The sequence below is a fragment of the Pseudopodoces humilis genome, chromosome 20 (genome assembly GCF_049639895.1).
Source record: "Pseudopodoces humilis isolate 2021_Gansu_Grassland_sample_001 chromosome 20, ASM4963989v1, whole genome shotgun sequence".
Taxonomy (NCBI): domain Eukaryota; kingdom Metazoa; phylum Chordata; class Aves; order Passeriformes; family Paridae; genus Pseudopodoces; species Pseudopodoces humilis.
The window spans coordinates 10140587-10418158 of record NC_142219.1 but is presented as its reverse complement, the minus strand read 5'-3'; the positions used below and the strand labels follow the sequence as shown (position 1 = coordinate 10418158).

The 277572-nt window shown below is 46.2% G+C and overlaps 13 protein-coding genes and 2 non-coding genes across 33 annotated transcripts in view; 10 read left to right on the top strand and 5 right to left on the bottom strand.

Annotated features, from left to right (window-relative positions):
* COQ5 (coenzyme Q5, methyltransferase) overlaps nucleotides 1–1999 on the top strand; it is a 4919-nt gene extending 2920 nt beyond the window's left edge. Inside the window, exons 5-7 of the mRNA XM_014253668.2 lie at nucleotides 871–959; nucleotides 1165–1276; nucleotides 1393–1999. Of these exons, the coding sequence (XP_014109143.2) occupies nucleotides 871–959; nucleotides 1165–1276; nucleotides 1393–1494 (303 nt within the window). The 3' untranslated portion in view covers nucleotides 1495–1999. The remainder of the gene's footprint in view (nucleotides 1–870; nucleotides 960–1164; nucleotides 1277–1392) is intronic.
* Nucleotides 2000–2128: 129 nt separating this feature from the next.
* On the bottom strand, nucleotides 2129–4411 carry DYNLL1 (dynein light chain LC8-type 1). Of its 3 annotated transcripts, none has more exons than XM_005524429.2 (3): nucleotides 4286–4411; nucleotides 3589–3726; nucleotides 2129–2511 (listed from the first exon to the last, which is right to left on the bottom strand). In XM_005524429.2, the coding sequence occupies exons 2-3, from the start codon at nucleotides 3718–3720 to the stop codon at nucleotides 2374–2376; spliced, it is 270 nt and encodes an 89-aa protein (XP_005524486.1). In that variant the 5' UTR covers nucleotides 3721–3726; nucleotides 4286–4411; the 3' UTR covers nucleotides 2129–2373. The 3 variants fall into 3 exon arrangements, with proteins under 3 accessions (XP_005524486.1, XP_014109144.1, XP_014109145.1); XM_014253669.2 differs by having other exon boundaries at nucleotides 3589–3729; nucleotides 4286–4384; XM_014253670.2 differs by having other exon boundaries at nucleotides 3589–3729; nucleotides 4239–4311.
* A 3286-nt stretch (nucleotides 4412–7697) lies between these two features.
* On the bottom strand, nucleotides 7698–9566 carry GATC (glutamyl-tRNA amidotransferase subunit C). 2 transcript variants are annotated; one of them, XM_005524604.3, is made up of 4 exons: nucleotides 9337–9566; nucleotides 9019–9185; nucleotides 8539–8642; nucleotides 7698–8159 (listed from the first exon to the last, which is right to left on the bottom strand). In XM_005524604.3, exons 1-4 carry the CDS (start codon nucleotides 9547–9549, stop codon nucleotides 8104–8106), a joined length of 540 nt encoding a protein of 179 aa, XP_005524661.1. In that variant the 5' UTR covers nucleotides 9550–9566; the 3' UTR covers nucleotides 7698–8103. The 2 variants fall into 2 exon arrangements, with proteins under 2 accessions (XP_005524661.1, XP_087921224.1); XM_088065098.1 differs by having other exon boundaries at nucleotides 9019–9182.
* Nucleotides 9567–9610: 44 nt separating this feature from the next.
* TRIAP1 (TP53 regulated inhibitor of apoptosis 1) lies at nucleotides 9611–11149 on the top strand. The gene is made up of 2 exons (XM_005524428.3): nucleotides 9611–9795; nucleotides 10499–11149. The coding sequence occupies exons 1-2, from the start codon at nucleotides 9649–9651 to the stop codon at nucleotides 10580–10582; spliced, it is 231 nt and encodes a 76-aa protein (XP_005524485.1). The 5' UTR covers nucleotides 9611–9648; the 3' UTR covers nucleotides 10583–11149.
* A 1667-nt stretch (nucleotides 11150–12816) lies between these two features.
* COX6A1 (cytochrome c oxidase subunit 6A1) lies at nucleotides 12817–14481 on the bottom strand. Its single transcript, XM_088065099.1, has 3 exons — nucleotides 14313–14481; nucleotides 13874–14013; nucleotides 12817–13088 (listed from the first exon to the last, which is right to left on the bottom strand). Exons 1-3 carry the CDS (start codon nucleotides 14341–14343, stop codon nucleotides 13008–13010), a joined length of 252 nt encoding a protein of 83 aa, XP_087921225.1. The 5' UTR covers nucleotides 14344–14481; the 3' UTR covers nucleotides 12817–13007.
* A 44261-nt stretch (nucleotides 14482–58742) lies between these two features.
* Nucleotides 58743–87525, top strand: MSI1 (musashi RNA binding protein 1). Of its 4 annotated transcripts, none has more exons than XM_005524425.3 (15): nucleotides 58743–58950; nucleotides 59211–59251; nucleotides 59385–59466; nucleotides 59580–59664; nucleotides 64398–64439; nucleotides 66108–66200; nucleotides 76278–76326; nucleotides 78323–78405; nucleotides 79045–79162; nucleotides 80772–80852; nucleotides 82104–82160; nucleotides 84972–85040; nucleotides 85166–85320; nucleotides 85795–85860; nucleotides 86779–87525. In XM_005524425.3, the coding sequence occupies exons 1-14, from the start codon at nucleotides 58892–58894 to the stop codon at nucleotides 85834–85836; spliced, it is 1056 nt and encodes a 351-aa protein (XP_005524482.2). In that variant the 5' UTR covers nucleotides 58743–58891; the 3' UTR covers nucleotides 85837–85860; nucleotides 86779–87525. The 4 variants fall into 4 exon arrangements, with proteins under 4 accessions (XP_005524482.2, XP_087921065.1, XP_005524483.1 ...); XM_088064939.1 differs by having other exon boundaries at nucleotides 85148–85320; XM_005524426.3 differs by lacking the exon at nucleotides 82104–82160.
* Nucleotides 87526–87567: 42 nt separating this feature from the next.
* PLA2G1B (phospholipase A2 group IB) lies at nucleotides 87568–93198 on the top strand. 2 transcript variants are annotated; one of them, XM_088064944.1, is made up of 4 exons: nucleotides 87568–87705; nucleotides 91386–91545; nucleotides 92269–92396; nucleotides 93025–93198. In XM_088064944.1, exons 2-4 carry the CDS (start codon nucleotides 91421–91423, stop codon nucleotides 93141–93143), a joined length of 372 nt encoding a protein of 123 aa, XP_087921070.1. In that variant the 5' UTR covers nucleotides 87568–87705; nucleotides 91386–91420; the 3' UTR covers nucleotides 93144–93198. The 2 variants fall into 2 exon arrangements, with proteins under 2 accessions (XP_087921070.1, XP_005524480.1); XM_005524423.2 differs by lacking the exon at nucleotides 87568–87705 and adding an exon at nucleotides 91279–91312.
* A 4642-nt stretch (nucleotides 93199–97840) lies between these two features.
* On the bottom strand, nucleotides 97841–103976 carry SIRT4 (sirtuin 4). Of its 4 annotated transcripts, none has more exons than XM_014253720.1 (5): nucleotides 103934–103976; nucleotides 101254–101759; nucleotides 100317–100611; nucleotides 99014–99217; nucleotides 97841–98562 (listed from the first exon to the last, which is right to left on the bottom strand). In XM_014253720.1, exons 2-4 carry the CDS (start codon nucleotides 101751–101753, stop codon nucleotides 99065–99067), a joined length of 948 nt encoding a protein of 315 aa, XP_014109195.1. In that variant the 5' UTR covers nucleotides 101754–101759; nucleotides 103934–103976; the 3' UTR covers nucleotides 97841–98562; nucleotides 99014–99064. The 4 variants fall into 4 exon arrangements, with proteins under 4 accessions (XP_014109195.1, XP_014109194.1, XP_087921068.1 ...); XM_014253719.2 differs by lacking the exon at nucleotides 103934–103976 and adding an exon at nucleotides 103687–103926; XM_088064942.1 differs by lacking the exon at nucleotides 103934–103976 and adding an exon at nucleotides 101921–102079.
* A 1287-nt stretch (nucleotides 103977–105263) lies between these two features.
* On the top strand, nucleotides 105264–105404 carry LOC148182769 (U4 spliceosomal RNA). The gene has a single exon (XR_015774301.1). It is a non-coding gene; the product is annotated as a U4 spliceosomal RNA (small nuclear RNA).
* A 643-nt stretch (nucleotides 105405–106047) lies between these two features.
* LOC148182768 (U4 spliceosomal RNA) lies at nucleotides 106048–106188 on the top strand. Its single transcript, XR_015774300.1, has one exon. It is a non-coding gene; the product is annotated as a U4 spliceosomal RNA (small nuclear RNA).
* Nucleotides 106189–107242: 1054 nt separating this feature from the next.
* PXN (paxillin) lies at nucleotides 107243–152472 on the top strand. Of its 8 annotated transcripts, none has more exons than XM_088064838.1 (15): nucleotides 107274–107761; nucleotides 134313–134539; nucleotides 135003–135118; nucleotides 136991–137130; nucleotides 137503–137704; nucleotides 138186–138321; nucleotides 142461–143498; nucleotides 144299–144565; nucleotides 145106–145525; nucleotides 146111–146221; nucleotides 148301–148471; nucleotides 148816–148989; nucleotides 149548–149629; nucleotides 150013–150161; nucleotides 152099–152472. In XM_088064838.1, the coding sequence occupies exons 1-15, from the start codon at nucleotides 107707–107709 to the stop codon at nucleotides 152363–152365; spliced, it is 3555 nt and encodes a 1184-aa protein (XP_087920964.1). In that variant the 5' UTR covers nucleotides 107274–107706; the 3' UTR covers nucleotides 152366–152472. The 8 variants fall into 8 exon arrangements, with proteins under 8 accessions (XP_087920971.1, XP_087920964.1, XP_087920969.1 ...); XM_088064843.1 differs by having other exon boundaries at nucleotides 107275–107761; nucleotides 145106–145507; nucleotides 146111–146191; XM_088064841.1 differs by having other exon boundaries at nucleotides 107275–107761; nucleotides 145106–145507.
* A 3281-nt stretch (nucleotides 152473–155753) lies between these two features.
* Nucleotides 155754–159260, top strand: RPLP0 (ribosomal protein lateral stalk subunit P0). Its single transcript, XM_005524422.3, has 8 exons — nucleotides 155754–155798; nucleotides 155991–156094; nucleotides 156480–156655; nucleotides 156752–156839; nucleotides 157108–157254; nucleotides 157711–157896; nucleotides 158543–158683; nucleotides 159027–159260. Exons 2-8 carry the CDS (start codon nucleotides 156041–156043, stop codon nucleotides 159189–159191), a joined length of 957 nt encoding a protein of 318 aa, XP_005524479.1. The 5' UTR covers nucleotides 155754–155798; nucleotides 155991–156040; the 3' UTR covers nucleotides 159192–159260.
* A 234-nt stretch (nucleotides 159261–159494) lies between these two features.
* Nucleotides 159495–197700, top strand: GCN1 (GCN1 activator of EIF2AK4). 2 transcript variants are annotated; one of them, XM_014253887.2, is made up of 58 exons: nucleotides 159495–159595; nucleotides 161218–161320; nucleotides 161911–161974; nucleotides 162548–162679; nucleotides 163235–163343; nucleotides 163983–164081; nucleotides 164161–164295; nucleotides 164768–164836; nucleotides 164915–165023; nucleotides 165454–165528; nucleotides 165786–165914; nucleotides 166134–166184; nucleotides 166586–166684; nucleotides 166946–167119; nucleotides 167992–168144; nucleotides 168900–168992; nucleotides 169614–169689; nucleotides 169862–170021; nucleotides 170620–170809; nucleotides 170924–171048; nucleotides 171343–171521; nucleotides 171686–171779; nucleotides 172253–172366; nucleotides 172539–172737; nucleotides 173190–173345; nucleotides 175832–176013; nucleotides 176280–176360; nucleotides 176840–176983; nucleotides 177644–177771; nucleotides 177964–178153; nucleotides 178529–178599; nucleotides 179349–179514; nucleotides 180460–180654; nucleotides 180832–181078; nucleotides 181542–181663; nucleotides 181972–182086; nucleotides 182549–182728; nucleotides 183071–183291; nucleotides 183979–184047; nucleotides 184176–184314; nucleotides 184423–184619; nucleotides 184985–185127; nucleotides 185931–186048; nucleotides 186209–186424; nucleotides 186751–186915; nucleotides 187325–187486; nucleotides 187963–188055; nucleotides 188301–188444; nucleotides 189366–189635; nucleotides 189748–189861; nucleotides 190377–190607; nucleotides 191220–191413; nucleotides 191984–192098; nucleotides 193136–193232; nucleotides 194084–194229; nucleotides 194829–194933; nucleotides 196192–196410; nucleotides 196974–197700. In XM_014253887.2, the coding sequence occupies exons 1-58, from the start codon at nucleotides 159578–159580 to the stop codon at nucleotides 197097–197099; spliced, it is 8010 nt and encodes a 2669-aa protein (XP_014109362.2). In that variant the 5' UTR covers nucleotides 159495–159577; the 3' UTR covers nucleotides 197100–197700. The 2 variants fall into 2 exon arrangements, with proteins under 2 accessions (XP_014109362.2, XP_005524478.2); XM_005524421.2 differs by having other exon boundaries at nucleotides 194081–194229.
* Nucleotides 197701–201985: 4285 nt separating this feature from the next.
* RAB35 (RAB35, member RAS oncogene family) lies at nucleotides 201986–216659 on the top strand. Its single transcript, XM_005524420.3, has 6 exons — nucleotides 201986–202078; nucleotides 205758–205808; nucleotides 206573–206696; nucleotides 213196–213320; nucleotides 213408–213532; nucleotides 214042–216659. The coding sequence occupies exons 1-6, from the start codon at nucleotides 202027–202029 to the stop codon at nucleotides 214168–214170; spliced, it is 606 nt and encodes a 201-aa protein (XP_005524477.1). The 5' UTR covers nucleotides 201986–202026; the 3' UTR covers nucleotides 214171–216659.
* Nucleotides 216660–217677: 1018 nt separating this feature from the next.
* BICDL1 (BICD family like cargo adaptor 1) lies at nucleotides 217678–266685 on the bottom strand. The gene is made up of 10 exons (XM_014253658.2): nucleotides 266365–266685; nucleotides 261591–261806; nucleotides 236223–236339; nucleotides 234035–234181; nucleotides 232883–233062; nucleotides 232421–232639; nucleotides 231153–231296; nucleotides 227917–228047; nucleotides 225279–225399; nucleotides 217678–221916 (listed from the first exon to the last, which is right to left on the bottom strand). The coding sequence occupies exons 1-10, from the start codon at nucleotides 266683–266685 to the stop codon at nucleotides 221716–221718; spliced, it is 1797 nt and encodes a 598-aa protein (XP_014109133.2). The 3' UTR covers nucleotides 217678–221715.
* Between the last annotated feature and the right edge of the window lie 10887 nt (nucleotides 266686–277572).

Here is a 277572-nt window from a genome sequence, read left to right as displayed (position 1 = left end):
CATGTGCCTTTGAACTTAATGTGCATGGTTTTTCCTGGTGCTTTGTCTGCACCCTTCCAAAGCACAGGCTTTTTGCCTTCATGCATACAGCAGTCTGGTAGCAGAGCTCCCTGGAGACCTGATACAAAACACACCCAAACTGCCAACTCTTTCAGAGCTCCTATGTAGTGTTTATATTTTATCCCATAGGAACAGGACAGTTGAAGTCAAGCAGATGTACAACCTTTAGAGGTTCTGGAATACAGCTCTGCTCTTGTATGAAAGAACATAAAGTTTTAATCAGGATTTTGTCTAGATTCTTGTTAGGTATTCTATTTTGATGCAGGATGGAATTTTCAAAGTAGCCGAAGATTTTCTTGTTTCTCTTTCCTTCCTGTTCTTACACACTGCTCATCCGAAACCCAGTATTATTCCTTCTTTGAACCTTTGGGTGTGCCTCACGGTAAAATCTTTTCTTTTGATTTAAAAAAATGATCATGCCCATTTTTGATTTTCAGTTTCTGGTAGCTGAGTCACCTTCTCCCTTTTGTGTTTGGTCTGTAATTATAAGAGCTCTGCCAACAAACTTTCATCAACTGCGAGTAGGGAAAGAAAAGAAAATTGCAAACCCGACATCACAGTTTTGACACAAAGCCTTGTAAAAATCTATTTATGTAACAGCAAGAGTATTTGTGCTTTGGGTTTGTGGCACATTTGGGTTTTTTTTTTACTTGTCTTGTGATGCTTCTCTACAGTAAATATTGCAGGTTGCCAGTCAGGATACTCTTCATTCCCCTCAGTTCATCAGAATTGCATGATAATATCACATGGCATGATAATAGGCAGGTGCTGTTCTACAGAAGAAAACTTATCACATCTGCTTTGTCTCAGGCACTTCAAGAGGCCTATCGTGTGCTGAAACCAGGAGGAAGATTTCTCTGCCTTGAATTTAGCCATGTCAGCAACCCTCTCCTTTCCAGGTAGGAATGTGGTGATGCTTTTTGCTGTGTCACAAGGCTCTCTTGTATGTACTCAGAATAAGAGCTGGAGACACTTTGAGACCACATCTTGGTGCACTTTTAAAGTTAGCTACAGGCTGCATAGCATAGTGGCAGAGAGACCAGCTCGTGTTGGAGAGGGTTTAAATTTGTTTCTTTTAATCTGTATTTACTGTCCTTTGTGCAGGCTCTATGATCTCTACAGTTTCCAGGTTATCCCTGTTCTGGGTGAGGTTATTGCTGGTGACTGGAGGTCTTACCAGTATCTGGTGGAGAGCATCCGACAGTTCCCCCCTCAGGTAAAGCAGGATTTTCCCAAATTCACTAACACACAAAACACAATTCCAGCATAATCTTGTGGCCAGCTGGTTTATGGGCCTTCAGGTTGTTAATAATTGTGGCACTTATTTTTCAGGAGGAGCTGAAGGCAATGATAGAAGATGCAGGCTTTTTCAAAGTGGATTATGATAATTTAAACTTCGGCATTGTTGCCATTCACTCAGGTTTCAAACTGTGAGTCTGTGTAGCAAAACACCAGAAGTGTAATTTTCATGAAGAATATGAAAGCTGTGGAATTTTAACGGTATCAAGAGGAGTTCTAAGAACTTGTGCAGCAGGTCCTTGCTCAGCAGCCGGACTCAGAAGAACACAAGTTACCTCTCCCCACCAAGAAAGAGTGATTCCAGTGGTGTTTCTTACACTTGCATTCCTCTTCAAGTGTAATGTAAAGGATATGGCCAAAGCTGAGCACTGCTAACAAGTGGAACAAGTTGGCAGTGGGTGTGGATACAGAAACAAACTGATTAGTCTCCAAATAAGATGCCTTTCTTTTTACTAATCTTTAAGGAGGATGTTATACTTGTGAGAAGTAACTTGGATTTATGAAGTAACTATGGACTTTTATGAAGCTGTTATTATCTTTGTCACGTGGAGTTTAAGGATTTTTTCCCATGACTCCTTTACTTCTTTCAAAGGCAAATGATGGAAGGCTTATGAAATAAAAGGGCTCTGCATCAACTTATTTCCACTTAAATCAGTCTTGTAAGAAGGTTTCCTAAGAAAGGATGGATTTAGGATGTGGGAATAGAGGTGGGGATATTCATCCTTCATTCACATGGCAATAAAGAGGGTAATGCAAGAGGGCAAAGGGATAAACTCGTTCCAAGGGTTTTATTAGCAAAGAAGCCATCTTTTGAAAGAAAATAAATACAAGGAAGACATTTTTGCTTTTCTGTATAGCCACAATGAAAATACGAGCCGCTACAGCAAAATCCCTGCCCATTAACAATACAACAAAAGACCTGAAGATCAAGGTGTGTTTCCCCAGGAAGGCTGAAGGTGGGAATCAATGTGCAGTCCTGTACCCAGGTGCAAGTTTCAGTAACAGTCCATGGTTCTAGCCAGACTTGAAAAGAAGAATAGCGACTTGGCCGAGGTAGAAGTAGATGAAGTGCTTGGTCTCATGAGTCACATAGCTGCCAAAGTTCCTTCCCACAATGCAGTGCCACGTGGGATTGTATTTCTTGTCAAATTCCTACAGAATAGAGAATTAGAAAGTCAGCATTTTCATGGTAATTATACTAATATTGTCTAACAGTTGGGGAGGTTTTTTTGGCAATGATTTGTCACTTGTTAACAAGTATCGCTTTTGGAAGAAAGCAATTAAGGAGCAGCATATGTTCTTAAGCACAAGGATCATCTGTCACTTTATAACTCATCTGCTGCTTAGTCATACCAAAAAAATATTTTAAAAAGTGCTTCCCAGCAGAGCAGGAATAAAACATACATTTGGGGTGGTAACTTTACCCCTAAAGTCATGCCATGATCTCAGACCATAACTTCTAAGAATCTGTCTGCTTGTTCTGAATCTCCAGTGAAGCTGGTATTTTGACTTCATTAGTTGTTTTTTACAATAAGGATGCTGAAAGGACACTTGATGGAAAATTCTCTGCCACATCCCTGACACCTGGTCATAAGATGGTGTTGTGATATGCTGCTGTCAGGAGCCTGCTACAAATAAATTCCTGTGTACAGGTCTACAGTGAGCAAACCCATGCAGTCAATGGATTTGTACTGCAGTACCTAACAGCTATCAGCTGAAGAGATTTTTGTGAGGACATGGAAGTTTCTATTCTGCTCAACCAAACCCTTTAGCTCCTTGCAGCTCAGTCAGGCTCCCAGTAGGAGTCAAGAGAAAAAATGTGACAAACTGTAAGCTATGAACCATCTGTTCAGCATTAGCATGAACAGCTTGTCTTACATGTGGTGGGAAAGGGAAAAAAACCAAACCCACTTATTACATGGTCGTCAAACCACCACTCTTTAAATAGGCTGCACAGAGCCTGTGTCTTGTACCAGCTCATCAGTCACAGGGACAGTCAGCTGCCACTCCATCCTCACGTGGACAATGCGACAGTGGCAGAAAAGGTGCAAGGCACTACAAGAGAAAAGCAGAAGGACCTAGAAAGGTCCATATAAAGGGTGGGGAAAGGAATAGAAAAAGTCTAACTCGATTATCTAGTGCCTCTAGAACTTGTTTCTCTAGAGCTACTTGCCTAGCAGCGTTCTCCCCAACTGATTTTTCATGAGCACATTACAAGCCAACATCTACCTTCTTTATGTGAGCAGCGATGTCCTTCTCAATGTTGTATTTCTCCAAGGCTTGAGTTGCACATTCCACTGAGTCTTGCTGCATCTCTTCTGACATGTCCGCATTTTTGATCACTGCCTTTCGATCACTCATGATTGCCTGCTTGGAGAAAAAAAACGAAGGAAATTCAGAGTTGCAGAAGCACCTGCCGGAACCACCTGCTGCCGAGCAGCCCCACAGGTAGCGCCATTCCCAGCGCGCTCTCGGACGCCGCGCGGTGCCCCCGCCCTGGCCGGGCGTGCCGGGCACGGGCACGGCCCCGGGCACAGCCCGAGCAGCGGGGCTCAAACGCCGCCTCCCGTTCGGCACCGGCTCTCCGGCCCGGAGCCGCACAAGCGCCGCCGCCCTCCCGGCCCTCCCCAGCCCCGCTCCGGCCCGACGAGCCCGGGAGCTCCGCCAAAGAGCGCGGCCGCTCCATCGCCCGGCCCGACGGCCCTTCCCTCCCCCGAGGGAGGCGAAGGAAGCCCAGCCCGCGCGGCCAAGGGCTCGCAGCCTCGCCTGGCTACAGGGTACCGCCGGCAGCTGCTGGGGATGAGGGAAAACCGGAGGCGGAGGCCGGGGAAGAGCCCAGACACGGAGGAGCCGCCGGGACACGAGGGGTCCCCGGGTACCGGGATGGCCGAGTCTCTCCGGGCACCGCCCGCGCCCCGTCCCTCACCGTTCGGGCGCTGCGGGACCGGCGCGGTGCAGAGCGGACAGCGCTGCACTCTGGTCCGTGCGCGCCTCGCAGCGCCTCTGCCCCGCCCCCTGCGCGCCGGCCGCCCCCATTGGCCAACGGCTCCGCCTCCCCAGCGCCCATTGGCCAGCGCTGCCGGTCCCCGAGCTCCCATTGGCCAGTACTGCTGGTCCCCGAGCGCCCATTGGCTGCGGCGCGGCTCCCGGCAGGGTTTTACTGCAGCGTTGTCTTGCGGCCCGGGATGCCCCGCGCCGCGTCCGTTCCCATGGCGACCGGAAGATGCGGGGAGGCAACGAGAGCACAGGGCCCGTGTTTTGGGATGATGAAGTAGATTTGGGCTGTGTATGGAAAGCTTTCAGTGCTGACTGCCGTGGTACTGGTGTGCTGCGCCATGGGGGGCTTAGGTTGGACATTAGGAGGAATTTCTTCACAGAAAGGGAGATTAGACATTGGAAGGGGCTGCCCAGAGAGCGGTGGTGTCACTGTCCCTGGAGGTGTTTGAGACTGGACATGACACTGAGTGCCATGGTCTGGTTGACATGGTGGTGTTTGGTCACCGATTGGACTCAATGATCTCAGAGGTCTTTTCCAATCTAATTCTGTGATTCTATGTGGCATCATCAGGTGATCCTGGATAAAAAAAACAAAACGTGTTCCTTAAAGTATGTTCAGTCTCCCAGGCATTGTAATGTGTCCACCAGCTTCTGTAAAACACCTTTACATAGTTGATATGTGGGCCCCAAAAGCCATTTTATTACTTGCCCCAGCCTTGATCACACAGATGTTGAGTTTAACCAATAATCTCAGCAAGACTTTGTTTCTCTTTGGAACAAGCTCTTGTTGGGAATAGCCCTTTCAATAGTACATGAAATTACTGAGAGAATACTGGGATATATTATCTGGGGCAGCTGTGTCAGTAATATGCTCTTTACTGAGAGTGAAGCCCACCCATGTCAAAGGAAGGAGTTCCACAGCTTGTGAATGGCACTCGATCACCTGTCCTGTTCACCTGTTTCCAGCTGTGTCTTTTCAAGTCACACTAAGTGACCTCTGATGCAAATCTCTGACCCATGTTTACTGGGTATGATCAAGTCAACTGCAAACTTTGTTCCTTTAGTGAACCAAATCTATCAGACTTTTACACCATCTTTTGCAGACCTCACTATTTCTGCAACTCTCGCCTTTTTTTGTTTGTGTTTGGTTTGGGGGTTATTTTGGTTGGTTGGTTGGTTGGGTTGCTTTTGTTTTGGTTTTTTTTGTTTGTTTAAATGAAACAAGATGTTTTGGTTGATCCTCAGTGCTCTGTTTTCTTAGTTTCACTCTCCCTGGGGCACTTTCTGCTGACACTCTTGTCAGCAGATAGAACATTGCTGTTGTGTCTTCCACAGCTGGTGATGTGTTAATAACACATCAACCATGTCTACAGCAAACAGCACAGGATAACTTAAAAGAGCTTTTTAAATACTGGTTGGTAGGACTCCCATTTCCTTGTAAAAATTTTTTAAAAACCCACCTCAAGAGCAGGCATTCACCTCACTTGAAATGTAAATATTTTGCATATTTATTCAGTGTAGCTGCCTGCTGAGTGTCACTCAAAGAAAAAGCAGCATAACTGCAAGCAACTCTTTGCTTTTGCAAACTCTAAGGCAACCTCAGAAAAATAAAGTGCCCCCAGAAATAGTGAAACTGCATAAAGCAATACTGTTGTCACCCTAAAATATCTCAGGAATAACTCCTGACTCCCAGGTTTTAGCATTCCAGTTAGATATTATTCACAACTTTGCTTGTGTGCTAGAGTTCTGAGTGGTCTTGGGACCACAGTAAGTAATTAATTCCCAAGACTGTGTTCAGTATCTGCAGCACTTTGAGTAGATCTTTGAGTACTGGACAGTTTTGTGCTGACACAACGGAGCCATTTAACAATCTTCCAAGTGCTTCCACTGAACTTCAGAAACACCCACGAATCTCTGAGGAGGTGGTTGTGTTTGGTAGCTGCAGGCAAATTTCTCTGCATTAAGAGATGGTTTGCTGAAGGAACAATTGTGATGACGAGTGCAGGAAATGTCAGTGTGGGTGAGATACACGTAGTTAATGAGAAACATTAAAGCCTGAGATACATTAGAATCCTACTTGTTAATCAAGAATATAAAAGTAGAGTTTCCCTCAGGACAGAGCTGCAGGGAAAGGCAGAACAAATAAACACAGGAGATGATAGCTGGGGTAGAGGAGGTGCTGAAGAAAACTGGGTAATGGATAAGGCATCTCATGAGATTTCTCTCCCAGATGGAGGTTAGGCTGTAAGCACTTTTTGTGAGGTGGTTTCTTACTCTGTGTTGCACAATGTATCACTGTATTAGCAGAGATTTTTCCTGGGGCTCCTAGTTAATACCAAAATGTTAAATAATCATTATTAGCAATGAAACAACTTCCATTTTCTTTTTCTTTCCACAAAAGTGAAGAAATCTCCACACTGGAATTTTCTTTGTAAATTTGGGATTTATATGCAAGGACTTCCAATTCAATTTTGTATCTACAAGTTTGTGGTGGTGGAAAAATGTCAGCAGGTCCAAGTGAGGTTATCTCCATGGTCTCCAGAGAAACTGGATCCATTTACTGAGTCCTGCAGTGAATGCAGGTGAACCAGCACATGAGGAGTGTCTCTCCCTCTCTCAAAGTGCAGCCAGGGCCCAGCAGGGCTCAGCACCACCAGTGTTAGACCCACTGAGGCACTGACATGCCCTGCCCCACAGGCAGCTCATCTACCCTCTGTGAGCTTTTCTTTTTGGTGGTTGCAGGTGTCTGAGTCAAGGTTGTAATTCCCTTATTTGTGATGAAGTTGCATTAAACCCCTTCATTAAGGAGATGTGTGTTTTCCACTTTAAATGCAGTTTGGGCCGCAGGGAACAAGCAGCAGGCAGTCTGTTCTCTCACTAGAGTGTGTGGGAGCAGCACTGAACTGGCAGTTTTAAGTTTAGACTGTGCTGCATTGGGAATGTGGGATCATCTTGTCCAAATTGTTGGTTTAGTTGTTGCCTTTAAATAGTTACTTAATGCTATTTTGGGTTAAAAGCTCCTGCAGGCATGCAGTTCCCTCTCAAATTCCTCTTCCTTTTTCTGCATAAATAATAATGTCCCCATTCTCTCTGATGGTAAAAGGAGGAGGCCAAAATGGATGGACAAGAGGGGACTTCTCAAAGTGGAAATGACCTGATACTATGATTGTGGTGTTAATCATATTGATTGACTGATATTTTTAAGTCTTTCCTTGTTATGATTTATATACACATCATAAATTACTTATAGGGTGAGTCTATATTTTTAAAACTTCAGCATTTGCAGGGTCTGAATCTTGACAAGTCTGAGACCAAATACAGTGTTACAGCTTTGCAGAGGATTGGATTACTGGTGTTAAATACAGGCTTTATTTCAATACCCTTGAAAGAATTCAAGTATCATAGTAATTACATGTTTTATGCATCTATGTGAGAATATTATGGATGTTTAAACAAATAATGAAGTAATTACACAATTAAGAGTGGGACAAGGGTTTGCTCTCACCTCCAGACAACAAAGTCACTCTGCCAAATAAAAGCACCAAGGTCATCTGCCATGCTGCCATCCAGCTTCAGAGACATTGAATATTGCAGCAGCTCTACTAAACTTTTACACCTTCTTTCTTCTGTCTTGCAAGTGCTCTCCTTTTGACCAAAATACATGCCAGGATGTTTCAGCTGTGACTGCACAAAACTTCATTTTCACAAAATAAAATAATGAATGGGGATTTGGTCTCTGGGCTGTCACTAAGAGCCCTGCAGAAAAGTCTCTCGTTCTTCCAGCTTTGGTAAAGGGATGTTACCTGAGAGAAAACAAAAAACAAGTTGTGTAAGACCAGCTGTAAATTACCTTGTGGGCACGACACCCTGGCCTGGAAGTGTTTCTCCAGTTTGCTTCATGATCAGGCTGCCTAAATAGCCTGAGAAAGTCAGGAAAGTAAGTCCTGTCTGACTTCCTGTAAGGAATTTTTCAACATGTGCAGTAACTTCAGAGTCAGGTCAGCCTCTGTACTGCTTCTGGACCAATAAATTTCACACTGTTTTACACAGATGGCTACAGTAATTTCTTTTAGTACTCCCTATTATTGATTAGTATTTCTGAAAGTAAATGCAGCTATGGCAGGTTATTTTCTTCAGGGTAATTCAGGCAAGATTAAGAGATTTTTATAAGCAAGCCATTACCTGGTGGAGCTACAAAATACTCCTCTACTTTCTCTCTGGCATTTTCCAGCAGCTCTTTAGTGCAGTTGCCTTCTGTCACATCATCTTCTCTGAGATACAGACACCTGAAGGACAAAGATTACTGCTTGTCTTTAAACTATTCTGTGAATATGAAGGGTGGCTTATCTCTAAATCTGGTTTTGGTCTCTTAAATAAACAGTGAGACAAGTACTGGAACGTTTTGAAGCACCCAAGAATGTCATTGGCAGGCATTTGGGAGATAGTGTGACAATTAAGTCAGATTAAAAAACTGAAGTTCCTCTTTGCTTTGCTCACACATAAAAATTACATGTGCCAATGACAACCTTCTCCCACACAAAACCACAGGAAGACATTTTGAGCAAAGGGACCACACGCATCGTGATTCCCAGGGAAAAAAAGTCACAAAAGCAAACAGTTTGATGCATTAACAGATAAAAGGAGGCTGCTGTAATTCACCACCTGTCCTCCAGCACTGAATCCATCGGTTCCACGCCGTCGGTGTTTACTTCATGGAGCTGATCAGCAAACTGGATCGCTTTCTGCAGCCGCTCCACGCCCTCCGCATCCCTGAAATCCACCAGGGCCAGGTGCTCCAAGTGGTCCAGCACTTCCACTGACACTTTCTGCTGCACAAAAGCATCAATACGGACAAAAAAAAGTGAAAAAAAAAAAAAACCCAGTAAGTTTAATAGTGCTACTTTATTTTAATTAGAAACTGGTTACAGTTCAAAACCGGAGTTTACAAACAGTCCTAAAATCGTTAAGGCTGGGGAAGACCTTTAAGGGCACCAAATCCAAGCCACTGGTCGGGACCCGCTGATTGCTGTCGCTTCCTTGGGAAATTTCCTGGGCTTTTCTGCTGTTCCCGCTGGCCCGCCTGGCGAGGGGCGGCGGTGCCGGTGCCGGTACCGGCGGTGCCCGTGCCCGGTGCCCGCAGCGCGGGGGGACCCGCCCGGCGCGGAGCCACCACCCGACGGACAGCGCGCGCATAGCGCTTCCGCCGCCTGACGTCACAGCCCCGCTAGTGACGCCACCGGCGCGCCGGAAGTGCGTCACTGGGCGGCCCCCCGTCCCGGCGCGGCCGCCGCGATGAACAGCGTGGGCGAGGCGTGCACGGAGCTGAAGCGCGAGTACGACCAGTGCTTCAACCGCTGGTTCGCCGAGAAGTTCCTCAAGGGCGACAGCGCCGGCGACCCCTGCGGACAGCTCTTCAAGCGCTACCAGCTCTGCGTGCAGGTGCGTCCGGCCCCGCCGCCCCCTGCACTGCCTGCCTCGAGCGGCCTGGCCCCGCGCTGAGCCTTCGTGCCGCCGTCCCGGTACCCCAGGAACAGCGTCGGGTCTCACCAGTGACCCCGACACGCAGCTCTGGGTTTATCTCGCCCTGTGTCCGGCGGTCAGGACGTGGAGTATTTTACAGGCGTCTCCTGTTTTTTTTGTACGTGGCTTAAGGTTGCTCTGTAGAGGCTGCAGCACGTTTCTGTTAGACGGACTGTAGTTCAGTGACTTCTCACTACATCCTTCAGCAACTCTAACGTTGAAGCTTTATTCAAACCAGCTTTTAAGATTACTTTTTCTAGTAGAGTATTTTTTTTTTCTTAGATGATTTCTATTCAGGCAACAAGCGACAGGACGAGAGGTTATATACTTAAACTCCACCAGGGAGGTTTAGGTTGGACATTAGGAGGATTTTTTCACAAAAAGGGTGATCAGACGTTGGAATGGGCTGCCCAGGGAGGTGGAGTAGTCAGTGTTTGAGGAGAGCCTGGGCACGGCCATGCCGTGGTTGTCACGGTGCTGTTGGGTCATAGGTCAGACTTGACGATCTCAGAAGTGCTTTACAACCAAACTGATTCTGTGGTTTTGTACCAAAGGTAACATCCTGTAGCCCTATAAAGAAGTTGTGAGTTTAATTATTTGGTTTTCTTTTTCTTCTTTTCAGAAAGCAATCAAGGAAAAGGACATACCTATTGAGGGCCTGGAGTTCATGGGCCAAAGTAAAGGAAAAACTGAAAACTCCTCTTGATGTTGGTTGTATGGGTGCAGTCACTAATAGGAGCCTTTGGACTAAGCACCATCACCAGGTGTACCACAGATGCCACCTGAATAAGACCTTTGTTAATGGCTTTATAGGAAGTGATGAATGTTCTGCTTGTGAAAACAAACGGCTAAAAGGAAAAAAAAAAAACTCTGGATCATCAGCAGTGGTAACTGCTGCCTCCTTTCCAGTGAAAGTTGGTGGTGGCTCAGCATTGAATGGCTTAAAAATCCATGTGATTTAACTTCCCACTGAATGTACTCTGTAATGGGGGAATGCTGGTTGGAGTGGGCTGAGGTGGTTTCTTTGTGACTGATTTATTTTGCTTATTTATGTAGCACTTGAAAGTGTTTCAAAAGAATATGGAGGGGGTTGATGTACTTTCTATCATCTCTATGCTGCTGAATTTTGGTGAAGAAGTTAGTTTCATGTCATCCTGAATGCTGGAGGGCTTAAGCACTGTTTTGTGTCAGCTACAGAGACGGTTTTAAAGCACTAGAGGACCTGCAACAGTTTCGCTAAAATAAATATACCAGGTTATATTTTGTTCAAGTAGGCAACTGTGCAGTAGAGTCTGATTGTGACCCCTTGGAGAGATGGAAGTGGCCTGCTCAGCAGCTGAAGAGAAAACTTTTAATGCAGAAGTTACTTCAGCCTCTTCTGAGGTACTGACACATCCACAAACTTGAATACCCTCTCCTTTAGCATTACACATCCCTGTGGTTTGATCCTCGCACAGGGATGGAGCAAAGCTTGTCCCTCTCCTTACACCAACACAGTGAAAGAGTAAAAGGTATTATGGCCTGGGGACAAATGATAATTTCATAATTCTAAAATTACAGTGAGGAAGAAAGCAAGCTTCACTGTCTGCTTTTAATTAATACTAATCCTCTAAAGGTTTTACTTTAAAGAAAATTTAAAAGGTGCAGTTCTCAAACATTACAGCTGGCCTGTCTGCACCACAGCCCCCAGACACTGAGTCCTGTGGGCCTTGTGCAAAGGATCAGGAACTGCTGCAGCCTGAGGCTGTTGTTCCTGTGCAGTCACATACCCAGGTGAGCCATGTTCTTGTTCTCAGGTGCAGAGAGCTCCTACAGTGGGGTTAAATACAGCACTGAAAAAACAGGCTGTTGCCGAAGTGCTGTGTCACTCAGGTTTAAATAAAAACAGGCCTAAGAGAAGGATCTATAAACAGCATCTTGAAGACAGCTAATGTATTTTTTAAGGAATAACACACAAAACCAGTTTGCTTTTCTATGATTTTCATGTAGGGCTAAATATGACTTTGTCAGCTTTAAAACAACTGTGCCCATCAGTGCCTTGTACTTTCAACACAGGGAAACTCATCTCAGCAATCTTTTACTGGTAAGCAGACAGGAAAAAAAATCACATGGAAACATCGAGAAGGGCATCTTGCAGTACCCACTTTGATTCTCTCTTGTCATCCATCACTCCTTTCAACAAGATGCCAAAGCAGCTGCTGTGTTCTACCTTTTGGGGAGAACCACATTAATGATAGCTGAGACAGAGCTCAGTTTGACATTGTGGAAAATATATACAAGTTACAGTAAGAACTGGAAAATGTTTGAATTATAGTGAGCAAAAACTTGAAAAGGAAGGTTGTGCTGGCACAGGTGTTGGCTCATGTAATCCCTTCTACTTCAAGCAGCTTCTGCATGACACAGTACATGTTAGTACAGACAGAAGCAGTAGAGCCAAAATTGTGTTTTCTTCTGCAAAAGCTGTGTGAGACTTTGTACAGACTGCAGCTTTATGGAAAGCAGAGTGGTGAGCAGGATCTGTGCTGATGTACCTGAAAAAAAGAGCTGAAGGTGAAGTGTGAAGGCAAAGCTTAGCTCAGTATCTTTGCTGCCACTCCCTCTGCCAGAAGGGACCAAGAGAAAATCACCTTCATGACTGTTAATAAATATTGCAAAATGGAGAATGTGTTTCAGTATATATTGAATTTTAACCTACATGTCTGTTCTTCTGGCTGTGAGTTTAGAATCATCACTTAAACCAGACATGAGGAATATGAAACTGATTTATGTCCTATGCCAAATGCACTCCTGTTGTTTGTGTTACCAGACACAGGAACATGTGTTCCCATCCAGGCAGTCAAAGCCCTTTGTTCCTGCACTCCTGGGGGAAACTTTAATGCTTTATGCAAACACTGAACTAAAAAACTTCTAAGGATTCAGGTAAACAAGTCAAATCCCAAATTCACGTTCAGAGTTGTTTATTTAAAGGACCCCATCACAAGTACACACAGGGGGCCACAACATTATTCAGCTTCATCACAGAAGAAACACCGAGTTTCTGAAACTATGACCCCAAAAATGATGGCTCCCACTCAACAATCTTGTTCAAGATGGGGAGAGACAAAGTTCTGGCTGTTGTCAGGCTCTTGGTTTTAATCTTCATAACCAGTTGGGAGAGCGTTAACGTGGGGGTTGTGAAACAGAGTTTTATTCCCATCACCCCAGGGGAAACGCTGTTGAAAGAAGAAAGAAAATAAGCCAGTTTTCTGAACAATCCCTACAAGCACCTGAAACCCAGAACAGTACAGACACATCAATTCTCCCAGACAATTAGTGACAAGGCAAGAGGAAATGGCCTCAAGCTGTGCCAGGGAAGGTTCAGGCTGGACATCAGGAGGGATTTCTTCACAAAAAGGGTTGCTAAACATTGAGATAAATTGCTCAGGCTGCTGAGGTCACTGTCCCTGAAGGTGTTTAAGCTGGATACAGCACTTAGTGCCATGATCTGGTTCACAGGGTGGAGACGAGTCAAAGGTTTGACTCCATCTCAGAAGATTTTTTCAATCTAAATGATTCTATGATCACACACCTTGACAGCCTGGTGAATTAAGCAAGCTGGCTCCCAGGATGTAGGAAGCAAGAGTTGGAAAACTGTCTCCCTTAGCTGGGAGCCACAATCTCTACACAGCACAGTCTATGCTTACTTAAACATCCACTGTGCAGTATTATGAGGACCCCAATTTTGAGTATTTGGGATCTCCACTGCTACCTTTTAGATCTGTATTAAGTACAGCAGCTCTAGGACTGAAACATTTTTCAGTAAGACATTAGGAGGATGACTTTGGAGTGGGAAGGCCTGTGAATACCATGGGTACTTCATCAGAGCTGTGACAAACTCTTACTGCCTCAGAAACAGCCATGAGTTACATCAGCCACGCTCTCAGGTAGCGATGGAGAAAGGAAAAGACCCTCTGAGAGGCAGGAGAAGAGAGCTGTTAGACACGGCGGGCAGCAGTACCTTGGTCCTGATGCGGAGGTGGGGGTAGGGCACGAACTCGGGCCGCTCGTGCTCGTGCCGTCCCTTCAGGTAGCAGTTCAGCATGCACACGGCCACGCCGGGCAGAGCCACCACGAACGTCAGGATCTTCCAGGTGCGGGCTGGGCGGGGCAGCAATCAGAACAACAATCAGCACCCTGTTAGCGTTACTGACCCGGCAGCGCCGTAAATACAATTAGCGCGTTAACGAGGCACTAATGAACCCCGTGTCCGAGCGCGGGTGCCCTCCCCGTCTGTAACAGGGATCCGGGCTCACGGTTCAAGCCCCTCTGTCCCGGCGGGGGCTCACACCGAGCGCCTGCCACGCCCCGTTCCCAGAGCGAAGGGCACCGGCTGTCAAGGGCAGCGCCGCGCCGGCCGCGGGCCCCGGCTCCGCCCTCGCCCCGCAGAGCCCCGTTACCTCCGCCCTCCTCGTGTGCCGCCGCCGCCATGCCGCGCGCCAGCGGGGGGCGCGGGGCGGCGGTGCCGAGCAGCAGGCGGGACACCCGGCCGAGCGCCGCCACGCTCTCCTGTCCGCACACCGGAACCGGGGCCGGAACCGGAACCGCGCCGGGCGGGACCGACGGCGGCAGCGGCCGCGCTGACCTTGAGCGGGGCCGCCCGCGCGCACGCGCCGCCCTGCGCGGGAGGGGCGGGGCGGTGACGTCACGGCGGGACGGCCTGAGGGGCGGGCCGGCGCCATCTTGGTGCTGAGGGCGGAGCTGGGGGGGCTCGTCCTGGAGGCGGTGACAGAGCCGCAGGGTGACAGGCACAGCCTCGCTTGGCTTGGAGGTGACCTCGGGAGCATCGTGTTCGTCCTGTGACCCAGCATTACCGTGTCAGCCAGGCCATCGCACTCGGTGCCATGTCCAGTCTTCCCTTAAACGCCTCCAGGGACGGTTATTCCACCACCTCCCTAAGCAGCCCGTTCCAATGTCTGTCCACACTTTCTGTGGAGAAATTACTCTCGATGTCCAACCCTAACCTCCCCTGGTGCAACTGGAGGCCATGTCCCCTTGTTGCTATTACCTGGGAGAAGAGGCCGATCATCACCTGCCTACAACCTCCTGTCAGGTAGAGAGTGATAAGTAGTTAAGAGAGTGAAAAGTCCTGGGGCTGTGGGGTCAGGGAGAGTGCTGGGGAAGTCCCAGGCTTGAGGGGATCAGAGGACCCCTCAAATGGTGCAGTTTTGCTACCTTTAATGTGTTTTTAATTACGTGGTTTCCTGGGATGATTCTACTGAAATAACATCACTTGAATGAACACAAGATCTTCAGAGGAAAAAAAAAAAAAAAAAAAATTACAACTATCTAGGTTCTCTTTCGGTTCTTTATTGGACCCTGATGGTTGGCTTTGACTTTTGGCAGAAGCTGTGTAGGTGGACATACATTTTTCAGCACTTAAAGCCCCACAGCAAAATGAGAGGATTCCCATGGTGCATTTAGAAACTGTAACAGTAAAAAAGCAAATAAACTGAGCTTTTGGGAAGGATAGTGGTAAGGGCTGGTCTGAGAGGAATGACATGAAGGAATTGTGTTTTACTCCAAACGAGGCTGTTGTTGGAAGGAGGAGGTTTGTTGGTCATGTGCACACTTTGATCCCATGGAATTGGTCACTTCTCTGTTGACCAAGGCATGCAGTGTGGCATGGCTGTAAGATGTATTTGCTGCTGGGGAGCAGGATTTCTTTACCCATTTTCAATTGGAGCAGGGCTTGGCTCCAATTTACTGTGCAGCACAAAAGAATTTTAAGATGACCAGAACCTTGGAAGGCTGTGTGAAACACACCTTGGCATAAAAATATTGCTCAGTAATTTCTTTATCTGGGCAGTGTAAACTGTTAAAAGTGCTTTGGTTTCTTTGTTCCTCTTCTATTTTTTTAAGTTACAATTACCTCTTCCAGTACTTTCCTTTTATATTATTTTATTTAAGAAATAATTTTAAGGACAGCTTTGCTTCCATACAGAAAGAAGTTATTCCCAGGTGGTACTTTGTGTACCTGCAGAAGTGTTCTGTCATCATGGACACGGTGCATTTTGTACAAAACAGCCCTCAAACCACTGGGGCTCGCTCTGTGCGCACACACCCGCTTTGCAAAATCCACATTGGAGGTAGATTTCATCTTTCCACACCTTCATCCTTTGGATTCAGGCTTATGAGATGTCTAACATATCAGACTTTTAATTTAAAAGGAATTTGCATGTGTTTTTTTTTGAAAACAGAAGATCTGAGAATTATTTGGTGCAATATTTCAGTGATGAAACTAAGATTAAGTTCTGTATCCTAAAGCAAATTTGTAGCAGGAGCTACGTAAACAAAACTACTCTTGTTTGTAGCAGAAAGAACTTTAAGTAAACAACAGACACTAATGTTTGTGAATTGAGAGGAAGCGAAGAATCAGCAAAACAAGCAAACATCTGTCTAGGATGAGGAAAAATTCTCTCAAAAATAAAACAGTTGTGAGCTGTGCTGCTGCTGCTGCAGCCTCAAAACACAACATGCAAGTGTTCAGCAGGAGGTGAAAGCAGCCAAGGTTTGCTTCTCCTGAGTTCTCCCTGACACCTTTACTCCTCTGACAGTCTGGAAAATGCTCTTTGGAGAAGACAGTAGTGGCAACTCTTAGCACAGCTGTCCCAAGTGCACCTTGTCTCACCCATGTAGCTCCAAGGGGCTCATGGAGAGCAACTGAAAATGGGGTTTGAATCTGTCCTGAACCTGAGTGTGGTAGCAGGTTCATTACAGTCTGAGTTACACTGATTTAAAATGTGTCTGTCTTAGTCTTCATCATCCCAACAGCTGTGATTAATCTCTGTATGAGGTGTATCAGGAGTCTGGTGGGTGTGATTCACATCTTTAAATGTAAATTAGGAGTGACTGCTGGGAGACACAAAAGATTCCATAAGAATAATTTCTTTTAGCTGAGGGAAGACAGGCAGGTATTGAAAGAAACCTAGATTTTTAAAGGTATTGTGAAGAATGTTTTGATGTAGCTCTATGAAATGTGTTTAACTCTACAATATGTGATGGTAATTATCACTGTTATGGTTTCAGTCCTCCTGACAGCATGTGTTTTTACAAAGGTGTGTGGAAAATGAGGGAACAGTCAGCCCTGGCTCTGCAGCTCTGTCAGAATTATTGACCCATGGCATGAGAAATGCCTCTTGTACTCACTACTGTGCCTTGCAGAAAGGGTTTCAGGTGTGTTTTCCCTCAGCTGACCTATCTGAGGGCCTAGAGTTTGATTTAGAAAATAGCTTACCACCTTTAAAAATCCAGGCCTAAATCCAGCATTTTAGGAACTTTCATCAGGTACATTTTTACAAAAGATCCAGCATCCCTGGAACTTTCTGAGTGCAGAAATGCTATAGAGTTAGCTCTGAAAAGGGAGGGGAAAAAGAAATAGATATAGATGATATAGATATCGATATAGTGTGTACGTCTACAAAGTGGTGGTAGCCAGTCTCTGAGATAAAGCTGTTTCAGTGTAGTGGTGGGACAGGTGGAGGTCAGGCCAGAACTCTGTAACCTCACTTGGCTGCCCAGTCCCAGTCTCCTGCTGGGTGTGACAAATGTGACACTTTGGATCACGTCGCTGTTCTGTTTAGCACAATTTGAACGATCGCAGCGAGCTGGTAGAGGTGGAGTTCGGTACAGGGGATGCACTACAGTGAAAAAGAATGTTTGTACTGCAAAAGCAAGCTTGGGTTTACATGGACTGTGCACAGAAACTTGTGGGAGCAGAAAGCTTTGGCTTTCAGGTAACGGCCCTAAATTTAGTGAATTTTGAGAACCTCCATTCCACTCTGATTCCGAATCAAAGGCCACTTGCCGAAAACTCGTCTTTCACCCTTCTTTCTGTTACTTTTCCCAGCTGCAGCGGTGGGTGGCAGAGAGAGGGCAGGATACCAGAGCGAATCACGCTGAGCTGGGAGCACCGGAGCAATGCCGGCCCGGCCCGCCTGGTGGCAAACTGCTTTCACGGGAATCGCCTCTCCGTTCACCAGCTCCGGGATCAACAAATGCGCTCTCTGCGATTGAACGCTGTAATCTCATCCCCGAGCATTTTCGCATTTCCAGGGCCCTGCTCACCCCTCTCGAATAGCAACATTGCCTCCATCAGATGCTGTCTTAACAAACGCGGAGCTCGTGCTGCAGAGATAGCGTCTGTGTCTCAAACTTCACAGAGTTTCTGAGGGCAAAAGTTTTCTCCATCTTCTCCCTGTAGTCCTGGAACGGCAGAAATCAATATTCTGACATCTGTAAATCCTTTGTTCCCCTTTTCACCAGGGCTTTATCAGCTTTGGGAGGGAGGGATGGGGGGAAGAGGGCGTTGAGAGAGCCATTGTCCCTTCTCTCGAGAATGATCTGGAACTACTATGCAAATCTTTATTTGAAGACCCTGGGAACTGGGGGAGGGCTTTAGCTGCGAGCTCAGTGGGAGGGGAGCTCTGAATCCCTGCTCACACACTCTTGCCTAGTGCAAGAAGCTGGGAAGGGTCTTTTGAACGAGCAGAAGAGACATTTTGTGCTTTGTGCGCTCCTCTGAGGCTTTGCACTCTTTATGTCTCCTGTTACGTGCCTTTTTTTTCCTGCCTACTTCTTCTAAATGTTTGCATAAGAATTGGGGGTGGGGGGGAGAGATCCAAGAGCTGCGATTAGCAGTGATGAAGTCAGAAGGGTGCAGGGTGCAGCACCTCTCCTGCCCCCCTCTCACACCCTGTAATCTCCCACCAAACTGTGGAGCAGCTGCAGTGGTTCTAACACACCTACATCCCGATTGCTGGCATTAGCATATGGCACAGACACAGATTCAGTAAAGCAAATGATTCAGCTGGTCAGAAGTAGTGGAGTAGAATAATTTGCAGTTCTGAAATTATCACGCTGTAGCCAGGTCTTAAGAAGCCACCTCTTTCAGGGGGAAAGACCCACAGAGCAGAGCCTGCTTTGTGAAACCCTGTGGTCTGTCCCGGCTTGGCTCTGAGCTCCGTGTCACCTGTTTTATATTAGGGCAGGGTCACAGTAACTGCCAAGTTTCCGGGAAGTTATGTAGGGTCCTCCATAGGCCTCGTGGAAGGGGAGATATCCTGGCCTGACTTCGTAGCCACGTGGATGGACAGTGGGGGAAGGACAGTGCAGATGCATACTCTAGGCATTTTTGTGTTTATAACTACTGTAAAGGTAGTCACAGTCCTTTTGATTTCCTGATTTTCATTTTCAGGTCATCTGTCTCCTTGTTTATTTTTCAAACTTGGAGGGGTTTAATGTTCCAGAAAACTAAAATTTGCTTTTGAACAATGACAGCCCTAGAAAATGCAACACTACTTATTCTCTCCTGGACAGCTGAGAAGATGTGACCATTTAAAAATCTCATCTTCTGTCAAAGCTGTAGGAGCACACGCCCTGAGCTCTGATTCTGTGTTACATCCCACGTTAAAGCTAAAGCAGTGAAAACCACTGGTGTTTGTCCTGCAAGTATTTTGCTGTTTTGTGGAGGGAAAGTGCATCACAAACTTGGTCTCATATGCACAAATGGGTCTGAATCTGCTCTCATTTTCCATGTGTAACTCTAGAATGACTCAGCTGACTGGGGTGAACCCCTGGAATTGTGCTAGCTGGAAACCAGCCTGGATATGCCCTCTGGCTCCTGTAAGTGCCCCCAGCACCTGTGCACGCTCCTGCATCCATGCAGATGCTTTTCTGAGTACACTTGTTTGCATGAGGGTTGGTGTGTGAATGCACATTCTTCTCACCCACGCCTCACATACGCATGCAAACACACATCCTCGAGTGCACACAGCCATTCCCTTTCTCTCATACACGTTTGTGCACATACACAGACCTTTTTGAAAGCTCCTGTTTTCAGAAAGGTTTTATTTATAGGTCCTGCCTGGTTGTGAATGTGAAAGAGAGAAAGCCCCTCAGAGGGTTCCTTTCATGTGTAAATCAGCCTAGGCTGAGAGCATTGGGGTCACTGAGAGGAGGATTTCACTCTTAATTACTCAGAGAGAAAGCAGGCAGGGGACTTTCTCAAACTAATAGGGTTGTTCTCTGCTGGGGAAATTAGCTTGAGACGCCCAAATTTCTCTTGCATCAGACTTCGGGCTCTGATTCACAGGCCTCTTCTGCCAGTAGCAAGAACTGTCTATGTGGCACTCAGAACAAACAGTTCAGCTTCCAAAACAGCTTACTTATTAAAGATGGTTATGTTCACTCTAATAATCGGTTGTTCTTTAGAGACCAACAGAAGAGCTGACCTAGCTTGCTTTGTTTTTATGCTACTTATATCGATGAAGATATTAGTCTGTGATACATATATCTGTGACTCCATCTGAGGACCTCAGTATTCTTTCAGACCTGTAAACTCACACTTCTCTGCCAAGCAGAAAAATGCTGTCCAGAGATTAGTCCAGTGAGCAGGACTCTGAATTTGAACTTGAAACCAGCACTGAATTCCCTGCTCAGCCACCGAATGCCTTTGTATCCTTAGCTGTGGAATGGAGTAATCTCTCTGGAATGGGGCTGTTAAGATCAAAAGTCAATATGGATTGTGATACTTTTGGTAATAAGGCTGTGAATGCCAAGGTAAATGGGTGTGTCTGAAGAGATGTGTCTTTTTCCTGGGATGCAAGACGAGCACAGGGATTCCTCTGCTGAAGTACCATTGTCACCTTTCATCTCTGGTCATAAAACTGAATCTGGAAATCTACTGCAGAGGTGAGAAGTCCCAGTCACAAGTCACTGAGTTCTCTAGAGGGACTCCAGGACCTGCGTTGAGGGCTGAACATTCCCAGCCCATGCACAAATAGCCTCCTGGGAGCCTTGATTCAGGAGTCTTGGAGCTGTCTTAGTTCAGCTTGCCTGGGAAGGTGGAGGGGTTTGTCTGAGAGCACCTGTTTGAGGATGCTGGCTCATAGAGGTGGGAGCCATCGGCAGATGAGGTCAGCAGTCTGAAGTATCTGCAGAGGTCAGAGGGAAATTAAAGGGTCATTTATTTTGCAAATGAAGAGTTGCAGCCGAGAGCAGCCTTAGCAGAGCCCAGCATGTGGGTCCAGCCTGTTCCTTTTATAGGCTGATGGAAATGGGGCCCAAAAGGACTTTCCTGATGGAGTTATGTCACAGCCTTTGTTATCTTTCCCTCCTGCAGCATGCACTGGGTATAGAATATGGACTGGGGGTTATCCTGGCTACCAGCACACTCAAGAGGATGAAGGTTTTATGGGTGCATAGAAAACCTTGGGCTGCAGGGTATTCTTATTGCCATTCCAGGAGGAAAGTCTTGGTTTAAGATGTAGAACACATGTATATTTCTGCAATTTCCCAACCTACACTAAAATGAGTAAATCCGAGGTCTGCTTTAAAATAATGCACATAACTAACTAATGGATTAAAACCCCTGGATTCTGTTCTTCTTTCTGGTGGTAAATTGTTAGTTATTCTGCAAAGCTCTATGAATGCCTGTGCCTCACTTTTTCTGCAAAACACTGAAGAAAGGTAGTGCTTTCTCTTTTTTTTGTAACATCATGAGAATTTGGGGTGCAGAATGCTTTATATATACAAAATATCACTGTTAGCACTGTCAGTGAAATCTCTTTTAGTCTACTTTGATGCAACGTTACTTTCTCTGAATTGTTGATTTAGAATTAATTTTAATGTATAAACAATGTCAGTTCTCTCTTGCCATTTGCTGTTTTGCTTCTTTGCAGACCACCGGGGAACTCCTGTAGCTGTGACATTGTAGTGGGAGGTGGAGACACCTCGAGGAGAAGGTCAAGACAGACAGCAGCAACTACAGTCAATAACATCCTGACTTGCCTTGATTACAGGTTTGTGTGTGATCTGTGCATGTCATCTTTCCTGCCTACAGGTATTTGCAATGAGACAGGACATGAAAATAACTGTCTCCTTTATAGGAGCTCTGGGAGCAGCTTCCTATTATTATCATTGTCTTTTCACAGCCTCAGACAGAATAGGGCAAAGTAAGGGTTTTAAGGGAAGGCAGCTAAGGTTGGAGTAAATGTACTCAGGGTTTTCCCTCACTGCTGTGATGTTACAGCCATGACAAGCAGCTAGAAGTTAGAACAGTCTTGGGACTGCCAGAACTTACACTAAAGAGAAATATGAACTTATGTTTAAATTTTACTTCTCAACCTCTGCTGTGTGTGAAGGGTTATTTTTTATGGCTTTCATCTCTATTTTCCTTTAGAAACCTCAGGAGAACTGTACACCCTTCAAATCTGTGTTGATGTGTTTTAAATGCATGATATGGAACACATCCACTCTCAGTAGGTTGTAGAAAGGGGCCATAAAATCATAACACATCTTTGGAGGGGTAAGCTTGTTCTTTATTTCCTAGGAGCGTCAGCCAGGTTTACACTACTTTGTATAGGAAGAACTGCAGGACAAGATGAATGTTCCTGAGGGCTCAGAGACAATTTCATGTTTGGGGTAAGGCTGACGTTAGCTGTGGAGTCTGTGTCCAGGCAGTAATTTGACAGCAGATATGGGCACACAGTAGTGCAGACTCTGAAAATTGCAGGAGCCTGCTGAGCTATTGTGAGCTGGAGGAGCTTTCCCGTTTGTGGGCACATGGGTCTGCCTGCCTCACATTGTGCAGACATAACAGACATAAAGGAGGCTGGCAAATTGCAGAACACTGATGGAAGTGGGGACAGGGGGTTGAAGAAGAAAAGTTAAGAGTTTGTAGAAAAAGGGCTCAAGCCTAGTTGTGAATTCCTAGCAGGTACTTGGTCTTTAAATGAAAATGTTTGTCAAGCAACATACTGATTCAATGTGGGAATTGGATAGATATCTGCAAAATTTTTTTTGGTTTGTGGTGTGATTACAGGAGATTTAACAGAGAAAGCAATTTTACTTTCTCCCAAAGTATGCATGTACCAAAACTATATAGGGCAGGCAGTATAGATGACAGCACACAAAGTGGGACACAGATGATGCATATAATGTTTCTACAGATTTGAACTGATTGTAAATAAGGCATATAATGTGATTTCCTTCTGGTAGTATCTGACCATCATCATCACTGGTGGATTATCCAGGGCCTTGCATCAGCTGTGCTTTGGTACACGTGGCTGCTGGTCTGTGTCTCCTGTCCACAGACCCATTCCTCTTTTACCTGGGTGATGCACCTGGCATTTCCATTCTGAGCAGCACCTTTCTCAGAGCTTTCATTATGTCCTGTCACTGCACTGGGACCTCAGTGTCATGATGTAGTGCCTTGGCTGAACATCTGTGCTGTGCCCATCACTGAACTGCTGGGACAAAAGCATTCCGCAGAGCACAGCTAGCAGTTCTGTCTGGGCAGTGTATAACCCCTTTTGGTGCCTGCTGGGAATGTAACAGGCTCTGCACAGCAGCTTGGTAGGCAGTCCCACTGCCACACCTCTAGCTGATGCACAGGCTTGTAGTATTTTTAGATTGGAGCCTCATTTCAAGTTTGTTTTTGTTTGTTTGTTTAGTTTTTTAAACTTTCAAAAGCTTTTTCTTGGGCCCTGAACAATTCCAATGCTAGAGCCTTGCGAGTTAGTAAGGACTCACAAGTTTTTGGTAGATGTGTGCAGAAAGTAGCTACAGGGTTAGTCATTCCTGTAAATCATTGGACTCTTCATAAATTTAATTCTGGGCTTTTCCTTAAAAGCCCTCTCCCAAACTGGACACAAGACAATGGACACCAGCAGGCACAGCTCCCAGTGACTAGGATATTGTCACATATCCAAAAGCCTGGTGGGAGGAGCAGACATTAGGTCTGAATTCATCCTGGCAGGGAGATTTGGCTGAGAGAGAAGGAAAAGAAGGTCAAAAGCAGCTCCAAGGAAACGGCTTTCGTTTAAAATGTTTCATTAGAGTTTTCACACTGGAAATATAAAGTACAAGAATACAATTACTTGGCAGAGAAGCCACATTTAGTAACAGTCCTGTATACTTTCAGTGCTCTGTATGGAAGGAGACACAATATCCCTGGCCACCTCACCAAGATTGTGGGTTCTTCTTCATAAATGTGGCTTTTTTTCCAAAGTATTTTACATAATATGGAGGGGTTTAAATCACTGTTGATAAATTATGTTCTTTTTTCAGTAGACCATTGCTCTCTACTGTATCCACATCAACTTTGCAGGGCAGACTGGCCTTATCTGAGCAGTGTATCAGTATCAGTGCAGCTGGGAACACTTTTGAGATGCTCACCTCACATTTTTTCCCTCCCCCTCTCTGTCTGTCTTTGATTTTTCCCAATGTAACTCAATAAGATAATCACGGACACCCTTTTCCAATGTGTTAGTCTTTCCTTATTGATTGAACAAGTTCCCTTTTTGAAGACAGTCATTATCTGCCACTTGTGTTTTGAGGCCTCGGGAAGAGGAAGTTTCAGCTCTCCATGCAGGCAGGGTTGGGAGTTTGGACTGATGCAGATACCTACAAGACCTGCTAGTGCAGGGCCATGGCAGATGTCACCTGTGAGGAGGTAGGAAATGCGGTGCCAGTATGTCTTGTGTGTGTTCTTCTTTCGGGACATAGTTTGACCAAGTGCTAAGCAACTTAACTGTCGCAGAGGAATATATGGTGTGGGTGGCTTTTTTTTTATGGGAAGCCATAAAGGATTAGTTTACATATGCATTTTTCTGGTTTAAGTTATAAGCTAAAAATATGGAAAGGCTTTGTCATTACATCTCAGTGACAGTTTTCTTTATTTTGGCCTAGAAAGAAGGGTTTCCCAACAGACTGGCAAAACATGAGCACACATACAGTGCCTGCAAAGGTTATTCCTTACCAGACCCTGAAACAGCTGAAGTACAGATTGTCAGTCTTGCACACTGCTAACCTCTGTGGTATATTTGTACCCAGGTTCCTTTGTCAGCACTTGGAATAGTTTTTATGTTCTCCCCTGGCTGTGCTGGGCAGTGTGTTGACAGGGCCCTGAGTGCACCAGCTGATTCTGCCACCTCCTACCCCTGTCCTACAGGTTTGGCTGCCTGTGTTCGAGGTCTGTCATGATACAGTGGAATGTAATCTGGGGTCAGAGTGCTGTAAGAAGAGCTGTCTGCCAAAGAGCTGGGAGAAGCCAGCTGAGGCCTCCCCAGTTCCATTGGGAGCCATGGCACAGAGCTGCCCTTGTCCTCAGTCCTCATTTGGGGTGGGCTGTGAGGGTGTTTGTGTCTGACTGTGGACCTGGCTGTGGCTGATCCTGACTTGACTTCCTGGCTTGGCTGCAGACCTGGCACATCCCTCTGGGGCTCTCTGATCTCCTGGCTGTGTGTGGTCACTGTCACCAGACCTTCTCTGCTCTTCTTTCTTGGTCACTGTGCCCGTGTGCCCCTTTACCCGAGGCCCCTGCTGTCCTTGCTGCCAGCCCTGCTCACCTTTGCTCCTCAGGTTCCCCAAGCTGCTCTGCAGCTGCTGCTCTGCCCAGCTCCTGGCATGGACCACAGCACCTCCGTGTGACTGACACTCCTTGAGAGGATGGGCAGTGATATGAGAGACATTATTGCTATGGCAATAAGGAAGATGTGGCATTAGCTTTGCCTCCCTTCAGCTACCTGAAAAGCCAAAGAGAAATTCAGGTCTATCGGCACGAGCCTGGATGCCAGGAGAGCAGCCGGCAGGAGGAGCTCGCTGGACACGTCGCTGGATCATTACCGGGCAGTCACAGACGCATGTTTCAAGGGCATCGCTTTATATCTGCCTTCTTGGGACTTTCTTGCAGACAAACCACCAGCAGCAGAAGACAGAGGAAACTTCGTGGTATTGCAACCGAGCAGTCCCAGTGATTTATTTTAAACTATTTTTAGATTTTTCTCAGCTTCTTTCTCTCACCATGATGCTTTTGTCTGACATTATTTTAGATACTTAAGGTATTCAGGAAGATACTGAGGATGCCTTTTAGTCCCTAGAAGTGGCCAAGTGTTTTATTTTCCAAGAAAGCTAGTGTAAGATTTCTTGGACAGTATCTTAACCATGGAGTAAAGAATTCCAAAACAATGTTTGTGTTAGCATAGGAAGATATCCTCCTGGAGTCCTCATGACCTCTGAGAGGACCTGCAAGCAAAAAGCTCTGAAATGTATCAGAACCACTCTGATTATTGGCTTGACAAAGTTATTCAAACAGTTCTGCCTCCTTGTATACAGTTCACCTTTGTTTTCTGTGAGAAGTGGGCACGGAGGACAGTAGTAACTCTTTTGCACAGCACAGTGTTCTCATCAGTTGGGTGCAAAGTGCCACACTGCTTCTTAGGGCTAGTCCTGCAGCCCTAAATTTCACAACCTCCATGGCTGAGCCTCTGCACCACCTTTAAAAATAGTTCAGATTTTTTTAATTGGTGAATTCTTTACTTTTGTAAGTCTGTCCCTCATTTAGTTACTAAATGGGAACTGGGTGCTTCCTGGTCTTGAATGTTGCTGTAATAATTATTTTGATTCTGAATGTGCCAGAAACTATTCTAATGCATATCAGCATAAATTAAGTCAATAGAGATTCTTCAAATTTATCCTGGTGTTCAAGAGAATGGAATTCATGCACTTCAATTTACAGCTTATTAAGTGATCAGAATTAATGAACTTGCAATGACCTTTTCTGTTCTTGTTTACACATTTTCTTCCTATTCACTCATAATGTACATGATTTAGAAAAAGCAGAGTTGAAAAGGCAGTGTGTGGGTCAGATATGTCCTATGGAGCACAGCATTGTGCTTCAGGCTTTAATCATATTTTCAAAGCTGCAGTGTAAAAATGGCACCTCTGTTGATGCTGAGAAAGCCAGCTTGATTTTTAGAACCCTCTCTGCATTCTGAAAGCTAGAAAAACATTTGTATTGAGGAACAGAGGTGTTCTTCAGAGTCACTGGAGTTTAATAGATGCTGAACAATTCCTCTTTTTGGGCGGTGTTTGTTTGTTTGTTTTGTTTTGGGTTTTGTTTGTTTGTTTGGTTTTGGTTTTTGGTTTGGTTTGGGGTTTTTTGAGAGTTATTTTTCAGTGTAGTATCATATTTCAGCCTGGAGGTTGGGAATAATACAAACCATTGGATCCACATTTCCTTTTATTGTGAGGTTTGGAAATCACTTGGGATGTTACCAAGAAAACCTCACGTAAACCCTCTTTTCCCCAAGACCAACTGTTATTCCACTGTGATTCAGCTCAATGTTTGAATGATGGAAGTTTCCCTTTGATTTTCATTATGTCTAAGGCTAAACTTGTGAGGCTGTGTGCTGATCTCATCATTGTTTCTCTCTGACTTCGTGGTATAGGATGACTTCTAAATGCTTCATCTGATCAACTACAAAAATTTTAGCAATTTTCTATTTTTACTGTGAGAGAGAACACCACTAATTTGTGGAAATACTAGGAAATCAAAACGGAGGAGTTGTGAAGCGGCATTGAATTAGATACCACTGCACTTGAAGGTGTGAAGCAACTGGGTGATAGCTCTCACATACCAATACCTTTATCTCATCTCTGTCTATTGCTCTAGAAAAGTTATGTGAGCACACAGAAAGATCTGTCACCAGATAACTACAGGGCTTGTACTCAACCTCTGCAGAACTGGAGGAGAATCAAGATCCGAAGTTAGAAGGAAAAAGAAACCCTGATGTGAGGGAGTTGAGGGTGCCCTGCTAGACAGTAGTGTCAGCATGCACAGGAACCCTGACAGAGACCATTTACTCAGGGAATGAAGGTAGATGGGGCATTAAAATGCTATTGTAAGAGAGAATAAGGGATTCCTGAAGAGGAAAATGCTTCGATCACAGCAACACATACTCAGCCTGCTTGAGGGCATGCACATGCCCCAGACAGTGCCAGGGGAGCTGGGAAGCTTGGGAAGGTGGCATATGAGCAGGAGCGTGAGGCTTACGGAATAAATCGGTATGGGAGAGCAAAATCTTCAAAGGAATGGCTGTAGATAGTGAACTGCCCACAAGAAATGAGAAATGGAGGGCAGGCAGCCATGTCACCCTGAGCAATTCTGCTGGTGGCTGCAAAGAGTGAGGGGAACCATGGCAGCAGATGGGAAAGGAGGTTTCAAGCCATTTGGGCTGGTTCTGGCTATGTATGACTTGCTGGAAACCAGAAAAACTGGTTAGTAACTCAAGCAGGCCAGCGTGGAGCCCAGGGCTGGACAGAGCTCTGAGGAGAGCCATACAAGTCACTCACCCTGATCGTGGTCCCTGCAGAGAGCTGGAGCTGCTGTCTGGCTGCTCTCCTCTGTGCTGGTGCAGAGGTTGTGCCTCTCAGGGACAAATGGGCACTCCCTGAAGGTACCATACAGAGACAGGTAGTCCCTGGAAGCTGATGTATTCCTAGTTCTTTTTACCTCTTTTGGCTTAGGTACTTGCATACCAATGTTAAAAGATGAGATAGACCCTCAAAGGCAAGCATAGAGAAGTGAGTACTGAGGACTTGTAAAAACGGGGAGAGGAGACCCCCATGGTTGTATCCAAGGAAGGCAGAAGCATGCTGGATTCACAGGACTCAGCTTTAAGTACAACTGACACAAAATTCCAATTGAAAAACAAATGTGTCTTAATATGAGCTTCAAGTACTGCTCTTTTTTCTGAATTTGTTAGCTTTTTTCTTCTTCCCTTCTTAGTGCTGAGCATTCAAGCCCTCAAGACAGCAACTTAACAACAGTGCCAGTATTTCCAAGTCCTGTTTCTTTAAAAAGTTCATAAAACTTGTCACAGTACCCTAGTAAAGCTCTTTCTGCTGTGCTATCTAATCCAAAGTAGTTTGTATCAGATTTATGTTCTGGCAGCTCTGTGATAAACTTGGACTCTACCACACTGCAAACACAAAAGATTACTTTAACTTGTTGTTATTGAATTTGAAGGACTCTTTTGTTTCATGGATCCACACCCTTGTACCAAGTCTGTGGTCCCCATGGCTCTGTACCTTACACATTTACAAACTTAGGCAAATGTAAAACATTTCCACCAGTGACAATTTAATATTTTGGTAGATTTAGCCTGTTCTTTTTGTTAAAATTATGCATGTAAAAAGCCACAGTAGAAGATATAAAGCATTGGAGAATTCAGTGAGGTCTGGTATTTTGACCAAAGGGTCCTTGAGGTTTTCCCTCTCTCACTTAAGTCTTATTAAACCTGATGTCTCAATTCATAAGGCTGCCCTGAAACTTTGGATCAACCTGGTAAAGTTCCTAGAGAAAAACAGTTATGCAGAAAATTATCAGACTCTTTATTCCCCTGGTGTGAGGCCTTGCAAACTTGAGCCTGAAAACATAAAAGACTGAAACTGATGTCAGTCACACCCTCAACACAAAGATTATAGGTGTAACCAGAGGAGGAATTCATCACAAAATCTCTCTGATCTGAAGTCAAGCAGAGCTCTGGAAACTGCTGCCAAATACCCAAGGCCAGAGACCTCTCATCCCGGGGCCAGTTCATCACCTGTTATCTGGTGCTCAAAAGCTTGTTCTAGCCCCAGTTTGTGGAGAGAGGAAAGCTTACTGACATCCTTTGCAAAAATTGGAATGTTTTATTTGTGGTTTTTTTATTTTGTTTTTGGTTTGTTGGTGGTTTTTTAAATGGTAAATCAACATTTGGCCGAAGGAATAGTAATTTTTTTACTATCACTCCAGGAGAAAAATATATTTACTATCTCCCAACTTCCAAGTGAGAAGTTCACGTTATAACAGCAGGTGTACCTTGGAGTTGCAACTAGCAGTGATTAGCATCTCTAATAGTACAATGGTCTGTACTGTCTGACTGCCCCTAGAGCAAAAAATCAGTTCAATCATTTATAATTCATCTTTAAATTACTTGTCTTGAAAAGGCTGTTTATTACCATGCAGTCTGGTGTCTATGTTGTTTCTGCATTCATGACCATCACTATTTTGCATGTTTGTTGCCTGATTCTGCTGACATTTGTAAAACATTCATTAAATTTGGGGTTTTTCTTCTAATGTTACGTCCCAAACACATGACTAGCTCAGTGGGACTCTGGTGGAGGGTCACTCTGCATTACTCTGAAAGTCCAGGCATGCACAGGCAGCAGCTGAACTGGCCAGGGACAGGCAGAGGACATGGTGAACTTCTCAGCTGGGCTTTGATTTCCAGCCCCATGTGCCATACCTGTTGTGTTCTGCTGTGAGAATCCTTCAGTTCTTCTTCCCTTTGGGTCTTTAATGCTAGCAGATGGAAATCCAGCTCAACTTTCAAAAAGTCTGAATAATTTATTAAGAACAAAATTGTTGGGTCTGAGAGCTGGGTCCTTTCTCTCTTTCTCTCTTTTTTTCTTTCTCCTTTTCTCTCTGCAAACTGCCTTTCAAAACCAAAGTTTCTAATTACAGGTCAGGGAGGTAGGTTTAATCACACAGCAGAGCCCTTGATGCAGCATTAGAGAGTGTTATTTATACACCTGAATTAATAGGGATGCAGCATTTCAGTTGAGAAGAATAAGGTGGTTTTCAATTTCACTCTTTTTATGTGAAACAAACCACATCAGATTCACTGGGCTTTTTGACCTAAATTATTTGGATTCTGAGTAACTAGCAAGTAGCTGCTGTGCAGAGCTAGAGAAAAAAAGAAAGCAAGAATAGACTGCTTACATAGCAGAGAAACAACAGAAGCAGGATGTATTGGAAAAGGCTGTATTAGAATGGAAAGAGGAAGCCATTGGGAAACTAGAAGGGTAGAAATGCACATATGTAATTGTCTATCCCAAGGAAAACTTTTGGAGAGTGGTGGCACCCACAGAAACTGAAGGGCAGTGTCAGTCTCTTTGCATATGTTTAGATACCTCAAAATATTACCGTACTTTAGGGCCAAGAATAAGAGAAATGGAGGTGAAGCATATGAGGGGTCCCTGTTGCAGGGAATGGGATCCCTACACCCTCATCACTTACAGTGACTGTAAGCTTTTGCTGGAGGTATTTGCTCTGTAGTACTGAAAAGAAGCAGGGAATTGTTCCTGTGTGCTGGGAGCTCCACTGTGACTGTTTTACAGCAGCACAGAGATTCATTTTCCCTGCTACTTCGGATATGAAACTCATATTCACTGTGGAATTTCTTCCAGTTTTATCCCTGTATCTAACTTAGTATATTTTGTCTTCCTGCTTGGTTTCTGATTAGAAAGTCTGCAAAATTTCTAGCAGCTTTCTGGACATTTTTTTCAGGGCAAGAAGTTGGCCTCCTGTGCCTATGCATCTGATTCTTTAAGTTGTGGGATACACTGAGTTGAGTGAGATCCTGATTGGCATTGTTTGGGCTCTGAGACAGGTTTGTGTATCTCCCACTTGGCAGCTGTGTTGGGCCATATGATGGGAGGGGGTCCCCACCACCAGGCTATTCCTTCTGACAGCAGTTTTGGTTGTGGTTCACCTGTGGTGCCTGTGGGGCACCTCTCCGACAGCATGCCCTGCAAAACCAAAATATCTGCCACATAAAAATCCCAAAGTGACAGAGAGGGAGGGTTGCTATGCTTCAAAATAGCTAAAATGCAGGTTCTGTGGGTATGGATCAGAGAGCAGCAGCAAGGATACCAGATCTTATGCTCAGTATGTGAGACTTGGCATGGCCTTGAGCTCCTAGAAGCTGCATTTTGCTGTGAGCGGTAGATTCCTAGAAATTGTACCCAGCTTAGCTAAGAGACAGATGTATGCAACACAGTCAGTACCTATATGATATATTACTTAAGGAAAAAAAGGTTATCTGCTTATGTAAATTTACATTCAATTCCAAGATAATTTTTTGTTTGGTATACTTAGACTGTGAACCTTGTCCCCGTGTATGTCTGCAAATCATTACCACAGTGCTGGAGCAGTGTGTGCAGGGGATAGAAACTGATTCACCAGGTCCAGAACATCACAGTGCCCTGGCCATCGGATCTCTCAGAGTGTGTCTCCAGCATGTGTCAGGATCCAAAACTGGGCTGCAGGCTGGATGGAAACTCAGTTGCAGAAAAGAGGTTGGAAGCCTGAGAGAGCAAGCAAAAGGGAGGTGTTCAGCAGAGCAAGAAGAAAACACTGCTCCCCTGGACAAAGTGGGAGCAGCCAGCTATGCTTCCCAGGCTTTGCATTGCCAACAGGAGGTTTTCTACTAGGCTGCCAGGGAAGAGGATGCGAGGTCTGTGTGTGCTCTCCCTGCGACATCCCTGTTATTACTGTCACTTGCAAGTGGCTGACACCCGCCATGAGAGAGGCAACCGAGGGTTTGGTGTTGTGCTATACACCAAAGACAACTTGTCTCATGTGTGATAGTCAGGCTGCCCTGCCTGTGGGAGGAGATTTAGAGAGCACCGCTGCTTTTTGGTATGTATGTGGGTTTTCTCCTCCAAAAATAGCCATCTGTTGAAGTGGGAGTATTTCAGGAGGGGAGAGGATTAGCAGTGGTGACATGGATGGTCATATTTCAGGGCAAACACCTGTAAATCGGTCTAAGCCTGTAAGTAGCAACCTATTAAACTGAGTTCACCTCATCAGCACTCGCCCTGTGTCTGCTTGAGAAGGCTGGATCCAGTTACCCAGCCCTCAGAGTACAGCTGCTGCTCCAAGCTCAGCCTTTCCCCATCTTCTGTACCACTGCAAATGGAGCAGCTATGGATGTTAACAGCTGACAAGACAAAACACATTAAAGAGGTGATGACATCTTTTTAATACGTCATCTGTATTTCTACTTCTCTCTTATCCCATTCCCGGCCCCTCTTGGAGCTTTTCCTTCTTGCTTTGTTTTTATGGGCTTTTTAGTAGAGCAATTCTTTTAACATTAGAGATGTTAGATCGAGTCTTCCCGTGCTGTCCCTTCTGTTCATCAGAAAAGCTGCCAGCAGAGATGTGTTGCCTGGTTTTCTAGAGGGGAAGCACACAGCTGTTGTAACACCCCATGCCCTTTCCACCTGCAGATGTGCAATGAGAAGTCAGAATATTAATTTGAATCCTCTGTTACTGCCACTGACTTCTGGTCTTTTAAAAAGGACTTGACCATGTGGAATTTCTGAATGAACTGCTGCAAACTCCCTTTTAATGAACTTTGCGTAACAAAGTGCTAGGAACACATTTCCTATAGATATATGGCTTAACCACAAAATATTAAAAATTACTTTGTGAACAAACATGCCATACCTGTGACCTGGCAGTGAAAATGTAACAGAGTAACAGAGCTCAATCCACTTCTCTCAGCAACTTCCAGAGTGATCTCTAACATCACAGTATTTTGTCCTTGGATTCTACTGTTCCATTATCTTAGAAAATAACAGCCACCTCACCAAGGCTGTGAAGACATGTGAGATCTTTGTCTAGTTTGTGTATGCAACTGAGATTGCATAAGGGAAGTATCCTTGTTTTTTCTGATATTTAAATAGTCTGTTAGTCACTCTCCTTTTTGTATCTTACATGCATATATATAAATATATATATATATATATTTATATGCACTTTTATATAATTTACTTTATATAACTTATAATCTATGATGAACTTCTAAAGTTCTTAGGAGTCACTACTTCTTCAGGTCAGTTACATACACCTTTCTCCTAAGAGAATTAAAAACCAGCATTCAAAAAAATTTGCATCCAAGTAATTCAAAGTGAATGTCATCCCTTGTTTACAGATTCAAAAAGTAAAATTTCAGCAAGGATTTATACATACGAGAGACAAATAGGAGTCAAATGTTATATAAGGATGTTTCTGTAAGTATGTGTCCTGTTTCACACTTACTAAAGTGTTCAGAGATCCTTTTGGCTTTGGGAAATACTGAGAACAATCGGTGTGCCTCTGAGATGCTGCATTCATCCCTTCAGGACTGTGCTGATAGTCTCTTTCCTTGCTGAAACACCTCACCTAGTTTCCTTCCAACAAGTAAAAGTGTTAACTTCTTAAGAAACTTTTGCAATTGTAAGGTAAGTAGTCTGGGGAGAGGGGAAAACTCAGCTGTATCAGAAAGATCCAGTTCTGCTTGTACAGAACAATGAAGATCTGGCTGTGTCAAAACCTTGCTCCCAAATTTTCTCTGGTGTTTTTGGGAAAGACTGCACTGCTGTGGGAAGCACTGTTGGCCTGGGTGAGTTGCTGGCTTAAAGCTCTTGATAAAAAATGCACTCTGTGCCATTGCCTGGGTAAAGAACATTTCATTTTCTAGTGGGCATGAGGAGTTGTCAGTGTCATTGAAATTTTGTAGCTGTGAATAGTTGCTGTAAATTTCATCTGGGCAATATCCCCAATTGTGTTAGATATAATTACATTCAAAGTTCTTTTTAATCATTTATTTGGAACATGTCCCAAGATTCAGCAGTTTTGGACTGGGACAGAAATTGAATTATTTATTATCAATTAGAGGTTGTCAGAGCCTTTGACACCACGTCGAGCTGGCATTGTTTGGTATCTGTATTAATGATCGTATAGATAAAAGCATGAAATTATTGGTTGGAAAGCTTTTATTCTAGGCTGAGAAGGCTAGTTTGCATACTTGGCTGGATGCTTCCCTACACTCACTGTCATTATGGCTCTGTTTAATCAAGTCAATGTTGCCTGTGGAATTGCTTGCCCATAAATTGATGAATTGAGTGTAAGAATAATTCCTCCTAGATTGAACCCAGTTGTGACTTCCCTTGCCATCCCAGCCCAGCACATTTAGACTCTTCTGCTTTGGCTGTGGTCTGCTACAGACCCTGGAACAATCTTCGTCACATCTGTTCTTTTCTTAGAAGAGCAATTTATTGATGGCTGCTGGTGCTATGGCAATGCTGGATGCTGAGCCTTTGTTTCCCCAGGTGAGGGGATGGAGCCCATAACCTCACAAGTGTTCCTGAGCTCTCTCACAGCTCTCTTGTGCACCCTTCTGTCATCCCTGTCAGTCTTAACAATAATTTTTCTAGTTGTGCTTTGGCACTTTGCAAGAAACCTCAGCTTAAGAGGGAGATCACATTACACACACGTTACAGGGGAGCAGAGTGTGGTCCCAGAAACATCACTGCAGAAAGGGAAACCGTCATGGAATCAGAGGAAAGGAGCTTGGAGAAGATGCCACTTGTCTCCTTGAGTGGCTGAGGAGAGAGGATGCTCATGTGAAATTGTCTCATCCCCACATCTTCTCGATTTTGTTGCCAAGGTTAATATAACCATAAAAACCCTTCTGAGGACATACTTGCCCCATTTTTTGTAGCAAATAGATATTTTTTTTTCTGCCTGCACTCCAAGCTGCTGGAAGCTGTGTGCTTTAGCCCTGTACAGAGACTGATCCAGGATATTACAGGATGTGATTTGAACAAGGTTATAAGAAGTTACATTCAAGATCTGCAGAGAGAGTGGGAAGTTTTCATATGATAACAATAATTCATAATTCCCTACACCAGTTCTACTCCCCTTTGGAGTCAGTTTCCAGTGTCTTCTGAGAATTCCAGTTTCTTGAAATTTATGTACATTTCTCAATGGAATCACTGATCTAGGGTTTTTCTTCTTCTGATTTTCTTTTTCCTGCTTCACAACACACTTACCAACAACTGGGTTGTCCTACTGTCACAAGGAAATTTTTTGCATACAAAACTTTTCCAGTTATTTCATTGCAGCAAAGAAAACTGGGCCTAGAGAAAGAGGGAAGTTCTCATTTCACTGGGAAATTGTGAGATTTCAAAACCATTCCAAAGTGTATCATATTTTAGATCAAGCTTTCTCTTACAAAATTAAACTCTGAAAACATTGTATTCTTTTGATCAGAGCAGTTCCTCTGCTTTAAACTGAAAAAAAAAAAAGTTATATAGCTTCATCTAACTTTTTTATATATTGTATATATTCTTTTATTTTGGAAAGCTTTTCTCAACTATGTGCAGTACATCAAAAATGCCAAAATAGACCTTTATTTATTATTTAAATACCTCATTAATTTTGTTAAACAGAGAAATCATAAAGCTTTTCAAAACAGTTGGGCTTCAACAAACATATTTTTTCCTTTAGCATTCATCCACACACAAACGCTCATTATCTAGAAAAACATTTTAATACTATGTAACTCTCATTCTTTTCAAATTGGTGACTACGTGGTAAGAAATACCTCTTCCAGTGATCTCACTTGGAAAAGCCGAGGCTGCATGTATCCAACCTCTAAGGCTCAGTACTGACTTCCACAAAGGAAAGAATGCAACTGGAATTCCTGGAACAGACCTCTCTTGAAGTATGTGCTTTGTATCAAAGATGCTATTTCTCAAGGAAAAAATAAACCAAACCGAACAAAACCCAAGTCAACTGAAGCCCAGTCCATAACAACAAATCAACAAAAGTAAAGCCACTTTTATAAACCAGCTTTTTGTCTTGACTTGCTGAAGGTGCAATGGCCCCTTCATCTGCTCAAATCCTTCTACTTAGGAAAAAAAAAGAAAAGTGGAAATGGAGAATGTGGCCTGTCGAGCTGCGGTATAATGCGCCCCAAACCCTGTGAGCAACCTTTCTTTCACAATATGGTAGTGATGTTTCTGACTCCCAGCCTCCCTCTCCAGAAGCTGACAAGCAGCAGCAACTCTCAACTGAGGCGGACTTGGGAAATGACTAATTAAACAGTGATTGCAGGATTGCTTCCTGCCCTGGGTATCAGACCACAAGGGTGAAGCTTCATAAAGATGGAGTGGCTGCAGGAAGCGGTGCTGTGCATACTTCCACAATGGGGGCATTATGGAAACATGCCCCGGAGGCTGCCGGAGACCTCGCTGAATGGATCCTGATACCATCGGGGAATGGAGTACCTGCTAGTTCAAAGCGAGCCTGAATGCAGGTTTTAATCCTTTCTGACAATTGTTGAGAGGAAATGGCCTTTCCTCTGACCTTATCGTTGTAAACAACAACTAGTCATCAGGTTTGTCCTGCCGAGGGAATAGTCAAGGTCTATGCAAGGATTTTACTTTATATTTTTTTCTTCTCTGATTACAATGGTTTAATTCTCTAGACCTGAAATGCATTCTCACCCCTTAATATACTGACTTCATGTACATTCTTTCTTAATTATTGAGTCCATACAGCTCGGCCTGGTTCAAATTAGCTCCTTGGAGCTGTGGGCAGACATCCCATGGCCAGTTTCGGTACTCAGCCCTGCGGTTGTTTTTATGATGGGCTGTTGAGAGATGCCTTTTGCATGCACCAGTATCCCCAGAACTGGGTATGAGACAGGCTGACAAACTCTTCTAGCATCACAGAGCTATTTTCACATCGGCCAAGAGGCAGAATGGGGAATTGCTGCTAGGCAGCATTAGTATGGCAGTTTTAGTATGATAGAAGGATGCAAACACTTCTTCTGGAATTGCAGAGGTGGATTTATCTCTGTGGATTCATATGGCTTTTAGAGCTAAGACAATACAGATGACAGAGGAAATGAGACAGTGGCTCTTGCTGCTCCTGGAGTTTAAGCCAACTGTCTGTAAACAGCTGGACAGAGTGACATGCAGAAGAGGGCTGACCTGCTGCACTGACACAGTTTCGGAGTGGTGAAATCCACTTCCCCCAGGTCTGTGCAGGACTTTGCCTTTGGTGGGGCCCCAGTATTGAGATGCACATCACGGTGGCCACCTGTAAGCATCCCCTTCCGTGTTACTGCTCATCAGATGCTAAGTGCTGTAACAGAGATCAGATGTCAGAGCCTTTCTGAAAGGGAATTTGCAGAGCCATTAGGAGGGCACTTCTGTCCTGGTCATAGACCTTGGCAGGGTATAGGAGGTTACTGATGGCTTTGTATGAATGGCTTTTTAATTCCAGTGGCGTTTATGGATAGCACTCACATGTCTGCTCTTTGGTCCCCTGTTCTAAGACAGGGAGCAAGCCAGAGACATTTTTCCCTTTCACTGCATTGCCTGGCTGATCACTGTAAAATGAGGGATGGGCTACACAAGTCAGCGTGCCTAAGCCTCTGCAACTCATGGGTTTTTTTTCCCCTAGGTAAAGATGATGACTTGTAATCTTTTCTTCTTGTCCCAGTTGACCCAGCTTTGTATCTGCTTCTCCAGCTTGTGAGGATTCTTGCTACATGCTTGACAACAGAAATGTGGTGTATTTGTAGCAGGCTGGAAGTCACTGTGTGTAGTCCAGATTTCTAGTGAAAATCCTGTAAGGGTCTGCAAATGAGAACAGGTTAAAAGCCGCTTTCCTTGGTTTTGTAGGAATGCCTGAGTAGGCTGAAGGGAAACTGATAGATTTTCATAGAGAGGATGTTTGGTTTTCACAGCTATGAAAACCTATGGTAACTTTGGGCTCTGTTTTGTGTAACAGAATATTTGTGAGCAAAGTGAAAAGCCTGAACACTGCAGAGAGCAACCTCTGAACACCACATACATCCTCTGCCAAGTGAATGATCAAGGTCAGGGTCTCAAGTGGCGAAGTAAACAGGGCTGGACCTGCCCTGTGCTTTGTCTCTGGTACCCACACGTGCTGTGGCCAAGAACAGGCTGTACCAAAGGCATGGGTTTCTCTGATTTTCATCAGGATGTGGGGCTGTGGGTGGAAGAGTGTGTTATAGTAAACATTTGCAGTCTGACCTGTAGCCGTGTGAAGCTGTTTTTCTTGCTCCATACCAAAATGAGTTTGGATCATTTTGCTTCCAGTTTTGTTCAGAAAACAACTATGCAAGGCTGTGGCACATGTGTGCCAGTGGGAATGAGACTTAAATAAATGGGAAGGATCTCAAGAAGATCTGATGTGATATGCCCAAAGGAATTGCCTTTCCTGGGGGTTGACCCCTGTGGCAAAGTTGTGTAATTAGGCTGCTGGGAGGTCTGGTCGATGGGAATGGTGTTTACTCCATAACTTGCTGGAGGCCAGCAGGTTGATGGGGCAGTACCACCATCCCAGATGTCTTGTGTGTGCTCTCTCCATCACCTGGGCACCGTCTGCATCAGGGTCACATTGTCACAAAACTGAAAGAAAGGCTATTAGAGGAAGTATTCCCCTTTCAGTTGGGGTGAACACAGTATTTTGTGAGAGAAATGCTCTCTGTCCCACCTCTTCTCCCTTCTGAGATTTACTTGTTTATATGGTTGCAGGAGGTGGCTCTTTGCCTTGTTGTGGTATTACCTGTGCTAAGGAGGATCATAAAAAGCTTAAGCACTTATTGATTCAGTAGTGGGAGCCATTTCAACAGTGATAAAATGGTGCCTCTCCGTCAGTTATGGAATACCTGTCAGGTTTTCTCTTTCCACCCTGAGGTTCCCTTTAAGACTTTTTGAATTATTTCTTCCGCTTTATAGAGCTGTAACAAAGGATGAGTGGCTGGATCACTGTGCCAGCTTTACCTGAGTAAAAAGGGCCACAGACAGGCTGAAAGGGCTCCTGTCAGCAGGCTACTAATTGCATGTGTCCATCAGCAGGTTGTCCTTCTACCAAAGAATGTTATCTTGAGATGAATCCATAGGCGGCACAGAAGGATCTTGTTGAGAGAGGCAGAGCAGGGAGCTGTAGAGCGCTGCTACTTATTGGGATGGTGTCTTCACAGCAGGTGCAGGAGTGAAAGAGCAGCACCAGCTCTGTGAGAACTGCTCAGCTTTGCAGCGATCCTGTTAAGAGGGAGTACACTTTGCTTTTCTTCCTCACAAGGGACCACTTGCATTGTGTTTTGCACTGTTTTGCAGTATTTCTGGAAGTCTGCAGTGACTGCTTGGAATTCTGTGGGGAATGAATGTTGCTTTTCCTGCTTGTTTTGTCCATGCAACATTATACCATGCACTGTGTGTAAAGAAGAGCAATCTCTGTTTCAGAGCTTAATGAATGCCATAATGGACTGTCTTGGCAGTCTGCATACCTGAGGAATTTATTTTTTTTCTGCATAGGAACAGCCCATTTTGCAGTTCTGCATAACCCCAGTTCTGGACTTGTCTAAGTTTTCTTGTACAGTTCAAACGTTACCTGTGGCCTATCTTGAAAGCTTCTCACTAAGACCAGGGAAAAGGGCAATTACTTAAAAATATTTGCACATGGTTAGACTTTTTTCTGATCTACTGAGAAATAATCACAGTCACTTCCAGACTGACTCAAAGAAAGCATCACCAGAGCTGACAAGGTTTCATTCTCAATATGTTATATATTGTAATTAGGATGTGTATTGCCATCAGCACCCCGAGACCTCAGGAGAACATGAGCTGAGGATTTTGCTTGTCTGCCCTTACTGAATGCATGCGAGAGTCTCATGAATATTTTTGAAGCAGGTCAAATACTTGCCATTGCAAATCTACAGAGGCCTTAATGAAAGCAATCCTTTGAGCAGGAGTGAAGGTGGATTTCTCTTTCCTTACAAAAATGCTCTTGGAACGCCAGAATAAGTTTGAAAGGGGTAGGTAATGTCTGTGGAGTTAGTTTTCTCTCTGAAGTTGTGGAGGGGAGGCTCCTATTCATTCAGCTGCAGATTGGCACTTAGCACATGTCTGGAGGCAGTGGAAGAGCCAGGCAGGACTGGGACAACAGTGATATAGTCGATATGGAAATTGAGACGCTTCCTAAAAGCAAGTTTGCTGATTATAAGGCAGCAAACAACTTGGTGTTAAGGGGTAGGGTAGAATCCTCTTTTTTAGTAATTGTAATTATTATTATTTAGAGGGAATTACATTGTTAAGTGAACACATCATGAACATTATTAGCCATCAAAGCATCACATGTGAGATGCTGTGGGAAGGTGGGAAAAACTGAAACTGAGGCATAACACCCCCTTGATGCCTCCAGAATGAGGCAGAAGAAACCCCAACACTGCTGAAGTTCAACTTTTGTGAAAAACAGTTTGTGGGATCCTCTTTAACATGCTTACACTGATGTGCCTGAACCCCCAAAGGAGAGGGCTGGGTAGGGAAGCAGGGTGTGAAGTGAAATTCAGGCGGAGTGATGTTGGAAGCGGATAAGGCTACACATCCTATCTTTATCACTTCAAATCCTGACTGCCAAAATGTCTGGTCCAATATTGGTCCCACTGATTGACTGAGACAGAAGACTACTGAGGACCCAAGAAGTCCTGAGCTCAGTGTAAATCCTGGGGATAGAAAGAGGTGTTGACAGAAGAACTTGCTATCTTCCTGGACAGTCTGGAACATCTGTCCATGAGGACTGAGAAGGCTGTATTTAGCTATTTGTGTCTTTGGATGTTGAAAGTGGGCAGGAATTTTCGTGAGCTGTTGAACCAAGGCTACATCCATGATTAAGACCAAGGTTCATTCTATTTCCTTGAGCTCATGCTGCCATTCACTTACTTGCGCTGCTGGAGCTCCTTTTCATGGTTTGGTTGCAGCTTGACGCTAACTCTGAGCAAAAGCCTGGTGAGATCCCAAATGTTGCCATGAGCATTAAAGAAGTTCCCTTCTCCTTACACATGTGCAGGATCCCCAGTCCTTTTCCTGCATTCATGATGCTCAGGGGGCTGGAGCTGAGCTGCTGCAGCTCTGTCTGGTTTGTCAGGGAGTTGTTTACAGGAGGGGGAAGCATGTCTTTTGGTGGAGGTGTGGAGGAGGCAGATGTCTTGTCTCCTGTTCCTCAGCAATCAGGAGGTTTCTCTGTTCTTCAGGGCTACATACATTCAGCTAGACTTTTTGAAAAAGAGACCAAACAACCTCTCCTCTGGCCTCAATGCAGGAAAGCTTACCCCCAAACTCTCTCTTCTGTTACTTTGCTTGGTGATGCCTTTGAGCCAGGGAGGACCTTTCCTGTAAACTCCTGCACAAGAAGAGGCCTGTTGCTGTGAACTCTTGCATAGTAATTAGAGGAAACAACTTTGAGCTCCCACCACTGGTTATGCAACAGGGCTAGATTGTTTGTCACCACACAACCCAGCATCAGCATACTGGTGCCTCTGTTCTGACACCTCTCCTTTGTCTCCATCCCCTCTCTAGGCATATGCAGGAGTTTCTGTCCCACAGCCGGCTCCCAGGTAAATCCTGTCTGGGACATTTCGAGGGAAATTGTAGCTCCGCAGCAGAGATGGCCCCAGTTTCCAAGGCAACTGTCCCCTCACCCTCTTTTGAACGCTGCCTCATTCCCATAGAAAGTTTCCCATTAGTCTCGTCAGCAGCTGCTGCAGGAGCACGTCACCTCCAGAGGAGTTGTCCTTCGCTGGACTCTTTATTCCCGTAATGAGCAGGCAGGGGGCCAGGGGTGGCCTGTGCTGGGCCCTGCTGAGGCACTCGGGCAGGGCAGCGCATCCAGCACGGAGCTGCTCTTGAGTGGGTGAGGGGGTGTTTGTGCCTTTCCACCTTCCCAGGGAGAAAGTGATGCTTGGGGCTCTTGGGAGGTGCATAGAGCGGGAGGCTGAAGTGCTGATGGGGCTGCTCTTGGGAGTTTTTTGGCGAGCGGGAAGGTGACAAGTGAATAAGAAGGACACGGCATTTTATTTAATTAGAAAAACCAAACTCCCTAAAACTAGCCTCCGAAGGGCCTCCGTTGTCATCAGCCGCACAAAGAGCTGTGACAAATGAAAGGAACTGAGCAGAGAAAAGGCTGCTTTCTCTTTGTGTCTCTTTCCCAGCTTCTGTTTGCTTTGCTGTCTCCCTTGCTCCCATTGATCAGGCATGTGGAAACATTCCTCCTCCTGCACTCCCATTGTGGCCGCCCGGTTGCCAGGCTGCCGTTGGCTTGAATAACTTCACTAAGCCAGGCCTCTCCAAAACCATGCCATCCGGCGTGCTGGATGAGGAGCCAGACACTGCCCTCCCATCCTCCTCCCCTCCGTCCCCCCTCCCCAGCAGCGCAGGGGTGCAGTGAGAAAATGTGCCAAAGAACAAGGGAGGTAACGCGGAGCCCCAGCTGTCCCGATGCGGGGGAGAAGCACAAGCTTGCCCTAAGAAAATAGGGGCAAAAGGAGGGGACAATGGCCAGCCTGGGTTGCTGCCTTAAAAAGAAGGTGGGTGGTGGTGGTGAGGGCTGTTAGCCCAAAGTTTCTGAGCAGAGAGGAGACAAAATGGTACGTTTCCCAGGGATACAAGCTAGTAAAGTGCAGTGAGGTAAACCCCAGCCTTGCTTCCCGTGGAGGGGAGAGGTGGAAAGGACAAAAGAGGAGGCAGCAGGCAGCCGGCTGGAAGCAATTCATGGCCGACTCTCACTGGCTGTGCCGCAAACGTGTCCTTACAACACACGAGGCACCTTGGGCCAAGCTGTCCACTACTGCTGGCTTGTGCAGCACCTTTTGTTGAGGTGACACCACTGTCTGGTGCAGGTGACAGCTCTGTCACACAGTGTGGCTGCATTCCTGGAGGGAGTTCAAGGGCAGGCCAGGGGCTGTACCCCCCAGGACTTGCTCCAGGGATTAACTTGGGGTAGTTCTGGTGCTGAAGACACTGGACTGGAGCTCTAGCCAGTGGCCCAGGGTCCTGGGAGGCTTGTGCTGTTGTTGCAGAGGGGCTGACACCCATCTGCAGTCCTGCTACAGCCATTATGAGGCCAAATACAAATCTGGCCTATTGTTCTTAGTGCTGTTTTTCTTTGGTGAAATAGCAGTAAGCAGTCTGTGCTTTCAGACATGCTTTTGACTCAGCATGGCTGGGGTTGGATCCTCCGATGGCGTAAAGTAGCCCTGGCCCATCAGCTCACAGCATCACCTGTGACCCCCAAGTAGTGTTCCCAGCTCTGGCAGCTGTGGCTCGGCACTCGGGATCAGAGGAGCTGTATGGCCACGGGCTGAGGCTGTGGCCAGGCATTGGATCCTCTCCAGGTGCCACCAGGCCTGTCCATAGGGGTGGCCCCTGCATTCCAGGAGGTGGAGGGAGATATCCTGGGGCAGCTGAAGGCTGAGCCAAGCTGGGTTTGCTTTGCAGAGAGCTCCTGAGTTTGCACCGGGTTTGTGCTTGTTTGAAGGGCAGGGACTGCTGAGCTCAGGTGATTAACATAACAATCCCGGAGCTCTGCCTTCATCCTGCGGCTAAAGCCTGGTTTGCTCAATCCAATTTCCAGCCTCTGCCCTTTCTTTAGCAGGCTAATTACAGCGGCAGGACAGTGGAAATGACCTTCTTAAAGTCACAGTGCCCCTCATCTACTTACCTGTCAAAACACAGGAGATGGAACACTGTATCATTCAGCGAAATAACATGTTTAGATACAATGAGTGAATGTACCAAAGTGCAGAGCTCTTCCCTGAAGTTCCCAGAGGGAACTTGTGTGTTGTTACCAGTAGTGATGTGCATTTGTAAAGCTCTTTCTAAGGAAGGTCCACTGACCAGCAGTGCAACAGAGGTGCAGGTTCATTCAAATTTAAAGAGTAAGTGTGCACTATTACACTGATAAATGTGCAAATGCTATCACCTCACACAGAAACCTGTGAGGGCACTGGGCTGGAAAGCTTCTGCGGTGCTGGCTTCTCTCATTAGTCATCCTAGCCTCATTCTGTCTGTAATACGGAGTGCCTGGCTCCAGTGCAGTTCTGGTCTCCTCCTGCACAAACTTGGATGTGGCCTGTGGGCCCAGAGAATCTGTGAGTGCTCTGATGGTTGGTCCTGCAGGTACTACAGCCCTGGCATGGGCTGGAGCAGGAGCTTGTGTGTGGAGGCTGCCTGGGGGCTGGAGCTTCAGATGAAATGAAATGCAATCTGCAGGAAACCCTTGGGCTCAGCTCAGGATGCTGATGTGGCCTTTAAAGCAAAGGATGGGTGCTCCCAGTGTCCTTCCAAGGGTTTGTCCACTGGAGCAGAAACAAGTGACTTCCAAGGATGGCAGGGCTTGTTTCTGTTTGAACGTTCTGATCAGCTTTGTAAAGACCTGTGCTGTAGGTGGCCTTCATATTCTTGAAACTATATCAGCAGCCACACGAATCAGGCCATTCTCAGAGGATAACAGAAAATAAAAGTTTGTGCCTGACCAGTAGCTTGGCACAGGATTTTTCTGTTGTAGTCCTGTTGAAATTGTCAGAGATACCTTGTTAAGGCTAAGTTTTGCTTAAGATTGGCTTCATTTTGTGATTTTAGTACTCAAAAAGGAAGAGGCAGTCTCCTGGTTGCAGGAGGACCTGTGAGGTGAAGCCAGTCTAATTGGTGGAGCAGCCATAGCTAAACTGCTTCTGGAGCTGAAAGGATGGTTTTGCTATCTCTCCTGCTTGGAAAGGAAGAAATATGGTGAGCATTGTGAGGCTTAATGTAACAAAACAGGCCAGGAATAAAATTAACTGGATAGCTGATACAGATGTGTCAGTCACACTTTGCCCCAAAGCCACTGCTGATTGCTGAGATACCTGTCCCGTCAGGCATTGAGAAGAGGTAGCAAAACAATTTTCAATTCATGGCAGTCTTGGAGACCTGCTGCACACAGCAAATTTGATGCTGTGATAACTGACACTGTTTGTGACAGACAAATCTGTGGCTTGTGTAGTGAAGCAGTTCAGAAGTGCCTGCTGTCGCATACCAAGAGGTTGTGGAAATGGCACTTGCTAGGAAATATGTTGCAAGAGGATCCCAACTACCAAAGGCATCTACTGAAAGCCATAGGAGAGCAATGAGATATTTGAGAGTACTGGGAGATTTTTTCCCCCCCTGTTATTTTTCTTTCCAAAGGCATAAATGGTCTGATGCTATTGAAAGCTACAAAAAAGGGGATTCTTGAGAAACAAGGTGAAATCATGAAAACTAACACTCCAGCACTGAGATATAAACTAAACATATCTGAAAGAGAAGAAAACAATTACAGGAAAGGCTGTTACTAGCAAACTTCTGGGAGGAGGGCAAATGCATCCAGGGCAACAAGTCTAGGATAAATATAGGGAACAGTCTTGGAGGCATGACTTAGCCCATCCTTACTACAACAGCTTTTTCCTACATTTTGATGCTGGGAAGATAGTAACAGGAGTTGTTCTATCTCTAGCATGGAATGCAGGGCTGTAAGAAAACATTACAATTGCTTAGTCCTATGTAGAGTGATATGGCTTTCCAACAGGGCAGGGATTGTGTTTAGAACTATGCACAATAAGATGGACTCATCCATGTTACTGTTGTTGATGGAGAGCAGCTGGTTGCTTCAAGTGAGTCAGATATAATTTGAAATTATGCCTGGAATTATATGGAGTATTTAAAACCCTTAAGATAAAAACTGAAATAAATCTGTTACCCATAATGGAGGTGCACTATGAGAAGAGACAAGCTGAAGCACACAGGCAACATTTATTGAAAAGGAAAAAGAATGTCTCTTTAATAGGATTTTTTTGTTTGTTTGTATTTTCCTATGTGAGCTGTCCAGAGGAGATTTCCTTGTTGGAGAAAGGTCTTGCTGCTGCTGAAGGGCAGGGCTCTCGTGGGTTGTCACTGGTCAAGTGGTGACAGTAGGCAGCTTGGCAGAGTCTGCATGTGGACTTTGGAGTATTAAAAATCAGGGCAAGTGGTGTTAGCTCTTCTCCATGTGTGGTTAAATGCTTTCTCTGTAGCTGGTGCCAGGCACTGTTGCGGCCCACTGCTCACAAATGCCTTTGCCAGGTGGAGACCACGTCTGCTTTTAGTTGGAGTTAAGGACTAAATGAGACTTCATTTTCTGTGTCACTTCTAAATGATTCTTAGGCTCCTCTTTCAGGTAGGAAGTTTAGAAAATGGGATCCTATGACACTTTCAATGTGGGAATTCACCAATCTCTTTTTTCCCCTGGGCTCTGAAATACATGAATAACCTAAGTGTATGAGAGCTACCCTTTACCACAGCTATGTCAATGGAGGATCTTGTGTTTCCTTCAGATTTCACAGCACAGTAAGTGACTTGGATCAGACAGTCTCTCAGAGAGAAACCCCACCATGCAAATGCTGTTTTCAACATCCCACACAGTCCTCCAACAGAAGTCAGAGACCTCCTATTTGAGTTTGTATAGTAATTGGTTGCAGTGCCACTGTTTTAGTGCCATGGTGTCTACAAGCAGAGATCGTGCAGTCTAATTTTGTAATGAAGAATTATAATATAACAGTAGGCAGTGCTTCCTGCAAAAAATATCTCCTGTGTGTGGCTTTGTACAGGATAAACTGTCTGGCTTAAATATAGAAACAGTGTTCTTCTGTCAGGAACTCTAAAAGAAAATGCATTTGAGTTGGTGTTTGCTGGCAGTGCATTTGGTATGTCATTCACTTACCTATCTAAATTCCAAGTGTAGTAGTTAAATCAACATTAATTCATTCTCCTGTGATGCACTGGACTGATGGGAATCATTACACATTTGTGAGATGTGTGTTCCACATCACAGCATAGCAGTTGTCTATCAGGGTCTGGCTCGCCGGTATCCAGGGTCCCTTCTATACACTAGGCAGCGTGCTGAACTTCCTGCAACATTGGCTGTGCAATCTCCTGAGCTCCTGATTACTCCCTTTCTTTTTCACTCACAAGGACATTGAGTCAGCTACGTCTGTGGCAGGCTCTTAGTAAGGAAACTTCTGTTTGAAAAGTGCTATGTCTGGCAAAACAAGCAGTAGCTCTTGCGAGGTCCTTCCAAACAGGTTTCTCTCACTGCTGTCATTCCCCTTGCACATGCACCGTGCATCCCATACCCATCCCAGGATTTGCTTGCTTCCTTCTGGTGATTGACTCTGTTATTTTGGAGCACAGGCTTACAGAGCCAAGACAGAGGATCTCCAAGGGAAGTTTTAAATGTTCAATAAAAGAAGGAATGCAGGGAGAAAAGCAAGCATCGATTCGAATGGCATCATTCTCTTTCCTGCATCCCTTTGAGGTTCTCCTGTCTTCCCTGCCTGCGTGTGACCTCCCTCCTCTTCCAACCGGGCTCTTTCTTTTTTCAGTCTTCCTCCTGCCCCTCACCCTCCTCATTCATTGATCTCCCTTTAGGCTTTATTAGTAACTCTCCCTCCCACCCTTTCTCTCCCTCAGTTTTTCTGATTCTCTAACATGAGACAATTGAATGAGGCCAGACTCCTAAGCCGAAGCTGGGGGTGAGAGGGAAGAGGCGTTAAGATTTAATGATATTGCCTCTTTAAGGAATCCCTAATTCCTAACACCCATCTCCTCCCCCACCTGAGAACCAATTAAAACTCAATGAATTCAAGTGGAGGCTTTTGTGCATCACATGTGCTTGACTAACAAAGCCTTCTCCATGCTGGAATAAAAGCTTCTATTCAGCAGCCAGTTTGTTCTAATTCAAATCACTTCCACTCCAGCATCCTTTCCTTCCTTGCTGCTCCTGAGTTCCCAGGCTGGGCTGCCACCCGCACAGCCCTGCCCAGAGCTTCATGCTCCACCTTGCAGAGTCCTGCTTCGGTGATAGTGAAGCAGAGCATGGGAGATGACCTCCATATGGTTAACTGGGCAGTCCATGCTCATTGTGTCCCTGTTCCCAGGAGCCTCCTAGGCTGGGGATGAGCCCACGTGGTGCCCTGCAGGAACTCCAGCCCTGGGAGCTGTCTTGAAAGGATCTCTTGCTGTGCCCTTGGGAAACAGCTCCTGTGTGCAGAGTCCTCTAGGTGTAGACAGAAAATTACCTTGTCTATGGGCAGAGCTCAGCCTTCCTTGAAATGAGTGAAAACCCTCTCCTTTTCCTGTCACTGTAAAGGTCATGCAGATGTAGTGACATCCGAAGTAGCAGGGGAGCCCAAAAACACACATAGTCTTAGTGAGACCAAGTAGTTTGTACTTTCATCTTCCTCAGGGTATAAATTGCACTGCCTGGGAACCTGAGGGTAACTTCTGTCCTTTATTGTGGCCTGAAAGTGAGCTTGGATAAGGTCATCTGGGGGATAGAATACATTTCATGCTACTGAACTTCCAGATTTAAAAACCTTACTCTAAAGCTTTGCACTGCAGATCTGGAGCTTGGGAGACTTTAAGTAGGGAGGCAATTCTCTGTCCAGATGTTAGCCAGGTAATCTTCCAGGTATAAAACAGGCTCTGCTCAGAGCTTCTGCCTGTCCTTTACTGATCAGTGTTGCCTGAGCTGGTAGCAAAGCTGTGTGCATGACATTAACTGGGTTATCTTTTCTCTGTTCCTGCAGCCTTCTATTTGTAGAGATACTTTTGGATTTTTTTGCTCTTGTGAGAAGTCTCTGGTAGAAGCAGGTTGAGCACTTTGCTGTGATCGCAGTGAGGTTTTTACTCCCTCTAATCTCTCCTGGGAGTGAGCTCCAACATCGCAGGCCAGCTGCCAAGGAAGCTATCTGCTCTGCTCCAGAGCCTTGTTCTGGTGTATGGCAATTCCATTGCTCCTGAAACGTGGTTTTCTCAGGGAGTCATGAAGGAGATACCCAGCTCTTGGTTAGCTGGGACCTGTCCCACAAAGAGCTCTGGCAATTGAGATGAGCTCTTGGAAGCTTGGTTTCCTATTTCTAGAGGCACCAATGCTCAGAGGAGAGGTTTGGGTGTACAGGCAATTAGGGAAGTCTGACAACAGGAATACTGTGTTTTGAACTCATCTGTAGTTTGTTGTGCTGATAATTCTTCCTTCCACACTGCTTTACAGCTGTCCAGCATGGCAGGGAACAAGTGTTAACACACCTCAGGGTGTGTTGCAGTCTTCTAGTCAACTTTTAAGAAAGAAAGATTTGAACATCCTTTAGAGGTCCTGTTCCTTGCTATAGCTGTGATCTCTCACATCTTACCAACAGCCCCAAATCTGGCCATCAACTAGAGCTGAATATATTTTACTGTTCCCAAAAAGTATGTTTGGATTTGTACTTTTCTGTCTCACTCATGTGTTTATAGATTTGGACATGGAACCTTCCTTTGATGTCAAAACCCTCTTACTATTTTGTAAATTGGCACCAATTTTTCATCCAGATTTTTTTGCTTTAAGTTGGCAAAGTTGCTCTTGTTGCAGTGATGTGAAGAGTTTAAAAAAAATAAAATGCTGTGGAAGGATTTTCCCTTAGCAAACCCAGTCATATGTCTACATAAATGCAAAATAACAGGGACTATGACAGTATGCAAAATGCTTGGGGTGCTCAGAATAACACATCAATTGTAAAGAACTCTTCATTAAATGGCAAGTTAATTTCAGATAATGCCATGTGGTATCATGACAGCAGAATCTCTGTCCATCAGTATGATGAAGGGGAAGATCAGAATCAAAATCTGGTTTTCTGTCAAAAAAAATCTACTTTCCCTTGAGTTAGAGAGGGCTGATTATTTGGGGAAGATAAAAAGTATTTCCCTTTACAGCTTTGAGTTATTTTCCACAACATGTTCTCTCCAAAGGTCTGGAAACCTTTTTTTTCTCTCTCTCTCTTTCTTTTTTTTTTTTTTCTTTTTTTCTTGGTAGGGAGTAAACCCCTTGGTTTTCAAGTAGTGAAAGAGAATTTTCTTTGCCCATATCACCTGGCCAATTTGTGAGAAAGAGTTAGGAGCAGCACAACTTATGACTTTACTGAAGAGCTCGCTCCTCTGGAGCCTCCTGTGAAATGGAACAATTGTGTAGCAGTGCTCTAAGGCGGGGCCTGACAGTGCTGTTGCTGCTCACAGGACCTGGCATGGCTTTGTTGGTCCCTAGGCTTGTCTGTAATAAACTTGCTTAATTGAAGAGAGCAGAAGATCTGAGCTCCTGTGGTTGTGAGGCTCAGTGGGCAGAACAGCCCCTTCCTTCATGATGCAGCTGAACTCTCCCTGTGTCTAACACTGACCTTCGTCTCAGGGGCTCTGCACTTTGTTCCTGTTTCTTGTTAGTGAAATGAGTTTGATGGTCTTAGACTTACTAGTAAATGGTCTCTACTTCAAAACAAAGTGCAGTTAGTTTGGCAGGAGAGTCCCAGGTCTGACCTGAAACTAAATTACAGCTGACCCTGAGACAGTGAGGCCCCTCCAGGTCAGGGACAAGGGCATTGTCAGGACACTGGGAGCTTGCACTGTAATTAGCAGCAAAGGTATCAAATACCTCTGTTTCTAGCATTCCTGTCCTTAAAGCAACACAAGCATAAAATCTTAACATTTTTCCTACTGCAGCTTCACTACAAACAAACCAGAAGGGAAGTAAGGCTGAACAAACTTTCATTGATTTGCTTTTTCTCTGTAAATCCCTCCCCATCTTACACTGTCTCCCACAATTCCCTGTTCTCCCAGCATCTGGGAGTGAGTTTACCAGACACTGCATTGCTTTCAAGGCTCCAGAATGACCAACACATTTGAGCATGCTTTGCCTGACAGCAGGGGTGTGTAAGAGCAGCTTTTCTACTTCAGCAACTTGTTTTACCTCAGAGCTGCTCTACTAGCAACTGTCTGTTCTATTCACAGGTTTCTTCAAACACCAGAGAGGCCCTTTTAGATTCAACCTTAAAAAGGTGATTTAAATACACTTTCTGTTACAGGAACATTGTAACACTTGAGGGAGCAAAACACTCCTACTGGTTTCCGGGGTGTCCAGCAGAGTGCAAGTAAACAGAGGCCAGGACGTATTGCAGCTAAAAACCTAGAGAAGGTATAAATTACTGAGCCTTATGCTTTTGACCTGGTCACCTGTGCCACTAAAAAACCCAGACCCTGTGTGTGCACCATGGGACACCACGAGCTTGTTTTGCAGAAAATGCTGTGTGCTGAGAGCTTTCCCAGGCCTTCTTTGGAAGAGGAATGTTTACTCATTTCCAGCTTCTTGACTCAAACATTTAAAATCAGTGGGAAGTTTTGGAAGTCGCCTCACTTTTTCCATCCATCACAAGTGGGCAGTTTCCAAACTCCAAGGGTGTCTGTGAAGCAGTAAACCTGGTTACCTCCAGAAGGGAAAGGCTGGAGCAGGGTAGAACATACTGCACAGGGATTCCAAAAACACCCGTATAATCAGATTACAAGTCCAGTGAGTCAAGATGTCTTAAACCAGAGTATGATCCCTCTATTTCACGTGTAACTCATGAGAGTCCTTTCTTCTGTCTCTGAAAAGGCACTGGTCATTCCTGCACAAAGGAGTGTAGAATTGCTCGTTGAATAATTGGGAATATGGCAGGGAGATGGAACTAAAATCTTAAACACATTTTTGTCTGAGCCTTAAGCGTTTTTTAATGTTACTATAATAATGTTACTTTAATGTTTAATGTTACTATTCTCCATTTTGTTTCATGTATCTGACAGAAACTTTGAATTTTAGAGGTTAGTGTTTCATTCAAACTTTTACTGAAGGGATGGTTTCAATATACATTTCACACCTCCTCTGTGAGAGAGGTTTCCTGCTGCTCCTCCGTGTCCCTGCTTTTGAAGGAGTATCTCCATGTTATCTGTCTTAGCCTTGTGCTAAATAATGCCTTGGCCAGTTACTTCAGAGGGAGCTGGTCCATAGCTGTTGCAGTGCCTTGGCCACCAGCCAGCTGGGAGATGTGAGGAATACAGTTTGAGAATCACTACCTACTCCTGGTGGGAAAAGGGTCAGTGACTCAGCTTACTTTAGCTCATGGAACTGCACAGGCATGAGGTAGGTGGGGAAATTTCCTCTTGGAACCAAAAAAAAAAAAAAAGAGAAAAAAAAAAAAGAAAAAAAAAAAAGGCATAAGGACCCAAAGGTAGCAAAATCAGCCTTAAGGGAAATCCACAGCAGGCAAAGGCGTGAAAAGATAAATGCTTAAAGGCTGTGAAAAGTGAGAAAAAGATGGGCAAGAATGGACAAGTAGCAGCATGAGTGAAGTATTTCCCACTAGACTTTGAGCAGTACAGAATGAGAGCTTCTCTTCAGTTAGAGGTCAGCTTGCAGAGTGTGTGGGCAGGGGAATCGCTGTGTCTTGGGACCAAAGAACAGATTTTGCACCTTTTCTAGTTCCAGACATATTTAAAAGCTGGTGAAGTTTTCTGAAATTAGAGTATTTAGTAACAGCCATCTCATTTCACATTCCCTAGCCTGGAAGGATTGGGAGCCTGTAAGCCTGAGTAAAGATGTGCCCTGGGGTGAGGGAAGCCCTCCCTCTCTGGTGGACACCATTCCTTCTGCAGAGCATCTGTGCTGGGTGCACTGCTGTTGTAAAACAGTTCTAACACACATTGGGTGAGTTTGTGCCTTGCAGTAGCCTGTTCTACTGCAAACAGGAGAATGACCAGAAACTGACCACAAGTGCATCTGGACCCTGGCAGTCTCTTGCCTCCTTTCCCCTTCAGCAGGGAGGAGGCTCAGGCAAGAGTGACGTGTACAGAGCAGCTAAGCCTCTCCTGCAATCTGAGTATGGGAGCTTTGCCTGGGAAGACACTGGTGTCCATCTTGATTAGGATGTGATGCCTGATGTAAGTCATGTGACAAGTACAAACAAAATACCTTGGCAAAACCTTGAGGAACCAGGACAGGCTGAGCTGCTTAGGAAGATTTACAGTGTGTATTTCTGTCCTGTATACTTGCCTTGGTCTGAACCTTTCTCATCTCAGGAGCTCCGGCATGCACCCTGGATTTTAAAGCTACTCTTTTCTGTTCTTTCCTCCAAATAATCTGTAAACCTTCTCAATGTTGTGCTGTTAAGTTTAACAGTTACTTAGCCCCAGTTATTTTACACTATCATAGTACCTGAATGCTATAATGTCATCCTCTGAGAAGTGCTGTTGGGGTTTGTGGAACAGAGGTCCCATCATCTTAGATTAGAAAATAAGTCTTGAAGAAATGGGAGAGTTAAAAGCCAGTGCGAGTGCTATAGCAGAGGTAGGAAATCGATTATGTCCTGAAAGAAAGGGGATGAAGAAACAGCTTCTGCTTGCTCAGCTCCTGTTCATGTGTTGAGCCAAAAGTTCTCTGTTTGCTCCTCTGAGTGCTTCCTTCTGGTGCTGCTCTGGGACAATGCCAGGACCCAGATTTCTGCCTCCTGCAAGCATCTCAGCAGGGAATCCAGTCCTTCCCCTGAGTCCTGTTCTCCCCTTGTTCCTCTATTCTCTTGGACTCTACCTCCTTTGAGGCAGATTTTAGAGGTCTTTGACATGGTGCTGACTTCATCCCCAGATTAATAATTCACACATGCATCAGACCTGCAGAGGATGTGCAGGTCCACAGATAGTGCAGCATCACTGCCTGAGGAGCTGGTGCTGGAGGCCCAGCACACTGGGCAGCCAGGCACCAGCAGCGTCACTACAAGGAGATACTGGAAATGTTGTGTTGGCTGTGGTGGTGTTTTTTGGGCTCACCCTGCCCCTCTTCCACTGGGACACAGGATTTTATTTTAAATTCAGAACTTTAATACTTTTAAAAAATGTTAATACAGAAATCCTTTTTGTATAAGGTATTTGTATAAGGCAACTCTCAAACCTGACACAGAACTTTTTCTGTTACCACTCTTCACCCAGCTTTTTCCCAGACATCTCAGTCCTGGTCGTATTTGGTCAGCCCTGTCCCGTGCTGCACTCTTTCTTGCCCTGATATGAACCCACAGACCAAAGTCTTTAAATTCTCTGTTATTCCTCTTCTCTAGGCTCCATCTATGCAGGCAATGTGCAAGAACAAAATGGGATGTAATTACCAAACTGACGTTTAACTTATTCTTAAATATGCTCATGAATGGGAATTCCATGGCCTTCCTGGCTCCCCTCTCCCATCTTTAGCCATCTTCCATCTTATAGTTGCTAGTTTCCTCCTGATAGCTAACGTTTATCTCTTTCTGTGTCAACTAAACCTAGTGCCTTACCTTCACTGAGCACAAGAAACAATTTCATCAAGCTTCTTTAAAAGAGTCCAGCACATCTGGTGGATTTTGGTTGCATCTCTCTTTTATAATGGTGGGAAAATGAGTCCCTCTGTATCCCACCATGGGAAGCTCTGAGGTGAGTAGGGGAAGAATGGGAGGCAATGCTCTGCTTTCTCATCTGGGGAAGAGCCTCTTAACAGTGGATGTTCTAAGAAAAGTCCCTTTTCCATAGGAAATGAAGACTGGGAAGGGGTTAGGGGAAAGGATGGAGCAGAAAGCAGTAACTGATGGAAGGCTGGGACAAATGGTAACTAAGAGGTTAGAGGGAAGGCAGAGCTCAGGGCACTTTTGAGAAGAGAGGTCTTGTTTTTTGTATCTGTTGTTGCTTTCTGTCACTTTATATGCAATTTTTGGAGTATTAAAAAAATAAATTAATGGGAAATTAAAAATATTTCCATCTCCTTTTTGAGGAGGGGGGATCCTTTGCAGGTTACTGCAGAGAAGTGGCACCTGGGCTGGTGTGGTGCTGGGCACACTCCATGCATGGAACAGCTCTTGTGTTAGAGCTCAGCAGCCAGGGCTTCCTCCCTCATTTGCTGGACTGATTTAGATAGGATCATGGAGACTAGACGCCACGTAGTAGTTTTTAGTTTGTAGAGAGGGAGAATAGCAGGCAGGGCTCTCTGATTTTTCCCTTAGCCATCATTTCTAGGACAGCGGGTGGAAGCCTGCAATCTCCTACTGTCCTTCAGAGGCCTCTCTGGTTTTGCTATTTTATGCTGAATCCCTACACTGAATTTACTACACTGCAAGTTCTCTTGATGCTTTATATTTCATCCCCTGCACACTTCTTTCCCTTATTTTCCCTGTGAGGTTCCAATCCCTCTTGCTGCTTTGTGGTAATTGGGGTGGTCTCCTCCTCTTTCCTCCCTCACTCCTTTTCCAGTTATCCCAGTTGTTTCTGTTTACTCTTCCTATCCCACTTTCTCCTGCTCTTTATTAACACCTATGTTTCTCTTGCGTGCTACCCTGTTCCTCTACTGTATTCCCACCCATCCTGTTCTTCAATGTTCTGCACCATGTCAACAGTTTTCTACCTCATGAATCTTGCTCCCTGAGGTTTCTTATATGAAAACAAAACCTTGGTGCATTTGCAATCATTCATCTCTTCCTATTGCTGACTCTGTGCCTCCCTCCCACCTGAGTGGAATCAAAATAATTTAATTTCCTTAAATAGCTGCTCTGCCTCTGTGCCTGACTCCTGCCCCAAGCCAGCTCCTGCCAGGCAGGTGGTTGCTGGAGCAGTGGGTTCTCTTTGAGGTAGACACCCCTGACTGCCTCATGCATGGGCTAGCAAGGTTTTGCCATCAGCCTTTCCAGAGGGTCAGCATCCTTCCTAAAGCAGGCATGAGAACCACAGAAGCCACTGCCAGAGCCAGGCAATGCTGCCAGGCTGCCTACGGAGCCACAGTTAATACCTTTGAGGTTTGCATCTTCAGCCTCTCAATGCAAGTGTTACAAAAGTTATTTGAATTCCAGTTCAAATTTGTTTATTAACTGTCCAAACTAAATGAAAAGTGAAACTTTTCATAGTTCCTGACTGCCAAAACCTCCCAGCTAGAGACAGGTCTCCAAGACAATCTCTCCTTGAGGTTTATATGATGAGGGAGGAAAAGAGGCGGTTGCTCTCCCTGACCCTCCCCTAACCTCCACATTTTGGAACCTCCCTCTCACCATGAATAACTCCAGTGTCTGCCACTGGTGCTGGGCAGAGCTTTGCCAATCATCCTCCTCAGCAGGAAGTGGACATGATTTTGATAGTGTCACTCTACCACACATGAGACACTGAATAGCAGCAAGAAAACTGAGCAGTTTTGTTAATCTCGCTGGTGTTTGGCAACCTCTCAGCAGCAGCCACAGAGGCACTACAGCTGTCTGTCTGCAGCCCCAGGAATACAATGCTGCATTATTTTATATTCGGCAGATCATCTTTCCAATCATAAGGTCTGGAATGTTTTATATATTTACTTCTCTGTGAGGAAAGCTTCCTACTGTCACTAATCAGCAGATTTTTCAAGACCTACTGTCCTTTGCATTATAGAGATAAATGAATTGATACTTACAAAGCACTTTGGGGTCCTAAGGTGGAAGTACAAAATATCATGTGTATTATTGGGAAACAACCTCAGAATAAGTTACATGGTTGGTTACTGTGTCATTACCAGTGATGCAAGTCCAACCACATCCTCCATCCAAATCTTCCTGAAGGCTCAATTTTTTTTCCTTTGATCTTCACAGATGTTAACTCATATTGATCCTGTTCTCCCCTCCAATATTATTTTGGTGGAGAAAAACTGAATAAAATAATAAACATTAAAGACACAGTAAAGCATTTTAACAATGTCCCTCAGAGTGCTCAACCTGTAATGTCTTAAAAATAACATGCTTAAAATTATAGTAATGCACTGGTGGCAAACCAAGAGATATTATCCTTTAGTGAGTACAACACTGAGCTCTTGTTTGGTTTTTTTCCCCCTCTTTCTTGTTTTTAATTAGCATTAGTAGTGTGCCTAAGTTGGGCAATCATGGAACACAAAACCTGTGCCAGGTAACTTGAAATTGTTAGTTAGTTCCCCCTTTAAAGTATTTGCCCTCCAAATGAGAGAGAGCAGGTGTTGGGAAGGAGCAGAACATCAGTGAGATTGGGCAGTATGGCAGGTGGCTGTGGTGGCTCTGGTAGCCCAGCTTTGTCCAGGTTCCTCAGGACATGTAAGGGGAGATGGCTGGGATGCTGCCTCAGCACCGCTGCTTCCACTGGCTCTGCACTCCTGCCTGTCACAGCCAGCTGCAGTACCACCTCTGCATGTCATTATTTATATTTCCCTGCTGCAACAGCCCTGCTGCCTCTCAGGGCACCTCCACCCAAAGTGATGACTTGAGCCCTGTGGAATGAAGAGTGGGTTTGTCTGGAGAAGCAGCTCAGCCTGGACCGGTGGCAGCGGGAGCTGGGATGCTGCATTGCTCAGTTCCCAGTGGTGACTACCAAGCTTCTGGTGTTGAGCGTGTTGCTGGGCCCAAGCACGGGGCCAGGACACAGGATAGACTCCTGAACCAGCTCAGGAAATGGAGTGAGTGAATGGTGGTTTAGCAGAGCTAATGGCCAGAGGATGAATTTAACTCAGCGTTGCAGCCCATGTAACAGAAACACAATTGCAGAATATTGTTAAAACAAAGGTGTAGTGGTTCCTGTCCAGGAAGGAAAGGATGCATATTGGGACGTGGAAAAACAGTCATGAGAGAAGGGGAAGAAAGGTCAAATGAGGATGGCACCAACCTGAGCTGTCAATACCTTGCTTTAGGCAGTGAGAGGGCACAGGGGGGACCCATGCTGGAAGGAGCAGAGCCAGGGATGCCTGTGGGGAGTATTTGGTAATCAGAGGCATATGCCTGGAATCCAGTGATACCCTCTTGACATGAGAAGGTGTCACAGAACTGTCACCAGAAGTTTTTAGCACTGCACTGTTCTGATGCCACAGATGCAAACAAGTGCCTTCTCCCAGAGAGATGCTTGGTGCAGTCAGGCAAGGTTTCAGCTCTCCTCTTGACTCCAACTTTACAGGTATTTCATTTGTTCCTCGCTGAGCTCCTCCAGCCACCCAGGCTAGGTTGCCCAAGAGCAGAGGCGGAGTGCACAGACCTGCTCGAGAAGCAGCATGTGAATGAACTTGTGTGGCAGTGGAACTCGAATGGAGCTCGGCACGAGTCTGTCAGCCTGAATGAGCAAGAAACTGCGCGGTGCCTTGTGGACCAGCCTACCCCCTTCCCAGTGAGCCGCGGGCAGAGGAGAGCGGCTGGGCTGTGCATACCTGGTGCTGCGGGGCTCTACGGGGCTCCGCGGTGCCCAGCAGCAGCTCTGCCCCGAGTCCTGCAGCCTGGGCACTGCCTTGCGAGGCAGCAAGCGGCGAGGCCGGGGAGTCCCTGACCCCTGCAGGGTCCCCTTGGGCTGCCAGGGGGCACAGAGGTACCAGGGCTCCGGGAAGGCGCCTCAACTCCCCGCTGCCCGGTCAGGGTCCCGGGGGCGAGCAGGGCAGTCCTGGTCCCGACCTGGAAGCGCCCTCGGCGGCGGCGAAACGCCGGGAGGAACAGGGCCGGGGTCTCCGGGGTCCGCCGCAGCGAGCCCGAGCGCACCGGGCCGGGCCTGGCTCCATCGCCCTTTGTCCACCGCCCCGGGGCAGGTGCGGGCGGCGCGGCCGGGGACAAAGCGGCTGCGAGCTCCCAGGCTGCTCCTGCCGCCGCTGTGCCCGGGGTCGAGCGCTCTCCCCCAGCGCGGTGCGGGCGCGGCTCCCAGCACTCGGGCCCGGTGCCGCCGGCGGGTTTTATGCGCAGGGCGGCCGGCGGGCCGGCGGGGGTGGGAGGAGCCGGGCAGGTTGTGCCCGCCGGGCCCTCCTCCCTCGCTCCCTCCCCGCCCGGCGGAGAGGGGTCGGGGGAGGGGGCAGCATGGCCTGTCCGTCCGGCCCCTTTTCCAGCGCTCATCTGCCCCGGGAGTGCGGCGCCGCTCCTCGCAGGGAGAAGAGGTCCGAATGGAGACAGACGGCAGCCAGCCCGGCCTCGCCTCCCCGGACTCCCCGCACGACCCCTGGTACCTCCGCGGCGGGCTCCGCCGCCGCCCGCCCCCACCGCCCCCCCCGGTCCGGCCGTGGCCGCCCCCTCCCCCGGCCCCGGCCGCCCGGCCCGGGCAGGCGCGGCGGCGGCGGCAGCGGCGGCGGTGGTGCCGCTGCCAACATGGCCGCTCCGCGCCCTCCCCTCCCCGCGCGGCCCCGCCGCCGCCGCCGCCACCCCCGCGGGGTGCCGCGGCCCCCCGGCGCGGCCCCGCTCACGGCTCTCCCCTTCCTCCCGCAGCAAAATGTTCATCGGGGGACTGAGCTGGCAGACCACGCAAGGTGAGCGCCGCGGGGCCCCGCACCTGCCGCCGGGGCCGGGGGTGGCGGAGCTGGGGCTGAGCCCGGGGGGGGCGGCGGGGCCGGGCCGGACAGGGACAGGACGGGACACCCACGGTGGCTGCTGTGCTTGCAGAGGGCTTGCGGGAGTACTTCAGCCAGTTCGGCGAGGTGAAGGAGTGCCTGGTGATGCGGGACCCGCTGACAAAGAGATCCAGGTGAGAGGCCGGGCCCGCGCCTCCCTTCGCCCCCGCCGCGGCCCGGCCGCCACTTTAACCAACTTTCTCTCTTCTCTCCTCATCCCCTCTTCTGCCCGGGCTGCGGGGCTCAGGGGCTTCGGGTTCGTCACGTTCATGGACCAAGCTGGCGTCGACAAGGTCCTGGCCCAATCCAGACATGAACTGGACTCCAAGACGGTGAGATGACTTCTCTCATCTCAGGGGTGCATTTGCCGGCGGAATGGCTGTGCTCGGAGCAGCCGTCGATTGTAGTGTTTGATTTCCAGTTAGAGGTTGTAAACTATTGATTCCTGATACGGATCAATCGTTCTCTTTTCTGTCCCACTTGCCGGCGGGTAGCCTAGCTGCCGCCCAAGCACCGGGCTCACCGTGTGCCTTTTCCTGGTGTGGGTCTGTGGATCTTGGTGATGGTTTTCATCTCGCCTGCTGGTTTTAAGGCCCATCCGGGCAGTGACTGTATCCCTTTCGGAGCTGGGACACCTGAACACGTTTGGGATGAGGATTTAGCCCGGGAAATAAGATGTGGCTGTGTTTGGAGAGAGGGAAGCCGCCCTTTCATCCTGTGTGCTGCCGAGCGCTGATCCCTCCTCGGGGTGCTGCTCCCCAGTGCCCAGGCCCTGCTTCCCTGGCCACGGTGGCCTATTCCCCACCCCCTTCCTGGCAGAGAGCCCTCGTTCTGTGCACCCCAGAGATTCTCTTGTGGTTTCCCAGGTGAAGTTTTTGTAATGGTCACGGAGGCTCACGACTTTATTGTCTCCAAGTGTGGCTACTGCCTGCCGTGTGGGCCATCACCAGCCTCTCGGAGTGGCTGCGGCTCCAGCCCTCACTCTGCAAGTTTGGGGAATGAGGAGCCCCAGCTGGGCCAGCAGAAAGATTTGGTAGCTCACTGGACTAGTGGCGTGGTGTGGTGGGTCCTGCCTTGTGAATCTGTGGTGCTCATGAGATGTGCAGACTGTTTTGAGGGGTGGAGGTGAGATGTCTGAGTGGGAGGTCCCTTCTTTTAGTTTTAGTGACTTGCGTTCCCCTGAATTCCTTTCCCTTATTGCTGCCCTGGGGTGAAGGTGAGGGTAGGGATGGGGGAGTGGCTGGGGCTGCAAGAGGATGGCATGGTGATGGGGCATGTTCTGGCTTCAGGCAAGGGCTGCTGAGGAGTCCAAATGTAGAGTTTTATTTCTTGCAGCGCGTGGCCCAGGCATCCTAGTCTTTATCTTGCTAGAAGGAGGGCGGGAGAGTGAGACCCTCTTTCTTAGGGTTTACGGCATGAGTTGCAGCAAGATTTATGTCTGTTCCTGTTTAACTGCCTGGATCGCTCCCTTTGATGTGCATAGGTCCTTCCTCCCCACGGGAGCTCCTGCTTAAACCCACCCCAGCCTTCCTGGCTGAGGCTGGGTCCCCAGGACTCCCAGCCCTCCTCCTTCTAGAAGTGATGTAAAGTGAATTTTGCTCTGAACGGGAGGGGGGGTTACAGGAATGTCTTTTGAGGAGGGCCTAGGGTTTTTTTTTTTTTTTTTTTTTTTTTTTTAACTAGCCTGTGTAAACATAGTGTCTGATCAGCTAGTCCTGTCATGAGTCTGTGGGCTGGCGTAGACCCCTCTTGAAAATGCAAGTGATGGATGTCTGTTGTAGCAGTAATCCTGGAAGTGTTTCAGAGCTAGGAGTGAGCTGAAATGCACGTTGTCCATTCTTCTCCCCAAGCCGCCGCTGCGGGCTGTGCGAAGGTGCTGTGCAGCCCATGGTGCAGCCCCGGCGGGCAGGGAGGGATGGTGGGCGCTGCGGGAGAACAGAAGAGCCTCGTGGTGTGGGGCGCGTGGGGACCGGCCAGCCATTGAAATTCCCTGCTGCATCTGCTCCGCTCGCCCCGCCGGCGCAGCAAAGAGAATGGGGACAGTTTCGCCAGGGTCTTCTTTGTTAGGAACTTTGATCCTCTTCCCCCTTCCTTTTTATTTTTTGTTTAGTGCAGTTTTCAGGTGGGTCAGATGTTTTGGTGTGTTTTGCCTCATGAGAGGTTGGTCTTGTGGGAGCACCTGGAACCTCCATATGCCTTTTCTCTGCTAGGTGAAGGGCTCTGCTATGAGTCGTGGGTTAAATGACACAAACTCATCTAAATCTTAATTTAGAGTTTTATGAAACTTTGCAGGAAAAGGCCTGGTGTCCTGTAAGGACAGCCTTCTCATGGGGCTTGGCGTCTCCTGGCAAACAGCATTTGATAGACAGTGTCTGATCAACTTGTTGCTTTATTGTTTTCTGATTCTTCCTACCCTAATGAAGGTGGTTGGCCTGATTCTTTGGGGCAGCCTTGTTCTTTTCAGACTCTTCTTTGTTTGTAAGCTAGATAGCAGCAGACTACAGGGTTATTTTTGAAAATACTTGATATGAGAATTGGCTTTACAGTCTCAAGGTAAAAGATTTGCTTGACTTTGTAAAGCTGCAGCTGGTCGCTGCCTTGAGCTGCTTCTTTACTTGCTCTGGGAAGAGCACTTGGCAGTGCTGGGTCATCCCATCGTTTCTTTGTTGCCACTGTTGAGTTTTTACTGGGTTTGTCTGTTGTGGTGGCGGGAGTGATCTGCAGCTCCCCGGCAGTGCAGACCAGCAGGGCAGAGGTAGTGACAGAGGTACAGTGAGAGAACAAACCTGGACCTGACATCTCACGGGTCTCACAGAGCCCTCCCTCTGCTTTGGGACACTGATACCAGCTAGGCTAACACAGGAGTTACGTGACCTGAGCTATGAAATAGGACTGGAGGTGGCCTGAAGAGCATTACTGAGGACCTGGCTGGCCTGTTGGTACACCTGCAACTTCAGTGGGATTCCTCATGCCCAAAGCCTTGTGGGGTGAACTGGAAGCAGTTTGAGCTCAGGCGACTTCCATTCACTGCAGCCTGATCTGGGGTTTTGTTTTTTGGATACAATCTGAGCAATTCTGAATGCTCTTAGCAGATTTCTATCTGGGTTTGTAAAAAGGATCTATTACGTCAGTAGGTGACACTGAAACACAATTCCTCCAGGGTTATTTTAACACCAGAAATGAGGGAATAAGGTACTGGTGCCTTTGCTTTAATTATGAAAGACTCCAGCCACCAAGGAGCAGTCCAGTTTAAGTAACTTGAGTCCGGCACCAAACTCGCTCCCCTCTGCATGTTCCCAGGGCTGAGCCTGCAGTCGGTCACCCCAGCCTCCCTCTACCTGCAACAATAGCTGGTTGTGCAGAAGAATTTGTGAAATGACTGCCTGCTCTCCCCAGCCAGGAGGACACGTTATCTCTGCCCAGTTGATCACACTCAGGGTAATGAGAAAATGAGGCTGAGCTTAGCATTGCTGAGTATGAAAGCATCTTATTGGCAGGAGCTGAATGACACTGGCTGAGAAGTAAAAGACAGTAGATTATTGTTTTTGCTTATTATCTGCCATCAACCTCCTGGTCTCCTGCCGTCCCCTGTCCTCAGAATTCGCTGTGGGTGTCTGCACAAGCCAGGAAGCAGTGGAGGGAGGGGTGTGTGCTTGGGGAGAGGAGGGCCTGGATGGTTCCGATGCCCCAGGGAGGCACTGGAGGATATGCTAATCTGCTGGCGCTTGGAGCTTGGGGAGCGAGGTTTATTTTTGAATTTATTTGTGCTCTTCAGTTTTGCCTGTGTTTACCTACGTGCTGAGTTTATTTATGTTGTAAGCTGTGAGTCAGGATGGAGGTGGGGAAGGCAGGGAGAGGAGCTGGTGGAAGGGCACAGGGGGGCCAAGCGCCGGGGCTGTGAGACAAGTAAAAGGATGCGGGACGGGAGGGCAGCCAGGCTGGAAAGCTGAACAAAGCAGTGAGAGGAGCTGGAGAAATACAGCTTCCTTTTGGGCTGTTGGAGCTGCTGGGCTGATGGGACAACGCTCCAGGCTGCCCTCCCAGCTGCAGCCGGTCCAAGTGTGGGGATGAGCCAAACCTGCCTTTACCACAGGTCTTTGTAAGCTGATTTGTAGGTCTGGATCATCCCCGTTGTGATGTAACTTTACAGGAGTTGCTGTAAAAATAGGCTATAAAGAAAGAGGTGGTGGCTGAGGAGGAGAGATGGCTTTGTGGGTGTTTGGCTTGCAGCTGCATTAGTGTTGTCCCAGCTTTTGTGGTAGTGCTGCTGGTGGTGTGAGGCCAATATAGGCACGCGCTCATCCATGCTGAGCCCGGCAGAACATGCAGCACCTGGATGGCAGCACGGGGCCCGGCTGCTCCAGCCAGCAGCAGGTTTATAGGGAAGCTGAACAGGCACAATGGAGGCTCAGCCCGCGGAGGGAGGGAGGGGAGGGAGGGAGGCATCACGGCTTTGTGTGCAGTGCGGCCTGGGGAGAGGGGCAGCACGATCCCTGCGGCCGCAGCCTCTGCAGCCGGGGGGCCTGGGCTCCTCGGGTTAATTTGTGCCATCCTGTCTGCTCTTTTATTGCTTCTTTTTGTCTGCACTTCAGTCTGTGTTTGAAGGGATGAAATGTTTGGGGGTTTGTGCACTGTTTCTTTTCTGTCTTGTTAATACCCAGCTGAACTCCGTGCTTGTAAGCAGAGTGAAGGGTGAGAGCAAAAAAAGGCAAAATAAACCACTTTTAATATGAGGCTGGTGAGGCAAGGCACCCGGGGGCTGGCCAAGCGGGAGGGTGCAGCCCAGCCTGTTAATCCCAGCATGTGATGGGCTCTCAGTGCATCTGCCCAGTGCTCAGCAGGAGATGGACCACTGCATGCTGGGACTTGTAGTCTCCCTGGATTACACCTTACCAAGAGGGAAAGATGTCTGCAGCCAGCTTCATTTTATGTATCTCAGGTAGATTCTTTGGGTTTTTAGCAAGGTGCCACATGGGCAGAGACAGCTGCACATATGGGGGAAACCCTGTGTCTGTAAATAGGCAGGAAAAGTGTGTTCACCTGTTCTTCCCCACATCTCTTTCAGATTGACCCGAAGGTAGCGTTCCCTCGCCGAGCACAGCCCAAGGTAAGCACTGTGGGCAGTCCTTGTGCCACAAAGGGTGAGCCTTGTGGTGGTGAGCCTTGTCCTTCTGTGCAAGGTGACCAGTGCATGCAACAGAGTTGCTTGCTGGGGTTTGCTCAGGACTCACCTGGAGCGCAGTGCTGGGAGTTTGCATGGCACTGAAGGAGCCAGGAGGCCCCTTGGTTATACTTCAGGATGCACTAGATAGAGCTGGTGGATTAAAGGCTGCCCAGGGTGAACTTAGTCCTTCCGAGGTTGCAGACCATGTTTGGAAGTTCCAGGCCTTAGGAGATATGGAACAGCTCCATGCTGTGATGAGACACAGGTAGAAGAGTGTCTTGTGTGTGCACCTGCGTGTGATGAATAGGTGTATGGCAGCAAAGGGAAGAAGGATTTCACTTTGTGAAATGCCCTTGTGTACTTCAGCACTGGAAAAGGCAAAAGGAGTTTGGTGTTGGATCTTACCTACAAGAGGCTCTGGCATTAAAATGCACAGTGGCAGGAACTCTTTCCAGGTGTGCAGCTAGAAACTTTTAGCTGAGGAGCCAGCAGCATACTGAAGACTGCCTTTAGACTTTGGGTCTTCCTTTAACTTGGCTCTTGGATGTGAGTTTTAAAGTTTGGAGTCTGTAAATTCCAAGTGCTGTTAGGGGTGAAAGAGCTAGGGAGAAGCTGTGTTGAGAAGCAGAGAGGAAAGAGGAGACTGGTGCTGGGAGGGAAGTAAGGGGTTCAGGCACTGAGAACAATTGGTGAGCAGGTATCCCAAGTAACTGGAGCCAGGAAGCACATGGTAGGAATTGGGTTAATTCCATTAAGCAGTTTGGTGACAGAAGGTGCTTTAGTGTTAGAACGGGCTGCTCTCCAAGCCAGGGAATTGCTGCGGATTAGCCCTATGCTCCTTGGGGTAATTAGGACCATGTGTTCCTCTGAGAGCAGGGGTGTAGCCAAGCAGCTAAGGGGAGGATGCAGCTGGAGAGCTGGTTCAAAGGATGTCGATGTGCCTCAGCCTGGCAGCCATGGCCCCTCTCAGGGCAGTCAGTTTTCTTCCTTGTCCCAGCGTATCAGTGACAAGTGGCAGAGGGATCTTGCCTTTACCCTCTTGCAGAGGCAAAAGCAATTTAACTGGGTGTTAACTGGGCTCCATTTAAGTGACTGGAGAATGGTAGTGAAATGAGGCCTATTCTATTTCAGACTGGAATGCTGTGCAATTTGTGGGGTGGGAGGGCAAAGCCTGGGGAACCTGCCTGTGCTGGCAGACCTCCTGCCACCCTGGGAGCAGAGCAGGTACCTCTGGGGTTGCCTGGAGGAGGCTGGCTGTGCAAAGTGGCAGGGCTGGGGAAAGGACAGCTATGCCCCATACATTTGGGGTGCTGTCACAGTGCCAAGGGAGCGGTGGCAGTTTGGTGAGGGGAGAGGCTGGTAATTGTCTGACAAGGAGGTGGTATCTGCGTGCTGGCATATCTTATGGTATCTGTGAAGGCAAGGGTATGAATCTGGTGTGGGACAGATCTGCCAGCTGTGTTTGGCCAGAGGGCTTCAAGAAGTTGGAAGCTCAGCTGCAGCAAAGGGAAAAGTGTTTCCCGGCAGCAGAGGGGAGTTAGTGGCCTTTTGAGTCTCGTTCTCTGCTCACTCTGGGTTTATTTGGTGAATTCCTGTCCTTCCCTTTTCCAGATGGTGACCCGAACGAAGAAGATATTTGTGGGTGGTCTGTCTGTGAACACTACTGTGGAGGATGTGAAACAATATTTCGAGCAGTTCGGGAAGGTAAGTCTCTTGAGTGATGTTGGATCAAAGCTGTTGCTTCTGGGGCAAAAGAAGTTTTCTGAACTTTTGTGGGGGCGGGATTAGAAGCTTGAATCTTTTGCAAGGGTTAAGTAGATTAAAGGTCAGTTACAGATGCTGGCTGGCTGTAATGTCCTTGTAGGAGCTACAGCCAGTGACTCCTGCCCTGTGGTGATTTGAAACAGAGTTTATCCTTGTTCCCAGAGTTGCTAGGACTTTGGCTATGGAAAATGGTTTTCCAATTTTTCCCTATCCAGAATCCTCTTGTGGCACATAGATTTGCAGTTTGTTCAAATGCTGGAGGAAGGTTTGTAGACACTCATAACAGAGTGGCTGCTTTATCAAACCTCTCATTTTGGCCTGTTTCTAACTCAAAACATTGTGATGTATTTTTCAATAAACCTTTATTAAAAATACGTCTTTTGGTCCTAAAACTTCTCCTGCTGAGTCTTGGGCAAGTAAGTTTTGTATAGTTGAAGAAAGTTTGGCATTAAGGCTGTCCCTTGTCCTGGTCTGGCTCTTCTGTGGCCAGTGGTGGCTCAGGGAGGGGTGGGTTACTGTGGCTGGAAGTCACTTGTGCCATGGTCCATGACAGCCAGGTGTATGAATTGTGAGACTGGGCCAAATCTGAGGATTGGAGGGGGAGCTCAATTGAGGTCTTCGAGCTGAGGAGATTGTCAGCATCCCCAGGAGCAATATCAGCAGGATCAGACTGAAGGATCCCAATATTTTTAATGGGATTAGGAACTGAAGGGGATCATCGTACCCAAGTGCCGAGTGTGGTCACCTCTTTGGCAGGACATTGACTGTTTCAGTGTTGTTCAGTGGTGTTGTGCGTAAGTTTGCTCTTTGGGGCAGGAAGTGTTAGGTTCTGCAGCTCTTGGAACCTTCCTGCCCAGTTAGGAGGGAAGAACACATTTTGGTGGGTGGTGACCTGTCCAGAATGTTGATGATAGAATCACGATCATGGAGGGAAGTACCATGGGAACTGCTGTGTGGGGATAAAGGCTTGGTATTAATTTTCTTTTGAAATTTCCTGAAAAGGGGTGATGTTATGTTAAGGCCCACTAATTAGTGAAAACAAAGGGAGTTTTGTAACCAGATTTTCCATATTGCTGAAACTTTTGGGCAAAAAGTTTGGGACAAGTATCTGCTCAGAACCTTTGGTGCTTCTGAAGCCAAATTTGCATGTCCTGGTGTGCAAAGTGGGACTCTGTTCACTCCTAAGAGAAAGTGGTTGGATGTCCTCATGTTTGCCAGTTGGTATCCCTATGTGGTTTCTTCCATATAAGAAACAGGCAAACTCTGTTGTGTCCCCAAGAGCTTTTACATGGTATCTTCAAGAGTACCACCGCTAAAGGTGGTGGTGTCCATGTGTCTGTGCAGTCTGAAGGCTGTTTGACTTACAAGTTCTTCTGTGCTACTGATGGATGTGTTTGATAGGAAAACAAATTGTCTTTGGCATAATCCCCTTTTAACCTTGACAGTATCCCTGCTAATTCAAAGAAGAAGCATGTTACAGAGCACTCAGTTTCCAGGCAGTTCTAGTTGCTCTAGTCTGAGCAGTCCTTTCCAGCTCATTTGGGGTGCTGTTATGTTTCTCTTGTTTAATGGTTGTGTGCTGAGAGGTGTCCTGACATCAGGTGACTGACAAGGACTGGTTGTGTGAGACTGTTTTCTGGAGTGGGCAGGAGGGATTGTTCTGCATAGCTCAGTGCCATTCATTTCTGAAAAACCAGTGTGCCAGACAACATCCAGTGCTCCAAATCTGTGTGAAGCTGGGGCAGTTGTCCCCTTGGCTCTGGGGAGTTTCCATGGGGAGATGTTAGGGCTGGTCAGATTGACTCGCCATTTTCAGGGCAGTATTCTGACTCATCTGTTCGCTTCAGATGAGAGATTCCTCAGAGCTCTTGTGTAAAGCATCATTCCTGGCCTGTAACCATCTTCCAGACTAAGCCTCAAATAATTCGCCCATGGTCAGGAGATCTGTTTCCTGAGACATTCTCTACAGTAGATAGCTTGGTACAGCTGATGGGCGGGATTAGTGGGAGAGTGCATTTCAGGGGAAAGCCTTGTGGCCTTCAGCTCTGGAGTTCTGAACTCTGAATGTGCTGTTGTATGGTTTATAGAGCTAAGCAAAGCCTGTTGTCGTCAATTTCAGCTGTGACTCATAGAAAACATGATTTTGATACACAGTCTCTCCTGGTGGCTCTGTATGATGTGATGGGGCCTCCCAGGTTTCAGAGGTGTCCTAGAATCCCATCTTTACAGGCATCCCAGACACCACAAGTGGTCTTCATCTCTTTGATGTATGGCATCTTCAAGTGAGAGGTCCTGAAGCTCCAGTCATGGTCTCCTCATCTCAGAAAATGTTTTTTCATTCAGACTTTCCAAGTCACTTGGGTCCAGCGCTGCTTATGGAATTGTATCAAGACTGTGTGAAAAGGAACTGTTAAGGATGCCCTTTTAAAGCATTTCTTTAGAGGACTCACCCTCTTAGGAAAGAGCTTTGTAACTATTCCCTTTTCTTTGAAGTGGCCCCATAGTTGCCTGGGATATGGCAGGACAAAACTTGTTCCTCTTTCCTCCTGCCTGTCCAGGAAAGGCATGGGAACAACTTAGGACATAGAGAGGAGAGAGCACCAAGGCATCCTGTCCTGATTCCTCAAGCTCAAGGTGCCAGGGTCCCAGGGGTGATTTTTAGTCAGTTGTTGAGAATCCAGTGGCAAGCTCACTTTGGATCTTGGCTTCAGGGGGAGATCATGCTCTGCTTCTGAGGACAGGGGAATCCAGGCTGCTGAATGGCTTTGGTATGAAGGTTTGTACATAACCCTCAGGCCACAAGCCTGAGTGTGTCTCAGATTTGCCACCACTTCAGGTCTTTAAATTAGGATAGATGCTTTTGAAAAATACATTTTAGCCCAGACAGAAAGCATGTACATGCTGAAGGAATTACAAGAGGAAGTGCTATGGCCTGCAGAACAGATGAGGTCAAATTAGATTATCATAATGTTCTCTCCAGTTCAAATCCGTAAACTGCAGCTCACAAGTCTACCAAGGTGGTTCGTGTCAGTGCATCTCAGGTCAGAAGCAGCACACCTCCTACGTCCATTAGCAGGAAAAAAATGGAAGTTTACTTGGGCTGCAAAGCAAATGGTTTTCTATTTCATTAGACAAAATTCCCAAATGTGATTTTTCCATTTTGGCATTTCTGCTTATTCTCCTATTTTTTTTTTTTGTTTTGTTTTGTTTCCTTGCTGTGTCCAAAACCTTCTCTCACTTTTGTAAAATGGAAGTGGCAAAAGAAAGGTGAAAATGTGTGAAAAGGAAATCCATGAGTATTACTTAGTGATAAAGCAATAGAGGGAGAGGCTGCCACCCCAGTTCTTCATATCAAAATACTTGGTTTTAACAGGCACAAAAGGTGAAGCTTTCAAAGAGGATCCCAAATACAGTGTGAGTGTCTCTGCTTCAAAGAGGTATCAATTTGGGGTTTTTTTGCCTTCCAAAACTCTAAAATATATGGGCTGCTATTTTCCTGAGAAAGAAAATAGAAATTTATTTTTTTTTAGTACCGAGAGACTGAGAAGTGATCTCAAGCTGGCTGTGGCTTGTCAGGTGCAGCTGCGAGGGTTTTGAGCATAGCGAGATCTCTAGGAAATACTTCTGTGGTTCCAAAACTTGAATCTGAGATCCAAGCTCAGGCCATGCACATGCTTTTTAAAGGAGATTATTTTTTCAACTGTAGGACAGAAGTCCTGGAAAGGCTTTCATTCACAGTATGTGTAGCCAAGTAGTTTGACTTAAGTTGGATGGTGTTGAAGATCTTTAGACAGCACAAGGAATTATTTTGACAGTTTCTCTAGATTCAGGCTACTACCCTCAGTGCAACCTGCAACAGAAAGAGAGGAGGAAGGTGTCTTGGACCTACCACCTCAGGCACAGCTAGTCCTCTGTCTACATATATGAGAATGCCAGAGGAGCTCAAGTTGCAGCTTCCTCCTTTTCTGCTTTGACCTGTGGGAACATGTTGTTCTGTATTATTTTTGGGGGGGAAAAGGGGTTGTCCATCAGAGTAATTTTTTTGGACTGTTGGGTCTTTTATCTTGTAAGCAAGGTTATTTGTGTCAAATCAAAACTGAAAAAACTCAGATCATCTTTCTAATGCAAGAGTTGGTCTGATGAAGTTTTCTGGTAGAGAAAGTCATATAAATTGCAAGATAAGAGGAGGCTTAGAACAAATAAAGTCATTTTATCATGGAGCGTATCTAAACTGTGAAATCTTTGCTGCAGGATATTGTTGCTAAAATTTACATAGGCTCCAAAATGATTGGGCAAATTCATGGAAGGTCTTTTAACATACACAGACACCCCTTTGAATATAGAAAATCTCCAAATCACAGTAGCTTGGATGGGGATGTAGTGTTCTGGGCTCTGTGGTAATATCTCGCCTTATCTTTATGTTGATCCAAAACTGTCTGTTGGTTGATATCTTGGGAGATTTTGGGCAAGGCAGAGCTCTGCTCTAACTTGGTGCAGCTTGTCTTTTGTTTGTCATCAGGAGAGAAGGTGATCTTAACAGAAACTGGAAGTGCAAAGGTCCTGGAAGAAATGGGGGCCTGCACCCGAATCAGGATTTTGAACTCATGGTTTTGTTGTGTGCTTTTGCATTTGGTGAAGCAGCAGTGCAGGAAATACATTCACAATGACGTCTTTGCATGACTCACTAATCAGTTGCAGCACCAAGGGTGCTTGGAAAGTGCTTAAAACCAGTCTGCATCTCTCACTGGGCCTGAGGTAATTGTGTGTGGATGAGTCGGTCATGAAAGCTCGGCCTCTCAGTGAGGCAGCTCTTGCCCAGAGAGAGAGATCTCCTCTCTAAAAATACCCTGGAAGCAAACAAGAAAAAGGATCTGAGGTCTGAGGAGGGTTCTGACCTTTAGGCTGCCATCTAATACTCCATCCAAATTGTGGACCTGAGAGGTCCTGAGGTGTGACTAGGGTGATGGCTGTTACTGCTGCAGTGAGGGAAGATCACAGCATCTGAGGTGCTGGATCTGATGAGGGTTTGTAGGTCTGTCACAAATGTATATTCATGTACTCCTGCCAGAAGAATGAGGTGGTTGACTTAGGTGTATGAAATGAATTTCCCCTGCTTACTAATGGGAGTACCTTCAGATACTGATGGCAAATGTCTTTAAAGCAAGACTTGTTTCTGTGATTACAGTGGCCACGATTTTCCTCACTTTGGATTGGGAGAATGTTAATTAATTAATCCTTAATCTGCTGCTCTCTGGAAATTTCAGGGATCAAAGCTACTTGTCAACCTGCTGTGGATTTCCAAACTGGATTTTGGATTTTCTTCCACAGATCAGAGGGCAATTTATGTAAATTCTCACACATAACATGGTTGCCATGAACAGATGGGGAGGGGAGGAGAAGGGGAATCTGATCACCTCTCTTGTGGCAGTAGGCAGTTTGGCCTGTGGTAACAAAGCCTCTGGAACAAAGGGTTCTCTGTGCTCCGCATCTGGTAGGCACATAGCCAAAAACACTCTAGCAGTAATGGTCATTCAGGTCTTCTGGGGTTCATCTGATATTTGCCAGGTGCCTCTGTGAGAGTGGGCAAGGACACCTGGACAGGCCGTTCTGCTCTCCTGTGGCATGGAGCAGGTTCTGTCCCCTTGGCCAAGTCTCATTCCCAGAGTTCTGAGAGCGGGTCAGCAGAGCAGGGTAAGAAGGGCACAGCACACCTGTTCCCTGGAGCCAGGCTTTCTGGCCATGCATCTTCCCCCCTGGAATTGGCCTGTCCTGTTTGTGCAGCTGGGAGAACCTCCCAAGGTTGTTGATGCTGTCTGTCTCTTGACAGGATGGCTGAGTGGTTTCTAGATAGTTTGGTTTCTATTTCCATATGGAAGCTGTCTCAACAGTTACTATTTTTCTGCCTGACTTTACTACAAATACATTGCTGTGATTCCTTCTAGGACGAGCTCAGACATTTTATTTGCAGTTTAGGTGGAAGGTCCATCTCCACAAGCTCTTTGCTTGTGTATTTACAACTTTCAGAATCTACCTTTGTGAAAGTGCATCCAGTGTTTCCTATTAAACTGGTATTGGAAATTATTATTTTTTTAAATCTGCGTGAGGATGTCATTGGACTCCCCCATAGCAGATAACTAGGAATGAAACAGGAAAATGGAAAGATTTTAAAGTGGGACTAAACCTCTGAAAACCCTCAGGGTATTTTGGCTGAGGCTGAATGGATCATTTGTGATTATGGCACTTTTAAGTGAGAGGTGCTGAAGTTTCAGTCGTGGTATCCTCATCTCAGAAAATGCTTTTTCAGACAGACTTATTTGGAGTTACTTGGGTCTAGTACTACTTCTGGAATTGCACTGGGACTGTGTGAAAAGGAACTGTTGAGGATGCTCTTTTAAAGCATTTCTTAGGGGGACTTACCCTCTGGGGAAGGGACTTTCTTTGAGTGAACTCTGTTCACGCTTCCAAGTGGCTTCAGTTTTTTAGCACCTGGCAGGACAAAACTTGCTCCTCTTTCCTCCTGCCTGTCCAGGAAAGGCATGGGAACACTTAGGACCTAGAGAAGAGAGAGCCAAGAGCACCAAGGCATCCTGTCCTGATTCCTCAAGCTCAAGGTGCCAGGGTCCCAGGGGTGATTTTTAGTCAGTTGTTGAGAATCCAGTGGCAAGCTCACTTTGGATCTTGGCTTCAGGGGGAGGTCATGCTCTGCTTCTGAGGACAGGGGAATCCAGGCTGCTGAATGGCTTTGGTATGAAGGTTTGTACATAACCCTCAGGCCACAAGCCTGAGTGTGTCTCAGATTTGCCACCACTTCAGGTCTTTAAATTAGGATAGATGCTTTTGAAAAATACATTTTAACCCAGATAGAAAGTATGCAAAAAAGTCACTCGTCTTTTTTTGCTTCTTGTTTAGGCGAGGCATAGGAACACTTAGGACCTAGGAAGCAGGGTGCACCAATCATCCTATCTTGATTCCTCTAGCTCAAGGCACCAGGTTCCTGGGGGTGATCATTTACATGGGCATGTCGTGACACGACAAGGGAGAACGGCTTAAAACTGGGAGAGAAGGTTTATACTGGATCTTAGGATAAAGTTCTCTGTGAAGCTGGCGAAGCACAGTTTGCCCAGAGAACCTGTGGCTGCCCCATCTAGGGGTAGGTTCAAGGCCGGGTCGGACGGCCAACCTGGTGGAAGGTGGAGGTGATGAATCCCTCGGGAATGCCGATTCGCCTGTGCTGGGGTGCCGGAGGCCCCCGTTGGGTGCTCTCCCGCAGCCCATCACAGGCCGCGGGCACGGAGCGCTGCGGGGCGGCTTTGTGAGCCGCTAATCCGGGCCCCAGCTGCCATGGCGGCCGCGTTGCCATCGCGACGGCCCCGCCGGCGGCCGCCTTTGTTGGGGCCCGGCGCGGCCCAGCCGGGAAAGGCCCAACGCGGCGGCGGGCGGGGAGGGAAGAGCGGGGGTGGGGGCGGTTGCTGTGCTTCACCACCACAATAGCTGCCCGGTTATGGCTGGTGGTGCTTGGAGAGTCAGTGCGGGTACAACTCCCGTGGGTGCTGGATGTGGTGCCTCAGTGTGCCCAAGTAATGTAAGGTGTCCCCTGTAGCAAGGGTTAGGGGGGATCTGGGCCTTGCTTCAGGTGTGTGCTGAGACCACCTAACTCTGCTCGCAGGCTGCCTTGAAAGGAGACATAAAGATGGTCATGTGTTAGTCTTAATGGCAATAAAATACATCAGTTATAGCCACAGACAGAGTTGAAGCCCTGGAGTTGTGTGCATATACATACATATATATATATATATATATATGCATACTAATGTACAGTATAATATTTAGATTTTAGCGGGAAACAGCTATCAAATAGAGTACATGTGCTACAATAAATATGTTTTTGCAAGGCAAGTACACTTTGGGTTTCTGGGTAGACACCTCAAAGCAGAGCCATTGGTAAAAGCACAGAAGAAGGAAGGCTGCAGCTCGCACAGCATACACTATGGTTTGGGATGAAGCAGTTGCACATCTTCTGTCTCTGAGTGCCTGAGCACTGTGGCAGTGCCCAGCTATTGCCTGGGATATTGCTGTGCCAGGAGTTTGTGTGGAAGTGCAGTGGGCTCTGCCACTTGCAGTTGTTCCTGCTTCCCAGGCTCTGCAGAGAGGAGGGTTGGTCAGGCAGAGTAAGTCAACAGTGGGCCTGTGCTCATTGACACTAGTTTTTTTTTGTTTGTTTGTTTTTTTCTTGTGCCCATCTCTCATTGTGATGGGTTTGTGGTCTCCAGCTACCTGAGCTGGGAGTGGCACTGCCTCAGAGTGCCTTTGAGCTTTCTCCCAGTGTTTACTGGGGAGGAGAACAGCTATTTCTTCAGCCTTCTTGTGAACTGGATGGGGGAATGAATCTAGATTTGAAAATGAGCAAAACCAGGTAATAAAACCTGTTGAACTATTTTTAAGCCACATCAGCTTTCCCTCCAGTACATCACAGTAGTGCTGTACCATGAAGGGAAATGGTGCATATGTGAGGATGTGGCAATGGGGAATGACAGCGTGAGGAGGTGCCCTCAGCACCCATCTCCCTAATTGTGTGTTCTGGGAAGCTGCTGAGGAGTTGCTTCGGGTCTGTCAAGGCTTATGTCCCCTGTGGCTCCAGGCTGGATGCTTGGCATGTTTCTCAGGTGTTTGTTTACTTGGCTGAGGGAGACTGAGCCAGGACGTGAGATGTGAGGATGAGCCAGGATGTGTGTGAGATGAGCAGGAGCCAGGTTGTCTGTTGTCACCTGGAGAGGATGTGTTAGACAAGGCCAAGGGCGTCAAATATGATCTCTGTCTGCTTATGATGGTACTGGAAATGTCAGCAAGGGCTCCTTCCATCCACCTGGCCCTGAGGTGGAGCTGGGTGTCCTGTGTTGTCCTGGGCACCTGAGAGTAGGACCCTTTCCTGTGGGGTCTCCATGGCCAAAGCCCGTGGCTGCCTGTGCCAGGGCACGGGCAGCACTTTGCCCTGTCCAGTGACTGTTCAGGAGGAGGCAGCAATGCAGCTTCTTCCTGGGGCGAGGCAAGGGAGTAATCCTGTAGAGTTGGGGGCATACAGGGCCTGCTGCTCGGGGTGCGGCTATCTCACATGGAGAAGGAGGAGGGCCAGGGCAGCTGCTGGCCGGAGACTGCTGCCACCTCCCCTGAGCACTTGCACGTCCAGTTTCATAATCGGATTAAGGCAGTGGTATTAGAGGAGGGATGGGTCAGTGGGACAGGTTTACACCGGGGCTTACATGGAGGGGATTGGAGTGTATTTTTTAACCCTGCTCGGGCTGACCTGTGGAGCGGATGCGGCTCCGCAAGGCAAAACCCGCGGGAAGATGGGGGGAAAAGTGGGACCAGGCGGAGATGTGCCGGGGAGGAGAGCAGCCCCAGGCCGGCTGGGGGATGGGATCCGGCCGCCCCTCCCCCCGGGAAGGCAGCCCTGCTCAGGCCTTGCAGTAAATTTGCTCTAATTACAGCCTCCAGCAGTGGGAAACCTCACTTAGAGGAAAGGCTCCTCTGGGGTGGGGGTGGGGGCGCTTCCCAGCTTTCCCAGGCAGGCTCTGTTGTCTGAGGCCTCCGCTTCCCCTGCCGCTGGGAGGCCCCTTATTCCTCTCCCCTCTCCAGCTTTGCTTCTCTGCCCCCCTTTGATTCTCCTCTCCTTTGAGGCCGGGATTTGGGAACAATGCCCTCCCTGCTCCTTGGCCCCCGGCTGGAGCCGCAGGCAAACAATCGGGGTCGCTTGCTACCAGGGGCTGGGCCGAGAGGGCTCAGCTCAGCAGCACCTGCCCCGGGCTGGTGGGGGAACCAGGACCATGCTGACTGTGGCTTGGGGAAGTGCCTGGTGTGGTAACTTATGTATAGTGCATATGTGTGCATACCCTTCTTGCGTGACAGGATGTTTCATCTTGATCCCCTCAGGTTTGGGGAGGCCAGGGAAGCTCTGAACAATTGTGCTGGAGGATGCTCGTTGCAGCAGTAATAATCTGACTGCAGCCATTCTCTTTGCAGGTGGATGATGCGATGCTGATGTTTGACAAGACAACCAACCGACACCGAGGTGAGAGCTGTCTTCTGGCCCTGGGAGAGGTTACTGCAGAGGGTTTGCCTCCTGCCTTGCCTAGGGATGGGTTGGTATCCCAGCAGCAGGGGACGCGGGTCGCAGCTGCTCTTTATCTTGCCTCCAGTCGCCCCATTCTTTTGGATCTGCATCCTTTACCAGTGGCCCTCTCAGCACAGAGAGCTTTTGTCCAGTGCGTTTCCTGTGCTGTAAACTCGTCGAGTTGCAGATATGTGAGAGGAGACGGCCCCCTCCTCTGCTCACCTCCGTGGCTCCAGCCCGCAGTGTGTGTCTTACCTTGTCCCGAGTAATCTGAGCTCTGGGAAAGCTGACACGAGAGCCTGAAGAGTGCCTGCTTCTCGCCCCTTCCTCGGCCTGGAGCCCACTTGTGCTCCCAGGTCACCTTTTCTTACCCGAGTCCTGCTGGTGGAGTCTGGTTACAGGATGGGAGCAAGGCTGTACTATTTGTGCTATAGGGACCTAGCCCATCCATGGGCGTCCCTGCCTTCCTGGTGAGTCCTCAGACTGACTACCTGGTGGTGTGGAGGGGCTTGACTCTTGCGTTCAACTTGGAGATTTAATGGCAGCAACTTGACCTGCAAACTTAGCTTCAGCCTCTTCCCAGTCAGGGTCAGTAACAGCCCAGTGCTGGCTGCTCTCCTGTGTGTTGTTTGAAGCACTTCCAAGCACTCCTGCCCCCAGAGCAGCAAGGGAACTCTCCCTTCTGCTCTTGCTACACTCTGTGCCCTTCAAATTTTTACTTTTTTCTAAAGCCATTAAATTTACTCTGATTGCCAGGCCTCGGCAGTCCTAGGATGCTGTTCCAGCTTCATTTTGAAAGGGAAGAAGCATTAACCCCTGTTCCTCCATGGGTGCCTTCCAGTCACTGGTCCAATTAGAGCTGTTGGGCATTTTGGGAGGCAGCAGGGAGAGCTGCCAGCCACTGTGTCAACAGCAAGTGGCTCAGCCCAGGGCATAGGAGGCCTTATAGGGGTTTAATGGGGCTCAACATTGCTTTTGACATCAGGGTTTTTCTGCTGAATTACTGAGCTCCTGTGCTTGAGAGTGTTGAGGTGAGTGATGTGAATCTACCTGGGCACAGACAGATGGAGGAGTTTATAGTGAGATGTTTCTGGCAGTGTGGAGAAGAGGTGGGGTTCTAGGCAGTGGATTCCCATCTGCTTTTGAATGTTATTTTACAGTGCCATGGAATTGGCCAGCTCTGGAAAGCAGAAAGTTCTGCTTAATCCCAGCTTGCTTGCACAGCAAGCTTTAAGACATCCTCCCACCTGCCTCAGTTCTCCGGAAACGGTTGCAGTCAGCTTAGAGGAGTTCAGTCTACCCACCCGAGCTGGGCTTTGCCAAAACTGTCAGCAAAGGGGTTGGTGTGAGAAAGGAGGTGTGAGTGTGGGCCAGGGGCCAGGAACACGCTGTCCTGTCTTACCCAGATACAAACCTTACTTTGGTGAAACTTTGCAAATGACTGTGCCTGTATCTGCCTCGCTGTGTGCAGCTGCACTGCTGATCTGTGCCTGCTCACACGAGGCTTTATGGCCAGTGCCTGCGAGGGAGGGAGCTGCAGGGTGTTCCTGCTGGTGGGATGCGTTTAGCGAGGGTGGTGATGTCCTGGCAAACAGCTGTTGGTTTCCCCACCGATTCTTTGTGTGAGCATCTGCCCAGATCCTCCCCAGTGTTACCAGCCATGTGGTTTGCCTTGCAAATAGCAAAGTTTAAAAAAAACAACAAACCTGGGTTTGAGACCAGTTGGGTTCAGAGTGGGTGGGAAGTACAGGATGAGTAGGAGAGGAGAATCTATAAGAGGACAGTCCTCTTCTTGTGCATAAAAGTAGAATTTGCTGGAGAGAGAAGATGAGTGACAGCTATTTTCGAAAGGGCTGATTGTACTGTGCTTTTCTCCTGCCAATAAAAGGCTGTGAGTAGAGGGTTCAAACTGTGAGAGGTCTGACCTGATCAGGGAGTTTTGCTTTTTCTTCAGGATTTGGGTTTGTCACATTTGAAAGTGAAGACATTGTGGAAAAAGTGTGTGAAATCCACTTCCATGAGATCAACAACAAAATGGTAAGTGTCTGGGGCAGAACATGAGGGAGCAGGGACAGAGTTGTGGGAGAGAGCAGGGCAGTGGCACAGGGGCAGGATGCAAGGCTCTTGGGTCCATGCATCTTCTTTGCAGTGGGGAATCAGATTCAGTTTTTTTTTCCCAAAAATCACAGCAGTCAATCTGGGGAAGAAACTCACTGTATGGAGGTGAACAAGCATAATACTGAGTTCTGAAGGAGAGCTAACTAAGCAAGGCATTGTGCTGTGCTTGGAGGTTTTGAAGTTACACAAAACCTTGTAGTGGCCTGGGAGGGGGCAGGTTTTACCTTTATTCAGAAATGAGGAAAATTAGGCTTTGGGGCTCTGGTGCAGGGTCAGGTAGAGCATCAAGGGCAACACCAGGAGGAGAAAAGCAATGTTTGTGCTCCCCGTTGCCTGTGGTGGCTGCAGAGCAAGAGGGAAGGCAGGCACCACGGGGGCTGGGGACAGCGGTGCTGGGGAAGGGCAGCGGAGCGGGCTGACGGAGGTGGCTGGAGCTGGGACGTGCTGTCACGCAGGCAGCCCTGCCTGGCCTGCCTGTGCTCTGTGGCCGTGTCCTGTGACGACAGCTTGTGATCCAGCCTGTGACAGGCGAGCCTGATCCTTACTTTCTTGTGGCAGGTGGAGTGTAAAAAAGCTCAGCCGAAGGAGGTGATGTCCCCAACGGGCTCTGCACGAGGGCGATCCCGAGTAATGCCTTACGGGATGGATGCCTTCATGCTGGGGATCGGCATGCTGGGTAAGCCCCCGGCAGCTCTGCCGCTCTCCCCCCGCTCCCGGCCGTGCCAGGCAGCAGCTTAGAGGTTTATTCCGGGAGCGGCGAGGCGGCCAAGGGCAGCGCTCCCCGTGCGGGGCCGCCAAGGGCAGCGCTCCCTGTGCGGGGCCGCCGGGACCTGTTCGCGATCCCAACTTGCCCTCTGGTGGCACCTGGAAAAACTGCAAATGTGCCACCGCTGCCCTGCGACAGCCGGGCCGGCTGGGCACAGCCACTGCGGGGCGGTTCTGCCCCTCGGCAGCTCCTCCACGGTCCCGCAGTGCCGTGGCACATGCACAGCAATTCCTTCATGTGGAATAGGATAACTGCAGAGCTGAGTGTGGAGTAATCTGTACCCAGGCATCTTCCCCCCTCCACTTCTACAGGCTTTCTGATTAATTAGTTCATTAAAGAGCCCCTAAGCTTCCACTTGAAACAGTGGTTTGTGTAAATGTCCCCACTGCCACTTAAAGACTGTTAAAATGCCCTTGAAGTTCTAGTTGAGTATTGTCTCACTCTGTTCCCTCCCTCTCAGGTACAGCAAATATCTGGTATTGCAGGGAAAGCTATATATTTTTCACGGGACTGTCTTGTAAGGAGAAGTTGGTGACAAGCAGGCTGTGTTTCACGTCTACCGATGCTCCCAAGGCAAAAGCATTCAGATAAAAATTGAAACAAAAACCAAAAAAAAGTCATTTGTAGCCCTATCTTCCAAGTCCACAAAACCTCATGCCTAGATCTGAGAAGTCAGCATGATCATTCCAGTGTGGGTGCTGGTCCTGGCTTCTCTCTCTTCTCACTTTCATTGGAGCCAGGACTGAGCTGACTGAAGAGCACTGTTTGCTCAGGATCATTGCTGGTGTTGCTGGGCAAGGTGTACTCAGCCTGGCTCTCAGTGCTAAGCCTGCTGAGTAGCAGTCAGTCACTGAACAAAACCCCCAAAAGGGCATTTTTCCACCAATGTTTTCACTTGACTTATTGAAGGAAAATAAATCTCCAGCCTGTGGTTTTGGGTTTTGCCTTTTCTAAGCCATCTGAATTTTAAAGCAGCAAGACTCAAACTGAGTCACTGGGAAATCCACAGACTCTTGTCTTAGGAGATCTCAAATCAAATATTCATCTGTGAGTCAATGCCCTGCATTCTCACTGGATTGTTCCTGTAGGTGGTCAGCTTCCTGGGGAACAGCGGGAATTGTGCTCCTACCTGTGCCAGGAAGAAATGTTCTTTGTACCTGCATTCACCAGCCCTTCTAGTGCAAAAGTGACTTTGAGCTATTCAGCCTTTCAAACGCCCCTTCCTCCCTGATCTCCTGTTTGTAAATCCAGCTGATGCATCAGAAAGCCTTAGCTTGCAGAGCTGTGAGTCTGAGAAGGAAATCTCCATGTCTTTACGTGTTTGGAGCAAGGAAAAATTAAATGGGCTTGCTAAAACTCCTCTGCAGGCTCACACACGTTGTGCACTCTGCCCGGCGCTGTCCTGGGGCTTCTGCTGCTACCCCTCTTTCTGCTGTCTAATGCCAAAGGGTGCTTATGCTGCTCAGGAGCAGCCAGACCTTGCCAGCTCACAGTAATGGAGTCCTTTTCTCTTCCCCAGGTTATCCAGGCTTCCAAGCTGCTACCTACGCGAGTCGAAGTTACACTGGTATTGCACCTGGTTACACTTACCAGTTCCCTGGTGAGTGGAGCTCTCCCTGCTCTGTTTTTATGTCTGCCTTCAGGTGATGGGAGCCCCTGGCATGATTTATAACCCAGGCTCTGCCCCTTTTACCCTTTCCCCTGTTTGGTCTTTCTTTAAATTTGAGATGGATGTGGAAGGGGGATTGGAGAAGCCCTGGAATAGGTGGGAACAGCTTGTCCTTCATTAGGATTATCCTCACACTGCAGTGGCAGGAAAAGCCCAAGGCTACTCCGACATCCTTTCTGCTGGCCTCCTCCGCAGGGCTGCTGCTGTGACACAGAAGGGCCCCATAGCTCTGCCTGTCTCACTGCCTTTGTGTGTGTCTGTCTCTCTTTACCAGAGTTGCCACCACTCTGAAAGTAGCACAGAATGTTAAATCCCCTGTGCCAGGGAACTCCTGGGCATGCAAAAGGCAGGTGCCTGCAGCACTGCAGTTGTGTTCTGAACAGTGCCTGGACCACTCACAGCCTTCACAAAGCATCTGCTGGGCCAGGGGGCTGCAGATCTCCTGAAAACTGGGTAGTTTCAAGCTTCCAACACTGCCATGTGCTCAGAGCATGGATTCAGCAATCAATGACTGCAACCTGCTGTGCCGCAGCTGCTCAGAGCTGTGGGGCCTCCCCTCCTGCTCTCTGCCAGGCCAGGGACTCTTAAGGGACACACTGTGCTATTGCTGTTTTCTAGAGTTGTGGCAACTCTGAGCATCCCTTCCTTACTCCATCCCTCAGTGTGATGATTGATATGTGAAGTTTTGATATTAAGAGCTGGGAATGGAAAGTTTCCTCTTTGTCTGAGGTGAGCCCAGGCTGACTGGCTGAAAGTTGCTGTTGCCTCCTGGCTGCCTGGAAGCTCTCCATGAATCTAGCTGTAGTGGCTTCAGGTCCCTCATTGTAAACCTGTGCCAGGCAGAGTCTGACACTTACTGAGCACCCACTGGCCTTGCTGCTGAGAGGTCAGATTGGCCGGGTCGAAGAGTGGTGCTCCAGGGCAGACCTGAGGCTACTCAGTGACGCTTGAACTCGCCCTGCCCTGGCCACATTTATTCCAAGGATAAATGGATCCTTTCAGCCTTCAGGGCAGGAGTCCACCACCTTTCAGCACCAGTTATAAATCAGTTTACAGAAGACACTGGCCTGGTCGCAGTCTGGTTGCAGACTGCTCCCCCAGCAGACCCCGGCTGCTGTATCTCTGGGGGTCTCCCTCGGGGCATTTGATGAGTTCCTAAGCTGTCTTGCATTTCATTTTTAGAGTTCCGTGTAGAGCGGACCCCTCTCCCGAGTGCCCCCGTCCTCCCTGAGCTCACAGGTCAGTCCCACTCATTTCCTAAACTCACAAGCTGGAAGGGGAGAAGGGGGCTTTGGGCTGTTTCAGTGGTGTTGCTGCTCCACAGCCTGGTGAAGTTAGACTGGGAATGTGCCTTATTTCCTCTTTCATCTGAATAAGCTCCATCCAAAGCTGGGGATGGAAAGATGGAGAGGCAATCAGAGCCATCATTGCCTCTGAAGAGGGCCATGCAGGTCCTTTCTTGCTGCTTGCCTCATTTTTTAGCTCCTTGCCCCAGGCAGTATATAAACCAAATATGGAAACTGCAGAGAGCAGGGTGACTTCCACAGGTGAACAAATGGCTTTAACCTGAGATGTTGCAAAGATGAAATTTGGAGTGCTGGGAGGAGGGAGAGGGTGTGAATGCACTCCTGGTTATTCTAATCCCATTTTCCTGGGTAGGAGGGGCTGCAGGGAATGCTTTCCCCACTCTGGGTGGTACAGCTCCCCAGCTACTCCCACACAGGCTTCCCAGGTACTAGTGAGTGTGGCGGGACCTTGCAGGACTTTGGTCCTGCAGTGCTTGTAGGGAGCTGTGGAACAAAATGGGAGCAGAGGAACGTTCTCAGTGTCCTCAAAGTGCAAATGCCCTCTGCATCCTCAGCCCCTGAGATGTGTGCAGTGTGTTCTCCCTACATGATATTCCTTCTGTCTACTCTCCCTTCCATGGCCATGTTTTCCCCAGCTCTGTCCCGTCCATGGTTTTTGTCATAGAAAAGCAGCTTTGTGTAGCACCCTGCTCCCCGTGTGCCATTTCATTTCCATGATGTTCCTCCTTCCCAGTGCTTCCTTGCCCCCACCTGTTTCAGGGTTTGAATCTCTCTGCAAAGGGGTATGGAAAACCTTCCTGAGAAGCTCTTCTGGAATTAGCAGTACAAACAGGCTTGAAAGGGAGTTTCTGTGGCACAAAACTATGTTAATCCTCAGGGACTCTGTTCGTGAGGATGCTGAGGATAGCAGCCACCAACAAACAAATTTCCCTGAGGGAGGTAGGGGAAAACTAAATCCTGTTTCCCTCATAACAAAACCCTTCCCTGACACCATGTATGCAGCTGCATAAGCACCTTTGAGCCTTCTTGTTGGCAAGCAAAGCAGATGTCGGCCCAGTTGTTTATTTACATGTGTGTTTTTCTGCAAAACCCATCACATTTGTAGAGGAATGTTGGTGACTTGGTAGAAGTGTTTTTCCCTTCACATCCACCCCCAGCTGTCTTGTACCTTTTCCTAGCAGAGGTGACTCACCCAGGGCATGGCTGTCACTGGTGGCCAGGGTACCCCAGGGCTCTGCACAGCAAGAAGTTATTAATGCTGCTGTCCTGGCTGGGTGCCACGTTAGCTTACAGTCCTGAGTGTCTCACTGAAGTACCAGCTGGGGATCGTGGCATTCTTCCCTCCCCGATACGCTTACCTCCTGTTAAGCAGGCCCTGTGCAGCCGCTTGGCTGGGCCGTGGTTCCCATGGATAGGCTGGAACTGGCCCCTGTGGAGGGCAGGGCCCAGCGAGCTCGAGGGCCCTTGTGCCTTGGAGTGGCTGCAGCACTCATGGGCTGCGCTTCACGGCTTGGTGAGGGGAGCCAAGAGGAGGGGATGGCACAGGCAGGGATGCACGCACGGGTGCTTTGTCACCACAACACAAACCCGGTGTCTCAGCAGATAAGACTGCAAAGGCAAGAAAGATTTTTCTTGGAAAAAGAACTGGAGCTTTTGAGATTACCTCGCCTCCTTTTCCAGTAAAACCACATTCACTCATGTGTTAGGGACTTGCAGCAGGGATGGGGCAGGAGGGTGGCTGCCAGCAGCCTTTCTTTCCCAGAACAGCATCTTTGGGGGTGATGTGAAGCAGCAACATGCCTGCATTGGCCCAGGGCCTGTAATGAGCAGCTAACCTAGATAGAAGCCTCGTATGACGTTTGCTTGAAACAGGCTGGTGCCTGCTACTAAATATTCCCTCCTAAGCTAGTCTGGGTTTCAGCCTTAACGCGATTGATTTGTTCTGACCTCTTTTTATGGTGCTCTAAACAGAATCACAGTGAATTTCACATTCAAGCATGAAATGCTGACCCAGTCATTTTAAGGGCAAAGAGAAACATACTGGCTGGATGCCTTCTGCCCCGAGGGCTGAATGCCTGTGGCAGTAGAGTTGGGAATAGAACTGCTACATATAAATTAAAACTTACTGTTTTAATTAAGCCATTTTTAGTTCCTGCTCCCTAGGTATATGTTTCCTTTTCTACAATGAACAATGAGGTTTTTAGCAATTCAGGAGCAAAACTCAGTGTGGGGAGAATGGTATGTCTTGAGCAAAGAAACAGGGAGAAAGAGGCTATTAAACTGTTATTCAAGAATATTACCAAGAGACAGAGGAGGGGCTAAGCCTCAGGATGTTAAGCTTCAGCTGCTGTCCCTGAGCTGTTGCGATTCTCCACATTTACTGCCAAAATCTGGATCTGTTGCTTCAGATTAACTGCGTCTTGCAAGCTTAGTAGTGACAGGATACATCTGAAATTGCCCACTTCTCATTCAGCTCTTCCACACCATGTTTTTGGCTGCTCTGGGGTGTGGGCTTGACAGAGCATGGCTCGTGCATTCCCTTGGACATTGGCTGTGCAAAAGAACACTGATAAATTCAGGGCTATGCAATTCCCTGCTGTCATCCTTTAATGTCCTCTGTGATGCACTATAAGCCAATATGTATGTGTGAGCCTAGTATTTTGCAGTAGGGAATGAAGGCTCCCTTCAAGGAGCTTCCCATGTAGCCACAGTGCTCCTGAGATGCCTGTTCCTTCTTTTCCAGCAATCCCCCTCACTGCGTATGGACCAATGGCGGCAGCAGCAGCTGCAGCGGCCGTGGTGCGAGGGACAGGTAACTCCCCTTTCCTCCCCAGCGCGGGCTCCTGTCACGGAAGTTTGACAAGGGGCTGCGGGAGGGGGGTGGGACAGGGTTGCATTTTTGGGATCTTGACTACGTAGTTCTGCTGCCTGCTGTAGGTTCCACCCCCAGTCGCACCGGTGGGTTTCTGGGCACCACTAGTCCCGGGCCGATGGCAGAGCTTTATGGAGCCGCCAACCAGGACTCAGGGGTCAGCAGTTACATCAGCGCTGCCAGTCCAGCCCCGAGCACCGGCTTTGGACACAGCCTAGGGGTGAGTGCTCCCTGTGCCCTCTGTGGAGGGAGGGAGATGGGGAGTGGGCTGTTCTCCACGTGGTGAGGGAGGTGAGCAGCAGTGGGCAGGTCCCTCAGCCCACAGTCTGTTCTCTGGTTATGAAATGCCACCCACTGCAGCATTGGCTGTGCCACTGCTGAGCCCCAGACCAAGATGGACGGTGCAGAGTGCAGTAGCTGACTTGGAGCCCACACCCTTGGTTTCTGCTGGCTCTCCCTAGTCACCACTCAAAGTCCTGATCTCCAGTCCTTTCCCTGATCCTAGCTCAGGCTTTCCAAGAGCCCATCTTGGCCCTGACACAGCATCCTGTAATGTGATGTGCTCTTTAGAGCTGGCACTTCCGACTGAGATCAGTTACTCTGTCATCTGTGCCATGACTGAATTTGTTTTGTTAGTAATTCTTCTTCACCGTTCTTTTGTTTGAAGAATGAGGTTTTAACTCTTTCTTCACAGGGTCCCTTGATTGCAACAGCTTTTACCAATGGGTATCACTGAAGCTGGGGACCAAGAAGGCAGGAGGTAAGAGAGCTTTGAACAGAAAAAGGTAATGGGAGAGACGAGTGAGGTTCTGAGCTGGTCCCTGTGCTCAGACTCTCAGCTGAAGCTGTGGATGTTGCTGTGAGGCTCCATGGCCTGGCCCAGTCTCTGGGAGGAGTCCTGTGGCCAGCCTGGGCTCTCTCCTGCACCAGAGGCTTTGGCAGGTTGGGTTCCTACTGAACACTCCCCAGGCTGGGAACAGAGAGTGTCTTAGTGTCTGGCACAAAGAGGAAGAAAACAAAGCACTCACAAAAAGAGAAAACATCTGTGGGGTTGACCGGAGTCACAACCCAGTGGTGATCTGGACAGACAAGCTTGGCTATTCCGTGTAACTGGTGAAGCCTCCACCATGCAGCTGGTTGTTCTCACTGCTACTGAGACCAGTCCTGGGAAGTGAGGTTTTTCATCTCCTTCCTGGGAGAAGGGCAGAAGGAAAATCTTACCACTTCTGGTTTTGGTCCTTGGATGGGCTGAGAGGGAACTGGTGGGTAGTCTTCGTTTGCTTTGCAAATGTGATTGAAGTTAGCTGGCTTAAATTAAAATAAAAGAAGTCAATAACCAGGTTTTTAAAAAGGAGAGAAAAAACTAGAGGGAACAGAGTCCACAGACAGGAGCCCACAGCAGGCTGGCAGGGCTGTACTGTGGGTGCTGGGGAAATGGCTGGACTCCAGGCCACGTGGTGTGTGGGGCCTTGTTTCCCAGGCCTGCATGTTGCCATTGAAGATGGAAACATCTCTGCTGTGGCCTGTCCCTATGCCAGCAGTGTGCAGAGCAAGACTGTGTTGGGGCAAAGTTTGAGTATTGAGTGTTTCTGTCAGATCACACTGGAAGAAAACCCCAGGAGGAAAAGCTGTGGTTGTTCTAGATCCTGTCCCTTCCCTCCCCTGCTGTGTCCCACAGATTCCCCAGTGACCTAACCGAGGACAGCGAGTGGCTGGAGGATCTGGTGAGCCTCGGGGGATGAGCCAAGGTTACCTTTCTCTTGAATCAAACTGCACACTGCCGGCTGGCTGCCAGGCTCCTGCTGCCCTGCCCGATCTCTCCCTTTGACCAGACCACACTGGACTGAACCCGAGGAGATCATCTCGCTTTCCTACTAACCACCGACGGTTTACGCTTCCCCCTCCCTGCCCCCAGCCCACTGATTCTTCTTTTATTTATTTTATTAGCTGTTAGTTTTATTTTTTTATTTTATTTTTTTATCTTTTTTGGGGGCTGCCCCTTCTTTTTGTTGTTTGCTCTTTCCCGAGCTAGTAGACATATTTTATGAATTGGCTTTGTGATTGTGTTAGGTAGTTTTCATTGAGGAGTATTTTTATTTGGCTTTGAAACTGTTTTGAATATTTTCAACTCTGTTGTTGTCGTCAGTGTTTTTAAAGCACGGTATGTAACAAGAATGCAGTTCTGAAGGGAAGAAAGAGACAGAGAGAGAGCAAAGGCTGAGAGGAACTGCTGTATTTCTATTTTTTTTAAAGAAACTGTTTTTAATTGTTTCTGTTTTGTAAATGTGAGGCTTTGAAAAGTGTGAAACTCCAAGGATCCGAAAACGTTGGACATCGCTATGGAACAAAACAAATGTATATTTTGCTAAGTGAAAAACACTATCCTTACAGCTGAAAGATTTTTTTTTTTTCCTAGGTTTAGTTTTACGTGGGGTTTTCTTTTTCCTCCTGTATAATATGTAAATATCGTGAGCTGAACCTGGCTGCTGCCTGCAGTCTGGCTTCAAGGAGCAGCTCCAGGTCCTGGACTTGGTGCCGCAGCGTGAGCAATACTCTCCAGCAGAATCCTGACAGGACTTCGTTCTTTTTTTGTACACCTTTTACTGTAAGATTTTAAGACCTCTGATGAGATGAGATGAAAGGGGGGTGGGGGGGTGGGTGGGGTGAAATGTACCAGCCATCGGCTGTTTTGCTGAGCGGGTTAAAGCTGCTTCCAATTGCTTGATGTACAGACTCCATCCCTGGGCTCCGTAGCGCCGGCTCTGGGCTGGCTTAGGGAAAGGGCTTTGCCGCCGTTGCTTGTCTTGGTTACTTTGAAAGGAATTCACTCTCCAAACTTTATCGCTTGTGTCAAGATTTCTTGGGAAAGGGGATCCTCCTCCGGAGGCAAGGGTATCGGAAGGGGTGTCAGCCAGGGGGAGATTTGGGTAGTCATTCTCTGAAGGGCAGGGCTCTGGGATGGGGATTCATTAACAGGGGAGAAAAGCATTAGGGTGGTGATTTGGGGGCGGGTTAAGGGCTTCTCAGGGATTATATGAATTATAGAATTGCAGCTTCCCATTTGCTTTACTCTGTGTTCTGAAGACTGTGGGAATTTGTCCATTGTCCTGTGTGGGGTGATCTGGTCCCTTCTCCAGAACCTGCTGGGGCTCCCCCTGGTTTGGTCCAAGCCCCTGCTAACCAGCACTCTGCCAGGGGAGGCCTCCAGCAGGAGTACACGGGGCAGGTTTGGGTCTGGATTTCAGTGAACCAAAGACCTTGTTAAGGGGGGTGATTAAGCCTTTTATTAAGATGCAGCCAAACTCTTTTCCCAGGGAAATAACAGCTTCATCTTAAGTTTTAAAAATCATTCCCTCTCTTCCCCCAAACTGAGCCCCTGTAAAGGAGATGGGTATTTAGAAAAGGACTGGGAGGGCCACAGTGCCCACAGGGCCCTTTTTCTCTTCTATTTCTCCCCCATCTGCTGGAACTTGTCCTGACCTGGGCGATGCGTTTGGAGAGTTCTGTTTAGGTAAGAAGGTACTTAACAGATCAGTACTGAAAACACAAAGCAATAATTTTTGTTACTGAGACAAGAGTCTGTATGTCTGTTTTTTTAAATATTTCCTAATTAAAGAAGAGCTGCATTTTATTGGGTTTATTTTTATTCTATATACTTCAAATTTGGGTCTGCAGACAGCGCTTTCCTCCCTCTTGGTGTATGCGCTGAGCTGCTTCCGTGCCCCCTCCAGACATCCCGGGCCAGCTGTGCTGCTGCTGGGCTGTGAGTCACTCTCTGGCCACTGCCTGGAGGCTGGGGCTCTGGTTTCAGGGTGGGCATTTTTTTAAAAAGAAATAAAGCTGTGTTTTTAAGCCAGTAAGTTATTACACTCCAGTGTTTGTTCTCTCCACACCTGTAACCCTTTTTCCAGATTTCAGTTTTAAATTCCTAATAAATTATTTGAAAACTGTCCTTCTCTGTCTTTATTTTGGGGGTGCAAGGTTTTCCAGTGGGGGAGATTTCAGGACCTGGCAGGAGTTGCATCCTGCCTTAAGGATAAAAGCCCCAGACAGGTCTCTGACTCGCTCGCTGTTCTGCTCCCACACTTTGGCAGTGGCCCAGTTTATAATGTGAGGCAGATCTGGTTTTAGTAGAGATTGTGTCACTTCTCTACATTACAGAGGTTTTGTGTAAGTATTTGTAGGTTCAGAAAAGGAGATAATGTGGTGCTTACAGGTTTGGCTCATACTCTGAATTCAATTGACTGTGGTGAACCAAGGAAGCTAGATGTAAAGAAGTAAACTGTGGAGACGGAAATAAAGTCCTTAACAGACAAAAGAGAGAAAGGAGAATTTTAACAGTGTGGAATAGTAGGGAACTCTGCAATGGGGCTTATAAAAAAGTCTTAAAAATAATTTAAGGCTTAAACATTGGTGGAAAAATCTTTACCCTGCTGGGATTTTTCTCATGAGGCACCCTTGTAATACTCATGTGCTTGCTTTCCCATACTTGGTGATCCTTTTGTTGACCTAAAAATGTAGGAAATTGTTGATTTATGATTTTTAAATGGGCAGTTGACTGGAAATTTTCTAGGAAACATCAATAATACATCAAGTACTGGGAAAAGAGGAAAAAGGAATCAGAATCCTAAGTTTCATAGATAAGATTTTTAAATTTTTTTTTTAAATGGTAAAAGCAGAGAGGACAGGGAACTCTTAAGTGGATATTGGAGGGAAAGTCAGCAGATTGATCTGTGGGCAAAGGACAAAGTATTTTTTTCTGAACTAGCTGTGATACAGACTGTCCTTTACATCAGCCTTTAATGTTTGTTCAATACTCAGAACACAGAGAATCTTAAATCTGCTACTCAGCATCTGCTTGGCTGTAGGTTACCTGTGAGTGGGCAGCCCCAGAATGGGAGTGCTAGAAGAGAACAGAAAAGTCAGAATGGATCTGGTTGTTCAGCACCATGTCTAGCCTTTACCTAGATGTCCTCTATGGATATGCCAACATCCAGTGGGTGCTGTGGGTACCCTGGTATAGTTTGAGACCCTGTGAGGAGGAAAGTGTCCTCATCACCCCTTTTGGAACCTTCTGGTGGGTGGTGAGACCAAAGTTTCCTGTGAGAGCACTCTGCTATTGCAGAATGGTGGCCTTTGCATCCTCCTCTGCTCTTAAAAGCTGAGGGTTTGTTTGGTGCTTTGGAAGTCAATGCAGACTTGACAACCATGTCTAGGGAACCCTATCTTGAATGTGTAAAAATACCAAACCTGTAGCCCTGAAAATGTCAGAGCTTCAGGGATCTGAGTGCAGTGTTTTTACTTACCCCTGACTAATTCCAGGAAGATTTTTCTTACCTATTTTTTCAACTTCTTTCAAGGTTCCCAACTCTCCTCATCCCTTGACATAGAGAACCAGAGGTTCTTATCTGGGTTCTGCATTGGTGTTGGAGAAAGAGAAACTGCTCTAAGTTACTGAGGTCTGCTGTGTATGTTGAAACTTCTAAGCCCAGTTCATTTCCAGTGTAGATTGCTTAAAGGCACATAAAACCAGACACAACTCCTTGTTTAAGCCACATTCAAAGGTTTTCCAGGTCACTTGGCTCCTGTTTCTTGCCTAGTAGTACCTCCTTCTCCTCTGTGGTTTTAAAGTAAAGAATGGCTTGATTTTTTTTTCAGTTGAGCTCATGCCAAATAGTCATTTGATGTGAGTGGACAACCTGTACCTTATTCTCTGAATTATTCCAGGAGCGCCCATGGAGGATATAGGAGATACAGGAGATACGCCATGGAGATACAGGATTAATGATAAGTGGGATGCCATAAAAAGAGGATGCAAGTATTAGTGGCAGATGGTTATTAGTGTGCCAGAAGCTTCCAATTTAACCACCACACTGCTATTATGTTTTAGTAGAGAGCCCTATCCATATCTTTCAGGCTGACTTCTAATAGTAGCATTACAAGAATTTAATAGCAAAAATCTAGAGAGCAAATATTTGCCTTTCTGGCTTTTATGGATTTAACTCAATTGGCCTTCAACTGGTCACGCCACGACCTGCCGCCCACGGCCCCCGGTGGAAGAAGTCTGCATATAGTAACGTAAATACTGGCTGTTTTATCTCATACCCATGTCAAGGTGAGCCTATTATATAAAGACTCATTTCCCTTAGCACCAGTCTCTTTGTGAGGTGCTGCAAGAATGAAGTTCCTGGCCCTGCTTTTCCTGCTGTCGGGTGTGTAGGTATCCTCATCCTTGCATTGGTAACCCTGAACCTGACTCTGACCACCCTGTGTATCTCTCCCCAGTGGGCGCAGCCAGCACCGAGGTCTCTCCCAGAGCCATGTGGCTGTTCCGCAATATGATCAAGTGCACCCTGCCCAAGAGCCACCCACTGCTGGACTTCGCTGACTACGGCTGCTACTGCGGCTTGGGGGGCAGCGGCACTCCAGTGGATGAGCTCGACAGGTTTGTAAGACTCTGCTTTCACAAACTTCTTTCCTTGCTTGTGCTTTCCTGTTTCAGCTTCATCTCAGCTGCCCCTGCCTATGAACGTTTATGAAACTCCCTGGCTGCTGTGAATGAAGCTTTCTTTCACAGATGGATTCAGGGGAAAAAGGATGTGTGCTATCATACCTTGATGCCTTATTACTAAGATAAAACATAATTACAGCAGCTCTTCTATGGCAGCGCAGTGTGCTCATTCCAGCATTTTTTTTTTGCAGCAGTGCTGGGCCAGCAGCCTGGACGTAGCTCTGCACATTCTGCCAGGTGCTTGACCATCAACATGTACAGGGCTGGGCTGAAAAATGCTAGGAAATGGAATGGGCAATTTAGAAACACACAAATCTGGAAGCCAAGTCTTGGATTGTGTTGGCTGAGAGCTTGTCAGCTACCAGGCACTGAGGGGGAGTGTAGGGTAAACACTGGCTTTTGCTTTCCCTGTGCCCAATAGGCAACTGTGAAGATGCTCCCATAAGTACCTATGTACCCAGATACCTCTTGGACCATGAGCTGGCACAACTATATCCCTTTGAGGTCCTTTGTGTCTGCCCTCTTATTGCTGGGTATCTTTTTTTTTTTTATTGTCAAGAGCCTTGTCAAAGCAAGCAAATCTAGTGTAATTGTGTCTTACAGGTCAGTTGAGCCTGTGATTCTGGTATTTTCTAACCATTTTCTCCTTGTTTCCAGGTGCTGCCAAGTACATGATAAGTGCTACTCACAGGCAATGGAAATGGAATCCTGCAAATTCCTCCTGGACAACCCCTACACTAAGCTGTACCGCTTTAGCTGCTCTGATGGGGAGATCACATGCAGCAGTACGTCCATTTCCACTTCACTCCAGATGCTCTCCAGCCTCTCTTAGGAAGGAGCAGGGCTGTGTTACAGGCACACCTCTGCAACAGGGGGGCACAGTCCAAGTTCTTGCCAGGGGGCCTGGTTGGTAGAAAGAGGGTACCTCACACAGGCACTGGAATGAGTATTCACAATATATTCTTTATATAGCCCATAATTTAAAGTTTATGAAGATGTATGGTATGGCAGGATATAGAGAAGCCTGTCTAGCCTTCAGGGGATTGAGTACTTTTCTGGGAGGCCCTCTAACGGCAGTATCCATTAAATTAAGCAGGTTAACTTGGCATTGTTACAGTTTCTGCTGGACACCCCTGATGAATAGTGAAGCCTTTACAGGGCTCTGGAACGGAGGTAGAGAGCAGAGAGGCTGGCAAATAGGGCTGCAGGGATGGGACGAAGAGGCAAGGAGAGAGATGGCTTGGCTGGAGCACACAGCTTTGGGGGCAGTGGACTAGTGGGCAGAAGCCTGTGCACTGCCAGAACGATGCAACAGTGAAATGGGTACACTGTGACAGCAGAAATGCCAGCCGGAGACACTGCAGCGCCTGGCGAAGAAGCTGCGGGCTCTGACCGTTCCTCTCTCTCCTCCAGGCAAGAACAAGGAGTGCGCCATGTTCATCTGCAACTGCGACCGCGCCGCTGCCAAGTGCTTCGCCAAGGCGCCCTACAACCCCGAGCACAAGAAGCTGGACACGGACAAATACTGCTAATAATTGATCTCATGTGCCTCAGGGCCGCCACAGGACCAAATAAACAAATAATCTAAATCGGCACTCCTGGCCGCTGTCAGCGTCGCGCTGAGGGGAAGGGGGAGAAGGGTGGGGCGTGAGGGAGGCCCCGCCCCCTCCGCGCACGGCCCTGTGTGGCGCGTGCGGCGCCCCCGCTTTCGCTGATTGGCCCTTGGAGGCGGCGGGGGTGGGGCGCACCTGCTCGCGGCCTCGCGTGCCCCGCCCCGCCCCTCAGGTACCCGCGGGCTGGGGCTCCTGAGGGCGGGGCTGCGGCTTCTCGCTCTCACCCTCCCGAGGCTCCTCAGGGCGACCGTGCCTGCCCACCCTCATACTATCGAGGTTCCTCAGAGCGACCCTGTCTCCCTTGGTCTCCCCGAGGTTCCTCAGCTCTCCTTAGAGCTCTATTCCCGCCCGCCTTCATCCTCCCGAGACGCCTCAGGGCATCGCTTTCGCCCACCCTCACGGCTGCCCCCACTCTCCTCGGACTCCTGAGGGAGCCCTTCACGCCTTCCCTCAGCTGCCTTCGCCGCGGGCTGCCCACGCCTTAGCTACTGCACAGCTGTCCCTCTTCCCCGGGGCATCGCTGCGTGAGGGTCTTGACCTGTTTGGTGCTCCTTTCTCCTGAGGGTCTCCTGTGTGTTTACCCTGGGGAGCCCTTCCCCTGCCCGGTGCTGTTCCCAGTCAGGAGCTGCAGGGAAGGAGACACTTTCCAGGCAGGACGTGCAGGGAAGGAGGTAATGTTGGCCTGGAAGGCAGGGAGCTCCTCTGAGGGACAGTATCTGCCCCACTTTCCCAGCCCTGCCAAGGTCCTGTGCCAAAGCTGTCCCCCACTCATGGGACCGTTTTGGCTTGCAGAGGTTTTTGGAGGTGTGGGTATACTCACACCGCCCCCTGCTTGCTGGCAGAGCATGTGAAGGGCCCGGGTTCATCATCAGAATGAACTGTACTCAAACATGGAGCAGATCCCCAAGGATCTGAGAGTGCTCTGGGAAACGAGAAACAAATGCAGAAGGAAGAAGCTGGCTTGGTATGTTATTGGAAGGTACTTGCAATGCCTTCCTACTGGAAGTAAATGTATCTCTGAGGGCATTAGAATGATAATGAGAAAGGATAGTGAATTGTATTTAGTTGTTTTTTTTTTTTTCCTTGAAAAGGGGGATTGTGTCACAGCCAGACATTCCATTTTATGGCAGATTGAGTCCTAGTTTTGTACCAGTATTCAGTGCTTATTTTTCCTCAGTGTTTGTGTATGTGAATTTTAAGGAAACATTGCTTGGAGTTCTCCACAGAAATCTTGAGGATCCTGGATGTGATGGTGTCATATGACCAAAATGAATCATTCTTAGGGCTGGAAGAGCAAGATGAGGTGTCTTGTACTCACTAGCTTAGATTCTCTGAAATTACTGTTTGTAGAACAGTAAAGCTCCTAAGTAAATGTTACTAAAATCCCCTTGTGTTAAACCTCATTGTAGAGAAAAAAAAAGTAAAATATCATCACTATCTGGAAGGAACACTGCACTTTCAAGCTGTATTATCACAAGTAGGGAAGATTGCTGGGGTGCATTGGAAACATTTCAGAAATTGTTAGCATGAAATTTACCTGTAACAGGAACTCTAGATTTGAGATGAGTAGTATATCTACTCCTGGCATCCAGCATTTGGAGCTAGCATTCCATAGGTAAACTCCATAGATAGATGAAAGCTCAAATTGATTCCATATCTTACTCTGTACAGATTTTATAAGCCTGCACTTATGTTTGGTCCCTTGATCACACTTCTCATTTCCATGCCACTTTGATGGTGTGAAAGACCTACCATTAAATCCAAACATCCCCCATCCACAGGAAGCCTTCCCACATAATGCAGAGTGTCAGGCTCTAATGAAGGCACAGGTGCGGAGGCTGAAGGGGTTGTGCAAAGCTGCTCATTAGGGCTTTGAGAAACGTTGTGGGAAGAGTAAGAGCAGGGCTACTGACTGCTTGAACTGCCAGCATAGGGGAGTACAAGGAGTGTGTGAAGATCTTCTGCCATGCTGGCCTGTACTTCTGTTCCAAACCAGAAAGGGATTGCCTGGAATGCAAGGTATCCCTGTGCTCAGCAAGGGGGAGCTCTGAGATCCTACACAGCACCACAGCTGGTGCATAGGATGCTGGAGGGAGAGCAGCTCCTCGGGCTCACTGCAGAAGTGAAGTCTCAGTCTCTTATCTTTTCTCTATTCTTGTTTTCTGTGCCAAGATTTTTCATTCTCTGCAGGGAGAGCTGAATTACTCTTAACTACATGGGCATTGCATAGATGAAAAAGAGTGCTCCAGCTGAGGTGAGACATGCAGAGAGCAAACAATTCTGCTGATGGTAATGATCCTGTGTCAGTTTCTCTTAGGGCCTGGAGACCAATTCGAGGCACACTGTGGCTTGTCCTCTTCAGGCTCAGCTTCTTTTTTTCACTGCCATTGTCTAGTTAGTGGTGCAGAAGGGAAGAAGTGCAGAAAGTGGTACTGGGGTATCATTCCTTAGTGGGAAGGGACGTGACAGGGAGCTGCAGACAGACTTGCAGGAACAGTCTGGAACAGTGGTTTTAAAGCCCATCTGGCTTCACTCTGCTGTTTCCCTGCAAAGGCTGGGAAAGTGCAACATTCAAGGCAGTCACAGGGCACTCTCTAGATGGTAGATTTAGTCACCTTCTGAACCTCCCAAGTTCTCCATGCTCAGGGTTTTGGGTCATTTTCCAGAAGTAATGAACAAGCAGGAGTGTCAGTAGGAGCAATCTGACTGTAAGATGTGGGAGGCTGTACTTACACCACAGGCACCAAACCCTCTGGGCCATCTGCATTCTGTGCTGCCCTCACTGGAGCTCAGTATGTGAAATACCTTCCTCAGGCTGCTGGACTCAATTACAGTTTGCTCTGAGAATTTGCCCAAAAACAAAGACAAGATTTGCCAAATAGGAAGTAACTTTTATTTCCTTTGGCTAACTCCAACCCCACTTTCAGAAGAACAGAAGAAAAATCCATTATGAGGTACTATCAGCTCCTCTATCCAAGCTTCAGGAGGAACAGCTGTAAGAAAAAGAGAAGAGCAAAAGCTGTCGATTCAGCTGATTTCATGTCGTGGCTTTTGGTGTAGGGATTTTAGGCTCTCTCAGGCATTTCTCATGTGAGCAAACTTCTTAATGGTATCTTGGGGAACATGTTGAGAAGTGAAGTCTGATCCTGCTCTAAATGTAACCAATTTTAGTACTGCTGGGTCAACTTAGCAGAAAAAAGAAGGAAGTTCTTAATCTCAGCTTCATATAGTTGTTGTAGATATGTTCATTAATATATAGTAATAAACCATGCACAGAAACTTTACTGTAATGTTCATTTATTGTAAGTCATTGTCCTGGTGGCTTAAAAGTATAATCAGCAGAGAGTTGGTGTAATGACTCATCTGAGAGTGATGCTGAAGAGACACCCTGACTCCTCTCCCACAGGCTCAGCTGCAGAACTGGAGAGGAGGCAGGGGTAGATGTGGGAGGTTTAGTTACCTGTCACAAAACTTATTCCAAGACTTGTTCTAGACTGCTTGGCAATGCTCCCCCACCTTCTCAAAATGCTGGCTCTACTGGCAGCCTCTGGTTTTGACACACCAATGTCATGCGAGTTTTAAAGAGGGGGAGAAGATGTGGATAGTGAGAAACTCAGCCCCAACTCCTCTGCTAAGGAGGCATCAGCATCTCTTACAGGGAAAACCCCTACATGAAAACATGGTGTATGTAGAGACTCTGCTGTGTTTTAGGCATGATTTCTGCAATAGCTTTGGTTGGTGGGACAGCTGTACTGTGGACAGGACAGCTAAAGATGGAGAGATATCTGTGAGCTTTGTTCACTGCCAAGCAGCAGACACCTGAGTCATTGGAAAGTGGAGTCACCATTAAATGAGAGCAGAATGCAGGTGGGAGTCCTGAACTGTTCCTGCTTGGCTTCAAAGTGAAGCTGTCTCTCCTCTAACCCAATACAGCCAAATCTTGAAATATGTTGAGCATCTTAAGGCCCTCCACTTTCTGCAAAAATTGGATGCCTTATGTATCACTTAGATTCTGTGCTTTATTTGCTTCTTCCTGGCATGGATTCGAATCGACAACAAAGCAAAAATGAGCTTTGCATCCTGTGGTCAGTTGTCCTTGCTTTGCTACTTGACCTTTTAGCAGATAACTCTGGCATCCTTGTTTCCAACGGTTTGTTACAGTTCTTGTCAAAATATTAGTCCAGGACATGTTACTTGGAGTAGGAGGGGGCACTTGGAAAACCCTGACAATTAAATCCCTCAGAACTACAAGGGAGGAGTGGTAGTTTCATGAAGAACGTCAGGTCAAAAATTCCATGTTCTAGTTTGTACCAGGTTCTGTATTTTACTCTGTAAATGGTTTGATAGGGCTTACAATACCACCATCCTCAGGATCAACAAAAAACCACTACCCAGTAGTGATGGATCTCCTGTTAGGAGTGTGGAAATTGCACCTTTCAACAGAGAGTACTTCCTGAGGGAGACCTATTGTACAGATTTAATTGTATTTCTCTCTTAATTCATCAGCTGCTAGTAATTACAACCTGCATTTTTGCAATGGAAAAACATGAATTGAAACTGGCTACTGAGGTGTACTTAAATCATAGGAGGGAGAGAAAATTTCAATGCAAATAGTCTCGATCTTTTAAACAGTTTTAATTGATTCCTTAGCTATTCATTAATTAAATAACATCTTCAAAAATGCATTCTGGAAAATGTAGTAGCCTCACTGAAAGTAGGGCTGGTCAGATTAGCTTAAAGTAACTCCTCTGGCATCTCAACAATAGTTAATTTTTAAAGGGGTTGGATAGGAAGCAGTTTAGCTGCTGCTGTCAACTGACACTTGAGAGAAATGCTGACTTTCCCTTCTCGCTGGAAGATGTCAGCCTTATAGCCTGTGCTTCCAAATAATCTATTTTGAAGCTTTTTTCTTTTAAGTGACAACTGCAGTTCCTCTTGCTTCCTTTTCCTCTTTGCACACTCTACAGTATCCCACCAGTGACACTGCACCCCCCAGCAGTGTCCTGGTTTCCCACATTGCCCTCCTGTGCTATAGCCTCAAACTACCTGATCAAAATCCCTGTGCCCCCCTTCTACTCTGGGGACAACTCTAAGAACAGTGTTTTGTCCTCAGATGTGGCAGTCCAATTATCCTGTCCCAGTGAATGAAAAGGCACTGTTTACAACGGCAAGGTAAGGCAGAATAGTACTTTTTTTTTATCATCATTCTGTTTCCTGATACGTGGAGATGGTTCCAGTGGAGAGAACTGGTGAGGCTGAGATGTGCGAGGCTTGCTGCCCTCTCCTGGTGCCCTCAGCGGCCATGCACTGCATCTCACAGCTGCCTCTGAGATGAGTCCTGCAGGAGAGGAAGAAAGAAGGTGCATTATTGACTGAATTGATTCTTTTAAACAGCAGTGTTTGATTAGGATCAGCTGGACCAATTAAATCAGGAACAGCTTTTGAATTGTCAGTCGCAAAGGCAATGGTTGTGATCAGGTTCTCTGGAACTACAGGTGATCCCCTGTAGTTTCCTGATAGTAACAAATGGATTGGAATTCTACACTACTGAGTCTTCTGGATACTCCTACCCAATTCTCTGGGAGTGCTAGCACTTAGTATGATTTTTGTTTATGATCATGGGAAGTGGTATAATGGCCAACCAGAGCAGACCAGTTACAGATTAAAATTTACAGCCACCTTTCGGTGCAGTGAGGGAACATTTTGCCAGTCAGCACATCTCAGTCTCAACATTTGCCAGGAACCCATATTCTTACCCTGTAAGGTGACTAACCAGGGAAGGTACTCACCTTGTAAAAATAACTTTAATCCTGATATCTACTGAAGGTCAGCTGGCTGGGTCATGTGCAAACAATCAAAGGCAGCAGCTCTCCACAGCGGGAATTCAACTTTAAGGATGCAAAGTGATCTAACCTGGTGGGCCCAATGTTAAGGACTGCAATTGGCAGCTTCTTCTCCCGGGCAGCGAGAGCAAACCTGTAACCAGAGTACACCTGCAGGAGTACCAGAAGACAAAATTACTGGCAGCTTAGGCAAAAGAAGAGTAACAGAAAGGAATGAAATAGTTGCTGCTGGCAATGGGAAAAGGGCTGTACATACATGCTGTGTTAGGCAGCTGCACTGAGCTCAGGTAGGAAATGTCTTCGTTCAGGAGTGCACAGAATAGAACAGCTTTTAACCACTGTCAGTGAAGGATTTGCAATTTCACAGAAACTGAAACTTCAGAGCAGATTGAAGGGAAATGTCTTTGTCTTTTAGTAAATCTCCATAGCAGTTTTTATTAGTTATCACAAGGAATTAAATGCTGCACTTTGATGATTCTTGCATGGCCCAGCTTAGGTAGTACAAGAACAAACCTAAGGCATTTCAATCATTCCTGTACAGAGGATTATAAGCTTAAGAAGTGCAAACTCAAGGATTGTATCCAGTATCCCGAAGCTAAGAGAATCACAATCAGGCAGCCTTGGTTTTATCTCCTTCTGGGAGTTTTTTTTAATGTAACAGAACTTGTTCCTGGAAGAATTTATCTTATACAAACACCATGCAGAAGTTTCTATGGGTTTAGAAACCCCTGTTGTTTAGCAACCTTACCTTACAGATAAGAGACTAGTGGAGAAAACACATTGTGATACAAAGGACAATCCCAAGCAGCAGAGATATTTCAGCTCTCTTACTGAGACTTTAATAAGGAATGAGAGGTCCTAAAACTTGGTATTTACACAGTGTGCCATGAAGACTAAAAAGCTACCACAGGCTAAAAATTTCAGGTAAAAAAAAAGTGAGGAATTAATTGTGTCAGGTATCTTGTCTTTATAGACAACTGTGACCTGATAGATGAGGCAGCAAAGAGAGGTCTCAATGGAGGTATTTACAGCAGCATGAAGTAGTCTGGCAAGAGAGGGACAAGGAAACCCAAACAGCCAGATTCCATAAAGCCAGATTCCAACCACTGTAAAAATAAAATACAAAGAAGCTCTGCAAAGGCTGACCTGATCCACAAGCCATTTGTAGTCCTAAGCCGTGGGACCAAGGATCATTGCAGGCATAGCAGCAGAGAAGTAAGAATGCAGTTTGGGGGACAGACCTACTTACCTGCATGGAGGATCCTGCTACCAGCATGGAGTCTGATTCTGCCAGGCGCTGGTGTACAAAACTGACTTTTTCCTGGCTCACTGTATCTCCAAAGAACGTCACATCAGGCTTCAGGATTCCACCACACTTACGGCAGGCTGGGACTTGGAAATTGCGCACCTGCTCATCCGTCAGGAAAACATCCCCATCAGGAGCCACGCCAAACGCTTCAGCTTTCCAAGTAGGATTCAGAGCTTCAAAGTGCTCCTGGAGCTCAGAACGCAAGATTCGGTCTCCACAGGCCAAGCAGAAAACCCTGAAATTCAGAGCAAGGTCTTAATGCAGTTTCATGTCAGCTGAAGATCTGGAGACTAAATGATTCCTTAGGAGGCCTGTCATGATTTTCCACATTTATTTACCAAGTAGTACAGGTCAAGGAGATGTCTTTCTACTCTGTTGCTTTATAGGAAGGCTTTAGAGGAAGTGCTTTCAACCCTGCCATGCATCCTCTCCCAGTTCAGGCTGTGCTTTTTCATCTAGAAATTTTGGGTGATGCCAGCCAGGGCGATGGCCCTTCTCCGAGTCCACGCATCCCATGCAATTCTGGCACTATTCACTCTGCTTAAGGTGGATAATCCTTGCATTCTTATGATTCCCCTGTTCTCCTTACTAAGAGGACATTTGCTGTAGCAAGGACAGGGTAAATGGATGCAGGTTTCAAGGAAAGTGATCCAATTAATGCTCCAAAAAAATGGAGTGGTGGTCACGTTTCTTAAATATCATGCTGTGAACAGCACCGGGTTGTGATCTTTTTCTTGATCTTTTTCTCCACCCCAGCCCAATACCACCTGTCATCTCCAGGAATGCAGCATGGATGTTTTGCCTCCTTTCTCAGCAGCTGACAGTGCAGCTGCCTGTCAGTCACCCACTGACAACAGCCCTGTGCCAGAAGCTCTACCTGTGTGTGCAGCCGTGCAGCTCCGTCATGCGCTGGCTCCCGGCCTTGCTGTGAAGGGCATCCACGTTCTGGGTCACCAGCCAGTGCAGCTTGCCCAGCTTCTCCCAGTCTCTCAGTACTAGGTGCGCTTTGTTTGGCTGGTGGGAGGAGAACTGGGGCCAGCCCACGAAGTTCCTTGCCCAGTAGCGCTGCCGGGCACTGGCGCTGCGGACGAACTCAGCGTGCTGGACAGGCCGTCTGTCTGTCCTGGCGTAGAGCCCGACGCCCTCCGAGCGGTAATCGGGGATCCCTGACTCAGTGGAGATTCCAGCTCCAGTCATTACAAACAGCCTCTTGGAGTTAGAAACAAAACGCTGCAGCTCCTCCACTTCCACGGGGTCTGGGGGCAGACAGGCTGGCACGAAAGTCAAGTTTGGAGAGGCTCTGGATACAGAATGGGATCTGAAATGCTGCAGTCTGATGGCTCTGAAAGCTCCAGACCACTTCCTGGCAGGGAACATATTCAGCTAAAAGGCAAGAACAGAACACATAGCAGGTAAAAGAAAGCAAAAACCATGTCCTTAATGCTATTTGCTTGCAATTCTCTGGAAAATTAAGCCGTTAAGTATTCTTTGCTCTCCTTTTAGTAAAGAAACAAATTATTTTGGCAACATTAACTAAAACTCACCATCCAAGAACAAGTTATGTTCTTTTAGAAGAGAGGAACACCGAGTACAAAGTTAACAGCCCAGACTTGCAGGGTTCATGCTGTTCTACACTGGTGTGAAGGATGGCTGCCTAAAAGGACTTGTAAAAAGCCCAGAAAAACCTGTGCACGTGAAGTCTTTCCCAGGTGCGTGCAGCAGGCCAGAGAGGAAATGGCAGGAAGGCCAAGCACCTCTTCCCAGAGGCACTGACTGGTTCTTCCCCAGAAGATACCTTTGGTCTGCACTTATAAACATTCTGCTTGCTCCAAATCAGTCTTTTATATTTTCCCATCCTTTATATTTGCTGTAGGAAGGGAGAGAAAAACAACATTGAAATGTTGTTTTTTTCCTGACAAAGGCCTTGACTGGAGCTACCCTGCGTGGTGTGTTTTGTTTTTTTTCATTTTTTTTCAAAGGCCTCATGCAGAACAGGCCTTGAAATGGGACTGAAGATGATTAGGGCACTGCCTAAATGCCTCTGGCACATCCTCTTTTGTGGGTGCCACCTCCCCTGAGTCAGTGGGGAGCTGGAGGGGCACTGCTTTGCTTCTCCAGCAGACACAGGGGCTTTCTGAGAGAGAAGGGATCATCCAAAGTGTGTTGGGCAGAAGGCCTGGCAGGTAGGAATGGGAGAGACACTCTGCTTTAAGGGAGGAATGACATGCCCTGCTGAGGACAGGCAGGTTGAACGGCTTTGCTGTTAAGTAGCCTGGAATTGTGTGCAGGACCTGTTGAGACATGAGTGGATGGGTTTGGACTTTGATTTTGTTTGCGTTTTCCAGCAGTCTGCAATTCTTTCTCCATTTTGCTGTTTTAAAACTATATTTTCTGTGTCTCTCTATGGTTTTGCATACAATGTACAAAAAGCTTTGAAAGCAACAGTCCTGAAAACTGACTGGTACTTCTGCCTCCTTAAATCTCCCTGAGCAGGGGGGCTTGTACAAGATGTGGCAGATGGAGGAAGAACTTTATTTACTGATAAAAGGGAACAATCTCCTGAACACCTAAACTTCAGATGTATTTAAATATCGCTCCATTTACTGACCTAATACTAGGGGGCAAATGAGGGTTAGATACATCTGAAGTTTAGGTGTTCAGCTCCAAGCATTGCGATACTAAATTGATGCTAGTGGCAAAGAGTAGATTTGGCTCAGTTAGTCTTCAGTTCTTAAGGCTTTTTGTCATCAGCAGTTGAAATGCAGGGAAGATTGGACAGACTCCATAGTCTGAATTGCTTTCTGTATCTAAGCAGCGATTCTGTTTGCAATGATTTTTGCTTTGTTTTGCTGTTTAGCAGGAGTCGTGTTGGGCATTCCTGAGAAAGAGGTTTAATTTCCCATATGAATTAATTAGAAGGGACTAAATCTCCCAATGAACTAATTTGCTTTGTGAGTAACTTGTGTCATGATGCTCCCCAAAGGCTGTTAAGCCAGTTTGATGGTAATTAAATTGCTTTAGCTGATGAAAACTCTTCATTCTGGCCCCTTATCATCAAAACATCTCTCTGAAGGAAATGTTCAGAGAAAAATGAAATAGAAATGTAATAGGGGTTGGCCCACAAGAGAGTGAAAGCAAAAATTACAGATACATTTGAAAGCTGCTGTGAACCATGTAAAAACTATGGAAGAGAAAATGTTAAAGGCTGGAATATTTCTTGCCAAATACAAAGTCACTTTTAAAATGGAAGTGCTCAGATTAAAAAACAACAACAACAAACTACATAACAAGTGAAACTCTTTAAACGTACCTACGGAGATCTGAGGCTAGAGTTTGCTTTTAGCACACACCCAAGATGCTCCACAGGAAAAGATCAGGCAAGGTTAAGGGGGAAGATAAACAGGAGCCTACAAACGGCTACAGGCCAGAAACCCAAAGGGACTCCCGCGTCAAATGGACTCCCAGGTGTCTCTTGAGCTGTGATAGCGGCGGGGTGGCGGCCGAACCGAAGCGTGTCCCGCAGTGGCAGCGATGCGGTGAATAACGCGAACACTCACCTCTCATGGTGCCGCCGGAAGCGCCCGGCCGCCGAACGCCGGGCCGGAAGGGGAGCCCGCTGGGAAATGTAGTTCACGGGGATAAAAAACCACCCCTAAGCACAAAGACTACATCTCCCATGCGTCAAAGGGGGGGGAAAGGTGTTCCCAACATCCTAACACCTGAGACAATTAGAAACGGTGAGAGCTTCTTAGCGCCCTCAAGGAAATGTGTAAGGTTAAAATCCGAATTTATTTGTTACAAATGCATGTGATAGCTTTGATAAAATGCATTGTAGATGCTTGTGCTTAAAAAAATGCATTTTCTTTTAACTGATACGAACATATTTTAGGCTTAATATATGACTAAGTAAATAATGGAAGAAAAATACACTGAGGGCTGTGAAAGACAGCTCTTCTAGCTCGGGAATTAGGGCAGTGCCAACCTGTCTGCTGCCGACTCTGCATCCTGGCAGGAACCCATCGTGCCTCTCTGCTTGGTGCGTTTCAGTCTCAATAATCACCTGATAATTTGTACAGTTTGCCTGGCAATAAGGAGTTTGCGTTTGTTTTTGTTTTTTTTTTTTTAATTTTTCTTCAAATGAGACAAATTTTTCTGAGGAACAAATAATATGAGGGAGGCCAGACTGCTGTGCAGTAGCAGCCTGGTGCACTGGATGCCCAGCAGTTTATGGACAACGGGCTCTTTCTAAAGATTTGGATTGCTTTTCAAATGCATTCACCAAAGAGCTCTTGCAGAAAGTTTTAATCCATTTATTTTTTGTGTCTTACAGTTGTTTCAAAGACCAGCGGAGTATCCGTGTAGCAGTTTGTAATTTTGTGATCCCAAGGAAGAAGCGCATCCTGCTCGCTCGGTCTGCAATGCCACCCTGTCCGTCCCTCTGCCCCTGAGCTTAGGAGTGCAAACTTCTTTTTGGCAGCGTCGTGAGTCTAAACGGGTTTCAGTGATTTATACTTCAGGACTTTAAACGTGTTTTAAACTGTTGCGTGATGACTTTTCCCCCTGGTGCTCCTAGAGACTGTTCCCCCCGCGTTCCTTACGCTGCCTCCCGACATGGAAAACGGCGATTTTTGGCCAATGCCCCCAACTCGAGCAGCGCTTCCCGGACGCTCATTACCATAGTGCCCTCCCGGCAACCTCCGCGGGTGCCGCCGGTGCCTGCGGTCCGCGGTCCATCTGTCCGTCTCCTCCCGGAGCATCCCCGGCGGGCGCGGCGCTGCGGGGCTGCGGGCGGGCCCGGCGGGCGGGGGGCACCGAGACCAGCCCCAGCCACTCTGAGCTAGGCGGGGGCTCGGCGGCCCCGGGCCCCGGAGGACGGTGGGGTCGGGTAGCCTTGCGCAGTGGCAGTATCGTAGCCGATGAGGTTGTTCCGAGGCGCGATTATTGCTAATTGAAAACTTTTCCCAATACCCCGCCATGACGACTTGAAATATAGTCGGCATTGGCAATTTTTGAGAGCCTCTTCGGAGGCGGATTTTATGTGGTTGAAAGGTAGATGAACACCAAAAAAAAAAAAAAAAAAAAAAAGCACAAAAAAAAGGGGCACTGAGGTGATGAGTTGCTCCATCACAAGTGGTATTTATCCAGCATCTGGGATTCTTCACTTTTCATGTCACTGATCATTTCCTTCTTCAGCACCTTTAAAAGACAGGAACCAAACTCTTATCTAAAAGCGCGCTCAGTTTATTAAACCCAGTCTTTTTTTGGAGCGGGTGGTGGGGATGCTCGGGAAGGACTAGTGCTGCTCTGGGGCTCAGCGGCGCTGTGGCCGCTCGGGGCTGCCCGGGGCTCGGCCCCGGGGGTGTCCGGGCTCGCCACGGCGGGGACGCGCGGAGGGTGCGCGGGGGCAGAGCGGCCCCGGCTCCGCGCTGCTCTGCGCCGTGACGTCACGCTCAATTTGCATATTGTCTCCCAGCAGCCTTCGCGGTGTACCGGGGGCCCGGAACGGAGGGCACAACGGAGCTCCCCGGTCCTGGCGGGGCTCGGGGGGACGCGGGGCGGGCGAGCGGCACCGCTGGGAAGGGCGCAGGGAGGAACGGGCGGGCCGTGCCTCTCGCCCCGAGCTCGGCGGCAGCCCCGGGCCGAGTGGAGGCGGCGGCGGGCTAGCCTAGTCAGCTTTGCGCAGTGGCAGTATCGTAGCCAATGAGGTTAATCCGAGGCGCGATTATTGCTAATTGAAAACTTTTCCCAATACCCCGCCATGACGACTTGAAATATAGTCGGCATTGGCAATTTTTGACAGTCTCTACGGAGACTGAATATCTTGGTGAAAAATAGACTCGGAGTGCTATAATCTCTGGAACTTCCGTTGTAACCATTCGGCGGATCTGTGTCTCGGGGCTGCCGGGGTTTATTACGAGGGATAATGCGGCTTTTGTTCGTTCAGCTCCGCTAGTATTTGCTGCCGCTAAAAACGGGGTTTAATAAAATGAGACCGCTTTTACATATAAAGCTGGTTTATTTTTCTCTCAAAGCTGCTGAAAAAGGAGCCGGTCAGTGAAAATGGAAGTGGAGGGGCTTAGGTGCTGGATCTGGAGTAGCTCTTGTTGAGCGGGATCCTTAGGAGAGCTTAGCCTCACAACAGGCAGAGAGGGACCTGCGGGGAGTGAAAGTCTGAATCGTGCTTCCCTAGCTGCTGAAGTCCTCCAAAACCTATTAGGGAACACTTAGTGTACTAAGTACTGTAAACTCCATTTTGTGTGCATTTCTTTATTGACATCACTTGCTTTAAGGAAAAAAAAATAGGAAAAAGCTCCTTACTGTCAAAGAAATCACAAACCTTTACTGTGGAAAAAGCAGCTGCTTTTTTCACTCCTATTATATAAGTAATTATAATTATTTTTAAACTCCTATTATATAAGTAAACCCCACCCTTTCCTAATTTGCAGCAATTTGATACCTAAGCAGACCCCACAGAGGGGAGACTAATGACCACTGCACACAGCTCTGCTGAGGCTCCGCTGCAGCTGAAGCAGCTGCCCTCCATCATGTGCATGAATGAGATGTACATTCTGCTGCTGACAGCTTGCCTCTGACATTCTCTGTATGGGCAGAGGATCAGATCCACGTGTGCCATCTGGATGCTCCTGCCCTGCTGGTTAGACCCTGAGCTGGGCAGCTACTTGAAACTTTGGTAGAGTAGAAAATTTTGTAGTCAACATCAGTGTTTCCTCTTAGTAATTTTTTTAATTATTTTTTTTATGACATTCAGTCATGCTGGGGTCACAACAGTGACCAAGAGTGACAGTGAAACCTCATAGATTTTCTTCATCCCCCCCATTTGTTCCTATTGCCAGCAATATCAATTGCAACCAAACCCTGAAGCATGGGGATGCCATTACCCTTTGGCAGAATAAGCCACACTGGTAAATAGCAAAGACATATGTAGTTTGCAGTGAGTTAACACTTCAGGTAATTTCTTGCTTCTTATAAACTGTGTTGATAAGTATTGGGTTTATCACTTTATTAATTTTTCATCTTTGTTGCCAGGATTATCTGTGATAATGCCCAGGTGTGGTGCTTTCAATCTTCATTGCAAAGTCACGTCCTACATTTTATGTCAGAAACCAAATTTGTTCATTTTGCTCTAACAGATCTTTTCAACAAACATGAAGTTGGACCTCAAATGTCGGAGCTCCATCTTGTGATTTACTGCTATTGCCTGAAGTTTAAAGCTCTGATTGATTTTTTTTTCCCTTGCATTCACCTGAAGAAAGAGCTAAATCCCCTTGCATGATGTTCACGTGGCACAGCACAGAGGGCATACACTGCAATGAGGGCATTGTCATTGCTCTGCAGTTTCAAGTCACTCTCTGGAAAGTGCAAAGGTAAGTTCTAAACACACCTCACAAACCAGTGTAGCTTTATTTCTCTTCTCTGACATAGATTGCAAATAATGATGCTTTTCTTTGGTGGTATTATGAAATGAGCTTGGATCACTCCTGTTTGGCAGCCAGTCTGAAATGGCAGACGACTGGTGGACAATTAATCCATGGACACTGAGGGTCTTGTGTGTGGTCAGTGGGTTAAGCTGCCTTCTGAGGGACTCAGTCTGTAACTGGTAAATGACTCTTCGACAAGAGGGAAAAATGCCTTGTGCAAGTACTCTGGACACAGATTGTGTGGAGTCGGGAATACTCTGAACACATTGTGTGGAGACAGGAAGCCCTAAAGTCCAACCTTTTGTTGATGTTGACTCACTGTCTAACTTCATTTCCAGTTCCCAGCCCTGTTTCCCATCAGCAAATGGGGGTGGTAACTTCTTGTTACATTTCTGTGAAAGACAAGGGTGAATCTTAATGTGTCTCAGCCACAGGGCACAGCGTAAGAGGAAGGTCTGTGTATTTCTAGCAGCAAGCAGTGTTCACGAGTCAGGGAGAGTCTGAGGCAGAGAGCAGGCAGATGATGAGGAAACAGGAGTTCAAGGCACTGGGAAGGACAGGGTAAGTTTAGCTTGAGACCACACCACTGAGAAATTGTCCTGGCAGCTGTGGTTTTCTGCCCCTACTCCTTCAGCTCTCACAGGAGGGTTAGGGACTGGCAATTTTAAGTAAAAAATGTCAGTGTGTGTGTGTTTGAAGAACTCAGTTATGAACAGCACCTGGCTATGAGCACGTTGGTTTTAAAAGCAGTATGCCTAGAGGATAGTATCACTTACGGGACAGCCCTGCCTTCCCACCTCATCAACCCTTCCAAAGCAGTGCTGAAGCTATAGACAAAGCTTTAGAAGCAATTACTTTATTTTTTTAATACTGAGCAGCTTGGACACAACCCATTTCTTGTGGGTGCAACCCTAACTGGTACTATGACAGCTTAATTTCAGCCCTGAGACACAATAGAAACTGCTTTCTTGATTTACATTCACTTCCAGACTCCCAAAGGACACCCTAGGAAGCTGAAAATAAAAACTGCATGCTGGGCTACAATAAGAACAGAGCACAGTAGGCATTTCATTTATGCAGAGGTAAAAATACAACCCAAGTTGAGGCACATGCTTGTCACATGTTGCTGGAGGAAACATACAGATCCCAGGGAAGGACATGTTTCTAATGACCTTAGGTCTGCTCTGTGACCAGTCAGCACTGGTGAATGCATCCTGAAGTTGACATTGTACAGCCAGTGATGGATTTTGAGAATATTTAACAGTCCCTCCAAATAACATTTTACATTTTGCTGAGGGAGACCAGCAAGGGGGATGTCAGCTGTGATATTTGGCACGGATGGTGAAGCATGCAATGAAAGCCTTTGCTTATATTTGTGTTGTACTTAGTAAGGATATTATTTTCTGACAAGTCCTGGATTTGGAGTAAAAGCTGGAATGAATTTCTTGGAGGTTGTTCACTATTTGTAAGCATTGGCTGGGATGAGGGAGGAGATATTTCCCTGCACCCCTAGCGATGATTCCCATTAAAGCATGACTTAACACAGGAAATAATGATGTCTGACTTGTGCTAGCAGGGGAAACTGGTCATGTTTGTGCCTAGAGAGTGAAAAATACAGCACTGGAGATTGCTCACAGCTGACCTCACAGTCTCTGTTTTATTCAAAGACACTCTGTAATCTCAGCTCAACAACAGGACATGTGCTGTTCAGTCCTGGGAACATTCTCTGACTTGGTAGTAATTTTGTAAGGAAAAGAGCTACAAGAGTCATGTTTCCTGGATCCTCGGCAGTTCCCACACTGATATTATTTGGTGTGTCTCTCATCAGATTAAGAGGTGAACACTTGGGTTGAGCAACTGCGTTTACTGCCATGTCAACTTGGCTGGAGCACAGTGGGAAACAGTAGCTCTGATGAGGAGGGTTGAGCTGTGCTGTGGCTCGAACAAGCAAGGGCTTTGCTGCCTTGCAATGTTGTTTTATACAGGTTTGAGAGGAAAAGCACTTGGGAAATGATGGCTCAAGATCATCACATGAGAAATCCAGGTGGGCTGTTACGGTCTTTGAACACAGCAAAAGAGAAGTGGCTGGTGACTTTCCTTCATGGTGGCCACAGCTTGTGGAAAATTGTTCAGGAAAGGTTTCTGCCGCCCAGCTTTCCTGAGATGGGGAAAATCAGCTGAGGCTCTGAAATGTTTGTTTCAAGGTTTTGGGGCACAGCCCCACGCAGCATCGAACAAGCCCAGGGGGCTGCATCACTGCTCGGGGAGGACATTTCTCTGGGAAAGGCTCCTGCTCCTCCAGTGAACAGCGCAGGGTTCGTGTCGCGTTCCTGCTCAGTGTCGGACGCGCGTGGGGCCGCAGGCGAGCGGGCGGGCTCCTTTGCGGCAGGACAGGCTTCGCCCCGGGCACAGAGCCCCGCGGGCGGGCGGCTCAGGGCTCTGCTGCCTCTCCCGGCATTTCCCGGAGCGCTTTCCCAGCCCGGGCCGGGCACGGACCCCGCTGCCCTCCCAGCGGCGGCCGCCAGGGGGCGGCGCGGGGCGCGCGCGGCGGGGGCGCGCGGGCGGGCGGGCGCGCGCGGGGGCGGGCCGGGAAAGTTGCGGGCGCTGAGGCGGCGGCGGCACCGGCGGGGCGGGAGCGGCTCCGGGCGCGGCAGCGGCACCGGGCACGGCGGCACCATGGGCGACTTGGGTGAGTTCCGAGCCGCGCGGGCTCCCCGCGGCGGGAGACGCCGCCCCGCCGCGCCCCGGGCGGCGGCGGCCGCGCCCCCCCCGGCCACGCTGCGCCCCTCGGCGCCGCGGGGCTCGGGCCGCGCCTGCCGGCGTCAGGGGACGTGTCGCTCCCCGCGCCGCCGCCCGCAGCCGGGCCCCCTCCACAGGGCTGTCCCGGGGCCGCCGCCGCCCGCCCGCAGCCAGGGCAGGCGGTGGCTGTCCCGGCCGGGAAGGGCGCCCTGCGCTCCCGTGCCCGGAGCAGCGTGGAGCGTACTCGGGTTTCAGCAAACACCTCCTCCCCTACCCCGGCGCAGCCTCTCCAGCCTGTTCCTGGGCGAGAGCTGAACTTTGCGCGGGTATGGAGCGGGGAGCTCTCGGGGGTAAGCGGAGCCCAGTCGGACGCGGAGCTCGTCCTCCCTCTGCTTCTCCCAGGTGTGCTGTATTATACATTTTCCCGAAACTGTGTAATGGAGAAATGTCAGGCGACTGGTCCCAAGGGAAGGATCTAGAGAATTTGAGTTCCCTTTGGTACCAAGCCGGAAAAGGGTGTGGATCTGCCAAAATCCCTTGTGCTCTGGGAGGCATTAGGGCGACTGAGTTCCGCTTATGAAACTGATTAAATCAGACACTCGGGAGGGGCTGTGATCCGTTACTTCCATCCTACCTTTAATAGAAACCAGACGTTCTTTTGACATATAGTCCAAGAAAATTGCAGGTTTATTCCTGGACCTGGAAGCTCACATTACGGTGCTGGCATAAAGCTGATGGTCACACCTTCAGAAAACAGACTTTGTATTGGGCTAATGATAAAACTTACAGGGCAAGGAGTCCATCTGCTGCGTGGCTTTCTGGTGAAAGGTGTGCCCACAAAGGATTCATCCATGGAGAGTGAAGCCTTACTCTCTGCTTGAGTGAAGTAGTTGTTGGTGGAAACAAGTAATTTCTACTGCAGCTTCTTCTCATGGTTATTTTTCCTTTAAGTGGAGACAGCTCTGTTTACCTTTTCTCGTATCCCTCATTCTGGTTATCTCTTGGAGATTTGGTGCAAGTTCCTAGCATGTTCAGGAATGCATTGCTAGTCAGAACAGGATTCACCCAGTCTGTATATTGACGTGCTGAGTGGCCCTTCAAGACAGGCATACGGGTCTGTGTAGGGCCAGTTTAGTGTCTCACCAATGTGATCTTTAGTAAACCATGGGAGCTGGACTGAGCCAGCTCAGTCCAACAGTTGCATTCCTGGACAGTGCCAGTGTGACTTCCCAGTTGTTGGAATAGGCTACAGCAGTCCCTTAACATTTTTTCTTTCCTCTATAGGAGAATTAGAGGTGAACTGCAAAGAAATTGTGAAAAGGATCTGCAGTTGTGCCTGGTTTGTTCTTCTGAGCTCTAAAGTGTATTGGGACAACCAAAAGTTAAAGTTGTGATCTGACTTGGAAAGTAGAACTTTTAGTCTGAGCAATGTGATTTCATCAAGTCTTAATTACACTGCGTCTGTCTCAATTTTTGTGCAGCCTTTCAGGCTGGACAAGATCTAATTAACAGTAAGCAGCTGAACAAAAAAAAAAGTGTGACCCTTTCTCTAAGCTTTTCTGTGGTGTACAGAATTCACCACGGAAAAGCACACCAGCTGTTTTCTCTCTGTGAATCATTGTTAGTCCCAAAATGGCTCACTTATTTCTCTATAGCCATTCACCTTGGGATGCACACATAATGGAACAGTGCTGTGCTGATACAACTCCCCTGAAATAAGTCAGACTTTCGAACACAAGTGAGAGTTGTTTGTTTTTCTTTCCTCATTATCTATGGGTGGATTATCTGAGTTGTGGATTAACTGTGCCATGGATACAGACGTCTGCACTGGCTCTGTCCAGAGTCAAGCTGGTTAGGCAGGACTTGTTGGTTCAGGCACAGTGCCATGTGGACAAAGCTGCTCTGCTTCCAGGGACAGTTTTAGCCCAAAAGGAGTTTGGTATTGAGCCAGGACTGGCAGGTTCAGAGGTGATGTCAAATAAAATCAGCTCAGATACTTCCACACCTCACTTCTGAATCTGTGTGGTGCAGAAATGAGCAGTGACTGAAGGGCCTTGCTGGGCATGAGGGAACCCATCACAGAGACCATTGGTGTTTCTGTCCTTAATTCCCTTTGTCAAAAATCTCCTCCCTCTTCCTAGAGCTGGAAGATTTGATCAGTGTATACTTGTCCACTGTCAAATGGAGGTCCAGAAGTATCTCAGTTTTGTGCTTGGACTGGAGAGGTTATGAAACATGTGAGGATGGATTTGTCTTGCTTTGGGGATTCATTTGGAGTTGAAAAAAATCTTCATTCTGTTTTTATCCCCTTCCTTGGTGTTGAAGAAGCTCACACAGGAAACCTTTGCAGCTGGAGTTGTGCACCCTGTTGTTCTGGGGGAGCCTCTGTGTCACAGGACACACAGTGCTGGGGCTGGATGTGAGCTAGGACAGCCCATGGTGGGAAGGGGAGGAGAGCAGCTGGCCAGGCTTGTCTAGATTGTCTCCCTATTGTCTCTCTAAGGAAGTGCATTTTGCAGATGTGCTTGGAGTTTGACAGGAAGTTTGCTGGATGAGTTTGCCATTCTGCAGTGCTGTAAATTGGCACAGAGAGTACAGCTTTGTCCTGAAGAGTGAGAATCCAGACTTGGGTCTCTTGCCCCTTTAGGGGATTGCTAAAGTACAGCCTGTGCTTCCAGCGCCCAAGTGACCATCCACACATTTTTGCTTCAGACAGTCTGAGATGCTGAATGAGATGTTGAGTTACTGGCTCTGTGGTGCTACCTTGTCTAAGTAGTATGAGGGAACAGATCCACAGAGGAGGAAACCTAATTTGTGTAATGTGTCATGTATTTATGGTGAGAGAAGTAGAAGAGAAACTTTACATTTGCTTTAGTCAGATCCTGTTTGATTTGACTCCAAAAGTTTTTTACAGCCTTTTTCTGAAAGGGGTTGTTTCCAAAAACTACTGGGAAACCTTCTGGTAATTCCAAACAGAAAAGGTATGGCTTTTAGAAGCTTTCATTTGATGAAATTCTCACTTCTCTACTGTTATTTTTTTTTTTAATTTTTGTTTTCACAGGCTTCAAATATTTTTAACTGGATTTTGCAATCAAAAACAAAACAGCATTAACTGAAGCTTGTAAAAGGTGTTTTATAAAGAAGTTACATCTGTTTAATGGGGACATATTTATGGCAGTGTTTTGGCTGTCCATGTCAATTAGATTGTGAGCTGCTTCTTTTAGGTGTGCTTGCTCACTTCTTGAAGGATTTTCCTTTTGCATAAGGTTTGTCTAGCAACTTGGCTTCACAGTTCTGGGTGCATAGTTCAGGGGCACAGGAGATTTTGCTTTATTAGTTGTTTTTCCTCTGTTTTAGGAACTCTAATCCACCCTCTCTTCAGTGCTTAATCCTCTCAAGATTGACTTTAAAGGGAAGCAATCTTCATTTTTCATGGGGGTATGGAAGGAGGTGCATGTGTTTCCGTCTGTCATCTGTCCTAACATTTGGAAGATTGCTGTGCTCTGCAGGGTGGTGCTGTCTGTCCCTCTCCAGAGGGGGATGCTTGCCTGTTTCTGACTCAGTTCCTTTAGTTTGGGAGTCATATGCTGTGGGTTTTGGGCTCACTTGACTAAAAGTTTGCTGTGAAATTGCTCGTGGTCAGCTACGCCCAGGAAATGGTATTGGGGGGAAGCACTGGTAAAGTAATTTGGTGCCTTGGCTTTCTACTGGCTCAGATTTCTGAGTCCTTCCTGCCGCTGGGTGAGATGGCTGTAAACAGAACTAATGCTCTGCACAATGGGGTTCTGACTTGTTTCAGCTCCTTAGCTGTTGTGACCCCTCGTAAAACAGGGACTTCATTGTCCTGAGCAATTCAGACAGGGAGTCCTCTGCCTCAAGCAGTGTGTGATGCAGAGAGAGCCTTCTTTTCTTGTTGCTCTATTTCCACGGAAAGGCCAGACTCTGTGCTGTCTTTAGCTCCTTTGTCCCTTGCTGGGAGAGGTCAACTTATCCCAAGTGTTCAGCTGCCCTCCTGGTTAAAACTGATCCTCTGACACCATCTCTGCCACTAGAGAAACAAACGGGAAACTTCTCATACATCTACAACTTTCTCTCTCTCCTTGTTCTTTCTTTCCTAGGGAATCACGATACTTCAGTTTCCCTGGACCCATTTTTCCTCACTCCTTGTCCTTTGAAGTCTATCTATTATATGAAAAAAGTTGTGAAACTGTAGAAATGACAGCTAAAATTTTAAAGTCTGGCAGCAGAACAAGGACTAATAATGCACTTCTATTTAAATCAGAGTTGATTTTCTGATCTGCTGCTCAGACAGACAGATAAATCCCTTCTATTAAAACTCTGTAACTAGAGGGGAGAAAATGCCTGTCCATGGCCACAACACAAATCTGTTTGAATTGAACTAATGTGTTAGTTGTGATATCCAGAGTCTCATGCAGCTTTGGAGACAGCCAGAGCAGATTCTGAATGCAGTTGTGTGTGCTAGTGGAAAATCAGTGTGAGTGAATAGGATCTCTGGTCCCAGTTTCCTGCTCTGGTCTCAGCCTACACTTCCCTCTTTGTGTACTGGTCCTGTGTGTCCCTTTCTGTCTGATGCGGAAGCTGTTAATGAAGATGCTCTTCTATTCCAGCTGCCTGAAAGTGAGACGTTGTCTGTGGGAAGCTTTCTCACGCTGTGATAAGATGATGAGGTTTAGGGAATGAGTTCCTTGCTCACTTCAGGCCTGTCCTAGCTAACTGAGGTTTAGTAACAAATCCTGGGAGTACAGGTTGTCATGACTGTTAGGATATTTCATTTTAAAATGGTAAGTAGGGAACTCTCATCTGTGGCAGGATTACCACATCCAGTAGTGCAGAGTAGAAGCAAGAAGTGGCTCCATTGCTTTCCACTTGGGTTGAAGTTGAATGGGTTAGAGATTAAGTTGTGATCTCAAATTGATTTCACTTGATTTAAGTGCTGGCTCCTGAGTTGTTCCCTGTGGCCATCTCCCTTGCTTGTGTCCACAATAAGTGTTGGACAGTTAACTGGGTCAGCGAGCTGATTCTTCACAAAGGCATTTTCTTACATGGATGGTGGACTGGGAAGTGAGGCCACCTCTTTTAGCTGTGGGTTATGTTTAATATAGCATAAGGTAACCATTTATCCACAGCCTCAAAAATGTACCCTAACTTAAGGCATGTTGTTTCTCTGTCTGTGAAACAGGGGTAATTACTCCTTACCTGCGAAGTGTGGTTATGTTGGTTGAGATCTTTGTATTTCTGAAATAGCTTCCAGCTGAAAAGCTTCTTTCAGACTTTTCTGGTCACCATTGCTGGAAAAGTTTACAGTGGCAAGTTAGAATTAGATTTACAAGTTTTTATTTCTTTCTCAGCCCTGTTGAATGCTCCTTCTGCCTTTCTGGTTGCTCATCCTTTCTTCACCCCCCGTTATGATGGGCTGTGAGTAGGGAGAAAAGATTTCCTTTCCCTTCCAAGTTCCCCACAGAAGTTCTGCCCTAGTCTGTCCCTTTACCACAGAGTGTTGTGAAGTCATTCAAAGAATGTCGTGTTCTAAAGATATACCATAAAAATAGGAGCTGGGTGATGACTTTCTCATATCAGTTTTAGCTGTTTTTCCCATTCATGCTCATTCTCTTTGCAAATGCAAAAGCAGCAACCAGCTAGCTGGGGACAGTCTCCCTTGGCTGATGGGTGTTAAATTTCATGCTCTCTCTTTTGTGCATGTGTGTTTTTAAATCCCAATGAAGCAAACAAATTGAAATGGTAACTGGAGTGTTGTGGAACAAGTTTGGCGTTTTGGTTACAGGAACTGAGTCCCTGAGGTTATGTGTTTGTGCTGTTTAGGAGTCTGGTAAACTCTTATTCTGCTCACACAAATGCAGCTTTTTCTTTTTGCAGACAGTAACTATTCTGAATTTACATGGGAAATTTATCTAAGCAGTTTGAGACAACTGTAAACTGAGGAGCCAAGAGAACTTATGGCAGGCCGCAGGGGGAGGCAGCCTGCATTGTTAGTGCTTGGCTCCTTTTTCCCTGAGCTGGACTGTCTCTACACTGTGAACAAGTTCAGCTCAAGTTATTTAAATGATGATGAAATAGTCTGAAGTTGTCCAATGCAGCTTCTTACAGAGTTCTTATTACCATGTGCACATCTGCATAGATGGCTCTGCTGGGTGAGGTACTGAGTGGCTGGCTGGCAGCATGCAGTGGAGTGTAGCTTGATTTCTTGTGGTTTTTTAACTGTTTATTGCATGTGTTTAAACCTCTAACATTTTGCAAATCATTTGAAGAACATCAAAAAAAGCAAATGGCGCTCCAGGGAATAAACCTTCTGAATGACACTCTGCATGGGGAATTGTGCTTTAAATGGCTCAACTATATAAATCAGACTGTATGGGGGTTCCAGGAATAAACCAGTCCCATGTTTTTGTCACAGAACTGAGCTGGCAGACAGAATTAATCCTGTGTCTGTCTAGATGCCTCACAGGATCTTGCTTTATTTCCATTGCTGAAGAGGAAGGTGAACAGAGAATTTAACTTTTTGCTACGGAGAAGTTTGTGGTGGTTCAGGGACAGTGGTTAGGCTGAGTTTTAATAAGAGCAGGAGGTAGTAAAAGAAGCCAGAGGTAGAAAAGGTCATGGGCAAGAGGGCTGTAAATAATTTGCAATGGATTAGGGGCTTAGTATTCCTTTGTTTTATCCTCTTTCATGGTTCTAAACCAGTTCAGGGCTTCTCTGTGAAAAGGTTTCTTTTGGGTTGAAGCCACTAATTTCAGCTGGGTCAGACAAAAAAGCCTAAGGCTACTGCATGTCACTTGAGGTTACTGGTGCCCCATGAGCTGGAATAAGATGATGGCTTGGCTGGTCTCTGCTGCTCATCTTGTTTTACCATTAGTTGCATCTGCTGCTCCCTGTTTCTCTGCACCAGCAGCTGCCTTGGGACTAGGTTTGGGTTGGTGGTGTTTTTGTTTTGGTTTTTTTTTTGCTGCTAGCAAAAGACCCCTTTTGGGAAGAGGTGATCCCCAAGAGTAAGTTGCCTAGAGTTGTACTTCTGGTTTGAAGCTCCTGTTCATTTTATGGTTATATATGGAAAACTTTTTTTGGGCTGTGTAGGCCTGGTCAGGCAGTGTGACACACAGCTGGAACTATTCTGCCTGGCTGTGAGCAGCTCCAGCAGTTAGACAGGATCCCTGCAGAGAGCTGGAGCACTGGGGGAGGGAATGAAATGCCATTTCATCCACGTCATGAAATCTCTTATCAGTGGCCAACTCAGTGCTGAGAGCGGGTGAGCTGCATTGGCCTTAAGAAGCTGCCTTTTCTTCTGTGAAAGACGAGGAACTCAGCACTGTCAGTCAGGCTGAGAACTGTGCAGTGGCTGTGTGGAGTTTGAGATGAATTTATCAGTCAGGTTCTTATAACCCTAAGCTTGTAGTTTTCAATCTATCCTGCTTGTGCTTAATCTGAGATTTGCTGCTTGGCTATCCTGAGCAGTTTGCTTGGGCAGTGCCTCACAGCTGCTGCTCCTGTACTTCTTAACTGCTTAAATTCAGTGCCTTTAGCACCTTCCGTCTTGTGGTCGTGCTTAAAAAAAGCCTTGGTGTGAATTAGAGAGAAAATCTGTTAGGTTATCATTCATTTTTCTGTAAGGGTTGGTTAAGGGCTTCATTTGTTGGATGTTACTGTCCCTTCAAATGCTAGGGAGAAATCTACTTGAAACATCACCATGGTATGGCTGTGGTGATGTGAAACTCTGAGACCTTCTGGGCTGCCTGGATCTGCTGGAGCCCCCCTGACTGTATTGCTTGGATCTGGAAAATGCTGTGTGTGGGATGGGAGAGCCAGTGGGATGCAAGGTGTTCGGTGTCTCTGGTGTGGTCCTGTCCTGGCAGGGCTGGGAGGCTGCTGGGGAGGAGGGGTTGAAGGAAGGGGCTGGGGGTGGTGCAGGGAGGAAGCTTTATGTAATTCTTGGCTAGCTTTTGAATAATTGTTTTAATGAAATGGAATGCAGTGTATTCGGTACTTGCTTGGCAGAAACAGCTATTTTTTTTGTTGTTTTCTATCTTGGAGGGGGGAGAGGAGTTGGAGTTTCTCTATTTTCCAGCTTCTGTAAACACTCAAGGCTTGGATTTGTCATGAAGATAGAAGTGGAATATTGTTCATGGTGGGGGGGGCAGTTGCACTGCTGTGCATGTGTGGGATGTTGTCTTTGTACATTGGATGTGTGGCAGAACCTGGTCCCTGGGTTTCTCTGAGGGCTGTGGATGCCAGTGTGGTTTGAGGTGGAGCAGGTTAATTTTAAAGTAGCCAACAGTAACGAGATGAAAGTGATGTGAGTACATGTCCATATAAAATATGCGTGCATCCAGGTACTTGATAGGAAAATTCATCTCTTTTCCTCTGTGCCCTAGTTCAGGGCATAGCAGTGAAGAACGTGATGAGCTGAGACAAAGAAGTCAACTTAATTTTCAGCAAAGCAGAAATGTAGGCACTGGGAGTCTTGACCTCTCTAGACTAGTGCAAAACAGTCTCTCCAGTTATCTCAGAGGGTTGGTGACTTTTATCATAGGATTGGTGGAGGGACAGAGATCATGCTGAAAACCCTTTTTTAGAAAGTAATTTGAAGAAGGATTTATTTAATGTACCTCTGAAAGGGAAGTTTATTCTCATGCTGCTTCTATTTCAGTATTGCTGCCATTTCCATTTTTGGTCAGTGCTGGAGCTCGGTCTTTCTTACTCATCCCTAGCTCTTAAAAATTACTTTCTCCTTAGTCTGTCATTTTTTTTCTCAGTTGCTCTTTTCTGTGGTCAAGAGTTCTCTTGTAAGGAACAGCCTTTGGTTGATAGAATAAAATTTTTCTTTATCAAATAACAACAACAACTTGTGTTCAGGGCACTGAGATGAAGAAGCTGTCATACATTTAGTTGCTTTATTAATACTCCTCTTGGTAAAATATCCTCGCTGCTGCTGCTGAAACAAGCAAGAGACTTGTGACTGCTACTTGTGTCATGATGCCAGATGACAGGTACAATGATGGGTCATCTACCTTCTCATGTAGGAAGAGATAAGAAAACCTTAAACATTCTCCAGCTCTTTTCTATCCAGTGGCTCCAGTATGCTCCTATGGATGCTGAATGCAAGAAAGCAGGCAGGGAGCACAGTGCCTGTGTGAAACTAGTTCTCACTCTGGCCTGAGAAATCATAAGGAGGAATCCAGACAGTCCTTGGAGAAGGACAACAACCTTTGCAGGTGTTGTTTGGATCCTTGTTCTTTTCTTGCAAGAAACAGTCAAGGGGTGTAGTTCCTAATTGTCCAGTAATGGTGATGTGTTGGTTTAATGACCAATGAGAGTTTTACCTCTTGGACCTGTCTATAAAAGAAGATGGAATAATAAAACTTGTTCTCTTGTGCTACCCAGAAGAGAGTCCGTGTCGTTACTTTCACCATTCCCAATACAGAGTGACATACTCCAGTTCTAAAAACGTTAGTTTTCTGTCTCGATTGAACAGTTTTCTTTCTTGCAGCGGACCAATGTCATGACATTGTGAAACTCTTGAGCCACATTCTTCTGCCAGTACTAAAATAAACTAAGTCAGAGCTCTGCAGCTTTGGAGCCATCAGCAGTCTCCATCGAATTGCCACCCACATCTCCCACAGTGGACCAGGGGACCAGTTCCCACATTAATTTCTCAAACACTGTCATCCTTTCATTCCCAGAAGCTGCTTGTAATGTGAAAAGAAGCTGCTTTAACTAGATTTTTAACCATGTGCTTCTTGGCCCCTTGTATTCTATTGTCTTTCAAAGCTGTTGTTTGCCCACTGTCTGCACTAACTTGGGTTATTTTTAAGTTACAGTGCAGTGCTCATCAGACTGAAAGCTTAGTTTTAAAACTTTCTACCTATTATAGTTATAAGTAGTACCAAGATCCACACGACTGAAAAATGTGAAATATTTTGTTGTCATTTTCCCCTGCCCTGTTCTGTGAGTTTACATTGTGCTTTTGGCAGCACTTTGTGTCAGTTTTTAAGTCAGTTGTTGATGATGACTTATGCTTTTTGGCTTACAAAGAGTTTGGTGTTGCTTCCAAGTCTGCTCCCACCCTGTCACAGAGAGCCCTTGCAGAAATGAAAACTTCTTAAAAGAAACATCCACCATTTTGAGAGTACTTCCTTAGTAATTAGCTTTTTAGCAAGCCAGTTAAACCACATATGACATTTGACACAAGTTCCCATTTTAAAAAAAGGGAAACAACCCACTTCACAGTGGTTGGCAATTCAAGCCAGCAAGTCTTTATTTATATCTCAATATACTAACTTTTTTTTCTGTGTGAGAGTTGTTGTAACGCTGCATCTCTTTATTGACACAGGCTTTTAAAACTTAAGATATCTTGGTTTTTTAAGGGTAGATTTGCATTTGTTGCATATTCTTTGCATTTATGCTCTTGGGAGCTCTGCTTGTTATTTACTGAATGGGAAGTTGCTGAAGCTAATGAAAAGTATACGTTTCAAGGACTAAAATCTGTCAAGTCTGTATTCTGATATCTCATTTAAGAGCCTTCAGGATAGGAATGCCTCAGTAAGACTGTACTAAATATGGATATGATTACAGAGTCTCTTTAGTGTCCCCATTCTTTATTATTGGAATCCTCCTTTTGCTGGTAGCCAGGGCACTCTACATCTCATTGGCAGAATTTTTGCTTCAAATCCTTTTAACAAATTCAGAATTCTTTTAATGAATTCAGAATTTACACTAGTATGTCAGTCCTTTATTTCATCATCTTTATGTGTGTCTCAAATTTTGTAACTGGCACTTTGCCTAGATGGGTCTATATTCAGATCTGTTTATGCTGCTTGGATAGGATTTCCACAGCTTAAAAGATGCAATTTTTTTCCCCTCAAGTTCCGTGTCTATTATTGCATAACCATGCAAATCCTACTCTTCCCTTTATTGGTAATAGGGTCCACATGCTTTCCTGTTTCTGTTGCTTTTAAAAAGGCAGATAATTAACTTGGAATGTGCAAGCTCTGACAGTATTTTGTCTGTGCCCGTGTCCAAACCCATTTTTACATAAGCAGATGGAGAGGATCACAGGGATCCTTAGCAGAGTTGTTTCTGACTGTGGTTACCTGTGTGCTGCTGGGGTGTCTGAGGTGCTGGTCCTGCTGCTGGTTGTGTCAATACAAGGGCTTGCTGCTGCTGAAGGGGGAGATGGCTTTGCTTTTACTTATCCTTTCTGCTTCTGTGCTGTGTGACTGTTTGGACATAGCCCTTCCTGCTGACTGCTGTGCTCATCTCTTCTCTGATCCAAAAGAAGACAGTCAGCTTTTTCCCACTGGGTGTTATAATGTGTTGGGCTGGTTCACAGAGGGGCCTTGTGAGAGCCAGAGCCTGCACAAGTAAGTGGCAGCAGCACGTGTCTGGAAGAGGGAGTAAAACCTCTCCATTTTTGGCAGTGGTGAGCTGTTAATTTGCCTTTCTGCATCTTAGGAAGCTGTACCCTTCACTCCAGGTTGCAAACTGTCCAGTGGAACTCCAGTGCTCTGTTGCACTGTAAACCCTGATGTAAAATGTTTTCCTTCCCTAGATGAGTTAGAATCAGCACGTACCAAATTATCATCTCCAAGCTGACAAGTGCTCTACTGGTGTTGTGAAGGGTCCCCTTGAGAGGTCAAACCCACACCCTTGTCATTTCCACCTGAGGGTTCTGGAGAACAAGCACACCAGGATTTCTGCTGCCCAGAGATTTGGAGACCACTGCTGTTCACAATGTTGTGATTTGCCACTAAGCTACTGCTAAAAAGCTGCTTGGAAGAGTGATCCAGTCCTGGCTCAGCATGTGTTGTAACCTCAGTGTTGTTTATGACAACTTTCAGTTGTACAAATCTCAACCAAATACCCATGCAGGTCCTAAAAAATTCCCTTGTTTACCTCTTCTCAGTGGGCATGTTGAAGGTTGCTTGTTGTAGCTGAGTCCCGCACACTTCTGCACTCAAGCCTGGAGCTTCTGTTACCAGAGCTGTGGTTTAAAATCCACATTGTCTTGTTTCCTGCTGTTTCTATTCCCATCCTTGGACTCTTTTGTCTAGTGGAGATCTCCTTTGTACCAGATTTGTCAGATGTTTGTAGAATGGCAGCGCTGTGTTTTGACCTGGTGCTTGTGGAGCAGCTGCACACTGGTGTAGCAGGAAGAGTCTGGTTGCTCAGATTGCTGGCTTGCCTGAGCACCTCTTCCTGGAGCAATACAAGGGAGTTGGTATTTTGTCCAGAGGCCTTGACCCTGGAAGTTTTCCCTGAGGGATCAGTTCAGTGGCTGCTTGTTTGGTATTTGTGAATATTTTTTGTTGTTTTGGCAAAGAAGAGCAGATCTTGTTGGACTTCCAGAAACTTTCAGAGGGAAGCCAGCAGCAAGTGAAAATTCTTATGATAGGCATGAGAAGGGTTAACATAATATTTTGCATGCCTAAGGACAAATAAAGGACTAAAAAAGTCAATGTATTGGTTACTAGTGTTTTTGGGTTTATTAAATCTTTTTCCCATTCTAGAATGTTGGCTAAAATCCAGCTCAGGTCAGTAGTGAGGTGTTAACTGTTTAGTTGTTTGTGTAAAATGTTTTCCCTCCCTCCAGTCTGTTCCTCCCACCAAACTGGCAAGGATGCCATTTCATTCCTGTTTGTACAGAGCAACATCCCTTGCTTTGGTCTGAGCCAATTCACTTCCCTCCCAGGGACAGTTGGGTCAGGATTGGCCGTTTGCTACTGCCTTTGTCTGGGACTTCCTGGAAATGGCTGAGAATGTGTTTGCTGTCAGGCAGAGATCAGAAATAGATCTTGCACAAGAAGAGCCACTCCAGGAGAAGACTGTCAGGGGCTGTACTTACCCTCCTTGGAGCCCAAAGCTGTTTCCAGTTTCACAGCTGACACACAGGGAGAGAAATGGAGACTCTAATTTGTGCAGATAGTTGTTCCTTGTGATCTTTCACAGGGCTAGCTATAACTGCCTGTTGAACACCAGTCAATTTTCTTCCAAAAGAAGAGGATTCTGACAAAAGACTTGGTGGCAGGTGGAGCTCATAACAGACTGTAGATTCAGGATGAGAAATTCCAACTTAAATATTTTTAGTACAGGCCTGAGAGTCAGATTTGCTTTCTATTCTGATATAATACTGACTTGCCGTGTTACGTTGGGCTGTTCAGGGCTGCATCTCAGTTCTCCATTTCTGAAAGTTGCATTCCCTTTGTGCTGTTATGGAAGTGTGAATGTTAGGGTGAGGATTCTGATTTGTGGGGATTCAGGTGCAGTGGCTGCAGACTTTTCTGCCTGCAGTTGCTGCAGGCCACAGCCACTTCTATCAATACAAAATGGATAAATACGTGGAGATTTAGGTTTAGGGTGTGGAGCTGTGACAGCTGTGACTGAAAAAGGCTTCCATGTGGTAAGTGCTGTAACTTGTGGGTGGGATAATCATCTGAGGACAGTGGTACTTAAATCATAGCAATCTGAATCCCTGGAGGTCAGGAGCTGGAGTACTGGGTAAGGCTGGTTACGTTTTACGTATGACCTTGTGATCCTTCTCTTGTGCAATGTCCAACTTTTCTGTCCAGTGAAGCAGAGCCCAGATTTGTGCAAACGTCAAGGTCAGCTCAGCTTTTGCGTGCGCTGTGTCACAGGATGTGCTGCAGCTGTGATGTACAAACCCTTGACAAACTTTTCCTTGCTCTCTTGAAGATTGCAGAGCAATGGAAGAATTTTTTGACTGCACTTATCCATCTTTGGAAATGGTTTCCTGTTATTCAGGACTCTGGCAGTCCAATGAATCTAGGTAGAAAGGAACCACACAAAGGATTATTTTCTGTTTCACCTTCACACAACCAGGAATCAATCTCTGGAGGCATTCAAGGCTTGTGTAGCTGGATCTGGTATCAGCTTTTGAATGTGATTGGTAAGGCAGTGGAATGGGCAGCTGAAGTTAATTTGAGGAACTTGAAAAGGCTGCACTTGGTTTTAGCAGCTTTTTGTGTGAAAACAAAAAAAAACATAACTGAACGTATTTTGTTTTTCTGGAGCATTTCCCTTCGAGTAGGAGAAGGGACTTAAAACACAAATCACTTTTAGTGTGAGGATGCTCAGCACACTTGTGGCATGTTGAGGAATATTTATCTCTGACCACAGAAGCAGTTACTTACCTTGTGGGATTTCCATTATCTCAGCCATCTAATGAACTGTTCTGAGACAGTGGAAAGGGGATGAAAGTTTTGATCAGGAAGTTGGAGAAAGGCAGAATAACGTGTTTTTCTTTCGTAGGTGGTGGTTAATTTCTCTCACCCAGTTTAACCTGGAGTTCAGTGTTCAGAGAGCTAAGTGGAAAAATTCTGATCCTATGGGAAAATAATTTGTGGTTCCTTCACACAACTTGGACTGTAGGCCAGGGAGTGCTGTGGATTTGTATTGTTTCATCCAGGAAACCGTGCTGACTCAATCTTTAAAGCATGCTGACTTGGTGATCCCATGCCCTTTGGAACTAGTTAAGATTAGGTTACCTCCCTGCCAGCTCGGTGATGTGAACCGGGCCAGCAGCTGAAGGATTTCCCAGCCTGTTGCATCCAAGATGTGACAGGAGGTGGATCTGAGGTGCTCCCTCAAGGAACGGGGCTGTGACTCCCAGGGACTGCTGGTGTCAAGCTGCAAATTGATCAGCTGGTTTTCCTATGGTGTCCTTGTGCCCTTGAGAGCCTTGCAGCTGCTGGGCTACATCTGCTGACCCCAGGTGGTGCTGCCCAGCGCTCCAACACCCTCACCCTGCAGACAGATACAGCACTGCAGGTCTGGGTGTCACAGAAATGTACTCTTTTGTAAGGAAGTGGTGTGGGCAGATCCAGGAAGGGTCTAGTGGTCACATTAATGGTTTTTCAGCACATGGACACACAAATAACCCTCCTACCCATCAGAGGGATCTGGTGGAAGGTCTGAGCTCTCCTGATGCCTTCTGTTGAGTTTTTGTTGCATACAGAATTGGCTTATCTTCAGTTTTATGGTCAGAAGTCTCTGTCAAAAGCTCACTCTTCAGCTCAGCAGTACAAATGAGAGAGCATCAGTGGGTACATAGCCTGTGCAACCCTAGGGACTGAGCCATGTCACAATTGTGGGGCTGGAAAGCCAAAATAAAATGTCAGTGTAGGCTCAGGTGGGAGTGGCAGGTAATGGTGAGGGATGTCTCCAGAATAAGGAGCATTTCAGTTTGAGCTGTCTGCTGACTGCATCTTTTCAGGCTGCCTTTTTTTCTGAGCTGCATCTGAGCTGCAGATGAATTATGGGAATGCAACAGGAAGGTAGGTGATTTCTTTCAGCTAATGGCAGGATGGGCTGGATTTGCAATTTGTGTTCTGGCGTCAGTTTTGAAGGTGAAAGTAGAACATTTCCATTTAAAGCAGAAATTGTATTCACCTGAACAAAGGCTCAGTTCTGGCATTGGTCTTTTTAATACGTTTTCTAAAAGCTACTTAAGTCATAGAGTGGTTGGAGCTGTGCTTCCAAGAAACCTAATGAGTTTATCTAAAAAAAATGAAACCAACACCTCAGCAAACTTTTATTAGATTAGTAAGTTGAATTAGTTTATAAAGTGTCTGATGATCAGCAGGGCAAGTTGCAGGAACAGCCTGAGTTTGCATACTGGGGGAGGGGGGATCCCTGGGCCTTTCCCTTGCAGTGCATGATGGTATCAGCTCTGCTGGAACTACAGCCAGAGCACTCCAGGGGTTTGCACTTCATCCCTAAATGTGCAGCGAGTAGTTACTGATAAGCAGTTCCTGAAATTACTTCATGCAGGCTGTTTTTGCACGCTCTTTTACAACCCCAGGCTTGGAGTGGTAGTAGAGCCTGTTAATTGTGACCAGTTAGTTGGCCACAAGTTCTGGAATAAACTCTCCAGCTTGGGTCTCAGTGGTTGGGAAAGGAAGCCACAGTCACTGCTGCAGCTGCTCGTGCAGACCACATCTCACACTGCAGTGTCTTGTCTTTGTTTAGACATTTGCTGATAGTGGTCAGAGCTGGGTGCATGGGCTGCTGTACTGGGCAAAGTTCACTGGTTTGGCTGTCAATCCAGCTTTGTTTGTCACAGTTATGGCACAGAAAGGATTCACCTGATTCTGACAGCAGTTCTGGCTGCCACGGGATGAATCCTTGCTCAGTTTATCTCTGCAGCCTGGGGTAGCCAGGCATAACTGCTGCTGGGAGGTTCCCTTTGCTGTTAAGCTTTTCAGGAGCACCCACACAAGTTTGTAGATTGGTGTTACAAATGCAAAGTCTTGCTAATTTTAAGAGGCAATTGTGGTATGAAAGTAGAGAGAAACTTCAAAATTTTAATGGCTATTGTCTTTACTGTAATTTACCACACCACATATTAATATTAATTTGGGCATTCTTTCTGTTAAGCAGTGACACAGGGTATGACTTACACCAATACCTTGATAGTGAGAAAGCACAAGGCTTTAAACATTAGTACATTAAAGAAAGAGCTGAGTGATTTTACTGACCATGCAATCTGAACTTTCTCTAGGCAGATCTGGCAATGTGAAGTAAAAATCCCACTGGCTGCTCTGTACTGATATTCCAGCAAGTTCTTAGGTCTGGAAAATTACTTACCTTTTGTGCCTTGAATTTTTGTGTATCTTAAATAACAATCTGCCCCTGCTTCATAAGAAAGCTGAGAGTTTTTATGTGTCCTGTGCTCTAACCACCTTCTTGACATATTGGTTAAATTTTGGAAAACTTAAATGTCATCTCCTCAAAATGCTTTACACAGTAAGCCAAGCTATTTTATGTGCTTTCTATATATGTGAACTGGAGAATTGGATGGATTTTAAGAAAAGATGGATTTTAAGAACTGGATGGATTTTAAGAGAATCTAATTGCACTTTCAGTTTTTAAGGTCTGATTTTGAATGTAGTCTTTGTATTTTATTGCTTTTGTAGTCTCTGATCTTTTTGCATTTAAAAACATTGATTAGAATATAATGCCTTAAGAACCTGTTAATAAATGTCTTTTACCTGGAAGTCAATGCCTGCCTTTACCTGCTCATGATTTTCCTATTTCTGATAAGGCTCTTCCATTTTGTTGTGAAAAATCAAAATGGGAATTCCTGTCATCAGTGTTTGGGGCTCCCCACATCTTCTGCAGTAAAACTCCAGGGCAGTGAGTAATCCTAGCAAGGCTCCAGCAAGTCTTCTTGATGCAGGTCTTGCAGTGTACTGCAAATATTTCTTTTGAAAGGCTATTTAATAGGTTAAATATACCCAGGCTCCCCATTCCTCTGCAGTTACTCACAGCGTAAAACTGTCGTGCCAGGGATTGGGTTACTGCGTTGAGCTGTCTCCCTATATGTGAGCTGGAGCTGCATTTACTCCTGGAGGTGGGGGGGGGAGAAGGTTTATTTGAACCTAATGAGATTTTTAAAGTTTGCATTCAGGGATTTTGCAGAGGTGGCTCAGAGGAGGCTGCAAGCTCAAAGTTCAGTTCTGGAGATGTGATGCCTTTCCCCTCATTCTCTTAGGAGACAGCAAAAATCAAGGATTTAAATTCAGCATTCTGCAGGTATTAAGAAAAATGGGCTGGAGAATGGAATGTGATTCTGCCAGTGAGAGGTCTGCAATTCATCTGATGCCAAGTGAGACATGATCAGCATGTCAAGTCCATGTCCTCATTGAGAGCTTCCCTTAGGGGTATCCTGATTTTTATTTCTATTTGCTAGTCCTCTAGGAATCTTCTGCTGCCTAAACCAGGAAAACTTGCAGCAGTTCTACTTATTTGGGTAAATAGAGGCAGGGAGGGAATTAGGGTAGGTGCAGATACCTGTTCTTGCAACTACAGCAGAGGAAATTCTATAGTTCGTGCTCATACATCTCATCCTGATTCCCCAGTGTGCTGTGTCTGGGCTGTCAGGGACATGTGGCACCAGAGATGCTGGGGGAGATGACTCTGTGGCTGAATGCATTTGCTCTTGTGCTGGTTGGCTGAGGAATCCTGTCTCCAGTGCTACTCACTTTCCAGATGTCCCATGCAAGAAGCAAAGCTTCTCTCTGCCACACAGGCAATGTGTGGTTTGATACATGTGCAGATGTGGCTTTCAGCTGTTGAAAATGAAAGGCTGCTATCTGAGGCATTTGAAGAATCTTGCTTCAGTTATGCTTCCATTTCCTCCCCAGCAGTAGATGAGATATGGAAAAAAATTGACCACCATCCTTTTGATCTACTTACTATATTGATAATGCTGTGATTTGCTGCGTCAGCATGGCTTAATAATCCTCAGTTGTTGAGAGAGATGAACTGCATATGGAAATCCTTTCTCCAGATGAAAGCAAATTTAGATTTCTCTTAATTGCCTTACTTAAAAAAAAAAAAGATAAATTCTAAACTGCTTGTGAATAGTGGAAAATTATTTACTGCTTGAGGAAAAATTAGCATTGAAAAGCTCCTTGATATCAGTTGGCAAATGTGAATTTGTTGATGCCTTGTCATGTAGGTTTTTTCAGAGCTAATCCATTATGTATTCTGCTTCACTGTGTCACCTTAATCCAAGAGCATTTTTGAGATGTACAGGAAAGGGGAAGTGAACTTTGATATGCATGAGAAGATACATCTAAATATATATAAATACATACTTTTCTTTTTAGTAACTTTACCTAGTTAAGGGGGCTGAGTGCAGCTCAGGTTCCTAGAAAGGGTTGTTGATGTGTGCATCAGTACAGAGAGGTCCCGGTGTTACCTATTGCTGTTGCAGACTGTAGAGCAGCGCTGTGATCCCTAGGCTGCTGTTACTGCTCTATGTCAGACAGACCTGGGCTGTGGGAAGCTGAAGAATGTGCCCCTGGCTGCACAGAGGCTGTTGCTGCTGCAGGATGCTGCATCTGCAGGCCAGCGAGTGCTGACACGCAGCGATGCTGAAGGAGCCTGCCTTGGAGCCCCTGGAATGTTCTCGGCCCACGGAGCTGTGGGCTGAGGAGATAGCACAGGAATGTGCACCAAAGAACTTGCTCTTTTCGGTGCAGCTTGAGCTGGTAAATGGGGCTTAGCCAAAGGATTTGCCCTGCTCTTCCATCTTGCTGCTTTAGTGGTGGAAGGGATATTTTCTGAGTGGTTCAATGCATTGGATGTCCGTGTCAGAGTTCTTGTCCTGAGCTGTTGAAACAACCAGGAGAACCTTGGAAGAATTACCTTGCAGCAATGCAGTTGGTATTAAAGTGCTCTTGTACATATCCAACTAATGTGCAGAGTGGTGTGGAGGATCTGTAGACCAGAATCCCAAGGACCTCACAGTTAATAATGATCTTTGGCCAAAGTGAAGAAAGGGAGAGAGGAGCAAACTAATGTCCCTGGACCTCCAGGTGTCTTGGAGTGCTTTATAGTGGCAAAGGTGTCAAATGTGGTATCATTCTTTAACTGTCCCTCAACGACAGGAAAATCTGTGTAGAAAACCCACCTGAATGCAAACACCAATGCCCTCCCATACTGGGGAGAATGTGGTTTGAGTGGCCCTCAGGCCCTAAATGTGATTTCAATCGAGTGTGTGATTTTTGAGTTGCTCAGTGGAGGGGAGGAAGACTGTCCTTCTGTTTCATGTTTTCACACAGCTTTACCTGGTAGTTGGACAGGTTACCTGAGCCTGTGGAGGACCAGCTGTGCACATGCTGAGGTGCTCTGTGGGGCAGTGCACAGTGAGTTAGGGTTTTATTGGCTGTGTAACTGCTCCAGAGTTGCCATGATAAGCAGGGGTGTCCAGGTTGGTGATGTTTTAGTAGGTATCCCTTTTGTACCCTCCTGAGCAGCACCCTGCTAATGGAGTGGAAAATACAGATTTCTGTATGCATAGCTGAGCCCTACCGAGCCTTTGGACACTGGAGTGATTCTGCTCCATGCACGTCTGTGAGCTGATACTTTGTTTGTGGGTTGTTCGTGCCTTGTAGTGGTGAGAGCGGAGAGAGGGGCGATTCTGGGGAGGATCGATGCTTTGAAGGTCCATTATAACTCTCTCAGGTTTACTTTACTGCTACAAAATGGTTAAATCTATTCTCTAGAGGTAACTAAACCTACGGTCTTCATCCTTGGGAGGTTCTGCCTCCTAGAGCTGTGTCTGTGGTGTTCAGGGAGTATTTGGGGCAGCGGTAAGGCTGTGCTGAGGTCAGTGTGTGCGCTTGTTCCCGGAGCACTGGCGGTAGCTGCCGTGAGGATGCGCGTCTCCCCGGGGAGGTGCAGCACACGTGGCACCGCCGAGAGTTTCTGTGTGCCTCAAACAGGGACAGAACAGGTGATGCGAGGGCACTGCCGAGGATTTCGTGGCTCTGTGGCTGTGAGGGTGTTGGTGGTGCCCTCTGATGGATGGTGCCGGTGGGCACTGGCCCAGTCATTGCCTTGCGCTGGCCCAGCCAGCCGCTTCCTCCGGGTTGTGGGGACTAACAGGCTGATTCACACGTCCTGCAGCGCTGTCCCTCAGGAGTCACCTTGGGCAGAAACGCTTTATTACCCAGTAAATCGATCGAGACTTTAATATTTCTATTTAAGCATTTAATTTTCCATTTAAGGAGCGGCCACTGTAGTGAACTCAGTGCTGTGAGGAGAGGTGCAGGCACAGCATCCCTGACACAGTTCATCAGGTTACAAATGCTGGTCCCCTTTGCAAAAGAGAGAGCGATGCGTTTTTTTCCATTAATAAATCTCCCTTCTTTCCCCTCATCTCACATAGGCTTCTGGTAGTTGCACAAATCCTAAATGAATGCACGGTGCTTTGAGACCTCTTGGGATGAAGTGATTCATGGAAAACAAAATGTTAATCCCTTTGATTAATTTTTGGTTGGGTTTTGAATAATAGCCTCAAGTCAGGCTCTGGACCATAGAACTCCTTGGGCTGACCTCCAGGGGAGCGTCCTGTGCCTGTGGATTGGGGAGTCGCTTCCCTCTGGCAGGGTGATGTCGGTGAGGTGGGACGGTGCCACTGCCACTTTCACCCTGCCCTCGCCGGGGACTTTCTGCTGCTGGTGTTGGGCTCTTTAAACGGGCGCAGTTTCCCATTTCAGCAGAGTTTCAGGGAGCTGTGGTTGCTGATGGGATTGAATCCGGGAACAGCAACGGGGAGGGACGCGAATGGGGAAGACCTTCCCTCTGTGCTGGCTGTGAGCTTGGAGCGGCGGGGGCGCAGGGAAGGGAGCACAGGGGATTGCAGGACTTGGGGGCGAGCAGGCACAAGAAGTCCGTCGGGAAAGCGGTGTGTGAGCGCCTTTCCTGGCCCGCCGCCTTGGGGTGGTGCATTCGTGCAGCTGCTTCGGTATCAGTTGTAAAGCTGGAGTTTAGTTTGAGTAACCGAGTGATTCCTCTCCAGCCTTTTCTCCTCCCTCCGCTTTCCGTTCCTCGGCTCTGCCTTGTTTGCTCAAGTCAGGAAGGGGGAGGGTATGGAGAAAGTTAATAATTAATCTTAACTCCTTCACAGCCGTGGGACTCAGTGCTCCTGGTATTTCCAGACCTCCCTTCCTGTAAAAGTGAACGGGTGCGTGTAGCCGAGCTCGCTGTGTGTCATCAGCAAGAGGCAGTGGGTGTCCCATGGCTCAGCGGCACGGAGAGGAGCCCAGGGCAGTTTCTGTGGGTTGAGATGGTTACAGCTGCCGCTCCTGCACCGAGGGGAGGTGGAGGGTGGAAACACGGTGTGCGTCCCCTCTGCAGGGCCGGAGGAGCCCAACACCCTCACGGGATTTTCACTTCCTGGTGGAGTTGGATTTGCCTTTGTCATTGGAGGGGAGAAGCAAAAACCACTCCTTCTCGGCAGGCACTTCTCTGGGAGGTTGTGTGCGTGAAACCTCCAGTCATAGGACTTGCCTGACTGTAGGAATTGTGGTTCATCGGCAGTTCCCTGGAGGTATGTGCCTTTCACTCTGGAATCCACCAGCTGTTCTTTTGCTTGAAAAGAAGATTCAGTTCATTTTCCCCCAGCTGCGGAATACTTGTCTCCCTACAGAGAATCTGCTTCTGGGGTATTTTGGTCCCTTTAGGAAGATAGAGCCTATGACTTTAATGGTTTGGAGCATCTTTTGAGCTAAATGAAAGGTGTATAGAAATAATTTAACACAGTATTTAATCTGCTAATGGCTGTATTGTGCTCTCTGAGTGCAGGACTGCTTATTTTTCTTTCGTGATGCTTTGGTTTTTTTGAAAAGAGTGAATATAAAAGCAGCACCTTCCTCATCTTGTGATGTAATAATACTGTCCTCTTCTAATACATTTTCTTGAAGGCGTGCTAAGTGCTGCTGTGGAGTGCTGTGCTCAGGATGTGGCTCAGGGCTGGCAGGTGCTGCCTGGGGAGCTGTGGGCAGCCATTAGTACGAGCAGTTGCTCGGTTGCTATTCTGGTGCCACCAGCCAGCTCCAGCTCCTTGTGACCCGTGGGGGACACTGCAGGGTGGCCACACTCAGGCTGAGCCCCTGTGCCCCAAACCTGAGTGTCAAGTACTGCTGTGTGCAGGAGAAGGGGCCTGCTGAGTCTCTCTGAGGACAGCTGGGTCTGCACAGGGGGATGTGAGATCCAGGGGGGTTCTCAGTGTCCCCTCCTGATTCTGCTGAAGGTGTGTTACTGTTTCCTGGCTGAATTCCACATCTCCAAAGGGACCTGCCAGGTGTGTCCTGGTGCTGTTCCATGGAGAGCACGGATAAACAGTGAACTGCCTCCTTTCTAGCAGCCTTGCAGAGGTGTGCAGTGGTGCTGCTGCCCCCGTGGAAAGCTGGGCATGTGGCCAGGGAGGCTTTCTTTGGAAAGTGAGCGCAGTGCAGAGCTGCAGGCGCTCACTGGAGTTCCTCTCGCAGGGACTGCAATGGGCTCTGCAGGGTGGGTGCTCGGGCTGGAAGGTCCAACAGATCAGGATTTGCCTTGAAGTCACCCCAGAGGAGTGCACAGTTGGGAGTGGATAGAGGGTACATTTGCAGGGAGAAATCCAGAAAGCTGGGAATGCCTTTTTATGCCTAATCTCTGTCAGGACTGTAAGATTTCTGAGAAGTGCTAACTGTGTGATGTGGGACCTCTGCCTGGCATGAGTGACGGTCTCTAGCTGGTGGAAGTTTTCCTTTTCTGGAGGAATTTGTGAGCAGTCTCCACCCATCTAGTTTAGAATTGTTTCCAGAAGAAATGGCGTTTACCTGGCAGCCTCTGGAAACTTGTTAACTGTTTGTATGATGTTCTGAGAAGGATTTTTCTTAGGAGAACTGAAATGCATCCTACTGCTGCACTGATGGACTGATCTGAACATTTCACGCTTCTTCCACTACTTTGGACTCTGGAGAAAAGACCTCCCGAGATCTTCTTTCCTGCAGAAAGCAGTGCCTGCGGCCACAGTAAATGACTCTGTGATGATGTGGGGCCTGTAATTAGTCTGTGTCAATATCCTGTTGGAGTAGATCTCTGGACAGGCTTGCCTAGGTTGCACTTCTGGAGGGTGCAGTGAGACTACAGGCTCCTGTCGTTGGGTGTTTTTCCAGTTAAGACAAAAATCTGAGACTGACACAGCTTTTCTGGCTGCTTTGTTACATCTTGGTGTTTTCTTTGTAGTAGGAGTTTGACTGACTTATTCGTTCCTGAGCAGCAGTAGTGTTTTTCAGGGCATTTGGTAGATTACCCTAGAAGAAAAGTCCTCCCAAAAAACTTTTGATGCAGATACATTGAATGAGAAGAAAGAGACAAAGCTGTAGTCCAGGCTTTTACCATTTTTTGGATATTTTTTTTTATTTTCCTGCAGACGCCTTGCTGGCAGACCTGGAATCCACCACCTCACATATCTCCAAACGACCAGTATTTCTCACAGAGGAAACTCCTTACTCCTACCCCACTGGAAACCACACGTACCAGGAGATTGCTGTGCCACCCCCGGTGCCCCCACCACCTTCCAACGAGGCCCTGAATGGCACAGTGATCGACCCCTTGGACCAGTGGCAACCCAACACATCCAGATACGGCCACCAGCAGGTGAGTGGGTGGGAGGGTGCTTGTTCTGTGGGTGCAGGATCTCTCAGGAAAGTAAGGAGGAGGGAATAGGAAGAAGCGAGGATGAATTTGGTTATGAACAGAGCAGGGAAATGCGGGGAGGTGGGAGTTTTTATTAGAACTAACTGTTTGGAACAAATGGCAGAAAAGAATTTCAAAGTCATCATCATTGTGCTGACAAAATGGTGGTGTGATGATATTGGTGTTAGTCATCTGTCTTGAGCCTGTGGAAGGCAGACTGGGGGTTTCCAGCACAAAGCTGCAACTCATAGGCAGGTCTGAAGTAAGGGGAAAACTGTTGTTCCTGGTGTAGCTCACCTGATAGAGACTGCCTTTTCTAAAGAGCAGATTTTTTTTTTTTGTTCTGCTGGGCTTTGTTGTGCCCTGTCAATGCATGGGTTTGCAATGCAGTAGTGTACATGTTTGTTTTGTATTGTTTCCACAGCCTCAGTCCCAGTCTCCTATATACAGCTCTAGTGCCAAAAGCTCCAGTGCCTCCGTTCCTAGAGACGGGCTCAGCTCTCCTACTCCCCGTGCCAGTGAAGAGGAGCACGTCTACAGGTATCCTGTCCCTTTCCAAAGATAAGCCTGACTCACAACTTGAGCCTGCTGAGGGTCAAGCTGCCTTCTCTAAGTGGAAACAAACACCACTCCCTGTGTGTGTTACATTTCTTTGTGTCAGTTTTGATTGCCTCTTTTGTAACATGCCACTGTACCTTTCATACTCACTTCAAACTTTGACCTGGCCCTTCAGCTTGCTCAGCTGCAGGAGGTTAAGGATCCATCAAACACAGCAGGATCTGGATTGTGTTGTGAAGGGTATGATCCAGACACAAGTGACAAATCCACCCCCTTGTTAAACAGAAGTTCTTCAGGAGGTGGATGGCCTTTGGGTTATTTTTCCCTGGGAACTCAGTACTTGTGGCCTGGAGGGATGTGCAGAGACTTGAGTTTTCAGGTAAATTCAGACTTCTTAAAACTTCCATCTCAGTAGGTGATTGATAGATAACAAGTTTACACTTGCAAAGGCAACTGCTCTCACAGAGGTTGGAGGAGTTACCTGCACAGTAGGACAGACCTTTCTGCTGACATAGGGATGAGTGATGCAGAGGCTGTCAGAAATTCATCCAAGGCACCTTTTTACACTTTGGAGACTGGTGTTTCTTTGGAGTCATGATCTAACCATGCCAGCTCTTTTTGCTGAGCAGGAAGTTGCTTCCAACCAGAACCAATTCTTGGTAGAGCTCAGCTCCTCTCTGGGCAGCCTAGCCAGAGATGGCCCAATGGAGATGGTAATTGCAGTTTTTTCAGATGACTGCATGCAATTAGTATCAAATAAAGGTAATTACAGCCATAAGTCATCTTGAACAAGGGTCTGGCATGGCTTGGTTCTGGTGTGAATTGTTGCTGGTGTGTTGGTTTGGTGTGAAGTATGTTCTCCTCAGATTGCAGTTATGCATTTTGTTTTTCAACCTAAAGAGAAGGATAACTTTCCTTATGGAATTCATAATTGTCACTGGTGTCAGAGTCCTTAACCTGCTAGATACTAACTTTTTGAGCATAACGTGGTCCTGTGCACAAGGCAGAAGTTCACATTTTGGATTTGGAAAGTATCTTTATTTGATAAAATAAGAACCTCTAGAGCATTAAAAGTTATTTCTTCATTTGTAAAACCAGGAGAAAAAAATGTTCCTGCCATTGACAATGGAAAGACTGTTACTACAGTGCAACTGCTATAAAAATAACTGCATTGATGTGAAGTTCTGCTTTGGAACAGTTTGCAGTTCTGCATGGTAAATTATATCACCCATATAAGACTAGCAGTAATTACAGCCAGTGCTTTATACATGAATGTGTATTTAACACAGTAGAAAATAATAGCAAGTTACTTTCTTACAAATTGATTAGAGTTCCCCAAATTAAAGGAGTGAAGACTTGGGGAGACCTTGAGTGTTGCAAGAGGCTGTGACATATCCTACTGCTTCTCAGTTTCTGCCACTAACCTGAGGTTTGTGCTTTGCCTCTCTCTCCAGTGTGTGCTAGCCCTGCATTCCCTCACTCAGGGAGGAGGGTGTTACTGCTTGGTGTGGTGTCAGCAGAAACAAGTCATTTTCCCGTATGTGAGCTAATGGTTCTGCTGCTGTTCTGTGCATTTTGAATCTACAGACAGTTAACTCTTTCCTACAGGGCTGGACAGCACACAGTCCTAAAATCATAGGCCCTGTCCATCAATGCTATTTTTGTAATTTACAAGAATAGCAGTGGCTGTGTTTAGTCATGTCACAAAGCACGTATCTTCTTAACCCCCAGAGCTAAAAGCATCAGCCTAAAAAGATCACAGCACATGTGTGAACTTTGGGAACCTAATGAGTTCCCCTCCATCCTTCTGCTGTATCTTGATGCAGAAGTTTCACATTTCCCTTTTATCTTCAGTTTCCCAAACAAGCAGAAGTCTGCAGAACCATCTCCCACAATGACCAGCTCTTCTCTGGGCAGCAACCTCTCAGAACTGGACAGACTCCTTTTGGAACTGAATGCTGTTCAACATACTCCTGCCAGTGGCTTCACAACAGGTAAGGAATAGGAATTTGGGACGAGTTGATAACTTAATTCTCAGAATAATAGCTTGCTTTTTCTTTCCAACATCCTTAGTGAGGGAGACCTCTGCAGCCCTTAATCAAAGATTCACTTAATAAGGGTGGGATCTCTTGAGGTCTGAGGTGCAGCACCCTGCTCAAAGCAAGGCAAACTTCAAAACTGCCTCTAACTAAAGTTTCAAAGTTAGTTTAGGTTGCTCAGGCCCTGGCACTGTTAAGTTTTTATTATCCTCAAAGATGGATGTTCCACAAGATTTCTGGACAATGATTTGTACTTGCCTGCAATTACTATATGTGTGTGCATGGAATGGGGCTCTGAGTGGCTCTTTTCTGCTCCCCTTTCTTCAGATGAGGCTGGCAGAAGCCCATCACTGCCCAGTGTGGCTGGCTCTCACTATGTTGTCCCAGAGAACAGCAGCTCAGGGGGAGGGAAGGCTGCACTCACAACAAAAGAAAAGCCAAAGCGAAATGGTGCGCGTGGGATCGAAGATGTGCGTCCCAGTGTGGAGAGCCTGCTGGATGAGCTGGAGAGCTCTGTGCCAAGTCCAGTGTGAGTAATGTTTTGATGGTTGAAGGCTTGGGTGGGATGGGCTCCTGGGGGAATGATGCCTGTAGTGTAGGGGCAGCTGCTGCAGGAGAGTGATGGATGGAAGATGGGCGTTGTCTAAAGGGTCAGAAGTCAGGTGGGTGCATGAAGATGCTGGTGCTTTTTAATCTACTTCTGTATGGAAAAATGCATAAGTCATCCATAAGTGGTGGACTGTTCAAGCTCAGATTTACAGGTGACCACAAATACCCCTGTCTGACAAATATTCAGGCATCATCTATGTCTTAGCAGATGAGATGTGTGTGCACACAAGTGGCTGGGTCTGCACATGTTGGGGAAGCTGGGCCAGGTTTGGCCCTGCTGATGAAACTCCTCATGCTTTGCTTACTTGGGGGAACAGTGGGACTTCCAGTCTAGGAGTGCCCTCCCAGGTTTAAACACACTGTTTTTAAAATTTAATTTTTTTTTTTTTTCTCCCGGCCAGGCCTGCAATCACTGTGAGCCAGGGTGAGGTGAGCAGCCCCCAGCGTGTCACCGCCAGTCAGCAGCAGACCCGAATTTCTGCTTCTTCAGCTACACGAGAGCTGGATGAGCTGATGGCTTCTCTCTCTGACTTTAAGGTACCCTGTCATGACAGCTCATTGCTTCATCTTGTCCCTACCCACCTCAGTCTCTCTTGCCTGTTAACCACATTTGCTGACCTTGGCTGGTCTCCAGAATCCCTCCTTTACCTCTCACATTTGCTCTGATAAACTTCCTGTGGTGTATTTGTGCTTTCTGAGTGGCACTGTAGGTGTCCTTGACTGCTATAAATTCTCATCACTGGCAGGGCAAGGCAGTTCTGGGATCTGTTTTTCCTTCAATTCTGCAGTTTGTCTGTTTGCCAAAGATAATGAGCTTTGTTACTGCTCAGTACAGAGTGAATTATTTTGCTGCGCTACAACTTAATGAGAAGGAGGGAGGCATGGGACACCACTCTGCTTACTGACAGAGACCAGGCCCTTCTGTTCTGTGGGATGACTCTCCTCTCTGGAGTGTGTTTTTACCCTGATGTGCTTTCCCAGAGGAGAATGGATATTCCAGGCATGTGGTGTGAGCACTGAAGCCTTTACATCAGACAGAAGGAGATTTCTAAGGTTTTATCTTAAAACAAAATCTCTTATTCAACTCAAAATTGGATTAAAGTTTGAGGGTTTTTTGCCCCTTCTTATGGGGGCAAAGGATGGCAAATACTATTCAGTGTCAGCATATATACTTGAATAATTTTTTCTTTATTCATGTGGGTATGTTACCATTCCCGCATTAGATGATGAACTGTGGAAGTTGTTTTCATGAGATTTTATTTACCCATAGTCATAGCAAAATGAAAAATATTTTCTCATTTTTTTAGTTTCAGCTGCTTTGCTTACAGTCTTACTGAACTATTGACTTGGATTTGTTCTGAGAGAGGTAGAGAAAGCGAATACACTGGATAATCTCTTTGTTAGGTTTGCCTTTTTTACAAACATACTTGCTTTCTAATCCTAAATCAGTTCCTATCTCTGTTTTATCCCTGTATGGAAGGTTCTGCTGGATGCTTGAGATTTCTTGTCTGTGCTGAACTCCAGCCCCTCCTAGATGACGTTAGGTGGGGCAGCCAGAGCTGAGCAATGTTTTGTGAGGAGAGGTATAGAACATGCAGTGACAGCTTTACTGTTTGCTGTTCTTTTCTGTGCTTGGTGGGTCCCATGGATGTCACAATGCCCAGAGTTGTGACAAGTATGTGAGTTCAGAACCCAGCAAATATATTCTGAGAAGCTTCACTTGCCTTGTGCTTGCTGGAATGGAATTCAGTCTGCCATTCCTGGCACACGCACCTAAATCAGTGAGAATCTGGGAGTTCCTCAGTGTTTTCTCTAGACTTACTGTAGTGTGTGTTTAGTCAATTGCAAATATTGACACCTTAGTGTTGCTTTTTTTCTCCTTCTGAGGCCCTAGGGTATAGTGCAGGATAGCCACAAGCTCTGTTCAGCCTGCTTGAAGCACTGCAGTGTTGTGAAGCTGGAGCGAGTTCCCCGTTGTGCTTCTGGCATTCCTTGCCCTGCTCCTTCCATGTGCTGTGGGAGCTGAGCGCTATGGCCTTGTGCCCCTGCTGCTTTTATCAGGAAACAAGCTCAGGGTGTGGCACAGCCTTTGCTCCCAGGTGAGCTCTTGGCAACTGAGAATGACCTTGCCCAGCACAGGTTTCTTTGGAAGATACAGGGAGCGGACATTTTTAAGTGTGGGTGATCCAGTACTTTGCACTCCTGAGAAGAAGCTTTGGAATCTCCAGTAAAACCTGTGTGACAGAGATGAGCTGCTGTGACTAACACACCACCTGCCTCCCTGGCTTAGTTTTCAGCTGACCTCAGAGATCAAATTGAAATGCAGCATGATTTTAAGATTTGGGCTTTATTAAGCACAGGACTGGTATTTTTGTGAGGCATTGAGCTCATCTGTGCCTAAACATTCTTCTTGGAGCACAAGTAACATGGCTTCTGTGATCATTTCCCTTTTGTTAATGATGTCATTGACTGTTTTTAAGTTACTTTCCTTTTTTCCTGTCCTCCAGGTTGCTTCATTTTCCCTTCAGTTCTTTTTGTTTGGTCACACCTCTTCTGGTAGGGTGGTGTTAACTTGGCTGTAAAAATGTATTCTAGTCTGTACCAGTATCGGAATATAAGGGAGACTGAGGGAGTCCTTGCAAAGGTGGAATACGAAAGGCTGCTCTTTGAGTGTCAGACCTGTGTGTAACTGCAGGAAATAGGATAAAAAACCCAAATGTGATGTGTAATTAGTTGGAGGTAGTAGAGATTGCAATAGATGGGGGTGGGAGGAGCAGAGGGCACTGTTGCTCGATTTGCCTTGTACCCCAGAATAAAAGGTGATGATGCATTACTGTTTTATCATATTTTGCTCACCCCAATTTGTTGCCCCTTCTTTTTGCTTACAGAATCCATTTGATTTTGGTTATCTGGTTCATCGGTCATCAGGCATTGAGATTACTTAATGCACTTGTTTTTTTACCCTCTGCCATTTCTGTGTAGTGTGATGCCTGCATACTGCATAGCTGGATGCATGTAGTTAACTGTTCTGTTACTGTTGAGTGCTCATCCATTGCTCTTATTTTGGAATCAGTATGGTTTAAATATGTTGAAAATACTGATGTTTGAGCAAAACGTTACTCTTGCCTTGAAAATTCCTGACTTCATTTTAGGAAGTCCGGAAACCAAGTGTGAAGCACAACATCAAACCAGGTTACTTTTACAGGTGTAACCAGCTTAAGCAAAATATACAGGGAGAGGGCACTCTTGGGAAATTCTCTCATTTTAATACACTTGCTAGTCATTTCCTTTCAGCTGGCTGGTCACAGTAGCCTGTCTATGCTACTTGAGGGGAAGAGCAATCTGTAATGAAATTGGGTCTCTTACTGCTCTTTCCTTTCTGAGAACAGTCTCCTTGTAGCACTGCTGGTGCGACTTTGCAAGCATGTGCATGTGTGCCAGCTCCTGGCCCCTCAGCATGGCAGGAACTCAGGTCAGCTGAAGGTTGTTAATCTTCCATTTACTGACAAGTTTTGTGCATATTCTGGTTAATTATATCATTTTTTTCATGATAGATATCTCAGAAAGCTAAGTGGAGACTGAGGTAGCATACATGGGGCTTAGGAAGTTATGTTCTCCTCCACCTCAGAGCATAAGCATTTGACTTCTTTAGGCTCCTCTGGAAAATATGACTAAGAGTAAGAGCAGGTCTTGATAGCTCCTTGGATTTGGAAATCCTTTGTGGATACATTTCTAAAACTGAGAAGGCACAGTCTTAGTGTTGGGTTGACCTGCTGTGTGAGTGGTTCTGAGTCTCCCTTTCTAAGAAAAAGGAGTAGTACCACTTTGTCTCCTAGAGTTTAGTCAGGAACCACTGGAAGTGGGGAAAGAAGGACCCATGATCTTTTGTTTTAAAAGAACCTGTAAGTCAAGGAAAACCAAAACCTCTGTATTAATTACTCTTTTTAGAATGTTCCTTGGATCAAAATTAATACTGATTTTATTACAATGTCAATGCGTAGTCTTTGGCCTAAGGGGAAGAGGCTAATCTGCCACCTAAGCAATGCTCACAAGGGCATAGAGTGACTGACAGGCTCGTATAGATTCAGTGTGTGTCACTTCCAAGGTGAGATTAGTGATGTGAATAGAACAAAGCCCATGTCATCTGCTCTTGCTGTGAATGCCCTGGAGCTTTGTTTTCACTGCCATGAACTCAGACAACTGGAGCATTTTATTAGTGTATCAAGAAGAAAATGTCATGCTTTGTTCTATTAATTGATTGAATTTTTTTTGCAGCTTTGGAATATAAAATTTACATGTCTGACTGTGAGTAAGTTAACGTGCCCTTTATTCACAGTTGAGACACTCCTGGGTTTGAAGCTGGCTTCCCAGCGGTGGCCATGCCATGCCCCCAGCGCAGCTGCAGGTGACAGTGAGCTGTCACTGAGGAGGAAGGCCCAGGAAAAGGATCTCAGTGGCTGTAGAACTCGTGAAGATTGGTACAATGTCATATTGGTTCTGCTCTTTGGTGTCTCATTTTTCTTCCTTACTCTTGGAAGTAAGGATTTGGCTCAATGTGGCTTTTTGATTTGGAAGTCATGATTCTTACAATGCTTAATTCTGTGCCTTTTTTTCCTTTTCCTTATCTCTGTCATTATCTTTTTCTCTCTTTATTCCTTCTATCTCTTTTTTTGCAGACTAGTTCTACTATGTCTCTGATTTCTGAATCGTCCCTAGAACTGGTTCCCAGTTCAGCAAATGCAGACTCCAGCAACACTCCTCACAGTTTAGCAGTGCTGTCCCATTCCAAACACCCTTTTGCAAGTCACAGTGGGGACTCGACAGTGCTAACATCTGTCCCCTCAGCAGACCCCTGCATTGAGGAATGCAGTGACCCTGCAGTTCTGTCTTTGTCAGGGCATCCTGCTGCCCCTCCACCTGTGCCCCATTTAGCACAAACTGTCCCTGTGCCCCCACCACGGAGCTCCTCTGGTTATGCTGCTCGGGGGGAGCAGGTGGCCTCTGCAGGCTTAGTTCAGCTGAACAGAAAGCCTGACTCTTCCAGAAATACTTCCCAGGCTGCACCAGCTTCCAGTGTGGAGCTTCTCTGTAGATCTGCTAATGTGGAGGCACGGGGCTTAGGGTATGACGTGGCAAAAGAGACTGAGAAGGAACACAGAATTGACCCCAAAATCTCAAGTGTACCCGTTTCAAATGCTTTGAAGGGGCAGATACCCAAGGACCTGCATCAGCAGGGAGTACTCAGGGACAACTCAGGTCTTTCCTCCCAGGGCAGAAGTGTGGAAACAGCTTTAGATGAGCTGTGGGCCCTGGAGCTGCCTGCACATGTGCCAGAGGTGCATGCAAAGAATGACAGTGTTATGGATTGTGTTAATGAACCTCCTGTTGTTGCCCTGGATCGGTGGGATGTCTTTCCAGACACTAAAAACCAGTTGGGCTTTGTCGTGGAGCAAGGACAGGAGCTAAAAGCTGAAGTGCCACATGAAACCAAGGTACATCACTGTCCTGATGTGGGCAAGAAGAGGCAGGGCAGAGACAGAACTCTTAGGAAGGCAGGTACTGCTAACATGAACAAGGCCAGAGGAGACCAGGAAAATGAGCAGCTCAGAAGCTCTGCAGTGACTCCAGAATCTCCAGAAAACTTTGGGAAGGCTGAATGGGATCTGCCATGTGTCTCCAAACCACCCATTGAGAGGATTTCTGCATCTGGCCAGGCAGGCACTGAGTGAATGCAGGAGCAGGGCAAGTCCTAGCCAGGACTGTTCTGCCAGCACACTAACAATGTGTGTGTGCAGTGAGTGTGCCTAGGCCCACCCCACTAACAGCATGAGCTCTGAGCAGTGTCACTGACAGGTGCATGTCACAGGGCTTCACAGCCCCCACCTTTATCTTGCGGTCTCTCCTGCATGTGGCTCAGCAGCACAGAATGTGGCAGTTTGTAGGGAATTCCTTGTGAGATGGACTTTTATTCTCTAACTGGGGTAAGGCTCAGTCCACAGAGACCTCCAAAAAGCTGAAAGGGCTGTTTTATGCTACTGATTGGGATGGCAGCTCCTCTGCTCTGCCTACCTTTTTAGGTCTCATTACTGAAGCTGTTAGTGTTCCTTTCCGTGCTGGAAGTACACTTAGTGCACCAGACATCTCTGAACAAGACTCTTGTGCCTGTCAAGGGCAAACACAGAGAGGCAGCTCTCTGCCCTTGTGATGCTGAGGTTTCTGTAATGCTCAGTGGAATGCTCATGCTGCACCTCCTATCTTGGCTTCCTGCTGGTTAATCTTTCCCTTCCTTTTCTAGACAGTTATTTTTGGCTGCTGTGATTATCCTTACAGGGTTTTTCCTTGCACTGAGTCACTGTTCTGGGCTGTGCCAAGAGGAATTTTGGCATTGTGGAATAAATGCCATCACTCTTCCTGTTCACGATTGTCACTAATGCCTTTGAGTTTGTGCTGTTGCATCTTGCGGCTTACTCTGACATTGCTTTTCTGTGCTCATACTATTGCCTTTGTCATTTAGATTAAATCTTTAATCAAGAGGACAAAAGAGACTGCAAATGTGCATCCAATGTCTCGGGACCTCTCTCCAAGGCGTAAACTAGGTCCTGCCATATTCCACAAGACTGAGTCCCAAGATCGCTTGATTGAGGAGCTTCAGGACAGACTGGGCATCGATAACCAGGAGCAGGAAGAATGGCAAAGCCAGGATGCCTGGCTGACAGAGGGGCTCATTGTCACTGCCAGGCCCCGGGGGGAAGAGCAGAGTGGTGAACAGCAAGTAGAGAAGGTAGAAAGCAGGGTCACACATGCTGGGAAATTCCAGCATGTCCTTCTGTCCAGATAGCATTGTGTGGAGGTGCAGATTGAGTTTCTGAGCAGCCTAAACTACACAAAATGGAGAACCAACTCTTTCTATTCACCCTTGTTTGGCCTGAGAGGGAGAGCAGCACAGGGTCATAGTTCTGGATGTTTAAGAACTGGAGTGGGATCTGAGGGAGCTGCTGATGGTATCTGTTGATGCAGTCTGCTGCTATCACATCTCAAATGTCCATGTGAGGATTATTTTTAAAACTGCACTGGGAAGCCTGACATTGAGGTGTGTTTTGTTTTGTCCAGTGCTGTACCTGTTCAGGGCTTTCTGGGGATGGATAAGATGGTGCTCTTCCTTAAGCTACAGTGAGCAGCACCTTTTCTAGTTCCCTTCTCTTTCTAGCTGCTTTTTCCCTTTAGATAAACAGTGGTAGCAACCAGCCTTCCTGTTAAAGGAAGTGCTTGTTGGTTCCTCTTTGGATTTATTCACCTTTCTTCTTCCTCCGTGTCTTTCTAGGTGGTTTTTCCTCCAGAATCCCCGCTCCTCCCCAGGAGGACAGTCTCTGTTCCAGCCTCTTCCCAGCTCCAGCCTTCCAAAGAAGCTGCAAAGATAGTCCCTGCTAATGCTGCTCCTTCTCCTGCCTCTGGCCCTGCACCTCTTCTCTCACTCCCACTTCAGCCTTGCCATGTGTCATCTATCCCAGCTCCTAGTTCAGTCTCTTCCTTCAGCTTGGCTCCCCAGCCTCTCTTCCAGTGGGAAGCTTCTGATAATGATTATCATGAGGTTTCTGTTGTGGGCACCCCTCCTAATGAAGATCCCAAACATTCCTGTTCTCCTCAGACCTGGACCTCTAGCGCCAAGGCAGTTGTCTCTGTTGGCTGTCAGACTGAAGATGGAGCTTTCTTCCCAGAAATGCAGGCAGGCTTCTCTGTTCTGGTTTGTGTTTTTAGCAGTATTTTCCAATCCAACTACTGCTTGTAATTTGACAGCTCAGTAGATACAGTGTTCAGGTAAAGGCTGGTATGAACTGCTGGATGGGAGAGAGGACTCATGGACAATATCTAATCCCAGCTGTAGCACTGCACAGTACATGTCTGTGCAATAACTTGCCGGGATATGTGGGTCCTGTGTGTCCTGACAGTCACTTTGTGCAGCAGGGACTCTTATTTTCCTCTGAGATTAAGAAGGTAACTCTGAAACCAAGCCTGCACACACAATTCTCCCTGCCACAATCTCTCTGAAATGGAGGGAGTAAAAGATGGCAGAACATACAGGAAGGAGCAGCTCAGCAGTCCTTCCTGTGTTTGCACTTTTAGGCAGGTGTTCCACTGTATGAGTGGATTTGGGCGAGGAGATAGCACAGCCAGGACCTGGGTTCTTCATCTCCTGCCAGGGAAGGGCTGTAGCTCCAGGGTGGTGGGGAGTTCTAAGGTATATGTGCAGTGCAGTGTTAGTGTGCAGGCAGCTCTCAAGCAATGAGCAAGGAAACAACTCTGCATCTTGACCTGTTGTACTTTCCAGGTGACCTCTGCTCCTCCCCTCGTCCGCAGTGCCAATCCATTGGCTGCTCCTGCACTCCGGGGCCCCACAGCCCCTGACAAGGCAGGATCCCCTTTCTGTTTCCTCAGCATGGTGCGTGCTCTTCTGGTTGATGAATGTGCTGGGATCTGCTCCTGGAGCTCCCAGCACTGTTAATGTGGATAATATCCTGTATTGCATGGTTTGCTACTCATAGAGCTCCTTTCTGAACCTGAGTGATGGCAGATTTTATGGGTGAAGGGTGGGGATTTGAAGGGCCTTTGCATGAGGATGATGTGCTGAGTGTCCCCTACAAACAGCATGCATTATATACAGGAGGTGGAAACAAACCTCTTTCAGGTGGGGGCTCCTTTGTGAGCTGTCAAGAGGGCTGGATGGCCAGGCCAGTTAGAAAGGTATTTGTGCCTGCTCTGGGGCCAGCTGTGACTGCCAGGAGTGTGTGGTCCCTCTGGGTCACTACAAGGGTGAAGTGCTTTGTTGCTACATGCTGAATTAATCTCATCTCCTTTCTCCCTGGATGGTATTTATCACTTGTGTGTGGCATGTGTGCCTGCCCTGCGTGGCCATAACCCCTGGCTAGAGCAAGAGAAGCTGTGATTCTCTCCACACAGTGCAGCCCTTTTCCTCCTGCTGCACCATGCAGGAAGCGTGGGCATTATCCTGGGGCTCTGGACAGGCTTTGTCTCCAAAGACCTGTTGTCTCCCTCTGTGAGAGTATCTGTGCTTTGGAGACAGTCACTGTAACAGTTTTCGGTAGCAAATGGGTGTTGTGTTGTGAAGGGTTTGTTTTAGGCTGAAGAGTCTGGGGTGTGATGGGGCTGCTCTGTGCTGCTGGACTAGGAGAGGTTGCAAATTACGGGAGGAGAGAGGAGGGGAAAAGCTGTGGCTTAGGATCCATCGGGAGTCATGCTGCATGTGAGGCAAGGCTGGGGAGTGTGTGGGTGTGTGTGTAAAAGCAGCTGAATTCCTGTATGTCATGAGAATGTTTATACAAACGAGCAGAAACCGGGATTTGTCATTGAGTAAACTGGTCAGCTGCAAGGACAAGCAGCTGCAGGACAGGGAATAGAGCTCCTCCTGTGGCTGGAAGGGCAGGGTCTGCCAAGGCTTGGAGCACTTCAGCATGTCCCTGCTCTTTTGGCTATGCTGGCAGCAGGCTGGTGGATTGTTCATAGGCATAGATTTTGTTTAAATTTTAATTTATTCTCTTAGTAAAAGAAAATGTGCTCTAAACCTAACTTCTTTTTCTGTGTCTCAAACCTGACAATAGCTATGGCAGTGCCAAGTCAGCTAAAATAATCCTATTTCCTTGCTGGGGTTTGTTTGCAAAGGGGGCTGTGGTGGCCAAGAACATACGCTTTGTTTATAAGTTATGAACCTCAGTAAAACATTTCTCCCCTCCTCTGGGAAGCCTTTCCAAGCCGTGTGTGCTGTGGTGGTATGAGTTTCAGAAACGGCCTCTGAGACAAGTATCCAAAGCCCCTTCCCCCCACTGGTGCATTTCCAACTACAATACACGTGGCAGCCCTGTCTGCTGGGGATGCAGTGCCCTCTCTGTAGGTAAACAGCAGCCAGCTGGGAGGGAGTTGCTTCCTTCCTGCTTCCAGTTGCTTAGCTCAGGCATGGGGTGAGAGCCACCTGAGACTGAGAGAGACATGGCAAACAGATGTGCAGAAGGTGGTGCAAAGAGAGAAGATTTCCTAGCTGAAAGGGAGGCGAGATGAGGGAGAGAGGAACATCTCTATTAGAGAGGAGAGACAACCAAGAGCAAGAGCATAGGAATGGAGAGAGGTCAAGGAGAAGGGGCCCTCTGGATGGTGTCTGCTTTGTCAGCTGGCCAGGAACTGATGAGGTAAAGGGAGAGTTTTGGCAGAGGCTTAGAGAGCACTGTACTGAGTGCCTGGGATGTGCTGGTGACTTCTGCTGTATATGCAGTGAAAGAAAATCATATCCTCAGTTCACAGCTCTACTGTTACATAGCTCAGTTCTCTGCATGTCTCTGCATGGGCAGAATACATGTGTGTACTTGATCCTGGGTCTCATCAGCTTTTTCAGAGAGCATAACTGATTCCTGTCTGTTTCTGCAGAGGAGTCACTGGCAGCAACAGCAGGCATTTATCTGATAAGCACAGCAACATTCACCTTACAGTATTTGTTTTTTCTTACCTGCAGTTCATGGCACAGGGAAAAGCTGGGAGCAGCTCCCCTCCATCCACAGCCTCCAAGCCTGGCAGTCAGCTGGATACCATGCTGGGAAGTCTTCAGTCTGACCTGAATAAACTGGGTGTAGCTACAGTTGCCAAAGGTGTCTGTGGAGCCTGCAAGAAGCCTATTGCTGGGCAGGTGGGTTGAAGGTGCTGCCTCATTGCTGAACCTTGGGCTGCAGCTGGGAGTAATGGGGAGGGCTGTTTCGTGAGGCTGGAGAGACTGGAGATGCTGGAGAAACTGAAGTACTCTATTTATCCACTGGCTAGGTACGCTGTAAGCTCCTCCAGTGACCTCTACCCTGCCCCTGAGGGACTGCCCTCTCCTGAGATTATAGGTAATTCAGTTTTCATGCTACCCCAGTCCAGGGCTCACTTGAGTAGTAGAACTTGTCATTCTTGCTGACCTCCAGCTGGTATCTTGTCATATGGTCTAGGGGAGGGAGAGATAGAGTTGTTCTCCATAATCTGTTTTCCCAACAGGTGGTTACAGCCATGGGGAAAACCTGGCATCCTGAGCACTTCGTCTGCACCCACTGCCAGGAGGAGATTGGGTCTCGGAACTTCTTTGAGCGGGATGGGCAGCCCTACTGCGAGAAGGACTATCACAACCTCTTCTCTCCTCGCTGCTACTACTGCAACGGGCCCATCCTTGATGTGAGTTCCTTGGGGGAATCATGGTGCTGGCAAGTTGCTGCAAGCTTAGATGTTAAAAGTCCACTTCACCCATGTATTCTGGGTGGAAGATTTTGTTCAGGGATTTCTGTATTTGTTTTGTCCTTGCTTTGAAAGGGAAACAACTTGGCACAGTCAAATTCTTATACTAGTGAGTGGAGTTGGTCCCTCTTACCTTTGCTGAAGTTCCTTCAGCGTCCCACCTTGCTCCATCATTCTGGTCATGATTCCTCAGCTTTTTGTTGTTGGTAGCCTGTGGTAACAGGCAGCAGTGCTGGTCCTGAGGACTGGATGGGGCCCTGTGTAAGGGAGGAAGCAGTGCCTAAGATCCTTTTAGGGTAAAAAAGTGCAGTGGGAAAGTCTGAACAAGCCAGAGGCAGGGGTGAATTGACTCTGGTCTCTAAAGGACAGTCTATTTTAATGCTTGCTCTTGTCAGCACCAACATTCATATGTTCTCCCCTCTCTCCAGCCCCCCTTATTCACCTCCAAGCTGAAGCCATCATTTACATGACCTGTACTTTGTGTTTTCTTTTAAACAGAAAGTGGTGACGGCTTTGGACAGGACATGGCACCCTGAACACTTTTTCTGTGCTCAGTGTGGAGCTTTCTTTGGACCTGAAGGTATTGCTGGTTTGTGCAAGGGGAAAGCAATCTTCCCCCTGAACTGCAGACAAGGGAATGAGGCAGAGATGCTGCTGGGGTTCAGCCTGAGGCATCACAGGGGAGCTACTGGAGTTTGAAGGGAGCTGTTTATGGGGGAAGGATTGTGCCAGTAATCATGGCTTCTCCCTGGAGAGGAAGAACATGCCTCTGCTGGGAAGGGAAGGGTTAGGGTTAGGGAACAAGGAACAGTGTTAGGGTTAGAACAAGGAACTCTTAACAGCTTTAGCTGCTGTGTGTGTTAGCAGGGGGATGATCCTACCCACATGGGTTACCCTGCACAGGTTGTGTGGCCACAGTGAAGATGGGGAGCTGATCCTTTTGTCTCTCCTCTCCTTTGGCAGGATTTCATGAGAAGGATGGCAAAGCCTATTGCCGCAAGGACTACTTTGATATGTTTGCTCCCAAATGTGGAGGCTGTGCCCGGGCTATCCTGGAAAACTACATCTCTGCCTTGAACACCCTGTGGCACCCTGAGTGCTTTGTCTGTCGGGTAAGAAACCCAAGGTCCTTTGCTGCTGCTGTATGACCCCTCTTGTTTCCACCCTGAGGCATCTGGTCCCATATCAGGGAAAAGTGTCTGTGGGGTAGTGAAGGGCAGCCAGCCCCACAATATAAAAACATTCCAGCAACCAAACACCTTCTTGATATCTGTCTGTTTATATTAAACTTTTGAGTTGCTTTGCTCTTTCTGTTCCCAGCTGCAGTTATGAGCTTCTGCAGCAGCTTACAGATAAAGAGAGATATTTTCTGTGACCTTTAAATAATTATAAGCTAAACTTCTCTCTGAGTACTTGCCTCAGCAATCAGATTTTGAGGATCTCCCTCCCATGCTCCATCTGACAATGTAAACTAATGAGAGTGACCTTGTTCAGACAAACATGCAAGTCAGTGAAACAGTGGCAGGCTCCATACAACAAGCATAATAAACAGGAATACTGCAGATGAAATGCTTGGCACTCTTTCAGAGAGCATTGCAAATATTAACTCTTACTGTCCCCAAGAGATGAGCCAAATCGGCCACTGTTTCCTAGAGTGGGAGAGAAGGCAGAAACCAGATCAAGCAGCCAGAACTGCAAGCTGCTGATTCCTGTTGTGATGCTCAGAGCAGACAGTCACCAGCCTGTTGGGACTGTCTGTGGCTCCTGCGGTGGTGTGCAGAGGGAGGCAGAAGCTGTGCCCGACTGGGGCTGTGGGGGGGCTATGCCTTTTGCAGAGATTGAGACTTTATCAAGTAGCTCTGTTTTCCTTTCTCCCTGCTGTGGCCTGAATTAGTGAGGCCAGCACGGATTTCCTCCAGGCCACAAGATGTGATTCTCTTCCTGTTTCTGCAAAAGCAGAGCAAACTTTACAGCTCTCCTGCTGACTGAGGGAAGAGACTGTCAGCATTGGTGAAGTCACGGATTCCTGCAGGCAAACTGCATTCTCCTGGTACTGCAAGTGTTCAGCTGCCCATGGCTCTGCATGCTGTTTGCTGGACTCATGTCCACACGCTGGGAGCCAGCTGTGTGATACTCAGTGTCCTCCCTGGGGAAGAGGACAGCAAAACCAGGATCCAGGAAACTGGCTCCTCTGGGTCTTGCTGCTTATATATTTGGTAAATCTGGCAGTGTCCTCAACTCTCTCCTTTACTCTCCTTCCTCAGTTTCCCACTTTTACAAGGAGAGGAGTCTCTCCAGTCTGGTGGAAATGATGGCTTTTGTTGCAAGTTCTGCAATGAAGTGTCCTCAGCTGCCTGATGCTGAGGGGGAGGGAACAGCTCTGGACACATTAGCACATAGCTGGTGTATCCTCTTCCCCTTATCTGTTCAACATCATTAGCACTATAGAACAGTTTCAGCAGTGACTCATGTGTAACTGGTGGAAATGTTTCAGGCTGGAAAATCCTTTGCAGAGTGTACCTGCCTAATGCCAGCCATTCTGGAGAGGTCACTCATAAAGATTAATTGTGCCTAATTTTCTCAGCTGGAACCAGTCCCAAGCTCATCAGGATTCTGCTGCATGAAAGTCTGTGTTGGTCCTTTCTTCTGTTTGCCCTTGTGAGAAAGCTGGAGTGAGGAAAAAAATACCAGGGAAAGGTGCTGCAGTGTTTCCCATCTCAGGGCAGGAATGTTCTCTTTTATCCTGGCTGGACATATCTGGTAGCTCATCCATAGTATTTTCTTTATAGAAGTGAAGCCAGCTGGGCAAAGGAGCTGGTTAACTCCCTTGCTTGTGTCTGTAACTGTGCATTTCTCAGTCTTTTTTTGGAAACTCTTCATGATGGGCAGAGTTTGGCTCTGGATAGTAGGACAGTGCTGGAAGGCAGCAGTTCACCTGCCCACCGCAGAGCTGGGCTGTGCCATAGAGCAGAGGACTCTTGTAGAGCTGCCCCTGCCCACCACCCCAGCTTCTCATGCAACCTGTCCCCTTTGCTTTGTCCTACTGCAGGAATGTTTCACCCCATTCGTCAACGGCAGCTTCTTCGAGCACGACGGGCAGCCCTACTGCGAGGTGCATTACCACGAGCGCCGCGGCTCGCTCTGCTCTGGCTGCCAGAAGCCCATCACAGGACGCTGCATCACTGCTATGGGCAAGAAATTCCACCCAGAACACTTTGTCTGTGCCTTCTGCCTCAAGCAGCTCAACAAAGGAACCTTCAAAGAGCAAAACGACAAACCCTACTGCCAGAACTGCTTCCTCAAGCTCTTCTGTTAGAGGCACCATAGATGGGCTCTAAAGCATCTTTCTGCCACCCCCTTGGCAGTTCTGTCTCTCTGAACATTACTGTGATTTAGGAACCTTACCAGGCAGGGGAGGAGGGGGGTGGGGGGTGGGAAGTGCTGCTGTGGAGAGGCAGTAGATCCAGAGATGAGATGGACCATTAAACTGGAAACGCCCTTGCTGTGTCTCAGAAGAGAGAGGCTGAGATCCCTCGTTATGGTGTGTGTGTGTGTCTGTGTGTGACTGACAGCTGAGCTTAGCTCGAGGGCTCTAACAGCAAGATTTTCCCAGCCCTCTCCTGGCAGCAGGAGGCTTTGCCAGTACATTTCAGCCTGTGTCAGCTCTCTGAGCAAATAGTGACACTTGCAGACAACACAACCCTCTGCTTTGACACCTCATTCTCAGGCTTTTGCCTGCAGGTGCGCAGGGTGAGTGACAGTGCAGAAAGGCCACTCTGTGACCTCAGTGCCACCCTGGCTCTACTCACAGAGTTACATGGTGTGTGTGACTTGCTGAGACTAGAGCATCAGCACAGGCAGCCAAGACCCTGCAAGGGTCTCTCCAGTTCCATTACACTGTAAGGAGATAATACCACTTACTCTTTTTTCAATTAAGAGGAATCAAGATGTTATTGTGTGGGGTGTTCCTCTTTTTTTTCCTTAGTTTGTTACTCCCTTTCTCAATGCCTTTTCTCAGCACACTGGAGCAGGAGGTGGGGTAAGCCCCGACCATCCCTCTGCACTGTTGTGCTCTCCTGTAGGGACATGCCGTGCCAGGCAGCTCCATAGGCACCCAGGCCAGCTCAGGGAATCTGCTCCCCTCACCTACTGCTCCTGGGAGAGAGGAAGAGGCATCACCCCTTTTCTAAAGACAGAGAGGTCAGAGCAGCCTTGTTCATCCATCCCTGTTACGAGTGAGTGTGATGTGCGTGTGTTTATCTGGCCTGAAACTCTCCCATCTATCAGGGCCTGAATCTGTCACAGAAGAGTGGGGAGAAGGAAGGGTTTAAGAAGCCGGGAAAAAAAAAATCCTAAATTTATATCCTTCTTCCGGTTTGCTAATGACACCTATCAGCCTCTTGGTGTTTCCCTTTTCTGAGCTCTTGTTAAACATGTTCTACTGAGAGATGCTACAGCAATAACCTTTATATTGACTGTTACTGGTATAATGAGTCCTGGGGGTCCGGTGTGCATGACACACTTGGAGTTTTACTATCAAAGTGAATACTGTATCCTGTCTTTGATAAGAACTGTAGATTTCTTACACTGATTTTGAATTCATATCTAATTTACTTTTAATCCTCTTATATGGAAATTGGTTTTGAAGTGATTTTAAGAAAGCAACTTTTATATCAAGCTGTGCTGTCCTAGGCAGCGTGCCAGTTATGCTGGTTTACTGCATCTGTAATCTCAATGCTTTATTAAGCCTAACTAACACTCAATATTTCCTTTTTGTTGCGGGTTGGGAGGGGCTGGAATCTATGGGCAAGGGAATGTGACTTGTATTTTTTTTCCCCTAGCACAGGCAGGTGAACTGTGAATAGGTTTGGGTTTGTTTTTTTTTTTCTTCCTCTGGGTCACCTAAAAGTGTAATTTTGGTTTTTATTGTAACCTGTAAACTGCTGTATTTGAATCACCTGCCGTTCTCCCAAAGATCAGCTTCCAGGATGTTAAAAATGAGTCTTAATATGATGCTATGGGGAAAGGATCTCAGATCTTTGCCCTTGGTTTCTCTTCTTCAGCTGCCTCAAACCAGAACAGGGTTAACTGGGGAAGAGGCTCCTTTCTTTCTGTGGAAGAAAGGTCTTGTGACTGAGGAGGAGAAACTGGGAGACAGAGTCTATTCCTGACTAGCTGTGCAGCTTTGGGCCAGTCACTAAACCTTATGGTGCCTCAGTTTCCCCATCTGTAAAATGGGGGCAGTTTAGCCTGGATTTGTGAAGTTATTGTGAGGCCTAGTTCATGTCTAGTGAAGCACTTCTAGGTCTCTGGCTGGAGGGTGCTATGGAGAGGGGAGTGTTGTGCTGAAATTCCCGGTGGCGTTCTGTGGTACCAGCCCTGGGAATGGTGTTTGCAGTTAGCGCTCTGGAGAGCTGCAGCTCTGTCACCATTGGCATCCAGTTGTGTTTTGCAGCTCGGTGGGTGCATTAGAGGGGTCTAGGGGTGGCTGTGTCAGAAACCAGCCCTGAAAGCCATGGGTCACAGTCCCATGTAACTTCGTCATGGTGCTGCGCTGCCCTGCTCTGGTCACTGATACTGTCCCACTGATTTCCCCTGACAAACAAACCTCAGTGTGTGGGTGTGAGACCAGAGGGAGCTCTAGGAGCACTGGAGCTGTGTCAGCTGGGCTGAGCACAGCTCTGGGAAATTCTTGAGGCAAGAGTCCTTATTTGCCTTTTCATCTTGTAAGTCTATTTGACCTAAAATGGATGTTCCTAAGCTGCCTGTGTTTATCTCGCTGGAGAGGTCAAATTCCTTGGTGCCGCTGAGGGGACACACAGCTGTTGTGTGCAAGTACTGGAGAGGGGTGAGATGTTTCTGGCACTGCCACTTTGTGTGACATCTGCAAACTGTGTAATCCTGTGCCTCAGTTTCCCTGTCTGGGGAGTCTTTAACCTACCTCACTGCTAGCTGAGGCTTTGGTAGTGACACTTGTGGCACGCCTGGGTGCAGGCTGCTGAGTGGGGTGCGTGGTGCTCCTCCAGAGCAGGAGAGGAGGCTCCTCTGGCCTTAGTGCTTAACCGAGATGATGTCACACTCACCTTCTGCCTTCATCTGGTGTCTGATATGCCACACCGATGCTACTCTGCCAAATAATGCCTAGTGGTGGCTGCGGCCGCTGTGGCTGTCCAAAATGCCTGTTCGTTCAGTGCAGATGTGGTTTTAGGGTAGCACAGCTGCTGTTGGAGTGTGGGGGTGCACTACCCCTGGGGAAGGCCTTTTACATCACGTCCGGGCTGGGCTGGGGGGAAGCTCCGCTGGGTCGACAATTATTTGATTCTTTCCTCCCTTGTAAACTTCTAACTCCGCTTTTTTTTTTTTTTTCCTCCATTTAAAAACCTTGCAGTTACGCCAATAAAATTTTTACCATTATAGTCACGCCTGTGTCGCGGTTGTTTCCCGGCTCGTGAGGGGCCGGGCCCCGGGGGCCCCCTCAGGGCTGAGGGGCTGGGGGGGGAAGGGAGGGGCAAGGCGCTCCTCCGGCCGCCAGGGGGCGACGCGCGCCCGGCTGCGCGCGCTCTCCCTGAGCCTTCCGCGTCTTCCGCTGGCGACACGCGCGGCCCACGGAGCTGCTGATGATTGACGTGGAGAGCAGCCAATGGGCTGAGGGGAGGGAGCTCAGCAGCGCTCTGCGGTTGGTCATGAGCCGCGTTATAAAAGGAGTGGGGCCCGCCCTGCGGCCTTTCTTTCCCGGAGCCCTCGTGGAGGTGCGGGTGCGGCGCGGCGTGGCGGCTCCGGAGTCCGGGTGGGGTTGCGGCTGGGCGGCCGCGCTGAGGGGACCGGACCGGGACCAGGAGCGGGGTTCTGGGCCGCGGCTGGGCTGTGGGGTTGGGGGCGCTGGGCCCCAGGACGGAGGGAGGGGAAGGGTGGGGACCCACCTGAGCCGCTCTTCCTGGCAGGTCCCAGCTCGTCTTTAAACCCACCGGGCGATCCTTGGAGCACCGTCGAGATGCCCAGGGAAGACAGGGCTACGTGGAAGTCCAACTATTTTATGAAAATCATCGTAAGTGTCGACTCGGAACCCTCGTGGGGTGCTGCCGGGGCAGGCTCGGGGCAGCGGGAGCCGGGCGGGCCGGGCTGTGGGGGCTTCTGAGAGAGAGGGGAGTGCTCTGGGGTGTCTGAATGAGTTCCTGGCACTAGGAAGAGACTTATCATAGTCCAGATTAGGCCTCCTGAGAATTTGCCGTGGCGCTTGCAGACGTGTTCAGGGATGTGACTCGATAGCTGAGTGAAAGATGGAGCCTGTGGCCCACCTAGCCTCACTCGGAGCTCATCATTCTCGAACTTCTGACAGACTTTTTTTACCCTTTAACGTCTTGAGATTTTACTGCTGCTCTGTGCTCTGCTCTGAACTTCTTTGTATAGTTACAGTGTTTCTTTTGCTATAGCAACTTCTGGATGATTACCCAAAATGTTTCATTGTGGGAGCAGACAATGTGGGATCCAAGCAGATGCAGCAGATCCGGATGTCCCTGCGTGGAAAAGCTGTTGTGCTGATGGGGAAGAACACGATGATGCGCAAAGCTATTCGTGGTCATCTGGAGAATAACCCTGCACTAGAAAAGTGGGTAATGTGCCTGAGAGCACTTCTGGGTCCTCTGTCTTGGAAGAGGGGAGGTTGTCTAAGGAGTGAAACTGAAGTCTGTCATCTTCCCTTCAGGCTGCTGCCTCATATCCGTGGGAACGTGGGCTTTGTCTTCACTAAGGAGGATCTGACTGAGATCCGGGACATGCTGCTGGCTAACAAGGTAGGGGACATCATCACTCGCTGTTTGTTTATGCTGAGATGGAATGCAAAATAAAACAGTCTTCACGGTGGACACCTCCTTAGTAGGAGTCCTCAAGGGTTGGGAATTGGCCCTTGCAGTTTTAGCCAAGTTGCTTAAGTCCAGTTGCCTCACTTTTGTGTGTCTGGGTGCTATTCTGGGTCTATCCTGGAGGAGCAAGTCAGGGAGGAGGGGATCCCACAAGATCTGAGGTGAACGTTCTTGCAGTGTCTCATCTCCCCGTTCTCAGGTGCCAGCTGCTGCCCGTGCCGGTGCTATCGCTCCTTGTGATGTGACTGTGCCAGCCCAGAACACGGGCCTCGGACCCGAGAAGACCTCCTTTTTCCAGGCCTTGGGCATCACCACCAAGATTTCCAGAGGAACCATTGAAATTCTGGTCAGTGAGCTGCAGTTGTTCAAGCTGTTCCTCGACTGGGAGGCCTTGATTGTTGCATTTGAGGGAGCTGTGAAGGCCAGAGCTCTCATTAGTGCCAAGATACTGTATGAGCAGTGTAATTATTACACTTTGGGATCTGGAGGAGGGTGTCTGGCTTCAGTGTGCAGGGATTGAAGTGAAGGGATTGAAGTTCTCCCTCAGATTTCCAGGGGTAGGCTCTGTGAGAGGAACATACAGGTGGAGCTACCTGTAGGTAATGCAGGAAAGGTGCTGCCTTTCTCCTGGCTGGCTTGGACTTGTTTGTGTGGTCTGGGGCTTCCTCTGCTTGTGGAGCTGAAGGTGGAGTATGTTGGTTGTGCTCATTTGCTCCTCTAGTTCCACTGCCTGTGTTTGTGTCCCATTTGATGTGCTGGAATTTCTTGGTGTGTATTCACTCCTTTTCCCTGATCTCCTCAGAGCGATGTGCAGCTTATCAAGACTGGAGACAAAGTGGGTGCCAGCGAAGCCACCCTGCTGAACATGCTGAACATCTCCCCATTCTCCTTCGGGTTGGTGATCCAGCAGGTCTTTGACAATGGCAGCATTTACAACCCTGAAGTGCTGGACATCACTGAGGAGACCTTGCACAAACGCTTTCTGGAGGTGAGTGCCACAGCCCTGTCACTCCTGTTCTGCATTGCTGCTCTGGGACCCAGCACTGCCCCCGAACAAAGTGTCCTGTCTGGTATTTTCCATAAGATCCTGCAGAGCCAGGAGTTCTCCCTGGTTCCCTACGGAAACTGTCTGTCCAGGAGTACTTGTAGGATTCTTCATCTGAAGCTGCTTCAGAAATCATTTAAGGCCAGTTAAAATCATGGAATATTCCGAGTTGGAAGGGCCCCACAAGGATCATTGGGTCCAGCTCCTGGTTCTGCACAGGACACCCCAGCAATCCTACCCTGTGCCTGAAAGCGTTGTCCAAATGCTTCTTGAGCTCTGGTAGCCTTGGAGACATGACCATTCCATGGGGAGCTTGTTCAGTGCCTGACCACCCTCTGGGGAAGAACCTTTTCTATTATTCCACTTCAAACTCCCCTGACACCGTTTCATGCTGTTCTCTTGAGTCCTGTCACCAGAGGGCAGAGATAAGAGACATTTAAATCTTGATGCCTTGATTTCACTGGAGCTGTTACCTGAGTGCACTGCATGCTTTTCCTTGTGTTTGCAGTGTAAAAGTGATTTATTCTGCTGTGATTTCTAGTCCAGGTTATTTCTCAGACCACAGAAACACAAGTCTGTTTCTTCACAGGGTGTTCGTAATGTTGCCAGCATCTGTCTGCAAATTGGGTACCCGACCATCGCGTCCGTGCCCCACTCCATCATCAATGGGTACAAGCGTGTCCTGGCCGTGGCTGTGGAGACTGACTACACCTTCCCACTGGCTGAAAAGGTAATGGCTGGTTTTGAGCTCTGCAGAGGTGTGTTAGAAATGCAGCCAGGCACATTCACAGCACATCCCCTGGTTTGAGAATGCAGGATGTGTCTGGAGAAGGGCCACTTGCTTCTGTATGTTGTGTACAAAGGGCAGGAGAAAGCTGATTTACCTGGTGTTGCTTCTGTGGGGCCGTTACACTCAGCATAGCTGAAACGTCTTTGGTTATTAATATCTGCTAGTGATGAGGGGACCTCTTCAGTTTCTGGCAAGCTGCAAGTGCTGCCTTTATCATTACAAAGGTTGTCTTGCAGAATGTTTTGTTCCTTGTGAGTTTACATTTTTTCCCTCACTTTTGCAGGTGAAGGCCTTCCTGGCAGACCCCTCAGCTTTTGTGGCAGCCATGCCTGTGGTAGCTGAAGCAGCTAAACCTGCTGCTGCCACTGCTGCTGCTCCAGCGAAGGAGGCAGCAAAGGAGGAGTCGGAGGAGTCTGACGAGGACATGGGATTTGGTCTCTTTGACTAACAGCATCCACCCTCTGCCTCTGTCAGAGTTGACCCGATGGGAGAAATAAAAACCTCTTTTCCACCTTCATGTGTGCTTGCATCGATGGTGTAGTCTCCACATCAGCTGGGTTTTGGGGAAGGTGTAACCCGAGGGGCCCTGCTCCAGGGCGATGGTTGTTCTCGGGCCGGGGCGGTGGAACGGTTGTTCTCGGGGCCGCAGCGCGGCTCTCCCCGGCCAGGCCTTGCCCGCAGCAGGTCTGGGCGGTGCAGCCGCCGCCCGCCCTGTCCCTTTCCGCTTCCCCGCGCGGCGGGGCCGGGGCTCCCGGGCCGGGCGGGCAGCGCCCATCGCCGTGGCTCCGGGCCCGCCCCGGAAGCCGCTACCGGTTCCGGGGTCGCGGCGGAGCGATGGCGGCCGACACGCAGGTGAGTGCGGGGCGGGCGGCACTGGGTCCGGCCCGGGCAGGGGGGTCGCGCCCGGGGCCGCGCCTCGTTCCGCTCCCGCCCCGCTGCGTCCTCGGCCCGGCTGCGGGGCCCGGGCCGACGCCCGAAGCCGCCCGGGGACGTGGCAGGCGGGGCGGGCCCCGCCGAGCCGCCCGCGCCGTGCCCGGCCCGCGGGAAGGAGCCGCCGCCGGGGAACCCGGGCGGAGCGGGGGGCGGCGGGGCCCGGCACCATCGAGGCCCGGCAGGAGCCGCGTCCCGTCCGGCTGCGGCGCCGTGTGCGGCTGCTCCCGGTTCGCACCGCCCGGCCGCGTGTGAGCGCTCCCTGTGCCCGGGCTGCCTGGGACCGCCGGCTCGTCCTGAGGGGCTTGGCATGTTCCCAATCCCAGTCTGCTCAGCGACAGGTCCTTGTACAAATACTGCTTTTGTCCTCTGTATCTGCTTGCAGCGGCATTGCTGGTATGCTAGCTGTGTAATGTATACATAAACATCCTAAAAAATAAAAATAAAAAGCAAACTGGCAAAGCATGTCCCAGAGGCTTTTCCATAGACACTTGGTGAGTAGTCGAGGTTTTGCAGTTTGTGTAAGTCGCTGAGATGCTGGTGAGGTCCTGTAGTGTTATACATAATTTATATTTTTTCATTTCTAAACTTAGGATAATTTTAACACATTTTTCATGTCTGCACATCTCCCTGTCATCATTAAGCAGCATGAGTAAGTGCAGCTTGGTTTGAGTTTGCATATGATGAACTCATGTAATTGAAAGGTTTGAGAGAAGAGCAGGTCCATAACAGCAGCTGGTTTTTTTGGTTCTGGAGTCAGTGACATTGTTGGTCGTCCTTTGCAGCTCAACCCAGCCTTACTGTTCAGAGGTGCAGCACTACTTCCAGACAGGTTTTAAGGGGACCTCTGGGTGTGAAATGGTCACAGTCTCAGGGAGGTGTGAATGGACTTTAAAGGCCGGGAAGCCGCTGTGCAGGATTAGCCTTCCAGCATGACGGCAAAAAGCTTCACTGAAAGCAGTTTTGAGGAGCCCTTCAAAAAGAATTGAAAAGGGAAGGAACAGTTTTTGATGAGCTTCTAAAGACATGCTTATTCACTGCCTTTCAGAAAGATGATATAAAATTGGTCAGCCTTTCCTGGAGAGCTGTGCTTTGGTTTATATAACTGCAGAAAACCTGGGTGTGTAGGTCTCCCTGGGTTGTCTGCAGTTCGAGTGCTCCTTCAGGACTACTTGGACTTCAGGAGATAACACAGGGCAAAGCTCCTTTGAATTCTGAAAGTTACTATTTTTGGCTTTGAAAGGTCCTGTACTCCAGATTATGAGTCTTAGCTCTTACTCTGTGTTACTTTTAGAGGGGTAAGTGTCTCTTACAGAGCATGAGAGCACGGATGAGAGGAGAGCAGTCATCCCTCAGCCCTGGGGAAGGAGTTTCAGAGTGTGTGAAGCACAGTACCCCTTCCTTAGTGGATGAGATGGTGGATGCTCACATTTGGACACTAAGGGGTCATGTGGCAGCAAGTGACATGTTCTGTTTGCCCTGGTTTGTGTTCTGTGGGTTGATATCAAAGGCAGTCTGATGTTTTTTCTGCTTTGTGGTTTTAGATTTCTGATACACTGAAGCGGTTTGCAGTGAAAGTAACTACAGCCAGCGTGAAGGAGCGGAGAGAGATCCTCAGTGAGCTGGGAAAATGCATTTCTGGGAAAGGTAAAAGTTTTACCTTTACCTAACTTACCTGGGTGGAGGAGAATGTTAAAATGTTTTGTTTCAAAAGGCTGCATGAGGGGTATTTGATTGAAGGAGGGGGCTGGCAGCGTTTTGAGCCAGTGCTTCCATCACAGGGTTAATTCCAAGCATGGGATTTGTGGGTAGCTCAGAACCCCAGCTTTTCGCACAACTGCTTTTTCCAGTCAGTAGTTGTAGCATTGTATGTGTTAGTTCTTCATTAGTGTATCAGTGGAGTTTCTTTCATGACTCTTGTTCTTTTAGGGATACACACATATGTAGAGATGGGGAGTGTGGAAGCTTACAGATAGTCTTAATAAAACAGCTGAAACAAATTTTTTAAACTTATTTCTCTCATTTTCTGAAGATGACCATGTTTCACGTGTTCCAGTTTTACAATTTTTTTTAAAAATGCAGTTAATGTATAAAAAAAGCAAACTTTTACTGTGATTTTTGCAAGTAATTTCATAGATGCAGACAGTTTACTGATTTCAGTCATGAAGTGAATCGTGTTTGTGTTAAAGATTAAGAGCTCAGTGATTTATGAAGTGTTTTGAAATACATTGTTACAGATCTCCCAGAGGGTGCAGTGAAAGGCCTTTGCAAACTCTTCTGCCTTACTCTGCATCGATACCGGTGAGTAAATTGATGTGGAAAGCATGTATTATATAATCTATCAGTATTTAGTAGTTAAATTGGTCTGGAACATCTGGAAATGTTAGCATGCAGTGTCACAGAGATGTATATGACACTGAAGAATGTCATCTTGTAATTACATTCTCAGGGGAGGATTAAGAAGTTTTACAGTATTTGCCATGCATTTTACCTTTAATTTTGAAATTAGAACTTTAATCCTTTGGTTCAGTTTGGAAGAATGAACACCCATGTCCTTGTGAAGCAAGACTGAGCTGTCTTTTAGATACCTTTTAGACAATTTCAGGTGGGATTAAATCATGGTGTGTTGTAGAGGAGCTGTTCAGAACCTATTTTCTTCTACAATCTGCTGGAGGGCCTCCACATAACTGCTGTCACTTGAGGAAGGGAGTGGAAGTTTCTGCCAGAAACTTCTCCACTTTGCAGAACAGCAAGGATAAAACAGTCACTAGCTTGACTGCTGAAATGAGAAAGCAGAGCAGCCTTAGTGTGGTGCAGGGGTGGTAACAGTGCGGTGTGGCAGGTTTAGGAATTCATGCCCTGTGTTTGTCACAGTGATGCGGCATCCCGCAGAGCTCTGCAGTTGGCCCTTCAGCAGCTCGCAGAATCCCAGCCTGAGGCCACGGCAAAAAACCTGCTGCACTCACTTCAGTCTTCAGGGATTGGCGGCAAGGCTGGAGTACCCAGGTGAGTGGCTTTGTGTGGAAGCAGTTCCGAGTTGCTGGTGATTCCTCCTGTTCAGAATGAGGCTGCTGCTGCTGCTTGGCAGAGATGTTAAAAGCCTTTAGAGACAAAGCTGTTAATTCCATTCAGATGTTCTTTTACCTCTTCATGTCACCTAGGAAAGCAGAGAAAATATTCTGGTATAACAGCTGGTAGATAGGGGCTGAGTTACAGTTTAGCCTTTGTTAAACTTCAGATCTGGGGAGATGAGGAGCAAACTCTTTCAAGAAACAGTCTCCAAAATTATTAGGAAAGGGGATTTCATCACCTGCCAAATGTTCAGCTGCCTCTTGTGCCATTTGGAAGCTTTGAGTGTCAAACCAGAGCTGAAACAACCAACTTCTGAGGGCTGATTATTTCCTTTAAAAACTAAGACTTTAACTACATTTTTGTGTGATAAAATTACATGTCAGTCAGGTACTGTTGTAACTTGGGCAAAATGGGTCTGTAATGGTCTAGTAGGTGTGAGTTATGTTCTGGCAAGTGTAGATTTATCTCCCTCTCCTGTTTGTACAACAGTAAGAGCAGTGGATCTGCAGCATTGCTGGCACTCTCCTGGACATGCCTGCTTGTACGCACAGTCTTTCCAACACCCGACAAGAGACAGGGAGAAACATGGAAAAAACTGGTAGGTTCTTTAAGGTTTGCAGAAATATTTCATAGCAGATATGGACTTAAGTACTTCTAATGTGTTTTAAGTTTCTGCAGTGTTGCAAAGAATTCTGAATGTAACTGAAAACACCAAGTTAGAATCCAATTTTAGAGAATCCAATTTGATGTGCTGTGATCTCTCCTGGAGAAAGCAGGAGGTGTCTAAAGCATGAGTGGGGTAGTCTTGCACCTGTGTAGTTGCTCTGCATACAGAGATGGCTCCTGGTGCCTCTGAGGGGCATCTGCAGTGTGGCATGAAGTCCTTGTGCCTCCCTTGAAATATCTCTGTATGATACTCTGTTATACAGTGTCAAGGAGCTTTTGCCTTCCTTTACACAAACATGTGACTTTGCTCATACCACACTGGGGTATAGTTGGAACAGATTTTAAGAAGAGATGTGATCTGTTTGCAGTGTTTCCAAAACTGTTAGGCACGGTTCTGCTCAGAGGTGTGGGATAAAAGCCAAGGCAGCTTGTTGGAAGAACTTAGATGATCTAAAGACTTAAGCAGATTCAGCTAATCATTGACAATCATTGACATTTGGCATGTCTTGTTTGATACGAGCTCTCTGAGAAGCAGGTGCACAAAGGTTTTTTTGGCTGTTGCCTTTGGCAGGTGGAGGTTCAGTGTTTGCTCCTTTTGGAAGTCCTGGGAGGCTCTCACAAGCAGGCGGTGGATGGGGCTGTGAAGAAGTTGAACAGGCTGTGGAAAGAGGTGATGTTTACATTATGTACCGTATTCTACAGCTGTTCTGTTCTGTGGTGTTAATGTGCCTTACTTTTTTTCTCTTAAGAACCAGGATCTGGTTGATCAGTACCTATCTGTCATTCTTGGGCTTGAACCAAACCAGAGTTACGCTGCAATGCTGGGACTTGTGGTGCAGTTTTGCACAGCCCAGAAGGAGATGGATATTATCAAACGATACAAGGTAGATCTGTTGTACAGCTTTTTCTGGGGGGAATAAGAAGCATTCCTAGTTATGATGAAGAAGGGACTGAATAGATTTCTTAATGAGGCTGGTACTTAGCATCTACTCTGGTTTCACTATCTGTCAATTCAGTAGTCCTGCACTTCTGACAGCAGCTCTGGGGTGTGTTCAGAGAGGAGGTGCCAAATCTGTGGCTGTTTTGGTGTTGCCTGTGCATTTCTGTGGATGTCCAACATAGAACTTCCTGCCTTGTCCCTGTTGTGGGAACGAAAGGCAGCATGTAGCTCTCAGTGTGGTTTGATTGTTGGGCTCAGGGTAGAGCAGGAAGCACTGTTCTCTGCTTGACTGGCTCATGGGAGGGTGGAAGGAAAGTTTTCAGAGGAGTTGGGGTGTCCAGCTTGGCACCTGACAGTGTGCTGGGAACTGTGTACAGGTTGAGATGTGGCTGTAATCTGTTGTTTTGCTTGTTCAGAGTGCTCTCCTGGATTTCTACTTGAAGACCATCCTTATGAGCAAGACAAAGCCTCAGAAGCATGTGCTGGTGAGACAGTGTTTAGAGCTACTCGTGATGTCCCACAGGCAGCACTGCTCTGTGCTGAGTGCCCTGTCCCCTTTGCAGGACAGCTGTTCTCCGCTGCTTCGCTACATGTCCCATGCCGAATTCAAGGACTCTGTTTTGCCAACTCTGCAGAAATCCCTGCTGCGGAGTCCTGAGAACGTCATTGAAAGTGAGTCTGTCATCTCTGCATTGCTCTGTCAAAGAGCCTAAATCCTTAGTGCTCTGGAGCTGTTGGGGCAGTGTCACTCTGGGCTATGCTTTTGGTCCCCAAGTGCAGGCAGGATTGTCTGGAATCCAAGGGTTAGATGTGCAGAAGCAACATTTGTGATGTGATCCCAAGTGTCAGGGTATGTGATAGTTACTGCTTGCACCAAGGACAGGATTTCACAGCCGAGTGCTAAGAACAATCCTGAATTCTTCTGTTCATTGGGCATCAATTTCTGTAAGTTTTTTTTGCTCCTACTCCTTACTACTCTGCTCTTGATGTGAACTGTGGGGAAGAGTGTATTAAATGCTAATGGCATATCACATTTTGTTAAATAACAAAAAAACAAATACTATTTTGTTAATAATAATGTTTTTATCTCTTATGTTGTCAGCAATCTCTTGCTTGCTCGTATCTGTGAACCTGGATCTTAGCCAGTATGCTCTAGACATTGTGAAAGGACTGGCCAGTAAGTATTCTTACTTCTGGAGGAAATTACAAATTCAGAATAAAACTTTCTGCAACTTTCTGGCGTACCTACAACAGCTTGATTGCTGGTGAAAAGGTTGTTTTAGGCGGGAGGGAGGATAATGCTGTAAATTGGAACTGGAATAGTTCACATGATGGTTCCAGAAGCTGCATTAAGCCACATGTAAAGATAATCCTTATTTGCTGATTTTATGCGGTTTGTTGTAAGGATCTCTTAGCTCATGTATTATTTTCTAGGTCATCTGAAATCCAACAGCGTGCAGCTGATGGATGAAGCAGTTGTGGCATTAAAGAACTTGGCTCGGCAGTGCAGTGATCCTTCGGCTGTGGAGTCGCTGGGCAGGCACCTTTTTGCCATCTTAGGGGGTGAGGAAATTGTAGGATAAGCAGTGGGGATGGATCAAGGCTTGACAGCCTCAAGGATTTTTATGTATATTTTCTGTTCTCTTTACTGCCTGTATGGAAGGGGTGGCTCGGCCTGGATCAGGGATAATGGGGCAAGCTTTTGTGTTTTGGAGGAGATTCTTGATATAACACAGAGTTGTTGCCTGCAATCACCTGTCACCTTTGTGATTTTGTTGGCAGGCTCAGAGGGGAAGCTGACAGTTGTTGCTCAGAAGATGAGTGTCCTTTCAGGTGAGGATCCTAGAAGAAAGCTGCTTCACTAGTGGAAGAAATTGAGCAGAAGGCTGAATGGAAGGGATCTGTACCTCAGCCTTTAGGATTTCCTGCCTGTCACTCTATGGCTTGGCTGTAGTTGAAGCCATAGAGGGTGCTGGATACCACATACCAGTTCCTGACTTTCTACTCATGGAAAATAATTGGCTGGTAGGCCAAAAATTTTATTCAAAGATGACTTGCACCCAGAGTGAAAGTGAAGACAGAGATCTGGCAGTGTGGTACATGGTGGATGTGATATCCAGATGCAGTGACAAGAGATGTCTGTATAAGGATTGAAGTGTGAAGGGTCATTCTTGATTGGTTTTAAATGTTGTGCTGGTAGTTTGGAAACTGCTGAGAGAATTCTGTTCTTTCAGGGATTGGCAGCCTTAGTCACCACGTGGTTTCTGGACCCTCCAGCCAGGCTCTGAGTGCAACTGTGGCTGAGCTTTTCATCCCTTTCCTGCAACAAGAAGGTGAGACCTCTTGCCTTTGTTCTGGGTTTGCTAAGCTGCTTTCATCTCGAGCAGGATTTTCACATGGTTATTCAGGATAAATCTGGATTCTTGCCAACATCTGTTGCCCTGTTTTGATGAGCAACCCCATGGAGACTGTGCTGTGCCTGTCAGGAGCAAGTGTTCTTTTCCTGCATCCTGATGTTAGCTGCTTTCTGTTTTATGTTCTGTGCTCTCTGCAATTACTGAACTGATGTGAAAACTATCTGTGTTTCTCTCCAGTCCATGAAGGCACATTGGTTCATGCAGTCTCTGTCCTGGCTCTTTGGTGTGTTCGATTCACCACAGAAGTTCCTAAAAAGCTGGTAGAATGGCTAAAGAAAGCCTTCAGCCTTAAAACCTCAACTTCAGCGGTGAGACATGCCTACCTGCAGTGCATGCTAGCCTCCTTCAAAGGTAAAACTGGGCAGCTGTTAATAACTCTTGGCTGTGGGGCTTAGGAGAAGAGTTATCAATCTTTGTACTTCTTGATATAGAGAGTTGTGCAGATTAGGAAAGATTTTGTAAGGCAATGGCTGTTTACTGTCGTCCTTCATATGTCTCCTTAAACTCTCTTTTGCCTTCAGGTTTATAAAGATGGTTTGTTTCCTTGTATAACTGAAATCATTGTCCATCATGCTGTCCTTCATAGATCTCAAAGTAATTTTTGATTGCCTTATTTTTGTTTTACACCTAAATTGTAAGATTTCTTGCTCAGGGGCCACTGGTCTCTGGCTGTGACTCTTGGAAACTTTAAAAAAAAATTCCTGTGTTTGAAATTAAGAACTTGAGGAATTATTCTCTTTTGTTGATCCCCTAGAGATTTACATCTGTTGGTCCTGCCCCCTTTGACTGCAGCATTTCATCCATATTTGTAGACCTCTGGGATTCCTTAACTTCTGAATGTTTGAAGTGAAACAGATGGTCATGGCTTGCCAGGAATTTGCTTTCCCTCTCTTAGGGAAACATTAATCTTTGAAGTCAGACTTCCTGTGATTTGAAGTGATTCCTTTAATGTAACTGAATTAGCATTTTCTTTTGCATCCCATGAATAGAAACTTAATATATTGAGATGGGACTGTTCTGTCTGTGAGGAAAGGACTGAAGTGGTTGCCATTGAGCTTTTCATAGTTGCATAATGATAGTGATTGGCAAATACTTTGGGAGATTCAGTGTTCCCAGTATGTGTCTGATTCCTTTCCTTGTCTGCTGGCAGCAGAAAAACCATTGATACCTCGGTGTTAAAGTGAGGACTGTTGTTTTCTAATGTGTCTCTTTTGTCCCTTCAGGTGACACATTATTGCAGGGAATGGACTTGCTGCCCATGCTGATCCAGACAGCAGAAAAAGCAGCATCTCAAAGTACTCAGGTTCCCATGGTAACTGAAGGAGTTGCTGCAGCTTTGTTGATCTGCAGGATGTCTGTAATTGAGGGACAAACTGGTAAGGTCACAAAACAGTTGGCAGAATCCAATGTAAACAGGTTCTGAGGGTTAACACTTCTTGACAGTGTGCAGGTGATGCTTTTTCTTAATCTGTGTATAGTTTCTACACAGAGAATCATTGGTCTTCTATAAACCAGGGAAAGATTAATTCCCATCTCTCATTTATGTCAGTTAGGAGTTTTTACTCTTCCATGGCTTTGCAAATTCCTGCTTCCATTCACATAGGGCAATATTCCTCTTTATTCTGACAGGAGATGTTCACCTTGACTTTGCATGGTCAGATTTGACTGATGCATTGGAAGTATTACTTGATTGTTATTTGGGTAGTGTTTCTACAAACCTTTGAAAGCAGAGGGACTGGAATTCTGTCTCCTATTAGAGGATATTACAAGAGCTCTCCGAGTTCATACGTCTGCCAGGATATATAATCAGCTGTGTTCTACCAGAAGCAACACACCACTTCCCTCTTCTTCTTTACTTCTAGGAAGGTTTGCCCTATGAAAGATTAAGGTGAATCAGACTTTACATTTCACACATATAAGTCAGATAAAAGTATTTTTGTCAGCTGGTGTTTTTTGGGCATATTTATAATTCTGCATGAGAGAAATGAGAGGCTTTAGAATTGAAGACAAATAAGGCTAGAAGTAACTTGAGGGATTTCAGGAGAGAGAATTCTACTGTATTTTATGTGTACTGATGAGTTTTGACTTATTTTGAAACATCCTTGATGAACATCTGTTCTTTTCCTGTCAGAGTCTAAGCTGAGTGGTTTCTGGCAGCTGATTTTGGATGAGAAAAAACAAATTTTTACATCTGAGAAGTTTTTGCAGTCTGCCTCAGAGGAAGGTAAATTGGCAGTTAGTGTATCTCCAGTTGCTGTTTAACTCTGTTGCTTAGTACTTGACAAGAACTAATGTTGTTAGCCCTGTTCTATGATCCCTGGAGCATACATTTTCAGATTAAAACATGTACTCTTCAGGAGTACATCTACACTAGCTTTAGTCTAAGTTTGAAACTAACTAATTTATTTCTTGATGAAGCTGAGTTATCGCTCATTTATCATTCCAAATGATAAAGAAATGGAAGAGCTTTGTGACAGCTGACACTCAGTCCCCATTTCATTGCCACTGAAGCCATTTTGGCAGGGCTCAGGAATTAACAGAACTGAAGCACTGAGCGTGGTGTTTATAATTTGCTTTGCTCTGTCAACTTAGACCAAAATAGGTCACACACAATGGTCAGGAAAATTGTCCTGGGATCCAGCTAACAACATTTCAGTGAAATCATGGTTCAGTTCCCAGTCTTGGCAGATCTGAGCTGGGTTTGTCTCTGGCTTCAATGAGAAGATTATGTAGAGGCTCAGCTTGGGGAGCTATTTTAATGTGTGCTGTTCATTTGTTTTCAGGTAGAAAAATTTGTTTCCTTACGAAGTCTCATGCTATATTAAATATTTGTCTCTTCCTCCAGCCATGTGTACAGTGCTGCAGCTGACAGAGCGCCTGCTCTTGGATCATGCACAGCGGCTGCCCGAAAGCAAAGTTCAGTACGTACGGTGACTTGCTGTCCCCAATCCCTGTCTGACCCCAGAGTGCTGCTGTGGGCACTGGGTGGGGTGGGCTTGGGGCTTTGCACAGAATGTTGACCTCTTGGTGCCTTTATGTCCCCTTGGTTGCAGAGCTGCCTCCCTGGCTAACCCTGTGTGTCTGTGTTTGCAGGCAGTACCACCGTGCCCTGGTGGCTGTGCTGCTGAGCCGCACCTGGCACGTCCGCAGGCAGGCCCACCAAACAGTGAAGAAGCTCTTGTCCTCTCTGGGAGGGTACAGACTGGCCTATGGGCTCTTGGAGGAGCTCAAAGTGGTTCTCAGTTCTCATAAGGTGAGTAGCCAGCGAGTGTCTACTCAGACAGATGCCCTCAGTTTGCTGTTAGCATTGACATACAGCCTGATGGTCAACAGGATTCAGCTCCAGATGATCTCTTAGAATGCCACTTGTTACTGGATTACTGCACATCGCAGTATCAGTGTCTGGGGTATGCCTAGTCTTTCCTACATGCATAAAAAAGACATACTCAAAATGTTTTGGGGAGGTAGTTTTCCATGTATTTTTATTATTTTAATGCGGATTTTATCTCTGCTGAAAGACCAAGTGCTTCATTCCTTTTTTATATCTTGGTTCTTTGGCCCTGGCTTACAGACTGCAGAAGTTGAGCATACTGTTCCCAGCCAGCTGGCTCAACCTTTTCCAGAATCCTTGCCAGAAGTGATCATTTTAGTTTTATTTTACTCCAGCTTACCAAATCCAGTATAGTCCTCCATTCTTAATCTTATTGTCACTGTCATCCCTGTGCTTTGGTTTTTCTGTTATCCTGTATCCCCTTCTTTCCTTTGAAAACTTGAGGGAGATGTCATTCAGCCTGGTGTTACTGTGGGGAAGTGTGCTCAGGTCTCAGGAAGGTTTGATGTTGTCCACTCAGATTCTGCCTCATGAGGTGCTGGTGACAGAGGCGGGAGAGCTGTCGGAGCTGGGAAGGACATACATTCCACCTCGTGTGCTGCATGAGGCCCTCTGTGTCATCTCCAGTGTGGCAGGGCTGGATGTGGACTCCTTTGAGCCAGAGAAGCTGGCCCTGGAGATGCTGCTGGTGAGCCATCATCCATCTGTAGGTAAGTGCAGGGATAAGACTCATGGCCAATATATGAGTTTTTATTGTACCTTTTTTTTTTTTGTGCCAGCAACCTGTTTCTTGTTTATTATGCTCATTTTATTCTTCTTGCTAGTGGCAGTGCAGCCAGGACTTTGGCCAGCCCTCCTCATCAAGATGAAGATAGATCCTAAAGACTTCATTACCAAACACCTGAATGACATCTTGCCCAGGATCACCACCTACAGTCCAGAGAACCAGGTGATAAACTGCTTTTCTTGTGTTCATTTTGGGAGCTATCTTGGAGGAATTCAGTACTAACTGGTCTATAAGGAAGGAGAGCTGTCTAAAAGGTGGGGAAGAGGGAGGTTAGAAGAGAATGTCTCTGGGGAGAAAGAGCTGGGATTTAAGAGGGAAAGAATGTAACAGCAACTGAATAGAATTTTAGATGAGATTCAGATACCCACTGAACAATGAATTGGCCTCAGCGGGCATATGCCTTGGAGACAATTTTAAGCAAGACTGATTATGTTATTTCCTTAATTTTCCTGACAGTCATCTATGAATGCAGTGGGGTCTCTCTCCTTGCTTTCACCTGGCAGAGTGCTCCCACAGCTCATCAGCACTATCTCAGCAACAATGGAGAATCCAGCTCTGTGCCAGGTTACTCGAGAGGAATTTGCCATCATGAAGACACCCGAAGGAGAGCTGTATGACAAATCTATAATACAGAGGTAAGTTTTCATAGTTTCTTTGTGCATCTGAGGATTGATCTGTTATTCTTGCCAGTGGGTGACTGGTTGTGTCAGATGCTTGTTCTGCACAGAAGCTCCTGGATTTTTATGCCTGGTCCCTAGTCCACTGCAGTGCTGATTCTTTCTCTACTTTTCCTTCTCAGTGCTCAACAGGATAGTATGAAAAAGGCTAACATGAAGAGGGAGAACAAAGCTTATTCCTTCAAGGAACAAATCATTGAGCTGGAGCTGAAGGAGGTGAGTTGATGGAAAAAGGAATGCCAGGCTGGTCAGCATCTTCACTGCAAGTCATATGTTGTTCCATGGCTTCTGGCATATGTGTGTAGGTGGGAAGTATTCTCTGAACTACTTAGAATACTTCTATCTGTATGTATCCCATTTTTTTAACAAAAGTTGACTTCTCTTAGCTCTCAGGAGGGTGACACACCATCCCCTGTAAATGAACTGGACAGCACTTTCTAATGATATCAGATCATTTGTGAGGAATGTGGAGAAACTTACATTATGCTGCTAAAGGGACACCTAAATGTTGTTAACCTGCTGATTTCCATTCTATGTCTTCATTCAAGAGGAATATACTTGGAAGGATGTTTTGGTACTGTTTTAAAAATAAATTGCAAAAATCCCCGTTTCCAACTTGCTTCTCTAACTAATTGAAGGGATGGTGTTTGTAGCTCCCAGATAATGATGACCTTGGCTCTCTGTTGCAGGAGATAAAGAAGAAGAAGGGAATAAAGGATGAGGTGCAGCTGACGAGCAAGCAGAAGGAGCTGATGCATGCACAGCTGGAAAGGGAGGCTCAGATAAGGAAACGGCTGAAGGGGGTGAGCTTTGGTTGCATTTTTTGCCGCCTCTGAAGCCACCATAACCCCAATCACTTTGATAGAGAGAATATGGTGTATCAATCACTGATTTGTTTCTGTTATTAGAAATGAGATTCAACAACCCAGTTTTTTTCCCAGTGGAGCTTTTTTATGGTAATTGTTTCTCTTACAGCTTGATAATGAACTGGAAACAGCTCTAGGACTCCTGGACACTGTTATAAAGAAAAAGCCTCCCGGTCTCACTCAGTACATCCCTGGTCTCATCAGTTCCTTCTTGCCACTTTTTCGATCTCCTTTGGCTGCTCCAAGGATTAAGAAGCCTTTTCTTTCCTTAGCTTCCTGTGTCATGCCTGCTCGACTGAAAACCTTTGGTGAGTATTTGCAGTTGTTGTTTAAGGGCAGGGTGTGTCATTTTGATGGTGGTGAAAATTCTTGCTTTTACAGACAGTGGATCTGTAAGATCCACAGAAAGCCAAGAGGAAAAACCACCTGGAACAGTGCTTAGGGAGATGACTGATTTCCCAGAGTTCCTACTGCTGGGTAGGACTGGGACCAAAGATAAGGACTTGTCTGCTCTGAGGAGCGGCTGGTCACTGTGGGACCATCTTCCCTTTGCAGAGTTTGGAGGGTGTGAGTAACTCACACACATGAAGAAATCTGTCCCCTGAGAGCCCTGGGCTGGGCTTCCTGCTCTGAGCCTTTTTGCAGCCTGGGCTCTTGCCCAGAGCTTTGTTACAGTTCTTGGGTCTGTGTTCCTGGGCCTTTTTCTCTTGAGGAATTTTTGGTCTAGCCCTCTCATGGATTCTTTATTCTTCCATTCCAGGTACTCTAGTAAGCCACGTGACCTTGCGCCTGATGAAACCAGAGTGTGAATTAGATGAATCCTGGTGTCAGGAGGAGCTGCCTATTGCTCTGAACAGAGTGGTCAGTTTGCTGCATGCTCACACCATTCCCAGCCGAACCAGCAAGGGAGAGCCAGGTATGAACTATGGTAGATAATGTACATCCTGCTGACACTGCTGCCACCTCCAGTAACTATGAACTGTTTTAGTTTTCAGAGTTTGTATTACATTTTGCAATCAAAACTTCACTTTATCTTTTTTAATTGGATGGCTGTTCATAGATATGAAAAACCTTAAGTGTTTTTTTCTGCTGGTAGTAGTAGAAGTGGTGTTGCAACTATAGTTAATGTAGAAATGAAATAACAGTATTTTTTCTTAAAATGGTTCATACAGGAATAATAGCAGTGAAATTAAGGCTCTTTGCCAAGGACAGCTCCTGCCTTTCAACACCACTTAGCATAAGGGATTTGGTGAGACTAAGTGGAGAGACAAAATAATTGCTTGTTATCTGTGATCACAGCAGTGAAGTGCCCATAGCCTCTGCTTGTTTGCTGTGTGGTGCTGCAGTTCATGAATATTTTATACTGGCATGATTGTAGAAAGAGCAGTTCTCTCCACTCTGTAACATGAAGGCAAGCACCAATGTTCTTACAGTGCAAGGTAATGATTTGATTGAAAGTAAACTTTTTTCTTGATTTTTTTTTTTTAATTTTATTTTCTGGAGTTAGTTTTAATTTAGGTTGTTTCCAGAATCTTCACAGCAGAGTGCACAAGTACTTGTGCCACTCCACTGAAGATAAGAGTACAGAAGAGGAGGGTTGGTGTGTGTTCTTTGGGGCTGGGATGGATTTGGCTGTCTCAGGGTGTACTCCAGGGATGTAGAGGTGGTTCACTTTACCCAGGCTTTGGGGCTGTTCATCAAATAACCCAATCAAAAGCTGCTGTTGTAGATGGTATATATTTTTAAGGGAAATGTGGGATTCTGTTTGGTCCCTTAGCCACATAATTCAGTTCTCTTGCTGTTCAGTGGTGTGACTGTGGCACATGTCACTGTCACAGGCAGCCAGTGGCCATTGGCCTTGTTGATGACTCCTTCAGTGCTGACCATCTCAGTGATAATTTGGTGTCTCCACTGGGCAATTTATTGCCATACTAAGTGCATGTTCATTAATATTTGAATCCTTTTTCAGGCTTATTTTCAGAAAATAGTGGAAATATTTTCAGTCCTTCAAGATTTCCTGTATTCCTTAATTAAATTAATATCTAATTTTTTTCCCATTTTTGCAAGAGAAGGGCAGTAGCTTCCACAGCACTTTGTGGACAAGCCGTACTATATTCCCAAAGGTTCTTTCCTCGTTTTCAAAGTTCTTTGGAAGGAACTTGTGTGATAAGATTTAGTAGAGATTAATTTATTAGGTAACTATGAGACCTGAGAGACACCATACCTCCTTGTTATGTGGATGATAGAATTTATTATTCATTGCTGAAATGCCAAGATACATCCTCTAATCTTTCTCGTGTTGGTCAATACCAGCTACTGTTAGAGACAGTAGAACATTTTTCTTCTCCAGTAAAGCTTTCTTCCTTATGCTGTGTTTAGAGGGACAGTAGTTTAAGGCTAAAAATATCTGGCCAATAATTAAAAAATAAAAGTGTAAAAGCAAACAGACACTGAGCAAACAGAGAGAAAAATCCCATATGAGAAATAGAAAGGGTTTTACTGAAGCTCTTCATGTTAAATAGGAGCTCAGGATGTGTTTGGGATTTAATATTTCTCCCTTGAACTACTTTTGCAGTATTTTTGCCCTACATAAGCTGACTAATACTGCAGTATTGTATCTGCAGTGCTCTTCATCTGCATTTAGAAATTTAAACTTGGGTATTCTCTGTCAGCACAGATAGGATATAGAAAGGAAATGTTTTCTGTAGACAACAGTGTATTCTGATACTTGAATATTAACTGGACTAATGAAGGACTGGAAGCAGCATTTGTTATATGCTATAGCCAAGGCCCTGTAGAAAGGAAGGAGCAAAATCTTTTAACAGCAGAGATCCAAAAGCTTTAATTTTTCAAGGATGGGACGGGAGTTGGAGCTTGCAACAGAATTAGAAGGACTTAATTCTCAAGGATCCAACTGAAGGCTGGAATGACAGGTTAGCTAGGTTAGTAGGAAGTGTTTAAAGGAAATGCAGCTGACAAACAAGGCCTTGCTTTGGGACAAATGAACTTTATCCGTGACTTCTAATTAATTTAATTGTTTCAGTTCCATTTGCAGTATGTATTTCTATACTCCTGAGGTATTGGTAATAATTTGGAATCCTAATGTGACTCTAATTGAAACCAGGTAGAATCGCAGAATCATTTAGGTTGGAAAAGACCCTTAAGATCATCAAGTCCTACCCTTAACCTAACACTGAAATGCTAAAAGTCACTGTTGGAGCTACACTGTTGGTGCTGTTAAGTGGCAAATGCTTAGGTTTACTCAGCATCTTTGTGCATGAGGCTGAAGCTTGGCCATATTTATAATGAACTACTCAAGTATACATTTTATAACAGTCAGTATTATCAACCAAGTCATGGGAGGATCAGCTGCATTCAGAGGATGGTTTTTACTTTTCACAGGTGCTGCCCCATTATCAGCTCCAGCATTTTCCTTAGTCTTTCCTCTCCTGAAGACGGTTATGACTGAGACACCCCATAACAGCGAAGACAAGGAGGAGTTCTTGGTCAAGATTCTGCAGATTCTTACAGTCCATGCTCAGCTGAGATCATCAGGAGATGGCCAGTCTTTGTTGGTGGATGAGGTGAGAGCTATGGGGTCAGATGACCTCCTTCAGATGAGCCATGAGATAAAACAGCTGATGTGTAAACTGGACAAAGCAGATGAATTCTCCAAGTTAGAGTTAACCGTATAGGATTGTTTTCTGCTGTGGGTTTTGGTACCTGTCCAGCCCTAGGTTTTGAGTGGGATTTTTTTAGGAGTGTCATACATAGGCATGGCACTTTGAAATCACAAGATAAAAGTCTTTTTCGTTTCTCTCCCTGCCCTTTTCTCCCCTCAACCTTTCAGAAAGGCCCAGAGTTGCTGCCCCGCAGGGACATGCTAGTTCTGCTGACCCGGGTGATAGGAACGGGTTCTCCACGGTTACAGGTGAGTGCTCAGCTTCATAACCACAGTCAGGATTATCCCTGAGTTTCATCAGCATCTAAATGAGGGAAATGTACCAACTGGTTTAAGTCTATGATGCTGGTGGTTGATACAGTCCCAGTTTTCTTCTCTGCTTATGGTATTCTTGGATTAAAATGTCTGCATCTTTTTTTTCTGTGTTTTTTTTTCTGTGGTTTTATATTGCACCAAATATATTCTTCAGTCTTCCAGAGGTGACATTTTTTCTTTCTCTAAGGCCTTGCTCTTCCAGATACGCTCAGTAGTCTTTCCTCTGAGTGTTTGTTGTAAGGGATGAGGTGGCAGAAAGGTCAATATAAAGCAAAGAGTTGGGCTGTACTTGTCACGTCTCAGTTTTGTCACTGCTCTTTGGGAATTTCTTCTGCTGTGACAGCACTCAGCGCTTGCTTTGACAGCAGTTCATGGTGCAGTGGAATCTGTGACACTTGCTGGTGCTGTTGTAGGTGTTGGCCTCGGAGGCGCTGACAGCGCTGTGCGCAAGCAGCAGCGGTGAGGACGGCTGCGCCTACGCCGAGCAGGAGGAGATCGATGTGCTCCTGCAGGCCCTGCAGTCTCCTTGCATGCACGTTCGAGATGCAGCTCTCAGGGTAGGTGGGAATCATTCAGGGTCACACCAAATTCATTAAGTTTTTGGGAGGTAAATCTTCTCTAACACTGATGCAGAGAGGCTTCAGCTGTGGTGCCAGGCTTTGGGCAGTGTGTCAGAGGCAAGTCTGAAGAATAATGCTCCAAGTCATGCTCTTTGTGCTGGATTTATCTGCAAAAAGGAGTACTCTGGGTTTATCCACACCTTTGTTTCCTTAAAGAGGTATAATTAGGACTACTTAACACCTTCTGTTTACAATTGGATAGAGCTTAGTCTTAAAGAGAGAAGCTGTCAAAGAATTCCTGTCTGTACTAGGCCGTGTTATTGGAAAGCTTCAGGTTTAGTCACTTCTGAGAACACAGAAAGAAAAACCTCAAGGGTGGTTGGTATTCTTTGCCATGAAACAAATTCGAGTTTAGCCCACTTGAGCTGTCTTGTCTGTACTTAGAAGCAGAATAGACTGTAGTCACCAGAGCCTCTCTGCAACCTGCCTGTATTCTTGAGTCCCACCTATTACCATGGGCAGTGTAAGGCACAAGTAAACATGAATTTTGACACTTCCAACCACTGAGAGCTTGACTTGCCAAAAGTTTTAAATGTTTTAAAGCATCTGTTTCTAAAAATCAGATCCTTGCACTGATTTTCCTGTTAACTAATTCAGGGACTGATGGAACTACAAATGGTTCTACCAACCCCAGACAGTGATGAGAAGAATGGACTGAACCTGTTGCGTCGCCTCTGGGTAGTCAAGTTTGACGTTGAAGATGAGATTCAGAAGCTGGCAGAGAGGTAAGGGTTCTTCTTTGTTGATTGGGTTTTAGGGGGACCTCTTCTCTGCCCACAGCACAGAGCTGCACCCAGGGGTTTTGCCCCACAAGTGGAGGACAGCTGGAGGGCAGCTGGAGGTCACTCCACTTGTACATGTGGCAGTGGCTGCTTTGCTGAAGGGTGACCCATCACCTCTGTGTGTGTGTGCTGCAGGCTGTGGGAGTCCATGGGCCTGGAGCTGCAGCCTGACCTGTGTTCCCTGCTGATCAAAGATGTCATCTACCATGAAGAGGCAGTGCGACAGGCAGGGGCTGAGGCTCTTTCCAGAGCTGTAGCTCAGTACCGAAAGCAAGCAGCAGAGGTCATGAGCAAGCTCACAGAGATCTACCAGGAGAAGCTCTATGTAAGTACTCTTGCCCTGAGGGGTTGACAGACATGAGCTGCTGTTTTATTTTGTGTCAGTCACTTTTCCTTTTGTCTGTCCTGAAGATGTGCATTGAATCTAGTGTTGTCCTGTTTGAGCTTAGCACAGACAGTTCAGACAGTGTCTTGAACTTCATGTTATCAGCCACTTACAGAAAGGCTATGGTAGGGCAGTGTCAGTTGAAGTAATTCTGACCCCAAACTTGCTTTCTGTTTGTTTTTCTACCTTGCTCTTCTGCTAGTGGTATCATAAGTCTGTGCAGTATTATCAAATGGTGTTGCAGGTATGGTTGACAAATTCCTTGCATGCCTATCCTTGGAAAAGGCATTTTAATGAAATCTTTTCTCTTTTCAGAGGCCACCTCCAGTTTTGGATGCTTTGGGACGAGTGATATCTGAATCACCTCCTGACCAGTGGGAAGCAAGGTACAGTCATATTCAGCTTGATCTCATCACTTCCTGTGTATCCAAATGAAATGTTTTTGATTTTTATTTAGAAGAAGAAATTACAGGCAGTTGTATTGACTTGCTGTTTTCATGTGTTCTTCTGGTAGAGAATATTTGTGCCCCTCAAGCAAACTGGGGGCAGGTAGAACTCCATCAAAATATTGGACACTGTCATCTCTATGTCCTGATAAAAACCCAGTCTTTCCCTCTCAGACTTGTCTGATTTTTGTCTTAGCTTACCGTGTTCCCACCTCTGAATGGGCCATTGATTGTTTCAAGAGCAGCAGTGCAGGCCTTAATGAACTGGCCAAATTCCAGTTTGGATAATTACTTTCTGTTTACTTGTATGTTCTGTACAGGTTTAATTGGAGATCATCTTGTTTGGTACTTGCCTTGAGCTAATCTATCCTTTAATGCTGATGTACCTTGTAAAGCTGCTGCATTTCAGCAGTAGTTGAAGTGATGCTGATGTCTAAGTTGGCTCAAGTATCCCTAAAGCTTAATTGAGATAAAAGCTATTATATGGCTGAGGGATTGTTGTCCTTGTGGGAGACTGCAGCATGGAGTTATGTAATGAAATGCACAGCGGTTGGACACTCTGAGGCATTTTGTTTCCATAGTGGTTCTTCCTCTCATTTTCTGTAATTGCTGCTGATAGCAAATGTGATTGTGAGCTCTCAATTCTGTGAGAAGTCAGTAAGCTCATAGGCTCATCACCTTCTTCACAGGTGTGGCATAGCACTGGCCCTTAACAAGCTCTCAGAGCATCTGGACAGTTCTCAGGTGAAGCCCCTCTTTCAGTTTTTTGTGCCGGATGCTCTGAATGATCGCAGTCCTGAGGTCAGGAAGTGCATGTTGGATGCAGCTCTTTCAACACTCAACACTCATGGCAAAGTAAGTCTGAATGTTTCTGTCTTTATCAGTGGAAAAAAGGTGTAGATATGGATATGTAGATACTGTGTTGTAGATTTTTAAATTTTTAAAATTTATATTAATTTCTTAGAGGTTGCTGTTACTTGTAATAGCTGAAAACTTTCATTTAGGAATTTTTGTGTTCAGAGTTGTTCTGTTAGTGTCTAGTGTTGACCAAGTGTGGTTTATCCCTGTCATTGCTATAAAATGTAATATCCCTGGATCAACTGGAGTTAAAATGTTATAAAACTAGAATAATGAAAGTAAAATCAGACCAGGGATCTTTTAATTCTGTGAAGATGAGAAATCCTTTTCAGGCTTCATGCAAAAGCAAAACATGAAACCATGCTGATTGTTGGCTTAATTAAACTTAAAACATTGAGGAACTGAGGACCATCCTTCTCCCTGCCAGCTCTTCCCCAGCAGTGTCAGATGGGGAATGTGTGCAGCGTGTGAATTGCTCAGCTTCTGGTTTCCTCATATGTGCCAGTCACCTCTGGACAGATTCCTGTACTCTTTAGTTTAGCCCAAGACAGTTGGGTATTTTCATATCATTCATTCTTTCATCGTGTTTCTTATAAAACAGTGTGAAGTTCATTTGATGTTTCTGCTCTCCCTTGGCACATGGGGCAAGCAGAGGAGCAGGCACTGATGTTCAGGCCTGGGAGCTTGCGTTGCTTCTGGCAGAACATCATGCTGGCAGGCTTGGGGATTCTAGTTTTGAAGAGCTAATTTCTCTCTAGCAGGAAATATTTGTTGCCTGTTGTGATGGTACAAGGTTTTATGTGATGTGACACATGAAATGAACTGTAAATACAGTGTGATTGTTCAGTTGTTGGCTCAGAGAAGAACAAACAAGTCCACTGAGCATAGCAAATCTCATTCTGAGTGGACTCTAGTGGCAAGTTCTATGGTTTTGTTTTTCAGGACAATGTTAACTCTCTCTTGCCAGTGTTTGAAGAATTCCTGAAAAATGCTCCTAATGATGCCAGTTATGATGCTGTCAGGCAAAGTGTGGTCATTCTGATGGGGTCACTGGCAAAACATCTGGACAAGAGTGACCCTAAAGTGAAACCAATTGTTGGCAAACTGATAGCAGCCTTGTCCACCCCATCTCAGCAGGTAGGTGCTTTTGGGAGGAGTTGTCAGGTTCCACACAGAGGCAGGTTAACACCAGGATATTGTTAGGGGATGGCAGAGAGATGAAAAATGGTGACAGAAAGGTTTCACTTGGGGTGCATTCTAGGGGGAATTTATGTTAGTAATGACTGTTTTGTGATCTGGTGGATTGTTTTACAGGTTCAAGAGTCAGTGGCAAGCTGTTTACCACCTCTAGTGCCTGCAATTAAGGAGGATGCAGGAGGAATGATCCAGAAGCTGATGCAGCTGCTGTTGGAGTCTGATAAGTATGCTGAGCGCAAAGGTGCAGCCTATGGTCTGGCAGGCCTGGTGAAAGGCCTGGGCATCCTCTCTCTCAAGCAGCAGGAGATGATGACCACACTGACCGATGCTATCCAGGACAAGAAGAACTTCCGCCGGCGGGAGGGTAAGGGACAGGAGCTTTTCCCTCCAGATACTTAGCATTTCTCTTGTAACTACTACCACTGTGGTCAGGTGAAGTTCCTGCACCCCTGTGTTTGGCTGAGCTGCATTTATTTTACTAAAGTTTGGCAAGAAAGAAATGGGAAGTATCTCTTGTGAGGCTGTTGGTTGTGTATAGTGTCCCAAAATTGCTCGATTCACATTGTGATGGAAGAAGGATTTCTGGTCCTAGACCATATGGATGTGCCCCCCACTTCTCCTGCCTCCACAGGCAGGTGTTGCTGGGGGAGAGCTCCTTTTCTGAGGCCACAAATCCCTACTATAGCACAAGCCACAAGGGCAAGAAAGCAAGAGACTTTAGCTGTGAGACTGGAGTGTTTTTGGAACAATATTTAGCAAATTGTATCTTCTTTTCCCATCCTCCTTAAATGAAGTTGTATTTTCCTCTGTCCTTTTCGGGTTTTTAGGGGCTCTCTTTGCCTTCGAGATGCTCTGCAGTATGCTTGGGAAGCTATTTGAGCCCTATGTGGTTCATGTGCTGCCTCACTTGCTCCTTTGTTTTGGAGATGGGAACCAGTATGTGCGAGAGGTAAGGTGCCTTAAATTTCTGCTGTCACAGTGTTAAAAAACCCAGATGGAGTGGATATGAATATGAATCCTGTTTGTAATGAGGCAAATAGAGAAGGTGACCTATCCCTTGAGATACCACTAATAACAATTTGATCTTCTCAATAACTGAAAGCATCTGATTTTGTTGGTCATTAATTGGGAGCTACTTAGCCCAGCTGCATCATTGTACTGAGACACTATTTACATGAAGGCTTTGTTCCCAGAGAGTCTCAGAGGAAGGAAAACAGTGTTGTGTCACAGTTTATAAGTGTTCTCTTCTCCTTGGAGGCTGCAGATGACTGTGCCAAAGCTGTAATGAGCAATCTGAGTACTCATGGAGTGAAGCTGGTTTTGCCATCACTTCTTGCAGCCCTAGAAGAGGAATCTTGGAGAACTAAAGCTGGTATGGACCAATATGTGCCTCATATGATTGAGAGTGACCCACAGTTCCCTTTGCTGTCATCCCCCTTGTGTATTCCTTCATCCCTACACATGGCCATGATTGTATATTGTCTTATAAGGGACTGTGGAACTTCTCCAGCTTTTTACAGCTGAGTTCCCTGACACATTTGAGTAACCTTTTTCCCCACTGCATATTCAAGGGACAGTTTGTATTCTGTCTCTATAGTCGTACTTCAGAACCTGGAATTTTCTTAACACACTCGTTTTCCCTCGTACAAAGCAAAAGTATTTTTTGGTGTCTTTAGGTGGCATAGAGTGACTTAATGCATTTCAGCCTTTCTTAGTTTTCTCTGACTGGTAGATTTGAGTTTGAAGTAAATGTGATTATCATCTCATGTCAATTCTTAATACTGTGTTTTGTCCTTTCTTTCATCTTTTTTTTCTTGGTGTACTTTGTTCACAGGGTCAGTGGAACTGCTGGGGGCTATGGCATACTGTGCTCCCAAACAACTCTCTTCCTGTTTACCCAACATTGTGCCCAAACTCACTGAAGTGCTGACAGATTCCCATGTGAAGGTGCAGAATGCAGGGCAGCAGGCTCTCAGGCAGATTGGGTCTGTCATCAGGAATCCAGAGATCCTGGGTAAGACCTGTCTGTGGATCTGTAATGTCCTGATGTGACTGTGGTTTATAATAGCAAGGTTTAGGTTAATGGTATTTAGGATTAAATGCAAATTTATATAGAAATTAAATGAATCCTACAGAAGTACAACATGAAAGCTTGATAGCAACTGTCTTGTTTCCAGGCTTTTTAAATGTTCCTGTCCATTTTTTCAATCGAAGTTAATAGAGTTTCCCCGGTTCTTGTGCTGCTCGTTGCTTTGGAAGGACGTAAAATATCCCATGAGAGCACACCAGCTCATCCTGACATGATTTTGGTTTATGTACAAATAAAGTCTTTTCTCTCCTTTTTAAAAATATACAGCAATTGCTCCAGTTCTGTTGGATGCTCTCACTGACCCCTCCAGGAAGACTCAAAAGTGTTTGCAGACTCTGTTGGATACCAAATTTGTCCATTTCATTGATGCTCCATCCTTAGCACTGATCATGCCAATTGTTCAGAGAGCTTTCCAGGATCGTTCCACAGACACCAGGAAAATGGCTGCCCAGATCATTGGGAACATGTACTCCCTGACTGACCAGAAGGTATAGTGCTAAAAGTGCCCTCTAACTGTATTCTAATTGATTACTGGGACAAGGACTAGAGAAAATTTATTTGGCTTGAAGATTTTGCTGTTAAGGTAGAAAATACTAGAATTTCTGTGCCTGTGTGAAGCTTCTTAATTAAATGTATGTAAATAAGCAGATGACTAAGGATAGTGACAGATCTCAGATCCTTAAGACTGTCATACTTGGTCATCTAGCTGTTATCCATTTATCCCTGCAAAAAGGTCTTGTAATTTTTACCGTGTAAGAAATGCCTGAACAAACAAACAGGTGAAACACAGATCAGCTGCTAACAAATGGGTCCAGGATTTGTTTGAAAAGTATTTGTAGGACCTGACTGTAGGCTGAAGATCTGTGTTTAATTTTTGTGCTGATAATCTCTACATTTAAACCTTGTGTAAATGTTAAGAGCGTTGGATTTTCCTAAGACACAAACTGCTGTGAGGGTTGTGAGTGAGCATTAAAAAGGTTTTGAGTGATCTGCACAGAACTGGTGTTTCTTGGACTTCCAGAATAATTCACTATGCTTGTTTGCAGTATTGTGAGAGCAATTAATTGAACTCTCAGGATGTTAGCTGATTATAAGGGGTGAATGTCCTTTACATGAAGATGACTGTTTTCTCTCATTTTGAATCTGGTTCTGACTTTTCGGGCTCTTTGTTTTAGGATCTGGCTCCATACCTACCCAGTGTGACCCCTGGACTGAAGGCTTCTCTGTTGGATCCTGTACCTGAAGTAAGTCTTTTGTACAAACACAGTTTGTCTTTCAGTGCATTAGGTTGAACATTGTCCTAATCAGCCTGGCACATCTGTAGCACCTTTGACTGGACATTTTGCAGATCTGTGTTTCTCTTGTCTGTTAGGTGCGCACAGTGTCTGCCAAGGCCCTGGGGGCCATGGTGAAGGGTATGGGAGAGTCCTGCTTTGAGGATTTGTTGCCGTGGCTGATGGAGACACTGACATATGAGCAGAGCTCAGTGGATCGCTCTGGTGCTGCTCAAGGTGGGGACAGCTGTGTGTGAGCTCTGAGCTCAGGTTTTCTTATATTAAATCAGATTAACTGCTTGTTTCTTGTGTGTATCAGCTCTGTTCCCTGCCTTTTTCCTTCAGGTCTGGCTGAAGTTATGGCTGGTTTGGGGGTAGAAAAGCTGGAGAAACTTATGCCAGAGATTGTAGCAACTGCCAGTAAAGTGGATATTGCTCCACATGTACGAGATGGTTATATCATGATGTTCAACTACCTGCCAATTACCTTTGGAGACAAGTTCACTCCCTATGTTGGTCCCATCATTCCTTGTATCCTTAAGGTATGTAGCAAAATTGAAGAATTTTATTTACCAGAGAATAAAAAGAAGCCTCCAGAGCATTTTAAGTATAATTTTCAGTAATTGTGGGTTGTGCAGAGACTTGTCTAGCTTGGCTGGACTACTAGAAAAAAAAGAAAGGGAATTTAAATTATAAATTATTTCTTCTAAGTTACTGGTTACTAAGTTACTGGTCTTTTACATGTGGTCACTAGTTTTTTAAGTCATCTCGTGCTTTCACAACAGCTCTGTAGTTCACTTGGCTTTCATGGTGGAGAGAGAAAACATTGGTGTGTTTTCCTCCTGTTGCTTTTGTGTATTGTGCTGAAAGGCCGAGTTTTCAGAGCCCCTTTTGTGCCTGTGTGCAGGCCCTGGCAGATGAGAACGAGTTTGTGCGGGACACGGCGCTGCGCGCGGGGCAGCGAATCATCAGCATGTACGCCGAGACTGCCATTGCTCTGCTCCTGCCACAGCTCGAGGATGGGCTCTTTGATGACTTGTGGAGGATAAGGTAAGGCAGAACCAGCTTAGCCACAAACGTTTCCCTTCCATGCTTGAAAAACTGGTGTGATTTAGGTGCTGTGTTGCTCCTCAAAAGAAATTGCAGAGACCTCCTGTGAAGCAAAAACAAGTGTCTCTTTTTACTTGTTGATTTGAGTATGATGCCTTACAGCACTTGAGTCTGCAAAGCCCTACCAGGCTGGATCAGGTTTTTTACTACCTGCAGAGTATTCATGCTGGATTATTAATTCTGGCAGTGACTCTGAAATGCACTTCCAAGGCAGTTGATGTGGCAATATTTAGCCCTTGTATACTGCTTTTCATTTCTCCAAGTGCCGAGCAAGTTACTGTTCTCCTGTGTATGAAAATGCAAAAGCAGGCCAATATTCCTGTGTATGAAAATGCACAGTGGAGCACTCACAGCCAATAGCAGTTGCCCAAAAATTAGCTTCACTAAATGATTTGTGCCAGCTGAGTGCTGCTAAGTACTCTTACCCCAGGTGAATGTTGTTTGTATTAGATGCAGGCAATGTCGTGTTCCTTTTTAGAGTCAAGGCTATTCTTGGATTCATTGCTTTGATTGAAAATTCTCTCAGCCCTTCCAGTTTGGAACTCATTCCTTCCCTTTCTCTTTATCATGCTGCTTTCAGCCATGTTGGCAGACTGATGTTACACATCAGCCCTTGCAGCATTTCAGTGCAGACCCAGCTGTGCTTCACATTCAGCTCTGCTCTGTATCTGACAGCCTGTCAGAACTGGACAGGTACTGCCTGAGCGCCCTGTTTATAACACTTGACTTGCTCCTGTTGCCAGGTTCAGCTCAGTTCAGCTCCTTGGAGATCTTCTATTCCATATCTCAGGAGTTACTGGAAAAATGACCACAGAAACTGCCTCAGAGGATGACAACTTTGGAACAGCTCAGTCAAACAAGGTAAAGCTGTTCTTGCCTGTTGTGCCTTTATTTGTTCAAATTCTCCTGTTTTAAATCAGCATGGACAGCCTGCTGGAAAGACATTTTGAATAATCATGTATTCTGTTCTTTTTATAGATTTCAGGGGCAGATAATAGATTTCTGTGCTATTTCTTTCCAGGCTATCATTAATGCTCTGGGAGTGGAGAGGAGGAACAGGGTGCTGGCGGGGCTGTACATGGGCCGCTCGGACACGCAGCTGGTGGTGCGCCAGGCCTCCTTACATGTCTGGAAAATCGTTGTCTCAAACACTCCTCGGACACTGCGGGAAATCCTGCCAACACTCTTTGGGCTTCTGCTGAAATTCCTGGCCAGTACTTGTGCAGATAAGCGAACGGTGAGGAATTGAGTTGTGCCTTCCTGATCCTGCAGGTGACTGTAGAAAATAACTCCTGAGGAGCACAGGATAATTCTCTATAAGATATTCCAAGGCTGTCATCAGTTTAACTGTTCTGAGCATGAGCATGTCTGAGTTCTCCATTTGCTGAAGGCAACTGTGATTGTAATGACAGTAAAATTATTTTTCAATGGTTATTTGTAAAACTGTTTCTATTCCTGCTGCTGTGTCTGCACTATGGACAATAGTATACGGTCAGAAGTGAGTGTTTCACCTTCTAAAGTTTTATAAAAAAAGGAAAATAATTCATATGTTTTTGGGGACAGGTTGCAGCACGGACATTAGGAGACCTTGTCCGAAAGTTAGGGGAGAAGATCCTTCCTGAAATCATTCCTATCCTGGAAGATGGACTGAGATCAGACAAGAGCGATGAGAGGCAAGGAGTCTGCATCGGTTTGAGCGAGATCATGAAATCAACCAGCAGGGATGCGGTGAGTCATGTGTGCCAGGTGAAATTCCCATTTTCCTAGGTACTGATGTTATGGTGCAGATATTGTACTTGAGACAGAAAAATACAGCTAGTGCTGGACTTGTTCTGTGGTCTGAAGTCAGGGTTTGTAACTAACACTGAGTTGCTGCTCAGGAAAATTGAATGAATTTGTATCAATCGATAAATTTAAACATTGTCTTTTATGAGATATAATACTAGAAATCTTCCACTAAGTAGCCTTAGAGCACTGCAACTATTTGTGCTGCTGGAGCCTGCTTTTCATCCAATACTATTCCAAGCAAACTGCAGTTAGTTTCAGTTGTGCAAATTCTGCATTTGTCGCTACTTTACTGAGATATGCATTTCTGTTGTGCTTTAGATGTTCCCTAATTTTATCTCTTCATCTACAGGTACTGCTTTTCTCCGAGTCCCTGGTTCCTACAGTGAGAAAAGCACTGTGTGACCCTCTGGAAGAAGTTCGAGAGGCTGCTGCCAAAACATTTGAACAGCTGCACTCAACAATTGGCCATCAGGCTCTTGAAGACATCCTGCCCTTCTTGCTGAAGCAGCTGGTGAGCATTGCTCAGCATTAGTCAACAACCTGATTAATTATGTTGTGGGACAAGTTTTGAATAATTAACTTAAAGGAGGAGGAGGACTGTAGTGGCAGACCTTCCATGGAATGGCACCAGTATTTTGTCTCCTCCTGGAGTCATCCTAACCAGTGGTAGGGAAGATCTTGTGGCTTAAGCCTAGACCTCGGAATTGCTACACCTAGCTCTGCGGTGGAATTGCCATTGTCACCCAGTGTCACCCAAGTGGCATGCTTGGCCACCATGCCTGAAATGGAAAATCTTTCTGATGTGACAGAAAACATCTGTCACATCAGATGGGGTTTGCTAGGTACTATGAGAATATGAGAACATTTTTGAGTAGAAGGACTTGGTTTTGTTTTTATGATGACATGGGAAATTGTCCCTTGAAACAGGGCTTAGCTTGGTGTGTCACAGATCATTTCTCAGGTTTGTCTCTTTCTCTTTCCCTGTAGGATAATGAAGAGACAGCTGACTTTGCTGTGGATGGTCTTAAACAAGTTATGGCTGTCAAGAGCCGTGTGGTGCTGCCTTACTTGGTGCCAAAGGTACAGCGGGAAACAAACTTTAAACTTTCTATCTGTGCTGTTTCCTCTGCTTGCTGCCAGTTTTCTTTGGACCAGTATGGCAAAAGGGAGAGCACAGTCTGACATTTTCTTGTGATTTTGTGCACAAAACATTGTTACTTGGCTTGTGATGCATAAATATTTCATGTTGCAGAGAAAGTGAGACTCCCTCTGAAAAAAACTTTCTGCTTTTCTCAATTTTTTGGTGTTATTTTTTATTTTTGTAGTTGACTACCCCTCCAGTGAACACCCGGGTGCTGGCTTTCCTCTCCTCAGTGGCAGGGGACGCTCTGACACGGCATTTGAGTGTCATCCTGCCTGCCATGATGTCTGCACTCAAAGAGAAGCTGGGCACCAGTGAAGAGCAATTGGCAAGTAGCACAGCTCAGCTCTTTGTTGTGACAGGTTGCCTGAAGATAGTGCACCAGGTTTACTTCCCAGCCCAGAATCTGTGTTCTCTAGATTCACAGATTGCATGTTTAATTCAGTCCATTAGCTTCTCCAGGATGAGTCTTTTTGCCTGGTGGCATATTGTGAGTCAAAAAACGTATGCTTTCCAAATCTATTTGTATCCATTTAAAAGTCTCCTTGGCCTGTTACAAGATACAATTCTCAGTTTACTTATTCATGGAGAACTGCCAGAAAGTCTAGTTAACTTTGTGTTTATTCTTGGTGTAGAAGACTGAGGGATTAAAGGGCTGCAGGGAGGAAATCTCCCGTTTTGCATGCTGCACTCCTCCCGTACTGCTTTCCAAAACATCTGGTGTTTGGACTCCAGAGAACATCTTGGAGTTGTGACTGTGGACAGACATTTTCATAATCAGTTGGTGAATTAGGAATGAGTGACAGGGTCCTGTTGTCTTTCTGCTGTGGATACCCATTAGATCAGCTTCTAGCCTCAGGTCTGCCTGGAGATCTCTAATGTACCCACAGACGTGCTTGTAATTAGTGCTGTGATGCACAGCATTAAACTACCTAAATCAGAAGAATGTTATCTGACAAGACTCACAGTCTCTCATGGATGAGTAAGATGGGGGAGACTGAGCTACTCTAATTTTTGTAAATTAGCCCTCCTGCACCTGCTGCAGTGATCAGTTCAGCAGAGTTTGGCCACTTGTTTAAGAATTGGTCATACCTGTGTCTGCACCAGGACTGAGTCAAGCCTTCAATGGTGATGTGATCAGCTCTTTAATGAGAAACAATTAGCAAGTGGGATAACATGGAGAAACCTGGGGCTAAACTTGGCTTTGTTCTGTTTGAGAGCTAATATAAAGTTAATTTGGATTCTTCAGGAGATGGCAAACTGCCAGTCTGTGATCCTCTCTGTGGAAGATGATGTTGGACAAAGAATTATAACTGAAGATTTGCTAGAAGCTACCCGCAGCCCTGAGCTGGGCATGAGACAGGCAGCAGCTGTCATGCTGAATATCTACTGCTCCAAGACAAAAGCAGACTACACTGGGCATCTCAGGAGCTTAGTTTCAGGCTTGATTCGCCTGTTTAATGACACCAACCCTGTAGTTCTGAATGAAAGCTGGGATGCACTTAATTCCATCACCAAGGTGAGAGGCAGCTTAAAAAGGTTACAGGAGTAATGCCTGGCCTGAGAAGACTTCACAAAAGATACATGGATGTCATGTTGCCTGATCTTTGTTTTACCCCTCTCTCCTGCAGAAATTAGACGCTGGGAACCAGCTTGCTCTCATTGAGGACCTGCACAGGGATATCCGGATTGTAGGGAATGAGGTCAAGGGCGAGCATGTGCCAGGATTCTGTATTCCTAAGAAGGTAATGGATCAGAATGAGCATGGATTCATCATAGGCACAATAACCCACCTTTGGGGAGGGCTGATCGATATTACAGCTATTAGAAGGAATAACTATTTAGGCACCCCAAACCTATATACTGGGGGACTTTTTGTAGGTTAGAGCTTTTGAGTAACCCTACAGAAGACCCCTCTTGCAATGAAGTCTCTGACAATTCTGTTATGCATGTAAGTTATGGTTGCTGGCTGCTTTTTGTGGGGGAGTGACACTGGACTTCTGTGCCAAATTTCTCTGGTTTAAAAATTCCCTGAGCTGCCACCACTTTTCTCATAGCAACTGGCTTAGTAAGGCGGAGAGGCATGAAATCAAACCAAATAAAAGTAGCTCTGTCAATGTGGAATCAGGCAGCTGAAGGTCAACAGGAAATTGAGAGAGACTCTCCAAGTTTGTGCATCTGGTGTATAATAGGAGCAAAAATAAGATACATATTTCTTGCATCTTAGCTTCTAAGCTTTCTTATCTGATTTTCGTGACAGGGAGTGACTTCCATACTTGTGGTGCTGCGGGAAGGTGTTTTAACTGGTAATCCAGAACAGAAAGAGGAGGCAGCAAAGGCCTTAGGGCTGGTTATAAAGCTGACTTCTGCAGAAGCTCTCAAACCATCTGTGGTGAGCATCACTGGGCCACTCATTCGAATCTTGGGAGATCGGTTCAGCTGGAATGTCAAGGTGGCTCTGCTTGAAACCTTAAGCCTTCTTTTAGCTAAGGTAAGATTCAAAGTTTTGGACTGTGGTTTGTGAACATTTTCCATGGCAACCTTCAGAAATATCTGCTGCTGTTCATGTAAATACAGCTGGGATGCCTGCTGCTGTGGATCTGATATGTAGGAATAGCACTGTAACTGGATTGCATTCTTCCAGCAGCTTCTGGCCTACAAAAAAAGCCCCCAGTGCTGAACCACTGGGCTTCTTAGAAATATTGATAAATGCCGATCCCACTTTCAAGTGATTAAAACCCACCATGTAATTAATCTCTCCTTTTTTATGTATTGTTAAGTGCAAACATTTTATGTATCTTTGAACAGAGCTGAGCTTTTATTTAGTGCTATGAGTACAAAAGGCTGTTCATGATAGTGTAAAATTTCTCAGTGCTACCCTTGTATTTCAATGTGAAGAAAAGATGATTAGATTGGAAAAGGTCAAAGGTTTTGTGGTAAATTGTTATTTCACGTTTTTCCTGTTTTAGTAATGCGATAAGATTTAACGAGGGCTCTCTGATAACAAACTGCTATAGAAGAGATCATGCTGTTTTCAGGCTTTGATCTCTAGCTGCTCTTTAATACTTGACCCAACAGTTGCCCTTCTTCCACTCTGGAATAGGTTGAGATTGCTCTGAAACCGTTTTTGCCTCAGTTGCAAACAACGTTCACCAAAGCTCTGCAGGACTCAAACCGCGCTGTTCGCCTCAAAGCTGCTGATGCTCTTGGGAAACTCATTGTCATCCATGTCAAAGTGGATCCTCTCTTCACGGAGCTCCTGAATGGAATTCGCTCCAGCGATGACTCTGCCATCAGGTGAGCTTCAGCTGACAGCTCAGACCTTCCTGCTTACTGAGGATGAAAGAAAGAGCTGGGATGAATAAACAAAACCCCCAATTAGAGTAAGATGCATGTATTAATGAAAGCAGTGGATTGTAAACCAAGAATGGGGATTATGGGACCTTCCTGTGTCAGAAGGTAAGCTGTGAGAGTATTTAGGAGAAAGAGTGCTTGGGGTCTGCCCAGTTCTCTCCTGCACATCCCCAAGCAGCCCACTTTCAGAAAAAAGGCAGTATTGACTTTCAGTCTGAAGTAAAGCAGCTGTCCTTGTATCCTAAAGGCACAGATCCCTAAGACAGCAACTTCCTGCCATGATAGCTTTTTTAATGGTTGAACAATCAGAAAATATCTGTATTGTGTTAGACAGAAATATGGAAGCACTGTCTAGGATGGTGTCTCCAGCAGTGCAGAGAAGGGATCACTCTCCCAAACTGCAAGGCATCTCAGTGTAATTGCTGTGCAAGGATCTGTAGATATCCAGAGCAAAATTTCTCTTGGAGGGTGGGGGAGAGGCAGTGTCTGACTGTAGAATGTGATCTCTTCCAGGGATACAATGCTGCAAGCGCTGCGGTTTGTCACACGAGGAGCTGGTGCAAAAGTAGATGCTGCAATTAGGAAGAATATTAGCACAGTGCTGCTGGGCATGCTGGGACACGATGAGGTACTGCTTCAGCCAGCTGCAAAGGTCCCCTACTGCACACAGTCTTGCTCTTACATTTAAAATCTGAACTTTCTAACAGAATTACTATCTAAAATAACTTCTGGGAACATTACTAATGATGTAGTCACAGTGAAGAGTTGGAGATTCCTGGTAACTCTGAAAAGCTTCCAGTTTAATGTTTCCTTGGCAACTGCATACGTGGGTTTGACCTACAGCTCCTTACTAACAGGTTTCAGGTAGCTCTGCAGTCAGGGGTTGCTTTTTATCTTGGAGAAAGCCTGTGGTACCTTCAATATATGCACAGATGTGTTTGTAGTCTCTCAGGTAAGGTTTATTATTCTGTGAGAATTTTTCAGATAATGGCAGATCTTTCTCTAATGAGAGAAGCTCTCCAAGTTTAATATAGGGTCTTCTGTATATAGCAGATAGCAACAGTAACATGAGTGAGATTAAATTAATCATCTAATAATTTCTTTTTTATGTTAGTCTCTTGCAACAGACATGCATATGTTGACATGCTAGAAGTAGAAAAATGGAAACATTCACACTGGGTTGTAAATTTGGGGGAGAAGTGGACAGTCCATGGGATGGTCACATAAGGAAGCCAAAATAGCAAAAGCCTGGAAGTGTTAAATAAAAAGTAGTAAGAGTTTATGTCAGAGATCAGCTCATCCAGAGATGGCTAGAAATAATGCTTACAGTAAGTGAATCAAAACTAAGCACCTATGAACTCATATTTTAAAACACTGAATTCCATCTTTATGACTTTTCCATTTAACAAATCAGAACTTAGATAAGATCTGCAATTCTTCAGTCTCTGCTGGCTTTTTTTGATCTTAGATTTGGTTTTATGTTCCATTACATACAAGAAACCATGTGAACTGAAAGAAATCCTCAGGGAGTAGGAGTGAAATACTACTATTTATTTTCTCCTCCTCTTTATTTCCTGTCATCTTCTGACACTTGTTTTTCTTGCTGCCTGTCTCTGGGGTGTGTTGAGCTCAAGCCGTGTTCTCTGTTCTCCCATCCCCTGTCAGGATGCCACCCGCATGGCCTCGGCTGGCTGCCTGGCAGAGCTGTGCGCCTTTCTGTCCGACGACGAGCTCAGCACCGTTCTCCACCAGCACTTACTGGGTAGGTGAAGCTGTTTACAGGACTGGAACAGATTCTGAAAGGAGGGAATATTCCTCCTCAGCCATTGATTCAGGCTAACTTTGTGACTGAATCTCTGCTCTGTATTTTCTTGTGCTTTTCTTTGCTCACGGCCCTTAATTCATGCACTCTGGTCTACAGGGAGCACAGGTTAGGTTGTCACTTGGGGTTGCCCAGACTTTTTTCTCTGGATTTGTTATCTGATGACTTGATAAAAGTACTAGCATGGCTGAGTAATTGCTGTTGCCGACATGAGGACAGTTGGACGTGACAGGATGTTCAGTCAGGGTGGACAGGAGGCCATCCCACCTTTTGGAAGAGCACTGTGATCTTAGATTGGTTGATGCTAATTGCATCACATCTGATGGCTTCACATGCTTTTGGAGAATTAACTAATTTGCCTCTAAGTTAGAAAAAAACATGAGTTTTATAGGACCCCAGTGTTTGAGTGTGTTATGGATGATTCTCCCCTGTGGGATTAAAAAGGAAGTCTGTTGGCTGGTTAGATAGATTATAGATGACTTTTACACATTTATTAGAGAGTCAAAGCTTGTCTAACTTTGAACTAACGGAAGTATCTTGAGTTGAACAAGAGAGTCCCTTCTTTGCATCTGCTTCCCTGCCTGCCCAGGTGGTGTTTCTGTCTGGAAAAGGTGCTGCATTTTAGCTCTGTATGTCTCTTTGGGAGAAACAGAGGCAGCAGGGCACTATTTTAGATGCTGCTTGTTACTTCATTTTATGGCAGTGAATTGACAAACTGCCAAGAGCCTTTCAGATGAAGAGGACTGGATAGCAGGAGCCCTACCATTGTTGTGTTCTTTCCTCTGCAGCAGATGTCTCTGGCATCGACTGGATGGTGAGGCACGGGCGGAGCCTGGCTCTCTCCGTGGCTGTGAACGTGGCTCCTGGCAGGCTCTGTTCCCCAAAATACTACAGCAGTGTCCAGGAGATGATCATCAACAATGCCACGGCCGACAGGGTGAGTCCTGCCCAACAGCCGGGAGTGCTGTTGCAAGCGCTTGTTGGGAGCAGTTTTGAAAGGTGTGTGAACAGGTCCTGTGTTACCAACCAGGACAAAAGCCCCCAAGTGCCATCTGAAGATTCTCCCTTGGCTAAATGCAGCTTTTATGGTGAAATTACACAACTGTTCTGGTTCTTTGAGTTCTGATCTCTGGGGAGATGAAGATTAAGTAATCTTTTAGTGCAGACTAGCTTTCATTTGGAGTAAATGACACTCCTGTTTCCCTAGAGAGTTCTCATTCACAGACTAAGTTTGCAAGAAGTGGAAATTACTCATTTTAGGAGGAAGATTTTAAATCTGGTGTTGAATGAGTAGTTTGGGGTAAGAATTTTGTGGGCTTGGTGGGGCCTGCTGCCTTACTTCCTCTGGCTCATGGTTGCACTGGGATTTTCTAATCATATTACCCAGTACCATTAACGCAATGTTTTCCTGCTTTGTTGGTGCTGTTCTTTTGAAAGATGGGTTTAGCCTTCCACAAAAACTGACAACCCATGAGTTTGGTTTTAAAGGCTGTTGTTGAATTCTGCTCTAATAGTACCAATGTCTTTATGTTGAAGATCCCCATTGCAGTTAGTGGCATCAGAGGAATGGGCTTTCTCATGAAATACCACATGGAAGAGGGAGGCAACCTGCCTCCCAAACTTTCCAGCCTCTTTATTAAGGTAAGAATTTTCATGTTAACAACCTGGTGGTGTTCTTGTGTGATCTGAATCTCTGTTTGACCTAACTCATGGGTGGGTCTGTCAAGTCCCTGAAAATCTAGATGTTTCTTTTTGAAGAAGAGTGCAGATAGAATCACTGTACCAGCCTGCTTAAAAGCTGTGAATATAACACTGCCATCCCTGCTCTAACATGGAAATTTGCTTTTGAGCTTTCTGTGCTGAATCCCAAGTCTAATTCTTACAAATGCATTTCTCCCTTTGCAGCAGCAAACAGTTGGCAAAGAGGCAGAGAAGAGTGTGAGGAAGCTGTCAGGTTTTTAAGATTGCTAAAGGTCAAACAGCCTTTGCTAGAGATGTATCAAATACCAAAACTCACCAGACCTGAGAACATTGAAATTAACATCTTTTTCAGTTCATTTTGATTTAAATATTTTTATTCAAAATTCCTTTATTGGTTGTTTTGTTTCTTTTGATGTGTGGCTGGGGTTTTTTGATTTCTTTAGTTATCTGCCCTCCCCAAACCCCAATATAAATATCCCTCTTGGTAGACAAGGATAGAGAGGGGTGATGCTGCAGCATGTTATATTTTCAGATTTTACATTTCTTTGCAATTTACTTGAAAAACTACCAAGTTGACATGATACAGGTCAATATTCTTCAAAGCAGACTTTTTGTTTGGAATCCAACTTACCTATATTAATATAATAGTATTGTGTTAAAATATAAAATATCACACTTGCCACAAAACCTTTATCACCATATTAATAATGCACTTGACGTTCAGATATTAGCTTTCATGTTTTAAATGGGTTAAGATTAAAATATAAAACTCTCATTATTTGAATTTTGAAGTGGAATCCACTGTTAAAATGCACCCAGTATTCCAACCAGACATTGACTTGGCTGTTGTTGCTGAAGTGAGTGTGTTGTAGAGGTGCTGACACTATCAGCTTTTCTGCACTTACTGGTCATTGTCATTTCCTGAGACAGTTGAGATGAACACGTGACACTGTCATTAACTACATATTTAGAAATTTTCTGTTGAAAAGTTGTTTTCTTTTCAAGGTTTGACCTTCTCCTACACAGTTTAGTCAGACTTAATTGGTAACAAGTGTGTATCTTGTATACCTCTGATTTGAAAACTGCTTGCTTTTCTTAGCATAGTTTTAAATACTTCAATTAGAAAAAAAAAAACACAACTGCTTTAAATACATGTCCTTGGTATATCTGAATGTAAGTGTATCTTTGTCTCCTTCAGTGTCTTCAGAACTCATCCAGTGACATAAAGTTGGTTGCAGAAAAAATGATTTGGTGGGCAAATAAAAGCCATCTTCCCCCACTGGATACTCAGACAATTAAACCAATTCTCAAAGCACTTCTGGACAACACAAAAGACAAAAACACCAGTGTGAGAGCCTACAGTGACCAGGCTATTGTCAACCTTCTGAAGATGAGAGCGGGTGAAGAAGTGCTTGAGGTATGAGACATATTAAAAAAACATAATTGTTGGTAGTAAGGCTGTGTCACCTCCTTCTGCTGTTATCTGTGTGGTCAGAATGCAGCTTCAGAATGTGCTGGAAATATGGAAATAGAATTTCATCTATGAAATAGATGAGGTGGGGCATGCCCATTTTCATTTAGATCTTCAGCAGCATTCTAATGCTAAGCTCTGAAGAAATCAGCAACACCTGTAGTGCAGCATTAATAGACTGGAGGCATTTAACATTACCCCCTTACGCCTTGCCTGTGCTGAGTACCCTCAGCTGGCATTGATCATTCATTGTTTTGGTCACCTGGATGATCACAGTGGTGCTAGGGAGTATTTAGGATGGACTACTTCATGCATCCGTTTCCAGACCTGTCTTCTAAGTCTGACCTGCTTTTGGATAGTTCCCACATCTGGAATTGTAAAACCAGGTGAAGACTTTTGGGACGTTTGAAAGATTTCAGTTGATACAGCGTGTAAGGCACTTAGACTCACCCTGATTTTGAATGGTGCGTCGTAAGGAGTTGGTAACTGGTGCTGTCTCCCTTCCACAGTCAGTTTCCAAGATTCTGGATGCTGCCAGCCTGGAGCTTCTCAATGAAAGCTGCAGGAGGTCCCTGCGGAAGCTGGCTGGGCAGGCTGACTCCGAGGAACAGATTGATGACACTATCCTGACGTGATAAAGCTCCCTAAGACCAGGAAACACTGAACCAACGGCTGCATCAGCATTTCAACTCTCAAACACCTATTATAAATGTTTTCATTTTTGAAAATGTTAATTCTGATGGGATTTCATGAAAAGGACTCCCAGAGAGTATTTTAGTATCAAATATACCAGAATAGCCTTAATTAGACCCACACTAGATGAAAATTAAAAATTTGGTCCCCTTTTTGAAACAGATAATGTGCAAGAGACAGACATACTAACCAATACTGGTCAGCTGTGGCCAATTGTGAGATGTGGCTAGAGCACATCAGGCTTAAACTCTGGTGACAATTATTTCCTTTCCAGGGTCTGTGCAAAAACTCCAGTACTGGAGGTATTGTTGGTTTTTCCACACACCCTGGGAGGCAGGAATAGAACTCAGTGAAAGTTCAGTTGTATTGTTTCTGTGTACTGCTAACTTGCTGCTTGTGACGGTTCTGAAGACTGAAAATCCCTGTAAAACGGAGTATTTAAAATAGCCTTAGAAATCACAGATGCGAAAGGGGGATTAAATGCAGTCTGTTTAGAGAAGGAACATTTAATAAAGGTTCTGACTTTGATCCTTCTGATGTAAACTGTTCTTTTTACAAATTCATTTGTCAACAAACTTATACTGTGATTTACTTTTCAGACCTGTTTGTTCTAGGGCATACAGTTTGTAGAGTGGACAGTGCTGTGATCTGTGAAAACCTTTTGTGAAACTGAGGCAAGACAGGAACTTTTTATGACATTTAATGAAATTTTTAAGTAATTACTCTTGTTAATTTCCAAAGCATTTTTGACTACAGACAGCTTTTTAGTTACCCAGCTCATGAAAAGTCTTTTGTATTTACATCTTCAAAGGCTTCGCAAGATACTTGGCATTAGGTTTTTTGGTCAATGAGCTGTGCTGCTCCAAGAAAGTATTTTTTTTTTTTTACCTGGCCACATACATCTCTCTCGGGAAAAAAAAATAATTCACTAGGACATTTTATGTCACTTGATAGAAATAGTGAAAATCTTGTTGCAGAATACAAATTTTTAGAAGGCAAAATAAGCTTTACATTCCATGTAGAGCAATAGTTAAGTGAGCCTTATCTATTTTATGAAACTCACAGAAGCTGGTTGAACCTGAGAAGCCAGAGCACTAAGATTTGTTTTTACATGTGGGTGGGGGCTGAGTGTGTAATCTCCCTTGCTTGTAACTCTAATGGCTCAAACCATGATGATGGGAGAACACAACACTACACACCATAAAATCTGAGAGCACAAAGTGGAGCCCCATGGGAACACACGTTCTACTAGAAGCAATTTTCTGATATGGCAGTAGCAGCAAACACAGGAACATTTTTATCATACTAATGCCTCAAACAGTAAGATACAATTGTGAGCAGGTATTTGGGAGTGCTGTGGTTTATTCTGGTCAGAAGTATGAGAATCTGGCAAAAGATTCGTGGTGCTTTGTCAATTCCCAGTCTGTGGTGTAACATCCTGACAACAGATTTGCTATAGCACTTACTGGAAGGAACTTGGGAAATCAGCTATTTTACTCTGTACCTAAGATAGGTTCAGCTCCCACTAAACCATGCCTAGCTGATTGCCACACAATTGTTTTTATAGCATTGTAGAATGGAGATTCCATAACCTCTCTATGCCATCTATTTCATTATATGAACTTATCAGACTGTCAGAACTTACCTCATGTCTGAAGAAAAAGTTTTCCTTGCTGCTACTTGAGTAGCATTGCTACCTTTCCTGTTCCCACAGACATTCAAAACAGCTCATTTTTGCAGCAATTGCATGGTCACTTCAGTGTCCTCACCCCTGGATGAAATAAATTTAGATTTTCTATGCATTTTCTTAGAAATTTCCATGTTTTCTAAACTTACACCGCTGCTCCTCATGTTTGTTTGTTTCATTCTGACTCCTCTTTGCCTCGAGGTGTCCACTGCTGGCCCAGGTCTCTGGAGAGTTGTTCTGCAAGCCCCACATAACAAACACAGTTGTCCACCCCAACACAAGGTCTGGCGGTTCCCTTGTTGTACCACCATGTTGTTGACACGTTTAATTTGTGATCAGCTATGAAGCCAAGCTACAAAATGGCTCTTAAGCTAATTATCTCTAATCTTGTATTTATGCATTGGATGTATTTCTACAAAACTGCAGCGCTTCCCAGTAGGTCTGATGGAAATTGTGTTCTATTTCATCACATTTAGCTGCATTCTGAAGGTGGGTGTCAATTCTGATTTTTGCCTTTCAACATACTTGTGCATCTGAAATCCTCTTAAAAGTATGTATTTTGCACTGAATTGGTAATACTCAAGAGTGAAAACTCAAGTAAATGCTCTTAAAAACTTGGCAGCTTGGGGCACTGGAATGAGTTTCAGCTGTGATGAATTAGCTGTGCTTTGGGATCACAGAACAGCAGTTAAAACATACAATGCAAAAACCTCTGCCCTGAAACATGTACAGGATTTTGTGCCATTCAAAACCTACTAAGTAGGTGTCAAAAAGCTCAGTGATTGTACTGGAATCATTCCATCACTGCAGCCAGGAGGAATGAAAAAATGGCAAGTTTTGGTGAAGAATGGCTGTTTGAGCTCTTGGTCATGCGCACCTTGGCTTACCTATTCTGATTCCAACAGATGCTCCACATAAACATGGGAAAGAAAATTATAGGTAAATTAAGCCCATTTTGTTAACTTGTTCATTTTAGAATAGAAAAAATTCTATTATTTTGGTGATTTGTAGTTCCAGCTTACGTAGCAGCAAGTGGAAAAACTCATTCGTCTTCCCAAATACCACCTGAATTTCTGCTCTGAGCTTAGCTGTTCCTGAGAGGGAGGAGTAAAAGAGAGCTCGCTTGCATTGTGGTGAATATGCTGGTTTTTCAGTCACAATGAAACACTCGATTTGGATTTTGATAGCTACTTTTTGCTAAACTATTTATACACTGCAGTATAACATATCAGAGAGGAAATACCCATAATTTTTACCACAACATGAGATCTGATAAATTGTTTGTGCCAACTTGGAGACTAGAGAATTATTTTTTTTTCTCATATAAAATGTCTTAAAAATACCAGTTGTCAGTAAAAGATAATTTTTCCCTACAACTGATGGTAATAACATCTTTGAACTGTCAAGCAACTGTCTCTTGAGTGACAGCTGAATTGTGTGTATTTCAAGAAGATCAAAAAATAATTTATGAGAGAGGTTTAAACTTACAAGGTGCTAAAAATTACAGTGGGAGACAAATGCAAAAGCATAAAATATTCAAATAGTTTGATTTTTTTTTTCATTAGTCACAGTTCTTACTGTCCATTTTATTTGGTAACATCGTGATGCCTCACACTATTCACATGATGGGCTTTCATGAGCTTAAAAATAGAGGTAATAGGAGTCACTATCATTTTGGGTTTGAGCTGGTGGTTTATGTGCTGGATTCAAGGGATTTCCCTGCAGCTAGTGTCCTCAGTTACTCTGAGGTGCTGGGTTGCATGATCAGCTTGTCTGGGGTGGGTGATATAGATACATGTATAGATAGATATATGTGGTGCTTAAAATGCCCGAGTTGCAGCATGAATGTGGGCTGAAGGTCACATGAGTGGATTCCAGGATGCACAGGGTGAACTTTGAGAACTATAATAATGTTTTTGAAGGTTAAGATTAAGAAAGGTTTATAATTAAGTGGGACAACACCCACTATCCCAGGTTGCCCCAGTCCCCACCCAGCCTGGCCTTGGCCACATCCAGGGATTGGGCAGCACAGCTTCTCTGGGCAACCTGTGCCAGGGCCTCACCAGCCTCACAGGGAACAATTCCTTCCTAACAGACTCATTTATAATCTATAACAATGCAAGTTCTTTAGTGCTAATATACCTCTTCCCATCTGAATGACAAGGCATGTTAGTAAGACAGGTTTCATTATTTTTTCTAAGAAAAAATTCTCACTGGTACCTGGGATCAAACTGAATTAATCAGAGCAAAAACTCAGCACTTTTTCTTGTGTTATGTCTCCACTTAAAAGCGGCAATCACCTAAAAAGTGACCACAGCCTTACAGAATTTGTGTAGTCAATGTCTGTGCAACTGGTAACAAAATCACGCAGGCTGTTGGATGATTGTGACAGTGCTTGTGAACTGCAGATGTGAGCTGGGGACGGTGCAAGCACAGCTGCTGATGGGCGTGAATTCAAGGCCCTTCCTGACCCATCCACAGGCACATCTCTGGATTAAAACCCCCCCAAGAATTTAATTTCAGACTGGCCCGACTTGCCAGGCCTGTGACATACACTTGGGCATTTCATATCACTGCTGTGGGGCTCCTCACCTGCGGCTTGGGCTGCGACGGGAACTGTTCCTACACAAATCGCTCCTTTAGAGCGGACCTGGGAGTGCTGCGGATCCCTCACGCCTGATGCTTTCCTGAGGGCAGAGTCACTTTCTGCCGCGTCCTCACACGAGCACCTACGGGAACTGGGGGAGGGGGGGGGGGGAGGGGGACAGGCTGGCGCCTGACAGAGGTCTCTCGGCGGCTCGGCAGTCCCGGGCCATGGCCGGGGCGCGGACAGAGGGAGGACAAGGTTCCCGTGGAGGGGAAGCGGGGCGCGGGCGGCGGCGGGTGGGGAGTCCCCTCACGCGCCCTCCATGGCGGCCGGCGCGCGCCAGCCGCTCAACCGCCGCCCCCCCGCGCGCAGCTGCGGGCGCGCGAGGGCGCGGCCGTTTTCCCGCGCAGCCGCGGGGCGGGGCCGGCGCAGGCGCCGCAGCGCAGCCGGCGGCCCCTGGCGGCGGGCCCCCGCACGCGCGGCGGCGGCCCCGCTGTCAGTTCCGGCTGTTTGTCCGGGAAGTGGCTCCGGCCGGAGCCGCCGCCACCCCCCGCCCCCCCCCGCCCGCCCCGCCGCCCGGGGCCGCGCCCCGGCCATGGCCCGGGACTACGACCACCTGTTCAAGCTGCTCATCATCGGCGACAGCGGTGAGCGCGGGCGGGACGGCCCGGGGGCGGGGGTAGGCCGCTGGCGGGGTGCCCGCCCCTCGGGCCGTGAGGGGCCGGAGTGCGGCGGCGGGGCCGGAGCGGGCTGTGCGGGGGAGTCGGGGAGGGGCGGCCTCCTCCGCCCGGGCACCCGCGGCGTTGTGCTGCCCGTGCCGCGGCGCGGGGCTGAGCCGGGAGCCCGCGCTGTGTGTGAATGGCGGGGTGCGTTCGCTTGGGCTTCGGGAGGGTTCATCTGATAAACCTGCGGAACTGGCTACCACAGGATATTATGGTAAATAGCTTGGCTGAGTTTGGGAAAAAGCAGATTAGACACGTAGAAGTCAGGACGGCACCGGTAGTGCTGCCGGCATCAACCTTGGCCAGCGCGTGTTTTGACGGCGCCCACTAATCTGTTGCTGGGATGAGGAGGGAATTCCCTTTCTCTGTGACAGGCAGTTCAGGGATCGATGGGAAGGGCTGGCTGCCCTAAGGACTGTTGTTGCCAGTGTGGCAGCTAGTACGTTTTAACAGTCATTATTATCTTAAGTATTCCTTAAGACTTTTTCTTCGCTTCAGCCTGAAGTTTTAGTTCTAGAGTTCTTTTTTTTTTTTTTTTAATTCTGATTTTATAAGTCCTGGAAGAGCTGGTAGCTTTGTATACTTCTCATTATAGTGTAGGATGCGATAGCTAAAAATAGGAGATAAAGGCGTCGTTTGAGGGTTTTTTTTTGAAAATAGACCTTTAAATACTTCTGCAGCAACCTCAGAAACTTCTGGAGGGCTGAGCCTGTGAATTGTGCCAGTGTCTGGTGCTTTGGTCTGGGTATATAAGAACTGGGGAAGATTCCTGCCGTCGGTGCAGCTCGGTGTTGGTAGCACTCCAGCAGCTTACAGCTGAATTTCCATAAACTGGAGAAGGGTGCATCCACCCTCTTCTTTAACAGAGGTGTGGTCCGTGGGGCGGCAGGTCCCGGCATGCAGCAAGGCACAGCTCTTGGATGAAAGGGTAATGTTGCACGATCTTGGCAATTGTCACCTTCAGAAGCTTTAGCTTCATGTAAAAAATGTTTTATTCTACACTGAATGGTGTCTGCATGAAGGGATCTAAGGAGGGAGACAGGACAGCAGCTTCAGAGCAGCTTAAACCCCAGGCAGCTCTGGGAGCCTGCGGATTATTAGAACCAAATGCTGCTTTCTGAGTTGAGCAGTAACTCTGTTGCTTGCTGATGAGTTCCAAAACTGTTCAGGCAAGATAAACAGGATGGTGAAAACTGTGAGGAAGACTTCTCATTTTAAACAATTAAATAAATTTTCTCAGCTTAGTCTTCTTGAGCAAAATCCCTATAGTGTATCCAGTGAAAGGAGTGTTGTGAGAATTGTCAGGCTGCCTGTGGTTCTCTGCTGTGATTAAATCTCACTATGTAGTTTGACTATTGATTTTTCTTTGGTTTTGTTTTTGCTAACCCCAACAGGAAGGCTTTGTCCCTGCTTTCACAAAACAGTTTGCTTGCCTTGTTTATTGACATTTATTCATTGCAATAGGAAGTGACTGTTACTGTATAGGATACTTCTGTCTCGTCTGCTTTCCCCTGTATGCAAATCTGTCAGGAGGGTAGTAGGTTTGTGTGTTTTTAGAACAGGTCATCTTGAAAAGCTGCTGGTGATTTCAGCTGTGCCAGATATTTAAAAATAATACAGATGATCTGTGCTTTGCATCTGCTTCTTTAATTCACTCTACCGTTCAGTAAGATATGGGTCTTAGAATCTTGTCTGACTCTGAAATTTACTTTTAATTGTACAAAGTCAATAGGCCTTTTTTTTTTGTTTTGTTTTGTTTCATTTTGCTGTCTTTAACAAGCTGAGGGCCCTGCAAGCCTTCTCTTCAGATCTTCAAACAGCTCTGTGTGGGAAGTGTGGGGTCACCAAGAGTGTGGTTTCTCTACACGTGAAGAGTATGGGTCAGAGGCAGTGTTTGTTTAGTGAGATCGTTGTCACTGGGAGCAGTTAGAACTTCCTGAGTTCGGGAGGTTTCTTGTCTCTGGAAGCTGCCAGCATGCTGGGAGGGAGCTGTGCAGCTTGTGCAGCGGAGGGCAGTGTGACAGAGCAGTGTCATGTGCAGCTCTGCAGCACCGCCCGGGGCTGGCTGAGCTCGGAGATGCTGCTGTGGTCTGACAAGTCTGCAGGTTCCGGCATCTTCTTGCCTTTCACTGAGCTGAAGGACAAGGCTGCTTGGTCAAGAAGCACAGCACTTGCTATTGAAACATTCTTGTTTTCTCTTAGTTTCTTATTTTTTCTTAGTTGACTGGTATTTACAGAGCTTTAACTCTTGCTAAGTAACCAGTCCTCTGTTAAAGTACAGGAACTGCTCTACTACCTTTTTTGAGCTCAGAGGTATTGATTATATGCATGCTATAACTTTGTGTTTTTTAGTTCCTTTCCTCTTTTCCTCCTTAGCTTGGTAGCAATGAGAAATGAGCATGGCTTCTCCAGATGGCTGGTGATTTGAACTCTTTGCAAATGAGACCTGTCTTACTGAAATCATGCAGATTTTTAGGTTGGATTTTATTTTTTGTTGGTAGCTGTTGTCACATGCCAGCAGCTGAGAACTACCAGAGTTCTGCATAGCCTTTGCATAGGTCTTCTATTAAGAAGAACTTGCAGGTTATACATCATCAAAATAATTACCTTGAATAACTTCTACCTGAAAAGATTTAATAGATAATTACCCTGGTGAAGTTGAATTTCCCATTCATGCCATAGCAGATTTATTTTGGGGAGGAAAGGTCATTAACAGCAGAGATGTTATGCAGAGATAACAGCGTAGAGGCATTTGGATACACAGATTCCCTTGGGTGGGTGTGCAGGAATGAGTTTCTTACAGTTCTTGTCTGAAGCACTGTGAAAAACGGTTCCCTTGCAAGAGACTGTGATCAGGGTGCAAACAATCAGTTATGGAAAACCTGGATGAAGTGCTACTCAAAGCATTTAGAGAAATGTTGCATGGAACATTTTGGCAACAGGTACAGCTTCAGAAAGGTGTGTGTCCTTCCTGTTCAGTGTGGAACAAGGCTGCTTTGGATGGCAATACAGGACAGTGATTCCCAATTCCTGTTTGGTTCAGGCTTCTGTTTGACTGTGGCCAGGCTAATGTGAGCTTTGTAGTACCAAGCCCTGGTGTGATTGTCAGAGCAGCCCAAATTCCACACAGAATGGGAGGTAGGCAGTGGTGTTACTGACGTCACACATGATGTGCAAGTGGAATTCAATAGAGTGCTGAATTCAGAGCAGTGTTCTGAGCCCTTGTTAATTCACAGGACACGCTCAGCTTTGGCTCTTTCCCTAGCAGATGTAAGCCTACTGATTGTAAACTTGCTTTTAGTTATTATTCTTCTCTGACCTCTTGAACTGGCCATAGTTCAGAAGCTGCTGTTGGAGGGTTTGCTGAGGGCTGGAGGAGGGAGGGCACAAGTCCCCCCTCCCTGCTCTGCTACCAGAAGCATTCTGAGCCTTGAGGTGACTGTGCTTGGTCAAATCTCCAAGGAGAGTGTGAAGATGAGCAGTCAAGGTGGATGGTCCTAAATAATGTGCTGATTTTTATGCAATGGATAGGTAAAACACTGTTAACATTCCCTGACCCCCAGGATGCCTGTACTGAAATATTTGCTGTGTTTGTCTGTTGTAGGTGTGGGCAAGAGCAGCCTGCTGTTGCGTTTTGCAGATAATACCTTCTCAGGTGAGTAGTTTGTTTCCTTTAGTAAGTGAAATGCTCTAGGTTTGCTCCAGTGCTGCTGGTTGGTAAGGAATCTGTGCCCACTGATAGTTGTGCTGGGAATACATCATGCTTTAACTTTGCATCTCTTGGTATAAGCCTGTACAGGCCATTCTGTCTGATCTTCACTCACAGGTGGAAGTCCCTGAGTATTGAAATACTGAGGTGGTTCCAGAAACAGCTTAGATGGTTTAGGTTATGCTGTACTCTCTGCAGACTTCCTATTAGCCATTTGGGATTTAGATTGATTGAGTAGTGTGGTAAACCACTTATATTTGTGATAGAACCAATTTATTGGGAGGAAACTCTTAGAACAGACTGTATTCAAAGTAAGTGTTTGCACAAGCATTTAGAGCAAAGCGTTGTCTCAAAATTTTCATAAGTGAAATTCTCTCATAGTTACTGTCTATTTCTTGAGGTACTTGGGTGCACCTTCTTGATTGATGGGATAGAAAAACAATAATTTCATTTTGTAACACTGAGCTTTTAATTTTAAAGGTAGCATGGGAGAAGTGGTTTTATGTCTAGGAAAAAAAAGCTGTTAAAAGTTTAGATAAAACTATGCAGATCAGCATGATATAAGGCATTTTAAACAGTAAGCAGATATGAGGAACCTTGTTCTCCTGTCCAGTCTGAGAGCTGCTGCCAAGTAGTGTTCAAGAAGTGTGCTTTGGGACATCCAAAATAAACAAGACTTAGGTTCTCACTTACCCCTGCTTTCCCTCCAGGCAGCTACATCACCACCATTGGAGTGGATTTTAAAATCCGGACAGTTGAGATCAATGGAGAGAAGGTGAAACTCCAGATCTGGGACACAGCTGGCCAAGAACGCTTCCGGACTATTACATCAACGTGAGTAACACCAGGCTTTGTGCTGTGTAGCTTTGGCTTTGGATCTCATAGTCCAGAGTTGGGGTTTAAGTGTTGCAGTTGATTAACTAATGATAGCTGTGTGGTCTGTACAGTGAAACTTCTCTCAGCTGTGTCAGAACTGACCGTGGTGGTGATACTCTGGCAAGGTTTGGAACTGGGATTGCAGTTTCTCACCCTTCTATGCATTTCTGTGATGGCTTTGTCTCACTCCTCTGCTGCTGGTTTCCAAATGGTAGAACTGGAGTTACTAGACTGCATATAGTAGACAACTTGTTTCTGTGCCTGTCCAAGTTCATCCTCTGATTGAATGCACTGCAGAGCACAGAGTGCAAACTCTCTGTCAGTGTCATATAACTGATGAACAGCTTGGAGATTGAAGAGCAGGATTTCTGATCTGTGGTTTTCCTTTAGAACAAATGCTTTAGCAGCTATCTTTGTGTGGAGTTCTGCTGAAGCAGACACCCACATGATATTAACCTTTTCCTTGGTTGGAATTCAGATTCAAACTCATTGTCCTTTTGAACAGTGTGTGCAGAGCTTTTCCTGTTCCTGAAGAAACCACACCTAGAGCTGCAGTGGTGGGAACTAAGAATAAAATGTGTTTATAAACTGATTGCAGTAAAGATGGACTGCTCACGCGGGAAGAGTGAAAAGTGCGCTTGGAAATGGAACTTTTTGTTTCCTTGGGTTTTAACCAAAATAATTCTTGAAATAATCCATGTGTTTCTCTTGGTCTTTCATGACTCACTTCTCCTTTGGCTCTTATTTGAGACGAGGATCATTTTCAGCTGATGAACTGATTAATTTACTCAGACCAGAAAATAATGAGAGTGGTTGCATGTGTGTTATGTCTAAAGCACTAGAAATGGCCAAGTTGAACGTGATGTGTGCACCGCCCCTTTCCTTTGCACTCCTATACGGATATTACTGGGTTACTTCCATTGTTTCTTAAGTGTTTAGCTTGAAAAAAACTAGGTTGCCTCTTGTAGGGTTCCTGTGTGTGACATCACTTCTTGTTTGAGCGCTGCAGGCAGCTTTGGGAAGGAAGTGGTGAGGGGGAGGCAGGCGTGCAGTGCTGCGGCCCCGTCAGCTGTGACAGGCGGTCCGGGAGCCTCGATTACTGCTGAGTCAGCAAATGGCCTTCCTGTTTGCAGATTCCTAATGAGAGTTGGATCGTGGGGCTGATGCCAGCTAGCTGAGAAAGCCATGGTGTATCCAGCCCTGAGCAGGGAATACCAGCAAAGGAGGGTTCTCACTGTCAACGGGAGTAGCTGGGGATCAGACTTTGCGTGGTGTTTTATGTAAATTTGTCTCTTGATTAACATTTAAAATAGATAAGTTGAAATGGTTTGAAGTATTTGTGCCGTGACATGTTGGAATTTTGCTACTGCATCCTTTTGTATAGCTTTTTACCCAAGTGAGGCATGTTTTACTTTGGGGGGAGCTAATGTTTTGGGATTTCTGCCGTAGCTCTGGTAGTTACAGAATCCTCCATGGTCAGGGAAAGAGGTCTGCATTTTTTGTAATTCTGTGCAGAGGAGTTCATGTGTTCAAGTGGATTTGAAGTGTTGAGAAAAACACTTTGGGAATGCTGGTTATAGTGGGATGAGGGCTCCTCTTGCTAGGTTGGTTTGCTGTGCCTGTCTAGTGTTCTAGTTATATCACCTATAAGACCAGGTGATAACAGGAGTTAAATTTTAGAAATGGTTCCAGCTGGTTTGTTTGTTTTTTTTTTCATTTACCGGCAAAGTAGTACTGTAACTGATTTATTTATCCTAAACTGACTGACAAATCAAGTAACCTTTCTTGTTCTTACAAAAGGGCTTGGCTATCAAATCATGGGTGGAGTGTGAGTGCCCTGTCAACAGAATGTAGTAGTCTGCCTAGTCTTTGACTAGATTGAGGTTTAGACTGAAGTTAAGAATATAAAAGGTGTTCCTTCAGTATTACAGTAGGTCAGGGAGTCCCTTTACAGTGAAATGCAGAGTTCAGATTGATATTGAGCCAAGCCTGGCAAGTAAGCCTGAAATTAGAGCCCATCTGGTAATTACAGTAATAGGTCGGTAGTGCTGCCGTGTGGACTTACAACTGCAAAATGGTAGAGGTGGTAGGAAGTTAATAGTGGAAAATTGGGAAACATTGAAGGCTGTACTAGTTTGATTTCACTTGACTGCAGTCAAAAGCTGAAAAGCAGAATAAAACTGTTAAGGAACAGAAATCAAGTTGGTCTGGAGTGTTCTACAGAAGCTCAAGAAAATGAAGCTAGATCAGAATTTCAGACTAAGAAGTATAAATGCAGCTGGTTTTATTGTCTGTTAAATGTGGAAATACTGGGATAGCTGGTGTCTTCTGGGAGGAGAGGCTGATCTGTGTGAATTTGGTTGCCATGGAATGTCATCCAAATTAAATTTACTTTAAATTCACCAGGGATTTAGCATGCCAGGACGCAGCTGTATTAGCAGGAATACTTAAAATGCATGAACAGCCAGTCCCTGTACTTGATTTCCTCTTGTAGACAGGACTACTTTGTCCTGATTCAGGACTGTGGGTTTAGGATTCAAGCTGTACATAATAGTTGTCAGATGCCAGCTCAGGATGAATAGTGATAGCAGAGGGACCTTCTGCCATGGTTTCCTGTAGAATGGCATGTTTGAGAGAGGGATAAGATCTTTGAGATGATAGAATTGCTGTGTCTTGTAAAGCAGATATAACTTAAAGGCTAGTAGTTAAAAGACTGGTCTGACTGACAATAGATGTGCTTCCAAGAACTTGAAAGAAAGATGGGTATGAAATCAGATTATTAGAAGTCTCTGGAAATGGTTAGAATTGTAGATGAATGAAAGAACAAAGGAAATGTGCGCTACAAAGTAGTAAAATATGAGCAAAGAAGGGTTTAAACCAGTGACCTGTCTTTCACATTGGCTGTTACGTGATTTCCTGAAAACAACATGTGGGTCCTACTGGACTGACACAGTGTCTCTGTTAAATCTGACTTAGCTGCTCCATGAAACTGTTAAAACAATTAACAACATCTGGTTGTTCTAACTCCAGATGCTAATATTGAGCAGCAATTTCTAGAAGGGAATATGAGAACTTTCTCACTGGTTTCTTGCAGCAGGGAATTCCCCAATGAGTTCCCTGTTTCCCCAGGCTGCGTTCAGGGATGTGGGGGGATGCAGGTGGCTGAAGGACATGTTGTGTTTGGGTAATCCCCAATTTAATTCAAGTAGTAGAACAAGCAATAAGGTGTTTATCTTAAAGGTTGGCTTTCTTAAGCCTTTTCCACATCTAAGCTAAAGGTAAAGCCCCTGGGTCTAGGGAACTCTTCCAACTCTATGGGGGCTATGTTGGCTATTACCAAGCATCCAAGGGCATACACAGGTCAGGTTTGGTTGTCTTTCACCTCATTATGAACCTATTCTTAAAATGAATAACTGGTCTAGAACGTTTTTTTTCTGTATTTCACAAAGGTATTTCCACCAGCAGATGCTGGTTTTGGAGGTTTGCAGAGTACACCCACCACACAGAGGACAGCCAGCATCAGTCTGTGACTGAGAGGCTCAGACTGAGGACTTCAGGTCTCTTCTGCTCTCATTTCTGTGGTCTCCATTTCCCCAAAAATGTGGATGGGAAGGAGATAAGACATTCTTTCCCTTGTGTCAAAGTCTGAACTACCTCTTGGTTGCCAAAAGCACAAAATTTACACCTACTCCTCCCTGAATGCCAAAAGCCCCATCTGTTCTCTACTCGCCAAAGCCCACAACCTGTTATAAAAGCAATTCTGCACTGCATCATTCTGGAAGTTGAAGTATGAGATAGGATAAATCAGATTTTGTTTTCTAGTACTGTCCTGCATTTGGGGTTGGAGAAGCTTTGCTGTACTTGTTAAGCCTAAAATGTTATCTAGGATTCAGAGCCATATCTAACAACTGATAGAAAATAGCATGACCAGCTTTTTGAGAAAAAATGTGTGCTGTAGGACTTAAGAGTTAGAGAATAACAGGTAGTCATGGTCTTATATCTCAGGCTTATATCTCTTGGTAATGACAGCCAATAGAGAAAATGACATTTTAGTGTAGATGAGGGGTTGGCAACCTTTCTAGAACGATGTGCCAGACAATTTTCCCTTCCAAAAATAGCAGCAGTGTGTGCTGGTAGGCACTCAGCAGGAGTCAGGGGTTGCTGTCTTGCACAAAGGAAGCTATTTCTGATGAGATGGTTGGCACTATCAGTGGCAGGAGCTCCAAGCTCCTGCAGGGTTCCCATTGCTGTGGTGGTCTGTGCTGCAGGGTCCAGCCCACAGCCCCCATCCCAGGAGCAAAACGCGACGGTGCTGACGCTGTGTCAGGAGTGGGATCGGTACGTGCAGGCTGCCGGCTTTCCACTCCCCAACATCATATGCTTTGCTTAGAAGAAAATGTAGGTGCGTGGGCAAGGTAGGAGCAGCAGGATGCTCCACTGGGCCTCTGGTTGGGCTGACAGGGATGCCAGGCTGGGCTCGGTGTGCGCAGCAGAACGAAGCAGCTCTGCGTAGGTGCAGCTGAACCACTGCGCTTCTCTAAGGGCTGAGTGTTGTCTTGGCAAATGCAGTTGGGGAGGAAGTGGTAGGTCAGTCTGAGGGCTGCTGAATTAAAAGACTGTTAGGTGATGATGCGGGAGAGCTTGAAGAGAATTGGTTTATTGTTCAGCTGTAGAGAAATCCAGTGTGTTGGTAAGATTGGGGATCTTTCCCTTTCTGATGTTATCACATCAAAACCAGTGTGCAGGGCATGCTAGTGTCAGGAGACGATGGGTTATTTTTGCAACATGTGGATTCAGGCCATGGAGTACTTTTCCCTCTAAAAGATCCAAGTTATGAGCAAAGTTGAGTTGTAATCAAGTAAAGCACAAATGCAGTGCTGTGGCAAATTTTGAAGTTGTTGAAAGAACTGACTGCAAATGGACTAGATCATTTGAAAGAGCAGGATTTCTTATGGGCTGGGATTAAGTAATTCTTACCTGAGTTAGTGCTTGCCAAGGGAATTGAATGTACAACATAAATCACTGGTAAAACATGGTATGGGAGAAGCATTTGAGTGTCTTCTGCAAGTGTCCAGACAGGCAGTAGGAGCAGAGCGTCATGGAGAGGAGCACTGGAACCCAGGGACTGTCGCTGCAGGGGGATCAGGAGGGGAAGGTGTGTGACTCCGGGGGTGATCTGTGACTCTCTGCAGGTCTGAGGGTGCATAAAGGCAGGTGGCTTCTCTTGTAGAAGGATGAGGCTGGAGGGGGGAAGAGACAGTGACTTGCTTAAGCACTTCAGTAGCAAAGTGCGCTGAAGCTTTGAGATCTTCTCAAAGGTGTGTTTGGGTTAGAGTCAAAGGCTTTGAAGTTCAAAGGTGTTTGCTGAGTTGGAAAAGTCAAAGAGGAGCAGAATGGTCACAGTGGACATCTCTGAAGTGCAGTGGATGTACTGCAAGAAGTGTTTGTGGTAAGACAGCAAGGTCTAGGAATGCTGTCACAGTTTAAGGAAAAATTCTCAATTTTGTATTTATTAAAAATTTTAATGTTGATCAGAAGAAAGAGAAGACAATATAAGGAAAAGAATAAAGCTATACATAATATAAAAAAATGGATCCTGATGAAGACCTCACTGTTAACTGTTTCCTGTTTCAATGACTTCTTATTTTTTTGGGTTACAGCTGCCTAATTTGCAATAGGGAATGTACCTGGTAGCCTTGTGGTAGTAGCTGAAAACTGAGAAGGTAGAGCTTGTTGGGTTTTTATTTAGCATTTTCATGGTGCACATACTATCTGCCTTGGGTAGCTTTGTGCAGGTGATAATGCTGGAACCTGAATTCAGATATTTTTCTTGCATATCAGACTTGCTCATCATCTTTTAGAGGTGCCAGTTGCCCAAGACTAATGGGAATAAACTGAAGTAAAGCTTATTTTTAATGGCTAAAGGTAGCAGAGTGCATTGAATGCACATATGGAGTCGATCTGTTGAGTAGGAAGGTGTGATCAGAACACAGTCGTTCAACAAGACAGAAATTTTTGAGAGCTTGAGAGAACTGTGACTGAAGGTTGAGTATATTTGGAGATCTGCTGAAATTTTAGTCTGTAAGTAATCGTTCACAGATAACAGAATTATTGCAAAAACTTAATGTGGCTTATACAGCCCCAAGGTTCACATCACAGCCAGTACAGAGGATGTGCCTTTGGTACTGTAGCTGGAAGACAGCATTCATCTTTGAAGGTCTTGAAAACCTCTACAAGGAACATTTTAGAAATCTTTGGACTTGGAAATGTATTTGTATAGAGCAAATGAGCAGGGAGCTCTGCAGCTTTGGAGGAATAGCCTGGGATCAAGCTGATATAAAAGAGTCTCAGTGGAAAGGTGCCATAACTTGAGGATTTGTTGTGAATCCTGTAGAAGCTCAGTGGAAGAGAAGGTGATACCTTGAGTTAACAGTTGCTGTCCTTTTGTGCCCCACAGGTATTACAGAGGAACACATGGGGTCATTGTTGTCTACGACGTAACGAGCGCAGAATCTTTTGTGAATGTAAAACGGTGGTTGCATGAAATTAATCAAAACTGTGATGATGTCTGCAGGATACTAGGTAGGTAATTAGGGCGTTACAGCATCTTATTTAGTGGGCTGGCCTGCTGAAATACCAAACTGACTTTTATTCTCTTTCCTTTTTTAGTGGGCAATAAGAATGATGACCCAGACCGAAAAGTGGTAGAAACAGAAGATGCCTATAAATTTGCTGGGCAGATGGAGATCCAATTGTTTGAGACCAGCGCCAAAGAAAATATTAATGTGGAAGAGGTAATATAATATTCAGAAGAGTAGAGATAAAATGATTTGGGGTGTGGGAAGAAATAAAATTTCCATTCTTCCCATTGAGAAAGAAAAAGTGCTTCTATGAGTTACAAGTAGTAGGTAAATTGTCAAAAAGAGACATTTGGCTCTTTATGGAAGTGTTGGGGAAGCAAAATGAAGGAGCCCACACTGCATTTTCAGTAGCTTTACAGTGCTCACGTATTAGGCAGGAAAGACTTGAGAATGCTTGTAGGAGGTAGGACTGCCCAGGCTTCACTCCTGGCCTCAGCCGCCAAACTGCCCTGGTTTTATTTACTGGTTTGGAAAAAGGGATAGAGGTACTGTTTAGTTTGGGAGTGGGCTGGGAAAAGGTATTGGATTTCCACTCGGGCTGGGTAAGGTCTCTGAAGCATTATTGAAACATACAGCAAAGGGGAATGGCTTGCAAGGAGCAGCACCCCACAGGAGCCAGCCCGAGTTCTGCGGTGGTCTGAGTGTGCTTGTTTCTCTTGCAGATGTTTAATTGCATTACAGAGCTTGTCCTGCGAGCAAAGAAAGAAAACTTAGCAAAGCAGCAACAGCAGCAACAGAACGATGTGGTGAAGCTAACGAAGAACAGTAAAAGGAAGAAGAGGTGCTGCTAATGCCCCTTCCCTGCTGCAGAGACTCTGCTCTCAGACAGATCAGCCCCTCCAGCTAGACTCGGGCAATTCCACTGGGGCAGGCTTTGGGAGGACTTTCTCAGTTTTGTGCCGTTATTTAAAGATTATTTTTTCTCCATGTTTTCTATCAAGAGGCGCTGGCACCTTACCACTGCAGTGCCAAGAAGGTATCGGATGGAATCTTGCCCCCCTCTCCTCCCCTGCTCATTCCAGTGCGCCTTGTAGACAAGAAGGACGTTGCCTACCAAGTGGACTAATTAACCCAAGTTTGTATATAATGTATATTGCTTTAACCAGCCTCGCCTCCCTGTTGTCGCTTTGGCTTCTGCCTTCTTAATGTCAACCAATCAAGGACTGCAGAGTTCATCTTTTTAAAGAAAAAGTTTAAAAGTTCTTAATTTGAGTTGGCCCCAGGTTGGCAGCGACTGCTTCCTGGGGCCTCCAGCTTCATTTCTGTTGGGCTCCAGGCTGGCAACTGGTGTCCCTGGGGCCCCTGGCTTCTCCTGGAGTCCCAGGCTTTTCCTGGGGCTCAGGCTGTGTTTTTCTAGGTACCAGGATTGCAGGTGTCGCTGCTGGAGCCTGGGGTTTCATTTCACCAGCCCCTGGGCTGGCAGCTGGAGCTGCTGCTGGGGCCTGGAATTTCAGCTTGCCATCATCCAGATTTGTGGCTGGATCCTTGGGTTTCACCTCCTTGTGCTGCAACCCAGCTGTACCTGTGCTCTCCTGTAGTTTGTATCAAGATACTGGAAAACAAACTGACTTGCAGAAGTGGGATTTTTTTAAAATTTTTTTTTTAAGCAAAGTTTAACAACTTTGACCTCTGCTTCTGGTTCTGCCAGTGTCCTAAGTGAGGGTCCATTTCTTTTGACAAGAACAAAAATCATGTGATTCTGCCAAAAACCCCAAACTTCTCCTTGTTGCCCTGTCCACAAATAGGCAATCTGAACTTGAATGTGAATTTTGGTGGCAAAGCTTTTGTTTTTGAGAGAGAAAAGGCATGAAAAAAAATCCAGCTCTCCTTATTGATGTCTGAATATGAAAGCTGCAGGATCATTCCCGGGATTCTTCTGTTAGGAAGGAGGACTGCTGTTAATGCAAAGAAATGGAAAGCTTGCTTGCTTGGGTTATGTGGTGGTGGAGGATCACACTTGGAAACAAACTGGGCTTGCTGTGCTCAGCAACATTTTCCTGGCCCTCGTCAGCCTTTCTGGGAAAACAAGGGCTCACTTCCTCAACCTGAATAGATGTAGTTAAAGGTGGAGAGTGTATGTGTGTGTAACTAAAATATCAAATGTCTGGGCTGAAAGGACATGCTCAGCACCTGAATTACTGCCTAAATAATATTAAAAAAAATAATTTTACCTTAAAAGGCATGGAGGATATGACTTCCTTTAAGGCCTTGAAGGTGGACATACTCCATGTGCCAGTAATTGGCCCTATGGAATTGCTGGCCTTAGTTTGGTAGGATGTGATTCACCCCTGTCCTTGAGCTTGGAATCATCAGCCCACTTCTCTCCCGGAATCATCAGCCCACTTCTCTCCCTCACCCTTTCCCCAGGAGAGGCTAAATTTTAGTCACTTATTTTGCCTGCATTTTTTTAGATTTTTCAGGTTGTGGTAAGAGCCCTGATGATACAATCACATCACAATCAATCACTTTAAAGAGTTTTTCCAAAGTGCAAACAATGAATGTGTAACACGTGGGTTTTTAATCGGTTCAGGTGCTGGGGATACGTATCCAGCTGCCTTCACCCATCTCTTTTATTCACATATCTTGCATTGGTAACCCAAGAACTGGAGTGAGCTGGGATGATGCTGCTGGAGTGAGCTCTGATCACTGTAAGATTTGAGTGGCTGTGGAAAGTGGTGGCTTGGGTCACACCAGTCCATCCTGTCTGCTCTCCAGTGTGGAATGTGGTGTGTGCTGGGAGGAGCTGGGCCCGTCCCTGGAGCTGTGGGGGTTTCCCCCTGCAGATGGAGGGGCCCAGCTGTGTTACTTGGGGAATCTTGTTGGTAGCTGTGTGCAGATCTGGGAGGGAGTAACTTCATATAGGCAGAAATAAAGAACATGTCTGAATTTACTGGAAATGATGCAATAAAATGAGGAAATGGTGCACCCAAGCCTGGAGTGTTCTCTTATATGGAAAAATTGTTCCTCTTTGAGTCCAGGTTTTTGTGGCCTTGGTTGGAATTCTGTCAATCCAGGTCTAGCTTTGTGGCTTAAAGTGGGGATTTCTTTCTTGTTTTCCCCAGAGCTGGCTGTAAAGGAGCAGTTACCTCTGCTCTTGCCATCACTGTTCAATTGGAAGGGGTGGGGACTGTTTCTCTAGTGGTGCTGATGTGAAGTTTCCTAAATGTTGAGCAATGGAATGTCTAACTGGTTTGCTAGGATTATTTCTGTAATGAAAGTTTCTAATTATGCTTTTTAAATAATTTTAAAAAACTAAAAATAAAGGTTACAAGCTGCCAAATCTTTTTTTGAGGCTCTGTTTCCTCTGCTGTCCAGCACCTGGAGGTGGAGGGTGGCAAGCCAGGGGTGAGCTCTGCTGCTGTGTGCAAAGGGTTATTTCCTGAAAGGGGATATTAAGAAAACCATAATTAATGCTTTCAAATGTTTAGTTGCTGTTTTAGTTTGAATGAAAGAGCAAGGTGGAACGGGTAACTTATTTCTGTGTGAAGTGAGGTGCCTGTGATTGTGCTGTAATCTTTTGTCTTCCTGCTCAACAAAAAGTATTGAGTGAGCTTTGCAAGCTCCTCCTCCCGAGATGACTAAAAGCATCGAGTCTGTTCTCACTTTCCTGGGAAATTAATGTGTGTTAAATTAATCAGTGCAGGAACTGCAGCCGTGGCTGTGCCCTCAGCATCCCCTTGCCCTGCCCAGGCTGCTCCTGCGGAGTTGATGGAAACCTGCTCTGGGAAGGTGCCTTTGTTCTGTCTGTGCTCTTCTGGGAGGAGGAGGTGGAAGGGACTCCTGGGGATGTGTGAGTGGTCTGAGCTGCAGCTGCTGTCAGCTGTGGGTCTGTCACTGTCTGTGTTGGTGCCTAAACTCCTTCCAATTGGAGTCTGCCTCCTTACCAAGGCCTGTAAAGGACACAGCTGGAAGGTGGAGTGATTTACTCACCTGTAGGTTTTCCTGTGCATCAAGAGATAAAAATGTTTCAGACGTTTTTGCCCTGGCCCCTTCTCTCCTGAGCACACACAGGGGCTCTACCTCGCTGAATTTCATGGGATGATGCAGCACCAAAGATGCTGTTGGGTGTTAAATGGCAGTTCAAAAAGTGAGCTTGTTTTGCAGCTGGGCACAGTAAAGTGGTGAGAACTGAGACAGTATCATATAAATGATCTGTTTTATTCTGAAGAGAACTATTTACAAAAGAAGTAGAGCATTGTTTTTACTAAAAATATGCCTTTATAGATTTTTATAATATGTATCATATAAAAACCATACATTTATTTACATGACTGCTACATACAAAAATTACAGCACTGTGGTATATGTACATATCTATAGGTACATTCTTTCTGCTTGTCCCTGCTGTGTGCTTTTCCCCTCTCAATCCAAGGGAATCATTGCTGCAGCACCCAGACACTTCCTTTCTTGGCTTTTTGGTTCAAACAATCTTGCTTTTTATAGCTGAGTGGGGAGTAGAGAGTTTGCCTGATGAAGAGGCTTATCTGGAATTCACCATTCTAAGTAGGACAAGTGCATGTAGCCCTGCCCGCAGCCTCACTTTCTGCTCTCTGTGCAAAATGACTCTGTTGTCAGTAACTTTTTGATTTATTGTTCATCTCCAGGGCAAGTTGCTGATCTAAGTTTGTATGAAGATAAAGTGCTAGTGACTTGCCTTTCATTTACATTTGTTCCTTGTTTACAGTTGCTTCCCTTGCAGATTTTAGGAAGGGGAGACTGATCCCTTTCCCCTCAGGCTGGCCTAATAAACATTTGCTCAAACAAGTCACCTGTTACTTGTGGGAAAGTCCTTTGTAACCTTAATCTCAGCAGGCATCTCTTCTCTGTGCAATATTTGAACAGTGACTGTGCAGCCCTACTGTTTTATTTACCATTATCTCAAAAGCAAGGCTGAGGGTTGTGTTTAGAGCTGCTAATCCCACTCCTTTGGGATGCTGAGTACCTGCTGGATTAATGTGCTTCCTCATCTCATTCCCTGGAGTTGATGTTTCCTTTGCATTGTGTGTGTCCTGGTAGAGTCAAGTACCACAAGTGAAGTGTCTTCTAACCAGCACTGCAAGGCTGATTCTGGGCTCCTGGCCATGACAGGATGGAGGTGAGTGTGTTAGTGACAGCACAGGGTGAAGACCTTGTTAAAACACAACGTGACAAATGGGTGTGAAGGACTGCACAAGGTTTTTCAAGACAAGACAAAACCTAGCTGCTGTGTTAAGGCAGTTTCTGTTCCTGTGGAGTAGCAGCTCAGCACAAGGTCTCCTTTGGTGTATTGCCCAGTTCATTACACCCAGCTCTCTTGTATCTCTGGGTTTAGTAGTGCAACTAAGTCTTTAGGGTGAAGGGGCTTGTTTGAAGAAACTATACCCAACTGGCATAGAATGTGCTGACTTTGCTCTTGCAATTTCTTCTGTCACTCTTGTTAAATAAATAAAATTGCAGTGGGATTAAGGATTCTCTGTAAATGAAGAGATGCTGTGCCTACCCTTGCAACTGATTGAGTCACTTTCCTCAGCAAATGTAGCAGAAGGCACCTTTCTTCATCTCATTACTGCATCTTCATGGGGTAAGTTAAGGCTCTTGCCTTAGGATTGCATCCATGCATCCATCCATGCACCCATGCGTGCACCCATGCGTCCATCCATCCATGCATGCATCCACGCATGCACCCATCCATCCACCCATCCATGCATGCATCCATCCATCCCCATGCGTCCATCCATGCATCCATCCATCCATGCATGCATCCATCCATCCATCCATCCATCCATCATCCATCCATCCATCCATCCATCCATCCATCCATCCATCCATCCATCCATCCATCCATCCATCCATCCATCCATCCTCACTGGGGTAGAGTCCCACACAACTGCTGGGCATGTGGCTCGAATAGAGTTGGTGGGGTCTGGGAAATGACAACTGACAGCAGAAGAAAGGTCCCTGAGGACCGAGATGTTCACGTGGCTCTCCTGATAGAGCATTGTTTTCAGTGTTCACAGGTGTCATTCTGTCACAGGTGTCACTGTGTCACAGGTGCCACTGGCATCCACGCAGCCACGCCTGGTTCTGCAGTATCAGCACTTGGGGTAATTCATGTGGGTGTGACAGTCCTGGCAGCAGGAGATGCTGAGCATGTGCCTTGTGTCCCTGCCCCATCCAGAGTCACAGCACAGGCAGGATGGGAGGATGAGGACTGAGAGCACTGCACTGCAGCCCTTCCCCTCACTTGCACAAGTGGCTACAAGCAGATACTCAACAGCTGAGCATTGCTTAGAATGGAGAGGCCAAGGTTCAGTTTCCTTCCCTGCCTGTGAGGCTCCTGATTCCTTTCCCCATAAGCATCAAGCTGTATTTGGTGGGGCTTTGCCCAAGTATTTCCTGAAGCAGGCTCTGCACTCCAGGATTCATTGCTTTCATGTAGATGGGTTTTACCACCCAGCTCTTCACTATCATTGCCAATCTCAGAGGACTCTGCTCCTTGCAACCCAGTGCTTAGTGCAAGATGATTTCGTACCAGTGTGGTGGTTTCATGCTAATAAGGAAACACGGGAATGCTCAAATCTTCCTAGGCAGAAAGGATATTTGTACTGAGGTATTATGGATGTTCTATCCCACAGGTAAGCTGAATAATACTAAAACCCAAGCCACCAGCCTCTTATCTGCTGTTCAGAAGGAGTTTGGTACCTATTCTAGCAGAAAGCTTGTTCCTGTAAGTAGTGAGCAGAGACAGCAGCTCCCTGTGGGATGGTGTGTTAGCACCAAAGTTGCTGAGCAGGGCAGAGCTGAAGGTGTACCCAGCTCTGTCTGCTGTGGGACAGTGTAGGTGGTGGCCTCTTTAGAGCAGCAGAAAACAAACTGGGGCCCGTGGGTATCATGAGCTGGGAGAATGTGTGAAAATTGCATGACAGCAGCAGGACATCTCTGAACTGAGCCTGGTGCTCCTCACTGGCTTATGATGGTAGACTGACAAAGGAGAAGAGCTGTAAAGTGCCCATCCAGTGAGGAGGGAAGGTCCCTACTTGAGTATTGCAGGATTTCCAGCACTGCTGTGTGCATACACCAAAAAAGCCACCTTCCTTCTTGTTGATCAAGTCGTGCAAAGCAGGCTCTGGTCATCTTTGATCAAAAGGACCTTTGGCTACCTGCTCACCAAAGGGCTGAGTAGCAACTGACCCACAGACAGGGACAAACCTTTCTGTCAGGCCATAGCCAATGTTACTGCATAGGGCAGAGTAACCTGCAGGCTTTCCAGAGCTTTGTAACACCCTGATGGCCTTTGGCTTCAGTGAAGGCAGATGCCAGTGTGCTTTCTGAGGATCCAGTCTGCCAACCCAATGTCAAAGACTGACTGACATCATTGGGAGTAGGCTTTCAGTGAATTATTAGTTAGGCTTTTGGGGGTCTATCCAGTTAAAATGAGTTTTCTCTGTTTGGGAGATGTGTATGGCTTTGGGGAGAGGCATGTGACTTGCTGAAGCTCCCAAACTACTTTTGGCCATTGGTGGAACAGCAGATGCCCCAGGACTGAACATGCACAACTTTTATCCAGTCTGTAATCTCTTGCAGATGGTCAGTCTCCATGGTCAGGGAGAAATCTGTGTAGCTACAGCCTGCAACTCTTACCTCTGTAACAGAAAGGAGCTGGAGAGGACAGTGACACCACCTATCTGTCCCCTGCCCTGAGCTGAGAGGAGCCTGGATCCCGGCGAGGGTGAACAGCCACGCAGAGCTCCAGGGGAGATGGTGCCCAGGCAGGATCTGCAGTGAGGGCTCAACTTCCACCACAGAGAAAGCTACATTTGTCAAAACATGGTACTGCTGGGGCCAGAGTGACTCCAGTCTCAGTGGGATGGATGAAGGATGTCACAGCTGCCAGGGTGGTACAAATGGCTCCCCTCTGTCGTCTTGCATTCAGCCCTCTTCTTCCCCCTGCGCTCGCTGTGACAGCAGTTCTCAATCCCCTGCACCACTCTGTCTTGGGGCTGCTTATTTCCTTCTCCAGCACAAGAATGCTTTTAAGACAATCAGAGGATTCTTCACAGCAGAAACTGGACTGTGTCAAAGCGCCTAAAATATACCCTGAAGTTTATCACTTCACTTACAGGGTAAGAAAAGTTTCTTTCTACTAGGATCACATTGTCAGTTTGCAAATCTCCAATTCATGTAAACATTTGGTTCAGACCAGGTGCGGTGTAAATAGTGCAGAGTCTCAAGGGTTAACTCCTTTGCCCCCTTCTTTTTTACTCAGTGGATCAGACTTGGGTCCATCAGCAAGCTGGGCAGCTGCCCCACTCCCCATCTTGAAGCAGGAATGGCTGGAGAATTTTCTCTTTTTCAAATTAATTTTTCTTGAAAAAGGAGAAGAGACGGTTTCCTTCAGCCCCGCCGGGCTCGTCCCCCTGCTGCTCCGGCCTGAGCGTGGGGGAGGGCCTGGCACTCCGCTTGGCGCCGGAGCCACTGGAGAAGGAAAAAGCAAGCTGGCTCCATTCCTTCGGGTGTTTGTCCATCAGCTGCTGGTCAATGACCCTGTGCATGTCATCCTGCAGCAGAGGGAGACGACAGGGGTGTTAGTGGCAGCTGCTGCTCGAGGGGAGCTCGCGTGGGGGCGGCTGAAATGGGTATGAAACGTGCAGTGATGAGATGGAGCAGGGATGACGGGAGCGGGGATAGGTCTGTGTCCCCACCTGACAGTGGGCTCATCTGTGCCTGCTGCCGTGAGGCTTTTCAGGGAGTGAGGAAGATCAACCACACACAACTGAGGGATAAATTGCTCAGGTGGTCTCACACAGGAGCCCTGTGCCTGCTTGGGACTCTGTGCCACTCCTAAGCTGTGTTTCTCTGCTGTCTGCAGCTTGCAGATGTCCCCTTTGGGGGAGAAATTAATAAGAACAAATGCAGCTGAAAGCAAAGGCCAGAAGGACAGAGATCTGTGCTGAGCAGGTCTGTGTGCTCACCAAGTGGACAGGCAGGGGTGGCAGAGCTGCTGCATGGCCACTGTCACTGCGGCTTCTTTGGGGAAGGTGTCGAGGGGCTGGGGCAGGTGTGGGCCCACCAGATCCTTCCTGGGCTTTGCACCAGACTCACCAAACAGAACTGAGCTCGTCCCTTAGACCCCCCTCCTTCCCCTAGAGCCAGCACAGCAGTGGCAGCTCTGACTGACAGCTCAGTATGAACTGTGGCTTTTCAGATGTACCAGAAATGATCTGATTCCATCCATGTTTAACCCATAGTGAAGCTGCTTTATATAAAATAATTACCCAGTTCCATTACCACTAATGATGTGCTAACTTGTTCCTTGAAAACCTGGCTATAAATTTTACAGATTTTAAACTATCAGATCGATTGCTTCTCCTATAATTGCATACTTAAACCACAGCTTAGTGAAAATGTGTGTACACAAACTAGCCCCACAGAGGAATCAACTGTTCTTGGGTGGTTTGGTCCCTGATTAGGGCTGAGGACACTGTCTGGTGAGAATGAGGATACTCTGGATGGGCTGGAGTGGTGGAAGTGCTGTTCATTCAGCACAGGACTGAAGGGAAGGTGCTGCCAACTGCCCATCAGCCAGCTGGGACTGGAAACTTAATAATGGCTAATCTCTTGTTGCAGTGTTTTCTGCAGGGAAAGGGATTGACAGCCATGACCTGGACCTGAATTTAGGATGAGGATTTCCCCTGTGGGAGCAGGAGGGTGCAGAGCTACACAGACTGGGGAAGATTTGGGTCTTTTTAGAGCAGGGCTGGAGAGAGGAAAGGCAGAGGGAGAGTTGAAGAGGTTGAGGTGAACATCAATATGAAATATCAGTGAGACAGGTTTCCAGAGCTGAAGCTGCCATGTGAAAATGTACACCACTTGGATTTTGAAGGCACCTCTTCTGCTAAATGAAGTAGGTACCAAGGCTCCTGCATGGCAGATCTGTGTCCTTGATCAACCATACAACAAGGGATGAGAATGATTTACATGTATATTTATATATATATACACACACCAAAATATCATACATATATATAAATACAGTATGCACTATTGAGAGTACACTGCATTGGGGTCTGTCAGATGTGTGAGTCAGAGAGCGAAGCACTTGCATGGGGAGGTTCTTTTGCTTGAGTCCTATTTTATAACTTGTATGATTATGTCCTTAGAGAACACTGCAATCTTGCTGACAGCCCTTGGTGAAATGCAGACTAGAAGTGTGCAAGAGCAAAATGTTACCAGATTAAAGCATTCAATTACGCCCAGCTAAAGCAGAGACTTTTATCCTATCAGAAACTTGCTGCAAACCCCTTTGCAAAACAGTCCCCAAAATACATAAATCACCCAACTTGTTTTGTGCCTCTGTGGCTGAGATGGTGTTGAGGGGAAATGAGGTGGCTGGAAACTATTTTGCTGCTGTGTAGCAACACCTCAGGTCAGTATGGAGACAACTTACTGCCATGAAGTGGGCCTGAGCCTCAGCTCAGGGGTTGCTGTGTTACTGCAACAGGACCTGTTCTTAACCTCTAAGTTAGGTTTATTCTAGCACAAAGTAGGTTTCACTTTATACCACCCATCCAGACTGCACTTGGATCTAGACAGCTCCTATGCAGAGCACAGAGTGTCATTTACTGGACAATGAGGCTGAGAAGTAAAATCCCAGTCTGTCTTTCAAGAAGCTTTCTAGACACTAAATATTTGGATAGAGAGGGTTAATAATATGTGAACCTCAGACTGGCTTTTCCTGTGGTGCCCTGGTAAAGCCTCACCATGGGGTGCAGGATGCTGCCCCTGGCTGGTGCTGGATGGGGGGTGTGGGCAGAATATTGGTGGGTGATGGAGACTTCCACTGGCCCCTCTTGCCAGATGATGGTGAAGGCAGAAAAGGATGTGGGTGATGGTGGCAGCAGATGGAGAGGGGATGGTGGGTGTGGGGAGCTCACCTCAAAGGCAGGAGGGGTGTACGACTAAAGCTGTTGGTACAGGAACTGAGAAAGGCCACTAGATCAGAAACCAAAGGAGCCAGATAGTAAAAAGCCCTGAGGAAGCAAACTGTAAGCAGGAAAAAGAAAAGAAAGAAGAAAAGAAAAGGGAAAAAAAAAAAAGAGAGAGAGAGAGAGAGAGAAACGAAAACACAGTGGAGTTGAAACAGGAGCGAGGTTGTATGGGAAAGGTTTCTACTGGTCAGGCTTGTTGTTAGTAAAGCTGGGGTCTTGCATGGTCTGCAACAAATCACTATAAATGGCACAGACCTTTTCTCTTGAGTCTGCTTTATTTTCTGAGGTAGCCCTCCCTTGGTGCTGGTTCTGGGAGGAGGCAGCTTTGTCTGCTCTCAAGGGTTCTCTGCCTTCACAAGGGTTTCCCCCTGACCCCAAGCAGAGCATCTCCAGGGCAGCTGTGGAACTGCCATGACTTTGTTCTTTACCTTGGTGAAGAACTGGAATTTTAGCTCCTCCTTCTTGATGGATCTTCGGAGTTGATGAAAACAGTGCACCAACAATCAGCACAACCTCGTTCTCCCACCTTTCTGCTCCATCATGGAAATGCACAGACATGCTGTGCCCACACATACCCAAGGTGTGCCTGCCTAGGGACACCTCCTGCACGGACTCCTCCTCACCCCATGCAGAGCAACGTGCACATTTCCCATTCTGCCAGGAGGCACAGTCTGCTTCTCCATTTTAAATGAGTGTTTAGAGCTGTAGAATTAGCAGCTCACAGCCAAAAGGCTCAGAGCAGGGAGGGGCAGTTCCCCCCGGCACCCCACGGCATCGCTGGCTCCTGCAGAGCCAAACCCAGCACCCCCAAACACCCAATCCATGGATGCTCAGGCAGAGGACATGACACACCCACAGGGAGGGGGGACACTCCCCCACAGGTGGCCCTGGGGTCATGTGTCCCTCGGCCCCCACCCTGCCGAGGTGCTCACCTGCCAGGCCTCCAGCTGCTGCGAGAGGTTCACCTTCTGCTGGATGGCATCCAGGAGTTGGCTGTTGAGGGACATCATGTCGATCTTGCACTTGGTCAGCTCCACCTCTACCGCGTTCTTCCTGTGGGGACAGAAATCAGGGCATGGCACCTTTTTCTTTCTAAATGAAGAGTTAAGCATATCTAAACAAGTCTTTCTCTGGCAAGTCCCCACATCCTAAGGTGTTCATCTCTGCTGTATTCTGGACAATTGATTAATCTGAAGGGTGGGACAGAACTTCTGACATCATTAAAGCCAGCAGATTTCTGATAAGCACACTGTGAAGAATACTGAAAGAAAATCAGATACACTGCTGTGTAAGATAATAGTATGCCTGGATAATGTGCAAGATCTGCCAATAAAATGGAGATCTAGAACGAGGTCTATATACAAATATTTTCTCTTTTTCTTCTGTTTACATGCATAGAGAAATGGTGCATGCTAAAAATCAAATTACCTGTTGATCACTTGATCAATAAATTGCAATATAAGCCAAAAAAAGTCTTAAATAAGAGTAAAATTCTGGTTTCACTTGGGACTTGAATTGAAGGAAGAAATGAAAGAAGAGAGCTTATCACATCATATACTTTTTAAGAATGACAAACTGTTAAAATCGTTTGAATTAAATGTTAGGCTTTAAGGAAAGCTCCCAGTTTCAGTGGAGTTGTCCCAGCCCTTGGGAACACCTCTGCTGCATTTCCTCCCAGACATTTGGTGGCCACTGGGCATGTCATGCCATGGCCAAGGTTACCCAAAGAGCCCCAAGTGCTCAGTGGCTGAGATGTTCCAGCTACTCATTGCTTGTGGAAAGGAATTGTCCTTTAAGATAGAGCAATTTCCTAAGCTGCCCAAGCTGCTCACCATGCTGGGAGCACACAGGTGAGCACAAAGCTTAAGTTTTCAATTAACTACTGTGTGATAGGAAAGCAGAACAGGATTTGCTGGGAACCATCCTTCCTTGCAAACATTTTTGAGAGAAATAATTGCATCTTATTAACTGTAGCTAATTCCTTGTCTCCTAATAGCTCCCTTGTGCTCCCCTGCAGAAGAGCAATTTGGGAATTGTGCTGGGAATTTGTGTTTATATTCCAGGTACTGGTTGCTTAACACTTCCTCTGAAAGGATCCTATTTTCCTATCGCTTCCCATGTTGCCAAACTTCAGCTTCAAGCAAAAATTTTCCACACCAGATGTCTGCCTCGGGCAGTGATTTTATTTCTGTTCAGAGTCAGGGATTTTTGGGGGGATGGGTTCAACAAAAGCAACTTAACCCTTGGGGTGTGAGGTGGGAAGAAAATCACGAGCCTCTCGAGGCAGCAACCAGTTCACTGGGGAGGGATGTTTTCACTTCAGTGACAGGATGCTCTTGTCTGCTTTCACTTGCTGCCACTTTCTGCTCCTTAATCCCCCTCACCTGTGCCCCATTCCTGGGGCTCCTGCACTGCAGGACAGCCAGCTCCAAATATTGCTGCTTTGTTCAGCAGGGTCACAGTGGACTGGAGAAGCTGTGCCCTTCCACTCCAGGGCACCTGAAGCAGCCTTTTGCCTTTTGCTGTGACGCTTCCCCGCTGCTGGTTGGATGTTTCCAGGGGATTGATGGCAGTGGCAGTGTTGCCATAGCCACGGCAGAGCCAGCAGCCCACACACTCTAGGAATGTCAGGACTACCTCCCTGCCCCCAGCAGACAGCTGGGATGCTCCTGCTCCTTGCCAACAGATGGAGGTGTTACAGAGGACAGCAATGGGAATTTGGTACCAGCTAGCCCAGCAAGGGCAGCACGGGAGATAGAGCCACTTATAAAAAGGGATGGTGCGGGCTGATTTAGCTCCTGCACCCTCAGAGGTGCAACCCTCTCCTACTCCTCTTGTCCTGAGCTTTTCCCTAAGAAGCTGGACTGGTGGTGTCCTGGCCCATCTGCTTGTTGAAGGGATTATCAGATGAATCTTTTCTAGCAGAACACAGAGGGGTAAAGGTGTCTGTCCCTCTTCTCTGGGCAAGGAGTGCTCAGGACATTTTGGCAAACCCGAGGACAGAGATGGGGAAGGGGGATTTGGGGTATGGGGGAGCAGAACCACATGGATCTGCAAGGAGGAGGAGCAAAACAAAGAGCCAAACCAGTGGGAGAATCCCAAAAGGAGAACCAGAGAATTACAGAACTGGAGATGCAAAAAATACCTTGGAACAGGAAAGGAGAGGGAATGACCAGAGGAATGGTCTAGGGAAGCCCAGGCAGGCTGTAATGGGGATGGTCAGGAAAGCAGGGCTGTGTGTCTGGAATAGTAAAGGAAGAAAAATGTGACAAATATAGGGCAGACCTAGTGTTTCCATTTGGCTCCCTGATGCCCTCTCCTCATTGCTGTGACTCTCACCAGCACTAGGGATGGCACAAACGTGCTTCACAGAATGCTCCCAAATACCCCCAATCCAGCCGTGGGGCAGTTCTGCCTTTAGCATCTCCTGCCCTGCTCCCAAGCTCCTGGCAGTGTTTCCCAAGGCCAGCAAAACCAAGACATCACTTTGTCACAGCTGCTGTGGAGAGCAGGAGAAAGCCACTCCACAAATGCCGCCCCAGCCTGGCTCTGGCTGTTGGTGCCACTCACTTGGCAATGGCCTCGTCGCGGTCCCTGATGGCCTGCAGGAGCCGTTCGCTCGCCTCCTTGTCCTCGGCAGCGCCGCGCAGCCGGTCCCGCTCCTCCTTCAGCGTCGTCATCTCCACACTCAGCAGCGTCACCTGCGGGCACAGGGAAGCTGTGAAACCCAGCACTGCTCAGGGAAACACACAAGTGTGGGCGGAGGGAAAAAGGCACATGGGCCAACCTGCAGGTGGAGAGACCCCCTGGTCGTAGAAAAAGCTGTGTCTGCTGTGTGGGGCTGTTAGTGCTGGTGCCACCCTCCATGAAATGTGCTGGCTTGCCCTGGGATGTGGCCTGAGCAAGATGTGTCACCAGGATGGCCTCAGTAACATGCAGAACCAGCACTGAAAGCTCTGCAGGGCAGGACCCACCTGTGACACTGCTGTCACTGTGGCATCGGTGCTAAAATGTTGCTCCTCTCCAAGCAGTTTGTCTTGCAGTTTGCACACATCCTCCGATGTAATTCTGTTGTAATTCTGATCTTTCCAGGGTTAAATTATTGCTAACATAATTTACCAGCAAATAATATTTTTTGAAGGGACTATTACGTCTCCCAAACTAATATGAAGCCTATAGACAAAGGATGTGAAAACTCTCTTTCATGCCATGGGAAGGTGTTACTGGCACGTCTTACAATTTTAATTAGACTTTGAAATATGTCTGGAGTCTTAAATAGTATGAGAAATGATCTATCATTTCAGTCCTGTACAGAGTGAGTTAATAGGGTGTGAAATCATGCAAGGATTGCATTAGCACAGCTTCATAATATTTCATACACATTTAATTTCTTTGTCTAGGGTACACACATGCTCTGTTACGCTACTCCACCACCTGGAAACCCTTCCAGCGTTTGACCCACCTCCTGCCTCTAAATGCAGCTCAGTAGTGCTTGAATCTTCAAAGAAATCTTTAAATAGAGGGCAGACAGTCAAAAAGGGCTCATCTCATCCAGGGCGTGGGAGGATCTGCCGTTAGTGAGGCACGGCTGGGCCGGGGGAAGGAGGGTGTGAATGTACCCTGTCTGTGCAGAGACTCCCCATGGGACTGGGGAGCTGTGCTGGGGCTGCCAGGGAATTAGGGAGCTGTGCCCTCCCTCAGCCCTACATGGGGAGCACCTCAAGAGCAATGATGTGGCAGAGAGCAGTGGTGTTGGGGTGATGTCAAAGGTGCTGAGCACTGCTACGGAAATCCCAGGGGACAGAGGATCCAGAGGCCCAAAACATGGTGTTTTGTATGTGGATAGGTTTGGGATTTTAATTGGTTCTGTCTGTGCTTCAGGTAAGAATGGGAGAAAAAAAAAAACCCAGCAGAAGGTGTGAAATAGCTTCTCAATGAAGCCAGAGAAGGGGGTGACTCCTATCTCCACCTGCTCACCGGCTCTCTTGGGCAGGAGCAATGAATGTGTGTGACACCACAACATCCTAAAAGCCACTTAGAAGCAGATCCCCTTTGATTGTATCAATACCAGTACCAGAACAGAGGGATGAGGAGGCAGCAGAGCACTGCCTCCCCCAGGTGGACCAGATTTCCACATGCATCAATTTTCTGTAGCACTGAACAGAAGACATTGTTGCCTGTTCAATAGGAGGTGAGAATAATTAATAACCTGGAGCAAGTGTGAGGCTGGATAACAGGCAAAAGCTGTGGGAGACGTGTACTTGCTGTGGGAGGCTGAAGCTCCTCTCTGAGTGCAACGGCTGCTGCACTTGTAGCTATGCCCCATCTTTCTCCACATCACACAAAGGTGTGAGGAGAAAACAGAACTGCTGTCCTCCCTTTGCTTACTAAATGTTCAGAGCTTTGGTAGTTGGGGACCCCTAAAAGCAGACCCAGGTTTCCAGACTTGCACAATGGCTGGTCTTCTGGTCCCTACTGGCTGGAGAGTCTGGGGAGATCAGACAAGCCTAAAATCTGTGAATAAGTCTCTAAAGGTCTCTCAGCACTGCCAGGCTGCAGAGATCCAGCCCTTGACTCCTCCATCTCAGGTGTGTTTAATGGCAAGGGGGGCTTGTGTGTGGTGCACAGGACTGCAGCAGTACAGCCAGGGCACTGTCTGGGCTCATGTCTCACTGGGGACAGAAGTCTGGACCTTCAAAAGTGTCTCTTGTGGTGGCCACACTGCTGAGAGGAGCAGTAGGGGAAGGATGGGCTCCAGGGCTGCTCCCCTCCCACACTCTGTCCTGATCAGCTGCTGTGGAAGCAGGACATTTCCCACCCTCACACATGTGCAGCCACCACTGCCAGGGCATTTAATGATTCGCTCACTCTTTCCTCTTTGGTCCCATGGTGGGAGCTCCCACAGCCCTACACAAGGCTGTCAGACCCCAGGTTGTGCTGACTTTCTGAATGTGTTCTCCTATTTACTCTCCAAAGGGCGATACAGCACTGCTGGGAAGACTAGCCAAGGACATTAATCCCATTCCCTGCTCCAATGCAGTTGCTGCTGCTTCTGCTGCAGCCTCTAGATCTCCTCCAGCATCTGGAGTCTTGTCCCACAGAGACAAGGAGTGCCAAGCACCTCTTTGGATGCCTGTGTCCATTTTCTGCTCTTGGCATAGGGCCTCAGACACAGATAATGCTGCAATGGGATTCTGTGCTCAGGGTGTGGAGTTGGTGGTGGGGCTGGACCATTCCTTGCTGTTGAGGTTGCCTCAGCTGGTCCCTGGGGTGCTGCCTGGTGCCAGCTTGGCCACAATTAGGATTCTCTGGGAGTGCTCTTCTGAGGGTTTTGTGATGCTGCTGTGGAAGAAGTCAAGCCCTGCTCCATGCACAGCAGAGCAGCACCGTTATATCCACGGAATTGATGCACACACCCCTCACAAGGACTCAGTGCAGCAATTCAGGTCAGCCTGCATACCTTTGGGTTTCCAATACCCCATATCAAGCAGCCTCGTATTTTGAGGTCTTCTGCTGAGAAGAATTTAAGTAACAGAGGTTGTCTAAAAAGCGCATTGGGAGAAAGGTTTAAAGGAAGTTTGGCTGCTTGAGATGATGCCTCAGATGGGCCCCAGACAATTTGTCAGAAACTTTCATCCTAAATGCTTAAATCCTCTGCATTTGGTTAAACAAATCTCCCTCATCCAACCATTTTGGTCTAAATCCTCCTGGGTTATTTATCATGTTGGTCTCTTTGATGGATGGCATGTATTGGAGGATGAACACTGGTGTTACAAGACCACATGTAAAGTGTGGGAGTTGCTAACCTGGCTGTGCAGTCGCTGCAGCTCCTCCAAACTCTGCCTCAGTTTCCCCCGCTCTCCCTCCATTAATTCCCTCAGGGCTCGCGAATCCTCACTTGTTCTCCTGATCTGTTCCTCTAAGGTGTCGTCGTCGCTTCGCCGAGAGCTCTGAGAGCGGGAGAGAAATCTCTTGCTCAGATTTCACTTTAAAAAAGGCAATTGTATTAATTTGGTACTAGTTTGGGACGAGGGTATTAAACAAGGAAGAAGAAAATGTGAGTGTGACTTTGGTAGTTTTTTGTTCCCATATACCTTCACAACCAAGAGTGCTCAACCAAGGGTAGTGCTTCAACACATGATGCAAAGAGCATGCAGACCTTGGCATAAACCAAATTTACAGAGAACTACTGCCCATTTGGTAGCCCATATGGCTACAGTCTCTGTTTATGGACCTTTTACAGGACTCTCTACATTTCATTTACCAAATGCAACTTCATCTCTGTACTCAGCCTATTGGTACCTAAATGAGGAGGGTGAGTACTCCCTCACAGCCCCCTGCAGGGGCTGCACTGCTTTCCTCACCACAGCACCCCAAATAAGTCATAATGACAATACAACCAGCTTATTGGGAATGGGAACAGGCCTGATTTGAGCCATAACAAACAGGGAGGTGTTTTGTTGTAATTCTGTACTTCTGTGGATGCTGAGTGGTCCCTCCATGCCACCCGTCCTGCCCAGCAGCCTGGGGGACCACATCCTACAGACATCATCTTGTGCCAGCAAAACCCTTCACCTGCCATGGACTTGAGTTTGGCAGCTCCTGCCAAGACATTTCTACCAATGACAATTCACAGGGACTGAACATCCCAGCATAGGGGTTATGATGTTTTTGTGATACTATTGCTAATAAAGTAAGGTTATATCCCAAAGGAAATAACCCAACTGTGATATGTAAGGTAATCTGCAATATTTCCACATTGAAACTCTAACTTGCTGGAAATCTCAAAATAAGCCTACTTTTATTAATTTTCCAAAACAACTCATAGGCCAATGACAGTTGTATGAGCTTGAAAATTTAGATGGTCTGAGCACTGCAGGCTGAAACCCCACATGCTTTGCTCTTGGCTTGTGCACATCCTCTGGCCCAGAGCTCGCTGCAGGTGCTGCTGGATCCTGAAGGCCCTGATCTGCCAGAAAACCTCTGTAGCTCTCAGAGATGGGCAGTCACAGAGCACAGCCCACTCCTTGCATCTCAAATGGTTCACCAAGGCCTGTCTGTGCCACCAACTTACCGTGGAGTCTGCCCCGTCCAGCACATTTTGTATCAGTCTCTTGAGCTCACTGAGAGCTGCCCGCAGGCTCCCGGCTGGGATGTCTTTGGCTGATGAGGTTTCTGAGGACTCATCCATGGAGGAGTCAGTGGACACGGCCGAGTCGGCGCTGTCATTGCCTCGCAGGTGGGAGCAGAGGTACCGCACTTGGCAGTACGCCTCCCAGAGCTGCAGCCTCAGCTGCAACAAGAGAACCTGGCATTAGCCCGGGGTGTCAGGGCCATGGAGATCCTCCTTCCATGGTCAAGTGAAGCGTGTGATTGCCAGCCCTCACAAATATTTGCTGTGCTGGATTGGAAATGGATGCAGAGGTTTACTTTCATATGGTCAAAAGGGTGTTGATACCAGACCCCAGTCCAAATTTTCCAGCCTTTGGTTCAGCTCCAAATCCAGATCAAACACATTAAACTGGAGGGCAAATACCTGTTCTCGTTCTTGCTCCAGCTCCTCTGCCTCCATGCTCTGCTCTATCTCAGAGAGCAGGGATGTGCTGGTTGTGTTGAGGTTTTGGAGACTTTTCTCCTCGCTGAGCTCCTCCACCTTGCCCTGCAGCTGCCGGTAGGACAGCCTCACCTCCTGGAGCTCCAACTGGCTTTGGTGCAGCTTGGGGAGAAAATCGAGGAATCAGAAAAATATTAATGGAGGCAATATGGACTGGATCAATCTCTTGGTTTGTGAGGAAGCTGGGAGGGAGGAATGAGTGACACAAAACAGGCTTTCCAGCCAGGAGGAAAGTACTTGGCTGGTACTGCTATTTATTGGAGCTTAATAATCTCCAAGTGCCATTAGACACTGTTTAGAATCCAGAATATCCAGAAAGATAAAAATAGCAGGTTAATCAGTACTAAAATGAAGAACATTGTGAAGAAGTTGGGACTCAGGTAAAGAAATTTGCTGAAAACAACACAGCAGGAAGTGAATCCAAACAAAAAGTGCTAGCTACATGTTTTTTAAAAATATATACAAATATATATTTAAAAAAGGAAAATATATTCAGTGTTGTTTTGCAGATCTGAGGATCCAATGCTTGGTAACCCGTAGAAGTGAAATGGAAAACCCTTGCTCTGCCCTAAGCCCCAGAGGTGCCAAGCTTGTTTTCTGGGGAGTGTCATTTGGTGATTCATGGCTGTGAACACCATGGAGATTGCTGGGAAACCAGATGAGCACTGGGATCTAAGAGAAGCCCCGTTTGATCTAAGACTGCCCTCTGGAACAGTGGGATCTAAAGAAGTCCCTTTTCAAGCCAATTCTACTATTAAAAAATTAAATAAAATTAACTGCAACCTCTGTTGATGGAGTCCTCTGGTTCTTTTTGCATTTACCTCACTTCCCCAGCACCCTGCCTCACTTCCTTGCTCAGATCTCCCTCCTAAGCTGCTCTTTGCTGTCAGGATGATTTGCTGATGCTACACATCTTCATGGGGAACACCCAGGACCTTGCTTCCTGCCATTCTTGCATGAGCCATTTCATTCTTCCAGTTGTTCTGTCTCTCAGTTCGTGGCCAATTTTTTCCCCAGATCATGACTTTTACTGCATCTCCCCATACCCTCTCTGTCTTACTGCTGCCTCCTCACCTGCAGGTCCTTGTCATGGCTTTGTCTCTCCAAGATGAGGACTCGGTCCTGCAGCTCCTCCACGGTTCCCTGGAGCAGGTCGTTCTCCTCCATCATGGCGCTGAGGCGATGCTCCAGCTCCCGCTTCCTGTCTGTCAGCATTTTGATCTGCAGGGCAAAGAGAGGCCCTGTCAGACTTTGCAGGGACCAGAGAGGAGAGACACCACATTCCAAAGAGAGAAATGGAACAGCAAAATGCAGAAGGATGTACACAGATGTTCTGTACCTGTATGAGAGAAACTACCTCTGTGTGTAGTTTAAAGCTTAGGAAAGCTCTGAAAGGAAACAACTCCTCCCCCAGGCTTCAGGGGCAGCTCCAAAGGGGCTGGGTGTGCACTGGCAGGTCAGGGAGCAGGCAGGAATATTCAAAGGTATTAAGTGGAGACCAGCCCTGCCCACCCCTTGCACCTTAACATTTGAAAGACTGGGAAAAACTAGTTACTTTTCCTGGCTGGTCCAGATGGTGGCATTTTCTCCTGTATGGATGCTGGAGACCACAGGGTGAGCCAGCAGGATCCAGGGTGAGGCTGTGGGATCCTGCTCCCCGTAGGTCTGTGTCACAGCACTGCCCATAGCTGTTCTTAATTTGTGTGTGTTCATCAGGTCCTCACCAGGGACTTTTCTGTCTTTTCACTTATGAAAACTCCTTTCTGTGCTGTGCCTATTTTTAGCCTCCCAGTGATGGGTTGCCTTTAAAATTGGTTCATTTCTTTTAATTGTCAAGGGCAGTGATTTCAGGCGAGGGACAGTGTGCCAAACAAACCCTCCGTGACTCAGTTAGCTGGGAACAGTGCAAGGGATGAATCAGCACTAGCCAAGGTCACTTATTGTTTAACCAAGAAGAAGGAGCTTTTCCCCACATTGCTACACACAGGGTCTCTGGGATCTGGTATGCCAGCCATCCACCAGTCCAGTATAACCCTAAATATTCTCTATGGCCTCCTTTCAGTTCATGGAGCATAGACAAATCCAGCAAATTCACACTGTTTTCTTGGCCTCTTTGGGACCTTGTCTCTTTGCTGCTTTCCAGATTGCTGGAAAGATTTGGCTGCACAAAGGAGTATCAGCCAAGTATGTGGACTAGCTGTTTCTGCAGAGTAAAGGCTGCTGGAGGTATTGGAAAGCTGCTCTGAGGTGACTAATGGTTTCTGAGATGTCTCTACCCACCCCCATCATGATTTGTGTGGGTTGGAGAAAGAAAAATAAGAGCTTTAATGGAGAGATTGTACCAAGAGTTCATATTTGCTGGGCAGACCAGTAATGAACACACTGTAAATAACCATACAACAGAAAAAACACTGCTCTGCCATGAGCCCTGGACCATGGAGAAGGCACAGGAAGAAAGGGATTGGAAAGCAAGATACAGGAAGGAGGTGAGGAGAGAAGGTGTGGCATGCATGGTGACAGGCATGCATGGTAACAGCCATGTACATGCAGGCAAACCCTTTCCAAGCCTCCATACTTACTTCAAGGACCTGCTGCTCCACACCAAGGGGAGGGGAAGAAAAGGCGAGGGACCAGCAAGGAGCAGGTAGGAGCAGGAGAAAAGAAATGGACAGATTTTAGGAAAAGCTTTTCCAGACAGCTTTTAAATAAAAGAAGTGGTTGGGTAGTAGAGCAGGACATCTTCTACCCATCTAGCTCCTGCTATGTGATCCCCAGTGACCCTGTCAGGGAAGGGAAAAGGAAGGAAGTTGTATCATTCCTGCAAATGTACCTAAGTTAAAACAGGCAGGGGCTCCTTGCTTTCCCAAGTGCATGGCTCAGAGGCAGGAGAGGATTGCTGCTTTCTTTGCAAGCATGAGGAACAGAAGGAAAAAACCCTTGCAGACCTTCCCACCATGCCCACCAGAGTTTAATCTGTACTGGGCAGAGCCCTGTGGGAGTACAGCCATGGTTTGGCTTCTGGAAGATCCTTCTCATTTGTTCATTTTGGAGGAATGCTGTGGCAGAGGCAGCACTGGAAGATGCCCTGAGCCAGAATCCCAACCAGAACACCATGGAGCAATCCTTGCTGGGGGAGTCCTTTGCCCCAGTGTGGCCATCCCTCTGTTGGCTCCACTGGCTGACTGTGTTTGCTCAGAGAAGGGCATGACACAAGCTCCAGGAGCCCTGGGTGCTTTCTGCAGGAGGGAGGCAGGTGACTCACCTCGGCCTGGAGGCTCTCCAGCCGCACGATGTGTTGGCTGCTGGAGGAATTCTTCTCCCGGAAATCCTCCCGGAGGGTGTGGACCTGCAGGGAGAGCTGCCGCTCCACCTCCGATGCCTGCAAGGAGACACCAGCTGGAGTTACCCCACAGACCCAAAGCTGCCATCTCCTCCTGCCCAGGGAGACCTGCCCAGATACAACTTCTGCACAAGCCCAGTTTCAGCAGAAACTCTGAATTCTGCATAGTCTGGGTGAGTCAAAATCTCACCTTTGACAGACACTGGGGAGAGCTGCCATTTAAACCATGCTGATTTTTCCCTTGGGGCAGCCAAGGGGCCACAGCCCATAATTTTTTTCCACTGTAAAAACCCACGATGACTCCTGTGTCCCAGAGGAAATTCACTTTGCCTTAAAAATTGTAGCCTAGCTGGGGTTGAGGAGAAGACCAGGAAACACCCCTATTGGATTTACACTCCTAACCTCTGAACATCTTTGGCAGAGCCCTCATATAACAAGTACTCTTTGCCTCTGATTCCCAGCTCCTGCCAAGGCCAGATGGAGAAACATCCTCTCCACATGACTGTCAGTGCAAGATCCCTGGGCTTGTCCCTCTTTCCCATTTTGAAGCAGGGATGCCCCACTTATGCAGGGTGACTTGAGGACAGCAGAAAGGCCATTCCTACCTGCAGGATCCAGGCTTGAGGCAGCCCTTACAAATGACAGCTTAGACATGTTAACTATGCTCCAGGCAGCTTAATGGCTGATTTTTACATGTGAACACACTTGTTTGGGCCTGTAAGACAACATAAGGTTTTTATGACGAAACCCTAACGAGACAGCGAAATGGATGGTTTTATTTTTAATTAGCTTCCATCAGATTCCATTACACTTAGACACAGACCTCCAGCTATGCCACATGGGCTGGAATTGATTCCCCTCGAGGGTGGCATTGCTGTCCTGCTTGGGGTGTGTCCAGTGGCAAAAGCCATGGTGTTTTAGACAGAGAGGGAGGGACTGGAGTCAGCAGCTGTGGGCAGGTTGGGGAATGCATCTTTAGGTCTGGCAAATGGGGCTCTTTATTTTCTCCGGGTGCTCTAACAGTGCCCAAGGCAGAGCTTCACCAAAGGGTGCAATGACTCTGCTCTAGAACCTTGTGACTGGAGCAATGAGCACACACAGTCTGAGCTGCCCAAAAAGGCAACACTGCTCCCTTTTAAAAAATGTCCCTTATTTTGCACCGTCTGCAGCAAAATATTCCAAATCAGAAGCATGAAGTAAAAGGCTGTTCCAGCTCCATCAAGTGGAGGAAACTGGTGGCCTCAACACTGTTTGCTTGGAGGGGCAGCATCAGACAGAAATGTGGCCACCAAATCAGGCTCTGACCACTGACTTCTGAAAAGAGAAGTGGGTTCCAATAATAAGAAATAATCTTGTCTACCGATTGTTTTTTAGCTTCCTTCTTACACTGTTTTTTTCACTCTCCTTTAAAGCCCCAAGTCAGAACCCTTTGCATATTGCCTAATTTAATAAAGCTTCCTTGCTATAGGAAGGAATTCACTACAGGAAGGGGTTGGTTATTTTTCTTCCCTTAAACAACTATAGGTTGCAAAGCATCCTGAGCAGCTATTAATTGGTGACACTAAAGAAGATGGATGGATTGTGCTTTTTTTGAATGATTCACTTGCTTTTGTAATGACTGCTGAAACATCTTCATGCTGAAACGCTCTGCAGGAGCTATCAAGGATGAAAAAGCACCAGATGAAAAGCACTGAAGGATTTTGCCTGCAAGATGCTGACCACACTCCCAAGGAGCACAAGTGGCACCAGAGGAGATGACACACCAGTATTTGACAGTTCACTGTGTAACATAATTTATACGCTTGAAGAATGCTACGTACAGAGAGTATAAATGTACAAGGGAGCAGTAAGAAAACAAGGCAGCATTAATGGCATTGTAAAAATCCCTGGTAAGAAAATATATAGCTGCTTGCTCGTTCTGCTCCCCATGCCCAGACAGGAGCAGGTGAAGGGATGAGCTGCAAGGATGATTCAGATTGTGGAAAGTCTGTTATACGAAAGGAGTCTAAAAAAAGGATGGCTTGTTTTATCTCATGCAGTGAATGCTGAGAGAGGACTCCCTATAAATACATCACGGATGAGCACACAGAAGGGAGAAGCGCTATTTAAGCAGAAGCACAATTTTGGCAGAAAAGAAAGATGTGAATAAACCGGATAAGAGTATATTAAGGCTGGCAATGGGAAGATTTCTACATTTCCAAGGACCTGCTGTAGGATTCCTCTTCTGCACCATTACGGTAGTAGAAATGGTGGCAAAAAAAATAACTCTGTAATGGAGCTGGGTCACTTTATCATGCAGCTTCTTTCAGAGGGCTGCCTGTGACAGAAGGGAAATGAATTGACCTCAAAGGTCCTCTCCAGTACCAGGCTGCTTGCAGGACTATAAGACTTGTATTCACCAGCATTAAATCATCATCTGGAATTTATCTATGTGCTGCCTGGCTCACTGGCTCACACATCTTATTCCCACAATTATAACCCACATGGAGGGAAAAAAGCACTCAGTTACTTTTAGTATTTAGAGCCCTAAAGGCAGACAGGATGTCACAGTGCCACCTCAGTGAGCACCATTTGCATAATGCCTCATGCAGTTGAGAAAAGTAAAAATAATACTTGCTTTAGTCTCACACAGTGCAGAAAAAATACTTTCTGACCAGCTGTTTAGCAGAAGTAAACACAAATGACTGTATTTTGTGTTTCCCTCCACAGGCTAACCAGGAACGGTTTTCATCCAGTTTTTCTAGGCACGAAACAAAGTCTTCTGAGCTGAGCTCTGGTCACGGAATCTTCCTTTTCAAGCTACATTTGTTTCAAAGGTTATTAATCCTGCTGCCAAACTACCCTTTCTAATTGACTGTAAAATAGAGATTTTAACATCAGCTTGCATTAATTTATGAGAGCCACCTTGACAGTGTCCAGTATTTCTCAGGCTTTCTGGTTTTTGTTCGGACAGTGTCTGCTTCAGTTCTCAGCACTGCTGTTGATGTGCACCTGCACATGTGTGTTTTAAACCATGAGCTCACCACTGATTACTTTGAACATGCTCTTTTTACTTAGTGGCATCAGTGAAGATGTAACCTTCCATCTCCATTTTCTCTTTAATGCTCAATATGGCTTTTGCTGAATGGAAGTGAGTTTCTTCTGCCTTGGCCAGCCTTAGGGCTTTCCCTCTTCATTGCTGTTTCCTAAACATTAAAAGCTAAATCTTTTGTGATTCTGTCAATCATTTAGAAATGCACTGATTTTGCTAGAGACAAGTAATATTCTTTGCAAAAAGGCAGACATATATTACCCAACATCACAGCTTTGCTCTGTAGTTAAAAATTAATTAATTTCCTCAGTATGAGCAAATTGGCCAACACAGCCACCAGGCAAGATTTGAAACGTATCTGCAAAAGCATAGACATCAATTCACAATTAGATATATCCAATCAACTGTGAGATTTGTTTTCTGGTCTTCAGGCAAGGTTTCAATGAGATTTGGGCAGTGCAAGAAGAAAGGAAGAGCAGGAGGACATTTTGGCTTCTGCTCTAATTGAGGCCTTTTCATCATTGCAAACTTGATTAAGTTTCTCTCGCGATTAATTCCCAAGTGCTAAAATATATAAAACTGTGTAGATCTTTGGCAGAAAGAGATGCTTGTCAGTTACAACAGCTCCATGATGTTTAACATCTGGAATATATGAGCAATAAATACATAAAACAAATATAAATAAATTGGACTGCTGATGTTCCTGTGAAGGGGTCGGGGGGGATCTTTGAGAAGTTAGGGACGGACTACAAATTAATGGCCTGTTTAGTCTTAGTTTAGTCTTATTCAAAAAAAACCTTCCTCTGGGTTAAGATTTGATAAATAAAGCTAACTGTATACAAAATAACTAGCTATAAGTCATGTCAGAAAGAAAAGGAGAATGAAAAAAGTTTAATAGACTGTAGCAGGGTGAAGAAACCAATGTTTCCGTATGATTTACTTCTACAAACAAGATGATTAAGATTTAACAAAGGATATTGAAGATTTTCTTGCCTAAAATAGCTAAGAAAGAAAAGTCCTAATTAGTGCTAAATTTGTAACACTCAGGAGAGCGTGTTACCCCTTTTATTAATTTGTTAATAGCTGAGTTCAAGGGACTTCCTGTTCCCACTGTGGTCCCATTAACACTTCAAACCACTAATTGCTGCCTCCCCTGGCTGCAGGTTCCAGGATTCCCAGCTCTTCTCTAGAAGGAAAATATATTTGGCTACTGACACATAACCAGAGGTGGAAACAATAACAACAACAACAAATTGCTTTAGATTAATAAATTACCAAAAAAATGTTACTCTGACTTCTGAGGGAAGTACCAGAGGATTGGGATTCTGTTTTGCCACTGCAGCCAGCACCCAGGTGCTGGAAGAAGCCTGGTTTTCTGGGATACTTGATCCATGCCAATAAATTGCCTGTTTCCCAGACCTTGGCACGTTGGCACCATAAATCACCCTCAATATTTAGCACACCTAGAGGTTGCTCAGTTTGGGAATCTTTGAGAGATTTTTAGTAAGGCTTTTAATGCAGGTCAACTTCAAATTGTTATTTGAAACATTAGCCTATCCAGGAAAGTTCTTACATAACAGAGGTGCTTGCATGCACCAGCTCTTAAGGTTTTTAGCTTTTAATTGCTGATTTGCATGCCCAGAAGGATTCCCTGTGGAATTCTCTGTGGAGAAGAGGAGTAGCACCCTGGTGGGCTGGCCAATGCCCGCCCAGCTGCTCTCACACACCCCCCTCCAGCAATGGGGGAGAAAATAAGATTTAAAAGCTCGTGGATTGAGACAAAGACAGGGAGATTACACATTATTAGGGGAATTTGAAGTTCAAACAGTGACAGTAAAGTAAAAGGCAAAGCTCAGCTTGGCCATTGCCTGGGACTGGATTAGCAATGGGGATTTTTGTGGTGAGGGAGAGGATGGAACTGTGATGTAACTGGATGGAACTCTGGTGGGTTGTGATGGTGTTGCTTCCCTTGTGGTGTGAGGAAGTTTTTTTGGGGCTGATGTCATCAGTGGAGCTGTGAAGGGTGTGTGGCAAGTGAGTGTTTTAATGACCATTATGAAATTAGCATTTTGCTGAGGCAAGGGGTGGAATTTATTTCCTGCAGGTGCCCAGGCACTGCTGGGGGGCTGAGAGACCCTCTGGGGTGAGGCTGGGGCTGCCCCAGGATGGACATGGTGAGTTCCACCCCAGCCCCTCTGCAGGGCAGGGCTGAGGCTGTCATTCACCACTGCTGGAAAAATGCACTCAGGAAAGGACAAAACACCTTCTGCCAGTGACAGCTGAGGTAAAGTGTGTGAAACAGCTTCGTGGTTGAAGGAGGAGTAGGAGGGGATTTGGCTAGGTCTTCTCCAGCGACCTCTTCCCGCTTCTCCCCAGTGCAGCACAAGACATTGGAGCTGGGAAGTGCTGGTGAGAGCCAGGACTGCCCCCATCCCTGCCAAATGACAGAGTGGGGCTGAATCCTCCTCCTCGCTCATCCTTCACTCTGCTGCTGCCCAGATGTGGGGGATTCAAGGCTGAGGAGCTTTCCCTCTGGCAGGAAACAGGCTGCCAAAGGCCAGCCCCATTGGGTGGGGGGCCCTACACAGACAACAGGGCAGGGGGACAAGACAGGAAACAAAAGAACGCTGTTTTTGCACAAAATGGATCTGTCAAGAAAAAATGAAAGCAAGAGATCTTGATCCAAAGGATTGCCAAAACAAGGAGACTAAGTAATGGAGGAAAGGCACTATTATGACTGTTTTATAAGCATCAGGCTGGGGACACATTAGTGATGGGGAAAGCCTCATGGCTGCAGCATTAAACCTGTTCTGAGAGGATTCTGTGAGACAAAGGGAAGCAGTGGCAGCTTATACTAAGCTCTGCACTACATCCACATTTCTGGCATTTTGGAAATACAAGAACACAAGTTTTTACTACTTGTGTGAAAGTGAGAAATTTTTGCTGCAGGTTTGTTCCCTTTCCCATCTGTAGGACAAGTGGAAATGCACAGTGTATCCTTTGACCTCACTCCTATTTACCTGAGTTTTACCATAAAAACCCCAAGAATGTGTTTCTTCTCAACAAGCCCTAGTTGTGCAGTGAGTGGCAATGGGTTAATGCAAATCAACTCTGATGCCTCACACCTGAGAGGCAGAGGCCCAGCTGGCTGAGAGACAGAACAAGGAGAACCTGGGGCTTTCTATTTTGGGATGGGGTGGTCTGGCACCTGCTCCTTGAGGTGGAGTTAAGAATGGAGATATTAGTTCCTTGGTGGAAACATCTGCAAACGTTGGCTCTTCTCAGGCTGAGGCTAGATTTTCTGGTTTTGGAAGGAAAAGTGTTTGCATTGTCTGCCTCTGGTTGCTTCCTATATTTCTCATGACTGGGGGACTCTGAGTGTGTCTAGAGATGGAGAAAAACTACTACTGATTTTTTTATTTTCAAGTATCCTTGAAAAGCCCTTTCAACAACGACAGTGGACTTTTGCTGCATCACTAAGCAAAGTGTGAAAAAGTAGATGGGGTTTTCCTTGCAATGCAGTTATTTTTTTTCTTTCCTGTTAGGTTAGGTGATATATCTGAACCAGTGTGCAAGGCAAACATCTGAATGCTTTGGGAAAGAGCTTAGGGGGATGAATGCAAAATGGCAGCCTTCATCTTGTCTTTTAGTAAGTACTCAGATAACTATCTGATTGAGGCCAAAAACCATTAGCTTGGGCTAAATCAATTTACAGGATTAGGAACTGCTGTTCAGAACAGAAGCAAGGGCAGTTGGATGCCCTAGGGGGTTAACCCTACCTGTGTGTAACACCTCCAGGTCCATTGTCTGAATGAAAGAAAGAGCTTCACAAGTGGCTGCGGGCTGCTTCAGGAGGTGCTTAAACACGAGCCTCCTTTTTTTTTTTTTGTGGTTTATTCTTGACCTAAACATTTGGCTCTTGTGGAGAGGAAAATAGAGTGTGTGGAAAAATGAGTCAGCCAGCTTCCTGTGGGAGGGACTGCAGGAGGCACGATGCTTTGAATGCTGCAATAAATTAGCACTGGAGATAATTCAGAGGACAAAGTGTGCCTGGAGGACACGCCATGCTAAGTAGTGCACGAAGTGGCTCTTGCTCTCAGTGTGCAAATCCTGCTTTGCAGAAGAAGTGTGGGAGATGAGACAGCTCTGCATTGTGTTGTGGGGCTCTGCACAGAGAGCTGAACATGGGCTTGTTGGTGGCTGTTTGGCTCCTGGATGGTGAGAGGATGAAGGTAATAACATGGAACACCAGCAGGCTCATCTAGTTCTGTGGAGATGCTGCACATCACCTGGAGTGAAGCATTTGTTACCTATTTGCACATGGAAGCAGAAAGGCTGCTGTAATCAAGTCTGGTGGAGCCACCACATTAATTCACTGCAGCACAGCCTGGTCCTTGTTGCAAGGGGGTCTGGGACTTCCACATTAAATATTTTGTCATTCCCCTTGAGCCTGTGCAAGAGTGCACTGCCTGAAGTTCTGTATTGCAGAGGGAATGGTACCGTTTGGAAGCTGAACAGTTCATGTTTTGCATCAGTAAGCTCTGTGGTCTGCTCTCCTAGATAACTTCTAATGCATTTCTAATATTTAATTTCTACTAATAAGTTGGGGTTTTTTTTCCCCCTGAAAAAGGCATATTTTACCTTGATAGACCATTTTGGCCATTGCCTTTGATGTAGGTTTTTAATCCAGATTTGCTGGAGCTCAGTCTGTCTTTACTACATGAGCTAAAGGCTGAAAAATATTTCTTCCAGTAACTTTCTAGTAAGCCAAAAGTGTGGGTCAGATAAGAGGATAATGAAACAAAAAAATGCCTGACTAGTTTGGAAATAACTGAACTGGAAACATGAATACTTAACCTGGTCATTAAAACCTCTGAAAATTTAAGAAGGTTACAACAGTGGAGACAAAGAAATGTAACATTCCCTCCTGCTCTGAGAGGCTTTGCTGTCTTTCCTTGGTAGCCTGAAGTCAGGACAGCCAATCTCCATTCTTGAAATTATTTTTTTATGAAATCATTTTAGTCTTAAGACCTTAAACCTGGAGATGTTCAATTTCAAATGGTTGTACCTGGAAGAAAGAGACAATAATTAAGCTTCTTACAATCTCTTCCTCTGGCTTTAAGCACTCTTTCTCCTTTATTTCAAGGCAAATTAATTGAGTTCTGTTGGGGATATCTAATATGTGATGGCAGACTAGCAGCTCTGTCTGCTCTTGAAATCTTCGTGTCTACACCCTATTAAGCTCACAATATACTGTTTTAGGATTTATTAGTAGTAAATCAAGCCAAATGCTTTCCAGTTTGTGTAGACTTGGTGTACAAACCTGCAGTTACAAACGTGTCTGAGTGCATGAAAATAGCAGTGTCCGTTCCCATATATATGAAATGAGTGAGTGCCAAAAATGATGGGACAAAATTCAAGGAGCTGGTTTAAAATATATTAAACTCTCCCAGGAAGCCTTCTGACAGGAAGAGAGGAAACATTTTCTGAAACGTATATTTAAATTTTATGGTAGACTGACCTGGAGATGTTTCATTAGTTTTTAAATCCCTGCAAAGTTGGATTCCAAATAACTTCTATCAGGCTGCTTCTTAAAAACAGTGTTCATGTGTGTTTGCTCATTTCCTTTAAAACTTGATGAATTTATTTCAAAAGTGAAAGGAAGAAGAGCTAAGAAGTGTTTTTTGGAGCTTGGCTTGACTAGAGCAAGATGTGAAAGTGTTTTGTGCAGAAGGCTGATTTCTCATAGCCAATACAGTAGAACTTGTGGCTGCTTTCTGTGGAAAAATCAGGAAACCCAAACCCTCTAGCGAATATTGGCCAGGATGAAATCTACAGCTTCAAAATATTCCCTTAAAGTTTCCTCTTCACTAAATGTTTTAACCACAGATAGGTGCAATGGGGTCATAAATGGAAAGTGAATGCCATAAAAATGAGCAAGTTCATCACAAAATTTTGGAAGAAACCCAAACCATGAAACTCATATGGCAGCATGTCACATTCCAACACTTGAATAAAAAGGTACAAATCTATGTTCTTAAAGGATTGTTCTGGAGCTGTTAAGTAACATTTTACTTGAAAATATTTCTTGGTCAGCTAGCATTTGATCTGTCCTTCTGAACACAAAAGAACTGTGCTGAATACCTGTAGACAAAAAGCTTCTAGAGAGATATTATTTAACTTAGCAGTGCTTCTTCCCGTACTTTGTCAGCTTCCAGCTATATCTGAATTTTTCTCCCTCTTGGCAGCATGAAAAGATCTGTTTAGGGCATAAGGTCTTTGGAGCAGACTTTGAGCACAAGGCAGACCTTGCTCTTGGTGATTGCTGACAAAAGATAATTACAATGTGTTAATAATAACATCTGAGCACTTTGATCTACTGAAGCCAAATCTATACTTAGTGCATTAACATGGGTAATAAGTACAGGAATTCTGTCTCCTTTTAGCCCAGCTTTGCTCTGTTTCCACCCAGGTTGAGCCTGTGGACACAGGTGCAGCAGATGCTGGAACACAGGATGTTTACCTTCTGTGCATTGCACAGATGTAAACACTGAGGGGATTAGGTCCTTAATTCCCAGATCCTCAGGGCAGGGCTTGGCCTTCAGAGCAGTCTCACGTCCCCAGCTGTACGTAGGGGAAAATATGCAACAGTAATTTCTAGTGTGAGCCAGAGCCTAAGTTCACGGCAGGTGTATTCAAAGCTGAAGATAAATTTTCCAAACAAGACCTGTAACCCAGCCTTTGGGAAGCTTCTGAGTACTTCTTCAAGTGGCCAGATCTTATGCATGTGCCAGCCTGGCAGGTGAGGTGTTCCTCTAGAGAACCTGTGTAGCTGTAGCTGTGGCCAGTGTCTGGATGAGGGGACAGTCTGGAAATATGGATCTCTCCTTGCAGCTTTGTCCTCCTAGAATCTTGCTTTTAAAAAGCTCTTGCATGAGTTTTATTTAAATAACATCTTTTGGCAAACTCGCTGGCATTTTGGTACTTTAAGTCCTACAAAAAGCTGTGCTTAGAAATAGAAAAATAAAACAAGAAGATGTGGAGAGGAAACGTAGCTGAAAAACGAGGTGGGTGCAGCACACGCCGTGGGATGGCATATAAAATATACTATACTCTGCCAAATGATACACATGCAGAGGAATCATTATCAGGGACTGGAAAGAGCCCCTCTCTGTATGAGTTTCAGGCTTCAGTGTATCTGAGTATCACTAAAGGTAAAGTATGCATGGTCCTGTATGGGGGAAGATGCCTCAATCAGCAACCCTTCATGTATTCAGCTATTTTTCTGATGGAAAAGAAGAGCAGCGTTATCAGGGAAGAAAAAACCTGCTGTAGCAACATCCCAGCAGCTCTGTTAAAGTAACTGCCTGGGAGAGAGTCCACTGAAAGTGTTACAAAAGCTGTGCTTGGCTGTGGGCAGCCAGTTTGGCACAAGCATGTTAGACTCAGACTTGTACCTGTAGCCAAGGTTTTGCAAATCCAGGTCAGGTGTCATTCCACTGAAAGCCCGTTCCCCCACTGTCTAAGATGTTGCTCAGAGGGATAAGAGTTACTCAAGCTGTACTTTTTTGGCACAGAGGCCATTGCCTTCTGACAGCTGACTCCATGCAGATACAGCCAGCTCTCAGCAATCCTGGGCTGAGCTGGAGCAGGCACCAGGTAGGTCTGGGACTGACCCACAGCCCTGGTGTGGGGCTGCCTGCAAACCAGCACCTGTAAGCACTGCTCAAGGTCTTAGACTGGGAAACACTGCATAGACAGAATTAGCAACCTGTCCTGTGCGATGCTGAGAAAGGATCTTTTCCCTGTGAAGGTTTCACAGCTGAGGCTTTGGCTGGTAAGAAGCGTGCTTCCCTCCTTCACCAAAGCTCCCTGTTCACCCTCAGTGATTTGTCCTGGAGGAGCAGAGTTTATAAAGACCTGCAGCTGCCCTTTAGGAAAAATATTGTTGGTTTTGGCTCTGGTGCTTTTAAGCAGAAGTCAGTACCAATGACATGTACCCTGTTCATGTGCCCTACCTAGCGCCAAAGAAGGGAGCAGGAGACCAGCTGTAAAGTGCAACAAGAAAAACACAACACAAGTGGTGTAGCAGTGGCTGTTCCTCAGCTTCAAAGACACCCTGACAAGTTACTACTGGGAATGTGCTTCATTTTCAAAGCCCTGTTTGAACATGCTTATACCTTACCTGTGGCAACCTTCGTTGCTTTCCAGGTATGTTCATTTATCACTTTATCTTCGGCAGAGAGGGCTGCCTTGCCCGAGTGTGTGTGGATTCTGCTGCACTTGATCGTGGGCTGGTCTACTCCATTTCTTCTGCTACTACAGTAGGATTTTAAACTGGGATCTTCCCTAGCTTTGCTGTACATAAATGATTAACTTTCTCTTCCTCTTGCTGCCTGAAATCAAGAGTAATGTGACCAGCAGCAGAGGAGACTGTGGTATTCAGCTCTCAGCAGTTTTCATTACTCCTGCTGCTGTAGCTGAATTTCTCTATGTGCACAAGCCAGTGGTAGCAGTACTAAATCTCCCGAGCACCTGCTGTGTGCTGGAGTGTCTAAAATGGTGCTGCTCAGAGCTTCTGCCAGTACATAAACATGTGAGTGAGTTAGGAGGGCTTTTATCCTATCTGTGCTAAAAATCACCTGCCTTAAGCCACTGATCCCTTTTTCCCCTCCTTGCAAGTCTTGCATGTGGTGAGGTGTGTGCTGGAGCTGGCAGATGGCTGAGGAGCAAACAGGTCCACACAAGCATGCAAACAAATCGGGTTGCATCACTGCTAACCAGCCTGTGCCAGGACTTGGGTTTTCTTCTGCCTGTCTCTGCCTTGCTTACACTGGTTTCCCCATCACCCCTTGGCTTGGCTGTTTGGTGACCCACCTCCTGGGACATTTCTTCCCCTCCTCTCTCAGCTCTCTCTAGTTGATTAGTCTAAGAGATACCAGCCATGGCTCATTGTTTAATTTGTTTTTAGACACAATGCTGTGCCAGAGATTTGTTTGCTTAATTACAGAAATACTGTTATTTCTGCTGTAGTATGTCTGGATTTGGTTTTGTTCCTGAGCCTAGTGCTGATTTCAGCCTACTTTCCTTGGCTCTGCTTAAAGATATTTTTTGTTCTGTTGAGCTAGAGCAGATATCCCCAGTTTGGAAAGTTATAAAGAACTGAGAGGACTGAAGAAGGAACAAGTGGTTTAACCAGGTCACTACTGCAGCACAGGTAGGCTTTTATCACTTAGATCTTCAACTCTGTAACAGTTGTATGTAATGCAGGGCTGCTCAGCTCCATGCACTGTCACTCTCTGCATCTCCTATGTGAAGACAGGTCTCATGTCAGTGCCACACATAGCAAAAACTGGCTTTGGGCGCCCCAGGATGCCACATGAGACAACCAACTTCTTCCTCAGCAGACCCACATATCATGTGGAGTAGAGACAAGCTTCGTGCAAGTGCAGCATGTGTTGAAACTCCTTGACCTGATGCTTTGCTCATGTCTGCCTGAGCAATGGGGCACAAGGGTACAACCCAGAGCTGCTTCCTCAGAGGCAGAAGTCTCAGTACAACCCAGTCAGACAGCATGTGCACACCAAGTGATGATCTGAACCCTGGGTAGTTTTCAGAAATTAATAGGTTAAAGTCCAGCATAATTTTGTTAAGCTCTTGCAGGGATTTGGAATTTCCCAGTGTGATCCCACTGACACAAGGGGACGAAGGAGATAAAGATATTAGAGCCAAGTTTTCAGCACAAGCCTTCTCTCAAGTACTGATTCAAAATACAGCTTTAAGTGTCAAGCTGTGAAACACCAAGTATATCCATGTCTCAAACTTATTTATTTGGAGGACAAGACAAATACTACCAGTTAAAAAGCTCTCTATTGGTTTTTACCCTTACTCAGGTTTGCTGAAAGGGTCTAGGATTTAATATTGTTTATGGCAACAATTACACATTACCAGGAAGGGAGTGTTTTGGCCAGGTCCCCTCATGGAGTCAGAATTTACATGAGGGTTATAAGGCTCATTGGGGCTAATCCCTGCTAGCATTATACATCATCTGACAGTTGCCAAGGAGACAAGGATAATCTGAGTGAAACAAGATATGTGAGAAGGGTATTTATGGACATTTCCCTAACGATGCTGGTGGAATGCACCAAGAAGTGATTATTTGAGTGCCTTTGAAGTACTACCTCTTCTGTGATGAATATGGAGGATTGGTACACATGCAAAAAATATCCCTGTGAAATAAAGGCAGCAGCAGCTTGGCCTTGGTTTTTCCTTTTATCCTGTGGTGGCCTCATCCAGTGCTGTGGGTGATGCATTAAGATTTTAGCCTTTATGTTTTTCAAATCCTGTACTGCCTTAGTGCATAACTAAATCCCATATAAAGTGTTAACTACTGTCTTCACATTTTGGTCAGACAAAACAATTCCTCTAGGCCTAAAACTCAAGGATACCCTACAGCCTCAGGCCCTGAAAAGTATAAAGAAAAGTGAATTGGGGGGAAGCAAACTGGGGGTAAATGACTTCATTACCTGAAGCTATAATTGGAGGATTAACCCCTGATATGCAAACAGACCAAACTTATTTCTGTCTGAAAAGCTCCTCCATCTTGAGTATAGCCTCTGGGAGGCTTTTGACTATTCCAGGTGTATCCATTGAAGTCCTTTAATAACTACTTATTCTCTTAATCTTGTCCAGTTTCTGTTCTAGGCAGCCACTCCAAGGCATCATGGGGAGGGGCAGACAAGGCTTTTACAGTGCTGTGAGTTCCCTGTCCAGCCACCTGCACTCTGTAGCATCAGCAGAGCATACACTAGGATAAACAGTATAAAGAAGCCATTTCAGTCTGACAGAGGCTTAATGAAAACTGACAACTCCATGTGCTTGAAATATTCACAGGTGCCTCATGCAAAGGTCTCAGGTGCCAAGTGATGTGAGGGGAGGGAAGAGTAGAGATGGTGGTGTACAGGTACTCACAGGCATGGAGGTGTGTGTGCTTTGTCAGTGGCTTTACAGCCAGCCTGCTCATTCCTCCACGCTGCAGGGTGAGCCCAGCTGCACCACAGACACCTGGTTCTGGGTGCTTGTGTCACATCCACTGAGCTGTGGGTAGGGTTAGCACCACGGCCTACTTTGTATGTGGGTCTACACAGGCACTTTGGTAAATTCTGCCACTTTCCCTGACCTGGGGTGGCTTATAACTCTGCTTAGGGAGATTAAAAGAAGCCAGAGAATTAATATCTTCATTTGAACAAGTTCATGCTTGGAAAGGCTTCTGCACTGTTGGTTTCACACAGCAAAATGTTTTCTTGGCAGGGCGTTCCCTGGCTGTAAACAGGGTCAGAGATTGTTGGAGGAGGCCCATGTCTGGGACCAGGAGTATTAAAGGTGTGTGATCTGGAGCTGTCCCACACTGGACAAATCTTCCCTTCCTGTGCTGAAGTCAGGCAGTGATGTGAAATGAGGGAGAAAGATGCCTGTCTCCTTCCCCCTCCCCCAGTTTGACCTTCTTAAGTCTCTGATAGTGTCTCTTGATGGAGGATTAAGAAGGATGGGAAGACAGAAGGAATTTCCTAAGTTTTCAATGTCTGATGCAAATAACTCCTTTGAAAGGAGGGAGATGCTGAGAGCCAGCCTGCAGCTGATGGGCTGTCTCGTGATGCCAGAGTTAATCTGGGTAAGCAGAGATTAACTGAGCTGCTGGATTGGATAATGTCTGAAATGGTTTATTGCAGCTTCTGCTGAGAAAGCAGACCAAGCCTACGAGACCCCTCCTTGTCTGCAGCTCTGCAGGGTGAGAGCCTGTGCCCATGGCAGCAGTGCCTCAGGAACAGGAAGGCCCCAGGAAGAGGTGGCATTAATGAAATCATCAATTTCATAAGCATTTGGCTGGACCCCTTAATGCTTCACTAAGAGTCTGATCCCTTGTGCTAAGGTGGAGAGGGAAATAAAGGCTAAGTGGCACAACATTTAGAGAGAATTTGTGCACAAAGTGAAGTACAACATCCAGTAAAGCCTAGGGAAATAAATCTCTCTGGAATAGAGGCAAACCTACAGGAATAATTTGAGTTGGCAAATCCCTGTGCAACTTCATAGCCGATCAATATATGTTATTTAGACAAACATCACACTGTTACATTCTACCAATGATCTCTTATGAGCAAACATGGCCATTCCAGGCTTTCCCATTTGGCTTCTAAACATAAATCTGTTGAAAAGTACAACTCCCACAAAACCTGAGTCTATTCAAGCATTTTGAATAATTCCCTGTTTACATTTGTTTTCACCCTTTCATTACTTTATGTCCATGTAGAGTTAAAATGCAAGTCAGTTCCAAAGCCTTTGAGATCACACATTCCTTGTGAGTATTCTGTCAGGTTTCTCTGCCTCATTCTTTAGTATTCATAAATAGCAAGAAGACATGACCTGATGTTAGTCAAACTCTTGCCTGCATAAAAGGGAAACCTCAGAAAGTCTCTCAGACTCAACTCTGCCTAGCTCTTCTTGTATCAGTGCAAAAATTGACCAGCCATTCCTGACTGGAGTCTACTTGGCCACCTCCCAAAAGTTTCCTTTGATGGAGACCTTGTAGAGTCTCTGGGCTATCTCCTCTACTCAGCCAAACTTACAGCTGTTTGGTTTTTTTTAATATCAGTCTAATTCTTGTCCTGCAATTCATACACACTGCAGTTTATGTAAGAGACATGAAGAATAAAGCTTATACCCAGTCAAGGAGTAATGTCTGAGCACTAGCTTTACCCAGTTATGTTGTCAGTGCGAGACATTGAGCACTAAATTCCTATTCCACACCTTAAAAACAAACAAAAAGCCCCACCCTAGTTCATCCCCATTCTATAAGATCAAGAGAAAAGCTCAAACTCTTGTGTACTCTACCTGAGTGGAGAGATTTTTCATTCACTAGGGTTTTGTTTATTGTTTTACACTGACAATTACTGCCTAGTCAGTGTCTCAGTTTCCTGGTGTTCCAATAAAATCTATGCCAATGACTTGCTAACCAAGTAAACAAACAACGGAGAACTCTTTAGATACTTCTCCAAAAGGTGCCCTTCTTTTAAAATTTGTGGGTGTTTTTGTCCTGAAACACTTCACCTGCAAAAGCAATTGTGTCTATGGATCTCTTCCATAAATACAGACCCTTCCCTCCAGCAAGTCTTGAGGTTTGTACCTGTCTAATAGTCCTGGTGTGAGTGACAAATCTGCTGGTCTACACCTGAATTGTAGAATTCTGTTCTCCTGCATCTGGGCTTGTTGACAACCAAGTACAATGGTGCTTTGTTCAACAAGTAACCAGGAACAGCTCAGGCTAAATAGTTGCCAAATGGAACAGCTTTTTAAGAGCACCCTTGTCACTACAAAACGGTGCCAAGTCTGGAAGTGGATTCAGGAACAGACTTTAAAGGATGTAGAGAACAAAGCAGTCACAAGGTTACATTTCGTTATCTTGGTGCACTGAAGTGCAAAGGAACTGAAGAATTCCATTTAAAGGCAAATCCAACAGCTACCCAAACATCTGCAGGTCTTGTAACTGTTCTGTGAAAGCTCTACATCTATGACACATCTGCATGACTGTACTAATCTTGGTAGAGTTACAACCCAGCTGAAACTATGCAAGCAGTCCTTCCTTTCAAAAATGTTCCTTCCATGCTTCAACATTAGAACCTTCCAGGGAAGAATAGTTAGGAGAGGGCAAGAATAGTTAATGGAATTGTTCCCAACACTTCTGACCTCAGCAGTCCCCTCTCAAACACTGTCAGGGATCCCATCTATGATGGAAATCTGTTGCAGGTCTTGGAATCTACAGAACTGAGCCTCTGCATAAGTATAACTACCGAGATTGTGAGGCCAGCCTGTATCTCCTCCAAATTAAATGCTCTCTTGGGCTGCTTAGGAGCAGCCTTTTACTCCAGTTGCTCTGACATGCAGGTCCCTTGACTTATGTCCTCATCTGTCAGCTGTTTCCTGTTGTACCCTTGCCTCTGGATACAGTTGTTTCCCTATCTGAGGTGGCATTTCCCATCCCTGGGTAGTGTTGCCAAGCTCAAACCAGCTTTGTATTGCACTTTGGCAACCAGAAATCAACAGGAGTGTCTTGCTGATCCTGTATCTCTGCTCAAAACAAAGTAGGTTCTGCTAAATGCCATTCTAAACAAAATGTTAGTTAAGCTTTAGGCTGTTTTGCAAGAGGCCTCTGATTTCATGGGTAATCAGAGCACCCAATACAGCTGGCAAAACCCCCTCAGTGTAGAAGAGACTTCCCTCTTGAGCTATTGTCTACTAAATTGCATTTAGAAAAAAGCAAGCCTGCTGGAAAAAAAGAAGGAATTTGAAGACTTTCATTATAAGGTGTGCAAACCTTATAACCCAGAATGGGTCTTTAAAGATCAAATGCTTTTAATTGGTTTTTTCTTACATAGCTGTTTGCAAAGCTTTCGATCATGTTTGTCCCTGGTTCTAGCTAGCAATGCAGTGGCTGGATACAAACACCTTCTGTGTCCTACTTTCTAGAATCTCCTGGAGGAAGTGTTTACAGCAAGTGTGAATAAGCAGAAATATTTTGAAAAAATTTCTTCTGCCCATGTGTTCCTACCTCTGAGCTACTGCATAATAAAACAATTCCAATAAACAACCTGGATGTAAACAGAATAGCCACTCGAAATTTTTAGTACAGTGCAAGAGGGAAGGAAAGGACTCATTCAGAATTTTATCTTCTTACTCCAGGACGAGTTCAGCTTCAGTTTTACATTGGATTCTGGCCTTCAGACGTTCACAAATTAGTGGTGCTGCTGATGTCTCAAGACAGAAGCTTTGCATGAACTTTTGAAATCTCTTCTCAGACCACTTGCTGGAGGAAAAAGATGGGCTATGAGCTGGGCTTAGCTGAAGTGCAGGGAAGAAGCGTGTCTGGCTCACTAGCAGGGACTTTACACCTATGTGTATTTGTCCAAGAGAGTGCTCTGGACACTTGTTCCTGCAGATGTGCTGCCCAGTGAAAGAGGGTGGTGGTGAGACAGGAGCTGTGGCTCTGTGATGTCTCCCAGGGCAGCCTTTGCTGCTCCATCCAGGCACTTCAAGCCCCTGAGGGCGGGTGATGAGCTCTGGAGGCTAAGTGGCTTGGGCAGACAATCATTTCTCTGATGTCCCGAGCTGGACTCCCAGGAGATGCTCTGTGCCAAGCCCTGGCAGGGTCACCCTGCGTGGGCTCCTGATCTGCTTGCAAGGGGCTCCTTCCACCCAGGATATAAAATGTTTACCTGTCCCCCAGCAGGTTCGGGAGCTCATTGTGGATGGTACAAACAGGCTGCCTCGGGCTGGTACAGCTCCAGCGCGATTCTGGGGGGGAAACTGCCGTGAGCAGAGGAGGAGAGGTGGGGAGGGGCCCGCGGGGGATGCAGAGGCGACGCGGGAACATGTCCTAGCAGCGAGCCGAACCCACGGGGGTGGCAGACGGGCCGCGGCCACCGCCCGCCCGCCTCGGACGTCACTAGTGCGTTTCCCTGCGTGTCCCTGGCTGTCGTGGCATTACAGGCAGAGAAATCACACTCGGTTGCCATGGTAACATCACCAGCTGGGACATGTCGTGCTGTCATCCAGCAACCAGCGAGGGGTCCCCGGGGATAGAGGGGATGCGCCACTGCCCCAGAGGAGCGGGAGGGTCTGACCCAGCCCCTGGGACCCAGGGATGCCATCCTTTTGCCCAGGAGCAGCAATGTGTGTAGTTCCATTGCCTTAACAGTAACTTTTTTTTTTTTTTTTTTAATAGTAGTTTAATCCTTTTCCTAGGGAGGGCTTTGCTATTCATTAGCCCCTGTTCTATTCCATGCACAGCTTTAATAGAAGCATGAAATGTTCAAGGATTGGAATGGACCTTACAGATCACCTAGTCCCAACTCCCCCTGCCAAGGGCAGGGAATCCTCCCACTAGATCAGGCTGTTCCAAGCCCCGTCCAACCTGGTTTTGAACATTGCCAGGGCTGGGACTGCCACAACCTCCCTGGGCAACCTGCTCCAGTCTCAGCACCCTCACATGAGAGAATTTCTTTCTAATACTTAACCTAAATTTCCCTTCTTTTAATTTGTCCCCATTCCCCCTTGTGCTATCACAACAGCCCATCCTCTTTCTGCTCATTCCCTAAGTACCCATCAGCACTTAACACCAAAGGACTCAAGGGTAAAAAATCTTACATGAAATGAGTGTGTGCAAAATCCTTGGGCAAATTCTGTAGAGGTGCTCCCCATCACATTTGCTGAAATTGCTTCTTTAGCATTTCCTGCATTTATTCCTTGATGTCTGGATGGCCCTGTTCCTGTTGGGTCCACAAGTTCTGTGTGTCCTAAAACGGGGTTAACGGGTGCTGCAGGCTTGGACTGACTCTCTGCAGAAGGTCGAGCCTTTCTCCTTGTTCTCCCAGAGGGATGGTGGGTAAGTGCCACTCAGCAGTGACCTCAAGGTGTTTCTCCATTACCTTCTAGGGCACTGAATCATTTCACTGAAGGACTCTTCAGGTGAGAACACACAGCTGCACTCACGTCCTGTATTTACAGCTTTAGCATGGAAAGCCTCAGCACTCCAGGCCTGATGTGGCATGAAGCTGAATTATTAACAAGTGCTCTCTGCTAGAGAAGCAACTGGAGAGAAGGAGCCCTTCTCATTAGTATTCCCTGGGTGATCAGGGATCTGGCTATGTGGCGTGAGGATCTGCTGATGCTCCAGAGGGGTGGGGAGCTGGGGAAGGAGGTTACTGGGAGGTTTGCTGGAATCAGTGTTTGGCTCTGTCTGATGCTGGTGTCTGTTTCCTCTCACCACAGCATGTGTGACACGAGTGAGCCTTATGCCAGGCACAAAACAGTGCTCAAGGGCTGTCTGCCTTCCCCCAAGGAATGAGCAGCCCCACCAAAGCTGCCATGACAAGCAGGTACATCAGCTCCTTCAACAGGAAGCAGGGCTGCCTTTTCTCCTGCCATTTCCCCTTCCACTGAATTTAGACTGCTCAGTGGTGATGCAGGTGAAGATTTGCTATGCAGGACTCTGTGCTTGAGGAGTTCAGTATAGAGTTCCTTATAATAAGCTGCTCACTTAATAGGTCCAGTAAACACTTTGAAGAGCAAAACCTGGAGAGCTTATATGAAAAATAATTCAGTGTAGCGGCTGATCTGCACCTTGAAAAGTAGGGATAGTCAAAGCAACTCTTCTTTAGCCCAGGTTCACTCAGGATCTTTGTCTGGTTAAAAATAAACCCCTTGAAACAGGATTTTAATTCAGCCTGACTTGCCTCTGTGCTAAGGATGGAGCTCCCAACAGATCTCGCTGGGCTATATGACAACTTAATAAACAAGAAATTTAAGGAGGCTTGCATTAAGCACCTGTATAGATAAAATAAGGAATTAAAGACATAATTCATCATGCAGTTGCTACAAATCTCTGTCATGGTAAAAGCAGTGCATCTTGCCCAGCACACTTCTTCCAGTAGCTTTCTTTTTCAGTGAATAATCTGAATTTCTTAAAACCAACATTGTTGCTATGCTGATAGACCCAGCAACCAACCATTCAGAAAAATCTCTCCAAGTAAATAACTGACAACAGACCTGCCTCCCTCATGTGCTCTTGACTATAAAAGGATATATTTAAAATACAAGTAATTTGGAAAGGAGAATACACTATGGTCACCTTGTTCTTAAGTAAAAACCTGTTTCTTTCAAAGCAAAGCCAGGCAGTGCCTGCCAGCTCTCTAAAATACTGCATGTCAGAGCATGAAGTGTAAAACTTCAACCGAAATATTACTGAAAGGAGGGTTTTGTGGTTAGTAAATAATACCTCCTTTGGAGAATTGTGGGCTGGCTGCTCCTGTTCTTGCTGTAGCAGAGGGATTGACTGAAACACCTCATTCTTTGTAGCAGCATGCTGGCTCTAGATGCTGAGTGAATCTAAGGAGTTGGTGATTGAGGGCCCCTCTGAGGGATGCCACAGCAGCCCAATGCTCCTCTCTAAACACAAGGAGCTGTTTCAGCAGTGCAAGATGACACTCTTCCACTGCCCTGGGAAACAGATTTGCATTGCAAAAACTACCTGAGCCTGACATTGTGAAATCGCTCCCCTGGGCTCCATGTACCATAAAAGAAGCCCAGCTGAACTGGGAAGGATGAGCCTCGCCCAAGCTACACGCAGCAAACAGCTCCAGGAGCCAGAGCTGGGGAGCAGGAAATGTGTGGGAAAGCCATCTGGTGAAGGCACTCTGAAACAGCGTGGAAGTCTTTTTTCATTCACTTCCTGACAAAGTAGTAATATGTTGTCTCATTATAGGAAGATGACTGCTTGTTATTAGTATTTGCATTAGTAACTCCTAGAAGCCCAAAGGTGGGGACAAGACTCTTGCTGTGTTACCTGCTGTGGGCACACGTAAGAGGAGACCTTTCCCTATATACACTCCCCCATAAAAAAACAGAAAGCATAGGATTGTGGTTTTTGTGGATCTTTTCTTTTTTCTTTTTCTTTTTTTATCCTAGTGGGGAATTGAAACAGATGGGAGAGACTGAAGGAGCTGGAACAGAACATGTAATAATTCCCAAGCCTCGACTTTCTCAGCAGAACTGTTCTTTGACTCCTATACTTTAGCTCTGAGCAGTTCTGGTGAGTGGTTTGTACCCTGGCACACTGCTCATGAGGAGCTCTACAGTTCTCCTTGGTAAACTCGGTATTTAGCTTGGTGTGGACACACTGCTGAGAGCTCCTGCACCCTTTGCTATGCTGATGCAGGGGGAGGGAAATCAAAGCAATGTGCAGAAGGGATTTTAATCATCACGTAGCAAATTAAAAAATACTGTGGAGGTCTTAAACTTGCTCTTTGGCATTTCAATCACGTCTTTCACTATGTTCTCCCAGTCCAGCCAACCAAATTTTCCCCATGGTTTAATGCTGTTCTAACCTCAGGCAGTATCTTTGTTCTGCTAAAAGGAGAGAACCAAAGGCTGTATTTCAAGAGGAGGCAAAGTTCCTTATAGCCTACTTACTATTATTAGATATTTAAAATTCTCCTATATCACCACCTCATTGGAAGACCTCAAACCATTTTAAGGACCTTATTTTAGCCTCTTGGTGACAGAGGCAAGAGGCTAATTTTTAGATACTGGAACAGACTTAAAATTCCTATCCTTGAGTTTTCCTTATCAGTCTTTGCTAGAACTGTACATGGATTTTTTCAGTCCCAAGCATTAATTGCAAGACAGTTTTCCAGGTCCCCTTGCTGTCCTTGTGTGGGTGTGTGTGCTTGGCTGGTTGGCATTTGCACCAAAGATGCTTTAGACAATGTATGTGTTGGCTTTTCATCTCTGGGGAAGGCAGGGTTAAAAAAATGTCCTAAAGACTAATTAGTTGCTGAAAGTATGGCAGCAGCAGGAAGGAGGAGGGGCAGGATGAAGGAGATGGTGGCTGCTGCCCTGCTTTGAGGTAAAAGAGGCTGAAGCCCAGGGAATCCAGAAGAAACAAGCAGGACCATGTGGGCTGGCAGCTCCTGAGGCTGACTGTCATTTGGCACGCAGAGCCTAGTGCCAAGGGGATACCTTCTCCAGGACAGAAATTATCAAGTGTTGCTAAATGGGGCCATGAGGTGTTAATTGCTAAAATCTGTAGAAATTCAAATTTAAGGACCCAGTATCTACTAGTGTAGAATGACTCTACCAGAGAGAAGCCTGTCCTTGTGTCCTGTGAGTGCAGCAGGATATAGAGTGTTGGACAGGGCAGACTTGAGGTTCTGAATAAGACTTTCATCACTTTATCCCAGACTTCTCATAACCCTCTGCTCCCAAACAACCCATGGTGACATAAATGCAGAACCAGGAACACAGGGAGGACACCAGCAACACCTGAAAGGTCACAGAAGCTGTAAGAGCACTTCTTTGTAGGACTTTTCCTCTCCCAGTGCTCAGTTCATGATCCCAGGCGAGACTCCAGCCTATGGCAGTATGGCTGTGGGCAAGCACATCCACACAGCTCTTATTTGTCCTTTTTATTAACTGGAAGCCTAAGTGGTAACAGGGGCCAGAACTACATGGGTGCAGGGTTTAGGCAGTGCCACTGCCTCAGGAATTACATGTGTAATCTCTTCAGAATAAGAGACCAGACACATGAGACTGCAAATACACTATAGAGCAGCATATATGGAACATTAAGTGCCAGGAATCAAGTGCTAATATAATGCTGGAATTTTAAAAAGTCTCAGCTAAAGCCCTGAAAATGACAAGATTGTTCCCCACTCTCTTTCAGTTTGTTCAGGTTTTCCTGACTGTGGGAAGACTGTTTACACCCTTGCTATACCCATTGCTGTATTTGACTCACTGGCAAGTTTTGGCCAGGTGACAAAGTCAATAAGCACTGAATCGTGTCTTGGTAAACATCAGCTCTGTCTCTATCAGAGCTTATCTGCATTGGAGAAAAACTGTCCTCCAAGCTGGGAGCAGGGCTGGGCTGGAATGGGAAGGGTAGCACCAATACTCAGCATTTTTTAATGTGGCAGTTCTGAAGTGGGCCAATGAAAACCATTTCTGGAACTAACAGGGAGTTAATGGAACAAAATCCATGCTTGGACACCACATGATGGTTGACTTCACTTGGTGGTTCCTCTGTCAAAGCTTTGTGGAGTGTCTCTCTGAGCATCTGGCTGTGAGAGGTTCCTGTAGCACAGGTATCTTATGAAGATAATCCCATGTGGTTTACAAGCCTAAAACAAGCTGTCTGGTTTGCCTCTCCTACCTTCTAGTCTGTTCTTTCAGTTTATGCTTATGCTGGGACCATAACAAACCTTACATTCCCCAGGCAGTGAGAGAAATCATACATACACAGAAAATTACTGAGTCACCAGACATGATGGGAGCCAAGTTCTTAGTCCTGGATAAGAAACCTGACACAATACAGGGCTTGTGCAATACTGGATGGAAATTCTCATCCATGATCTGTATGGAATATGCTCTGTCCAGCGAAAAGGTGAAAGATCTGTCACTCACTTGGGACACATTGCTTTAAAAATATGGATAAACTTAGCAACACTCCTGAGCTAAGGAAGATGAAGTATTTTTTGTTTGATGGTTTTTTTTAAAGCCAGTTAACCAAATTGGACTAAGTGACTTTTTTAATCCTTGACAGGAAAATCTACAGTGGAATGAGGAATGATTTCCCCAAGTGTCAGTACATTAATACCCAAGACTTGCTCTTCTCACCTCCAGAGGCACTGGACAGCTGCATACACAGCTTGAGTGAAGACCTGTACATTTGCCCCTCTTCAGAGTCCTCTGATTCTAGTGTTGTGGTTGAGGTGTCCACCCTCCCAGAGGCAAAATCCCCGTGTCAGCCCCAGAGACTCAGCTCTGACAGAATCTAGTCTGAGAGGTGTTCTTACAGTGTGAGATGGGCCTCTTCAGCATGAATCTGTGTGTGTGTGTTTTTGTTCTATGCTATTTTGGGAATAAGCAACTGATAACAAGCAAATGCTTTCGTCTGCTGGAGTAACTGTGTTCTCAAGCATTAAAATTATGGTTTCTACTAACTGTCCAGTGGGGAGGAAAAAAATCAAGGTTCTTAATTCCAGAAGACAGGTTAGCTTCTGGGGGAAGGAGCCTGAAACTGTTAAGTCTTTTGCTGTCAGAAAGAAACTCACGCTGCAAGTATTCAGTCAATTAGGCTGATTTGTAGCAGCCTCACTATAAATCCTCTTTCATTCAGAGGCAAGTTAAGCTCTTTGATGAAACATGGCATTCCAAGGAATTTCAGTAGGTTCTCACACATATAACCATGGCAAAGTTACCTGTACTGACACACCATCTGACAATGACATGGTATGTTCAATTCTACAACATTACAGCTGATGTATCTCAGAAAAGGGAGGCCTGCAAAAAGCCCTTCACCCCACTGTTGCAGATTAGCCTTCTTGCATGCTACATTTGTTCAGCCTATTAGTAAATTAGAAACAGATTTTCTAAATCAGTTCTAGATACAAAAACAGTTGAGACAACTATGCAGTAAATGACCACTCAACCCAGAAACACAACTGTTTTGACAAAGAAATGCATCACTCCTGAGAAGCGTAAAATCAGTTTAAAGGCAGTATGTCTTATCGGGGCACCTGTGTAACACGACCAGAGGCAGAACTGTTTGTTTCCCTACAAGTGGGAGCTTTCCCACTCCTTTGCCCCAGAGGGGGATGACAGCAGAGCTGTGACCCTGTCCCGTGCCCAGCTGTGCCACCCAGCTGACTCACCCTGCTGAGCTGGTCCAGGAGTCTTTGGTTCTGCTCGGAGAGTTCCTGGACAGCGCGCGTCTTCTCCCGGTCGGCTTCGCGCAGGTGGACCTGCTGCTTCTCCAGCTCATCCTGCAGCTGCTTCACGTCACTCTCCAGTTCAGACACCCTTCCTTCCCACTCTCCCTCCTTGTTCTCAAATCGCCGCCGCAATTCGTGTTTCTCTTGTTCCAGGTGCTAAATGATGGGAGGGGAAGAGGTTAGGAAGGGAGGGAAAAAAGGTGAATGTCTCCTTTTCCTCATCTCTGCTAGGCTAAAACCCTGTGCAGGAAAGAGAAGGGTGCTTGAGTGTGACAGTGCCATGGAGATGGCAATTCCACATCAAGGCAGGTCACTGGCACTACAGCCATTTTCCATTTCCAGCAACTGGCCTGTCCTTGGCCACTGGAGTTCAGCACATTGAATTTTTACTGAAATAACTGCCAAAAGAGTAAAGTAGGCTGCATGTCAATAGGCAGAATATATAGGTCAGACAGAGCAATTGATTTAGCAGAGCCCAGCTTAACTCCAAAGCAATATTTCAGTGGTCAGTGGCATAATTCTTTTAAAATTGCCTTTATAGTCAAAATATACAAACTGTATACCCTTACTGTTGATGAGGAATGTAGATGAGGCATCCTTGTTGTCATACGGGTCTCATGAACAACAGTTGAATCATCTATCCGTTTGTTCTCTCTATTCCTGACCTAATTAGTTGTCTGAGAGTTTGATAGTGCACAGTAACTCCATTGTTTGATGCAGTCCGCTCTGGAATGGCAATGGATGCAATGAACTGGTTGCTATAGACATTATGTATGTGCATGTTCTGGGTTCAGGTTTCTTAGAAACCACTCTCAGTTCTGTAGATTCTGCTCTGCTTTGGATTGGCTGGAAAATGAGGGACAGCACAAATCTGGTGAAACTTTTGCATGTTTTACAAGCTCAGTTAAATGAGGGCTTGACTCAAAAATCAGGTCAAAGCAGATTTATGTTGTGCCCATTTGAAAGAATCCTAAACTCTGAGGTTGAATTTCCCCTGGTGACTGGAGACACATTTACTTTCAGAACAGTCACAGACTGGGGACATGGGCATGTCCCAGGATTAGCAGGGAAACCTAAAAAATGGGAGTCCTCTCCTTGTTGGTTGTCCTCTGATCCCCAGCATAATCTCCTGTGGCTCTCTATCAGGTTCCCCAGTCTTTAAGAAATGTGTCTTAGAAAAGAACAGAAACACACTGGGCCAAACACTGGTAGCACTTGCCTATTTCTCCCAGGTGAATTGTTCCCTGGTGAACAATTCCCATGGCACTTCTGATAGGAGGGAAAAATAAACCTGCTAGGCGGAAAAGAAAATTGCACTGCATTTATGTGAAGTGGCTTTTTATTGCTTGTTAGAAACACAGGCTGTGAGGGGGCTGTTTCCCCTGGGTGCCTATTGCTGATGACACACAGCCTCCCTGGCAGGGTCCCTGTCACCTTCCCAAGCAGGTCTGAATGTCAATACCCTCCAGTTTCTCTCCAGCCCTCTGGCCTGTGTATTGCTAATCTTCCACCATTTTTTTGCTCTGCCATGCAGATGCCATGTTCTCTCCTTCTTCACCTGGTCCCCAAATCCTCTCTAATGCTCACTCCAGCTCAGTGTAAAAGCACATTGCTTGTGCCCTTCCAAATCTTTCTGCAAATTACGGACTTTCATGAAAAACCCTTAAATATGAGGGAAAGTTGATTAAAAACAGTGGCCCATAGCAGAGGATTTCCCCATGTTTCAGACACTAAAAGAGTGAACATCCTTGCAGATGAGAGCTAAGCAGTAATATAAATATTTTAATGCAGTAAGTAGGCCTGAGATCCCAGCACCTGGCCTGTGACAACCATTGCAAAGAAATCCTGTTTGTAGTCCAAGTGTGGCTGGAGCAGCCACAATTTCACTTTCAGCAGCACACTGAAAATTCTGTCTTTTATAGCTCTGCCTCTTTCACTGCTAGGCAACGTTTAGAAAGATCCAGGGCCTTCTCTAAATGGAAAGTAGAACTTCAGCCTGCTGAGAAGCAGCACTGCAGCTGAAGTGCCCCAGACACCCAAATGTGATTTAGAAGCCACTGATAAGCCTTGTCAATCATTTAAAAAGCACTTTAGTCCTTCACTGCAAAAGGAAATCTCCGCTACACACAGCCCAAATAAATGGCCATCACAAAGACTGGTGCTAGAAAGAGGTGAAGAATATCAAGTTCACTCTGTTGTGACAGAGGAACCAGAACAGAGCAGTGGGGCACGGAGAGGCTGTTGCAAAGACGAGAACCCAGACGAGATGTGTTGACTGGTCCCTCCTGCTTCTGCCAGCAGCCATCTCCCCTGGCCTGCCCTCACCCCAGCACCTTCAGGGCTGCAGATCTGTTTTCTGATAGGGAAAATTGCTGTCCTCAGTAGGGGAGTTTCTTGTTTCCTGAGTGTCTCTCCATTCACCACCTGCTCATTGATTTTTACACAGAACTTACAGCTTTCTAGAAGATGTTTTTCTCTGAAAACAGCTTCTCTTCAACTTAACTGAGCCGGGCTAGTCCCCATCTGAAGAGATGAAAGCAAGTGGGAGTTTCCCAGCTGATAAAGAGGGTTCATATTGTAAAATGCTAGGACACGGCAAGCTCCTCTGTGGCAGAGGAACAGCAGTATTAACTGCTTTAATCCCTTACAGGGGATAAAACTGTCTAGGATCACATATCAGAATTTATTACAGAACTTCAATTTCATGATTAGAAATAAATTTAAATTCAGGCTGTGAAGTGAAAGGTTTGCCAGAGTAGGTGTATGGCAGAAATGCTGTACCTCAGCAATGAACCCACAAAACTAGAACATATTTAATCTTGAGGCAAAGCCTCCAATGAGCAGACCACTACCTTGGCTGTTGTGAAATTGAGAGGCTTCCCTGAGCTCTTGTAACCAATTCTGAACTGTGAACTGGGAGAAAACATCTCCTTCTCAGTGCTACTTAAACATCATTATATCAGGTTGTCACCAAGGATCTCATCTGAGACTTTGCTTCTTGTCACTGTCAGAAAGTTCTCAGCATAGGGAAGGAGGGAACAGCTGTGAGTCCTTCCTCTCTGCTCCTCTGTAATTGAAAAGCTTATTGTGAAATTTTATTCACTTCAGTGGCAACAGGAGGAGGCCAAGATTTAATCTGCAGAGACTGGGATTATCAAGCTTGTGTTTTAGAAGATTAATGTTGAAATTTGATTTTTTGTATGAAGCAGCACTGGGTTAAATTTGCCAAACCCAGTGGAAAAAAAAAATTACCTTTAAGTACCCCTCTCAAATGGGTAGCCTGGAAAATAGCAATCTGTTATTCCACTGGGAAGTTAGGGTGATAGTAATGGGATGAAAATATGTGAACAGTTGGTTGTGTTTACAATCTCTTCATTTACCTTCTGAATGGGCCTGTGAGAGCAGAGATAAACATTTGTGTGATGTTATTTAAAGTACTATAAAGTCATAGTTTCTCTCCTCTCCTTTTCACCTCTACATTTTGCAAACAGTGAGTCGTATTTGAGGCTCCTGAACTCCCTAAGAGGCAGCTCAGTGGGTACCTAAAATTGAGCGTTTTTCCTTTAACAGTAGGAAAGGTTCTACTCCAACTCCTAAGCAAAACCATTATCAGCACAATACCACATACCTGCTTAAAGATCAACGTGGAAATATCCACTCTGGCAAATTTTAATACTCTGGGAAATTCTAATCTGATAAACAGAGACACTAAGCAACAATTTGAGCAAATATCACCTTCACTATTTTTCTATCAGAATAGCAAAGGCAGAGAGATTCCCCCGCAAAGAGGAAGGGATCAGCTGAGGTAAAATGACAAGTTTAATAAGAGAGAGGGATTTTTGTCAGGAGAACAAAGGGCATTCAGAAATTTCACAAATCCTCTTGAACTTGAGAAATGTTAAGTCTGTTAGGAAGGAATACAGGACTGTGCAGAAAGGGCTGGTCCACGGCTGTGACTTGAAATGTGAATGTTAATCCAGCATTGTTCAAACTCTCTCCAGAAAGGTGAGAGAGGCTTTTCTCAGCCTTCTAAGCAGTATTACTTATTGGAAGAAATAGAATTTCAAGGGTAGCTCTGAAGAAGAGTGAATAATAGTGCCTCTCACAATTGTGCAAGAGAGTTGTTCCAAAAAAAGCTGCCTGCACAAGTCTTTCTCTTTATAATACCTCTATTTTATCTTTAAAAATCAGTAAATAGCTCAATCCCCCGAGTTCCTGGCAAACAGCTCTCTCCAGATACCTGTAGGCATTTTTCAGAGCAAACAGCTAACAGCGATGTATCATTAGGGCTTATCTCCTGCCATGCCTAAAGCCTTAGCTGCAACAGCTTAAGCATAAGGGTCACATATGCTCTGTAGCTATATACCTGCTGTGCAAATTTAACTTCCGAGGTATTTCTGTGACGAGATGAGCCACGCACATCTCTCCCAGGTGGTCCTGGGGCAGAAAAGCCCGTTCTGCAGCCCGGCAACGTCCCCACACGCCGGCTCTGGGCCGGGGGGAGCGGGGCAGAACGGCAGCTTTGCCTTCCCCAGGCCTCGCAGGCATCGCTCAGACCCTTTCTTCCCCGTCACGGCCACAGCGAGTCCCGTGGGCTGCCGGGCAGGGCCCGCGCCCGCCGCCCGCCCCCGGCGCTCGCCGGGGAAGGGGCCGCGTTGCGCGGGGAGAACCCGCGGCCGGGGCCGGGGCCGGGCGGAGCGCGGCGGGGTCTCACCTCCAGCTTGTCGGTGAGCTCCTTATGCATCCTCTCGTACTGCCGGCTCATGTCCTGGTTGCGCTCCAGCAGCGCCTTGCCCAGCCGCGCCGCCAGCACCAGGTCCTTCTCCTTCTGCCGGATCAGCGAGAGCAGCTCGGGATCGCGGGCGGCGGCGGCGGGCGGCGGCTCCGGCGGCTCCCCGGCGGCGGCCAGCAGCGCCAGCTCCTCCTCCAGGGCCAGCTCCAGGGCGGCGGCCCCGGGCGCCCCCTTGCCGCGGGCGCTGCCCGCCTCCGCCGGTGCTGACCCGGGGGCGGGCAGGCGCAGGCACGGCGCCGACATGGCCCTGCGCGCCGCCGCCGCTCCGCTGCGCCCCCCGCGCCCGGCCCGCGGCTGCGGCGGCTGGGCGGGGAGCGCCGCCGCCCCCGGCCCCCGCCCCCCGGCGCCGGGGCCCGGCAGCGCATCGCCACCGCCACGGCCACCGGCGCAGACACTGCCACCGCCACCGGGCACGGGCCGCGCGGGGGAAACCGGCTCCTGCTGGCCCCGGCTGCAGCGGGCAGGTCTCGCCTCTTCTGCCGCAGGCCCAGACCAAAAATCCCCCCAGAACATCGGGGAAAGCCCAAGGAGGGAATTTGGCACCCCCGAACGGCACAGCGCGTTCTCCCCGCTCGCCGCCAGCTCCCCCAGAGCTCTAGTGGGGATCTTTTGGTTGCCAGAGCAGCTCTCGGGATCTTTGTGCTCAGTAGTTCACCCCGGAGAGCTGACTACAGCTTCCAACAGCCACCGGGGCTTGCTTTCAATTTCAGAGTGTTTGGGATGTTCTCGGGTAACGTTTGTCCTAAAGGTACCCCCAGTGAATGTTGGGAGTTGTAGTCAGTTCAGCTCCAAGCACTATTCCCTCTATTAGGGGCAGGACTGGTTGGGGTTTCAGTTTTGGTTTTGTTGATTTTCTTAGATCTCCTTAGATCCCAGTACAGAAGGGAGGCTGAGGCAGAATACAGCTGCATAAACCAGTATATTGTCCCATTTGCTAAATTCCCTCAATTTCTGATTATACTTTATTTTCAAACAAGGCTTTAATAGTGATTGCACAAAAAACAATTTAAAGGAAACTTGTGTTTTTGAGATTTATAACAATTCCTAGATTCTGCAGAAAGGAATTATAAGTTTCACAGTTTTTTCCTTTGTACATTGCTTTCTTGGGGCTTGTTTTCCTTTCCTTCACTTAGACCTTGTTCATCTGTAAGCAATAGCCCAATAAATCAGTCCAAGGATGTTTTTGGCTGGGACAGTTGGTGACTGATGCAGTTTTCAGGCAGGGCTGGTTCCTGCCTCTTGTCAGACCCAGGGCCCTGGAGAGCTGCTGATTATTTGTAACAGTTAGAACTTGAATTGTGGGGATGCAAACTTCCCTCTGGCCATCTGCCACTGGGACTTTGCCTTTCGTGCGTGGGGATACATCCCAACAACCCAGCTGGGGGGACCTGTTGATGCTTGGCCTTTTTCCTGGCAGCATCAGTTAACAGCAATGCTGCTTTCTTTAATGTGAGCACCTACTCTCCAAGGACCAGGCAGAGACTGGTGCCTTGTGCTGCCAGCACCTGTCCCACCACGGTAACTGTTGGCCCTCATGACAGTTGTGATTTCTTTTGCACTGGTGACCCAGAGGTGACATCTCCTTTATCTCACAGCAATTCCCCCAGGCACTGACTTTTCCAGTCCTTTTGTCCTTGCAGTTCTACTGACGCTTACATTGCTGGAAAGAAGGACTGACCATAAGGTGAGATGGTTTGGACAATATTGGCCCTTTTAAAAGAACCCCTGTCCCAAGAGGAGCTGTGATTGCACTGATTTGATCATCACTATTTAAACACAGGAGGGCGTTTAATATTTAAACTGATTGTGAGCACCTTCTGCTGGAAGTGCCTACTACAGCAGATCAAACTTCCTGGTGTGATTAATGAAATCCATTGTGGCATTAATTTTCATCTCTAATGCTTCCTTCAGTGTATAAAACAAAAAGAGATTATACTGAGATGGTTTTAATCTCCCAAGCAAAGCCTGAAACAAACCCCATTGCTGCAGCTGTTAGGATAGGGATGAAGAAAAGCTATTGTTTGGATGGAGACGAAAAAGCACATATAAATCAGTGTAATGTATTGTAAATATGCCACCATCTTAGTCAGACATCTATACAAGCTTAATGTTCTTTTGGGGACTACTGACTGCAAAACATAACTGTGTTATCTGGAGTAACCCTGGATTAAAGATTTGTTTATAGCACAACATATTATTGACTTCCACTAAAAAAAAAAAAAAAATTCAAAACCCATTGTCCTGTGATTTTAATCATTGGTTTGGCTTTTTAGAAATATGTTACTGCTTCTAAAACTCCTTTGTATGCTACTGTATTAGTATTTTATTCTGTATGTGTCATCCCAATCAAGTATCCATGAAAAACTGTTAAGAATATAACAATGCAGTTTCTTTACAGTGAAATGGTGTCATTATCTATTAGGATCCTAAAATGTATTTCAGCTGAGAGCTGGGACAGTTGCTGCCCATAAGTGGACACCCAACTCCCACTTCTGCTCTTCTTGCCCTGCTTCACCTTGGTTATGTCCTTTGGAGAACCTCAGCCCAGAAAATAGAAGAACTAGTTATTTGAAACAAGTCAAACATGAGGTGGTTTTATTTTAATTGCACTGCTGATGCCTGATGAGACTTCATTCCTCAGGTACTGCAATAGTGAGTAGTTCTCGTGGAGATTTAGATCAGGCTTTTCAAGAGCTGATGCTCTTGCAACACAGAATGTTCTTGTGTGTACAGAACAAATGATCTTTCAGCCTGGAAATCACTCCAGGGATGGCCCTTTCTGAAAATGCATAAAGGCCAGACTGACTCAAGCACACAGAGAACCAAGAGCAAGTGACTGATGCCAGTGATGTCATCACAGAACGCAGAAATGTCACCTTGCCCAGGACATAGGAAGGCCTTCTTTGTGATATTAGCAATCAAGGATGAAAAGAAAGCATAGTTATAAGACAGTGGTATAAAATTCTTTTTAAGAGGGTCAATCATTTTTTCCTTGCTCAGATCAAAATCTTGCAGGTCTGTATAAGCTAGAAAGCAAAAGGTTCTATTCTTATGGGGCAAAAGGATGGCACTGACCTTGCCTCTAAGTAATTTTTTTCCCTTCTTGCTTTTCCCCATCCGACAAGTACTGAATCCAGTAAATAAACCACGGGGAGGATTGGAGAACTTGATTCAAGGAGCCATCCAGGGCAACCTGCCAGTGCAAATTCCCTCTGCTAAACAGATTCCTAAAAGAGCAAGATACTGAAACAGGCAATCCAGCTTAAGCTGTGGATACAGCAATGGGTATTGTCCTTCCCAGAGGGTCAAGGAGAGGTGAACTCTAAGCTGTGCAGATTCTTCAAGCCCAGTGTCAAGTATATTGTTAAATCTGATGCTTTGAAATCTGCATTCTGCCTTGCAGGGATTTCACTGTTTGGTCTGTTCACAAAGGAAGTGTGGCAGAGGGTCTGGACCCTTGGTGGTTACACCAACAAATGCTGGAGCATGTAGGACTGTATGACTTGAGCAGGACAAAGCATTTTTCACACATCAGAAAAGCCGCAAATCCAATAAACGTCCAAGTGCTTCAATCAATACCTTCACTTCAGCTGTGAGGGCAGCACTCAGATAACAGGCACTGCAAGGGATCATCTTTTTTTGTTTAGAGTAAGGGGAGAAAAAGATGTGTTGTGGGAAAGCCACAGCCAGACCTGTAAAAGTAGGTTATTGTCCTGTGCATTTAAAGCCGACTGTGGTGAGAAAGGAATTCCCATCAACATCCTTAATCTTCCTGCCAGTGGGCTGACAGACTTCCAGGGGAGGCAGCACAAGCTATCAGGTTTCTTTTGCCATTCTCTCTCTCTCTGTCTCTCTCCCAGCCTCACTCCCCCCATTCGGAATGATTAATTGCTTTATTCTTTTCTCTGTTTTCCTGCACTTTATTTCTGACAAATATTTTACTTTTTTCTGGTTGTTTGTGTACCTCTGTGCTGAGGTGTTACAGCCACAGCCTCCTCTGCTGCAAGAGGTACAGGCAGCCTCAGAGAGTTTGCAGTTACCCTAATGAATAATTAAAGGATATATGTGTCTTGCTTGCAAAACAGGCCAGAACTGCAAAGCCAGAGATAAGACTCATGTGTGACCTTTCTTTCTCTTTGCTTCTGTAATGTCCAAAACTATCCAGTATGTGTGTGCCCAACTTTTCTCTGATGCTGAGGAGGGAAATACAGGATGGGAAGGTATATTTGCAGAGCTTGGTAAGTGTGAAAAAACCAGAGATTTATCATTAAACAGAAAGGAAAGAAAGCTGTTCTGAGTTTTAGCCAAGGAAGATAAAAATAAAAGACCATCCTGATTTTTCTCAAGGCTCAATATCCCTACAGAGTTTCTGACAAGTTTGTTTTTTCCCAGGATTATCAATATCTCATCAGGTAGAGCAGAAAGACGACTCATCCACCATGGTGACTCAGGGCATTGAAGTCAGGGGAAACATCCCTTGACTGCTAAGCGGGTAAAGCATGGCCTGGATGAGTCAGGAGTGGCCAAGGACAGAGCCAACACCATGCTGTGCTCACGCTACCTGTGTGTAAGGAACAAGGGGTGCAAAGGGAAAAGAACAGGGGAACAGTTTGACTTGTAATATGACACATATGAGTTAGAGATGTAACTATTTTGTACTACAGGTTTTAGTCTCTGTGAGTTGTGAAGTTTTGGAAGCATTCTATAACAGTCTGTCCAAAACAAAGCTGACAGTGCCGGGAACAAGCAGAGCTACTCTGGGCCTGGAGGAGTTGCATGGCCAATATTTCAGGCCAGTTTGATCTGTTTGGGGTACCCCACCAATAGTCTGACTGTTTCACACCTGGCTCTGATCTGGCACTCATGCACCTGAGGCTCCTTATTGGCTTACCATACTTCAGGGAGACTCTGGACATAGGATCCAACCTGGCTCCTACTTAGTGGGATGATCCTCCAATGCTTATGCCAAGAGGGCTCCCATCCTCACACACCCTTGCTGGGATTGCAGTGTGCCTTTGGCAGCACGTGACAGACTGCTGGAGCTACTCAGAGCTGCTGGAGAAGCTGCAGAGAAACAAAGAATGTCTCAGGGACACAGTGAGCACAACAGGGTGCAGAGCAGAGCAGAGCTGGGCTGGGGATGTGCAGGGTGGCACTGCACTCTCACATAAGAGGTGCTGGGTCTGAGTGCTCCCACACAAACCCAGCCATGGGCTGGCTGCTTCTGCAGGAAGGAGTAAAGATGCAATGGTTCCATGGGGAGATGTACATTTACATCTAGACTGGTGCTGTTTTTTTAATGAACTTGGTGTTTTCAGCAGTGGGTGTGAGCTCTCCCTCTTGAATCTTACCACATGACAATGTTTGCCAAGCCTTTGTGAACAAACACTCCTATTTAGAATTAAAAAGTAGCTCGTGCCTTTGCTCTATGAAGGTGCAAACTGAGAGAGCTGTTCTTGCTTGTATTTCTTTACAGCAAACCCTTAAGTCCTAAAATTACCTGTCATGGTGTGGGCCATGGAGTTCTGCAACCATTAAATGATGACTCTGTGCTTTGTTATAGGGAAAAATGTTTGTTCACTGTGATCTCACTCTGCTTCTTAGGGATATGCTGTGATTTGTAATGACTTGTTTTAGGAATGCTGGTCTTTGATCTGGCATTATTGGATTGTAATTGACCATGTTGACACAAAGCAATGTGGGGTTTAATGCAGCCTCTTTCACTCACTGTTGTGGTCAATTATTTCATGATAATGGCAACTCTGCCAGGTATTTTTGCTTCATTGAGCAATTATGTTGTTATGGAAACTGGTATTCTATAAATTATCTGAAGAGAGGCCTGATTCACTTCTTGGGAATAAGAAATTTTAAAGTAAAAAGTACAGGATAACAGGATTTTTTATTAGCTGTATACTTACTTTTAAGTATAATTACTAACTTGTAAATGTAATTACTAACCCACAGAGCTGTTAACTCCTTGGTGCAAATACCAGCAGTGCTTCCGGGACCTTTGTGCTCCTGCAGGATCTGCTCCATTGTCACATCATTAGGAGCCAGACAATCCTACCCAGGGGGAGGCATCCTGGGTATGTGCAGCACAGAAGCTTTCAGAGGAGCTTTTGCAGCACCCATTACCTATGAGAGTAATCCCTTTTCATGCCCTGAGCTGTTTCCTCAGCACTTTCCAAGAGCACCGATAAACATGTGGGTGGAAAACCATCGAACAGAAGTAATTAAGTTGCTCCTGGTGAGCTAAAGCTCATTCTACATGGATGAGGAACACTGCATTAGCTTGAGGTAGTCAGTGCTATTCCCCATCATCTTTCTCCTTTTTCACGCTTTCAAACTGTGATTTCTTCTGTTTCTTTTTAACAGTTGAGTTACTAAAAAGAACATGGTCACCTTTTACACGTTCAGCTCACAGGACACTGTCTCCCTGGGCCCCAGGAGTGCTCTGCACTATCAGGGGCAATAACCTCTCATCTTGGCTCTGGAAGCACCTGGAAATCTGTCTTTGCTGTGTCAGCCTGGCCATGGGGAGACCTGCAAGTACTAGGGAACCAGTTTCCAGATGATAATATATTTCCCTGGGTTTAATTTGGGAGGCAGTAATCAACCTTGCTATAAAAATAGCCAAGCCTTAATTTCTCCAGAAAGATGAAAATCCTGTGTCTTCTCATCCTAGTTGCTGGTTTCTAAATCCCCTTCAGTTTTGTCAGCACCCTTCCATTTCACAGAATGGCGAGTTGCCAGACTGGTGTATCATCTCCCTGGGGTCCGCTGCCCACGTAGCAGGTATTCAAATTCAAAATAGCAGACTTTGTAAGAGTGCAGGACAGCTTCAGCTGGCAGGAAAAGATTTGGGTTTCTTACAAATGTGGTTAAATATTGGTGTATGAGAACAATTCACAATGAAATTAAACTTGCTATGAGTGATTTCCATTTTAAGCTCATATTATGTATCAGAGTTTTCAAGAGAAAAAGAATTGCCAAATAATAGCTAAGCCATACTGTTGAATTATGGGTATTGCTTTCTGTTGTTTAATTACCTGCAGACTGAACTATCCTGTTGGAAAGGCAACAGCAGAACAGCTTTCATCTGGCAAAAGTATTTCTGTAGGATTAAAAAGTAAATCATTTTCCATCACTTGTACTGCTCAGAAAACCAATGTATCTTTTTTGCCCTATGTGGGGACTTGAATCATAAACAAAAGTGGGTTGTAGAAAGCTTCTTTATTTTCTTGTTTTACTGCAAGCATAATAATTCCTCTGTACAGCACTGTGCAAAGATCCCTGGATGTGGCACATGGCATCTACTTTTGGAGAGGAAGCACAACCACACCTTTCCCAAAACTACACACCATCCCTCCCTGTACTGTCTGCTTTCCAAGGAATCTAAAGCTCTTCACAGAAACTATAATGCACTGTTATTCTGTTTATTCTACTTTCTATTTATTTCTCTATAATGAGGCAACTCTTGGGGTGACACTGTCCTGTAATCCCTGTTCCCCTTTCACAGAGGGATGAGGAGAAGCCAAGGCTGTAACTTGCCAACAGTCCCCAATGCCAAGGCATGCAAATCTCATGATCGAGTTGTGACCTATGATCTTAACCCTTAGATCACAGTTTCTCTTCAAAAGCCAAGTCACAAAAGGAAAACAAAAGAGTTCCTGTCAATATCTCTTTGCAACGACTACACCACTTTAGTTTTTGAGTCAGACTCCCAAGGATCAAGGAAGGAGCTGCTGTAACACAGCTGAAGTCACAGATACATCACAGTGATGGTATAAAACAGCTGAATAGAACAAGAGCAAGAGAGAAGGTTGAAGATCCAGAGGGCTTGAGATCAATACATAAGGAACATGGAAAACGTGAAAGAAGTTGGTCTTAAATACTAGCAAGGACCAATGGAGAGAATGAATCCAAATTACAGTAATTTTACTGGTCTGATTTACAGTAATTTTTTTAGATTTTAAATTGTAAGATAAATTGTTCTTGTAATTTAAAAAAGTATTTCTTTATTCCTGCTGGGAGGACCTAGTTGACATCAGTTGTAAATGTGTTAGGACAGAAAAATCCAAGTGTTTAACTGCTGCAAGGCACTCTCATCATATCATAATGCCTTTTGAAGCGGTAATTCAATGATTGATCAGAGGAGATCTAATTAACTGACTACATTATATGAAAAAAAACAACCATAGAGAAAGCTGTGATACTCTGGGTATCACATTCATCAGAATCTTTGCTCTGCTGCATGGATGTGGGTGTTCAAAAAGGCAGGAAAAGGCAAACCTTCATTCAATAGATCACCTAAAAATAAACTTTAAGATTAAAAGTTTCCTTTCTCTTCCTATCCCACCTTTCCCATATTATTGTTTTGCATACCCCTAGACATTTTAGGAAGTGCATAGACCATATTTGTCACTAAAATATTCTGCATTAAGCTAGCTACTTAAATCTAATATTCACCCACACATTATCTATATGGGGGTGAAATTTAGATGTGAACATTACCTTAATGAAGTGCTTTCTATTCTTGTTTCCCATTTTTGCATTTTGCTGTACAGCATTCCATGCCTGCAGGGGCTGGGTGAGTTCAGTCGCATTGGGAATGACATTTATGAACATTTAGTGCAGCCTTGGTGTGAGTTCACAGCCAACTTCTCCCATGGGGTGTGTGAAGGCAGCGATGTGACAAAAAGGGAGCCAGATTCTCTTCACCGGGATCAATGAATATGTTGACATGCTGTTGTAGAAAGATATAAAGACTGGGTGCATATTTTTCTTACTTGATGGCCTTTCATCCTCGATGTAGAGACTGATAAAACTTCACAGCAATCCAGGCTCTGGGTTTGGCTGAATGTCCTTCAGTGTGTGATTCTCCTCTCTGCTGGAGATCAGGTTATTTTATAAAGCTTCACACCTTTGCCTACCTAGAATGACATGAAATCAGCCTTGTTGAGCAGGAAAGGAAGAGTCAACAAAAATCCTATTTTGTACATTATTTCAGTGCTGTGTTCAGTGCTTGCCATTTATTTGGCCATCCGGTTTCTTTCAGCAACTCTTCGCTATGAAAAGTGTATCTTAGCTTAAATAAACATTTTTTTGCCTGTTTTAGTTATCCTCTTTTAGGCCAGTGTCAGATGTAGCCTTATGTGAAGCATTTCATTAATTTTTATTTTCCTTCACTGTTTTCATGTAAAGCCATCATATAGACAGATGAGTTTTGCTTCCCCAAATTTACACTTAAATTGAAGTAATTTCAGTGAAGGCCAAAAATGAAGGCAGCAACTACCTTGCAAACATTCCATTATTGCATGTCCTCACAGAAGAGCCCAAATGGCTTCCCATTCCACAGTCTGGCTTATAATCCTTGCTATTCCCTGGGTCAGTTTTGTGCTATTCAGTATAAAATACACACTGTGTCAGTTTTACTCCAGTTATTTAACTCCGAAGGAATAACCTATATAAAACTAGCTGAAATATTTATGGGTTTGCCCTTCAAGTGTTTTTGTTTGTTGAGTGTTTCAGAACTTACTCAGTGGGAAAAAGGAGATGCTTGCACATAACATGATATGTCTGCAGAGCTCAAGAAATATTGTCTCACTTTTCAAAGCACACCAACATCCCTGCCCGGTGCAGAAGCCTCCTGGGAACTTGCTGTGGGCATGAAAGGTAAGAGCTTACTGTGATTTTTAGTGCGTCTGCACATGTGTCATCCTTGGTTGCCTCTCCTTCTCTCCTGATGACTTATCAGCTCAATAAGGTGAAGCATAAATAACCTGCAGTGCTACAGCCACCAGAAATTGGAAAATCATTCAGCAGCACAGCCTAAGAGCCACCCCCAGCTGATGGGGGAAAGACCTGTGGGTCAGGGAGGTGATTTATGGGAATCATGTCTCAACTGCTATGGAATTAGCACCTAGAGTTGGAAAAAGAATCTGGAATAAAGGAATCTACCTCTATGGAAAAGTGCCTCACTCTCCACTTCAAATGTTTTGTTTTAAAAGCTAGAGCTGTATTTACAGAAATTAAAATGGGATTTCCCCCGTGCCAGTCTTTTGTATCTATTATTCTAACATGCTTCTACTGAACTTGTCTGGCTTTCCACTACCATTATATGTATGTATTGTCTGTAGAACCCTTCCTTTATCTCAGTTCTTTGAAGAATAAGAGTAGTCTGAGTAGTTGGAGAAGGCTGCCTAGGCCAGTGATTGTGTTTATAAAACAGAAACATTATGTTCCTCTTTATTTACAGTCATTGTAAATGGAAAATGCATCTATTGTTTGTGTTGCTCTAAAATTATGTATCACTCTTTCAGACACCTGAGGACCCATTATCACTACCTGGATTTTTGTGTTTGTCTGTGAGAGAAAATGCCCTTTATTGTCCTATCTCAGAAATACCACCTCATTAATTGGGAACCGATTTAGAATTCTTTTAATTCAGCAGATCATTAGAATATATATGACACTTCCAGGGAAAATTAAACCATGTGGAAGCAATAAAAGACTGGCAGTTATGCCTGATCAACAGTAATAGTCCAGCATCTTGGGAGAAAATAATGTATTTTAATTCAGAAGCCTGTGAACATTTAACAAAGCTGAATTTTGTATTTTTAGCCCATTACAAAAGTACCAGTATTTGGAAATTTGTTTTGTATTGTCTTGTGTGCATTTTGTTGTTGTTGTTTTGTGGGTTTTGTTTGTTTTGTTTTGTATTTTTTTGGTGGGGATAAGGGGGAAGGGTGAAAAGACAGACAGCTGCAGGGACTTGCAGCACATTCTAATTCTTTATTTTGTTTGACCTGATTTAACAAGCTTCCTCTGTTGAAATATCATCGTCTATGTCGGGAATTATGTCAGGAAGCACAATATGTGCAGTGTGGGTGAGTGAGCTTGCAAAAACTGTCAATGAAGATCAATTATAGGAATTTTGAATTACACATTAGATAAGAAGCAGATGACTTTTTTTCCCTTGCAACTGCGCTGTTAACTATTTTTGTCTAAATTAAAATACAGCCATAGAGGCAGTGAAAATCTGTCAGTGAGCGTCACAAGCTGCCCAGGCTTATTGATCATTTTCTTCTTTACGACTGAGGTCCTGCAGAGCCGTGGTTTTGGCACGGA

Coding starts and splice junctions, on each gene's coding strand:
- PLA2G1B (XM_005524423.2), top strand. CDS start 91,279: ATGAAGTTCCTGGCCCTGCTTTTCCTGCTGTCGG. Junction 91,546..92,268: donor CCAGTGGATGAGCTCGACAG/GTTTGTAAGACT, acceptor CCTTGTTTCCAG/GTGCTGCCAAGTACATGATA. Junction 92,397..93,024: donor TGGGGAGATCACATGCAGCA/GTACGTCCATTT, acceptor TCTCTCCTCCAG/GCAAGAACAAGGAGTGCGCC.
- RPLP0 (XM_005524422.3), top strand. CDS start 156,041: ATGCCCAGGGAAGACAGGGCTACGTGGAAGTCCAACTATTTTATGAAA. Junction 157,255..157,710: donor GAGGAACCATTGAAATTCTG/GTCAGTGAGCTG, acceptor TGATCTCCTCAG/AGCGATGTGCAGCTTATCAA. Junction 158,684..159,026: donor CCTTCCCACTGGCTGAAAAG/GTAATGGCTGGT, acceptor TCACTTTTGCAG/GTGAAGGCCTTCCTGGCAGA.
- SIRT4 (XM_088064942.1), bottom strand. Junction 100,612..101,253: donor CTGCACGGCTGCACACACAG/GTAGAGCTTCTG, acceptor TCTGAATTTCAG/GGTTTTCTGCTTGGCCTGTG. Junction 99,218..100,316: donor TAGCAGGATCCTCCATGCAG/GTAAGTAGGTCT, acceptor GTACTCCTGCAG/GTGTACTCTGGTTACAGGTT.
- PXN (XM_088064838.1), top strand. CDS start 107,707: ATGAGGGCATTGTCATTGCTCTGCAGTTTCAAGTCACTCTCTGGAAAG. Junction 135,119..136,990: donor GAAGAGGAGCACGTCTACAG/GTATCCTGTCCC, acceptor TTTTATCTTCAG/TTTCCCAAACAAGCAGAAGT. Junction 138,322..142,460: donor CTTCTCTCTCTGACTTTAAG/GTACCCTGTCAT, acceptor CTTTTTTTGCAG/ACTAGTTCTACTATGTCTCT.
- BICDL1 (XM_014253658.2), bottom strand. CDS start 266,685: ATGTCGGCGCCGTGCCTGCGCCTGCCCGCCCCCGGGTCAGCACCGGCG. Junction 232,640..232,882: donor TGGAGCAAGAACGAGAACAG/GTATTTGCCCTC, acceptor CTCTTGTTGCAG/CTGAGGCTGCAGCTCTGGGA. Junction 221,917..225,278: donor AGCAGCTGGAGGCCTGGCAG/GTGAGCACCTCG, acceptor CCTCTGCTGCAG/GATGACATGCACAGGGTCAT.
- GATC (XM_005524604.3), bottom strand. CDS start 9,549: ATGCGCGCGCTGTCCGTCGGGTGGTGGCTCCGCGCCGGGCGGGTCCCC. Junction 9,186..9,336: donor TGGATTTGGTGCCCTTAAAG/GTCTTCCCCAGC, acceptor GCTTTTGTGCAG/CAGAAAGTGTCAGTGGAAGT. Junction 8,643..9,018: donor GATTCAGTGCTGGAGGACAG/GTGGTGAATTAC, acceptor TTTGTCCTTCAG/GTGTCTGTATCTCAGAGAAG.
- TRIAP1 (XM_005524428.3), top strand. CDS start 9,649: ATGAACAGCGTGGGCGAGGCGTGCACGGAGCTGAAGCGCGAGTACGAC. Junction 9,796..10,498: donor GCTACCAGCTCTGCGTGCAG/GTGCGTCCGGCC, acceptor TCTTCTTTTCAG/AAAGCAATCAAGGAAAAGGA.
- RAB35 (XM_005524420.3), top strand. CDS start 202,027: ATGGCCCGGGACTACGACCACCTGTTCAAGCTGCTCATCATCGGCGAC. Junction 206,697..213,195: donor TTCCGGACTATTACATCAAC/GTGAGTAACACC, acceptor TGTGCCCCACAG/GTATTACAGAGGAACACATG. Junction 213,321..213,407: donor TGATGTCTGCAGGATACTAG/GTAGGTAATTAG, acceptor TTCCTTTTTTAG/TGGGCAATAAGAATGATGAC.
- DYNLL1 (XM_005524429.2), bottom strand. CDS start 3,720: ATGAGTGATCGAAAGGCAGTGATCAAAAATGCGGACATGTCAGAAGAG. Junction 2,512..3,588: donor TCGCTGCTCACATAAAGAAG/GTAGATGTTGGC, acceptor TCTATTCTGTAG/GAATTTGACAAGAAATACAA.
- MSI1 (XM_088064939.1), top strand. CDS start 58,892: ATGGAGACAGACGGCAGCCAGCCCGGCCTCGCCTCCCCGGACTCCCCG. Junction 64,440..66,107: donor CTCGCCGAGCACAGCCCAAG/GTAAGCACTGTG, acceptor TCCCTTTTCCAG/ATGGTGACCCGAACGAAGAA. Junction 66,201..76,277: donor ATTTCGAGCAGTTCGGGAAG/GTAAGTCTCTTG, acceptor TTCTCTTTGCAG/GTGGATGATGCGATGCTGAT.
- GCN1 (XM_005524421.2), top strand. Junction 178,600..179,348: donor CCTGACCAGTGGGAAGCAAG/GTACAGTCATAT, acceptor CCTTCTTCACAG/GTGTGGCATAGCACTGGCCC. Junction 189,636..189,747: donor CACTTAATTCCATCACCAAG/GTGAGAGGCAGC, acceptor TCTCTCCTGCAG/AAATTAGACGCTGGGAACCA.
- COX6A1 (XM_088065099.1), bottom strand. CDS start 14,343: ATGGCGGCGGCGGCACACGAGGAGGGCGGAG. Junction 14,014..14,312: donor GGCACACGAGGAGGGCGGAG/GTAACGGGGCTC, acceptor TGCCCCGCCCAG/CCCGCACCTGGAAGATCCTG. Junction 13,089..13,873: donor ACCTCCGCATCAGGACCAAG/GTACTGCTGCCC, acceptor TTCTTTCAACAG/CGTTTCCCCTGGGGTGATGG.